The sequence below is a fragment of the Misgurnus anguillicaudatus genome, chromosome 24 (genome assembly GCF_027580225.2).
Source record: "Misgurnus anguillicaudatus chromosome 24, ASM2758022v2, whole genome shotgun sequence".
In the NCBI taxonomy this organism is placed as follows: Eukaryota; Metazoa; Chordata; class Actinopteri; order Cypriniformes; family Cobitidae; genus Misgurnus; species Misgurnus anguillicaudatus.
In genome coordinates, this window is record NC_073360.2 from 9,515,673 (window position 1) to 9,804,030 (window position 288,358).

General features: G+C 37.3%; 5 protein-coding genes across 7 annotated transcripts; 2 read left to right on the top strand and 3 right to left on the bottom strand.

Annotated features, from left to right (window-relative positions):
• Positions 1-2,302: 2,302 nt before the first annotated feature.
• Positions 2,303-90,703, bottom strand: maml2 (mastermind like transcriptional coactivator 2). Its single transcript, XM_055195919.2, has 6 exons — positions 90,058-90,703; positions 89,431-89,926; positions 22,969-24,231; positions 6,724-6,873; positions 4,335-4,443; positions 2,303-3,857 (listed from the first exon to the last, which is right to left on the bottom strand). The coding sequence occupies exons 2-6, from the start codon at positions 89,830-89,832 to the stop codon at positions 3,103-3,105; spliced, it is 2,679 nt and encodes an 892-aa protein (XP_055051894.2). The 5' UTR covers positions 89,833-89,926; positions 90,058-90,703; the 3' UTR covers positions 2,303-3,102.
• A 3,677-nt stretch (positions 90,704-94,380) lies between these two features.
• Positions 94,381-145,210, top strand: mtus2b (microtubule associated tumor suppressor candidate 2b). 3 transcript variants are annotated; one of them, XM_055195921.2, is made up of 15 exons: positions 94,381-94,745; positions 107,289-109,263; positions 109,385-109,592; positions 111,941-112,144; positions 121,107-121,253; positions 124,214-124,309; positions 124,835-125,034; positions 134,561-134,627; positions 136,040-136,254; positions 139,343-139,448; positions 139,612-139,685; positions 139,772-139,870; positions 141,824-141,943; positions 142,701-142,798; positions 144,397-145,210. In XM_055195921.2, the coding sequence occupies exons 2-15, from the start codon at positions 107,464-107,466 to the stop codon at positions 144,602-144,604; spliced, it is 3,642 nt and encodes a 1,213-aa protein (XP_055051896.2). In that variant the 5' UTR covers positions 94,381-94,745; positions 107,289-107,463; the 3' UTR covers positions 144,605-145,210. The 3 variants fall into 3 exon arrangements, with proteins under 3 accessions (XP_055051896.2, XP_073718719.1, XP_073718718.1); XM_073862618.1 differs by lacking the exons at positions 94,381-94,745; positions 107,289-109,263; positions 121,107-121,253 and having other exon boundaries at positions 109,434-109,592; XM_073862617.1 differs by lacking the exons at positions 94,381-94,745; positions 107,289-109,263; positions 109,385-109,592; positions 111,941-112,144 and adding an exon at positions 116,335-117,045.
• A 5,356-nt stretch (positions 145,211-150,566) lies between these two features.
• On the bottom strand, positions 150,567-160,806 carry stoml3a (stomatin (EPB72)-like 3a). Its single transcript, XM_055195922.2, has 7 exons — positions 160,206-160,806; positions 159,844-159,947; positions 159,628-159,700; positions 157,998-158,080; positions 156,411-156,614; positions 156,111-156,245; positions 150,567-151,570 (listed from the first exon to the last, which is right to left on the bottom strand). The coding sequence occupies exons 1-7, from the start codon at positions 160,264-160,266 to the stop codon at positions 151,382-151,384; spliced, it is 849 nt and encodes a 282-aa protein (XP_055051897.1). The 5' UTR covers positions 160,267-160,806; the 3' UTR covers positions 150,567-151,381.
• A 2,493-nt stretch (positions 160,807-163,299) lies between these two features.
• On the bottom strand, positions 163,300-174,616 carry slc25a15a (solute carrier family 25 member 15a). The gene is made up of 8 exons (XM_055195924.2): positions 174,043-174,616; positions 173,826-173,928; positions 171,674-171,757; positions 170,697-170,955; positions 169,958-170,098; positions 165,167-165,342; positions 164,933-165,091; positions 163,300-164,615 (listed from the first exon to the last, which is right to left on the bottom strand). The coding sequence occupies exons 3-8, from the start codon at positions 171,726-171,728 to the stop codon at positions 164,494-164,496; spliced, it is 912 nt and encodes a 303-aa protein (XP_055051899.2). The 5' UTR covers positions 171,729-171,757; positions 173,826-173,928; positions 174,043-174,616; the 3' UTR covers positions 163,300-164,493.
• Positions 174,617-175,698: 1,082 nt separating this feature from the next.
• Positions 175,699-223,150, top strand: foxo1a (forkhead box O1 a). The gene is made up of 4 exons (XM_055195923.2): positions 175,699-176,583; positions 216,854-217,045; positions 217,167-218,368; positions 218,625-223,150. The coding sequence occupies exons 1-4, from the start codon at positions 176,020-176,022 to the stop codon at positions 218,626-218,628; spliced, it is 1,962 nt and encodes a 653-aa protein (XP_055051898.2). The 5' UTR covers positions 175,699-176,019; the 3' UTR covers positions 218,629-223,150.
• Positions 223,151-288,358: the final 65,208 nt, after the last annotated feature.

A 288,358-nucleotide genomic window follows, 5' to 3' on the forward strand; every position in this document is an offset into this window, starting at 1 on the left:
GTGCATTCCCTATCCAATCATTTTTTTCCTTGTTCTAAAAAAATAATCCGTAAACATGGCGTCGTCTCAAGAAATATCTGCGCACACACGAAACCACTGAAACCGACTGAAAGCAGTGTAGTATATATGCCAGACCAGTATGGGGCACTGTAATTCTGCCACAGATATACACTATACACGGAGAAGAAGACTTTGAGCATGCGCATAACCAACATATGGTGTTGTCCATTATCGCTTGTTGCTCACCACAATTGCATAGAAGCAATAGATTTTGCTGTAATAAAGCTAGTAGGCTTTAGTAGCTTCTGTAGCACGAACACAATCACGTAGTCCGCCATTATTGTTGTTGTATTGTGCTGTTACGTGTGACGCTTCCGACACGTGATGTGATGACATTTTCGCTTCACAAAATATACGGATTGGCTGTACACACGAAACCGCAAGGGTGTCGATTTCAGATTTATCCACTTTAGGACCCGGTTTCAAAAAATAGCAGTTTCAGTCTCCCAAAACGCCGGATCCGTGTGGATGAAACGCCAATACGATAAAAAATGTATACGTATACAGTGATACACGTCTCCGTGTGGACAGCCCATCAGTCTTTAGAATTAAACTGGCAACCCTCAGATTACAAGCCCAACTCTTTAACCACAACTTAACCCTTTTGTGTTGTTGGGGTTTTCATCCACTGCAAGGTTTTTTTTACTTTTAGTTTGGCTACAACTTTCTCTCTGTTTTAGCAAATTGAATGATATTTGGTGTCAAATCTTATATTTACATATATTTTAAGAAAATGCTTTTCAAAAACTCAATGATATACCGTGGGCAAATTTACTACCCTTTCGTGATGAAAACATCCACTAAATTCAAAGGCTATAAAAATGTATCAGATGAATATTTTTTCCCATTTTTTTCATAAATGTGTTAATCAACCTCAGTACTGATCAAAACTACCAAATCTTCACAAAAATTCCATGATTTTACTCTTTAATTGCCAAGTTTATAAGTGATGTCACTGATTTGGGGGAAAACACACACAAAATGACCAATATTCAATATAAAATGTGATTGTAACCGGGATTTTTCACAGTCTTGGGCATGTCAAAGATTGGTAAAAACATTGGCTTTGAAGCATTTTTAGTTTTTGTGTAGCATCAGTTTTAATTTTTTTTCCTCCCTCATTTATTGTTAGTGGCCGTTTTTGCCCCATTGACTTCCATTATAACTACAGTTTTTGTTTGCAGAGCTATGACGACTTTTTATCATGCATTTTTGAATGTTGGTGTTTTTTTCTTTTACTAAGAGGTCAAATTTGTCATTTTTACTGTTGATCACCATGTGGCACTATTAACCTTTTAGTAGGCCTATGCAAAAACAGAGCTTAATTTCTGGCTTGTAATAAGTATAACTCCATAATAAAAGCATATTATTGTGTATTATTGTGTGTGTGTGTGTGTGTGCGCGTGCGTGCATGTATGTGTGTGTGTGTGTGTGTGTGTGTGTTATTGAGTTCATTGTTCGGTTTATTTGAGTTGTTTTGTTGTTCATAATAGATGATGTTCAGAAATCTGATGCAAATCTGATTTTTTCACGCACACACACATACACACAAATATGCTTTTATTATGGAGTTATACTCCATAAACACAACGAACAAGCCAGAAATTAAGCTTTGTTTTTGGACAGGGCTACTAAAGGGTTAATAGTGCCGCATGGTGATCAACAGTAAACATTACAAATTGACCTCTTAGCAAAAGGAAAAAACACCAACATTCAAAAATGCATGATAAAAAAGCATCATAGCTCTGCAAACAAAAATGTGGTTATAATGGAAGTCAATGGGGCACAAACAGCCACTAACAATAAATGAGGGAGAAAAAAAATAAAACTGATGCTACACAAAACTAAAAATGCATCTAAGCCAATGTTTTTACAAATCTTTAACATGCCCAAGACTGTGATAAAGGAAAAAAAATCCAGGTTACAATCACTTTTTATATTGAAAATCTGTCAGTGACACCACTTATAAACTTGGCAATTAAAGAGTAAAATCATGGATTTTTTTGTAAAGATTTGGTAGTTTTGATCGGTAAAGCAATGTAAAACAATTTGGAAAAAATATTAATCCGATACATTTTTATAGCTGTTGAATTTAGTGGATGTTTTCACTAACAACACAAAAGGATGTAAATTTGAACAATGCACAAGGGTTAACCACTAGGCCACGTATATTTCCCGCCAGTCACCATCTTTTACAAAATTAAGGAAATTGGCCATGTATATTAGAAATGAATTGTCTAAATGTGTAGATTTTTCATTTATGTCATTTATTATCAAAGGCTAAATTGACATGGTAGGATATACACATTCATAACAGAATTAAAGCGCAATATAGAAAAGAAATAGAAATAAAACATATACTGAGATACAGATGTATAAATACAATTTTGCCAACAAGACCTCCTAAAACGCCCTGTGCCTTTCTAAAGGTTGATCATTTCCTGTAATATTCATAGCATATATTTCCTGTATTCCCTAAGAATACAGATTAACAACTTTTAAGTGTGGGATAAAATAATACCAACGTTATTATAAATAGATCTTTTTGAAAATCTGTTGATATGTAATCTGAGTAAACACTAATGTGAACCTTTAAACCTGTTTAAACCTAAACAAATTAATCAATTTCGAATCGCGCATATGAACCACACATTAAGTGTTGGCATCACCCCCACAACAATCTTAACAATTAACATATTACTCAAAAAAGTGCTACCCAACCAAAATTTCTGACTGCCCCTTCAGTCCAGCAAGCCTTGTACTGGATCTGGTTAGTCCTTATTGGCTCAAACATAACATATTAATTTACAATAATCTTTCTGTTAATGGATTAGTAACACAACAGATTTAGTGTAACAAAGGGTGTAATTTCTACCATTAGGCCACCATAAACATGAAACTTTACAACATATTAGATGATAATATAAAGAAACATTCCAACAATATGGTACATGTTATTCATTTGTTTTTCACACCAAGATAAACAGAAATCAAATAGCAGAAAACGTTTATCATGACAGGTTTTAGATTCTTTTAGATGCTTTACGAATGACCACCAAGAATTTCCTCCAAGTTAATGTCTTTCATCCAGTCATCATTGCCTGAACCTGATTTAAGCAGAGAGTCTATAAAATCAGAATCAGCATTGATCCCTGGTACCGTGTTATCGTCCTCCTGTAGGAAGTCAAAGGTCAGACGCCCCGCTCGGTTATTCTGATACGTTCCCGGGCTTTGGGTCATCCCTGCAAATGCGGTCGGGCATCCCTGTTGTTCCGGGGTGGATTGGCTCAGACACGTAACTCCGGGTAATGGAGGTATCCTGGGCTGACTGGATATGGGAGCAGAACCTCTGACCACGGGGTTTATAGGTAGGAGGCTGGAGTGAGGTGCCACCTGATTGGGCCTTGGGGAAAAGCGACTGTCACTTTGGGGCGTCACTGTGTTGGAAAGCCCCTGTTTGGCGGTAGCTGCCCAGGTGGTTATGTCACCCAGTCCTTGCCCCAATATGGCATCTTGACTGATACTGGTCCTGGCATGCTGAGTGTTCGATTGAAAAGTGGCACTTGGATTGTTTGTCCCATGAAACTGTGATTTGTTCTGCTGAAGCCCCATTTGGACCAGGCTGTTGGATTGCTGTCGTAGCTGGCTTGTGCAAGCCTGAGCACCCGTAGATCCAGAATTTGATTCTTGTCCAATGGGAAACCTTCGCTCATCTGAATTGGGCGCCATCTTGGTAGACCGTCCATTGGGCAGGTGGCATGACAAGGGCTGGAGGTTATTTTGGTCTGACCCATTGCCTGTTATTGGAGTGTGAAAATGTTTTGATGAATTTATATACTGTTTAAACATTCTCTGTCAAAATTCCAACAAACTTGCATTGCTAATATTTTCAAGGATGTTTATCTTAAATATTTGGATGAAACTTAAGTTTTAATAGGGTGGTTTCCCATACAGGGTTTTAGATGAATCCAGGACTAGGCCTTAGTTACATTAGGACATTTAAATAGTTTTTACAAACATACCTTACAAAAACAATACTGGTGTGAATCTTGAGACATAAAAATGGCACTGATATATGTTAAGATACATCAGTAAAAGGTGTTTTAAAATAAAGGCAGCACATTTTAGTCTGGGACTAGGATAAGCCCAGTCCGGGAAACCGCCTCAAAAAGTTTAAAGTTTATCAGGAGTTTTACTTGTGTTTACTTGTAACAATTATTGATTTTCTTTCATTTCATTCCTACATTATATTAAATTGAGAATACAATCCACACCTGAGTATAAGCCTGGCTGCTGCGGTATGACTCCATTGCATGGTTGCTTGTAGTCCGGTGGAGGTCTTGTTAGGTGACGACTAAACTGATCCTGGGTGCTCAGTTTGTCCTAAGAAATTTACAGCAAAAAGAATAAATGAATAAATGTACCCCTGATGTCCCCCCGACTGCAAATGCATAAAGGGGACCCTGTCGTTGTCACAAATTAAAGCAATAATCCCCAAGAAGCAGTGGGGTACCAGTGCATTTTATAACAGCATAGGGGCGTTGTTAGACACAACACAAAGCGCCGTGCCTTAAACCCCCTTAGCTGTTAAAAAATGCACTGTAACACTACTGCTTTGCGGGGCTTATTGCTTTTATAAAAGGTTACTTCATATGCATAGCAGGATTTCATTAAATAAAACACAAATATAAAATTGTATTAGTACAAATATTACTCTTTCGCCAAACAAAGTAGTTCCTCAGAATCAAGTGTGACTGCAACAGAGCGCAGTTCCCAAGCAACAGTTTTAGTTTAATGCCTTCAAGAAAAATTTTCTTCTTTAAATAAACAATATTAAACGAAAGATCAGACCATCCGCCTTCAAATAACAAAAAAATCAAGATAATTTCATTTTTGTGAAGAACTTTTGTAAGAGATCAGATTCAGAGCCTGATCAAAACTTACACAGTGTTTTTTAGTGTTGAGTGAATGCGTCAGTAGATAAAAGCGGAAATACGGATTTGAGGTTAAAGAACAAAAGGAGAGAAGCATTTTCTCTTTATTGACAAGATGACTCAACAATATTTATTGTCATTTATCTGGATATCGCCATTAATTGTGCAATTGTAGAAAAAGTTAAAATATGATTAAAGACTGTGGTGTTTATTTTTTATAAATCAGTACGCAGCAACAGTGGCGCATTGATACTTATGTAATGCGGTCTGAACCATGGGGTTACCGGGGTATTTTATCACGGCTTAGAACGCGTTTCAACCAATCAGAATGAAGAACCAGAATGGGCCGTTTTATAATAAATGTTAAGTGTTAATATTTTTAAAGTTAAATTCTAATATCATCATCAACCTATTTTTGTAATAACGTTTGCTTAAACAAGTGACTGTATTAAATCAACTTTAAAACAAAACATTGAGCAAGGGTCAGATTTTAACCAAATATTGCAATATATTGCAATATATTCTCTGTTTTTCTCAATGTCAGGGGTAGGTCGTCACAGTCAAATTTATTCATGAATTAATTTCTGTTGTGGAATTGCTCAATAAAAATGATTAAATAGCATTTATTTGAAAAACATACATGTTGTCAAAGATCTTTTTTCTTATACAATACTGTAGGTAATTTAATATTTCAGAAAGTAGCATCACAGTACGTCCACCCTACAGTATAGCCAGAGTGTTTAATAAACTGTAAGTATTTTCATGAGCAATTCTGATACACATTTGTTTAAAGGAATAGTCTACTCATTTTCAATATTAAAATATGTTATTACCTTAACTAAGAATTGTTGATACATCCCTCTATCATCTGTGTGCGTGCACGTAAGCGCTGGAGCGCGCTGCGACGCTTCGATAGCATTTAGCTTAGCCCCATTCATTCAATGGTACCATTTAGAGATAAAGTTAGAAGTGACCAAACACATCAACATTTTTCCTATTTAAGACGAGTAGTTATACGAGCAAGTTTGGTGGTACAAAATAAAACGTAGCGCTTCTCTAAGCGGACCCAAAAGAGGAACTACACTCCATGGCGCAATAGCACTTCTGGGAGCACCTCGACTCGCCTGAAAAGTCCGCTCCCCCTCTCCCTCTCATAATGGGAGAGGGAGGGTGTTACTGCACCGAGTCGAAGTACTCCCAAAAGTGCTTTTACGCCATAAAATATAGTTCCTCTTTTAAATCCACTTAGAAAAGCGCTACGTTTTATTTTGTACCACCAAACTTGCTCGTATAACTACTCGTCTTAAATAGGAAAAACGTTGATGTGTTTGGTCACTTCTAACTTTATCTCTAAATGGTACCATTGAATGAATGGGGCTAAGCTAAATGCTATCGAAGCGTCGCAGCGCGCTCCAGCGCTTACGTGCACGCACACAGATGATAGAGGGATGTATCAACAATTCTTAGTTAAGGTTATAACATATTTTAATATTGAAAATGAGTAGACTATTCCTTTAATACATAATACGTTCCTACATAAACCAACTGATTTTCAAAAAAAAAAATCCTTTTTATACTAAATTACATGTCTCCTTACGCATAACGGTAAGTCTATAATAATCATTAATAAGTTGAGCTGTCGGGTCGGATTTCTTGGGAAACATCAAATGTTTTTAGCACACGTAGAGTAATCTGCAATTTTAAAGACATTGCAAATGGTTGTGCTCACTGTATCAGTAATGCTGTGCTGTTGGCCCAGTTGTCTCTGAATGTTCTGGTCCTGGCCTGGGTTCTTCTGCTGTGAAGTGAGTGTAGCTGCCTGCGCTGTAATATCTACCGGGCGAGCAGCTGCTGGTAGACGAGGGCCAAGTGAAATACCCTACAAAAGAAAAGCACTTTATTATTATTATAACTCACATGTCTTCAAACTGGCTACTGCATCAAACAAAAAGACATCTGATGTGATTGGATGATTAATCCACTAGAGGGCAATGTCTGCATCTAATGTTACACAGTTCATGATCACATGTTACTTCTTGTGTGTGTGGTGATAGGGATTTTCCATAGCCTTTCCCACACTGTTCTATCACTCAGAGAAAGCATGTCCATGACTACATCCATATCGGGGACATAATGGTACCAAGGGACTACAAATAAGTGAAATATTCTCATAACATCCTGTCATTTTTAGTATAAGCTGCCATAAATAAAAACTTTTTCTAGAAAGCTGTCTTGCAAACTCTTGTATAAACACAAGTTTACACAGTTTTGTGTCTTAAATCAATTTTAACGGCAGTTTGAGAGTTTTTCTAGTTACCCTGATCATAAATGGATGTCAGTGGGATTTGTTGTGGTTGCTTTATGCATGTAATAGCAAAAAAGGGTTTACTGTATGACTGATTGGTCTCCTAAAGGACTGATCCTAAGGGGCGCAACCTAGTTGCTGCCTGCAAAAGACAGATTTATTTAGCCACAGGGTAGAGGTAAGCAATAACAGCTAATCTCATAGGCCTACTTGTCATGTTCTTGTACTTTGCTAAAATGCACTTTTACTTAGGGAAGTGTGCGATAGTTGCTCTTTTATAACTCAGAAGACACGGCAGAGTTTTCAACTATTTTTCATTAAGGGGGGCTAAAGCTATTTCGTGCATTGTGACTTATTAACACTTCTCGACTATGAAAGATTCATATGTAACAATCTCAGGTCTTCCCCTCACCAGCACTTCCCGCCCCCTCAGATCACCATTAATGTTGAATGGGATTTGAATAATAAAAATCACATTTGCCTAGTATATTGTCTTCCTAGAATGAATAATAAGCTAAAATAGCAATATTTTAGTTAAGGGTGGTCTTTGAGGTAAGGTCGAATTTTGATTGGTCGCTTGACTAAGCGTGTTCCCCAGACCCTAATAACATTATGTAAATATTCTTGAACTACGGAAAGCAAACACGAAGGCTACAACCATTCCAAGTTGTATAATATTCCATTAACTATTTTCAACATGGACATTCAAAAATGGATTAAAAAGAAATAAACTACACTACCTCTGGGTCTTCACCCTCTTTTCTTCAAATAAGCAGTGTTGTGCTAATATGTACAGTAGGTATTCGTTTTTTGTTGTTGTATATAGTAAGATTGTTCAGAGTGTTGTTCACTATAGCTGAAGTTTTAGTGGTTGTATTACAGAGTTGTTTGTTTATAACGCGTTAAAACTTAAGGAACGTACCAAAGCTATATGTATTTTCTAGCTGGGAGTAATATATGCATTCATGGGATCTCCCCATCTTGGTATTTCAGACGCCCCCTCATCAGCGCTCGGCTGGCGCCGATACTTGCTTTATATTTTTATGGGCAATTTCAAGGCAGGAAGTACAGTAGGAGTCCTTATATGGGCATTTTATCCCGGAATTGTGCACACACACCAACCACACTTACACTTCTTGGGTGATTCTCACGAAACCATTGAAATACCACAGCACTAATGATTTTAGCTTTAAAATGTGTAATAGAGTAACATTAAAAAGCATCAGAATCAACACAATACTGTGTTCTACCTTGCACAATGTGTGATTTCAACATAAGAATTTATAATTGTAAATCTTATCTCATTTTCTGCTGAAATTCTCATTACCGCAATGTGTCCGGCTGTGTTTGAACATGCGTTATGTTGTAATTTAATCAAATTAACACAAAAATATTAAGAAAAAAATAAATGGATGTTTTGCTAGACTACTTTAGATGACAGAAAAAATATGAACTGAGTATTCATGTATAATAATAATGAAGAAAAATGAGGAAAATGATGTGTCCATGCCTGATGTTCTCATCCTCCGCAACACTTTTTGAGAACAGTTTAAGCTCACATACAGAATTTTAATAAAGTTTGATTTTGAGTGACCAAGCACATGGACCAGTTACTTCAAGATGGCTACCAGGTTAGATCATTTTTTTTTACAGTTAATTTGAAATATTGTCTTGTCAGAATGTTTACACATTTTGATTATCATTACCGCAACAGATGCTTATTAAATGTTAATTTAATTAATAGAAGCATAATACTTTGATTTTAAATGCATGTGCAGAATCTCCAAATTATGTTCTTTCAGGTTTGTCATGTCATTTTGAAAATATGTCAGTGTTGATGTTTTCTGACTGTTGCGGTAATGAGATTTTTTAGGACTAATTTTTTAAATTATGTTACAAAAAGTGTTAAATGATAAGTAAAAGTTTTTAAATTAATGTTCCCATTTACTCCAGACTTTGTTTTTCAATGTCTGGTAGGAAAAAAAGTAAATTTAAGCAATTTTTACATTTTCATGCTTGACATTTTTAAAACCAAGTTTTCGAGAGAATCACCCTCTTACACTGAAAAGAACTGGAAAAAATGAAACGAAGGTATTGTGTGACATCTCCTAATGCCTTCTCTTTAATTTACTTCAGCAAATAAAAAATAACATGCCTTGGCAAACAATATATTTAAATAATATGTTCCTCTGGCATTGCAAATAAACTGTTGCGTATTAAAACAATAATTTCAGGGCTCAAAATTAACTTTTTTATTTGGTAGCACTGGTGCTCCCAACTTTAAAGAGTTAGGAGCACCAGCAAAAATTTAGGCGCATCCATCCAAAAATTAAAAAGCACCACAACTACAATGTAAATGTTAATAGATTTATTTTATTAAAAATAAAACACCACCACCGGGCTTTACACGTCCTATGGCCAGCATTTAAAAGTTGGTCTTCTATTTTATTTTATTTTTTGCTGCATAAATTCCTAAATTAATACCAAAATGCTGTTGAAATAGTATAGCAGCAATAATAATTTAACAATTACAGGTAACATGATTAAGATTACATAGAAAATCTAGCACACACGTAAAACACTGATTAATTGTGACATGACAAAAGTGACCCTAATATAGAAGGCTAATATATATTGGTATTGATAACTGCATTACCAGGATGCTTTTACTACCAAAAAGGCAATGTTTAAAAAAAAAAAAACATACCATCAGCATTGTCGTATTCCACAGCAACATGGACCACAAGGATGTTTGTCGAATGTCCATTCACCAGCGCATGCGCACATACACCATCAAACACACTTTGACAGACAGGTCGGTGTCTCCATCAATAATAAACACATTTGTCATGACACGTCTTGTGTTTTTGGCACTTTCGCCATGTTTAAGCAAGGTACGTCTGGCGCTTAAAATGTTTTGATTCCGCCATTAACGCCGTTTTACAGGATTTACAGTAAACACAGTAAGTTACATTTTCATAGCGGAGACACTCGAAATCTTTAAGCCACTCTCTCTGAAAGGTTTAACGTCAACTCGTATATTCCGGTGGTGGAGTTACATTTGAATCCTGATCGTTCTCAAAAAATACAGTAATAACCTTGGCTGTAATCGGCTCGCTCTCGTCATGCTCGCGACGCGTTCGTCTTTTCACATTTCCGCGCTTCACAGCAACAAGGAATGACTGGCGCTCATATTAGCCAATCTGCGGTCTTCATTAAACGCAATGGTGAAATTTGATTGGTTAATATGTATCGTTGGAGAGAACACTGAACCTGGGACAGCGCCAGCACGCAGGATCACAATCAACTCGCGTCACAACAAAATGGGCAGTCGCACATATGCTCCCAAATATATTTTAAGGTCGCACAGATTAAATTTCGGTCGCATATGCGACCAAAATGGTCGCAATTTCGAGCCCTGAATTTGCCTTGTATCATCAAATCGATCGAAATTAAGTCACAACTTCGAAGTCACAATCCGAAGTCGGATTGCCAAGTGGAAAAAAAAGTTGAGTGCTGCGAGTCAACTTCCTCTAACTTAGCTAGCTACAGCCAGTCAAAAGATAGCATGGCAGAGCTGCTCTTTACATCGGAAACAAAAAAACAGCAAGCGCCTCCCGCCCTCAGCTGAACACCTCGGGTTCAAGGTCAGATATTATATTTCATAAATGTCTAGCCTAAAAATGGTATTTTTTGTGCTTTAAAAAAAAAACTATGTAAAAACCGAGAATCGAATTCAATCGAAAATGTAATAGAATCACGGATTTGGAGAATCGTGACACTCCTAGTCGTGGATGTGCCGCTACAAACTGAAGGAAAACACTGGTATGGGGTTCCTGATTCTCAACCTGTGGATGTTTTTTTACCACCAATAGGGAGTTTGGGAACTTACAACAAAGCACAGAGGACAACATGTTTGCTCGAGACAGCGTATGCACGAAGGTAAAGCTAATCTTGCGTTAGCAATGACACTGGAAGTGATGATTCTCTCAGACCAATCAGTGATCTACAGTGTTTTCAAGTCATGTAGTTATTATCAATTGGAACCCCTCACGAGGTATTAAAAAAAAGTTTCAGGGACTACGTACTGTACCCAGTGGAAAAGCCCCCAAAAGTAAGCTCACCCGACCCAACCCGTGGGGTACTACAGTATGCAATGGAAAAGCGCCACTATATGGAGAAAATCCTGGAATGTTTTCCTCAAAAAATTTAATTACTTTTTGACCGAACAATGAAAGACATAAACATCTTGGATGGCATGGGGGTGTGTAAATGAAAGTGGAGTAATCCTTTAAAGGGGACATTTCACAAGAATTTTTTAAATGTCAAATAAATCTTTAGTATCTCCAGAGTACATATGTGAAGTTTTAGCTCAAAATGCCATATAGTTCATTTATTATAGCATGTTAAAATTGCCGCTTTGTAGGTGTGAGCAAAAATTTGCCGTTTTGGGTGTGTCCTTTAAAATGCAAATGAGTTGATCTCTGCACTAAATGACAGTGCCATGGTTGGATAGTGTAAATTAAGGGGCGGTATTATCCCCTTCTGACATCACAGGGGGAGCAAAATTTCAATGACCTATTTTTTCACATGCTTACAGAGAATGGTTTACCAAAACTAAGTTCCTGGGTTGATCTTTTTCATGTTTTCTAAGATGATACAAGCACTGGTAGGGCCCTATAATTTCCGCTATCACGGAATCGCGGACGGAATGGCGGAATTGGCTAATTAACACGGAATCTAGTATTAACGCGGAATTTTGCGGAATTTTACATATTTTAAATAAAATTATGTTTTTGTGTGGGAGACGAACGTATTTCTGGAGGAAATGCAGACCGGGGGAAGTAAATCTGGGCGACACGCCCCCTCCCGTCGTTTCAGACCCCCTCCAAAACACTGAAACCATGGCGAAGCGGCTCTCTACGACTCTGCTTTTGTCAGCGAAAAAATTAAGAAATGACTTTTATGTGACCGGAGAACTGTTATTTTGGAAGTTTTGTCAATACTCTGTTCACGGTGAGCGCAAAGATACATGCACTCTCTCATCCACGTCAGTCTCACTGTACCTCTTTCACGTGCACGAGCTCACGCATCTGTCCGAAGTGCGAACATAAATCCTCATGTATTTGTTCAGTTTTATGCATTTCAAGCGAGCTGAGGCAAACTAACTATCCCTCGCATTTAAAATATAATCATCTGCATCACGGCGCCGCTCTCTGTCTCTCTTTCGCTCGCACATGCAAAGAGCTGCGTTCTCATGCTGTCCTACGTCAGATCACTATCCTGTGTATGTTTGTAAAGTTATATGCATTTCAAGCGATTGTGTATAAAATATGGATCGCGTTCCGCTGGATTTGATGTGTTTAAGGCACTTCTGAAGGCACCACTGCTTTAACACCTTGTTGTAGCCTCCTGCAACAACACTAAAAAACAAAGCATTGAATTGAGGTGTGTGTGTGTGCGCGCGTGCACGTGTGCGTGTGTATGTGCGTGTGTAAATGCATCTTTTAGTGTCATTAAGTAATCCTGTTATCCAGTTTTTCCCCAAATCCTTTACATTTTAATCATTAACATTAAAGGGACACTCTTTTTATGACTAAAATAAAAGTAAAGGGTAAAAAATATAATTGCCAAAAATTAAAACGGATAAAACGGAATTTGCAAAAATTAAAACGGAGAAAACGGAATTTGGTAAAAAATAAGATTTTATAGGGCCCTACACTGGGGACCAAATTATAGCACTTAAACATGGAAAAAGTCAGATTTTCATGATATGTCCTTTTTAAGCACACATTTGCAATGCATTGATGCGTTTTCTAGAATATATGCTCTAGAGATGATAATAACAAGCTCATTGATTTAATGAAAATATTGGAATTGGACATAAAAAATTATACACGATTGTAAAATAGCTTAAGTAAACAGAAATACTCATAAACAAACCAGAATGTGAGAAACCTAAGGAAGAATCAAACTGCCAAGCAGGAGAAGCTGTAAGCTTCAGTCCCCAGTAATCGTTCTTTGAGAACACGTCAGCTCGAGAAGCCAAACACACGCTGTGTACACAGTGTCAATCACAGTGTTGACACCAAACATTTCCCAGAGCAAGAAAAGACTTTACTGAAGAAGCCACCGCGTTACGCAAGGCTATTAATTTGAGAACAGATGTCTTCGCTTGGGATGAAATGAAAACAGTGATGGAGAATCCTTAGCCATGGGAAGAATTCCATGGATTGGTAGACCACAGAGAAGGAATAGTATAAAAGTATGCACTATAGTGATGGACACTATTGAGAAAAACTCTCTAAAGAGACACTGACAGTTTCTAAATAGAGCTTGTAGTTCGTCTAATAATTCAGCTGTAGGGGGTCTGATAATTAATGAGTGAGCTTTGAGTTATTATGTCCAGAGCTCAGTTTACCTCCTTTCACAATGTCAAGATGAGTCTAAGCAAAAATAGATTGGAATAACAAAACCTGGATTGTAAACGGTTGCCTTTATGAGTTTCCTATGCATTGCTAGTGCTAGGGTGCAATGGGTGCCTGCAGGAGCGTTGCTCGGCTGTTGCTATACGGTTGCATACTGGCCCAAGTCAAAAGCCTCTGGCAATGTCTGTTTATAAAGTCCCTAGCCATAAGAAAGTCAAAATGATGCCTGCCTTTGCAAATACTGATTCTGTAAAACCTCACCACATTCCATACATGCTACCATTTTACAGATAGTGTCACATTGTTGTAATGACTACGTGCAGAAAAAAGGAATCATTTATTTGCATTTTGTTCTTCTCATTACTCCATCAGGACATACCGTGAGAAAATCAGACCATTCTTATAAGTTCTGACCACAAAGCCAGCTTGTGTTCACATTCACTGGAAATCGGCAGCCTCAGTCAAACCCTTTGTTATGTGGGAGAGCGAGAGTCTCGTTAGTACGGCTGTCTCTGTAATCCACTCTTTGTGATCCCGATGTGTCATAAAGCTGTTTTCCATCGTTTTTTCCTTCTCGTTCTTCACCAGTGCATCGTTAAATGAATACCACATGTGTCCAACGAGTCCATAAAGGAGAGATGTGATTTAGGCTCCCATTCCACCAGCATTACAAGCAGTTGACAGAACTCCAGGCCCTGGGCCCCACTGCTCTCTCACAGCATTTCCTGTGGACTGGAGGCAGGACGCCCTCCCTAGGGAGCAGCTCGGCATCTGGACTTGGCCTCGGATCACTTTCCCAGGAATCATAGGCTCAACTCATAGCGCAGCTACAACGACCTGGCACCCCAACCCCCAGCCGAATACCCCAAACCTCACCCACTCGCATGGGGAGTTCAAGTGTAGCTATGAGCAGCGTTTTCAGGTGTGAGGAAACCCAAGTGTCAAACTGTGATCAAAACTATAAATCAAACAGTTGGTACACTGCAAAAAATGACTTTCTTAATTAGTATTTTTGTTTTGTTTTCAGTAAAAATTAGGGCCGGGACTCGATTAAAAAATTAATCTAATTAATTAGAGGCTTTGTAATTAATTAATTGAAATTAATCACATTTTAATCACATATTTATATTTGAGCTGAGAACATTGAGAAGTTATTTTTTCACATGGATTTTTAGTATACCATGAATAATGACTGAATACATAAGCTTAAGCAACAAAATATTGTTTATTTTTGTTCAACCAAGTCGTACTCGGAGTCGGGCTAATGTCCACGCTAGCTGCTATATGTTTTGCATTGAGATGATACTTGAGGCTCGATGTGCTGTGTGATATGTGAATTCCTTGTTGCATAGCTTACACACAACCATGCTCTTATCGACGCTTCCATCCGTTCTTTTTTTATACAAAAATTTCCCATCCACGGGGCCAACCAAAGCGATCTCATCAGCTTCTTCGTTCATTTTCACTGTGGTGTGTTGCTGTCTGAAGTCATGAACGCTAGTTGGTGCTCCAGTATAATCGGTCCGCCGAAATCGCCGAATCCAATGAGAAATGTTACGGGGTGCAAAAATAAGTGTGATTAAAATGCGTTAAAAATGTTTAACGCGTTATTTTTTGTGTAATTAATTAATCTTAATTAACACGTTAAAGTCCCGGCCCTAGTAAAAATATAAAAAAATTCTTCAATCAAGACACAAACGACCAAAAATATCAAATTCAAGTGATTTTGTGCATAAAACAAGCAAAAAAAATCTGCCAATGGGGTAAGCAAATTTTTCTTGAAATTAATGTTTAAGAAAAATGTTCAAGATTTTTTGCTTACTCCATTGGTAGATTTTTTGGCTTGTTTTACACACAAAATCACTTAAATTTGATATTTTTGGTCTAAAAAGTAGACTTATTTTCTTGGGTCGTTTTGCTCATCAAGAAAAAAACATCTTGATTTAAGAATTTTTAGATGTTTTTACTGAAAACAAGACAAAATACTAAGAATTTTAATTTCTTGAAAATCATTTTTTGCAGTGTATCAAGGGCAATCGTACTTGGGGTTACAGATTTCAATGCAGAACAAACAAAATCTGAGGAAAAACACGAGCAATATCTATTCATTATATCAACAATCATGTTCACTTTTCTAGCATCTTTACTTTTCTTGAAAAAAAAACAAGGATGTCAATAATTCATTCTTTGGATAAAACGGACAAAAAATGTATTATTGAAGAAGGGATTCAGGGACCCGTAGTAGGGATAGTATCACCTAATCACCTAACAATACCCTAGCTACCACATAAAAAAATAGTAAAGGACACTCATCATAACACTTTAGCACTCAACCACATCATTAAAGTGCAAGTTTCTGCAAATTTCAGCTCATGTATTGCATTAGTATTACAACTTTCAGATGCACAGTTAAACAGACTCATACTAGTGCCAGAAATACTATAATTATTTCTCCAGAAATTCGCTAGTCTGCGAAAAACCACTTAAATCAGTGTATTATGTTTTTGAGGTGCTTAGGTCTCTCAGTGATATATCATGCTGTCTGAAATTTTATTTTCAATTTAATGTAGTGAATGTTACACTTGTTTCTCTACAGGCAAAAAAGATCTTCACTCAACTTATGTCAACCCCTGATATCAAAGGCACTACCAGGTGGGGACTAGGCTTGTGCCGATAGACAATAGTATCATGCATCAATCAGCTCGTTTACATGCACACCAATAATGCGATTATTTCCAATAGTGCGAGTAAGGTCTTAATCGCAGTAAGATGTTTACATGACTGGAGCTAACCTCTTCACTCCGGTTTACATGCAGTTTTTATTTTCGGATTTTTCACACATAGCCCAATGACAAATGATAAACTCACATATATGGTCCACTGTTTTAAAGGCGGAGTCCATGATGTTTGAAAGCCAATGTTGATATTTGAAATCACCTAAACAAACACGCCCCTACCCCAATAGAATCTGGACCTTCTGTTGATAGACCCGCCCCACACATACGCAACCCGGCATTTGATTTGATTTGATTGGCTATAAGTGTGTTTTGGTAGTCGGCCCGTCTAATTTTCCAAAGCGTTTTTCAAACATTGTGGACTCCGCCTTTAATTTACTTACGTTAAATGACAAACACGTTGTTATAAATGTATTTCATTATCCGGTGCCGTGATGAAGATATAAATATGACAGTGCCTGTAAAGGGCGTTCACATTAAAACGATATAAAAATATAGTTTTAAAAATCGTTTTATATTAAAGATAATAGCAGAGTTCACACAACAACTATAACGATAGCGATTTTGGCACATGATGAACGATAAACCATTGACAGCCAATCAAATCTATTTGAACTTGAAGTGCACGCGCACTTAAAATGCAGTAGAAAGCTCATTCATTTCTGAGGTCTATAACATAAAATTACCTCAGGTATCCAGCGCTGATGCAGTTGCTGTGAATTTTTTCTACCACACTGACTACGCCAAAAGGTAAGATATACACAAACTACTACATTCATTGTATAGTTACGTGAAACGCAGCGCGTTGAGGACATCTGCTGGTTTCCCGCTGTGTAAATGCAACAAGAACAGCATATGTACATATTCAGTGACATGTAAACAATTGCAAAAAAGTTTTTATTACAAGAAATATCCAACATTACGTAATGCTGCGCTCGTTGAGCGAATTAGCATGAAGTTATCATTATGATGTGGTCACTAATATATTTATCGTTATAATTATCGTTATAATGTCCCTTAAAGCTTTTATACACTGCTATCGTGTTATTTGAGCTGTTTCTGAATGAAGACAGACTGTTGACAGCGAGTCGTGTTGGCAGAGTTCATGTAAAACTTCCTAATGTCAAGTTTAAAACGAATTTGTGGTTAAGGTGCGTGACTAAAACACACGCGCACTTCAGTTAGTGCGGTATAAATGCGATTAAAGCGTTTACATGGACACATACTGCGTTAATAAACGGCATACGCCACCTCTTTTAATGCGATTATACTTACTGCGATTATGAGCTTAATCGCATTATTTTATCGAATTATTGCGTTTACATGAGGTAAAGTATTATCGCAGTATTGCCAAAATCCCATTATAATCGCATTATTGGTGTGCATGTAAACGAGCTTAATGATCGCCAGACATATCGCCAATAGCAGGCTTTCATGACGATAGTTGCCGATAGTTATTATTATTATCATCAAAGTTTACATTAACATGCGCATTGCGTGCTTTTCCTCGCATGAGAGGGTTTTTGGGCTTCACTTTGCGCAAGAGAGGTTGTAACCCGGGCGGATTCCTTATCGTACGCACCTGGATTTAATCCGCTCATCTTGGACTCTTGCTTGGATCTGAATGTGCACAGCATGGACTCCTTCCAGCACCTGAACTTGTAATGCGCATGATTCAGACTCTTCCTCTCACATGAGCTTGTAATACACACGGCTCTGACATTTCCTTGTACTAGAGAGGTCTGCACGAACCGTCCGCGTGCAGCCCAAAATTTGAGGCCGTGCGTACAACAGCGCATGCGCGTGAAAATATTTAGAAAGGACACTTCACTACAAACAATTATACAAAGGAAATAGACAGCATTTGCACACACACTATCGTTCTTCTTCTTTCATTTTTACTTTTTCCAAGAACAGAAAGCTGTGTAGCATGTTCGTTACCATAATGTTTGATTCTTGTTCTTTGTTGTCTTGTTGTTTGTTCTATGTGTTTGCAATGGTGGCTCGGCTACTTTTCTTCACCTATCCTAATGTTTTTATGTACTGTAAATGTCACCAAATCAGTGTTGCCCCGACGGCCTGGTAGAGTAATAATTTGAATAAGAAATCATTTGTATTGCGTATAGTGTCAAAAGCGGCCGCAGCCATTAGCGCAGGGAGTATACTTGGAAAGCTGCGTGGACGTGGAAAAAAGGTATACCCCGGCCTTTAGACGTTCACATAGCTGCTGCACCCATCAGAAGTTTTTTATAAAAGCAGAGGACCTTTAATGACTGTCGCCCAACTGATGTCTTGCCTTTAAAACCACGCTTTGGCACGATTTTGCGCTCACACATTCTGCGTTTGTGCGTTCTACACCCGAGACCAAGTAAACCACTCCCCGAGCCAACCTTTACAACAGGCCAGGATGCAACTAACCAAACCACCCCCAGGCATGGTACGGGAGCGCTCACACTAGTCAAACAAACCAGGCTTTGGGGGTCAAACGTGCTTAGGTGCGGTTTAATTTAAAGGGCACCTATTTCATTGCCAAAAATAAGGTTATTTTGTGTATTTGTTATAATACAATGTGTTTGTGTGATTTATGGTTAAAAAACACATTATTTTCCACATACTGTACATTTTTGTAGCTCCAGATTTCACTCTCTTCCTGAAACGCACTGATTTATGTACAAAACTCATCAATTCGCTCACAATGCAATGCTAACTGGAGTTAACTTACAGACTGTGAGTCCAAGCGGGAGGAATTATGATAATGTCGGACCCAGGAAGTAAACTTTTGCCCCTACAATCTCTGTGTTTGTTGTAGTCCAAGAGATTTACGTTGGAGACTATAGCTCGTGTCATCATTTACTTTGGGGTTTGCATATCATTAACATGAACTAATACACACTTACACACCACAGGAAATGTAAAACCGTGAATCGGATAATTGGTGCTCTTTAAATAGTGTGAGTGCACATTAGGCGCACAACTACTAAGCAGGCAGTGAGAATAAGGAAACAAGAGGTAGACTCAACATCTCAGCCTGTTTACTTGCAACTTGTGCATCTCACCCAGAAAAATTCACACCGAACCAAAGATCTCGAGGGTTCTGGTGGGATTGTGGCACCATTTCTGAACTTTTCTTTCCACGGTATTACTAATTCAGTACAGTGTGGGAAGACTTTCCATTCCCTGTTGGAACAGACATTCTGGCTAGCTGCATACTTAACCCCATCAACACTGCATTATCTCTACAATTACAACCATTTCTCACAAATGTCAAAACAGATTCATGTAAGTTGTTAGTTTAATGTATCTGAATCATCTGCATTATTGATGCATGGAAAAACACGCTAGAATTATGAAGGTCATTTTTCTGTGAACAAGAAAAAAAAGTTTAATGCTTAATTGACACCATTTATTCTGTTGTTAAACCACAGTCAAGTAAGTTTTGAGTGATATAAAATAGAAATGTAAGGCTTTATTATTGGGAATGTTGCTTTCCCGATGCAATGCATGCTGTCGCACATCTGTCGAGCATCTCTGCCAAGAGACCCGCCCACCTTTTGACCCCGATTGACCCTAGTTTGAACCTGACTGTAGTAATCACTGATTAGTAGTACTTATAAAGTGGGAACCCTATAATTGCACTTGCATTTATGTATTTGGCAGACGCTTTTATCCAAAGCAACTTACAGTGCACTACAAGCTATACATTTTTTTTTCAGTACATGTGTTCCCTGGGTTTGAACCCACCACCTTTTGCGCTGCTAACGCAATGCTCTACAACTGAGCTATACAGGAGTACTGTATATAATACACATGCTGCAGTAAGCAGGCAAACAATGCTGCTGCAATTCTGCTGGAAAAGATTGGGGTGGAGGCGGATGATTGTTCAAGCTCTGATAACACGCTGCCCCAGTTTATAGCACGCCAACAGGACTATTTAAATGCGTCGTCATTAATATGGTTTACCTTAAAACCAATCAGTTTGATGAATCATTTATAAAATGTTGCTTAGAAACCATTCTAAATTTAATCTTATGATTATGTACGTTCGTAGATTTTATAAATGAAGCCCCTGATGTGCAAGCAGATTGGCTGGCGGTTCGCAGGACTAAGACACTATCAGCCTGCGGCTCCAGAGTTTCATGACTAAACTGGGTCATTTAATATTTATATACACAGAAGTTTCCTGAAGTAAAAATTTTTGTCCATTTCCCTGCAATTTGTTAAAATTTAAAATGAACAAAAGCAAAGAAATCAAATTTCAAATAAATAGAGAGAGGAACTGTGCTTGTGTGTTGAGTATGCATCAGCAGCATTCTGAACAACACCTTTGTCTTAAAATCAAACCTGTGCTTTCACTCTCACCCACCTGTCTGAACTGTTTTGAACTGGGTGCCGGCGACTCATCTTGCGTGGCTTCTGTTATCATAAATTCTCACAATGAGAGCCAAAATATACTGTTTATGAAACTGAAAAAGGGGGAGGTGTCCTAAAGCTCCCTGATCATAACGAATCAGTGTTTCAACCTCTGGCACTGGTTAAGCAGATTAATGTCACTTTCCACAACTTATCCCTTGCAGCTAATAACCTCCAATTAGTGAATCCCATGGTGCGCATCTATGCCTAATTTCAAGCGACTGTGACAGCTGGAGAAATAAGATGTTTGACATGTTAATCCACCGTACGCCGGCAAGTTGGGCTTCTGTTGTAGCACTTTATGGGGATATATATAATTTGAGGGCATTATATAATCACCGGCACACAAAAATAATCACAAAATATTCAGGGCTGCAGCGATGGTTAAGCACTTGGCAAACAGTCTGGCAAACGTAACAGGCTGACAGGTGGATAAAAAGCATTGTGTATGATTTTGATACTACAACTCTACTTTTTCAAGAACAACCAGCTCTGCACAATATAAATGTGATGGTGTTAAAACATTTTGAGCAATTTGAAGTTGTCTTTGTTTGGGATACTTCGACAATTTTCTGATATCACACAAGTATGGTCACACAAATAGCCTATTTCACACAGTAATTTCGGTAAATTACCATAAATTTACCAGAATGAATTTACCAATATATACAAAAATGTGTTGTTCACACACACAGTGATGTTCTGTCTTTTTACCAGTAAGATATCACTCACAAATCAGTATCAAAATACCAATAAACCTGATGAGAAAGCGGAAGTTACCTGTGGCGCGTGGCGAGCACAGTGTTGTATTTGTAAACAATGGCGGGTTATGACTTTATATCCACAGTCCAAATTTTGTTGTTTTCACATCTGTGCAAACGCTGACAGTCGAGAAGTTGCTCATGACCAAACAACATTGCATTAGGCGACGTCAAACGGAACCTGCGTCTTAAGGACATTCCACTTTTTTTTAAATATGCAAATTTTTCAGCTCCCTTAGAGTTAAATATGATTTTTAACGTTTTGGAATTCATTCAGCTGATCTCCGGGTCTGGCGCTAGCACTTTTAGCATAGCTTAGCGCAATCCATTGAATCTGATTAGACCTAGCATCGCGCTAAAAAATTAACAAAGAGTTTCGATATTTTTACTATTTAAAACTTGACTCTTCTGTAGTGACATTGTGTACTAAGATCGACAGAAAATTAAAAGTTGCAATTTTCTAAGCAGATATGGCTAGGAAGTATACTCTCAAACTTGCGTAATAATCAATGACTTTGCTGCTGTAACATGGCTTCAGCAGGCGTAGTGATATTACGCACTGCCCAAAAATAGTCCCCTTGGTTACTTTCAATAGCAGGGGACTATTTTCGGGCAGTGCGTAATATCACTGGATGGATTAATATCACAATGGATTGTGCTATGCTAAAAGTGCTAGCGTCAGACCCGGAGATCATCTGAATGGATTCCAAAACAGTGAGTATCAAATGTTTAACTCTAGGGGAGCTGGAAATGAGCATATTTTCAAAAAAAATTGGAATGTCCCTTAAAACAACAGTACTGTTTGCACATTATGCTTCACAGAAGGCGTGCTAAGGACGTCGGCAATTCGGCAAATAGATGGTAAGCTGTTTTAAACAACTTTGGTCAAGAAATGTGGAATTTTACTTCAGGTGAGCTTGACTTTTAAGCAGCAGGTGCGTGGAAACAGTGCGGGGGTAAATGTGTCATCTGTATCAAAACGTTATGATTGACCCGAAGCTGTCGGCGCGGTCTGACGTCGTCCATTCTAAATGCCGGTAAATCAGCACTGATTTACCAGAAAGGTTCTGTTCACACATGACCTGTTAACTGCAATTTACCAGCAAATTACCAGTAAAGACTGTATCTGTGAAAGGGACTATTGTGTGATCTTGCATTAAAAGACAGATGGATTGCACAACAGATTAATAGAAAGATGTTTTCTTAATGGTCAGATACTTTTTTTTGCTTGTAACAAAACCAGTGAGCAGAAGCATGCTATGCTAAAATCTGAAGGCATAAAAGGTTGGCTTCTAGATGTTATTTAATTATAAAAAGCAAAAACCGGCATCCTACCTGTCTTTGCTGTGCCGTTCTCAAACCCATTCCAGTACCATGCTGGTTAAGAGGAGGCCTTTGGCTATTGGGCTTAGCTTGCAGGCAGGGAGATGACTGGATGGGCAGTTGGCAGTTCTGAAAGTGTATACCCTGCCCTGTTGTTGATGGCTGAGGCTGCTGTTTGTTTGGTGGAACTGTCATAAGAGGCATTGGTTGACCTGTAGATGAAGGTGGAACTTTAGTGTTGAAATGGACCAGGGTTTTAGTGCTTAGAGCCTTTGTGTCGAGGTGATGGGAGGTGTTGTATCCATTGGGCTTGAGAAAGCAGCTGGGCATGTTTTTGGCCTGTCCGGCACTCTGAGCAATGATTCTTCGCTGGGAAAGAGAAGCGGTACTGGGAATGGTCTCCTGATTGAAAGAGGTAGGGGTCTGGTGAACACCCAAGGAGGAAGAAGACCAGTTCCTAACCCCTCCGACTTGAGTCTGTTGATGGCTGTAAAGCATAGTGTTGGGCTGCTGTTGGTTGGCAGCCATTTGCTTTAGCTGCTCAGCATGTGACATTTCCGGCCACACTGGAAGTCCTCTAGAAGGAGGACCTCCCGTAGACTGTCCATGATTCAGCTGACCCGAAGATATGGATGAGGTGGATAAAGTTGTGTTAGCCATAGAAAAGGAAGGCCCGGCAGATGCTGGTCTGAGCTGCGAACAGCCACCAGATGCCTGGGTAAAATCTGGCAAGTACTCCGTCTTAATTGGCTTATCTAGATGAATGCAAGGAGGAGCTGCACCAGCTGAACTGGGTCGACCCAGATCCAGACCAAAGTCAGTGTCTTGCTTTAGCATCTTTTCCAGTTCCAGATCATTAAGTGACGGCACTGACTTAGTGAGTTCATCAAACAAGTCCTGGAGCTCAGGATCAATCTGTCCGCTTCCTTCGTCTTTGAAGTCAAACGTAAGCGTAACTGGATCCGTCAATGACTGGCTGCATGTCTGAACTTCAGTTGGCTCCTTCTTCATATCCCTCAGAGTTGTGTTAAAGAGATCGTTGCCAATTCCGTGAGGCATCATGAAAGTGTCCTTCTTTCTAAGCATGTTACCCTGGGAAGAATCCCTAACCAAGCTTTGGGCCTGTCCCGAAGCCAGAGCACAGGAAACGGGTCGAAAGGAGTTGGGTTCCATGCGGGGGCGCTTGAAGTCAGATCCTGATGCGCCACAGGAGAGGCCATTCTGCTTGGGATTGTAAGCAGGAGACTGTGCTGCAATCTTTCTCCTTAGACCCTGCTGAAAATACACAAAATGAAACACTAATTAGTCAGGTGACACAAGTGATTAACTATAAAGTGAAATTTGCTGTACAGATTTCTTCAAAAATATTCTTCGAAAGCTATCAGTCTTCCTTTCTACAGCCAAAATGAAATCGCTTTCTGCTCAGCTGTGAGACTTTTATTAAAAACTCTTTGATGTTACTTACCAATGAAAACTATGACTGAGGATGAATTATCATTACAAACAAAACATCATAAATATCCCTGAATGAAATGTGCGCATCTCTTCAAATCAGACCACTATACCAGCACCAGCTCTGTGTTCTCTAACACAATTGGATGGAAACAAAATATTTCAAATACTATTGTCTCAAACCTTGGTATTAGCTGCGCAGATAAATTTAGCTATAAGATAGATAGAGTTGTTAGACAAAAGCAGCTTTATCTGTTTCCCTCATTTGCATAAATTACATTTCCCACTGTTGCCTTGCTGTAAAGATAGCAGCATTTTCCTTGTGCGAAACTGTTTCCTTTGTTCTTCATGTCTTAATTTATGTAAATGAGGCTGTACAATGACTTTGAGTCTTATTCAAGTGGCTTTATAGAGGTTGAACATATTCAAAGACTATATAGAATACCTTTTACGATTTTTAAGGTCACTGGAGAAATACAATATTACAGCGTATCGCCAGGTAACCTAAATATGCTAACATCCAAATTCAATGCATTTATCAAAAGTAAATTGTATTTGTAAGTAAATGTAACGGTCCAGTTAAAATCGTTAAAAACACAGCACATTTTCAGTGTTTATATTAAAGCGTAATATCTTTAACTCCACAAAAAGAATAATCTGAAAATATCGAAACCACTAAAACCAGCATTAATACTGAGCAGTCGTGATATTGCCTGCGCATAGATATGCATAGTTATTCAAACGCCATCTGACATTATTGCTCTCTGAGAGAGATGTGCGTTATACTCGACATCATTATGAAAGCAGGGATGGGTAACTGTGGTGCAGTTTTCACTGTAGCGGCAAATTGGAGGCATTCACATTTATTGGAAATATTACTGGGATGGGATGCTTTATGCCTTTGGGACTGAAAACGATCATAGTACCCCCACCCATATGCAGCTCATACACATTCTCAATGTCTCTTAATGGCCAGTGTGATATTTAGATATGCTATGAATGGCAGGCTGACATCAGTGCCTAATTACCTTTCTATTGTCTGACTCAACGTGGCAATGAAAAAGAAATGACATGTAGGGATGGGCAATATAAACGATATGCAATATAAACGATAGAAAATTGGCATACGATAGAGATTTTAAATCTATTGCACTATCGCGATAATGCGTGTTGATGACACAATCTACCCGCGAACTTTAGAGCCACGAGCTGCAGCCGAATAAACATGGATGAAAGCGTCAGCGAAACATCGGAACTCGTGAAAAAGACCAATGCAACATCTATTATTTGGATTTAAGCCATAAGTTACATAAGTTAATTCCTGCTCCACGCGCGAAATTGGCATTATGGTCGTAATTGTGAAACATGCAGTATATTATATACTGTGTATCAGGAAAAAGTTCCAGCTAAGAGAGGTAACAAGACTAATCTGGCTTTTGTAAGGGTCTATATAACCTGTTCTGAAACGAGTCTATTGAAAATATGATATCGCAATGCATATCGCTATCGCAAGAGGCTGCAATGTATAACGCAATATGGATTTTAGGCCATATTGCCCATCCCTAATGACATGCATACAGCAAATGTAAGTAAGTTCAAACAAGTTCATTAAGAAAAGACATGAACCTTTTAGCTATCAGGATATTGAACAATGAACTATAAAAGAACAGATCTGGTCTTTAGTGCTCCCATGTAGTTGCATGCTATGGTATTCTGGGTGGTTCCTTCCAAAAAAGCCCACCCCAAGTGTACGTACAGCGTAACTAAACCCCTGGTCAGGGCCTGACTCCACCCACTGGCAATATTTGAAAAATTCAAGAAAAGTGGGCAGATCCCAACCGAGATAGAGGGGACGAGATCGTAACAAGGGCGTGGTGAGCTTGAACCTGCTTACGTCACAAGGTCTTTTTTTGGACCCAACATCCAATAGGAAAATTCAGCTGCAGTAGCCACCGTTCAACCTGAAGAGGGCAGCACTTTTTTTTACACCATATATTATAGTATTGAAACACTTATCCAAATGTCAAAAAAAGTTACTAAAATCAATGAACGGCACTAGTAAAGCCCCATTCTTACAGATCATTAACTAAAAAAAGTTGGTTTAGGGTTTAGTTACTCTTTAAACGATGTGATCTGGTAACCGAAAAAAGAATTGAGTACGGCAGAGAAGAAAGAAATAATAGTGTGGCTACACATAGGAAAGAAAAATTAAAAGTGAGATCTCTTTAACATCTCAAACATTTCCCATTCTCAACATCAAATGGAGACTTTTGCTTGAGTCTCCTGCTTTTCACACTAGTTTCCTGAGACTTAAACTCTACAACTCTGATATTTGTTTTCTCTAAAGTTTCATAAGAAATCTTAATAATAATCACACACTGTGCTCAGACTTTTCTCCAAAGCTAAAGACTCTAACACTCTAAAATAACATTTAAAACATAAGCAGAGTTTGGTTCCAAAATGCAATAAATGCCATTTAAAAAAATGTGTTATTACCAAAATCAGTATTGTATCAGATCAGTATTAAAAAGTAATTTTTAAATTTTACAGAGAAACCAATATCCGCCGTGTTATTCTGTCATCTTTTCTCCCTTTTTTTTTTCAAACCGTGATAAATGGCAGTCCTCCTTTTCTGCAGAATGCAATGAATCTACTCAACAAATCACAGCGCACCATTCCTCACATTGTAACCGTAAGGGCAGTGCTTTGAATACTCGCAGAATCCTAGTTTTCCTCATCTACTTTGTACTTCGTGATCAACAAACAAACAAAAACAAAATAATACTTTTGATGGCATTGATTAATATGTGGTAATTTTTGTGGCGGGGAAGAAACGCAAGCCATCAGAATCGAATAATTTATGCAAGAAGAACTCAGGAGACAGAAAAAAGCCGGCTGTGGCTTGTTCTCATGCTGCGTTAAAAACCAGCCGCGGTCGAGGCAGCAAGCATGAGTGATTAACATGTTAAAGGTAACTTTCTTCCTGATCCCATTTTTTAAACCCTAGTTAGTGTGTAATGTTGCTATAATAGCATAAATAATACCTGTAAAATTATAAAGCTCAAAGTTCAGTGCCAGGCGATATATTTTCTTTAATAGAATTCCTCTTTAAAAGCCTACAACGAACGGCCGGTTTGGACTACAGCCCTCAACTTCCTGCTTTAATGACGTCAGTAAAACAGTTCTTTAACTAAACTCCCCCCACAGGAATACGTCAGTCGCCAGCTTTGGCTCAAACGGCTCTGCTAAGCTAAGCTGCTATCGAATCACAGCACACTAAACAAACTACACAATCAGAACTCGTTACGTATTTCTGAAGGAGGGACTTCATAAAACAAGGAAGACATCAGACCGTTTTGAGGACAGTGAAAAGAGCGCTATACAGATAAGTAAAATGTGTGAAAAATACAGCGTTTTTTTACATGTGAAACATGAACACGTGTTATATTGCCCACTATAAACACAATCAAAGCTTCAAAAACACAGAAAGAACAGGAGCTTTAAGTCAATGCAAAGACGCGATTAGGCATCCTGTGGTGCGCGGCACGTTCCGCGCGAATCGAGCGTTGCCGCGGGAAACCGCGAGTTAGAACTTCGTCTGAACTTCGGCAGATTTCCGTGGCGCGTTAACCAATCAGGACTTTGCTTTAGTGGTGACATGATTACAGGAAGCGAGCGTAGTCTCAGCAGAGTCCCGGAAGCCCCTGCCATGACACGAATTTCCGCATGAATGTCTCGAATGACTAGAATTTCACGCGCGAATGAAGCGAGTAAACTCAAATGTTCAAGCGTCCAACTTTTGCCGCCTCTACCGCGGCTGGTGTAAACGCAAAGTCACGCGACAACATTAAGCTTCTGTCATGAAACAAAAGGAACAAAACATTTTACAGTTTGCTGTCAAAAAAGTTCAGTGATGACGTCACAAGGATGACAGCAGCATTGACAGTGTTTCTGATATGACAAAGTAAGTGTTTTGATTTATGCCATTAATGTTTTTTTTAATCGGTGTATACCACTAGTCAACTAAATGAATATAACATGACAAAGATTAATGCCATGCCATTTATATATTGATTCAATAGAAACTTAATATTCAGTTTTTATAATAAATCTGTAAAAATCAAATTATGGATTAGAATTTTTACTTCTATTATAAACTAAAGATGCTATGTGAAAGTTTGTAACAGAAAACTGTGGTTTTCATCTTGTAACTTTCTTGGTATAGAAAACACATTTTTACCCAAATTAGTAAAAATGGATTTATTGCTTTTTGGAACCAAACTCTTCATATGCATCCAGTTTCAAAAACTTGTGAACAGAGACAAGTCTTTAGTCACCCATTTTATTCAAGCCTGATAATGACTTTTTTAATTCAGTTACATAAAGGGTACATCTGTGTAATTTGATTTGGAAAAGTAAGACGGATTATCCTTTGGTTAAGTACTACACAGTCAAACTAGTTCTTAAATTAATTATGCTGAGATTATGCAGCTGGCACGCGTAGGTAAAGCTAATATTGAAATGATAAGCGAATAATCCACCCTTAGTACCTAAGCCTAGAAAAATTGCTGTCAGAAGCATAACCTTGTGGACCGCAGATCAACATTGAGACACAGCAGCTCCTCTGGAAATACGAGTTCAAATCCCAGCTAAAGGTACTTTCCTGCACTGTTCCCTTTCCTGTCTCTCATCCTATGCCCTGTCCTTTAAACGTTAAAAAAATTCAGTCAGAAAAAACAAACAAAACAAATAAGCACCCACCGAAGCAAGGCAAAAAAAGAGATCACCCATGTTTCTCATTTTGGACTCATGGATATTTCTCATACAGTATGTCTCAGATTTGTCTACTCTTATTTCTCCAGGGTTCCCACACTTTAGTTAACTTCAAATTTAAGGACCTTTCAAGGACTTTCCAGGTCCAATACCCTCAAATTCAAGGACTAAATGTGGGGACACATTTCAAGTGAGAGCAAGGTTACATCATGTTACCTTTTAAGATACATTGTTACAGTTTCCTTTCAAGGGAACTCACGCTGCGTCACTGCGGTGACACTTTGTGGACGCCTCCAGGGGTAAGTGTGTCTGAATGTGTATATCAAATTCAACCAATGGTGAGGCTTAATGACAAAGACAGGGTGACACGGGAGCCAGGAAGTATATACAGGGTGGCAGGAAGTATGACAAGAGAGACGCAGCGTCTCGTTCCCTTCTCAGGGAACAACAGTTACATACTTAACCCGAGACGTTTTCATGTGTCAAACACAACTATGCAAAAAAAAAAAACCATTTTGGTATGAATCAACATTCGCATACAGAAGATATAAGCATTTAAAAATAACAGTTTAGCACGTGTGCTTAAAAAGTCTAAAATTTGTATGATATTATCCTACACTACACAGGGAATAATATGGATTTTTTTCCAAGAAAACTTCTTGCATAAAATAGATTCAAGCACTTTTAATGACCTGTATCTATGTATGTATATTTTAGGAGAAACATCTGAGACACTGTTAATGCTGCAATTAGAGATAAATTAGAATCTCAGCTAAGTCTCACAAGCTTAGAAAGAGTCTTGAAAAAAATTGCAGCAAGACAAGGAAAAGATGATCTACGTTTTTCCACATTTTAAGGAGAAACATCTGAAACTTTGTTAATTATTAAAATGAGGTCTATATGAGAATCACAACTAAGTCCCTTGAGCTTAGGAAAAGCAAACAATGCTCAAAGCTCAAATAATAAAAGGCATTTTATAAAATGCACTTTATGACCGTTCAGGATATTGTGCAAGGTTAGTGCATCTTTCTGTGCTCGGCAACCTTTTATGAAGTCTTTACTACCTTCCTCAACATGATTTATTAGGGGGGATAAAACTATGTCAGAACAGTTCTGAATCATTGAGAGATTCATAGATCTCAAATACTTGCACTCTAAAAGCAAGAATAAAACAAACAACTATTCATGTCGACATTTAAGTCACTATAACCTTATACAGGCCCCTCGCCAATTTAAATGACGCTGATTTATAAAATATTCACAAGGTGACACAACTAAGCTCCACCAATGAAATTTTAGAGCTACTAAGGTAAAGAAGACCCGATATTTGCTGCCGACATGTCAGCCGCATTTGAAACGGTCTGATAATACCGGTGCGTTCATTTTGGTGGAGGGGTTGCAGAGAAACAGTGTCCTCTATTCATTGAAATCCTCCTGACAGGGCCACAAGTGATCTGAAAATAGATTTTCTGATTAAGCTTTAATGAGCTCAGAAGCTCTGGATCTCTTTGAAAGTGACTCCTGGAAAGAGAAGAAGAAATTGCTCTTGGCACAAACCACACTATGGCTAATACATATAGCACGTGTAGCAGTGCTCTTGTCGAAAAAAGTACCACGTCAGATTAAAATTGTAAAGTAACATCGCTCCATTGGGGCACTCTACTGTAGGTAGTGGGCTGTGAGAACAACGGCATGTACGGTACTAACTAATAAAGCATAAACCCCTCGAAGCAGTGGGTTACCAATGCATTTTATAACAGCTAAGGGGCGTTGTTAGGCACGACGCGAGGCGGAGTGCCTAAAACCCCCTTAGCTGTTATAAAATGCACTGTAACCCCACTGCTTCGAGGGGTTTATTGTGTTTATAAAACGGTTACTTCATATGCATAACGTTAGCGAGATTTTATAAAATAAAACACAAATAAGTTGTAATTATATAAGTACAAATATTACTCTTCCGCCAAACAAAGTAGTTCCTCAGAATCAAGTGTGACTGAAACAGAGCGCAGTTCTCAACCAACACAGATGCAGCAAAGACACAATGAAAATATGATTTAAGACTGTGGTGTTTATTTTATAAATCAACATTCATCTAATTTATACATTAACATTTATATTGTGCAACTGTTGAAGTGATTATCAAATATGCTTGGAAATATGCAAATATGCTTTTTTTTTAAGTTGCCACCCAGTTTTAGTCTCAGACAACGTTTTCTCTTTATCGACGAGATGACTCAACAATATTTATTGACATTTATCTGGATATCGCCATTAATGGTCATAAAAATATGATTAAAGGGGACAGAGAATGAAAAACCATTTTTACCTTGTCTTTGTTGAATAATGGTAGTCTACCCGCATTCACAAACATACAAAAAGTGCTAGACATGCTTAACATCTCAGTCTCATAGAAATTCCTCTTTTAGAAATGTCAGCCAGAAAACAGCCCAATCTGAAAAACTGATGCTTATGACATCACAGGCATCTAACTGCCCCTCCACTTTAAAATAATTGGCTACATTTTTTGAGTGGCAGCAAAGTCAGCCAATCAGTAATGAGATTGCAAGTTAAGCCAGTAGGGGGAGCCAAATAGGTGCAAAACCACTTGTTTAAAATCCCCCACCCTAATCTGAGATAGGTTTTTAGGAAGCTTCTAAGGCATTACAGACCCAAACAAATTTTTTTTTACTACATGTCACATCACAGAACATGGATAAATACTCTGTTCAATCATTCTATGTCACCTTTAAAGACTGTGGTGTTTATTTTCATAAATCAGTACGCAGCAACAGTGGCTCAGTAATACTTATGTGGTCTGAACCGTGGGGTTACCGGTGTATTTTATCACGGCTAAGAACGCGTTTCAACCAATCAGAATGAAGAACCAGAACTGCCCGTTTTATAAAAAATCTAAGTTTACTATGAATAAAAATAATAACCTACTGGTGTAAATTTTAAAATGGTCTCCGTACCTTACAACAATTCACAATGGTAAGCTTAATAAAAATGAATTATTTGATCTGTCGGGTAAGATTTTACAGGTACTCTCGGTTTGACTTCATTTAAGTAACCTGCAATTTTAAGTTACAAACAAATATGGAGATATTTAGGCAATATAGAGCTACAGTTTGCAGCTTAATAGACACAAGATTTTTGTCATTTAAAGGTGTGAGATTTTTAATGCTATCAAAGCTTACAGTAGCCTATCTATAAAAATATAAAATCCTGCCATGCAACACGTGTAATCCTGCAGATAAAGTGTTCGTAATCCAGCGTGAGCATTAATAATGTTTTATGACAGCTCTTTAAAGGCTTTGCCATGTTTTCACTGTCCTCACTTCACAGAAGTGCAAAGCAGCATTGGTTTAGTTTTACGACCCAGATTTATACTGGGCATCAAGCGGCGACCCAACACAGCAATAAAATCGTTAATAGTACAAAATGTCAAAGAGTAAAATTGATTAACATTAATATGAACTGCAAATGCCAAACAATATTGGATAACTAACATTTATGGTTTTCAAATGTCTTTTTGAATTTTAATGGTTTCATGGTCTCAGTAGCCAGCGAGAACACACATTGTGGTTGGCACAAACCATGTATTATCATCATTTTTAATATTAAATACCTTGCTATTTTAACTCTTTCTCGGCCATTGGCTAGTTATCTCATCAATTAAAGGTGCAGTGTGTAATTTTTAGAAGGATCTCTAGACAGAAATGCAAAATAATATACAAAACTATATTATCAGGGGTGTATAAAGACCGTTTTGTAATGAACCATTGTGTATTTATTACCTTAGAATGAGACGTTTTTATCTATATACACAAAGGGTCCCCTTATGTGGAAGTCGCCATTTTGTGCCGCCATGTTTATACAGAAGCCCTAAATGGACAAACTTTTTTACTAAGTTGTCTCCGACGATAACATGTTTTTCTGTGGCAGCTACCGTAGCTTCTCTATGTGTTTCAAAAGCGAGGGGTGAGCAGTGGACTGAGATGTTTGTTGCAATTCGCAACCTCACCACTAGATGCTACTAAAATTAACACACTGCACCTTTAAGAGAAAACATTTGCCTGATAAAAAAAGTTTTTATGGTAATCTGTAATACCGCGATTATCCACTAGATGAATAATCTAATCGCTCTTACCCAATTTATAAAAAAACTGAAGCAAAATTTTTTTTGTTAATTTTACACTCCATGTATGTTTTGATAATCATTCTGAATCTAATCTCTAACAAAATTTCTTCACAAAAATGCAACTATTTCAGCCTTTTGCTCAACATTTTGTATTTTTGAAGAAAAATACCCATATTTAAGAGGTTATAAACACAAAAAAAATTAAATAAAGATTTTTTTTCCCGTTTTGTTTGTTTGAAAGCAGATGGTCTGTTTTTCATTTGATATATTTGTATGTTTTTATATTTATTACAGTGGCGGCGTTTCACGAAAACCTAGGGTATGGCAAAAATTATATTTGTACAAGAAGGCCATTCAAATAACGAATCTATGAAACCACATTATATCCATATGTGTACATACTCCACCAACCTGTACAAAATCATACTATGATTGCACGGATGTACTGACAACAATACGGAATGAATACAATTGAACTAAAACAAGATAATATCAAAACATGCTGTAACATCCCTTTAGAAATCTTGTCATGACAGCCGCCAATAAACACTAAACACAATGAAGACTTTTAATGATGTGATAGAGCACACGTAGTTTACTCAGCCAGCTAACCAACTAAGACTAAAACACTAAATAAAACTCTTAGTAAAACAGGGCTAAATGCAAAAACAAGTCTTACCTTTTGTCGTCGTGCAGTTTTTATTCCACAAGTCGCCATATTCAAAAACGCGCGCAAATAATTAATACACTTCGACTGCGCTACAATTTCCCAGTGGAACATATTTATTTATCCACAGAGAACAAATCATTTTACTTCTGGAATAATGTATGCAATATTATTGCGCGAGTGTGGGGGAGAACCGTGAGTCTGTTTGAATGTTAAAACAAAAAAAGGAGTTTACTTGCGAAAATAAAGATAACAACAGCGGTCATCATGAAACCTCCTGCAAGGACTTCAAGCTGTGCTGCAAGCAAGAAGACAGGCTGATGACATCAAAGTACCGCGAGGGTGAGGCGAGAAATCATCGGAAGAGTTTGCTTTCAAACCGCTCTCGCGGCACGTTGATGTCATCCGCATTTCGGTTTCTGTATTATAGCATGAAGTCGAGCACACGTGTAAATTATCCATATTAGTGATGTACCAATATTCAGATATGTTCTACTGAAAATATTAAAAATTATCTTTAATGAGCATCATTATAGCCTGTTGATCTCTGGTGTTTTGTCTGAATGCTAGGGTATGGCAACTGCCATACCCTGCCATACGCAAACGCCGCCCCTGATTTATTAGAAGAAATTTTTCCTGGAAGGAATTTTGTGAAAATCACAAAAATGCTGGTGGTCAATTAAAAAAAAAAAGTCTGGCGGGGAATGAGTTAAATACTGCAAGCAGCATGCGCCCATAAATTTTTTTATATTAATCCTGCTGTCTGTTAACCTATCAGAACATACCCAGCAGCTCATTTTCGCATCACAACCTGCCAGTTAAAAACACATCTTTTTTATCTGTCTTGTGGCTATCATTGCTTTTGACCTGATGGAGAAGACTTGTGATGTGAGGTCACATGAGTGCACATGTGTGGTCTCAGGCACATGTGCTGTTAGCAAGCGTGCTGATTCTGAGTGAAACTGATCAGAGCAAGCGGATATGACAGCCATTGTCCTGGAAGCAGCTGTAAGACCTGTGGCACATCCTAAAGGCCTGGCCTCAAGTGTATTTGTATTTGTGTCTGTCTTTCTGCCTGCCTGTATATCCATCAAAGGTATCATGTGAAATTATGAATGAAGCATTACGATTATAATTTCTACTATAATGAATTCTTGAGGAGAGATGTGCTCTGAATAATGCTCTAATCGTTTTGCGGAAAACCCCAAGTCATATATAAAAATCACAATGGTACAAGAGACCACTGGACACTTCTGAGACAGGACAGTATGCAACCGTATAGTGAAACCCTAGCACCCCCCTAGCAACCATTCAAGCACCCTACTGTAGCAATGCCAACTCCAACACAATGCCAGTAAGTTTGTCAGTCACCATCCACAGTTTCTAATAGAAATCTATGTTAAAGAACATACAATATCTTAAAAATGTTCCATTTGAAGGTATGTATTCATTTAAATGTTTGAAAGATGACAATATAATCATACAAACATATCCATTTCTCTTCTTAGGAACTAATATTATATTTAAAAAATATATATTTTTTTTAATTCATGACTTTGCCCAAATATTAAAGAAAATTCTCCAGTTAGAGCCCAGAATAGGAATTCATTCAATATTGTTTAAAAAGCATCTCAGGATGAGACTTTAAAGGTCACATAACACACGCTGTTTCTCCTAATCCATGTTGAGGCGTATTGCATGCTTCATATCTCCAAAGAGTCTTTAGTTTTATCAGATTTATAAAAGACAGACGAGCTTTACCGCTACTTTTCGGAAAAAGCCAAGCTCCTGTAAGCGTACCGTGGGCGGAGCGAGTAACGAGCACACAACACACGCGAAACATTATCCCACTATCTCTGGATAATTTTAGATTCACCACATCTTCGTGTCATTTACATTATATGCACATACGCACCGATTGACAACAAAAAACAAACATTTGATGCAGTTTCACTTACCACCTGCGACTCATGACCAGTTGTTTTATCGCTAGCCCCACTCCAGTGTTAACTCTTTCCCCACCACTGACGAGTTATCCCTGCCAATGACAAGTTTTTACAGCAATCCATATTTCTGCTATTATCCACTAGGTGGCGATCTTACACAACTTATAACACTAAAGTATCCATGGATTCAAAAACAGTAAATACTCTGTGTATGTTTTGATTATTGCTCTGAATCTGATCTCTAACAAAAGTCCTTTACAAAAATGCAGATATCTCAGTTTTTCTGACCCCGGATTCCCACCGACTGCGAAACGGCTGCGGATCAGGTCAATCGGTTTCCATTCAAGTCAATGCGTGTATTTCCACTGACTGTGTTCCGAATCCGTCACAGCTCTGGCCATCCGCAGCCCTCCGGAACAAATACGCAGAGCTTCTTTTTTTGCCGGATAGCTCCGCAGGGTGAAGCCATGACTATATCACGTGATCATACCTGAATTTGCGAGATCTAGTGTCATGATCTGGGCTGGTCCAGGAAAACGGCATAATTTAACGTCATAATGGACGGAGACAGAACTAGATATCGCACGATCATCACGTGAATTTGCAAGATCCCATGTGTCCTCGTCACTTCAGCACGCAGCCGCTCTGCAACAAATACGAACTGGTGGGTATTGGCGGACGGCAGAGTGTGGAGCCGTAACGCAGCTGGTGGAAATCCAGCGTGAAAGGCATTAAACTTTTGTGAAAATCCAAAAATTCTGGCACCGACTGGCAACTTTTTTTAAAAGACACTTGCACAACTCTGCTACCCCGGAAACAAATCTGCATCCACGGTTCTCATAATGCTGGGTTTTTGGGAAGCTGAACAAGCAAAAATTTCCCTCACAAATAAAAACACATTCTTTGGTGATGCTGAATTTGTTTCAGCTTTTGGTGTGTGTGCTATTCTGGGAGAAGTGTCCATATAAAAAAACTATCCAAAACTTGTATGAACCCTGATGAAGTGCATTCGGCACAGAAATACTCTGACATATGTCCAAATGGTTCTTTGAAACTTTGCCCATGTTTAGCATGAGAATCCAATTCTTTAACTGTGTTAATAAGTCAGAATACATGAAATACCATTTGACCCCCCCCCCACTTAAGAAGCTGCTTGATAAAATAACAAGAGTATGATTTAGCAATTTCTAGGCAGAGTGGCTACTTTAAAGATGCGAAAGTACAATAGTTGCATATTAAGATTTTTTTAGATGATTTTCGTCACCCATAGTTCTTCTGCAAGGAAAACCAATTTCATAATGACCTTAAAGGAATAGTCTACTCATTTTCAATATTAAAATATGTTATTACCTTAACTAAGAATTGTTGATACATCTCTCTATCATCTGTGTGCGTGCACGTAAGCGCTGGAGCGCGCTGCGATGCTTCGATAGCATTTAGCTTAGCCCCATTCATTCAATGGTACCATTAAGAGATAAAGTTAGAAGTGACCAAACACATCAACGTTTTTCCTATTTAAGACGAGTAGTTATACGAGCAAGTTTGGTGGTACAAAATAAAACGTAGCGCTTTTCTAAGCGGATTTAAAGGAGGGACTATGTTTTGTGGCGTAATAGCACTTATGGGAGTACTTCGACTCGGCGCAGTAACACCCTCCCTCTCCCATTATGAGAGGGAGAAGGGGAGCGGACTTTTCAGGCGAGTCGAAGTACTCCCAAAAGTGCTATTACGCCATAAAATATAGTTCCTCTTTTAAATCTGCTTAGAAAAGCGCTACGTTTTATTTTGTACCACCAAACTTGCTCGTATAACTACTCGTCTTAAATAGGAAAAACGTTGATGTGTTTGGTCACTTCTAACTTTATCTCTAAATGGTACCATTGAATGAATGGGGCTAAGCTAAATGCTATTGAAGCGTCGCAGCGCACTCCAGCGCTTACGTGCACGCACACAGATGATAGAGGGATGTATCAACAATTCTTAGTTAAGGTAATAACATATTTTAATATTGAAAATGAGTAGACTATTCCTTTAAGCAAGACTCTTTCAAATAGATTTGTATATAAATCTCACATATTAATTATGCATATTAATATTGTTTTTTTTTTGTAAGTATTATACTGCACCGGTTAAGATGACTCGCAGTACCAGGATGAATGTGCATTATTCGTTTGGAACAGTCGATATCTGGGAATAATTGATCTTGGAATGTTGGGACTGGCCAATCAGAATCAAGTATATCAGAGCGCTGTATAATACTGTAAGTGTTTCTAAACTTTAAAACTGTAGCGTACATCAGACAACATTGGACCTTTAACTTTCTGTTTAAGAGAAGGTTGCGGTCTGTTCGACAAAGCAGACTCAGTGGTATTGTGTGTGTATCCTGTGCTCTTTAATCTATTCTACAGACCCTTAAGACAAAATGTAATTCACTCCTGTGAGGATTCAAAGCACTCTTAAATCCAGCCTGGCACAAAATAAAAAAATAAACACCACTATTGTGTTCCTAGGGAGACATAATATTTATATGGTTGTACTTAATGCAGACTGCCAAGAGTTGGAATTTCAGAGAAGCAGGAAATCAGAGCCCTGAATCGTCTGTTTCATAACAGTGTATGACAACTAATGACATTCATCTAGAGAGGGAAATGAGTTGAATGAATGCACTTGTAGTAAAGATAAACGTAAGGGTTTAAACATACTGGACTGATAGGTTTGGTCCCTGCCCATGCTGTTTTAATGAAATCACTACTAATCTCCATCTGGTAGTGTGCCTACACAACGCAACATTTTAAAAGGAAAGTTCATCCAAAAATGAACTCATGTTTTTCCAACCCATATAATTTACTGGGTCTTCTGTCGAACTCAATAACAGATTTTCAGGATGTTGCTCTTCTTTATAGTGCAAGTGACAAAAAGCATAATAAAAGTTGTACAAAATATTCAAAGTGTTCTGAAGTCAGGCAATAACTTTATGTGAAGATACTGAGGCCAGGTTTTTATTCCCTGAAAATGAAATGTGTGTGATTTGAATATGCAATTTTTAATGAATTTGGTGGGTTGCAATTAGTTAAAAGACCATTGAAACGCAATTAGATTTTGCATCACTAACATCAAACCTGATTCAATCTGAATATATGGTGTGAGATTTTAAAGTTACGATGGAGGGAAGTGAATTTTCAAGATTAAAAGCTATTAAATCGCTTAAGAAGTACAATTATGGTCCTTTCGGGGTCCTTAGAGTTATTTAGACATCTCACTTTATGCCAGGTGAAGACCATTATTTGGGTGAGTAATTTTTTGATTGAACTATAAAGTGTAGAAATGCACTCATCTTTGTCAAACATATTTCCATGCCATCACGCATGCACAGAATCATAAAACTAAAGCCAAATATCATAAATTGCATGAATTGGTTGTCTCATTGATTTCCCTCTCACCCACCTAAAAAGTCTGAATCAGCTAAATGCAGATACAAAGGATTAGCTGGTCCACAAATAGACAGAAAAGTGTTTTTTTATAAGCCAGAAAAATTGGAAACATCTTTCTTACAGATTAATGTGTTTCAGCCATTCCAAAAGAGCAGAAGATTCATAAGCAACATCTAGTGGAGTCCTTTTACTGTGCTTTTGTGGTTTATAGGGGAGACCGGGGCTGGTTGTCTCACGGGTTGGTTGTCACACTGCTTATCACAGACACACTACATGGCGCTGTGGTACAATTTTGATATCAATCTGTTAGCCTTTAATAGCTTACTCATTTGCACTTGTAATTTTGCTGAGCAGACACAAAACATTGAGGTTAGGAGACAATTTTTTATTTTTATGGGTCAGAGTAAATTTTCATGTTGGTGTTGTTTTTGTGTTGAGATCTTGTAGGATATTAGTCATTCAAAAACAAAACACTCATTAAAAAGCTAAAAGTAGTAGCTTTATTTTGAGTCATCTTTTAGCGATCAAGTTAAAGCCGTGTGGCAGCAAGCTTATCATGTTTGTCAAGAAGTCGGATGGGGATGGTTGTCACATAGCTTGCGGGGTTGGTTGTCACATGTGAGTATTGGACATGTAGACCTTTTAAGACTGTTTGTCTGTTTGTTTGTTTTTGTTTGCTGTTAAAATAAAATAAATAAAGCATTATATAAAGAGGTTTTAACACTAAAAATTATTTCATTTTATTTCTCAACACAGTAGACAATGGGCTTTATGCCCAGCTGCACTTCAGCCAGCTTCTTGTTGCCTGTCTGCCATTGTTGGACAAACTGATTAATCCAGGTGTGCCTGACCTCAGTAGTCACAACAACAATAATCAGACACACCTGGATTAATCAGTTTGTACAATAATGGCAGAAAGGAAACAAGGAGCTGGCTAAAGTTCATAGTGCAGCTGGGCATAAAGCCTATTTAAGTAACTGATCACCCACTTTAATCCCATTGTTTAAACATAAGGGGCATTAATAACAACTATCATACGGGTGGATTCATATTAAAACTTATTTGGAGTTTCTAGCTTAAAAAACTAAAAAGTTACACATTATCTTTTCAGATCCCAATTTATCACTGAAATCCTATTGAACCACTATAGGGACAACCAACCCCATACCCTGTGACAACCAACCCTGTGATGGGGTTGGTTGTCACATTGTGTCAGAGTGTCTTTGATGGTTAATTACTTCCTGTTACAATACATTCTAAAAATAAAAAGTATACACATTTAAAGCCAAGACTCCAAAGTTTCATTTCATGTAGGAATTACTGCTGAAAGATTTTTTGAAGATGAGCAATTCATGCATGAGTAAAAATTGTGACAACCAACCCCGGTCTCCCCTACCTTAAAGCCCTCCTAACCTAGAAAAACACACTTTTAAATGTGTTTTTAGAGAAAATGAGTTGCCAATCAGTGGCGGTTGTGCTAAAAAATATAATACAAACTTGAAATTAAACTTAAACTTTTACTGTAGTAATGCAGGACTGTAAATAGCTGTTTATCAAGTGATGAATTTCATTAGCTAAATGCTAATAATGTTACTGTTGAAGTCAACTAAATCATGAAATAAATTTACTATGAATGTGTAAATCTGAGTATAATGTGGGTTTATTATCAGTAATGAACAAATCATGGTCATTCACACACACACAAACACACCAGAAAATGCGTTAGACTATTTCATTTGAAAATCCTGACATGGTCAATTATTCGTCATTTCATGTTCTAATGATAATAATTGTTTTCGTTCACCTGTTCATTTCTAATCATGAACTTGCAAGACGAGCATTTAAGTTCAAATGTGTTTATTTATTTGTAAAGAGAACAGATAAACAGAGACCGTGCATCACTTTACATGTTTAACATCACCTGAAGCAGATTAATAAATTATTTTTTTCTTGCGGTGACAAACAGCTGAGGCGATAAAATACACGATAAAACACGCAAACTTTATGCTGAATTTACCTCAGATAGACAACGCATTTTTACTTTTATTCTGGAGATCGTGTGCCCTTACGCTTCGTTTAACGCGATCTGACCGGATCTGACACACACTCGCATTCAAACACACACAGGCACGCATGCAAACACACACAGTAAAGTTTCCTAATCGCATACGTTGCAACGAAGTTGACCAAGCCACGGAAAATACCGGATTATTTGAGCATCATGTCCATGCAAAGGCATCTTAAAGGCGGAGTCCATGATGTTTGGAAAACGCTTTGGAAAAGGAGACGGGCCGACGACCAAAACACACTTATAGCCAATCAGCAGTAAGGAGCGTGTCTACTAACCGACATCCTTGCCGGGTTGAATATGTGTGGGGCGGGTCTATCAACCGAAGATCCAGATTCTATTGGGGGTAGGGGCGTGTTTGTTTAGGTGATTTCAAATATCAACATTGGCTTTTAAACATCGTGGACTCCACCTTTAAATGCAGCACAAAATTTCGCCCAGTAAGTTATATCACGCAGACTTATAAACAGCAAACAGGAAAGTAATAAAAAGCATTTGACTTACGTAGCATCCAGCTAACGTTAGCCAACTCTGTTTGCCATAAGTCCTGGAAAAGCATGTAAACTCGACCACGATCACTTCCTGCTGCTCAATCTGGTCCAAGCTCCTTAATTCTTTTATTTATTCTTCAACTGAACGCTTTGTAAAAGGTGATTTTGTAAGCATAAAATCAAATTTTCTTTAATGCCAAGGTATTTCACTTGCTTTCACTGATCAGTACTGTAGCTAGCAGTTACATGGCAAACTGCAATGCGGTTATGAGACTCTGAAAACGATCCAATCACATGAGGTCAAAGACATAAAAAACTATTCTGATTCGCTTACAACATAAGTGGGAGGGTTTAGGGCACACAGTTCTGCGCCCCAGGGCGGATCCGAAACCAGCCAATTAGAGCTCACCCTCAGGTCACATGTTTTTACCCTGTTTACTGACCTACACAGACACTCATTAGGGGTGCGCCTAGACACACAAATATTACACACCCACAACAAACTCAGTTTTGATTTTTAATTTTTTTAAATGAATGATAACATGACTAACAGTGAAATAGTATAACTATGATTTTATTTTGTATTAATTTGCACTATATATTTAACTTTTTGGTAACATGTTAAAGTAGCTTTCTTCTCTTGCCAACTTTGGGGGGCGGTGCCCCAGTTAGTCTATTAGTTACAGTATATATAGATTTTTTAAAAATGTAGTTATTTAATTCTATATTACTTTTATTAATATTTTTTAATCTTATTGTTGGCGCTGTGCTGTCTCTGAATGCTGATATGCGTCTCTAATGGTCTCCATCTTAAGTTTTTTATTGTCACGAGAAAGTTGTGAACAGTAAAGTTCCACAGTGTTTGAAAGCCAATGTTGATATTTGAAATCCCCTAAACAAACACGCCCCTACCCCAATAGAATCTGGACCTTCTCTTGATAGACCCGCCCCACACATACGCAACCCGGCAAGGATGTCGGTTAGTAGACACGCTCCTTACTACTGATTGGCTATAAGTGTGTTTTGGTAGTCGGCCCGTCTCCTTTTCCAAAGCGTTTTTCAAACATCGTGGACTCCGCCTTTTTAAGATGTTGAATTTAACCTATAGGGGCGGTTTACCCAAAAGGGATTCGACTAGTCCTAGACTAAAATAAAGGTAAGAGCTGTCCAAACTGAAAACAACTTGCATTGACATATCTTAAAATACATCAGTGCCCTTTGTTTTGCCTCAAAATGCACACAAGTAATGTTTTTAGTAAGGCATGTTTGTTAAAACTAGCTATATTTCCGAATTAAACTAAGGCCTATCCTGTTTTAAGATAATCCCTGTCTGGGAAACCACCCCTTATTGTCCCCAGAGTACATATGTGAAGTTTTGGCTCAAAATACCATATAGATAATTTGTTAAAATTCCCACTTTGCAGGTGTGGGCATAAATGTGCCGTTTTTGGGTGTGTCCTTTAAAATGCAAATGAGTTGATCTCTGCACTAAATGTCAGCGCTGTGGTTGGATAGTGCAGATTAAGGGGTGGTATTATCCCCTTCTGACATCACAAGGGGAGCTAGATTTCAATGACCTATTTTTCCACATGCTTGCAGAGAATGGTTTACCAAAACTTAGTTACTGGGTTGATCTTTTTCACATTTTCTAGGTTGATAAAAGCACTGGGGACCCAATTATAGGACTTAAACATAAAAAAGTCAAATTTTAATGACATGTCTTCTTTAACTCACACCAGAGTTAATATTTGAACATGGACTCTAATTAGACCTATAACATCTGCAAGCCATATCCATAGTGGGATCTATCATTTTGGCGTTGTTAGAAGGATGGTTGTTGGCAGGATCTATCACCATCAAATGGTCCATCAAAGCTTTACAGGATCGTAATGTGGAGACGCCCTAAACATGACTAGCTGGTTAAAAGTAAATGCAAACTAATTAATAAAATGAAATGAAAAAAGATCCAGCATCAGTTGCATGGGAAATGTGTCTGAGAGAAGTCTGATAGATGAACGGAAAACAGAGACAGTATTTATTTAGTCTGTATTGTTATTGAGCAACCATGTCTGGATGCTCTTGCTTGTTCATACTGGTGTCAACATGCCAACACTCAAATTACTGAACTCACTGTTCTTGCCATCATTTTAAGTTTTCTTTTGAACAAAACACGGAAAACCAAATTTTCCAATGAGCTGTGTTGAAACATCATTAATCTTTATGATCTACTTGTTTACCAAATATCACAGATTAGATCATTATTATTGTATGTGTTTGTCTAGAAACTAAAGAGCTTGGACACTCAATGACACCCGCTTTTATGACTTTCTCCTAAAAAAAAAGTCCCAGGAATTTTATAAACTCACAATCTTCTCAAGAGATCTCAACAGGGTAACAAACGGTGCCTAGATTTGCAAAGTCTGCAACTCAAGTCAGATATTTCTGTATGAATTTACAGCTAAGTACATTTCAGTACATTTACAGCTAAGGTGATTTTGATTGTGTCCAACATCCAGGCTGCACACTTTCAGGGCAGCTTACATCAACAGACTTACTCCTCCTCAAAAAATAACAACAACAAAAAAACAATACAATTTACTTGTTGGGAATACATGTGCTAAATAAGAGAGAAGCATGAAAAGAGTCATCATCCACACGTTGCCTCCCTCCCTGGATCATCTGACAGATCCCTGGAGATGAGAAATGATAAAAAGAAAGAAACATCAGCAGCACATGAGAATATGCAGCTCCATCATAGAGGCCCTTGGGAAAAATAATAAGGGGAGTTGGGGGGAAGAATGCATCCATTATGTTTACTGTGGGGCATACGTTATTAAACTGTAACTCACAGCTTCTCATTTACTCTCTGTTTAGAGCTATCCTGGATTAAACAATACAATGGCCCACTTTAGCGGACCCTGGGCAATAACAACTCTGATCTTCACAGCTCAGTTTACTGCATTTAAACTCACCCGAATCGACAGAACTTGTTGGTCCGCAGATTTGATGGTGTTCTGGTTGAAAAGGGTTTGGACGTGTTTGGAAGTTTTAAAGCTATTTTTTAATGATTTGAGAGAAGGCTTATTATTATGTATTATGCATTAGTATTGTTATAGTATGGGGGTTGGGGTTTCCATTTTAATTACATTGTACAACATCATGTTGACAGCACCTATAACACAAACCCTTTTAAAAATTAACAATGTTAGGATCCCTTGAGGTTTAAAGGATATTAAATCCATATATTACATAAGGGATAGTGTATAGGCAGCCAGTTTATTAAACAAAAAAAATTCTGACAGTGTGATCTAGACCCAATGCAAAGCGAAAGCTATTGTATCACACTTAAGGTGCTTATTTCACCATAACAACCGGCTGTCTGTATCCCACTTTTTAAATGGCTATTTACCTCATAAGTAAGGTTAGGAACATTAAATATTGATTTGAAATATTTTATTAGCTAATTTTAACAAATACAGACCTTCCCAGAGAAAAAAAATGTCATGAACACACGGTCTGTTTTAATCATTTGTTAATATAATGTCATATATGTTATTAAAAGACATATTTTCATTTAGTTTTTGTGTAATATTAAAACATACCTGTCAAATTGATTTGCAACATCCGGGTTACCGTGTGTTAGTATTAGTTTTGAGCGGCTGTTATTTAGGAATAACAAACAAACCTGCAAATGTCGCTGGCCAATCAGAATCAAGCATTCCAACGAGCCGTGTAATAAATTATAATAATTACCATTAATCATTTGAAGGAAAACACCACCGTTTTTCAATATTTTACCATGTTCTTACCGCAACTTAGATGAATTAATAGAAACCTATATTTTTTCAATGCGTGCACTTAATCTTTGTACAGAGCGTGGTGAACATAGATATGTATAAAGGCTAGATGTGTTACGGCAGAGTCTCTAACGTCATCACCTGGCGGCCATCTTACCTCAGACAGCTCGCTCACTCGTAGCATTGTGTTTAATGGTGCAGGTACTTTTAAATGACCATAACTTTCTACCAAAACGGTTTGGTTTCTTACAAACGATATTAACATGGCTATAATTCTGGATGCTTTAACATGATTCATTAAATTTTCATTAAGTATGCAGTGTCATGTTGGAGCCGATGGTGTAGTGGACGGTGCTCCGACACATGGTGCAGACGCACTTCTGGCGACCCGAGTTCGAATCCCGGCTCGAGGTCCTTTGCCAATCCCATACCCCTCTCTCCACCCTATACTTTCCTGTCGTCTCCTTAATCACTATCTATCTAATAAAGGCAAAATTACGTTTATAACAAACCAAACCGTTTGAAAATCTGTAGAAAATTGAGCAAGTTATGGTCATTTAAATGTACATGCTCCATTAAACACAATGCTACGAGTGAGCGAGCGCCCTGTGGTAAGCTGGCCGCCAAATGCGGACGTTCCACTCAATTGGACAGAAGCGCGGGCAAGACATCTAGCCTTTATACATATCTATGGTCGTGAATGTGTTAGCATTTAGCCTAGCCCCAATCATTCCTATGGTTTATTTTGTGCCACCATACTTACTTGTGTAACTACTCATGTCTTTAAATGGGGAAAACATGGAAGTGTTTGGTGGCTTCTAAATTCATCCCCGTTTGGATCCTAAGGAATGAATGGGGCTAGGCTAAATGCTAACACATGAATGAGGCGCTGTACAAAGATTAAAAGTGCACGCTTTGAAAAAGATAGGTATGTATTAATTTGTCTAAGTTGAGGTAAGAACATAGTAAAATATTGAAAAACGGTGGTGCTTTCCTTTAAGATGTGTAATTTATAAATTTGTGTCATTCTCAAAATTTCTCTATTGTCTCCTTTGTTCTACACTAAAGGTTATGTCATGTTAGACTTCAAAGAATTATAAATAATAAATAAATAAATATTTATACATCTATAAAGTACATACCTACTGTAAAAGCATACATTTTACATCCTGTCAATATGTTGATTATATAATATTCATATGTTGCATTGTTTTTAACATACATTTAATGTTACACATGAATACTAATTAAAGGTCACATTCTTTCTGATCCCATTTTTTAAACCCTAGTTAGTGTGTAATGTTGCTATAATAGCATAAGTAATACCTGTAAAATGATAAATGGTAAATGGACTGCATTTATTTAGCACTTTCATAGACCAATGGCCATCCAAAGCGCTTTACATTTTGCCTCACATTCACTCACAAATCATACACCGATAAAGCACAAAGTTCACTGCAAGGCGATATATTTTCTTTAACCAAATTCCCCTTTCAAAGCCTACAACGAACAGCCGGTTTTGACTACAGCCCTATACTTCCTGCTTTAATGACATCACTAGACCAGTTTTTTGACTAAGCTCCGCCCATAGGAATGTGTCAGTCACCAGCTAAGTTAACGGCAAGCTAAGCTGCTATCGAATCACAACACACTAAACAAACTACACAGTCAGAACTCGATACGTTTTCTTATGGAGGGACTTCATAGAACAAGGAAGACATCAGAACGTTTTGAGGACAGTGAAAACAGCACTATACAGATAAGTCAATTGTGTGGAAAAATACCACGTTTTTTTACACGTGAAACATGAACACATGTTATATTGCGCACTGTAGCTTCAAAACCACGAAAAGAACAGGACCTTTAAATAACATCAGCAGGTCAGGGCCACATCATCAAGCACAAGTAAAGCTTCAACATCTAACAAATCACCTGAATCAAAGCAGTTTGACAAGAACTAGTGGAAGGGCAGAAGGACATAAATCAAGGGTCACCTCAGATGCTCTCTGAGAGCCAGCGAGACAAGACACAGACCCCACGGCAAGACAATGTCAAGGCAGCAGCATCCAAAATAAAGCACACCATCAACCTCGCCCATGACAGGCCGTCACATTCAATGACCTGCTTTTTAGCAATCCCCGGAAACGACATCTTTGTCACTCTCAATCTTTATGTCACCTTCAACTCTAAGGACAGTCAGGGTAACATCCCTCCAGAAAAACACATAAGCAAGCTTGAAAATGCAGAAAAATAGGAGATGATGGTGTCGAGGGCTGGGGTTTCCAACAAAAGCTCTGTGTTATCTTCTTTACAATAGCTACAACAAAAGAGCAGTGTCCTCCAGGTCTGGTGGGCATTTCCTGCCCTTGCGTGCTATTTGGGTGTTTAATTTCATTGTCTACCACACACAACGGTCACCATATCCTAAAACCAAACTGGCCCCTCTGTCGGACACTGCTTCTGTTAAAAACAGAATTAGGAATGAAACAGCCAGAGAAAGACACCCTACCATTGCTGTGAGCTCTTCTCGACGGATGATCATTGAGCGATCTGTCAGGCAGACACAAGATCCCTCCGCTTGGGCTGAAAAGGTTTCATTTAGTGGCAGCTTCATTTGCCTGAATGCACCTCAGAGAGCTTAAGAACAGAGTTTGTTCTCTTCCACAGTATGTTCTCATTAAACAGCGCAGAGATGCTTCTGATAAAAGTGTGAAAACCACACCAAACATGGGCCTACCTTCTTATAAGTGTGTGAATTTTTCTTCTCAAAGTAGGTCTGCATGCCTGTGCAAAATTTTTTAGGAGTTGTCCGGACATAGATAGTGGTTACTGAGGTATTCTGTGGTTTTTGTGTTCCTGTAGCTCAACCAACCTTACAGGAAACGTAACTATTTTATGAGGTAGCGTTTTAAACATGGATTTCTCGGCGACGTCATCACTGCTTGCGCATGCATCCGAGAGGCAGAAAGAAGAGACGTGCCTTGTGTTGTAGGCAGTGTCTGTAAGTCAAAAAGCCAAGGAGTTGTTGCGTGGATAATAGTACCAACAGAGCCAGTGCTGGCTGCTGATGTTAACTATTATGTTACTAGCCTAACATTATAATTCATACATGTATCACAGCAACACTGCAAAATTAAAGACAGAAAAACAGATCCAACTAAAATCAAGTTTTATACAAACAAAAGCTTCAATACTTCAGGTTGTTGCAGTAGCGGACCAGCTCACCAATCGGGCTTTCTGCCTCCTGGATGCGCACGCACCCTGTAATGTTTGTAAACATGAAACCCGTCTATATGACCTTGTACAATGTGAATTGTACAAAAACATATGATTCGCTGCTGAGTAAGTAGCTTAAACCAGCCTAACAGCTTGGCTGGTTTTACCTGGTCTTCCAATTTTGTTTTAACTGGTAAGGCTGGTTGGTTTTTGGCCACTTTTCAGCTGGTCAAGCTATTATCTGGGTAGCTTGAGACAGACCAATTGACCCACTAGGTAAAACTAGCTTGGTCAGGATGGACCACCAGCTAAGACCAGCTAAGAAAAAATAGCTAAAACGAGCATAGGCTGGTCTTAGCTGGTTTAAGATGGTCCTTTTAGTGTGGCCAGCGGCAAACTCTTCAAAACCCAGTATGCACTGCAAAAAATTACTTTCTTACTTAGTATTATTGTCTTGTTTTCAGAACAAATATCTAAAAATTCTTAAATCAAGATGTATTTTCTTGATGAGCAAATGACCTATGAAAATAACTCTTTTTAGACAAAACATATCAAATTTAAGTGAATTTGTGCTTAAAACAAGCAAAAAAATCTGCCAATGAAATAAGATTTTTTTCTTGGATTTTCATAATACAAGAAAAATTCAGCAAAAATTGTCTTATTCCATTGGCAGATTTTTATGTTTGTTTTAAGCACAAATTCGCTTAAATTTTATATGTTTTGTTTAAAAACTAGATCTAGTATTTTTGTCTTGTTTTCAGTAGAAATATCCTGAGGATGACCTGAGATAATAAGAAAGAAAGTCATTTTTTGCAGTGTGCTAAACCAGCCAACCAGCTTAGGTTGTTTGTTGCAGGGTTTTGTGCTAAAATAGGCTTTAAAGTGTAAGCAAATTCAAAGTTGAACAAATTCTTACAAAGTAGATATCTCGTAAAATGGTTATATATTGCCATTGGCTCAAATGGTGCTAGAAATGCCATGGTCAGATTCAATTACATGAAATGGGTGGAAGTTTTGAAGTATCTTTTCATTTGTAGAAAATGTTTAGTTGTTAAGGTTGGAAATTTGGAACAAACCTTACCATAATAATAATCTATATAGTCTATACTGATGATGAGACGGTCTGAGGATGTAGGAGGGAGAAATGAGATTCACATTTGAAGCTGCTCACTGATAGGAAGACTGACAGATTAGTCCTCTAAATCTTAGTTTGTGCCATGCCAGCAGAGGTCAGTCTGTTAAACTGCAAAAACAGCTGTGTTCAGTCTTTCAATAGTGAGAACCTGATGATAAACCAAATCGACTGCAAACCAGGCTGCATTACAGAACCATAAAGTACTGACATAGAGGTGTAGTTATATATCCAAAACCTTTGCCCCATAAACCCTTTGTGAAATACAGTGGCGTCAAAATCAACTTGGCCACTTAAGACACACTTAAAAGTGTAAGAATAATCTATTATAATTTATTGCATTATATAACACAATATCAAAGCAACTGGCATCTGCAAACAAAAAAGATGCTACTGTATATTTAAGAATTATTTCAGAAATATTCTCACTATTACATATTACATGTTTATCATTTAATATAAAAAAAATGTTTAAAATTTTGCTTGTGTCCTCGCCTGATAAAAATAGCTATTGAGCCAAAAGCTGCCAAGTGGGCAGTCCTGCTTCCTCTTGTACCCATAAATGGTCATTTCCAGTTATGCACCTTCTCAGAAAAAAAATATGAACCCCCCCAATCCCTGCCACAGGAAACATCCCATAAGCAGGGAACAAGTTGCCTTCCTGTTTTCAAAGATGACTCCTATGGCATGCCGAGCTGTTTCCTGCACTCTCTCTCTCCCTCTGTTTCAACATCTGGCTTTTCCTTAACAGCGCAGCTGCATCATATGGCTCAGATAAGCCATGCCATTGACCACTTAATGATTTCATGCATATAGTTTGACCCAGCAGGATCTGCGTGGGGAAAACCCTGTTTGAGTTTTTTGTTGTTGTGCTGATCTACGGCCAGTTTTCCACTTGTGAAGACAGCATTGAACCACTCGAAAAAGACGCAGCAGAGCTGTCCAACTAGCCAGAAATGTAACCTTGACATACACCACAGAACATGCAAAACAAAAGATTTTAGGACAGAACATGCACTGAATATAAAGATACAACAATCAGAACAAACCTATTATTCCGATTGGCCAGATATCCAGTGTGATTGGCCAAATAAATCAAGCGTGTTCCGGAAATGTGATGCTCCTTACCATATTTGGAAGATCAGCTCCCAACAGCAGATAATATCGTCCTTACTATCTTATCAATACGAGTCTGAATCTGATACAAAAATGCAGATGACCAAGCTGATCAATCATCTTTCCCAGCTCAGCAGAATGTCACAGATTGATAAGATGAGGATACTAAAACCATGTCTGTATTTGTGATCATAGAAAAGACAAACAACAAGCGCTACTCTATACTGCTCAAAACTCATGTTTGAATCATGGTTTAAATAGTCTGTAGTAAATTTAAATGCAATTTAAATGTCCTATAACGAAGGCTTAGTCCTGGAAAAATCTAAACCCTGTTTGGGAAACTGACCCTAAGTGTGTATATAAGGTGATGTGGATTATATATACACAAAAAATTCTGTTGAAAAGTAATACAACTGATTCACTGAAGAAATTCATAAGTCACCCTAACAGTGATCAGTTTTATCTGACACTGGGCACTTGATTTCTTGTTTTTACTTTAGACTCTTAACCCCGTAATACAGCATTGAAGAATACAAAAATATGCATGGATTCAGGGCCCTTTCATACATCCGCCGCAATGCAGCGCAATACGTGACACAAGTGTTTTTTGCTAGTTTCAGCCGGACTAGCAAATGCACTTGCGCCTATTTGTCTGCCCATGGGATGGGCATGCTGGTTTTAAAACGAGGTAAGTTCAGACACACTGTTGGCCCGTTGCTATTTTGAGGCTTATCACACACATGGATGCGCATCGCACAAACTTATTTAAATGTAAAAATTAAAGAATTAAAATGTAAAAGATTATTATTGAGTCTCTTGGAGATAAATAAGGACAGTTTACAGGACTTTAAAAGGTGTAAATCTGAAATCAGCTGGCAGAAGAGCTGCTTCACCTTTAGCCTGGTAAGCAGATTTTATTTATGTTTTTGCTTTTAAAAAGTGCAGATTTTTCAATGCTACCCCACGGATTTATTGCATATGATGACTTTGTACCTTTGGTGAGATGAGAACCATTCTTAAGTAATATTTTCAAAACCCTGAGGGCGCTGTCCCAGTGCTGAAACGCCTCTCCACACTTTGTAAATTTTTTGCATATTTGTAAATTATTCTTATAAAAAACTATCATGATACTTTATCAGCAATTAAAAAGAGAACCAAAGCTTTAATTACAAAAATAACCATTTCAATAAATAAAACACAATCTTGAACTGGTATTTTTCCTCTGCTTACAGTTTTTCCGATAACAAACTCCACCATGTAAATAGGGAATTCTCCTTGGCGCAGGTGCATCTGGCTTTTAAAGGGGATGGGAAATGAGACTCTCATTGGTTTATTGCACATCATCGGGGACGAATCAAACAAAGTTAAAATCAAATTGTAAAAGTCAAACCACTTAAATTCAACTGGTTGCATGGAATAAATGTACTATGAATCTGTGAATTTGAGTTAAATGTGGGTTTATAATTATAATTACTAATCAAGGGGTAGAGCAATGGAGAGCAGCACAATTTGGCATTGTGTGGCAACATCGGTGGTCTTGTCGGCCTGGATTGAGAGAAGTGCGCTGCTCTGTGCTACTTGGATTATGTGTTCCGCCACAACAGACAACATACAGTCCAACAGCTCGTTCTGCATGATTCTCGAAGTTCCCTTAAACACAGCAAGTTTCCAAAAAAACTGGAGCCTTGAGGTCGTCACACAATGGGGCGAGAAGCCCTGCGCCGTGTCATGTTGCACCATGTATTTAAAAATCCCTTTCAGAGAGAAGTTTTAAGTCCCAAAGCCATATTGTTGTCCACAACATTTTGGTGCCAGGACTTTGAAACAGTAAACAGCGAAAAACAATAAAAGGCATGACTTACATCGCATCCAACTAGAAACTCCATTTGCCAAAAGAAGTGCTGGAAAAGCACCCAGTGTAAGCTTGACCACGATCACTTGACTCTTGCTGAATTTGCAAGTTGGGTTGATCTGGTCCAAGCTCCTTATTTATTCTTCAACCGAATACCAATAAAATCCTATTTTCTTTAATCTTAAAATATTTTAATTGTCAGTTAAACGTCAATCTGCTGAGTGTTTATGAAAATGGTCCAATCACAACATCAAAACATAAAAAATAATATTGATTTGCTAACAACAAAAGTGGGAGGGTTTGGGGCACAGCCAAAGACAATCTGAAACAGGCCAATTAGAGCTCAGCCTCAAGTCACGTGCTTTAAAAAAGTTTACTGACCTACATACCTAATTGCTTGGCCGGCGCCCCAGACACACAGAAGAATGAAATACAGTTTTAACTTTTTAATAAATGACTAACAGTGAAATAGTACAATAAATATTTTTATTTTGTATTTATTTGCACTACATATTTAACTTTTTGTTAACATGTTAAAGTAGCTTTCGTCTCTAGCTAACTTTAAGGGGGCGGCGCCCCAGCGCCCCTTATTGAACGGCAACCACTGGTGTCAGGGTGTCTTTACTTCTCCTTATGTTTTAAGTTTCTGTGTTGCATCTCTGCTCTAACACTTTATCAATATGCCGTTAATCTCTCACGAGAGATGGGTTAATTCTGGGTTCAGACACTGTTGTTTATGTCTCTAGATCGAACATGATCACTTGTTCACCAAAATAAATGTTTTTTCAATCTTCAGTACAATGATGGAAAACTTTGTGTACAGCCTGAGAATTGAGAAATAGAGCAGGCTATTTCTGGATCATACACTCCCCTTTAAAGTAACTTTGTGTGGTTCTCAGCCTAGAGATCCTGTCCTGATCTTAACTTACATTCATAAAGTTAAAATGGTTACTCTGTAGTTTACAGTGGATGCTAAATCCTTACCATACAGTTTGGCGTCACTGCTGAAAATTTTAAACAACATTCAGCTCAACCCAGGGCTGGAATCCTCAATTCCTCAATTCTGACTGAGGCGTTGGCAAACGAGAATCAATTCCAAAGGTTGGAATCAATTCCATCTAAGGGAATTGACACCATTTTAATCAGGGGGCCAGGGTTTCATATTTTATTGAAGCTTCCCCGGGCGTCGCCATTGATTAGTAGATCCCCACCTGCTGTTAGCGTTTCATTGACTCCCATTCATTTTGGCGTCACTTTGACAGCGAATAACTTTACATCTGAGGTGTTTAAAGACTCAATTTTTCCAATAATTATTTCTAAGGAAACACGAAAATTTACGAAAAGCTCCATTACCTTGTGTCTTACTTTATGGCCCAGTAGAAGCAGTTTTTGTAAAAATAGGCTAACGATTGCATCATAACCTGCGACTCTCGGTCGCACAGTAGAGAAATTACCATATGGACAGGAGGAGAAGCAATCTTTTACTGTCTATGAGGCAATCAGGTGGACGTGGAGGCAATAGAAATTACAATCCTCAAAGTTCAATGCAAAAGGAGATATTTTCCTTAACAGAAATCACTTCTCATAAACTACAAACAAATGGTGGGATGGACTACAGTAAGCTTTTTCCTGGGTTAGTTACATCACAAACCCCAAAATTTACACAAACACTGCCCCTGGAACACGCAATAAAGTGGGTGAGTCCATGTTGGGCTGCTTTTTATCTTGTAAGGATGTTAATAAAAATTTTGTTTCTCTCTGCTAGCCAGTTATCTGAATGCTAATTCATATTTATCTGACATACACCTACAAACTTATTTTTAATCCCAAGCGATCTTTCAATGTTAGCGTTTGTGTGCTCAGTGTAAATTATCCTTTGATTAGAGCTTTTGTGTAGTGTTTACTCACATGCCCCTATAGTTACAGGCACGCTAAACATGGTTCTGTGTTTTGTTTGGCCACTGTAGTAAAGCCGTGGTTTGTTTTCGCAGTGGGCTCATAAATCTGGTGACAGTTATTTGGCTACACTCGTTTTATAAATACAAAACTAACAATGCTATACAGTCAGTGGTGATCACTGTAGATCCACAGTCTGTAATCAAATAATACCTACAAATAACAGTGTATCTAAAAAGTATGAGACAACTTCAAACATAAAACATAAAATTCTAAAACATCCTGCACACGTTCTGCTCTATCCTCTTTACTAATATTCATTCTTATTCGGGCTCAAACTGACAAGGCAATATTGACGCCACTGTTTACAAAACATTAAAGCACATGCAACTACTAGTAATGACAAGGGGTGTGCCACGTGACGTTTCAAGACAACATGCCGTAGGAGGTTAGCGACTGGCATCATACTGGGCCAGCTGTGCATTTTGCATATTTATGAGGGATGGACTTATTAAGTGTCTCATTTTGCAGCGATTTTTGTGTAAGCATATCAGTGAACACTCCTGACCACTCGGTGAGTTTCATGTCTTTGAAAATGAAAGTTTGGTGCATTTTGGGAAGGATTGTTCCAGTGCACCTATGGACCCATTGTGGAGGTGGGAGGTGGGGCAGCGGGCGCCCGAGGGTTCTCGGGCCAGCATCATATGTCCACATTTCAGTCGGAACCGTTCTATTTCATCGTGAACAATCTGAAAACAGGGCTTTGGGTGTAGAGTACCGAACTTGTCCTTTAAAAAAGGATAAGCATATGCATGTTGTAAAGCTTTTTTGCGCTTCTTTGTGTGAAAGTCTAACTGATTGAAACCATCACTTTGTCACTAAACGGTATGATCATTTTGTTAAGATGTTTAACAATACTGTAAATCTAATAAAGCACAACAGATTTCGAATCAAACTAAGCAGCCCCAACAAAGAAGCACATTACTGGAGCATTTCACAATGAGCCGAGCGAGGGAACGGAGTAGGAACTGAACTCTGTTCAACTCCCACACACTTCTGACATTCCGAATAAGGCCTGAAGACCAATATTGGCAACCGCATGCGCAAACCGAGGCTGAGGAGCAGCCAAGAACATGGGAAAATAAAGGCATGCATGCAAAACAACTTCTAATCCCACCATCTATCAACAAACAGCCTTATACTGAACTCCACTCAGAGTGATAGCGTGATTTTTAGCGATTCAGCGGTTCTGGCCTGCCATTGTTGTGGCTAGCAAAATATTGGATTTCTTTAGCTGTCACGGAGCCAAAACCTCTCTTTGACAAGGAGTGTGAGAACTTAGCAGCACACGGATTGGGTGACACAAAATATAGGCCCCAAAATGTGTTTAGAATAGAATAGAATAGAGCTTGTATAAAAAATCCTAAACACAGGTGACATTGGCTTATTCTCACATAGGAAGCTTAGCAAACCCAATGAAAGGTACTAGCGTATACTGAGGGATTGTCGCTGGTTTCTGCAGCTGTGGCTTTGCTGTGCCAGGGCAGCTCCTGATAGTGGCATGGAAAGTTCAAGGTTGCAGCAATACTCCATATCGGAGCGTGTTTGTACATGTGAGGCTGGTTGCGTGTGAAGCAGCTCTTTAAGGTTTTACACTGTACAGCTGCTGCAAGCAGAGAGAGACAATGAAAGAAAGAGCGAGTGAGAGAGAAAGCAAAATAGAGACAGTGAAAGGAAATAGGGAGAAGTCATACTGTATGTAATTGCTCTTTAACATTACAAACTAACCATAACAACCAGTGCAGATCAACCTAAAGTTAAAATAACACATCGGCTGCTTAAACTCTGTTAACTAATTCTGATTGTTTTTTATTCAGGCTCCTGGCACACATCGGATGTTATTGCAGCATGTAAACTGGGAAAACATTTATGCAATCTGAATGTTTTGGTATGCAATTTGGGTTACTTCCCCTTGCTCAAATGTTCAAATTTCAGTACTAATTTCATTTTAATAGACAGGTAGTTACTTGGTTTTCGTGTTGAAATGCCACACACGAGCTGTGCAGCTGTTTAGTGAATTGCCTCACTGAATACATGGAAAATCTTACAGTGCGTGTGAATCATAGAGAGATTTATAAATCTGTAAACCTTAAATCAAGCGTGGCAATGCAAGTGTGCATATTTAGAAGTGAGAGCCCCTCTCATATGACTCATTTATCTGCCTAAGGGCAGTTTGCATGTTAATTGTAACCTTTGGTACTTCCAATTTCTTCTCAAAAGCTTTAGAAGAGATTTTGACATCAATGTCTCAAATTGTGTTGAGGTTTTCCAAGGTCTGCTGATATTTCAATATAAACTCAGACATTTCTCATCAATTTCTTGAAATACAAAACACCCTGAGGTTTTGCCAATACATATATCTTTACTGTAGGTCAAGATGTACTGTGTCTCATTTTCTGTGTCTCATTTTGTTCCTGTTATGTTTTTAAGGAATTTAAACAGAAAAATTTGGCACAAATTCCATGAAAAAATGAAACACTATTACGTCTCCTGGGCCGTGACAGATAAACCTCAAAGGAATAAAAATTCCTCTGAAAAAATGCACATGGATCCTATTAGAATCACACATTGTAAATATTGATTAATGGCATGGAAAAACTATGACAACTGTTATCTACAATAAAATCAAGAATACAATTTTATAGAGCTGGGCAAAAAATTGATTTTGCGATTCATCGTTTTTTATAAACGTGGTCGACTTAAAATCGATTCTCAAAGAGCAGAATCTATTTTTTTCTAGATTTGGCAAGCAAGACGACGACGATAATGTTGTGTCTTTTGATTTCTATTTATTAATTACCCACTTGTAAACAGCTGTTCACTGTTCTTTTTTATTAATATAGTATTTGTATTAAATCTACAGTATATTCATTGAGTTGAATCGAGAATCGGGTATAAAAACCACCTCGAGAACCGGAATCGAAAACTGAATTGAGAATCGAAATCGAATCAATCTGGAACATCTGAATCAAAACCCAGCCCTACACTTTTAGTAATAATGTATATATTATTTTATGTTATAAAACGGTTAGTACCAATTCTTAATTCTGATTGGTCAATAGGTGTGCTTTATTCAAGATAAAACACTGCTATGACCGCTTCACCCAACAGTTCTATTTAATATCACTGCGCCCTTAGCAACACCCTTAGCAACACATAAACATATAATGAGACATAAGCCATTTCTCAATACCAAGTACGCCAAGTTCGGACTTGTGTCCTTCCTAGTTCGGACTTGCAAGTTCAGACTCGGAAGAACAAACTTCTGACGCGAAATGCATTCTGGGAAACTTCGCTGTCATAAGTCCACATCCGGGGATTTTATGTGAACTTGGGCTTGATGCGAACTTTGAATTGGAACAGTACTTGGGCCGCGACTGATGACGTTTCACAAGTCCACAAGAACGCAAGTACAGACAAGAACGCATATTGAGAAACGGCTAAAGTCTGAGAACAGTTTGTTGTTTTTATTTGAGCTTTCATGTTGTTGTTTGCAGTCAGGGACTATTTTTTCTAGCGGAAGGAATGCTTTTATTGATTTAACTTCATGAAAGTTGGACTAATATTTTTTTTTTACTTTAATATTGTTTGGTAACTCGAGGCAGGTACTTATTCACGATACAGCACAGCCTCTCGTACCTTATTGCTTACTTATATAGTATCTTGTATGAAGTCTTTTTCATTTCGTATGTAAACCATTGTTTATGTGCATAAGGGTCAATGATAATTGCTTCATTATTTAAAGTAAATATTTGTTGATTATAAATCTGACCATAAATGATTATTATTTCAAACTAAAAATTGTCATTTAATAGGAAAGTAAATGTCCATTAAAGTAAAAATATTTTTTTAAATATGATACAATTTTTGTATTATGTTATTAACCGAATGTACCTTTATGGATTACCAGACATGGAATACTTTATGTGGCCGAGACAGAAATCAACAGGAAATGAATAAATAATGAAAATCAATATCTAAGCAGTTATGTTGTGTGTTCAAGACAAAAAAAAATGAATGCCCACGGCAACAATTTTCACATGAAGAAATACGCAGTGAATTACATTGCTAGCTAAACATACAATATTCACCAATCCCACTAACCAATTCTGCTTCAATTGATCAAAATGAAATATTAATAAAGGCTTAATGACTTTTGTCCGATCTGAGTGTTTAAATGCTTACGACCTCTTGATAAATGCTAAATTATTTAAACCCAGATCTTAATGATCTTTCAGTTACTAGATGTAGAGACTAGAGTACATATTTTTTGTGATAATTGTATAATTTGTGAATAAATCTATCCACCACAAAATGTATATTGCCTTAAGTGGAATACAGTGAGTGTGTTAACATGCACAGTCCTTCTCCGATTATGTTTAAAAAGCTGATAACGTGTAAGGTCATGTAGAGTTCATGATGATGTGTTGCAGACTGCAACCCAAGCAAAGATAATCACTGCTTCCGAAATCATCCACTTACATACTTTAGGACAAAATTAGTAGCTATGCGAGGCGAGTAGTATGTCGAAATTCATAGTAGGGCTCATAATTGACGATTATTCACCTTGATATTATTGCCAATTAATAGATTTTGCATTGAAGTTTTGAAGTGTTTTATAACTTTCTGTGAATCAGCTGCATGGTAAATTCTAAACATCCAAAACTAAGTAATATAATGTAAATAATCATTGGAAGTCCTTTTGAGGGAACTTCACGCTGCGTCAGAGAGCTGACGACGCTATGTGGAATGCCTCCAGCGTGACGGCGTCTGAGTATTTGACCATTGGTTGGGCGTGATGTCATAGGCAGAAGCCAAAGAGCATAAATAGGACAAAAAGAAGTGCCCACTTTATCTGGCATATGCCAAAGCTGGTGTACGGGTATGCCGGATGTATGGCAAGGGAGACACAGCGTTTCGTTCCCTTCTCAAAAAATAAAAATACTGGCGGTTTCTTTATGTAGGTACCAAGAAATGTATTTAATTGTACCTGTTAAAGGAACACACCCACATTTTGGGAATTTAGCTTATTCACCGTATCCCCTAGAGTTAGATAAGTCTATAAATACCTTTCTCATCTCTCCGCGAGTGCTGTAACTCTGTCTGACGCAGCCCCCGCTAGCTTAGCTTAGCACAAAGACTGGAAGTGAATGGCTCCAGCTAGCATACTACTTCAAATAAGTGACAAAGTAATGGGAACATTTTCCTATTTGTGTGTTGTGATTTGTGTGGTCGCAGCGTGTACAAATGGCAAGGTCATATGAGACACAACGATCTTTAAACCGTATACATACTGGGAACTATATTCTCAAAAGGCGAAGCACTGCTACTTGTGCGGAGTGATTTGCTCGCAGCACCCAAGAAGCCCCCTAGTGAGGAGCAGAGAGTTCGGTCAGAGTTGTGCAAATCACTCCGCCCATGTAGCATTGCTTCTTTTTCTGAGAATATATTCCCAGTATGTATACTGTTAAAAGATGACTCATATGACCTTGCTATTTGTACTAGGGCTGCAGCTATCGATTCTTTTTGTAATCGATTAATCTAGCACTGAATCGATCGATTAATCGAGTAATCGGATAAAAATTTTGTGTGTGTTTTTAAACAACTAAAACAAATAATGCATAACGAAAATGACGTGGCTGTAAAATGTTCGAGCATTTGGCTTTTATTGCTAAAAAACAGAGGTATTTGGATCCAAAAAATAAGCCTATTTATTTCAATTTTTACCCATTTAGTGTTTGGCCTCTAAATTTTTGCCTCAAGGAATTTTTTGAATCAAGTAAATCGAGTAACTCGATGAATCGTTTCAGCCCTAATTTGTACGCTTTATTTTTTCACTTATTGGGAGCAGTATGCTAGCTGGAGCTATTCACTTCCAGTCTTTGTGCTAAGCTAAGCTAGCGAGGGCTGCGTCAGACAGAGTTACTGCACGCACAAAGATGAGAAAGGTATGTATGGACTTATCTGGGGGATACAGTGAATAAGCTAAATTCCCAAAACATGGGCGTGTTCCTTTAAACAACACATGGTCATGGATGTTTTTATTTTATTGTGATTATGTCATGGGTCAAAGGACATACGAGTCACATGACAATAAAAACATGGCAGTATGTCTGAAATGTATTCATTCTGCACCCACACATGCTATATAGAACGATAAAGCATTAGGTACGTCATCTAATTCAGTACATACAGAATCTGATACAGAAATATGGCAGAATGATGGGAACAAGAGAAGGTGAGCGAGGAAAGATAATACAGACAAAAAAAAGAGTAGAGGGACCATCAGATGCTATACGGAAATATTTGATCAAGCTCCTGTATGTTGGTATATGGCACAAGCTTCTCTTTGTTGCCGGATGTGGGAAAAACATCCAATAGATGCTAAAATAAGAACAGGAAGGAAGCAGGGGGTGGGGTGGCAGCGACAAGCAGGAGTGAGAGAGGAATGTTCCCTTTTCACTCGTTTCTTGTTCGGACACACACACACACACACACACACACACACACGCAGGAGTCTCCACAATAGCTATAAGCCAAATACAACATCACAGTCATTTACATTAGAGCTGTAACAGATTTAGTTTATTGACCCCTCTATCTCGAAACATTCAGTAACATGGATCAGCTTTATAAACAGCAATAATTGATTATTTAATTATTATTATTATGCTGTTTGAATAGCTACAACTACACGTACGCCTACATGTCATTAGAAACAAATGATGGTTATAATTAGTAGACCAGAGATTAACATCACAGGCTGGCACAAGCTATTTCAATGTACATTGAAATAAACTCAAGGGCAAATATTCATATAAAATAACTCAATTTCAGCAAACTGGATTAATAAGAAGCTGATGCAGCTCTGTAGCACTTTTGAAATATCAGTTATAAATATGTGCATGTACATCACAGACGTTAACAGTATAGTTGGCTGGATTTCATGGGAGCGATTCGATTTTGACTTGTCACAGCATGTCGCTCGTATCTGGTTGGGGAAGGGTCCTACTGTACTGACCTGTTTAAGAGACTCAAACAGGCTTCATGATTAATTGAGCTGTTATTCAGCTTCATAGAGATTGTGTTGTGCGGACACTACGAGTTTCCTCGACTCCTGGGACAAACTTTCTTAGTTGTTTAAGAAGACTGACAGATGCTAGACAGAACAAGTTCTTCTTTTTGATGAGTCAACACGTCAAACTGACACACTGCCAAATGGGAAGGACAGTAAATACGGTGTGCTCAGATATGCAGACAAGAGAGCATGATATTTATTTACAAGATACTGAGATATGTGGTAGTAGTACCACGGTACAGTAATAATACCACATACTATTACAATCATTCATATACATACATACCAACATACATACATACATACAAATTCATATATAATTAATGGATTTGGAAGTGGCTTAAAGTCACCAAACAGCAATGTAAAGACTGACAGAATATGCAAAGACGCATAAAAGCTGTGATATAAAATCATGGTTACTCCACTGAAAATTGGTTTTAAATAATAATACTGTATGAATTTTAATAATGATGTTGGTAAATATATGAAGAGTTTGGTTCCAAAACGCAATAAATCCATTTTGACTAATTTGGGTAAAAAATATCTATACCAAAAAAAAACCCCACTATTTTCTGTTACAAACGTTCACATAGCATATTTAGGTTATAATAACATTAAAAATTCAAATCCATAATTTGATTTTCAAAGATTTATTATAAAAACTTTTATATATTTTTTCCGCAAAATGCAATACATCCATGACAAGTTTTTTTAAATGCTATAAATCTATTGAATCAATATATATATATTGAATCATTCATCTTTGCCATTTTATATTTATTTAGTTGACTAGTGGTATATACACTGATTAAAATCAAATAAACATTAATGGCATTAACCAAAACACTTACTTTGTCATATAAAGAACACTGTCATTGCTGCGTTTTTACTTGGGACTTCGCTGAACTTTTTTGACAGTGATCAGCTGTAAAATGTTTTGGTTCTGCTCGATTTTCGTTGACTTCGAGTAAAATAATGGAACGTTTTTCTTAAGATCCCCTAGGATCAATGTGTTAGCACGACAGAAGCTTTCGTGTGAGAACAGCTGTCGTTTATCCGTCGCCCGGCTTACGTTTCTTCCCCGCCACAGAAAAGCACCACAGGTTTATCGATGCCATTAAAGTGTTATTTTGTTTTGTTTGTTTGTTGGTCACGTACAAAGTACAAAGTAGATGAGGAAAAACTAGGAATCCGTGTGCATTCACGATCCGATTGGTTAAGTAAGGGATAATGTAGAGGCAGCCGGTAGTTATCGGGAAATAAGCCCCGACAGTGTGATCACCCGACGCGAAGCTGGACATAATATGAATTTGAAACATTTTATTGCCATATTTGTTTTAAATTAACATGTTTATCCTTCCGCGAAACTTTGCACAGATGCATAAAAGGATCGTAATACCTTATTAAGATCATTTGCTTCATACTTGTCTGTCTCCATTTTTTTCTCTTTTAGCCAGTCTTTGAGAAGTTTTAATGCCCATTCTGTATTTTTTTGTGTGTTGGCTTCGTAGCTGTCATGCTCTATTTTGTCAAGTTCAGTCTCAGTAAGCTCTCTGTGTCTTGTCGTTGTTCGTTCTTCTATCCACTGTTTAAATGTTTTGTTTTTTCCGTACATGTTAAAATTAATGTCAAAATTTTCCATTCTTAATTGTGGTTGTCCAGTGTTTGTCACAAGATGGCGCCAAACAGTAATCTTTATTGGTCTTTATTGGCGCGGAACGATTTTAATCGTACAAGTAGTACCGGCTATGCGTTATTACTTTGGAGCGGTTATTATTTGATAAGAACGAACCTGCAAATGTCTCAACTGACCAATCAGAATCAAGCATTCCAGAGAGCCGTGTAATAAGCAGATTTATTGCATTCTGCAGAAAAGGAAGGGTGGCGTTTATTGCGTTTTGGGAAAAAAGGGAGAAAGGTCACAGAATAACACGGCGGATATCGGATTTTGCGTAAAATTAAGAATTTACTTTTTAATACTGACCAGATACAATACTGATTTTGATGGCGTTTATCCCGTTTTGAAACCAAACCCTTCATATGTAAGCAATAAGGTACGAAAGGCTGTGTGCTGTATCGTGAATAAGTAACGGCTGAAGACAACCGTTTATAAAACGGTTACCACACAATATTAAAGTAAAAAAAAAAGTGCAACTTTCATGAAGTTAAATCAATAAAAAGCATTCCTTCTGCTAGAAAAAATGTGTTCCAATGTGCAATATGCATATAAGCTCAAATAACTTTATGGCCAGAGGGATTTAGGTTCATTGTAAAGAGGTGGAGAAGATGAATCAATACTAAAAAAGAGAGAATTCAGGTCAGGTGCTTTTCTCAGTTTACCTCAGGACAGGGCAGATGGAGAAGGGGAGGGGGGCAGGACTGCTATAACAGTGTGACTGTGTTTGTGAGAGGGAGACTGAGGGCACCAGGCGCCAGAGATCGGACCTGGCATAAGCTGAGACTGTCACCTCAGAACACAAACACACCGCTCTGAACCAACACACACTCTCCAATTCCCTTCTTTACATCTACTGTTTTACTCTTTCTTTTACATAGCGACTCTCTTCTTTTCTTGTCTTAAGTCTTTTCATTAATGTACGGCAATCTTGCTTTCTCTTGGTGAATCTTTTCACATTATACAAAATCATACAAAGTCAAAAGACAATAAATTCACTGTGTTTGCTCTTTGCTATACGCTGTAAAAGAAATGCAGCATTTTTTTTCAAACAAACATATATTTTTCTTCTACTTTGATTTAAAAAATTAAGTTGAACAATTTGAACTTGTTTTTATAAATTACGTCAACTATTCATAGGAGGTCAAAAGTTACTATTTTTTACAGTGTAAATTTTCTTAATATGATACTCTACATTAACTGTTATTACATTATTTAATTTCTTTTAATGAATTTTAAGTAATAATATTGGGGGAGCTGTTCAACTCTTATAAACATAATGCAATAAAAATAAAATTGACGCTGTTTAAAGAAGCAGAATTGTGGTCGCATAGAATTTAACGGAAAACACGTAAATCCTTGTTTGTGTATTTGGCAGACACTTTTATCCAAAGCAGCTTGCAGTGCATTTAATATATGCATGTTTAGCATGTGTGTTTTTTGGGAATTGAACCCCTGACCTAGTTGAACCCTCTGACTACAGGGACCTATTTCAAAAAATGAAGATATTCTTGGCTGTGTGACAATAAGTGGTTAAATGATGTGCTCTGATGAATGTGGTTTTAACATCCTGTCAAACAGAGGAAATGAGATGAGCAACTCCATTGACTTTATGCAGTGATCCAGTTCTTTTACTGTATTTTTTTTCAGGTAAAAGGGAACTTTATATACAATATTACACAAATATTAGTGCTTTTTGGCCCTATTATAAAACAACATCTCTAAGGATTGGTCATAATAGTATGCAGCTGTTACTGTGGCACAGTGATCACGTTTACATGCACCCTCATAATGGGATTATAATGGGTTTTTGGCAATATTACGATTATAGAGCCAGATTTACTAACAGCGCAAATCATCATTTTGTTGTTAAATAACAATGTATAACATGATAATAAGATGTGGAAAAGATTTTGTGCCACTGGTAAAATCAGGGTCATATAGTAAACTGTCAAAATAACCCAAATCAGCTTTTCTGATGGCGAAAGAAATAAAAGACTTGTCTTCAATAAGCAATTAAATTTGAGGAACAAATACTGCAGAACATGTTCAGGGTTCCCACATCTTAGTTAACTTCAAATTCAAGGACACTTCAAGGACTTTCCAGGTCCAATACCCTCAAATTCAAGGACTAAATGTGGGGACATATTGCAAGTGAGAGCAAGGTTACATCGTGTTACCTTTTAAGATACATTGTTACAGTTTCCTTTTGAGGGAACACGCGCTGCGTCACCAGTGTTTCCCATACATTGATTTATTTGTGGTGGCCCACCACAGAATCAACACTGGCCCCCACAAATAGAATTTTCATGATTCCCATTTACATTTTTATTTCACCATTTAAAACAGCTTAATTTGGCTTAAAATATAATTTGATATATAATACAGATCAAATACAGATACAGATCAAAGAGTAGAAGTGAAACATATTTCAGGTACCAACAACACTAGATCAAACGCAAACACGACATGATGACATCACATATATGCTAATTATCGGGTGACGTCATCACCACCACAGTCTCCTCAAAATCCTGTGGGAAACACTGGTCACTGCGGTGACATTTTGGGGACGCTTCCAGGGGTAAGTGTTTCTGAATGTGTATATCAAATTCAACCAATGCTGAGACTTAACAACAAAAACAGGGTGACGCAGGACCCAGGAAGTATATCGCTATCTGAAATATTGTCAAAGACGGCGTTACAGGGACGCAGGAAGTATGGCAAGGGAGACACAGCATCTTGTTCCCTTCTTTTAGTATGAATCAACATTCACATACAGAAGAAATAGGCATTTAAAGCGAACAGTTTAGCACGTGTGCTTAAAAGTCTAGAATTTATCCTACACTACACTGGGAATAAACTGGATTTTTTCCAGAAAACCTCTTGCATAAAATAGATTCAAGCACTTACAATGGCCTGTATCTATGTATGTATATTTTCAAAAACTTCCCAGGGCCTTGAATTTTTTTCCCAAGATTCACAAACTTTCAAGGATTTCAAGGACCTGTGAGAAGCCTGTATGTAACATGTCATAGGTCATTATTTAGGCAGAGTTTTGTTTGAATCCCTTATCTTCAGTCAATAGTAATAGTAATACTGCAATAAATGGCAAACCATTTGAACTTTTAATCCTATTTACTTCCCATACTATTCATTATTTAAAACTTAGGGGCGGTTTCCCAGACAGGGATTAGACTAGTCTTAGACTAAAATAAAAGTAAGAGCTGTCCAAACGGAAAACAACTTGCACTAATATATCTTAAAATACATCAGTACTCTTTGTTTTGCCTCAAAATGCACACAAGTACTGCTTTTAGTAAGGCATGTTTGTTCAAACTAGTTATATTTCCTAATTAAACTAAGACCTAGTGCTCACTTAAGCTAAACCCTTTCCGGGAAACCACCCCAAATGTATTAATTTAAGCTGCATGCAAGTTTTATTATCAAATAGCACAATAATTTATTTGTAATGTCTTCATTTATTTTCTACTTCAGTTGTGTATTTTTTCTTTATTTCTTGTTTCTCTCAATGTTTCAGGAGATCTCAGGCGAGACAAGTTTCACAGCAGTTGAAAGCATGAACTGTTGAGATTCTTTAGTCAGCATGTTAATCTCAGGGGACTGGGAGAAAACTGTCAACGCTACATTTCATATTTTATACTTCTGTGAATATGAGACACAAAGTGTAGATGCTGTAGAGAAAAATGTGCACTTCTTGCAAGCAACGAATTGTTAAAAATTAGAGGAGCTACGAACTTTTGCAAGGTTATACTGTCACATTTTCAAAAATAAATTATAAATGCTAACTAGACAGGCAACCAAAAAACAAATAAACAAAATCCCTAAAAGTCCACTTTCCGTAACAACAAACACTGAATCTTTAAAAGTGTATTCTGAGCATACAGTGTACAAAACTCTGAAGATACCGCTTTATTTTTCTAGAATATCCACCCTACTGAGGAATCCAGCTGGGACCAGCATACGCTGGTGAGCTGGTTTTGGCTGGTCCCCAGCTTGGTTTTAGCTGGTTTTGCTGGTGTAGGAAGCTGGTTTTGCTGGTGTAGCAAGCTGGTCTAGCTGTGTTTTGGTCACATTTTAAGCTGGTCTAGCTGGACTTAGCTGGTCAGGCTGGAATACCAGCTGGCCCACCAGCATGACCAGCTTTGTCAGGCTGGGAGGACCAGCGTAAACCACCTTAAACCAGCTAAAACCAGCCAAAACCAGCTACCATCTTATGCTGGTTTTAGCTGGATTTTTCAGTAGGGCAGACACAGAGGCTTGTCTGTCATAACCTCTTTCATACAGGAAAACATCATGAGAAGAATGGTGAAACATAAATAGAAAATAAATATAATTCTCTGATGCAGAAAAAATTTACTCAATACAAAAATAAAGGTGCTTCAAGAATTATTTCTGAATGTATTGTTCCATAAAGATCCTTTAACATCCACAGCACCTTTCTGTTGTTATAGATAGATAGCATTATATAGATCAGTGGGTTCAGTAGATCAGTAGAATTGGCTCATCATGAATGCTTTTTTCTTTGTCTGTTGTTTGATTAACATTAGAAACAGAGTACAGTAAGTGCACACATCCAAAATTCTGCTTACGTTCAGCATTTTTAGTTTTAAGTAAATATGTCAGTATACACGCAAGAAAACATGAACTCAGCACTCTGAAGCTTTGAGATGCGGCATTATGGCCACAAGCGTCAGATGGGCGCAAACACATCATTTCAAAACAGCGTGTGAGTCAGTCTGTTTCGCGTCTTGTTGTGTTTAAATATTTAAATTGGCAATACCTGAAAGCATGCAAAATGATTGCTTTTGATTGCTGTTCCTGCTTCCATCCTTTGAAATTTAAAGCTCAACCAGACACGCATGCATAAAAAATGATTCGCCTTATAACGCTCACTTGTGATTGGGTATATGTTACGTCACTAAAATCTAAGAAACAAACAAAAATACATGGGCGTGAATTGTGGCGGCAAATTGAAAAGTAAATGGGAAGAATTATCTTTATTTTAAAGTGTGGGGGGGTGTTGTACATGTCCCCTGCGTATTTTACGCCTATGCACAAAAGTTTCTTAGTCAGGGTTTACACCAGACGCAGTAAGCGCGAGTGATTTACATGTTAAGTCAATGCAAAGATGCGATTAGGCATCCTACAGTGCGGTACACGCAGGAAGCGCGGCACGGATGGCGCGTTGCGCGTGAATTGAGCGTTGCTGCGGGAAACGTGCGAGTTAAAAAATTTGAACTTCGCCGGATTTCCGTGCCGCGTTAACCAATCAGGACCTTGCTATAGTAGTGACATGATTACAGGAAGCAAGCGGAGTCTCAGCGGAGTCATAGAAGCCCCTCCCATGTAGGGCTGGGCATAGATATAAAGGCTAGATGGCTCGTCCGCGCTGCTGGCCAATTGAGTGCAACGTCCGCATTTTGGCGGCCATCTTAGGACAGGGCGCTCGCTCACTCGTAGCATTGAGTTTTAATGATGCAGGTACTTTTAAATGACCATAACTTGCTTAATTCATTACCGATTTTCAAACGGTTTGGTTTGTTATAAACGTCAAAGATGTACCTATGACACTGCATACCTATACTAAAAATAAAAAATAAATTCATGAAACATGTTAAAGCATCCAGAATTATAGCCACGTTATTAACGTTTGTAAAAACCCAAAACCGTTTGAAAATCGGTAGAAAATTGAGCAAGTTATGGTCATTTAAAAGTACCTGCACCATTAAACTCAATGCTACGAGTGAGCGAGCGCCCTGTCCTAGGATGGCCGCCAGGTGATGCCGTTAGGGACTCCGCCTTGAGCCATCTAGCCTTTATACATATCTATGGGGCTGGGTACCGAACGTCGAAACGAAAAACTCTGATAGTGAGTATCGAAAAATTATTTATCTTTCGGTGGCAAATTTTGATTCCAAACGCCAAGTGGCTGTGTCTCTGTGAGACTGTACTTGCGTGTAAGGACCTAAAGCGCCGGCGATTGGCTGTCCACCACCACGTGACGGGGAGGATTTCTGAAAATACTCGCAGTCCAACTCACAGTCACTCAACACAAGTGTAGAAAGGATGCAATATGAGAAATGTACAGAAAGTCTTTGTGACAGTTATCTTCCCAATAGAGTTAGCGCAAGTACGCCCGTGTTGTCTCCGTGAAAGGTATGTCAACCAAAACGGCGCTTCTCCTGAAGTGACAAGGGGTTTCAATTTAAAGCACGTGCGCAGCCTGTGTCTCTGCTTGTTTCACTCGCGCCTGGTTTCGCATGGCAAAACTTCGCCCTCGCGTCTCCAACAACAGTCTCGACGCGCGCAGCTTGTGTCTCTCAATGCTTATGAAATACCGCATCGCAAAGCCTTCTTGCCCTCATCTCCCAAAATGGACGATGCGTTTAAACCTATTTTTTACAGGTTTAAACTTGATGCACACGCGCAGTCCAACACTGCTTACAAGCCTGGCTCGTTATTTTAAACAAACTAAATTTCCATTTAACTGGTTTGCTAATTTCACTTGAATAAAATGACAATGAGCGCATTTTCTACTAATTTTAAACATCCCAAATGTATTTAATATTTTGATAATTATGATGTTGAGTATTGTTTACAAAAACAAACATGCATACAAATCATCCCAGTAAAACTCAGTCACCCATTTAAATATTTTAACCTTTTGTCAAAGTTGCAGCTATAATGAACCCACTTATTTAAATACTGTTAGTCCAAGCTAAATATCATTTTACATTTCATAAAATAAAGCAGTGTTAATCATATTCTTAATTTCTTTATTTTTGCTTCCTTATTTTCATAAAAAAACTGATAAGTGTGTCTGCTGGCGCACCCCTATCCAAAAAACACAACCAGTTTGATTAATAATTTCCCCTGAGTGAGAAGTGTTACCGGTATTTGTTTTAATTAAGGTGAAAAATAAAAGTTGTGTGTTTAATGTATTTTTGTTAATGTTTCAATGGATTTTAAAACATATGGTATCGAAAAAGTATCGTTAGGAACCGGTATCGAAACGAAGGTATCGAAATTGGCACCGGATCGAAAGATTTTAAACAATACCCAGCCCTACTCCCATGACTAGAATTTCACGCGCAGCTTTCACGCGCAAATGAAGCGAGTGAACTCAAATGTTCAAGCATCCAACTACGCGCGAGCAGCACGTTTTTGTCGCCTCTACCGCCGCTGGTGGGAATGCACCATTAGACGGTTTTAGCAGCAACAACATAAACAAACATCTTTCATGGAGTCCTTTTAGAGTAGTTTATTTCTGATAAAAAGCAAAATAAACAATACTGTACGTAGATTACCTTAGTTCATATTTCATAGCTAAAGCCTATAAAAAACTACACTTAGCTAACTCTACAGTGTAAAATGTGTACTATATAATGTATACAACCTTAACTACAGACCAGCTGCCAAACCTCCCTTCACATAGCAGTGATCAATGATCGTCGTCTCCCCTCGTCTTTAGGAAACCAAAACATTTGTTATTTTCGATGAGGTATTTGTTCAAGAGTTCAGTTTGCAACAAGTCAGACCTTTAAACAAACAGAAACCGGAAGTAAATTTCCACTCAGACGGCCAACTGTGACAACGCACGTGCTTTTCGATGAAAGAGTTTATAAAAAAAGTGCGGAAGAAATGGTAATCTGTTGATCACAAACCACAACTTCAGAATCCCAAATTCTCATTCAGCTCGTTTACATGCACACCAATAATGCGATTATTTCCAACAATGCGAGTAAGGTCTTAATCGCAGTAAGATGTTTATAGATGTATTTATTTAAAAATATAGTTTTAAAAATCGTTTTATATTAAAGATAATAGCAGAGTTCACACAACAACTATAACGATAGCGATTTTGGCACATGATGAACGATAAACCATTGACAGCCAATCAAATCTATTTGAACTTGAAGTGCATGCGCACTTAAAATGTAGTAGAAAGCTCATTCGTTGCTGAAGTCTATACATAAAATTACCTCAGGTATCCAGAGCTGATGCAGTTGCTGTGAAATGTTTCTACCACACTGACTACGCCAAAAGGTAAGATATTATTACACACTACTACATTCATTGTTTAGTTACACGAAACGCAGCAAGTTGAGGACATCTGCTGGTTTCCCACTGTGTAAATGCAAGAACAGCATATTTACATATTCAGTGACATGTAAACAATTGCAAAAAAGTTTTTATTACAAAAAAATATCGAATATTAGGTAATGCCGCACTGGTTGAGCAAATAAGCATGAAGTTATCATGATGTGGTCACTAATATATTTATCGTTATAATTATTGATATAATGTCCCTTAAAGCTTTTATACACTGCTGTCGTGTTATTTGAGCTATTTCTGAATGAAGACAGACTGCTGACAGCGAGTCGTGTTGGCAGAGTTCACGTAAAACTTCCTAATGTCAAGATTAAAATGAATTTGTGCTTAAGGTGCGTGACTAAAACACACGCGCACTTCAGTTAAAGTGCGGTATAAATGCGATTAAAGCGTTTACATGGACGCATACTGCGATTATAAACGGCGTACGCCACCTCTTTTAATGCGATTATACTTACTGCGATTATGAGCTTAATCGCATTATTTTTATCGAATTATTGCGTTTACATGAGGTAATGTATAATCGCAGTATTGACAAAATCCCATTATAATCGCATTATTGGTGTGCATGTAAACGAGCTCATTGTTGGCTTTTCCTAAACTACTACTTTTATTTCAATATAATTTTTATTTAAATTGTATTTAGAGCAGCTGATTATTACAGTAGTTTAATCAATACAGTACTGTAAAAATAAACATTTTGTTTAAATATAATATTTTTACAAGATGAAGCCTTAATGTAAACATTTCACAGACTTCATTGCACAAATCATAGCAAAGCTTTTGAAATTTGACATTAATTGTTGGGTGAGGTCCAGGAACCTTGTGTAAGAGCCAAACCTCTTAAGATTTCTACAGAACTACAAACATTTCTTCACAATGATGCCACAGAACTAAACTTTACTACACATTTTACTACAAGAGACAAAGCTGCCAGAGTTCATATAGCTTGGTCAAAAGTTAGATACTACATTTTATGAACTAAAGGGTTTAATTGTCTTAAAAGAACAGGTTATTCACGAGATCTCATTCCTTACACCACTCATGTTCCAGCATTACAGCCATTCCATTAAATGAAAATAAATGTCAACATGTCAAGCATGACTTCTGCTGACACACCAAATCAAGCAACTAAATTGAGAACTTGCGGCTTTTTTCAACACTCAACAGGCTAAAGACAGGTTAAATGTTTGAGCTGAAGAGTCCGTGTCTTGAGATGTCTTACTTCCAATACTTCAAATACCTAACTATCTTTTCTGACTTCATCTCATTATGATTAAAAAATACATGAAATATACTTTTTTCCTATGCTGAATTTGTACTCTGACTTCCCTGGAGGCAGAGAGAGAAAAACTGCAGGAAGGGGGAGAGCATGGAGGAAGGGAGAAAAAGAGAGGGCTTGTGCTCCTTTTCAGGGCTGTGAGCGAGGAGCCTGGGAATGTAGAGAAGTTTGGCCAGGATGATAGAAATATCCTGAGTTGAAATGTAAACAGGCCTGATCTCTGATCTACCCAGAGAGCCCCTGATACGACCCGACATTCCACCCAGGGGTTCGGCAGTGACATCAGGAGCCCACTTTCTCATTTCCTGGCCTGGACGGTGACCTCACGGGAAAGTGGGGCGTTTTTGAAGATCTCCAAATCAAACCAATTCTCTACCCCAAGACATTTCTGTTGTCACCCACAATTTAAGACAGAGGTTTTTAACCTCTAGTTAAGAGGAGGTTAACATACTCTGTTTTTGACAACTTTAAGTGGACAAGTATTTTTAACAGTCATGATATGTGAGCTGGGTACTATTTAGACAACTTATTTTTTAAAGGCTGTTGAGTAGATGTCTGCGCGGGACTGTTTTCTACGTCCCGCAAGGTTCCATTCCGCACCCATCCACTCCTGCTTAATTCACTTTGTGTTTATCCGATATCTGCATATGATAATATATTTCCTACCCTCAGTAGCGCACATCTCCTCAGAGCAGGTGGTCAGTTAGAATGAGTAAAGTGCAGATTCGCTGTTATGTCAAAAGATGTCTGGATTGGACTATTGTCAGACCGCCTGCTCCTGTCCAAAGTACACCAAAGTTCCAACCGCTACCGTCTTTTATTTTGAGATATTATCCCACAACGCAAGAATCCTTGTCGGGTCCATCGGTTTTCGCAGAAGAGCTGTGGGAATGAACAGTGTACCTTTGAGTACACTGTAAAAATGATTGTTGGTTCAAATTAAAAAAGTAATTTACCTGGTCGCCAGTGGCGGCTGTTGACTGCTCTTACGAGGGGCGCGAATTCAAAATATGTGTTCGTTGCATCATGTGTCTGTTCAGTTTTGACGCGTGTGCAGCAGGCACTTATTTTGACGAGACACGTGATGCACATAGGGCCACTTGACGTGCAGAACACATATTTTGAAATGACGAACCACACACATGACAGCCCAGGTGAAAAAGTAGTACACTTCCATAGTGTACTTAAATTGCTTTATTTTTACACACTAATTTTGTACTTAATATACTAAAAATCCATCTTTAGTACTTCTTAAGATGTTCTTAAGATTATCTAAGTGTACTTCACTGTGCTATTTTGAGACACCATGAATATGAACTTAAATGCACTTTTAACATACTATCTCTGCATTAAAAAAATGTATTAAGTTAACACTTGTAATAAACTTGAAGTCATTTCATACAAAAATGGGTTCAAGTTTACTACAAGTGGTACCTAAATACATTTTTTAAATACATTTTAGCACTTGACGTGATGACATATTGCGTGAGGTCGCGCTGGCGCTTTCAGGACCGGAGATAGACGAGAAGTTGTGGTTTAAAAGTGCACATTTTTTATTTTTCTTGTCAAAAATGACAATAGTTTCGCTAGATAAGACCCTTATGCCTCGTTTGAGATCGTTTAGAGTCCTTTGAAACTGCAATTTTAAACTGTATTAAAACTGTTAATTGCTGGTGTCCATTAAAGTCCATTAAAATGAGAAAAATCCTGCAATGTTTTCCTCAAAAAAACACAATTTCCTCTCGACTGAACAAAGAAAGACATCAACATCCTGGATGACATGGTGGTGAGTAAATTATCTGGATTTTTGTTTTTAAGAAAATTGACTAATCCTTTAAGAACATCTTAAGAAGTACTAAAGATGCAATTTTAGTATGTTAAGTACAAAATTAGCGTGCGAAAATAAAGCACTTTAAGTACACTATGGAAGTGTACTACTTTTTCACCTAGGGGGCTACATCCATCGTGTACCCTCGAAAAAGAAGTCGCCGGCCCCACTGCTGGTCGCCTTAAATTTTTAAGTTGGTTTGACCTAAAAATATTGTGTCAACTAATATGCAGCAGCCAGGTAACTTTTCTTTAAGTTGAACCAACCATTTTTTTACAGCGTAGGGTGTCTGTGATTTCAAGCTAGATCAGAATCTCTGTTTTTTTTTTTAGATTAAATGTTGAACTTATTGTCTTGTGTTTTAGATCTGAGAATCACAAACCTGCTAAACTTAATTTACATTATGTATATAACTGATGTAAATCAAGACTATATCTGTATCTGATACTACAGTGACTATTATTTGTAATTTCTTGGATTTGACACTACATCAGTGTTGGTTAGGTGCTGATAGATTTATACTGTCGTCTATAGTCAGACATATCGTGATGGCAATAGCTTTCTTATGATAACCGGCTTGTTTGCCCATGAATGTTTAAAATATTAGTATGCTATTATAATGTATCCGAAAATGGCCGTGCACGTTTTGCTCTCCCATTTATGCTGTTTAAGAGGAAGGACAGTTTGGTTTATTCCAATGGGAGATGTGCAGATCTTTATTTTATTTTATCTTTTTTTTTTAAATAGACTCATATAAAGTTTTTTATCATAAAAAGTTTGATATAATAAACCATATGTTCAAACCCAAACCCTGTTTTTTTTATTTATTTAAGGGTCACCGTATCTAATAATATATCTATGTTTGTATATTTTCAAAAACTTCCCAGGGCCTTAAATTATTTTCCCCAGATTCACAAACTTTCAATGATTTCAAGGACCCGTGGGAACCCTGTAATAATAATTATTGTTTAATAGCGTACACCGTGAACCATGATATTTTCAAAGACGATTATCATACCGTGAAATTCTCATACCGTACTTGCGACACCAGCACACATTGCATGTTTTTCTTTGCGTGAGACAACTTGTTAAAAATGTTGTAAGCGGTAAGGTCTAAATGATAAGTGTTGCAAACATGTATAACATACCAGAATCACAGAAATTCTTATAGAGATAAGATTACTTTTCTCAGAGGACAATCAAGTTAGCTGACAAAAGTAGGTCATTTGCTTTAATTATAATAGAGATGTGAAAAACACTTGTCTATTTGGAAAGAATTAAAACCACAAAGTGTGATCTGAGGTAATCTACCTCCACACATGTTTTCCATTGATGGTAAGTGATAAATCGATCTAATCTTAAATCTAATCTGATGTTGTTACAGCGAAATTATTTAATGACTGCAAAGTGAAAAGTTCACAGATGACAAGAGAGTGCAAACATTTGAGTCATATCAGATATTTATAAAACTCTCTCGTATGATGTGTGACGTTCATGGGGTGTAAATTGTGGGTTTAGGGATTTGAGGCTTGTCGTTTTTGAAGGAAAGAGATTTTTATCACGCACTAAGTGCACACCTAAGGATGCAGTTTCCCACAAGGGTTGAATTTCAGGTGAGTTCAGCACAAGACTTGTCGAAAGAAATAGCAAACCGCCCCCTCCTCGTGGTTTTCTCTCCCTTTCCTCCTCTCACACTTTTCACTGTTCTTTTTAGTCAGGCAGGAAAAACCTGACATACATCAGAGAGCTCTCTGTGCTTGGGAAATCACGGTCAGCGTGAATGTATAGCTGCAAAATTTAATCACAACTACTGCTTAACACAAAAAGAATAACTGGAAAAATCACAGCTTTTCTCATCTCTGCATTCATAACTTCCAATGAATATTACAGTACAGATGTCAGACGATGAAAGCTAAGTTATTTACGATTCACAAGCAGAGGTGGGTAGAGTACCCAAAATCTGTACTCAAGTAAAAGTACAAGTACTTATACAAAAATTTACTCAAGTAAAAGTAAAAATCTAATTATTTACTTGAGTAAGAGTAAAAAAGTATTAGATGAAAAAACTACTCAAGTAGTTAGTTACTCGTTACTTCCGATCTGATTGAAAAGAAGCGTAAAATCCCTGAATTTCAGACTACTTGGAGGGCTTTCACAAACCTCTCCTTAAAAGTCTCATTGTTCTGCTTATATACTACTTATAAACCTAGGTTAAAGTAAAGCAGTCGTTCTCAGTCCTCCATCACCACATACATAACTTGTCATTAAAAAAAAATCTTAAACACACACTTTTTCTGACAGTTAACTGTGTCTTTATTTTCACGTTCACAACAAAATTTGGCTGCATCTGCCTTCAAACAAGCTTACAGTAAGCAAAAAAGAATGTGTGTGTCTGTTTGTTATTATATGAATAGGTTATTTTCATTGCCATTAATGTTCAATTAATGAACATAAGGAGCTTGATAAAATGCTTATTTTAGAATTTCAAATGGAACTTATCTGTTTTTGCAAATCAACTCTACATTTATTATAATATATAAAACATGTTTCTTTAAAAACATACTTTATTCTTTTATTTTTATAAGTATATAGATTCTTTAGGAAGGAATTAAATAAAATACAATCCAGTTTTTATTCGTATGTATTTTCTACATTTAAGTAAGGTGTCCGGGTTATGTGTAGGGGAGAACAGGCGAAAAGTAAAATTTTTCAGAAATTTTTTTTTCGTTTTTTAAATTTTTAAAGATAATGTTTCAGACAGAGATATATTTTGCTGTGGTCAGTAACTATCAATACCAGGTGGAATTTTGAACAAATGTAAAATGACTAGTATAATTTCACTTTGAACATAAGTGGTGAATTGTTTTTTTTAACACAACAAAACAATGTAGATTTTCGTGTTACACTTGTTTTTATTAAATATACATGACTATGACCTCTTTAATATGTAACTGCAAACATATTTTGTAATTTATCTTTGTAAAAAATAATGAAATTATATTTTCATTTTAAATTTCAGTTTTATCAAATGTTTCAAAAGCAACCAACAGTACAAACTTAAATTCAACAGTTTGAACACTATGAAAATTAAATTAAATAAAATTAGAATAATATAAATGGTACAAAAGTAAGTGTTACTTTCGTCCTGACAGGATCTCCTCACATTTAAACCCGATTTACTTTTATTTTGAAAAAGTCTTGAGAAGTCAAACTTCAGGATGTGTTAGAGCACTAAATAACCTGAAGATTGATGAAACGAGAAACACAACGCGTTATAAGAAAACAATGACCGCTTTTGGAATTTACTTATGGTTGAAAACACCTTTCTGGATCTACACCCGGAAAATGGTGAGTAAATAACGCGATATTTGTCAGCTCTGTCAAGGGTTGCAAAGATGCTGTCATAGTTTGGGATGCAAATGTTATCAGTCCTCTGAGAAAATCGCTTTGTTACTTTCGTCCAGCGTTACTTTTGCCCCGGTTTTCCCTTATTATTAATGCAAGACTTAATATTATGCTGTTCAATTTTAGTTTTTTGAGGAAATGATATGGAAATGTGCAGATGTGAACGTGTGTTGTTTGTAAGGTTAGAGTAATTTTATTGCTTGCACAAGAGCGCATATGACAAAAACAGTGCGTGAAATAATATTATAATAAGAGACTGCACAAAGTGACACTTACCGCCGTGTTATTTCAGGTTGGAGCTTGAATTCCTGTACGCTGAGATGTCAGTTCGTTTTGGTGCACAAAGCATGCATCGCATTATGAAACTATTCTTTTTGACCTTTTGTAGTGTAAACATAGACCAAACTTGAGGCCACGCGTGATCTGCCTCCAATAGCTTGCATAGGTCATCCTCCGCTTCATTCATCTCCTTTCATCTACGCGCGCTAAATGGTGATACGTAGCCACCCCTCGCAACGCACGCAGCCTCTCTAACGTCTCGCGAGACTTTCGAACAAGCCATATAAACTTAAAAAATAAAATATATTCATTAATTATTACCATCTGAAAGTAGCGTAGTAACGCCACCGAATGTAGCGAAGTAAAAGTACAGTTTTTTCATTAGAAATGTACTCGAGTAAGAGTAAAAAGTACCCATCCTTAAATTTACTCTAAAAGTACTAGTTACCCAAAAAATGTACTCAAGTAAATGTAACGAAGTAAATGTAATTCGTTACTACCCACCTCTGTTCACAAGACCATTCACACACTCATCTAGTGTAAAGTTTATTCTTCTATAAAACATGAGAAGAGACATACTGATGATGCCTTTTTGTCCATACAATGAAAGTGAATAGCTGTCTTTCACACAAAGTGTTTATCCCAGAAAATTGTCATAGAATTGCTAGAGTGCCGTCTGTCTGAATGCTAACACAGTCCTGGATTTATCCTCAGATCGATTCCGGAATGTGGACCTAACATTGCCTGGATCAGTCGTGGAACGCGCCCTGTGTGAAACAATTTCATAATGTGTGAGTCGTAGTGATGACGCATTTGTCATTAAAATAAGTGTACTAACATTAGGAATGGTTGCCTTGAACTGTGCCAGAGTCCCCCACATGTTTGTTCTCAACTATATATTTTTTTCAATCCGGGCTCGAGCACGGGTTCGTTAATAGGATGCGACTGTTCTGAAAAATGTATTTATTTCCTTTATGGGCCTTGAAAGTTGTGAGATGCATTTCTGTCTAAAGCCCGGGATACACTGCACGATAATTGGCTGTCCCAGACGAAAGATTGCCATCGTGAAACTATCGTCGCGATTTCTGTGATCGTGGCTCTCCATCGGTGGTCCTATGTCGTACAGTGAGAGAGGTTCAAAGACGGCAGTTTTACCGGTCTTGCGTCCAAAGATAGCCTACGATAGTTTTCTGGCAGGGTCAGAAATTCGGCATGATCACCGCACAGTGTGTTTGCTGCTACGACCTGCGCGCCGGTATTTGCTTACCACGAGCGCATGCTGGTGACGTTGCGCAACGTGTGACGCAGCCGCCGAAGCTTCCGTGTCATCATCGTACAATCTACATGCCTCTCGTACCCGAGTTTAAACGATACATGTTGCACAGTGTGATAAGGTAATGATCTTATAAGAGGACAAAAATCGTGCAGTGTATTCCGGGCTTAAGGGGACTCAGAAAGCCTTTGGATTTCAAAAAATGTCTTCATTTGTATTCTAAGAATGAGTGAAGATCTTTTGGGTGTGAAACAGCATGAGGGTGAGTAATTGATGTTAAATTTTTTTTTATTCTGGGGTAAACTAACACTTTAACAGATCAGTAGGCAATGCGCTAGTTTACTTATCGAATCAGAATGCACAAGTGTGGTTTCTCAAGAAAGAAATTGCAGATCATGAGAAAACTCAAAAAGGGGTAGTGTGAATGAACCACAATCAAACAATCCGGGGACAAATCTCGAGATCAAAGGGCTTAGTCAGTAACATCATTCCTAATGTCTCCTTTTGATTTCCAGAAAAGGATGAGATGCCGCACACTAGGCCTGTTATGACTATAGACCGTTTTATCCAAACTTTACTTCCGGTTTCTGTTTGTTTATTGGTCTGACTAGTTGCTGAAACTGAACACTTAAACAAATACCTCATCGAAAATAACAAATGTTTTGGGTTACTATGTAATCTACGTATTGTTTATTTTGCTTGTAATATAAATAAACTACTTTAAAAGAACTTTGTTGTTATTTATTCTTCCCGGAGTTTACCGGAAGTTACGTGATGACCACAAAACCCACGTGTTTATGTTGTTACTGCTGAAAACATCTATATAATGACTATATCGACTTATCGAACGATAGGCGAACATGACGTCGATAGTTTTTTTAGATGCGATATATTACCATAGTGTTTACATGTGTGTTTGTGTGCAAAAGAAACGAATATCATTTGCTTTTAAAAAATCGCGATTGCCTCTGTCATTTTATAATATTTATTTATGTTTTAAATATTTAGAATATTATTTTTTTCTTACATTCCAATTTCATCATCATATCTTAATATTCTTAACAATAAATTTTTTTATCCTTAAATAAAAATTCTTAATTCTTAAAAAAAATGTGTTCTTAGAAAGGATGTTCTTCTTGCATTATTATGCTATTTAATTGTCATATATAACCAGTGAAATACAGTAAAATGGTCTTAAAAAGACAATATTATCGACTATTGCCATTATTTCTGGGGCAATTAAAGGACAAGTTCGGTAGTTTACACTTTAAGCCCTGTTTTCAGATTGTTTATGATGAAATAGAACGGTTTTGAAATTTCAACATATGCGGCTGCCCCGAGAATTTTCGGGTGTTTGTTGTATCACCTCCCACCTCTATAATGGCTTTATAGGTGCACTGGAACAATCCTTTCTAAAATGCATTAAACTTTCGTTTACAAAGACATGAAACTCACCGAGTGGTCAGGGGTGTTCACTGATATGCTCACACAAAAATCGCTGCAAAAGATGCTTTCCAACAGGTTTTTTCGTAGTTTTTGTCCAACTCCATTGACTTGTATTAGATGTGCTGTGAGGTACGGTATTACTCCGCGCTGGGAACTTTGTTTATATTCTTGCAATTGGCAAAGGCGGATTATTGCCACCAACTGGGCTGGAGTGTCTATTATTCAAGCACTCAACAGAAGAGTATACGAGTGTGAGGCGTTTGGAAAAATAGGTCCACAAGTTAACAACGCATGCTAAAACACCTGTTGGAAAGTTTAATGCATTTTAGGAAGGATTGTTCCTGTGCACCTATATAGCCCTTATAAAGGTAGGAGGTGATACAACAAATACCCGAAAATTCTCGGGGCAGCCGCATATGTCAAAATTTCAGTCAAAACCGTTCTATTTCATCATAAACAATCTGAAAACAGGGCCTTAAGTGTAAAATACCGAACTTGTCCTTTAACCGACCTATGAAAAGTAGCTACCGTGACAGGCCTACCGCACACCACCAATACTTGCACAAAGATGTATTAATAAACACAACATTTTGGTCAACTGACCTTCATCAGGCTTTGTCAGTGGACGGAAACGGACTGTGTTAATGAATAAATATTTGTGCTAGTACTTGTAGTGTGCGGCATCTCAGCCTTTTATTAGTATTCAACAGTGTTGTTGTGGACTGACCCTTAAATAATTTAGCAAAATTAATTAAAAGTTTTCAATTTGGCCAGTGTATTCACACAGATATATTTCATAGGGGTGTAACGGTACGTGTTCTCATCCCGAACTGTCATGGTTCAGTGCACGCAGTCTGATGATCAAAACATGCATTCGAGTGCACGCAGCACTGCACAGATTGTCTGCAAAGTGCGGCAAAGAGTTTGCATCTGAGTCAGTCACAAGTGATCCACGAGGGGTAGATAGGATGAGGATGATGTGACGGCTGGGTTTGCAAAGGCGGGTCTCAACAGCACGAGTCATGAGTGCATGCACACCTCCCAAAACAGGCGAGATATGTTTGAACTCGATGCTTGCTGCTACCACAGAAGTGACTGTAAGTAAGTGAGTTTAAAACCAGTATAGTGTTAAGAAACAGTAGTTTGATTAAACAACAAAGTATTTTTAAGAAAACAATAGTAACCACACATATCCCATTCACTCAATACAGGCAACATATTTTAAATCAAAAAAAGTAATGAAAACCTCACATTTGGTGGTGATTTCTAAAAGAGTTGAAGCTGTATTACAGTCAAGATTGGGTAAGGAATGTGGGAATTAACGCTGAGGAGGGCCAATTTCCAACTTCTGTTAATGACACAACCTTACCTTAAATAAGTCAAAAAAATCACTTCACGCAACAGCTTTGTTTTATATCAAGACTCAACAATGGCACGAAAGAAGAGGTGTGTTTTTGGATGTACTCTAATGCTGCGTTTACACCAGCTGCGGTAGAGGGGTGAAGCACGAGTTATTTCAATGTTAAGTCAATGTGAAGACGCGTTGACGTGCGTCTGGAGGTCTCACAGCGCGAATGAGGCATTTGGTGCTTCACGGTAGATGCAATTCCGCCTCATTCGTGTGTCTAGTTTGCGCAAATGGCGCAAATTCAACACCTGGCGCGGTACGCACGAATGGTTTTGTTTTTTGCATTTTGTGTTTGACGCGAATTTGCGACTGACCCCCGAGTTAAAAAAATTGAACTTGAATTGAAAATTGAGCCTACTTGCTGCTGTGGCGGCAGCCCCGCCCGGAGTCACTCATTCAACATGGAGGAACGCTTGATTTTGTCCGTGATCAATCACCCGGAGCTATACGACACAAGTTCTTATTTCTATAGACAAGAATAAAAAGGATCCGCTTGGAAGAGTGTCAGTGAGGACATTGGGCAACCTGGTAAGTTGTAAATACACATTTCACTTTTGAGTCAAGTGACGTTTATCGACCCGCGCCATTTATTTTCCCCCTATAGTAAGGTGACCAAATACAAACCGGTAACTCTCTCGATGAATGAACAATCATCATCAGCCATCTTGCAAACAGACAAGCACATATCACTTGCCCCTCCCAGCGTCAAATGCTTGCGGCATACTAGATGCGGTAGCCACGATTTTTTATAGATATTTCTTTTATAGATCTGATAAAACTAAAGACTTTTCGGAGATATGAAGGATGTAATACTACTCTATAGGTACTCCAGAACATCAGATATGCAGAAACAGCGTGTGTTATGGACGCTTTAATATGTCACATTTTACTTTATATAATGCATACATTGTTTGTCCATCTGACTGAAGGGAAATTTATTAAAGGTGCCAAAGAATGTATTAAAAATAATATGTAAAAATTTTCTTTGATATTTACATAGAAGGTATGTAACTTTATTAAGTGCAAAAATTATCCAAAAACATTTTACATGTCCATTTACAACCCTAGGATTTGCCCTTTGAATGAAATTGTCTACTTTTGCCCTATTCGGAAGGGTCATGATGAATAATAATGTTGAGCTCTGCTTTGATTGCTCTACGGCTCATGCCAGTAGCTCACATTAGTAAACAGACCTTATATGTTTGAGCCTGTTCAGAAAATACAGATTTTGAAGAACAACTAATTGTTTGGAGATTATTAATGGACGTTTCTGAATTGAGAAAGACTTATGATCATAGAATCATCATTTATTTTAGATTAAAACTATCTTATACTAACTAATGTCATTAAGAAAGAACCTTCCTATGTAAGTTGTCTGTTCCTGTGCAGAGTAAGCTGCAGTGTTCACCAGACTTTATGACGATAGCCCTAATGAGAGAGACTATTCAGCTCTTTGACTTTTTGATTGCTTTGGTTTTCTGCCAGAATGTGAATTTACCCCGAGTCTGTCTAATTCATTCTCATTTCAACATGAAAATCAACAGTGGGAGAAACCTATTCAGATTCACCAAGTACTGTACTGTACTGTAAGGCACAGACAGGCCAGATCAATGCAGAACGAATCCAATATCAACCACATTTAGCCTTTACCCAAAGGCACTATTGCTTAGAAACACCAGGAAACACATTGACATTTCCTTCTTCCACCTATTATCTGCTATGCCTGCTGTCATACTTAATTACATTCAATTTTTGCTACATCTTAAATAGTAAGCTTACAACAAGCAGTGTTTTAAGGAACAGTTTGTAAGACATTCATATCAATTAATCATAAAATGGCCCTGATATGTCACTAGATATTAAGAAAACATTTTCATTTCAAATACTTATATCACTGACAACAGTGGTCTGGCCAGGATATTGTCATTTAAAAAGTGGAGTTGCAGCCCTCAACTGATGTTTATATTGTCATTTTGTGTATTGGCCACAAGTTGTGCGATTGCAGTACCAGTTTTAGCCACCAGTTTTAGCCACAAGTTTTGTGATTGTAATACCAGTTTTGGCCACAATCCTATACTGTTCCTTTAAAGAACAGTTTACACCGCAAAAAATGACTTTCTTACTTAGTGTTTTTGTCTTGTTTTCAGTAAAAGTATCTAAAAATTCTTAAATTAAAATGTATCTTCTTGATGAGCAAAATGACCTAGGAAAATAAGTGTAGTTTTTAGACAAAAAATAAAAATTTTTAAAGCAACACTATGTAGTTTTTTTTTACCTTTAAATAATGTCTCTAAAATTATTTCAGTGATAGAACAACTTTTAACTGGACAAATTGTACTGTTGCTGCAACCTGAGCAGCCTCCTAGCTGCTACAAGCACACTCTGAAAGTGGCGGTGGAGGGTAGAGCACACAGCCCCGCCCCTCCCCCTGCCTGCAGAAGAGTGTCTGATTCCAGGCACTGTTGCACTTTTCAACCACATGGGGGAGCTGTAAGTCATTTTACATGGAAACTACATAGTGTTGCTTTAAGTAAATTAGTGCTTAAAACAAGCAAAAAAATATATATATCTTCTTTCTTAAAATAAGTCAACTTTTTTAAATAAAAACTTAATTCAAGAATTTTTTTCTTATTCCATTGGCAGATTTTATTTATTTATTTATTTATTGCTTGTTTTTAAGCACAAATTCACTTAAATTTTATATTTTTTGTCTAAAAACTACACTTTTCCTAGGTCATTTTGCTCATCAAGAAAATACATCTTAATTTAATAATTTTTTTTTAGATATTTTTACTGAAAACAAGACAAAAATACTAAGTAAGAAAGTCATTTTTTGCAGTGTAGTCTGTATATTCTCATCATTTACTTACCATTGTGTCATGATTTTTTTTTACGCAGAACAAATGTCAAACTTGTTTATATTTTACATAATCGAGCTGACTGTGAGACAAGAAACAATGAGGTCTGATGTTATTTATGTGGCTTTTGTAAAGTATTATTTACATTTAAACTTTTAAACTTGTTAAATTGACATTTATTTATACATACAATAAACATTGTATTGCTTCAGATGACTCAGAGGTCATAGAGATTCGTTTTTCAGTGTAATGTCAGTTTAATGAAAGTTTTGATTCCCTGTCAAGTTTAGTATAGGGGGAAAAAACTAAAATATCATCTTTTATGATCTGCAGAAGAAAGAACGTCATCTAAGTGTATAACAAAATGAAACTAATAACAGAATTCCTATTTTTAATGCTTTAAACTAAAAGTTGTCCATGTCAATTGCTAAAACTTAATGAACCAAAAGAAGAGTTCATTATTACTGTAAAAGACTGTTCAGCGGGGGTATAAAGTCTCCAACCCTATTATAAACTGGGTTTATACAAGGTCTATCTTTTGATATGTCCCTGGATAAGCAAACAGAGCAACAACAATACCCAACTTTCTTTTCCATGAGAGGATATTCCACAGTCCTCTTCTGTTCCCAAATCTGTCACAGCTTTGAAAGTAGGAAAAAAACCAATTCACCCATGACACTTAATTACTGGGCAGTCCTCTCACAATCGGGTTTTCAAGGCCTGTTTGACTTTGAGTAAACAAAACCAGGACACGTATTGAAAGGTTCTAAATATTTATACGCAGACTGCACGCTTCAGTCTGGTTTTATAGGAAACCCATCATTCAAGAAGGTGCTTTGGGAGCAATTTGTCAAATCTTTGATAATGGGGCCTGACAACACTTGATATGGAATAAAACACGAGGCCATTCACTGTAGTGTTAGAAAGGACATCATCATCATCCAATTGCTGCATGCATCTTTTTTTATGTTTGCCGGATATATTGGATATAATACATTGCATTCAATGTGAAAGAACAGTTTAACCATAAAACAAATTCTGTCATCATTTACTCATCCTCGCGTCGTTGCAAACCCGCATGACTTACTTTGTTCATCCGAACAAAAAGGAGATACGGTAACTTAATGATTATCTGTTTGAATGGAGTAAGCACAATGAGTCACACTATGACTCACTTTAGCGCTTAATAATGCACCCGATTGTGTCCTCAAGAAAGTTTTTGCAGCTCGCTGATCATTTTCAAGTATCACACAATTGGTTTTGTTAAAATAACAAGAGAGGATATTAAGCAATCAAACAGTGAAACCCCATGACATCAGTTACATTGCTATGTTATATCCAGATGTGCATGTCTGTTTATAGCAGAAAACATCTCTGTTAGGGCTGTCACAATGATCAGGGTTTCCCACAGCACATTTCAGTTCGGGCGGCCCGCCTAAGCTTGGAAACCCTACCGCCTTAACTAGGTCGTCCAAAAAAAAATTGCTGCACAAAAGGCCGTCAAGTCCATCTCGGAGAATAGCGTGTACGCGCTTCACACCGCGAGCGGGGACGCGCACCACACGGCCGAAATGAGAAAGACGTGGTCCGGTCCGTCACTGTCTCGAGGATAACTAGCCAGTTGATAAAACATCTCAGAGAATAGCACGGACGCGCTTCACACCGCGAGCGTGCACACGCACCACACGGCCGAAATGAGATAAAGACATGGTCCATCATGTCTGAAGGATAGCCAGTTATTAAACGCATGTCCGTTAGAACTGTAAGTGGACTTATGTTTTGGGGTTATTTAAGCCTGTTATTGTATTCGTCTATAGTTCTTGCAAATTTAAAGTAAGTTAACTGGTGATTTTGTTGTTTGAGCAACCTGCTAGCTAGTTTTCACGTGCCTGTTGATTATAATCATTGTTGAGCGCTCTTGCTCACGCTATTTATGTGCATTATTTACATGCTACAGTAGTTACACTCCTTTAATATAATGTAACTAGTAGGAAATAATCAGTTTTTACAATTTTTGCGGCATCTATCATCGTTCGCCAGTCGTTCTACAACATCTGCTTTAGTTTGTGTTTATTAACCCTTTAGTTTCACTTCACCACGCAGCTATTCCCATTAGAGGTATCTGTTAAAAACATTCAATTCATTAATAATCTAGTATGTGTTCATTTTCTGTCATAGTTTCTTCAAAATTAAGTTTTATATGAGTGTTTTAAATCAAAATATTTCAATTTTCATCATGACGCATACACCCTTTGATTGCCACGCCCTCGGCTCTGCCCACTCGCCCAACCCTACCACCTTAACTAACAAATTTTCTGCGGGAAACCCTGATGATTAAATAATCGTCTTTTTTTCAGATTTTCAGATCACCACAATGTTTGCACATCTCTCTAAAAAACACAAGGGGGAGCTGCAGCGCCTGGATAAACAAGACAGTATCAGATGGCGCTCTTTAACTGACACGGTATTGCGATACATTGCAAAACCATTTAATACAGTGGACAAACAGCATTTAAAAAAAATGCTCTGATCAGTACTATAAACTGCCAGGTAAAACATACATTTCCAGACACGTGTTCCAGTACTAATATGACCCTAGTATGATTGGCTACTATTTAAGTTTTGAACATTCATTAAATAAGTTTTTTTAAATATGTGTTATGTGTATCAATATTTACTGCTAAGTAAACCTTGCAAAATATTTCATTTAAATAATCACAAATGTATAAGAATTAAATGTCATACAGGTAGCAATAAAACAGACAATTCATCGTCATAATCGTCAAAGTCATAAAACAGGCAATTAATCGTCATTATTCATCAGAAAATTAACCATCAACCAAATTTCAAAATCGCGACAGGCACTGAAAATCTAGAACAATGCAAGCAAGGTGTCTATACAAGATATGAAATGTCATGGCACAATGTAAAACTGCTTAAGATGTGAAGTTATTAAAATTAATTTAGTGTTTAATTAAAAATGTGGTTTTCTAACAAGTAAAGGTATGTAAATGATGAGTAAATGATGACACATTGCGATCTTGATTTCTTAATTTCTACAAAACACTTCTACAAAGCAAAGCCTATTCCGAATCAGTAAACACTTTATAAATGCATCAAGCTCAAGTGGTGTCCCGTGAGGCAAATAAAAAGACAGAGAACAAAGAACCAGCACTGACCTGTTGACCGCAAGATGCAAGCATTTCCTTTTATAACAATAACTTAATCTACAAAGCAATTTTATTTCTAGGCAAACAGATATTCCTCCTAATAATACCACCAGTAAAAAATAATGCACATACGGTTGCATAAAACCGTTTTTGCAGTTCCCCTCAAGTTCAGGTGTCCAACCTAGCAAATCACATTACTGAAACTATAAGTACAGTATGTGCAATTGACAGCCAGTGTCCAAACACTTTGCAATGAAATACATTTTGGGACTACTGTACAAGTGCACTGTTGACAAATCAGTTAAACAGTGTTATTAAGTGATCAATGCTGAGTACAATGCTTTCAGTGTTGCGGTTTGTGCAAAAGGCCTTTAAAGAATCACGTGCAACCTGCAGGGCCCTTTTTAATTAAACATAGCCCCCCTCCTCTCTCTCTCTCTCTCTCTCTCTCTCTCTCTCTCTTCAACAATTACATCATATCATATCAGTGTGTTCATGTCATTCTCTTGGCAATTGTACTGACGTGTGTCATCATGTGTAGCCTATTGCACAGATTATAAGATTTACCACACTTTAGATGGGCGTATTTACTACTTACTGCTATTTGCGAGGAGATTTTGGATTCAGCCTCCGACACATTGTGGACTTTGTGTTCACCATTCACTCTGTTGAAGTCGGAGGGCTGCTGAGATGCCGATCTATTGCCCTTGGTTTTTCTATTCCCGGTGCCCTGCTGGACAATATTTAAGAGCTGAAGTGTGCTCTCGTGTTCCCGGTCCGTGGTCTCCGCCTGGCCGCGCTGATAGCGGCTCTCGCAGGTGGAGTGATGCCGTCGGCACAGCTCGATTCGGGCACGCAGGCGCTCCACTATAGCGGTATGCAGCTGAGGAACCGACGATCCTCTTGATGTGGCTATTGGTGTGATTGGTCCTCCCATCCCGACGCCCAACATGGGTGCAAATCCACTCGGGGTCGCCTGGGTCGGAGCTGCCTCTCCCATGACCTTTAGTTGCCTCTTCTTAAAGTTTAAAAGTTACTGACGGCGATGTAAAAACAAAAGTTGACGTGACGTCTTTTCGATGTTATTAACAATGCTGGAAGACGTTAAGAAAACACATTTTAACGTTTACATAACCAAAACATAACGTTTACAACATTAATCGATTGCTGGCAATCTAAAACTTAAGTTTGCGAAATTACAATCATTTCAAACGCTTTCAGATACCTTTAACAACCACTCGCTGTCAACCAAAGCTGTTTTCAGGATGCAAAATTTAAAATGAGTGCAACAATGTATTACTGCACTATTTGCAGCGGTTTCTGCAGCCGTCCAGGTTGCCCAATCGCAACGTGCGCAACTCCGCGCAAGGTGTTTCAAATCCACAACGTGTTAACACAGAGAGCTTTTTACAGTCGCGTGGGTAAAAACTAGTTAAAGCACGCTAATGCGCTGTATTAGCTCATGCAGTAAACAAGACACGCATGTCGCGTTTATCATAATATTTCCTATCAGCTCCCGAATGATAACACGCAGTTATAATCCATATACTCGGAGATAAAACATCCGCAAACTTCCAGTGAGTTCAAACAGAATATAAGCACTTTCCATCGGTGTCATTTCCGACGCTGTTTAGCCAGATGTCGATCAGCAAAATAAGTAAATGGTAGCGAGTTGAAGTTAGACTTGACTGTCGTGATCCGTGCAGCCAGCGACTCGTCAGTAGTCCGAGCGCGTACGGGGGTAAATCCAGAGAGGCTGGGTTACCGCAACCCGACTACAGACTCTCATTGTATAAGCCGTTCAACCATGCTCGAGAGAAATCCTACAACTGGTAAACTCTAGTGGTAACAAACGCGAACTACATGAAAGCAATATGCTTCTTGTTGTCACAATAAGATTCTTCCGTTGAACAGCATGTTTTTCTTTTTTTTCAGAAAACCGATAGGCTACACACAAAGTACCTTTTCTAAAAGAAATGAAAGGGTAGCACACATTTGTTTGGTTTTATAATGTTGACTTACACATGAGCTATACAGAATAACCGTATTATGTTGAATGTTTTGTTTGGTAGTATTCACAAAAATAGCCTACCCATTATCAGTTTTGTTTCAAAGTGTCCCAAAGTTAAGGCAATCCTTCTGCCAAGGCATATGCTCATTAAACAGACCAAGGGATGCGCCTAGAGAACCTTTGAACAATTAGAAAATTTGCAATTTGACATAATTTGCATGAGAAAAATATTTTATTGTCTTTTACTGCCACTTAGTGCTTTTATGTGATTGCAAAATGCTTGGAGTGAAGCTGTTTTTTACAACCAAATTATTATAGCCTAAGTAGGCTATTCAATTATTAATTACAGTAGGCCTATACCAGATTTTGTCTTTGGTGTGCTTCCAAATTTTAGTGCAGCTTGCTGGTAGATTGTAGGCCTAATGTTTTTAGCTGCAAAACAGCATAGCTTTACTTTTTAAATAGGTCTAACGCTTAAAAAATGCTGTGTAGTTTTAAAATGTGGACAAACTCATTAAATTATCCTAGAAACGTTGTAATGGATCACACGTTCACGGTTTATTGCTTTTGGTCAATGGAAATCAAAGAGGAGTCTCATCTTCATCTTTATCCACTTTTCTCTTATAAATCATTAAAATCTTACGTCTAGGCCTACACGAGTCGTGTATGTGCATGATGCTTTTTAGACAATGAAAAAAAGACAGAAATTAAGCCTTTGACCGCCCCCTGGTGGAGGAGAAAAGGACAAAACTGAGCCGACCCTTTGGCACACATTCGGAGAAGAAACCACTGCAGAGCACAGAAAGCAAATGCACCAATTGGCCTAAAAAGGAGGAATGTGAAGTAAGCATGGGCGAAGATAAAAAAGAAGAAAACCCAAAAGCTTACAGCGCCTGGTATTCCCAGGCGGTCTCCCATCCAAGTACTAACCAGGCCCGACCCTTCCGAGATCGGGCGTGCTCAGGGTGGTATGGCCATAAGCGAAAGCTGCTAGCCTGCTACCAAAATTGGGATCTTTAAACAATGCCTATCAAGCTAAAGCCCTGGCCGGCTCTTCCTATACACAGACCCTTCAAGTACATTAGTTAGTTATACTGTAAAAAAATAAAAAATAATGCAAATAATGCAGCACGAAGTTAAAACAACTTGGTTTTGCAAGTTAATTCAACCTACTTGACCTGTGAATAGTTGACATAACTTATAAAAACAAGTTGAAATTATTTAACTTAATTTTTAAGTGAAAGTAGCATATAAAGTACATTGATTTGACAAAAATGATGCATTTTCTTACAGTGTAAATTGTTTTACTTAAACATTAAATTGTTTACTCTTTTTTTAGTTTAATAATGGTAAATCTTTTTTTTTACAGTTTATTGCTTGGCCATTAGTTTAAAAGAGTAGTGTGCGTATGATTCATACAGATTTAGGCTATGTCAAGTTAATTTTTTGTAAATGTCAATATGTGTGTGAAAAATTGCATATGTGTCTGTATTTTTAAAGCCCATCTTGTGTGAATGCAATGTTTTTCTCTTCTTTTCCTTTTTTATTTAAATTTTGTTAAATACTTTGTTGTGAAGTGTTTCATGATTTTAGTTTTTTTTTCCTTCGTGTTTTTTATTTTATTACTGCCAACTTCTAATTTAAACAGCAGTAGAGAAATGTGCAACTCTATTACCTTTATCATTTTCTTTATCTTATCATTACTAATATTTGTTGTAAGTGTTTTCTTTTTAAAGTTGATTGTAAATTGTGTTTAATAACTGAAACACAAATACTGTGGAAACTATGGTCTGAAAAGCCTTGCGATTATTGTTTTTTTATTTAATAATGTTTTGTGGAAGGAGTGTTGCTGGTCAACGCTCAAAACTAAAAACTTTATATTTTAGTTTTTTAACATAACAACCAATTTAACTGCTTAGGTAAAGTGTGACCTTCAATAACTGTTGGGACAGACAGTGCAAATTGATGTGAAATTGTTTTACTAGAAAAACTGTTTTGTATTTATTTCCCGATTGCCCCAGATCCTGACATACAGTTCCTTTCATTTATTTATTGTCTTTTCATATTTTACACACTTACATTGACAAATGCTTACATACAGTAAAATAAAATAAAATAAAATAAAATAAAATAAAATAAAATAAAATAAAATAAAATAAAATAAAATAAAATAAAATAAAAAGCCACTATTCTTAGTATCAATTTTTCTTTATGGAAATTGAAGCTCTAGAACACTTTAAATTCTGCTGGGTTATTTTTTGTGATCAACTTTTTATTAAATTTTTTACACAGAATGTACACTTCCTTTTGTAAACAAGTAGTCAAGGACATAGAACAGGCATCATATTTTAAAAAAAGAAAGAAAAAAAAACTATAAACATTTGCCAAAGCCTTGAAGCTAGATAAATAAGTATATGAAATAAATACAAATGACATGAGTATATTTAAGGCCCAATTTAAGGAAAAACGGGTGGTTTCAAAAGTGCAACAATAACCTTGTCCCAAACATCCAGAGTTGTACATCGTGCTTTATGAAAGACAGCCAGTGCTGGGTTATTTTTTAACCCAATGCTGGGTAAATATTATAAATATATTTAGCTAACGTTGGGTTAAAAATAACACAGCAGAATTTAGAGTAAAGTTGCGACTCCAATTTGGCCCATTGCTCCCCGTGGTCCCCTTCTTCATGTCCCCACTTTCCCTGACACCCCCATTCTGCCCAGCACCATCTATCTATGGACCCGTGATCCCCAATAACACTAACGGCAGCCTGGAGGATCCATGAGTCATGACCACACTTTAATACACTTAACCTCTTCTGTGGCACAAGACTAGCCTGACATATTCTCAACCCCTGTAAGAGACATTCAACATGCACTCTGGTGCAAGTGAGTTGGAGTACACTGTTGGATTATGGGGAGAAAATAGTATAGGTGTCTGGAAGGTGAAAACCATAAGAACTGGAGTTCCAGGAAAACCACAAAGACCTGAAATTAATCCAAAGATTTTTTTGATGAGGCATGTTTAGGTTTTTAATCTAATCTATCAACTCAACTGAACATGAACGATAATTAGATTGGGTTGAGAAAAAATACACAGTGGGCAGTTGTGTTTTAGTGTTTCTTTTTATTGAAGGGGAATAAGGCAACATATAATAGCCTAATACAATAAACATGATGCTTTCTTCTTCCTTCTTTCGTGTTTTAGTGTTTCTGTCCACAAATGGGTGTCAATTATAAAAAAAGTAATTATTATTATACAACCAATACTCACATTTTCACAAATTTCAGCTAAATTTACAAAAGTTTTACGTCAGAAATTCAGAATGCACGTGTGTGATTCCACGCAGTATCACTAGAGGGCGCCACTCTCCACCTAAATCCTTCCCATCGTCCGTTATGTTTCATTTCAAACTTTGTTTTTTCTTTTTCATTTTTTTTTTTAATTAGCATGAAACAGAAACCTTATTTAAGAAAATACTTTTCATCAGTATTAAACTTAGATATAGATATAATTAAATATAGGCTTTCACCGGTATGTGCTTTGCCGGCCTATGGGTGGCGCTCGACACATATTTAACACACAGGCTTCGTCTCAAATCGCGACCTGTATGCATAGAAAGCATTTTGGACATCGTAATCGCCTTCCGAGTCAACAGCATTTTACGATATCTTATCCATATGCTCATAATGCTGCCTAGCAAGGTAGATAACACGTTTTGAGACGCGGCCATAATTCGATACTTCATTCCACACCATTCATTTCTCTCACCAGCATCCTGTAGTACTGTACACGGCTGCCTTTCTGTTGCCTCTCTCCGGATCCTCCAGGCTGATTGTAAACTCGAGGATGCCGAGCAGAATGATGTTTTCAGACGGGTGCTGATGCTGCTGGACCTGCAGGTACGAGTGTGTCTGTACGGAGGCTATGCGGCTGATGTATGTGATGATGGCGCACTGTCAGAGCATCACATCCACCTGCTGTCGTGTTTATCTGCATTAGGAGGGAATGTGGGGTTGTATCACATACTGTTTATGTTGCCTTCTTATAACAGTCTAATCTCTGTCATTTACTTTCTGCAAGCATGTATTTACAGTTAGCATGAATTGAGGGATCTTTAGTGCATTATTTATGAACGTGTATGTTGATTCTATAGTGTCTATATTATCTTTTTATTTGTGATGGTATGCATGTGTTTGCAAGAATCATAATAGATTCATTTGCGTTATAAAACATGTTTGATAACACAACATTATATAATAATACACTATTAAGCAATATTAATATAAAATAACTTTAATCTTTATTCATGTTAACCAATATTAATTGATATACAATAATTAATTATTAGTTATGGACATCACTGTGATGTTTCTTTGGTTTGTTTACTCGCATTGCCAAACATTTTACATACAGGACTCTAACCAATGCTTCACTGCACCTTGGCCACATGCCACACAAAAGGCTGTTTACTGTACGACATTGATGAATGCCAACGACCAACGTTTTTATCGCTTCTAAGTCAGCTGTTCTGATACTGTCAGCAGATAATCTTAGTACCTTGAAGAGTGGGTTGCACACTGGTTCAATACAAATCTTTAATGTGATATTTGCATAAAAGCTTTTTTCTTAAATAGATAAAAAATAACAGCATGATTTGCAGCAGGATTCAAATCTGTAGTTCGGAGTGATTCTCACAAAACCATTGAAACACCACGGCACCAATGATTTTAGATATAAAATGTGTAATCTACCTTGCACATGTGTGATTTCAACATAAGAATTTATAATATGTCGATTTTGTCTCATTTTCTGCTGAAATTCTCATTACCGCAATGCGTCCGGCTGTGTTCGAACATGCGTTATGCTGTAATTGAAACAAATGAACACAAAAATATTTAGAAAAAATAAATAAATGGATGTTTTGCTAGCTTACTTTAGATGACAGAAAAATAATTTACTGAATATTCATGTATAATATAATGAAGAAAAATGAGGAAAATGATGTGTCCATGCCTGATGTTCTCATCCTCCGCAACACTTTTTGAGAACAGTTTAAGCACACATACAGAATTTTAATAAAGTTTGATTTTGAGTGACTAAGCACATGGACCATTTACTTCAAGATGGCTACCAGTTAAGATCATCTCTTTATATCTTTCCAGTTAAATTGGAAATATTCTCTTGTCAGAATGCTTACACGAAATTTTTATTATCATTACCGAAACAGGTAGTTTTCCGCATTTGGAAAATTGTTTGATTTACAATTTTTTTATGAAAATGTTCTATATTAAAGTCTAATTATATGCACTGAATAAAAAATGAGCAAAGCCTACATGGCAAAACATACTGTGGTACCTCATCCTCCGCAACACCATTCTCATATACCGCAACCATTTACAGTAGTTGCGGTAAAAAGAACTTCTTTTGCGGTAATGAGATTTTTTTAGGACTTATTTTTGAAATTATGTGTATATACAAAATGTGTTAAATGATAAGTAAAAGTTTTTAAATTAATGTTCCCATATACTCCAGACTTTGTTTCCAATGTTTGGTGGGAAAAAAGTAAATTTAAGCAATTTTTACATTTTCATGCTTGACATTTTTAAAACCAAGTTTTCTTGAGAATCACCCACAGACTGTGCTATATCAGTTATGTGCCAAGCATTATACTGATTTTGCATGACACACAATTACTAAAAATAAAGATGCTTAAAATGTTCTTCACAGTGATACCACCGAAGAACCATTTCTTCTTACCTTATTATAATCTTGAGATGTTAAAGGTTCTTTATGGAACCATTCAGCGTCTGTATTTTTAAGATTGTGTTTGATTGGTTGTCATTTTCTCCTCACACAAAGCTGATGAGGGGTTGGCCCTTTAGAGTGAATGGAGGTGTGGTTTCCATTTTCATTTGGATGTTAATATTTGATCAGCGCTCCAGCTTTGAACGTTGTAATCGCTGCTTTCATTTGAAGAAGAGGGGGTGAGACGCTTGACAAAAGAGAGTGATCTGCTGCACACGCATGTAAAGAAAGACAGATGTTTCACTAATCCAGGTCTCTTCTAGGTTAGCTGGTCTGATTAGTGAACAGGTGCAATCTGAATGCATGATGGGAAGGGAGAGGAATTTCATGCATTTTAATGACTATGACAGCTACTTGCCTCTTTAACGTCCTGCGGCTGGCAGCATTACTGTCAATAACAGTCTGAACATGTTACAGTGCAGTGAAAGAGGAATAGCAAAGAGGAAGCATTCACAAAAACACTCATGGTCAGTGGGTGTGAGTTTCATGTTGACGCCTGGAGGGACACGCCGTAAGTGTTTTATTTATACTCTATGTCTGGTACAAAAATTCCAACAGTCTGTCTGTCCTTCCTTACCATTTGTCAATATCTCTGTAGTCAGCACTGTGTGTTAAAATGGTAACGGCATTGAACTTAACAGGGTGAGGTGGAGGAGAAACATGTTACAACGTGTGTTACTAATTTTGATGTCATTTTATGGAAGGGAACGCATTAGCCTAACTGGTTGTACTTTCTCTTGCCTCGATTGTCACGAATGCAGCTACTTTTATAATGAACTTAATATCAATGTTTTTAAAAATGTGTTATGGTTGATCGTGACTTGTAGCAGACAGCAAAAATATAGTGCACTGTGCAATAAAAACAAGAAGGGGGCATTTGTTGATTTTTGAGCATGATTGTAAAAGTTGTAGGGTGTGTTGGGTGTTGCTTTGTTCATACTTTGTGGTTGTTAAGGTGTTTTTTCAAACACTTTGCTGTACTGTTGCTATAATGCTGTATGTGTTTGTCACAAGTGCCATTCTGGACTGTAGTTATGTCTATAGATTTTTATCAGTTTAATCATCCTGCAAGTGAAATTATAGTTTGGCTAGAAAAGTAATGTCACAAATCTCCTCAACACATTTTGAAATATCATTCACGTCTCCAACAACCATGTCAGGATGAGTTGTGTATCAAAGTTAAATACTTTGGGTTGAGGGTTTGTCCAAATAATATTATTGACATAGTATAGTTTATTAGTAACAGTGGCGCTTAGCAATGCAATGATATAAAATAATAGTGTATAAATACTGTAAATCCCATATAAGAAGCAATTCAAAGGTCACAATGGTACGAAAAATATAAGGAAGAAAATCCTAAAGACAGTTACAGTTCAAAGTGTAAAATTACTTTCTTGTTATAAGACTAAAATTAATTTTCTGAGTAAAAAGTCAGTATTTCATCAGTAGGTATCACTGTAAAAATATATATCAAATCAGTATAATTTGCTAAGTGATGGTGAGATAAAAATCTTTTTTTAACAGTTTCAACTTTTTTTTACTTTTAAAGAGATAGTTTACCCAAAAATGAAAATTCTGTCATCATTTTCTCATCCTCGTGTTGTTCTTAACCTGTATGAATTTCTTTATTCTGATGAACACATAAGAAAATATTTTGACAAATGATGGTAAGAACCAAGCATGCTGCACAAGCCCTGAAAAGTGAAGCCTAAATGTCTTGATCGCCCCCCAGTGACTGGTCCCAGTATAGGTCATAAACCCCGCCTCCCCATGTTATTCAATGGGACTTGAGACCAACTAAACAATTTAATTATCTTAAATGCTTTACTTCCTGCTCACTACTGCGCAGGACTGGTCCTGAAATCGCTACTGCGCAGACTCAAGACCCAAGGTATCAGCGCCGTATCGCAGGGCCGGCGTCAAGGGGGGGGGCATTCGCGGGCACAGTTTTTTATTAATTTAATATATATCAAGAATAATTTTAAAAAATTAAACATTGAATGTTTCATGACTTTTAATGTAATAAAATTAGGAAAATATAGTTTTTTTTTTGTTAAAATAGACCAGTTTCTCTGATTGGTTGTATTGCGGCGTCTCATGCGTTTTTAACATATTAATGTGACTTGACACTAGCAACGTGTTTTTTTCGCGGCATTTTATGGATGGTGTAAAATATGGATATTAGAACATTTTGAACGAACCAGGACCGCCTGCTCCATCCGACTTCATGCAAACACCGATTGGCTCAAACTCAGAGATTAGAGGTTGAGGCGGAATTTTCAAATTTACAGGACACTGTTTTAAGGAAGTTTAATGTTCGCACACCACGCCTTCAGCTTTTTTTAAAGGTTAGTTAGAGTTGTTTTAATTTACGTAAGCCTGAATGTAAAGTGTGGCTATAAACCGTTAACAGCATTGCGATGTGATTATGGTAATACTGAGTAGTTTGTGATTCAGTGGGTACCGTCAACTGTGTGCTTAACCATCATTTATCAAAATATCTTCTTCATCATTTATCACAATACTTCCATATTGGTTTCCTACTATGGAAGTCAATGATCAACAATCAGCTGTGAGCTTACCATCATTTCTCAAAATACAGTGGGGCAAAAAAGTATTTAGTCAGCTACCAATTGTTCAAGTTCTCACACTTAAAAAGATGAGAGAGGCCTGTAATTTTTGTCAAAGGTACACGTCAACTATGAGAGACAAAATGAGGAAAAAAAATCCAGAAATCCAGAGGATCACATTGTCTGATTTTTTGAGAATTTGTTTGTAAATTATGGTGAGGGATAAGTATTTGGTCAATAACAAAAGTTTATGTCAATACTTTGTTATATACCCTTTGTTGGCAATGACAGAGATCAAACGTTTTCTGTAAGTCTCCACAAGGTTTTTACATATTGTTGCTGGTAGTTTGGCCCATTCCTCCATGCAGATCTCCTCTAGAGCAGTGATGTTTTAGGGCTGTCGCTGGGCAACTCAGATTTTCAACTCCCTCCAAAGATTTTCTATGGGGTTGAGATCTGGAGACTGGCTAGGCCACTCCAGGACCTTTAAATTATTCTTACAAAACCACTCCTTCTTTGCCCGGGCGGTATGTTTGGGATCACTGCCATACTGAAAGATCCAGCCACGTTTCATCTTCAATGCCCTTGCTGACGAAAGGAGGTTTTGAGTCAAAATCTCACGATACATGGCCCCATTCATTCTTTCCTTATCTCGGATCAGTTGTCCTGGTCCCTTTGCAGAAAAACAGACCCAAAGCATGAGGTTTCCACCCCCATGCTTCACAGTAGGTATGGTGTTCTTTGGATGCAACTCAGCATCTTTCTCCTCCAAACACAAGAAGTTGAGTTTCTACCTAAAAGTTATGTTTTGGTTTCATCTGACCATATGACATTCTCCCACTCTTCTTCTGGATCATCCAAATGCTCTCTAGCAAACTTCAGACGGGTCCGAACATGTACTGGCTTAAGCAGGTGGACACATCTGGCACTGCAGGAATTGATGGCTGCATAGTGTGTTACTGATGGTAGCCTTTGTTACTTTGGTCCCAGCTCTCTGCAGGTCATTCACTAGGTTCCCCCATGTGGTTCTGGGATTTTTGCTCACCATTCTGGTGATAATTTTTACCCTACGGGATGAGATCTTGCATGGAGCCCCAGATCGAGGGACATTATCAGTGTTCTTGTATGTCTTACATTTTCTAATAATTGCTCCCACAGTTGATTTCTTCACACCAAGCTGCTTACCTATTGCAGATTCAGTCGTCCCAGCCTGGTGCAGATCTACAATTTTGTTTCTGGTGTCCTTTGACAGCTCTTTGGTCTTGGCCATAGTTGAGTTTGCATTCTGACTGTTTTAGGTTGTGGACAGGTGTCTTTTATACTGCTAACAAGTTCAAACAGGTGCCATTAATACAGGTAACAAGTGGAGGACAGAGGATCCTCTTAAAGAAAAAGTTACAGGTCTGTGAGAGAAAGAAATCTTGCTTTTTTGTTATTGACCAAATACTTATTTTCCACCATAAATTGCAAATAAATTCTTAAAAAATCAGACAATGTGATTCTCTGGATTTTTTTCCTCATTTTGTCTCTCATAGTTGAAGTGTACCTATGATGAAAATTACAGGCCTCTCTCATCTTTTTAAGTGGGAGAACTTGCACAATTGGTGGTTGACTAAATACTTTTTTGCCCCACTGTATTCACTATCAGCTTGCTGTACATCACCCGTGAGAGCATCTCAGTCCTGCAGATATACAGTACAATACATGTGTTATGAGTCCCTGCTGTGCTTTTTCAGACCTTTACGCCTTCGTACCACCAGCCAATAACGTTCACAGAAAGCACAGTTAAACCTCTAGTAATATTTTGTTGGATCCCAAGGCCTCCATATGTTGTTAATGAGCTTTATGTCTGCTGAGTTTTGTTATTTATTTAATCCACATGTGTTAAGTGATTGATTAAAGGTTTAAATGGGCACTAGTACATTTTTACTACAAAACATCTTCTTGAGTAATCTACTTTAACATCTGCTTGATCTTTATTTTATGATTTGTCTTTATTAAATATTTATTCAGATGCATGCCTGTATTTAGTCTCGGTAAAAGCTTTAAAATAAAATAATTTTAAATATCCTACACCAAATATTTATTAATAAACTCAAAACGTTATACACTGTACATAAGAGTAGTGAATTTGAAGTTGTTCATGTCTTCTTCATACTCCTTGATGGATGTTTAAACATTTTTGCATCTGAAGTGCATCTGAACCCTCTCTAAAAGTAGGTCAAGTGAATGTTTAAGTGTGTGTTGATGTGGTGTGAGCAGCGTTTTTAAGGTTTGAGAAAAGGTTTTAAGGTTTGCCCTCTAGTTTATCACAAGACAGAGTTCATATGATGCTTTAAAAACATTATCTGCTAAGGTTAGACCAAAACCCACACAAGGATTAGATGTTTTGACTACAACACAATCTGTTTTAGCATTCAAAATATTTGGTGTGACCTTATTTCCTCTTGTAACGCATTGAGCTTCTGAATATAAATGATGATGGTGATCTATTGAAAAGTTAGACTTCGCTTGCTGGAGCAATTAAGTGCATTAAATAAAAAACTATGTTAACATAAAATAATAAGGCAGCTTATTACGAACACTTTTTTTTGCAATTTCACAACAAATCAGAACTGAAATCCACCCAGCAGACAAATCTTATTCACTACACGTGAACTACACTTCTGAGAAAAACTTTGTTCAAAGCTTTGTTTTGTTGTATATTTGGCAGTGATGTTATTCCTCTCACATGTCTGTTAAACCATCATGCAGACAGACAGTAAGTCTGTGACAGTTAGTCACTACTGTGGCTGTTTTAGCAGTTCTGTTATAGTATGAATGTCACTAAAACTGCTGAATGTAGTTTATTTCTTTCTAATCTCTCCTGTACTTTATATATATATATATATATATATATATATATATATATATATATATATTAGGGCTGTCAAAATTAACGCGTTAATAACGCGTTAACGCAAATTCATTTTAACGCCACTAATTTTATTAACGGAGATTAACGCAACGCGCAATTTCTGTTTGACCCTTGGTCCAGCCCATAGTTGAATGAACAGAGACGCAGTCGCAGACAAATGTGTGTTTTCATAGAAATAAGAACATTAAGCAAATTGTCTACCAAATCCAATGCTCTAAATGATCGTTGGACATCTGAAATGATCTTTATTTATACGTCTGAGAGGTGTAACGTTACCGTCCTCCTAATGCTTAATCTAATACAAAGATGCGTCTCAATTCATTTTGGTTTCGCTTTTATGCATGACTTATAAAATAGACTGCAGGACTTGCTTGATGTTAAAAGAGTCATTAAGAGAGATAAAGTTCGGTACCTGATTAATGTTAAAGAGTTATTAAGAGAGACAAGACTCAAAAGCAGTGGCGGTCCTGGCTAGATTTACGCCCTGGGCGAACCATCCCTTGGCCGCCCCCAGAAAAAAAAATTACCCCCAAACCCCGCCACCAACATGTATTATTTTGTTATATATAATCTTAAATACAAAAAGGTAGAAGAGAGAAAAACATGTAATACAGTATAAACACCCACTCATGCACACGCGCACACACACACACACACACACACACACACACTGTTGCTGCTGTGGAAGTATCTGACTCCTCATTTTGGCCAGTGGGTGCTCTAGCTCTAAAATATTTCAGAAGTGCCCCTGAATTAACAATTAAGATACAATTATGTAAGTTAGATACACTTATTTAACACATGCATCAGTTACCCATGATTAAAATGACCATAACACACATTTTATTAGTATTTGTTAACATCCTATATAAACTAAGCATACACTACAAATTATTAAAAAAGATATATCACTGTAGCTTACAAAATGCCATGTCAATGTATATTAGAAGTTATTTAAGTTGACACATATAGCGTAAAGCAATAAAAAATTACACAGTCCGGAGGTCTGTGTGAATTTGCACTTTTGTGTTGCACACACAAACTAGTGTGTTGCCTATAGAGTGAATTTAGTTGCATGGCATGATGCCTCAATTCTAATAGTTGCTCAGCAAAACTAAAACCAAATACAGTCGTATTCTGTGGCTAATAGCAACATATTAGCAAGAGTGCGAGGCTAATATAAATAGCCTATTTCCTACTGTCACTCACGTTGTCACAGCAATCGGCATACCTTTATCTTTTGCCCGTTTCTCCTCATCTTCTTTTCCTGAACCGGGCAACTGAGATGGCTACTTTGGTCTTTTAATTTGATCCATGGATGATGAAGATTCGACATCATTAACTTTGCATTACATAACAACAACGTCCGTTTTACCCGTCAATCAACCGGAGTCACGTGACGTGAGTCGCGTAGATGACTCTACCGAATTTTTTTTCACATAACGCAACTAATTACATGTTTGTATGTATATTGGTCTATGTTAATTTTAGGAATGAAAAATACAATTTACTTGGAAGCAGACGCAGCAGTTTGTGTTGTGTGTGGCCTCTGGCCTGGGATCAGTTATTTGGAAGCAGACGCAGCAGTTTGTGTTGTGTGACGTCTGGCCTGGGATCAGTCAATCCCTCGCTCGCCCCCCGTTAAGGCGAGCGAGGGACTTGCAGTCGCAAGTTGATTCCCCGCCCCCCTCACGCGTGCCTCTTCTGACACGCACACAACTGTGTTTCTCAGCACTAACGTGACATGGAAATGAGCGGTTTTGATTTAATTTTTTTTTTTAGGGCGCTCGTGCGCCCTCACATAGATTGCGCCCTGGGCGTTCGCCCACATTGCCCATAGCAAAAACCGGCCCTGCTCAAAAGCGATCCCCTCACGCTGACTGACTGATATCTGAAGCGCGTGCACACAGACGCGCGAGTGCGCGACCCGGATATATAGACATCTACACAAAATTACAGTTTTACAAATATCTGTTTTGATAAGAATTCACGCAGGTAGGCTATATAATCTGTTATGTTTTAAGTAAATGTTTGGTTAACTGTTGGGTAAAACTATCTGATGTGTAACATTATATTAGATCACTTAGATTTTAAGCAGTCTGTCTCAATGTCAATCAAACAAAAGGAAAAAAAGTTGAACATACATTGATGATGTTTTTGCTTTGTGTGTGCTAAATCTATTAGTTTTACCAGTGATTTTAAGGTATTGATGTGGTAATATAATGTATGTGGAAATGTTTGTGGTAATTTGACTCTTTCAACTTCAAACACGTGTAGTTCTGTCATATTTTGTTAACAAATCATGCATTGTTCTATGTTTTAATAGAGAATGTCAAAATATGAACAACTATTTTTTTTAAATTTGCTAATTCCGACTCAACTTGCCAGCACAGGTCACAAATGATGCAGCAGCAAACAAAAATGGAGAAAGAAAAATCTTCTGAAAGGAAAATTCATATACAAAACAATGGCTGGTGATTCTGTTAAAATGTAAACAGGCTGTTGTTAACATACATTTGCATAAAGCATCTATATATGTATATATGATTAGAATATTAAAAACCTGAAAAGTGTTAAATTAGGGTAAATTTAGAATGGATAAAAATGTGCGATTAATTTGCGATTAATCGCAGTTAACTCATGAAATCATGCGATTAATCTAGATTAATTTTTTTAATCTATTGACAGCCCTAATATATATATATATATATATATATATATATATATATATATATATATATATACACTCTGCTATTTTGCAAGTTCTCCCACTTTGAAATCATGGAGGGGTCTGAAATTGTCATCGTGCATGTCCACTGTGGGAGACATAATCTAAAAAAATCCAGAAATCACAATGTATGATTTTTTTAAAACTATTTATTTGTATCATACAGCTGCAAATAAACCGGTTAGTCTGCCTTTAAAATGTCCACCTCCACTCCATTTATTATCCTAAATTAGATGTACCTGTTTGAGGTCATTAGCTGCATAAAGACACCTGTCCACCCCATAAAATCAGTAAGAATCAAACTACTAACATGGCCAAGACCAAAGAGCTGTCCAAAGACACTAGAGACAAAATTGTACACCTCCACAAGGCTTGAAAGGGCTACAGAGAAAGCAGCTTGGTGATAAAAGGTCCACTGTTGGAGCAATCATTTGAAAATGGAAGAAGCTAAACATGATTGTCAATCTTCCTCGGACTGGGGCTCCATGCAAGATCTCATCTTTTGGGTTCTCAATGATCTTAAGAAAGGTGAGAAATCAGCCCAGAACTACACAGGAGGAGCTGGTCAATGACCTGAAAAGAGGTGGGACCACCGTTTCCAAGGTTACTGTTGGTATTATACCAAGAAGTCATGGTTTGAAATCATGCATGGCACAGAAGGTTCCCCTGCTTAAACCAGCACATGTCCAGGCCTGTCTTAAGTTTGCCAATGACCATTTGGATGATCCAGAGGAGTCATGGGAGAAAGTCATGTGGTCAGATGACACCAAAATATAACTTTTTTGTCATAATTCCACTAAAAGTGTTTGGAGGAAGAATGATGAGTACCATCCCAAGAACACCATCACGACTGTGAAGCATGGGGGTGGTACTGTAGCATCATGCTTTAGAGGTGTTTTTCTGCACATGGGACAGGGTGACTGCACTGTATTAAAGAGAGGATGACCGGGGCCATGTATTGCGAGATTGTGGGGAACAACCTCCTTAACTCAGTTAGATTATTGAAGATGGGTCGAGGCTGGGTTTTTCAACATGACAATGACCCGAAGCACACAGTCAGGATAAACAAGGAGTGGCTCTGTAAGAAGCATATTAAGGTTCTGACGTGGCCTAGCCAGTCTCCAGACCTAAACCCAATAGAAAATCTTTGGAGGGAGCTCAAACTCCGTGTTTCTCAACGACAGGCCAGAAACCTGACTGATCTAGAGAAGATCTGTGTGGAGGAGTGTGTCAGGATTTAGCAGAAGAAAGGAACCCAAATGCAGACACAGATACAAAAACGATAATGATTTATTAAATACAAAAACAGAAAACAAAACCCACGAGGGGGTAAACAGAACAGGGAAAACACTACTCGCACGAGACTACACTAAACATTATCATAAACTAGTGTTCTTCACTCCCAATCCTGGAGAGCCGGTGCCCTGCAGAGTTTTGCTCCAACCTTAATCAAACACACCTACCTGTGATTTTCTATTGATCATGAAGACATTGATTAGCTTGCAGGTGTGTTTGATTAAGGTTGGAGCTAAACTCTGCAAGGCACCGGCTCTCCAGGGTTGGGAGTGAAGAACACTGTCATAAACAAAACACTAAACAGGAACATGAGAATACTAAGCAAAACCTCACTGGAAGACTACAGATCACACGGTAACAATGACGAACCCGTAATGGGCAACAAGGACTCTTGAATAGGGACAAAATAAATTACATACACCTGGAAAAATCATGAATAAGGGATCGGGGAAAAAGTGACGAGACCCGGGAAATGCGTGGTCAGAATAAACCAATACTAAATCCATCATAGAACATTGTACTGTCAGAACCCTGCCATGCTGACTAGATCTAAATACAAACAAGGATCTGGCAGGATCCTGACAGAGTGGGCCAAAATCCCTCCTGCAGTGTGTGCAAACCTGGTGAAAAACTACAGGAAACGTTTGACCTCTGTAATTGCCAACAAAGGCTACTGTACCAAATATTAACATTGACTTCCTCAGGTGTTCAAATACTTATTTGCAGCTGTATCATACAAATAAAATTCATACATTGTGATTTCTGGATTGTATTTTCGGATTGTGTCTCTCACAGTGGACATGCACCTACAATGACCTTTTTGTCTTACCTTAATAGTTTTTTTCTTTGAACCTGATGTTGATGCATACAGTCCATATCCATATTATCCTTGTCTTGTTGAATAAAAAAACTGATCAACTATTAACTTTTAAGGCCTTTTGCTACAACTTCTTGTATTTGGCAAATTTTGTCAATGTTTACCTGGTTAATTTCGAACCTTGGTCAGAGCATACATTCTGAAATCTGTCTAATCCTTTAAACATGAAATATTGAATATTTCTAGACTATCTGGTTATACCAAGACATTTCTAAGTCTTTTGTTGATGTTACTTTTTTACTTTGACAGGTTAAAGACAACCACTGATGTCAACTGAAGATCAATACTGTGTCTCTACCACCATTGTGAAAGATGCCATTACTTACTTTAGCTTTAAGCTTAAAAGCTGAAATGGCTCCAGACCTCAAAGGAGGATCAACAAGACTAAACACAAGAGCTTAGGAACACAAAACCCTCTGGAAAGATGAGTGTGAATGATGAAAATGTCAGACCTTTTGGGACCAGCAATGAAGAATGCTGTAGGGAAGTCAGGAACAACAACAGACATGCTGAGAAATCCTTGGATGGAGATGCCAATGCTAATGAAATCCAAATAAGAGATGAAGGGACTTTGGAGGTCAATGGCACAATCTCCTCTTTGGCGTTTCACACTGAGGAAGAGGTGAAGATGATTATCCAGAGCACTGATTCCCCATGTGAAGACCCAGAGCTTGCTGAGTTTGAGATGCTGGAAAGTCAGGAACTAGAGGATGAGAACACTATTCCTAAAAAACCTGCTATAGATAAATGTATTTCCTCCTTGCTAACTTCAGTAGAGCAAGATTCCACTTGCTTTCAGTCTACAAGCAAAGAAAAGGTGACCAGGATGGCTAAGACAGAGGTTAGCTCTGAGAATGATGTTTTTGAGTCTTGCTTCTCCACAATGTCTAGTCTTGGAGAAAGTTTTGCTAGTGCCCTTGACCATGTCAGTCGATCTCACAGCTCTAATTCATGCCATGCATCTTTAGGTCCCTACCGAACTCTCTCTGAGGACCTTACTCTTACCTCACAGTCTTGTTGTCTAACCATATCAGATAAAAGTCGAATCTCTCAACACACAGAGGACAAGCATCATCAAAGAGAAATAAACACAACACACATTGGAAGTGTTGATCTCAATCTTAACTCTACCACTTTGCCAGAGGAACATCTTTTAGAAGCACAAGTAAACCAACCAGCTACACACTTTGAAACATATGAGAGCTCCGGTCAGCTGGCAAATAGCATGAGTGATTGTAGCATTGTAAGGGCCAACAAGGACCACAATGAATCAGGAAGTGCAAGTCAGGACAAGGCAGAAGAACCTGGAATTCTTGTTATGGCACAAGACACAGATCCACAGAAAACAATATATACTACTAAATCTGGTCAACCTGTCATCCAAGATAACAGACAGCCTGCAAGAAAGTTTTCCCAGCATTCCATTAGTGATTTGAAGAATAAACTCAAATCTTACGAGGAGGGATCTCCTGAGTTGAATCTTAATCAATCAAAACCAAACTTAACAGGTACATCTGTCCACTCTAGTTGTTCTGAACCACAACCGTACAAGAAGCAAGCATCTTTTGAAAAAGCACGAAGTTCTAGTACATCCAGTTTGGAAAGGAGAAAACCTTGGGGTAGCCCGTCTCGCCATGATGCACCTCAATCCCCTAAAACCTCCGGTTCACCTAGAAAACAACCACCTTCATCACCAGCCAGAATTATCAGCACAAAAGAGGCAAGTCAGGAACGTAGTGAAACTCCACAGAAGGGCACCAGTGGTCTGAGGCAAGCAAGCAAAAGCTTTCTCAGCAGCAGTAGTAGTATTCCAAAACCTTTCCTTTCTCAACATCCTCAACATGAGTCTGAACCTAAGAAGTCCTCTCCAGCCCAGAAACCCAAAAACGTCAGACCAAAAATCATCACCTCTGTCCGCAAGAGCTCTCAGGCAAAACCAGCTTCCGAGGGCCCCTACGAAGTATCGACACTACCGCCCAGACTTACACCATATGTCACCTCTCCAGCCCCCAAAGACCTCAAGACTGAGGGGTCCAGAGGTTCACCTGTGTTGAGTTCATCTAATATTCTTTATGATAAGTATCAGCAGGACATACAGAGGTCAGGGTATTACTCCCCTCCAGGAGTATCTGGGATCAGGCCACGTAATCACAACGTTCCACACAAAATGGTGGGCAAATCAGAGAGTTTCCATAGAGAGCTGCAAGATGAATACTTACACGAGGTGGGACACTAGTGTCTCAAATTCTTGACTACATAGTTTTCTTTAAGCATTATTGATTCTTTCTATTTTTTATTGAAAACGTGGTAACAAAGACCTCAAGAGATGCTTATCACTGTTTCAGGGTAATATAGGGGTGCCGCTGATTTCCAATGATGTTGCTGGTGTTTTCCGCTTTCCCAGAGCATTAAGGCCTCAGCTTGGCCTTGGTGCTGTCACGAGACAGCCTGCTGCTAAGAACAGGGTGGTTTCACAAGGCCAAAGGTCAGCATCACCCCTGAGTTATGCGGCTACAGCTGGTCCGGCTCCAAACACTCAACAGGAACCCACAGGTCAGCACCAAACTTTGAAAGGATTGCTCCACTTTCATTAGAAAATTTCCTGAAATTGTACTCACCCACATGTCATAAAAACTATGTTCAAGTCTTTATATAGTTGAAAAGAAATTATGTTTTTTGAGGAAAACATTCCAGGATATTTTTCCATTTAGTGGACTTCAATTGAACCCTAGGGTTTGAAAGTCCAAATTGCAGTTTCAGTGCAGCTTCAAAAGCCTCGAAATGATCCCAAACCATGGCATAAGGGTTTTATCTAGTGAAGTGATCTTTATTTTTGTAAAACCACAACTTCTCGTCTTGCATTAACTCTAGGATGCGTGTCCGCATTCGAAAGGTCACACATGACGTATTGTAAACTACCGCTCCAGTGTTTACAAGTGTGGAGAAGGAGGACCGTTCAGAAGTTGTTGTATGTGAAATGACACTAATTAATGTCTTTGGGCTCTATCTTACACCCGGCGCAATGCAGCGCAATGCGCGACGCAAGTGTCTTTCGCTAGTTTCCACCCTAATTTCACGTTTAGCGCCGCGTTGTTTAAATAGCAAATGCATTTGCGCCCCCTTGTGTGCCCATGGGCGTTCTGGTCTGAAAATGAGATGTGTTTAGGCGCATTGTTGGCGCGTATTTTGAGGCAACTAAAATAGACTACGCCATTGACCAACAAAAACCTGGTCTAAAGTCTAAAGTCAATGGCGCAATGTGTTTTATGTTATTTAAAGAGCGCATTAGTAATATGCGCCTATAAACGGGAGGACAACGCGGGTTTGCTTATCACAAAGGACATGAATGCGCAGCAGCACAAAAATGCTTTAAAATATGAAAGATTAAAGGATTGAATGTAAAAGATTATTATTGAGTCTCTTGGACATATTTATAAATGAGGACTGATTATGAGACGTTAGAAGGCGCAAAGAGCTGCTTTACCTGCAGCCTGATAAGTAAATAAATGCTTTGCTTTGAACAAATGCGTCTGTTTTTAAATGTTTTTTTTAATGCTACCTCACGGATTTATTTTATATGATGTACCTGTGGATATGGTGAGATGAGAAACATTTGTAAGTAATGCTTAAAAAAACTCTTTGCTAAAAAAAACGCTGTCCAAAGTGCTGAAACGTGAGGAGAGCCGTTTGTAATTTCTTTATCTCCTGTTTGTTACAAATAAAGTATTTTTAGAGTACAAACCTTATCTTACATACTTGTAAATTATTTTTTGATGAAATTGGATAGCCATACATTTTAAGCAATTAAAAGCCTGCTTTTTACTTCCATGACTAAAAGAAAACGGGTTTTAAAGGTTTTAATAAAAAAATAACAATTTCAATACAAGTGAAAAACAACACAATTATTTAACATTAATCTTAAACTGGGGATCTTCTACCTCCGCTTAGTTTTTCAGTTTACAAAATCCGTCATTTAAATAGGGATTAGACATAGCGCCAGCGCAACTTGCTTTTAAAGGGAATGAGAGCTGTGACTGTCATTGGTTTACTGCACGTTACGCCCAAAATACTCCCATTACAATAGGACCTACCCTTTTTGACCATGCGCTCGGCGCAAAAACAATTTTTCCCATCGTTAAATTAGCAAAAGTGGATTCGGACACGCCCATTTAGACGTTGCGCTGTGCGCTTTAGACAATGTGCTTAGATCGTTAAAATAGGGCCCTTTGTGTCAGTTTATTGTTTAAAATGGTCCATACGTGTGCATTTCACATACGTCTTGCATGACTCTCCGACATGATTACGTAATACGTAAGGTTGCAGATGTGCATCCTGGGTTAGTGCAAGACGAGAAGTTGGTTGGTTGGAAGTGGTTAAAAAGTACTCTCTTTTTTGGTGAAAATGAAGATCGTTTCTCTAGATAAGACCCTTATGCCTTGGCTGGGATCTTTTGGAGCCCTTTAAAGCTGTATTAAAACTGCAATATATATATCAACCCTGATATCTTTGGTATTGACTGAGTAAGGCCATGTCAAAGATTAAAATCAATCTGAAATTAATGATTAAAATCAAACTTTAATGCTCCAGATCTCATAATAAGATTATTTTAACCAAAGAGACTTGCATGACAAGGTATCAGTATGTGTGTTTCTTGGGATCAAAGCCATAACCTCTTGCACTGCTAACGCAATCCTCTACCAGTTGAGCTAAAGTTGTCCTTCACTAGTTATGAATTTATTGCGCTGTGTTGATTTCATGATTTCAACATGTTGAATGCAAGATTTAAGATGTTTTCATTAATTATTACAGACTAAACAAAACTGTAAGGCAGTCACATTAGGCTGTTTATGAAGAGATTTATTTGGTCACAGTAATAATAAGACTTGTCTGCTGTTTAACAGTGGATCAGAAGAGAATGGCATCAAGTGTTCCCCCCAAATTTTTGCTCCCAAAACCGGGTCAGTCTGGACTGCGTCCACCGGGGTTCTCACATCTGCCTCCTGCCCAACTGGCTGCCTTTGGCTTCGTCCGCAGTGCCAGTGTGTCTTCTGTGTCCAGCAACCAATCAAACGATAGCACACACAGTGACCCCTGCCGAACCAGCCGTGAGTCTTATAACTCTTTTTAAACATGCTGTCATTCACATGTTACCAGTGCTGGAAAACACAGTTATGTGACAAAGGTCTGCTGCAAATGCATAGTATAGTTTTATGTGCAGCTCTTTTCTAATTGTAGCAACTGGTAGTTAAATCATATTTTTCATTGTAAGTATTGTGTCATAGTGAGTAGTATGTTTTTCCACTTGCGGATGTATTTAGTATGTCGCTTAAAATGTCATAGTGTTTTGAATTACTCATAAAAACCACTTCTTCATGTTCACTATTTGGATTTGGATAGTTTTCTAAATGTTGTTTGGACATTTAAAGAGGACATATCATGCAAATCTGACTTTTTCCATGTTTAAGTGCTAGAATTGGGTCCCCAGTGCTTCAATCAACCCAGAAAATGCGAAAAAGATCAACCCAGCAACCCAGCCCCGGCAAACCACTCTCTGCAAGCATGTGAAAAAATAGGTAATTGAAAATTTGCTCCCCTTGTGATGTCAGAGGGGGACAACACCGCCCCTTAATCTGGAATATCCAACCACAAAACCATTTAGTGCAGAGATCAGCTCATTTGCATTAAAAGGGACACACCCAAAAAACACACATTTGTCCTCTTTAATGTCTAAATGCATGCATCATAAAAAACTATTGAAATAAGGCTTATGTGTGTAGGTAATATAAGTAATATACATAACTACATAACACATGCTAGGATATTTTCAACCCAGCTTTGGGTCGGAAAGGGACAAACCTAGCCGTTAAAATGTTTATATTTGAACCAACAAGGTGTTTAAACAACCCAGCGTAAGTTCATCCCTTTTTGACTTAATGCTGGGTTAAAAAGAACACAGCATTTTTATAGATTCATTTTATTGTTGTTTTATGTCAGATGTGATGCCAGCAGTACTTTTAACCAGTTTATAAAAGTAGGCAATTTGCCCCATAATTGTTAGTGAAGAATTACACGTCTCTTTTCAGCGATATTTTACATAATGTTCCTGAACAGATGTGAAAAATGTTGGTTATAACCAACTACTGCAGGCAAAATTCATGTCAGTCTTTATTTATTACAAGATTGATCATTTATATGTACGCAGTCAAAATATGCGTCAAAAAGGGACAATCCCAACCCGTTTGGTTGTAATTTAACAAAATTCTGGGTTGTTTTAATCCATTGTTGGGTCAAATATAAAAATTTTCTTGGTTAATTTAACCCAACGGCTAAGGGTGTGGAAACTGGGTTGAAAATAACGCAGCAATTTTTAGAGAGCATCTCTAAATTCATATAGGTACTGTAAAGCCAGCCAATCAGAATAATGCTGACTGTTTTTTCCAGCTCCTGCCATTTTTTTGTGAGCAATATCCATCAGATGGTCAGTAAAGGTACTGTGGTGGATGTAGATTTGCCATCTGATGCTAAGATTAGTTGCTAAATTATTAATCTTGTAAAATGAGCTTTATGCTGTTTAAAGACGCTCTAAGCGAATCTGTGCGATGTCACTTTTGTTTATGTTTGAACTGTTTTCAAACAAATGGAGCGTAGCTAACTCCTCCCCTCCCCCTCCCTTCCGTGCTTTCATGAACACGGCCAACCCCCACCCCCAAATCCTTCTTGTCGTTTATTGGCTGGAACACTTTGTTTTGTTTCGTGGAGCTAGGTTTGGCCACTGTGTTGTTATTGCCGTTTGTGGAGTCTGGGCTGTCTACAGAGATCACGTTTTTTTACAGTTTGATCAGCGGTCAGGTAGCAAACAGATAGTGAGGAGATGTTTGCTGTATGTAACAAAAAAAATGTATGGCCTAAAATGCGTGAATTCGCTTAGAGCACCTTTAAGGAGGACCATGATGTTTGTAGCTTGCATCTATAATTCAACCAGAAAGACTTAGCAGATGAGTACACAGGAGTAAATATTATTTATTTGACAGCTAAACAGTGAAAATAGCAAATAGGTACTAGTAAAAGTTCTTTGGTGTAAGCACCGTCCATGTTACTGTAACGTACTGCTCTGAGACTTAAAGGAATAGTCTACTCATTTTCAATATTAAAATATGTTATTACCTTAACTAAGAATTGTTGATACATCCCTCTATCATCTGTGTGCGTGCACGTAAGCGCTGGAGCGCGCTGCGACGCTTCGATAGCATTTAGCTTAGCCCCATTCATTCAATGGTAGCATTAAGAGATAAAGTTAGAAGTGACCAAACACATCAACGTGTTTCCTATTTAAGACGAGTAGTTATACGAGCAAGTTTGGTGGTACAAAATAAAACGTAGCGCTTTTCTAAGCGGATTTAAAAGAGGAACTATATTTTATGGCGTAATAGCACTTTTGGGAGTACTTCGACTCGGCGCAGTAACACCCTCCCTCTCCCATTATGAGAGTGAGAAGGGGAGCGGACTTTTCAGGCGAGTCGAAGTACTCCCAAAAGTGCTATTACGCCATAAAATATAGTTATGACTATTCCTTTAAGTTTTAAGATCCACCCCACATGGAAAAAACCTATAAACATATATGTTTTAATATAGGTTTTGATATAGGTTTTTATATGACATATATAAAATCGGCCGTTTTCCTATATTATATGTACATATATGCACCTATATGTTCACCTATATATTAGTCAAATTATTAAAATCCATAGCTGCTAGGCAACATAAATAAAATTCCAACCACTGACTGTCTGCACCTGCAGGAGCCAGGATTCAAACCCACGACCTTCCGATTGTGAGATGACCCGCTCTCCCATCTGCACCAAAAAACGACAAACTATTTTGTTATACATGTCTTTCTTTTCTACTATCTTCATACAAGAAAGAATTGACCTTGTAAATGTTTCAGGAAAACGTGTAGACATGTTAGCTTTTCATCTCCTCTAATTGCCATAGTTAAATTGCATAACATGCCAATTACATGTGATACCAATTTCACATGTTCGCACATATATTCTTAGTTATTGCCTTCTTGACAATAGAAAATATGAGTTAAGGCATCATGTTTAATAGTTGCCAAAGTGAGATATGAGCCACAAAATGACCAGATCCTACCATGAGCTATATAGGAGAGATATTTTGTATCTATAGGGCTTATGTGTGAATATAAAGAAGCATTACAGAAGACCTATATGGCCTGTATATGCACATATATGCACCACAATTTTTCCTATATGTGGCATGTATATGCAGCATATATATTATCATATATGGGCATATATGCTGTATATATGTGCATATAAGCTGCATATAGGTTTCATTTGAGCATATTATCATATGTGCACATATGCTGTATATTTGCAGCATATATGTGCATATAAGCTGCACATAGGTTTCATATATGCACATATATCCTAATATAGGTTCTTTCCATGTGGGATATGCAGTTTATTAGTGGGACAATCCAAAAACATACATTCAACAAGACAGGCGTAAGGTCATACACAGTAAATGTATTCAAAACACAGGCAGAAAAGGGAAACACAAGTTCAGGGTAATCCAAAAACTAGGCAGACATGAAAACCAGGGAGAATTTAAATAACCGCTCAAATGTAGCTAACACTACTTCACAAGGAATGAATGAACAAACAGGGTTTAAATAGAAAAGGTAATGAGCAAACAGAAAATGTGTTGTTATGATAAGTCTAGAGCAGGGAATTATGGGTAATGAAGTCCAGAGGGCTATGGTAGAAAGGTCTCAAAAGACCAGCAGAGGGAGCCATGGAGACTAGCGTGAGCGTTATGTATCCAGAAGGTAGCAGGTTCTGTATTTTAATGAATGAATGAATGAATGAAGGTTGTTTTTGTGTTCTGAATACAAAAGCTACGTGTGCTTAACTACATCACAGACTAACTACCCTTTCCCAGTCAGAAAGATAAAAACAAAGCAAACTACCAGGCACATCGAAACACAGATTAGGTGCATAACAATCAAACAATTTAAACAGTTTCATAACAGTACATTTTTATCTTTTGTCATTTTTATTTGCCTCTGCATGTTGCAATGTGAAAGTAGTAGAAATCATTGTAACATTGGAAAAAAATGTAACACAGAAGCTTTAATAATTGCATTCCAGACCTAGTCATTTTATACAGTCAGTGGTTTATATCCAGTGTAAACAAAAGCATGTAATAGGTGACTGACAAATTGAGTTTTTTTCTGCATTTATTGACTGTAGTCACTGTAGTCTTTCTCTTAACGCTGTTATACTGTATACAGTATGTCCTCACAGAGACTGTGTCATACTCACCCTCTCAGATTTGATAGCTTCCTTGAGTGTGTGTGTTTTGATCTTCATTTCTTAGACCATTATGACAGATTCGGCAGATGCCCTGACATGTTGAATTCCATAGTGGGCACACATTTGTCTCTCGGCTTGGACAGCTGAGGGGTCAACAGCGGCGCCTTCCCTTCCCAATTTTACATCCCCTCCTAAAAACCTAAAGACTCTGCTTGTTATTTAAATCTGGAGACTTGTATGTGCATGTGGCGTTTTTGAACGATGTCGTAATGGACATATAGAAAATGAAGGACAGCTGTCGACCTCACCCGAGTTGAAGTCCACATTCAGGCCAGTGTCACCACTTTCTTTATATTTACTACTGTAAGTGGTGAAAGTTACCCGTTGCGCTGATATTATCTTGCCAGGGTTTCATGTCTCTTTATGTGCAGTAAAGTAGCTCTAATTTATAAGATTTGGTTAGATTACTCGGTGAAGCTCAATATCAGATCAGAATATTATTTATGAAAGCGGATGATGTTTTTTGCAAGCACATGTTTGGATTCTGGATGCATCTTCTGTGCTTGAGGACAAGTTGTTGGCATAAATGTTTACATTACTGGGATATTTTGTTCCTCTTTTTACTTTTGTTTTAAAAAGGGACACTGAGAAACAAGATCTGCATCTATGTAAGTGTTTTCCGGCATGCATTTAAAATATCACTTGAATTTCTCGGGGTTATGATATAAACAATTAGATTGAAAAAGTTTAATGTATTTTAAACATTATTGGGTTGGATTTAAACATGTTGAATTAGAGGTCTGTAAATAATTAATTTGTAATGATATATAATTAAATATATAATTATAATTAAATAATTTAATAAATAATGCGAAACTGACCAAATGTGATTTACGGAACTAAATTAACCAACCAACTGTAGGTGTGTTTTTGACTATATGGAAGCTTTTCCATTTATGCATTTGGCAGACACTTATCTAAAATGACTTCAAGCAACTTTTATCCCATTACGACAAAAAAATCTCTGATCAAATATATGTTTTAAATATATGGTAAATACATTTTGATAAAAAAAGCCTAATTAAATATATTTTTGAATTTTAAATATATTTTATATATATGTTAACATATATTTTTAATTTTACAATCCATATGGCAACACTGAAAAAAACAACTTGTAAAATGTACTTAAAAAAAGTTTGTGCAAATTGTTACGAGGATTTTTTTAGGTAAAACTTACCTACTAAAATCAAATAAAATTTACTTAAAATTGCATGATAAAACATATGTTAAATAATTAATTAAATGTTACTTACAGTAATAGTTTTATTTAGAAGTTAGATTTATTTTAATCGTTTAGGTAAAGTCTATTAGGTTTTTTTTGAAAATTGAAGCATTGCTGTCCTAATAATATTAAATAAATCGTATTTTCTGTTTGTTATTTTCTTTAACAACCTAGTTATTTTTATTGTTATAAATGGCATTATAACACAAAATTCATGACTGACAACAAGCCAGTCATTGAATAAACTTGATTCGGAACAGAAACGCATACAAACTGTGTTTCTGACATGCATTATCAGCACTGTGGAGAGAATTACAATACAATGTTCTGAACAGGGTTCATGTAAAGAAACACTGATCACCTGAACGGTGACTTCACAAAATTATTATTTACAACAAAACAACATCAATAATATAAGAGCTTAAACCTTTATGACATTTTGCTAACAAATATTTAAGTAGTTAAAGTTCTTATCAGTTCTTATTCTGTGATAAAGGTTAAAAAAATAAAAATATTCAGGCGCAAAGAATTGTGGGTATTCCTTACAACATGTGCAAATAAATGTAAGTAAATTTTACTTAGATTTTTTAGTTTAATGGATTTAATATTTTTTAAGTAAAATGAACTCAGATTTTTTACTTGGAATGTGCTTAAGTTTTTGATTAAAATTTACTTATTTTTTTCAGGACTATGTGCAGTGACTATAAAACATTCCCACACAGTTCATTTTTTACATGAATTAATTGTGTATTTATCATCATTTTACTTAGGAAAATCTAGTTCTCAATAAATGTTAATATTATTATGTAGAAATTATGAGAGTTAATCTAATAAATATTACTACACCAAAAAGTTCGTTTTTTCAGTGAAGAAATGTATTCTTGTCCAAAATTTATTTTAAATATATATGAAGAGTTGCGTTGCAAAACGAGATAAATCCATTTTTTAACATTTTTGCCATGTTTTGTTATTATGTTATTATTTTGTTTTATGGTGCTACTTAGCTGTATTTTTTAAAGTAAAATAAAATATAAAACTTTTGTTTAAATGTAGCTTAAATAAATTGATTGCAACCACTTACCTTAAAAAAATTGATTAAATTCAATAAATCATTTTTTCAGTGTATATATATATATATATATATATATATATATATATATATATATATATATATATATAGGAGTGCACATCTAGTAAATTGTCTTACGTGAAAAATAAAATCATCTTATAATAAAAATCGAATAAAAATAATTCTCACAATTGCTGTGGTCTTCCTGTTTATGTCAGATGTCATTCACATCAGACATCGAAACCCCTTTAATGCTTTTATGATGCATTATAAATAATTCACATGTCTGGCGCTGTTGTGTATCAGTTCTCCGTTCTGACCGGACAATAACATTTGCCAGCCAGTCATGCTAACATGAAAGAGTAGGAAGAGCAAATTATCACCAACTGTTTTGTGTTCAAAGGTTGTGTTTCTTTTAGCTTAGAAATTATTAGCCTGTTCACATGGAGACGTGTTAAGATGTATAAGTGAAAGTGTTGTACATTATCACTGTTTCGTCCAGATGGATCCAGCATTTCGAAAGCCTGAAATCACTATTTTGAAACCCGGTCCTGGAGTAAATAAATCTGAGCACGACACTCTTGCGATTTCGTGCGTACAGCCAATTCGTATTTATTTGTGATATAATGACGTCATAACCCACGTCTCGCTCCTGGTCAGACCTCGCTACATCACGTAACAGCATAATCAACAACAATGGTGGACTACATGCTTGTGTTTGTGCTGCAGAAGGTAGTGAAGGATTAGCTTTACTAAAGGAAAATCTTCTGTTCATTTCTACTATGGTGAGCAACAGATTATGGACAACAACAAGATTTATTCTCCAACACTGCATCCCAAACCGCCTACTTCCATACTATATAGTAGGCAAAGAGTACGAGAAGTAGTGCTTTTCGCCTACTATATAGTATGGAAGTATGCGGTTTGGGACGCAGCGCAAGTCTTTTTCTCCATTTTTAGTGCATCTCAGACTGTGGCAGAATTACGGCGCCACATACTGGTATGGCATGTATACTACATCGATTTGTGCCTGTTTTAATAATTTTGTGATATTTCTTGAGATGACGCTGTGTTTACAGACTTTTATTTAGAACGAGGAAAAAAGATTGGAAAGGGAAAGCTCTGGCTTTGTGTGGATGTGTCACTGTGCCATTTGCATGTTGTAATTTGCCAAAGTAAAGTTTATTATAGTCTAATAACACACATATTTTATTATTTAAAATTAGGTTTTGGTCAATCTCGGGTAACTCTTTTATTTTTGTAACATGGTTTCATAATAGAAGATGGATGTATTTCAGTAACAGGACCAGTGGTGGCCGGTGACTTCTTTTTTAAGGGCGCGCGATGCGAAGCTCGTAAAAGACATATATTGAGCCCATCATGTGTGTCGCTCGTCCTGTCAAAATATGTGTTTGCCATGTTATGTGCATCATGCGTCATGTCAAAATACATGCCTGCTGCAGACACTTCGATGGGGTTTATGATAAAAGAGACGCTCATGTTTGCCAGATACTTGCTTAATCTCATGTGTAATCAGAGTTTAGTATTAAGTTTAGTGTTAGTGTAAGTGTCTTGCGAGTATAATTTGTAAAACTAGTCCATTTTATAGGTGAAGGTAGATGACGTCACGTTTGCAATGGATACCAGATGGCATAAAAGGGAAGCACCAACAGCGCATGTCAGCTTTGGGAACAAAAATAAACACACAAGGAGTTATGGCAATGAGACATAACATCTCGTTTTCTATTTCAGGGAACAGAGGTTACAGTCGTAACCGAGATGTTCCCTTTCGAGGGAACTTTACGCTGCATCATGAAATGACATTTTGGGGAAAGAAATCTCCAAATCTCTGCACGCCTCATAAGCTAGCAAAATAGCTTCCACAATTCTTTTCCCAAAGGGTCGGCTTGTAGGCAAGTTGACCCTTGTTTAAGGCTCCAAAACAAACCCAAGGTTGATCAGATCTTCTCCACAGAGAAGACCTTCTCAGTTTATGAGTGCCATGAACGAATATGGGATAAACTGCCGTAAACGCGTTCTGTGTTATCTGTCCCTAAGAGAATATATTTAGGACAGCTCGAAAGACAGTGCCGCAGAGTGCAGCTGAATGACAGAAGCTCACATGCGCTGTTTGTGCTTCCCTTTTATGCTTGTGATGTCACTTGTGATGTCATTTCACATTGCCTATAAGATGGGCTAGTTTTACAAATTATTTAGATGCACAAAAGCTGAAGGAGTTTCCCCCCCTAAAGCGTCATTTCATGAGTTCCCATGAATGGGAACATCAATGGAAGAGTTAATTTCTATAATTATTTTTATGGAATGATTTTTTTCTTCAAAGATTTATCCAGAGCTTTTTGTTTTCTCCTCCACAGGTCCAAACAGTGCCAGTGAGGAGACTCTCCTCTGTCGTGCTCCTCTTCCCTCTGCTGAGAGCAGCAGTAGCAGGAGTCCTCACCGCGCCAGCCCCCCACCCCTCACCCGTCGCTCTCTCCTCCCGCCTCCTCGCGGCTCGCCTGTTGGTGAGGGATGCTACCAACACCTCATTTGTTTCCTGATGTCGTGTTGTAATGCTTTAATGTGATTAACACGTTTAATTGTCTTATTATCACACATTTTGTTGCCTGATGTTTTTGTCTGACAGTGAAGGAATGAGTTAACATAAAGCCAAATTGATGAATATAATAGATATTAGAATTTGCATACAAAAAATCTGTTTTTAAGACAATGATTTTTAAGACAAAGGTTTTTTGTACGTGATAATGAATTTGGTATTTTTTTTTGATAAGAGTAGAATGAGCAAACCTTAAAAATATAATCATAATCCAATCTTTAGAGCACATTGTTTTAAATGTGCAACAATTGCTGTTTGTTAACAAAAAGCCTGAAAATATGCTTATGTTCTACAAATGTTGCTAGTCTCTATTCATATGAATTATTAATGTTTTGAGAAAAAATTATGCACATTTTATAACTTTGGCAAAACATGCATTTTGCAAAAGTGGCTAAAAGCTTTGCATGACAGCTGAACAGTTAGGGGCATTAAGCAAATATTAAAAAAATTACAAAAATAGATTATTGTCAAATATACCAATTTTGAACCGAAATACTGTGTTTCCAATACTTGAGATGGTTGATCCATCTTGTGGCTGATTTATACATTGCATCATTGATGATTATTACTTAAAGGGGTCATAGCATGAAAATCAGACTTTTTCCATGTTTAAGTGCTATAATTGGATCCCCAGTGCTTCTATCAACCTAGAAAATGTGAAAAAACCCAGTAACTTAGTTTTGGTAAACCATTCTCTGAAAGCATGTGAAAAATTAGGTCGTTCAGATTTTGCCTGTTTTGTGAGGTAGGTAGCAAGGTGAATTACAATAATATCGCCCCCTTAATCTGCACTATCCAACCACGGCACTGCCATTTAGTGCAGAGAGAAAGAAAGAGAGAAAAAATACTTAAAAGCATAATTGATTCTCAATTAAAACAAATCACCATCATCGCGATCAATGTTTGCATTTCATCCGCTCATTTGCATTTTAAATGACACAACCAAAAACGGCACACTTTGGCTAAGGCCTACAAAGTGGCAATTTTAACAGGATATAATAAATTATCTGTGGAGTATTTTAAGCTTAAACTTCACATACGCACTCTGTGGACACTAGGGGTGTGCATTGGCACTGCCCTCACAATTCAATTCAATTACGATTCACCAGGTAACGATTCAATTCAATTCGATTCTACGATGCATTGCGATGCATCAGAATTCTACTGTACACAACAAGGCAAATTTTTAATAAGTCAAGTAGTAAACTCAAGTGCAACTATTCTCAACAAAAACGAAAGCTGAGCAGCTTTAAGACAATGACAATTATATACCTGACCAGGGCTCGGAAAATTTTTAAATCCCTGGTAGCCCTTCGGACAGACAATCTTTAATTTTTGGTAGCCCAAAATGAATATAAGTAGCCCGAATAAAAAAATACACTGTTTAATGTAGAATATTGATAAATCTTGGATTTACATGTAAGCCAAATATTCCTGCCCATCCCAGCTAACAATTTGGTTCCCAAAACGTTCCCCTATTTTCCAAGGGTTTTTGGTTAGCCAGGAATGTTTTCTTTAAGAAAATAAACATTCCCCTAATGTTATTTTTTGGTTATTTTAACGTTCCCATAACCTTAGATTAATTTAATTGTTATATTACTGAAATATTATATGAATGTATTATAACACAGGTTATTTTTTATAAAAAAAATACCTCAACACATCACACATTGTATTTAGATAACATATTTTATCAAATATATAAACAACCACTGACTTTAAGCACAATATAGAAGACTTAAAGCAGATATTTATTAAAAAGGAATAAACATAATTCCCTTTATGTTCCCCTAATGTTAGACTCTGAGGTAAAACGAAATGACAAACACACATTCTATTCGCTTTAGGTAAACATATCTTACCATGGCTGTTTAGTCACCTATCAGCTTGTAACATCATACTCTCAATAGCCTAGATGTGTCAAATCTATCGGAAATCACTCAAACATATTTTCCTTCTCACAAGTTACTAACTGAAGAAAGAAAAAATAAACGCTATAACAATGTTAGTCTATGAGGTAAAAATGAAATGACGTTATTTTATTAAATGACTTGAGTTCGCGCAAGCACGTGCTCGTGAAGAGAAGCGCGTCCAGAGGGTCGCGCGCATATCAGACGTGCACATTAGAGGATGAGTTACTTTCAATTCATTTCCTGACAGTTTCACTTGGTACGTGAGGATAATGACTGACAAGAGGACACGGAAATACATATAATTACCTAACTAAATCTGAGACAAAGCAAAAAATTTAAAATATTATTTCTTCCCCAAGATAGCCCGACGGGCAGGGTGGACATACATTTTGGTAGCCCGACAGCCAGGAATTCACAATAGAAACAAGACGTCGGGCTAGCGATTTTGCGAGTCCTGCCTGAAATGAGAATTTTACACACAGAGTAATTAAGTCTTGTTTCCCATTAACTTCATAGAACCCGAAATGTGCCCATATGTCCACTTTCCACGGAAAAGGGTGCATTTTTATTTACCCGTCTATCACGGTCATCTCCAGAAAATAAACAGTGACATAATCGATTATGGCATTTGCTGCATCGATGCTGAATCGTGCATGCGCGCATTGCGATGCATTGCCGAATCGATTATTGTTGACACCCCTAGTGGACACCAAAGATTTATTTGACATCTTAAAAAAAATCTCATAATATGACCCCTTTAACACTACAAGCAAAACATAAATAGTGGACCAAGTACGCCACCTAATGGTCACCTTTGACACTAGCAATAACTTTTGTCTAAATTTTTTTTTTGGGCTGTTTAAATATATGTCTTGTATCAATATTGTATATGTATGTTTATTTTCTTTAATATAAAGTATTTTATTAACATTAAAATATCTTGTTTCTCACTCAGCCTCTAGAAAAGAATTTCAGAGAGATGAAATCACACGGCCCATTGTGTCGTCCCCGAAGAGGTTTGCAGTGGTCTCTCCCAAACCTCAGTCCCCTGGTGAGTGTCTCCTGGATTAGTTTAATGTCTTTTTCTGCTTGGCTGCTGTTGCTCTTCCCACTTTCATTTTTAAGACCTCATTAACTGAGATGAGGCTGCTCGTGGTTGTCATAGCAACACTGTGATGATGACTAAAGACTTCCATTAGGAAACCTGCTAGAGATTCCCTCTACTAGTGCTAATAGAGGATAAATTGACTAAAATATTTAAATTAGAGTAATTTTTTAGTAAAAGTCTGAATTTTGGTAGTTATTTCTATAATTATATCTTAAATAAACAAATCTACACAATCAAAATATTATTATATTGTTCTGCATTACATGGCACTGAACAACTGGGAGTTGCTTTGTCATGAAAAATGGCATTTTTCAAATACATTTAATTTTCCTTATGCAAAATTTTTTTTAGGGTGGTTAAATGTAACTCTTGCATGTTTTTGTGATATTTCCCATTCCACAAACCAAATTTCTGCCAAGAAGTGTGTACCAAATCTGTAATGAAGTTCATTTTTCTTTATTTTGTCAGTGCGTCAGAAGTCATGTGTGGCTCGTCTGGGTGGTCGTGTGGAGGGTGTGGATGCTGAGAGGGAGCGACTGATGGTACAGAAGCTGAGAGAGAGGTGTATAGATCAGGCCCAGAAACTGATCACACTGCAGGATGAGCTCAGGAGATCCTCACGCTGTCTGGATGTGTTCGTCATTACTACACAACACTTCTGCCAGAAGGTAATTTGTGTTTAAAAACACTTCATATTGCATCAGATGCTAAGGTACTAGTTTAATGAGTATGAATTTCGCATCCTACACAAGAAAGAACCTTAAAACTGCAGAGGCACACATTGTCCTTAAAGGATTAGTCAATTTTATTAAAAAATATCCAGATAATTTACTCACCACCATGACATCCAAAATGTTGATGTCTTTCTTTGTTCAGTTGAGAAGAAATTATGTTTTCTGAGGAAAACATTCCAGGATTTTTCTCATTTTAATGGACTTTAATGGACCCTAAAACATAACAGTTTAAAATTGCAGTTTCAACGGAGTTTCAAAGGACTCTAAACGATCACAAACGAGGAAAAAGGGTCTTATCTAGCGAAACGATTGTCATTTTTGGCAAGAAAAATATGCACTTTTAAACCAAAGCATCTCGTCTTCCTCCGGCTGTATGACAAGCCAGCGCGACCTCACGTAATATGTCAACCACGTCAAGAGGTCACGGATTATGTATGCGAAACTCCGCCCCAGTGTTTACAAATGTGGAGAAAAAGGACAGTTCCGACGTTGTTGTATGTGGAATGATACAAATTAATGTCTTTGTGTCAGTTTATTGTTTAAAATGGTCTAGAATGTGCATTTCATATATGTAACACGTGACCTTTCAACGTCATTACGCAATTATGTGAGGTCACCCTGGCGCGTCACAAGGCTAGAGGAAGACGAGAAGTTGTGGTCCAAAAGTGCACATTTTCTATTTTTCTTGCCAAAAATGACAATCGTTTCGCTAGATAAGACCCTTATGCCTCATTTGAAATTGTTTAGAGTCCTTTGAAACTGCAATTTTAAACTGCATTAAAACTGTTAAGTGTTGGGGTCCATTAAAGTCCATTAAAATGAGAAAAATCCTGGAATGTTTTCCTCAAAAAACATAATTTCTTCTGGACTGAACAAAGCAAGACATCAACATTTTGATTGACATGGTGATGAGTAAACTATCTGGATTTTTTTAAGAAAATGGACTAATCATTTAAGTACGACCCATAAACACAGCTTAGTTTTTGTTATTTAATTCACTGCAGATGAAAGGAATTAATACAAATAGCTTTTTTGTGAGCGATACTTTTAACCAACTTTGTCAAGGTGAATCTCTATGAAGTCTGTTCTCCTCAATTTTAAGCAGGGGTTATATAGACATGTTTTGTCAAAAATGGTGTTCAATTATTCAAAATCTCACAAATTCATAAATTATTATGCTAATGAGTGAATTAAAATACAATGCACAGAGAAGGATAACATAGGCAGCCTTTTCTAATGCAACATCATTAACAGTTCACAAGTGACTGAATTAGTGCATTACACACCAGAAAATCTATTTCAGTCAGTGTTAAAACACTTGCAAAGGCAGCAAATCTTTTAACACTGACTGAAATAGTTTTCCTCATGTGCAATGCGCTAAGAAGCACTAATGCTTATAATAGATTTCAGTCTGATGTTAACATGTTGCTCAGCTAAAGTACAACATAAATACATAGCACAGATATTTAAAGTCAATTTTTCTTATGTTGAAGCTATTTAATTGATGCTATGCAATGCTGTTTAAATGCTGTCATCTCAAAGCATTCTGGGATTGTACAAACAATTAAAATGATAAGGCAGCTTAACAGTTTTGTAATATAACAGTGCAGAACTAATGAAATATAAGGTCATGCGATGCAATGCTGATAAGAAAATGACTCATCATGTTTTATGTTATAAAAATGAACAGTTGCTTGTCAGCCCACATATCCCACCCACAGTCATTTGGTGAATACTAATCATAGTGAAAGGTCATTTTGAAGCATTGCTTTGATCAAGAACACATGGGGTCAAAGGGCATAAGGTGTTTCTTAATTACTGACTGCTTACTGGGTTTCTTTCACGACCAAGCAACCGGCTGCTCATTGCCACATAGTGCACACAGCATATTGTTCTTCTTCATTCTGTAAAGATTTAAACCCTTGTCTCTGATGTTATACAATGTTGGTTTGTTGGTTAGTTTATGTCTTACAGTTTTTCTGAATTGCTAATACACTAAACCCCAATTTCTGAACCAAATTCATAGTGGCCTAAACCCATTTGTCAAATCATGCACTCTTATTGCAAAACTCTAAAGAAAAACTTCTCACTAAAACACACATTTTAAACTGGAACGCACTTGTTTTATAAATGCTAAACACAGTTGTCATCAAGCAAACACAACAACTCAAAATTCTTCTTTTTTACCAATTGCGTGGATTGGAAACAGTGTGAGAGGAAAAACAAGACACCAGAGACGATGCAATTGGCAACATTTGCAGTTGGGTTGCTGATTTTTTACAAAATACAAGTGCTGCTTACAGTAATATTGAAAACTGACTATTACTTGCAGTACTTACAGTAAAATATTCTCTATATTCACTGAACTAAATTTGTGATTACAGTAATAGAAATTGTTAACAGTATTTGTCAAGTGTGTTGTTGTATACAATAAACATGTATTTTTCTGTAAGCAGATGTCCTGATGTTTTGTTTTTTATTTTTAAGGTATTATCTATGGATGCTCTGTAATGTTTTATATAATAGACTTATGTGTGTATGATTTGAAAGCTTAGTTTGATTTTGAGTACAGGTGAAATGGTTTTGAAGGAATTGTTCGATTTTGCCAAAAGAGTCAAAGGTTCTGCGAATTTAGTTTGATAATTATGAGTTGTGTTTAAGGTTTTGAAAAAATAAGTGATGGTTTCAAAAAAATGTGTTTTAGCAATTCAGAAAAACTGTAATATATGATGTGACTTGTCTTGAGATATCAGCCGGTTTGGAGAGATTTAGATTGTTATCATTTTGATCATGTTAAGGTTTCTGTTAAGAATGCCTCAGTAATTGTTTATATTTAGCTGAAAGTAGTCTTTTCTTGCATCAAAAAAGTTAAAATTACAGTATAGTAAGAAGTTGAGAGCTTCTCTGAGATTCTGCTTAAAGCGGTTTACATTCTCTGATTTAAAATAATTCATTTTATAGCATAATTTATGATAAATAAAATGTATGTGTGACCTTGTTGAATATAACATAATATTTTTATTCATTTACTTTTGTACTGTAAGCTATGGTCAATTATTAAAGAACAAATGAAGCGTTTTACATTAATGTAACATTGGAAGGTCAGGTTTTTTAGACATTCATTTGTATACTCCCCTGCGTACATGAGTCAATATTCTTGGTAGGTTATCTGGATTATTAGGAGCACCATACTAATACTGTGTTTGACCCCCTTTTGCCTTCAGAACTGCCTTAATTCTACATGGCATTGATTCAACAAGGTGCTGAAAGCATTCTTTAGAAATGTTGGCCCATATTGATAGAGTAGCATGTTGCAGTTGATGTAGATTTGTGGGATGCACATCCAGGGCATGAAGTAGAAGAAATTCTGACTCTACCATCTGAATGTCTCAACAGAAATCGAGACTCAGGCAACATTTTTAAAGTCTTCAACTGTTCAATTTTGGTGAGCTTGTGCAAATTGTAGCCTCTTTTTACTATTTGTAGTGGAGATGATTGGTACCCGGTGGGGTCTTCTGCTGTTGTAGCCCATCCGCCTCAAGGTTGTGCATGTTGTGGCTTCACAAATGCTTTGCTGCATACCTCGGTTGTAACGAGTGGTTATTTCAGTCAAAGTTGCTCTTCTATCAGCATGAATCAGTCGGTTCATTCTCCTCTGACCTCTAGCATCAACAAGACATTTTCACCCACAGGACTGCCTCATACTGGATGTTTTCCCTTTTCACACCATTCTTTGTAAACCCTAGAAATGGTTGTGCGTGAAAATCCCAGTAACTGAGCAGATTGTGAAATACTCAGATCGGCCCGTCTGGCACCAACAACCATGCCACGCTCAAAATTATTTAAATCACCTTTCATTCCCATTCTGACATTCAGTTTGGAGTTCAGGAGATTGTCTTAACCAGGACCACACCCCTAAATGCATCGAAGCAACTGCCATGTGATTGGTTGATTAGATAATTGCATTAATGAGAAATTGAACAGGTGTTCCTAATAACCCTTTAGGTGAGTGTATATCACATAATAGTTAACTTCATTTTATTTATTTTAAGGAGTATCTGGTATGAGATGTAATGGTGTTTATAATGGAATGTTGTATCAACAACATCTATGACATTTTGTTAAAATTGGTTTAGTTGGTTTTGGATGATGTTGACGTTTTATAGTCACTTTTATAGGAATAATTATTTAAATCGTATTTTGTCTATGATGCTTTTACTGGCCATTTCATTGGATGCTTTGTGTAAAGATGTGTGTTCATTCCCAGTGGACACTTGTATCAGACAATGTATGCGTGTAGTTTGGCATATTGATCTTCCACAATCTCTCCATCATTTACCCCTCCTCCCAACATCCCTGAGTATGTGCATGTGTGTGTGTGTGTGTGTGTGTGTGTGTGCGTGTGTGTAAGAGCGAGAGAGAGAGAGAGAGTGAGAGAGAGAGAGAGCTTTGGGGGGTCGTATGAAGAATCATCTGTAAAATCGCAGTCTCATGCTGCTTGCTGTTCCCTTATTTAGGCTATGACATTAAACACAGGGTAAGGACATTTATTGGATGATTTTGGCTTTTTCTTGCTCACTTCTGCTCTCTCTCTCTCTCTCTCTCTCGCTGTCTCTTTTCTCTTGTGCTGTGTTCGGGTGGTATTCCCCCGACAGGTTTTTATGAAGCTGTATTAAGCCCTATCGCATGGGCCAGTGTTGCTGTAATCTCTCTCTATGTCTGCACATGCTGTCTACATGTTGTTCGGATACTACGGTAAAATAGCATGGGTGGCTGTGTGTATATTAAGACGCTTTCTTGCTCTGTGACTTGTTTGCTAAAGCTGAATCAGTAGTGCGTTCTGTTTCTGCGGTCTTTAATGTGCTTTATAATAATATGATTGTAAATATGTGCGTTGGAGAGAGAAGCATGTGCTCGCGCAGTGAGGGAACACACCCAACCATTGACCATTAACACTTGATGCACCAGATCAAATGTCTTCATTCATTTTCCTTTGATTTTTATTGCATTATCATATTTCTGCGAGACATAAGAAGAAGTTAGTTAGCACAAAATAACTGTTTATTATTAAGAAGTATTAAATATGAATGCGTTTTATTTTTTAAAGAAATTTAAAGTGGCGCAAAACTCGCCAACACAATGCTAGGATGCTCTAGGTGGTTGCCAGGGTGTTGCTGTGTGGTTGCTATGGTGTCATGGGGATACCATAGCACCATAGCAGTAGTTGTTGAGGCATTGCTATGCAGTGTTTTGGAAGTTTGCTAAGGTGTTTTGGTTGTGCCATTTTTTGCTTTTGTTGTAATCATTGCAAATATAAACGCTTAAAAATGACCATAACACTAATGCTGTACATACACTCAAAAATGATACAATGTTGACCATAACATCTGACCATAAATGATTCTTTACAATGTCTGACACACCCACTTTAGTTCATGCTAACAAGCTGATGATTTAAATCAGGTGATTTAGATATTTTAACTAGGATTAATGTTTAAGTTTCCAGCATCTTTTGTTTTTTTGTAACTGTTTAGTGTAATGGGTGTGATGGGGCGCTCTTAAAGGTGCAGTGTGTACATTTTAGGACAAATCTAGTGGTGAGGTTGCGAATTGCAACCAACGGCTTAGTCCACTGCACACCCCTCGCTTTTGAAACACATAGAAAAGCTACGGTAGCCGCCACCGGACAAGTATGTCATGTCGGAGACAACTTGGTAAAAAAGTTTGTCCGTTAAGGGCTTGTGTAGAAACATGGCGGCCCAAAATGGCGACTTCCATGTAAGGGGACCCTCGGTGTATGTACATAAAACGTCTCATTCTAAGGTAATAAAAACATAACGGTTCATTATGTAAGGTCTTTATACACCCCTGATAATATAGTTTTGTATATTATTTTGCATTTCTGTCAAGAGATCCTTCTAAAAATTACACACCGCACCTTTAAGCCCTACAGATTTATGTTTTGTCTTATAGGTAGGGACTGAGTCCTTGAGACTGCACAGCTTTAACTAATATAAAGCTTCCACAGCAGGAAATTAAAGTAGGTGACGTTACCGTGGTGAGGAATGAGTCGGATTTGTATTCATGGAAAGATTCCTCTGGGAATCGTAAAATTTGTTGTATGCTGGAGAGAAATCTGATTGGGTTAGGGACATGATGATGACACATTAGGGCATTTATGATGTCATGGGGTCTTGCCCTGCTGTTTGTTTATGGGAAAGATGTTAGCAGCATAAGTTTAGGTACTGTAAATAAGGTACAGCTTTTTTGACATTTGTATGTTTTTTTGTGTTCTAAAAGTGGTTTTAATGAACTATATATTATTCAAGGTTCATATGCTTAAAAATAAATAAACTGCCTTCTCTAAAACCTAAATGTTGCCTTCAAAACAATGCTTTGTTTGAGCATGTGTGTTTGTGCACATATTGATCATAATCACTTAAATTTGTTGATGTTAAAGGGACACTCCCCTTTTTTAAAATATGCTCATTTTCCAGCTCCCCTAGTTGAACATTTGATTTTTACCGTTTTGGAATCCATTCAGCCGATCTCTGGGTCTGGTGCTGCCACTTTTAGCATAGCTTAGCACAATCCATTGAATCTATTAAAAATATTAGCATCAAGCTAAAAATAACCAAAGAGTTTCGATATTTTTCCTATTTAAAACTGGACTCTTCTGTAGTTATTCTGGCGTAATAATCAAGGACTTTGCTGCTGTAACATGGCTGCAGGAGGAGCAATGATATTACGCAGCAGACAAAAATAGTCCCCTTAGTATCTTTCAATGGCAGGGGACTATTTTCGGGCAGTGCGTAATATTATTGCACCTCCTGCAGCCATGTTACAGCAGCAAAGTCCTTGATTATTACACCAGAATGAGAGTATAGTACCTAAGCATATCTGCCTAGAAAATCACAACTTTTTATTTTCTGTCAGTCTTAGTACACAATGTAACTGCAATACAGTCAAGTTTTAAATAGGAAAAATATTGAAACTCTTTGGTTATTTTTGAGCGCGATGCTAATGGTCTAATTAGATTCAATGGGTTATGCTAAGCTATGATAAAAGTGCTGGCACCAGACCCGGAGATCAGCTGAATGAATTCCAAAATGGTAAAAATCAAATGTTACACTGTAGGAGAGCTGGAAAATTAGCATATTTTCATAAAAAGTGGAGTGTCCCTTTAAGTAAAATGCATTCGAGAGGACATGTAAATTGATTATTATAAATGTACACATTAAAAAAGTAAAAATTATTAAATTATCATGATACTACCATATTTTTCTTTTTTCACACGTACCAATGGTTTAAAACCTTGGACTGTCATATACAAATTGTATAGGGACAGACAGGGTATCATTCAGTACCATAACTCTACCATTTGATAATTGTACCATGGTACTTTCACGGTATTTAACATAAAGAATATGTCTTTACATGTGATGCAACTGAATAATGCAGTGAGATCTCAGCTGACATTTTAGAAGATGGTGAAACCTTCATCGCTGCTATTTTAAAATGCTGACTCATGCTGTAATGCTCATGAGATTACCCTATGAGCATCTCATACAGTTACAGACAGGTGAAAAATGTGTTTATTGTATCATGAGGCATGTCATGTATACAGTAACGGGACAGGGCTTATCATAGTCCCAGACTTAAATGCATGTTTAAGCTGCCCTAATTTAAAAAACATTTGTGACATATCTTAACATATATCTGTGCCATTGTTTTGTCTCAAGATGCACACCACTATTGCTTTTTTGTAAGGTATGTGTGTAAAAACTACTTTAAAGGTGGGGTGCATGATCTCTGAAAGCCAATGTTGACATTTGAAATCACCTAAACAAACACGCCTCTACCCCAATAGAATCTGGACCTTCTGTTGATGGACCCGCCCCACACATACGCAACCTAGGCAACGATGTTGGGTAGTAGTCACGCCCCTTACTGCTAATTGGCTACAAGTGTGTTTTGGTAGTTGGCCTGACTCCCTTATCGAAAGTGTGTTTAAAGCTCACGTAACACACGCTGTTTCTGCATTTCTGATGTTAATCTGGAGTACCTATAGAGTAGTATGACATCCTTTATATCTCTGAAGAGTCTTTAGTTTAATCAGATTTATAAAAGAAAGATTAGCTTTACCGAATCTTTCCGATAACGTACGAACAAATGAAGTAGGAGGAGTTACTACCGTGGGAGGAACGTACGAGTCATGCAACGCAATACAACATTGTTTTAACTTATGATTCACTACATGTTCGTGTCATTTATATAATATGCACGTGACTATTTCCAACATAAGACAGAAGTCTTACTTACCGCGTGCAACTCGTCATGACCCGGTTGGGAAAATCCAGCGCATCAAACACACACGCAAAACTCCGCTGCTACCCCGGATAATAAACTATATCCATTGTTTCCATAAGGCTGGATGTCTTCTTCTTACATCCAAAAACACACTTCTTCTTTCGTGCCATTGTTGAGTTTTGAAATTAAACAAAGCTGAGTGGCGTGATAAGCTGTTAGCAAGCTCTAGCGTCTCCCGCTGACTGACGGCTGGGCGGGGTTTTCCGGGGGAAGTGCCCATATAAAGAAGTGATACGTATAGAAACCCCTGAAACGTCAGCTGGACCTGTAATCGAAAAAAGCTTTCCGAAACTTGTATGAACCCTGGAGAAGTGCATTCGGCACAGAAATACTCTGTAACATGCCAAACTGCTTTTTTAACACTTTGCCTACGTTTAGCATGAGGAAACAACTCTATAACTGTGTTAATAAGTCAGAATGCTTGAAATACCATTGAACCCCCCCTTTAAAAAATCATGCACCCCGCCTTTAATGTCCTAATATAACTAAGGCTTACATTCGTGGATTAATAAACCTTGTCTGGGAAAAGACCCATAAATGTATATTTATATGTTACTTGTAGTTGGAATAATTTTGCTGTTAAATCATAGTATCATGCTTATAATCTTGGTTATGTTTAAAATAGAATGAATTTGGTTACACTCCTTCTGTATGTAAAAATAAGAAATAATTTTGATTTGTGTTACGCTTTCATTTTGGTTACTGCATATTACCTATTTTTGAAATTTAATCCATTTTAATCCATTCAGTTTGTGCATTAATTGGGCAGTGGAAAATGCAAGGACGGGTGCATCATATCATGAGACACAGATGCCTTGTATAACTGCTGTATACCAGGTCTGCTTATGATATGACAGAGTATAACATTATGTTTTTATGCTAAGAGTAAAATATTATCCTATTCCAAATATAGCATTGGTGTTTTGTAGTGCACAAAAATGTGAAAAATATACACAAAGCTATTGTGTTGTAGTGGTCCAACATGGATATCTTATTGTCAAAAGAAGGTTTCAGTAAGCAATAATCAGAATGTATTATATGAGTTACAGATTACTGTGTGCTATTACAGTTTGCATTGTTTGTGTTTTAGAGCGAGAGTGCTGCCGTGAAGGAGAGGGAGTTATCCCTGCAGTTAGCCAGGATCAGGGATGAAGTGGGTAAGTTGTCGCAGGCATATCATATCTCACAAATGGAAGCGTGAGGTCAACCACTCAGAAAATTACATACATATATGGGTGATTCTCACGAAAACTGGGTTTTAAAAATGTCAAGCATGAAAATGTAAAAATTGCTTAAATTTACTTTTTTTCCCATCAGACATTGAAAAACAAAGTCTGGAGTAAATGGGAACATTAATTTAAAAACTTTTACTTATCATTTAACACTTTTTGTAACGTAATTTAAAAGATTAGTCCTAAAAAATCTCATTACCGCAACAGTCAGAAAACATCAACACTGACATATTTTCAAAATGACATGACAAACCTGAAAGAACATAATTTGGAGATTCTGCACATGCATTTAAAATCAAAGTATTATACTTCTATTAATTAAATTAACATTTAATAAGCATCTGTTGCGGTAATGATAATCAAAAAGTCGTGTAAGCATTCTGACAAGACAATATTTCAAATTAACTGTAAAAAAATGATCTTACCTGGTAGCCATCTTGAAGTAACTGGTCCATGTGCTTGGTCACTCAAAATCAAACTTTATTAAAATTCTGTATGTGTGCTTAAACTGTTCTCAAAAAGTGTTGCGGAGGATGAGAACATCAGGCATGGACACATCATTTTCCTAATTTTTCTTCATTATTATTATACATGAATATTCAGTAAATACTTTTTCTGTCATCTAAAGTAGTCTAGCAAAACATCCATTTATTTTTTTCTTAATATTTTTGTGTTAATTTGATTAAATTACAACATAACGCATGTTCAAATACAGCCGGACACATTGCGGTAATGAGAATTTCAGCAGAAAATGAGATAAAATTTCCAATTATAAATTCTTATGTTGAAATCACACATTGTGCAAGGTAGAACACAGTATTGTGTTAATTCTGATGCTTTTTAATGTTACTATATTACACATTTTAAAGCTAAAATGATTAGTGCCGTGGTGTTTCAATGGTTTCGTGAGAATCACCCATATATAAACCATATTTTGTCTTTCCATTCACCCATAATTTCAATTTTTTGTAAAAGTGCAAGGTAAGAAATGTATCACTATTATTATTTACAGTTTGGGTTGGGCCATAAAGCAGCCACTTAGCAACCATTAGAAACATAATGGCAACCAAAACAACCACCCTATAACTACCTATCTGTACTGTAGTTATGCCCTAGTGCTGCATTTGCATGTTAATACCAGATGTAAGCAACAATGTCTGGGAAAGCCATATGTGTTCAGCTTCTCAGAGGAAATAGACGGTAATTGGCTGATGGGAATTCATGGCAGCAGTTATTAGATGAAACAGAAAACGGTCGTGCATCATCACACAGCCTGATATGCTTCATCTTGTTTTGCTAAAGGTTTTTTAATCCTGTGTCTCTTTCTGTTTCTCCAGAGGTCAGCGTTCAGAGGTGGGAGCGTCTGCAGGGTGAGAAGGTCCAGCTGGAGCAGAGTTTTGAGCGGGAGCTGAAGGGACTTCGAGAGGAGCAACAGAAGGACCTCAAGGCTTTGCAGGAGAGACTGGTAGAGGAGCACCGCTCTGAGATACAGCGACTTCAGCAGCAGCAGAAGAAGCGCCTGGAGCTTCTCCTCACCCAACACCAGGAACAGGTGAGAGCAGAAAGTTGTAGGAAATTTAATGTGATTATTAGCGACACGCCTTAAAGAGGCTTTTGTTTTAGCATTAGACACAACAGAGTGCAGGGTGTGGCGGCTCAGGAGGTACTAGCAAAACTGGGAGATGTTTGTTGACATCTCATTATAGAAAATCAAATGTAGATGGGTAAAGTTGGGAGATTGTAAAGGCCCTTACACTAAAAAAAATGTTTCATTGAATTTAATCAATTTATTCAAGCTACATTTAAACAAAAGTTTTATATTTTATTTGACTTTACTAATCTTTTTTGTTTAAATGTAGCTTAAATAAATTGATTGCAACCACTTACCTTAAAAAAATTGATTAAATTCAATGAATAATTTTTTTCAGTGTGTGTAGTCGTTGCAAGTTCTGCTTTGCTCAGGGGTACAACGTTCAAACCCTGTCAGAGCTTTCTCCAGTGTGTAAGCACCCTAAACGCTTATGTGTCCCAAAATTATACAGTTGATATCTATATACGGCTTTAAATTAATAAGCGAAACACGTTCTATTGAAATTCAGTGGTTGGCAAAATAAAATATTTACAGGACACCATTTTCATAATTTTACTTAAATTACTAAAATTATAAGTTTTATAAAATTATAAAACTTTTTATTTATTTAATTGGTTTATTTAATCAGGGACAATGCACATTAACTCATTCCCCGACAGCCTTTTTTTTATTGCCCGCCAGCATTTTTTTGTGATTTTCACAAAAGTTTCACAAAATGCCTTCCAGGAAAATTTTCTTCTAAAAATATATAAACATACAAATATATCAAATGAACGAACAGACCTTCTGCTTTAAAAAAAACAATAAACAAACAAACAAAATGGGAAAATAACTTTTCATCCTATCTATATTTTTTCTCTGTTTATAAACTAAATATGGGTATTTTTCTTTAAAAAAAATTTTTTTTTAGCAAAAAGCTTAAATAATTAAATTTTTGTGAAGGAATTTTGTTAGAGATCAGATTCAGAATGATTATCAAAACATATACAGAGTTTAAAATTAGTAAATAATTTTTTGCTTCAGTTTTTTTAATATTGGGTAATCCATCTAGTGGATAATCACGGTATTACAGATTAACCTAAAAACCCATCAGGAACACCTTTTATTCATGCAAATGTTTTCTCTTAATTGACGGGATAACTCATCAATGGCGGGGAAAGAGTTAATAATATGTAAAATGCGCCAGATTTATTGGCTAATTTTAATTCGTAGTTTCTTTTGGCAGGTTGATGATATGAACACAAAGAAAAATATGAACAATAAATATTAATACATTACAATAAAACAAAAAATAAAATAAGGCAGAAAAAAATAAACTAAGAGCTATGGAAGCAAAATTACAGACTACCATCCACAAATCACTTTAAATTATCACAATTTTGATGGGTCAATAACCATTTTTTCAACTTTTTTGAGAAGCCACAGTGTCCTGTTAATTGTTTTAATTCTGTAATCCAATCATGCATAAGAAAACGATAATTGACCACATGTTGTTTTGTTTAACTCATTCGCGGGAGACATTTTTTGAAAAGTTGCATTTTTTGTGAGTTTCCCAAAAGTTTCACAAATGCCTTCCAGGAAAATTTTCTTCTAAAAATATATAAACATACAACTATATAAATGAAATAACAGACCATCTGCTTTCAAACAAACAAACAAAACACAAATAAAAGATTCATCCGATCTAGATTTTTTGCTTTGCTTATAAACTGTTCAATATGGGTATTTTTCTTTAAAAAAAATTTTTTTAGCAAAAAGCTGAAATAGTTGTATTTTTGTGAAGGAATTTTGTTGATTATCAAAAAATACACGGTGTTTAAAATTAGTAAATAACGTTTTGGCTTCAGTTTTTTTATAAATTATCTAAAATATCTAGTGGATAATCTCGGTATTGCAGATTAAAGAGTAACTAAACCCTAAACCAACTTTTTTTAGTTAATGATCTGTAAGAATGATGCTTTATTAGTGCTGTTCATTGATTTTGATGTACGGTTTTTGACATTTGGATATAAAGTGTTTCAATACTACAATATATGGTGTAAAAACGTCTGAGTGCTGCCCTCTTCACGTTAAACGGTGGCTACTGCAGTTGAATTTTCCTATTGGATGTTGGGTCCAAAAAATGACTCGTGACGTAAGCAGGTTCAAGCTCACCACGCCCTTGTTACGATCTCACCACACACTTGGTACGAGCTTAGTTCGTCCCCTCTATCTCCGTTGGGATCTGCCCACTTTTCTTGCATTTTTCAAATATTGCCAGTGGGTGGAGTCAGGCTCTGACCAGGGGTTTAGTTACGCTTTAACATAAAAATTCATCAGGAACACTTTTTTAGCAAACGTTTTCTCTTAATTGACGAAATAACTCATCAATGGCGGGGAAAGAGTTAATGGTTTTTCTTATGCGTTTTGACCTTTCATTTACACGATAACAGTGCTTTGGTGCATTTTGATAGCCGTTATCATATCCAAGTACATAAAAGTAAGTTGAATGAAAGAGAATGTGATGTCATGCGAATGCGTATTACATATTGAGACATCATGCGACATCGCCGACTACTGGCATGGCATACATAGTACAGCATATTAAATTGTTTTGCAGATCCACGTGAATGCAGATTATTTAACCAATGTTGTCATATATGTTAAACTTTTCAAAATTTAAGGAAAAATATGTTAATACGTTTTTAGTCTATCATTGACATGTAAGCATACCCTAAAATAATAATTCACTCTGTACAAGTGTATGAGAAGTGTTTTTTCAGTCATTAGTGTTTGACTTGTTTGTTCTTTATCCAAAAGCAGTAACACTGAATTGCCCCTTAAATGGCCGCCAACCTAGGTGTTTTCAGCAATATAAAAACTCTGGTATTCCCAAAATGTGTCTGTAAAGTTTCAATTCAAAATACACCACAGATCTTTCATTACACGATGTTTCTGCACACACACTGGCGCCTTGTTTTCTGCTAGAAACACATTTAAAAGTGCATTTTCTAGGTTAGGGGGGCTTTAACATGTAAAAAATAACCTAACAGATGTTTTTTGGTGTTAGGTGGATGAGATGAGTGAAAGTCATGAGACAGCCCTTACAGAGATGGAAGTGACTCACAGTGCGGCACTGGCCACCCTACAGGAGGAACATAACAGAACCGTCAAGAGTGAGTCCTGCTCCACAAACCTTCATATATCCAACTGCTATTAGCAAAGCCAATAAATACTAACATGCTTTTCAACCACATTTTTAAATATACTATTATTCATTATTACATTCATGATTTTCCACAGTATATTTATACTAACACAAGGTGGTTGTATTGATAGACCTCAGGATGGCACATGAACAACAGAAGAAATCAATGGAAGAGGAATTTGAGAAGCTCAGACTCTCACTGCAGGTTTGTTGTCACTTTTGAGTCCCAAATCCCACCATTTTTTTCTCTTTATGGCTGCTGGTGAATGGGTGTTTGTGTGGTTTGTTCAGGATCAGGTGGACACACTGACATTTCAGAACCGCTCTCTGAGAGACCGGGCCAAACGTTTTGAAGAAGCTCTACGCAGAAGCACAGATGAGCAGATAGTGGTACTATTTCTGCTTTCAGCTTTTTTCTGATTTTTGACATAAATGTGGGCGCCGCCATCTTTGAGCTTCTTTGTGTAAGACCTCCGGTGAGCCACTACAGCTAATGTTAGTTTGTATTGCAGGGGACACGAGTGTGCCGTTTTGACTGGCTCTTTAATGTTTATTATGAATCCAGGAAGACCGGAATAATTTGTACAGTTAGGGGTTGCCATAATAGCTGGATTTTGTAGTAAATCTCTACAAAACATTTGTTTTAACCATAATACACGCACAAGAGCCAAATGTGTATGTGGCGCACATGCACCCATTATTCCATCCAGTAAAACCTTTTATAGAAACTGACAGTGAACAATAAATACAATATTTGTTTAAAAACAACTAATATTATGCTGATAAAAATATGCTGATATAGCTGATTTATTTATTAATACAGTACAGAATATAAACAACATAAACTGCTTATTAGTTAATGTTTATAATAGTTCGTAATGTGTTTTTTGTGTACATTTGTTATGTTTTAAATGAAAAAGCAAATAATTTTCATAAGCTTATGTCTCCATCTAGTGCGATGTAAAAATATTTTCATAAAAGGAAAACAATACTGAATACATGTAATAGTTTAATACTGTATATATTTTTATTATAGTTTGTTTAAATAACTTACAATGTGTTGAATGAATGCTGTTTAAAAAAAATACTCACATCAGATGGAAAGTTGTGACATTTTAAACCAGCCCCTGAAAAGGTTAAAAAGTTTTGGTCAATTCCATGTACAAACACTCGACTGACTTTCCCATTGTAAAGATACTGGTATGTCTCTGTGCTTTTATATTTGGCATTGAAGACCCGTCAACCCCGAGCAACAACACGAAATGATTGAATATATCTTCATAGGATATATCTGGCCACTTCTTCATTTCATCCCAACACATGGCAAGTGTAGTAAATATTTACCATAATTGTTTAAATCATGTTTATGCGTGCTCCCACCACACTGCTTTCTACCGGCTGGCTTTAAAACGGACGTCTCGCACAAAGAAGGAAAATATGTTACATCTCTTACTTCCATGTTTGAAAATAAGGTGGATAGGTGGGTTGGTGGGGGCATTGAATAAGACATGGATTTAGACAAAAGCGGGACATACCAAATGTTACAACATTTTATTATTATTTGTATTGCAAACTAAATAATAATAATAATAATACATTTTATTTGTATTGCACTTTATATTTACCAATCTCAAAGTGCTACAGAATATCAATCTAAAAACAATCTAAAACAGACTAAAGGAACCAGAAGCAAAAATTAAAATATATGAAAAGCTTTTTTAAAAAGAAATGTTTTTATGTTTTTTTAAAAAAACATCTATAGTCTGTGGAGCCCTCAGGTGGTCAGGGAGAGTTTTTGTAGTAAAAACTACAAAAAGACCTTTTTTTGCTGATACAGGTAAATAAATAAGTATTAAAAAACTTGTGATACCAGACTTTTGAACCCTCTGTCTAACATTTACAGTAAAAAGAGCTAAAGTGTCAGATTTACTAAACATGGCAAATTAGCATGAGAGCGCAATTGTAAAAAAGCGTCAATGGGAATGGAAATTACTGTTACGTGTAATTTACTGATAAGGCACACATTAAAAAACACAAGCGCAAAAATCTAATTTCGTGATTAATTTAAATACTTTCCCACCATAAATTTTGCATCGAAAAAATATTATAAAGTGTCAGAGAAAGGGTGGATAGTGGTTATGTTTTAGCCGGGGTTATATCTGGGTTTCAGGAAAAAATGCAACAAAAGTATATACGCCTTTTTAATGTATGCTTGTTCATAATGCCTTTTTTAAAAGATCGGTTTCTATCAAAGTTTTTTGAGTTAAGATTTTTATGTAAGTGGCATTTTTTATGTGTAGTAGTTTGCATCTCTAAATTTTTTGTATTTCTGTGTATGTACAGGATGCACTCGCACCCTATCAGCATATCGAGGAGGACCTCAAAAGTCTAAAGGAAGTCCTGGAGATGAAAAACCAACAGATTCACGAACAAGAACTCAAGATTTCAGAGCTCGAAAAAATGGTAAATAAGTTATACTCGTTGATACAGTCAGTTTGTAGTTACTGACACTTGCAGGGCATCAAGCAAACGCATACGTTTTCAGTTACAATGCGATTTCAGAATTGCAGGGGAATTTGTTTGACATAAGTACTTTATTTTTCAGGCACATCTGCATCTCATTTAAAATGACACTCCACTTTTTTTAATTATGCTAATTTTCCAGCTCCCATAGAGTTAAACACTTGATTTTTTACAGTTTTTTATCACTTTTGGCATAGCTTAGCATAATCCATTGACCATTAGACCGTTGGCATCGCGCTCAAAAAGAGTTTCGATATTTTTCCTATTTTAAACTTGACTCTTCTGTAGTTACATCGTGTACTAAGACCGACGGAAATAGTCCCTTTGGTAACTTTTAATAGCAGGGGACTATTTTCGGGCACTGCGTAATATCATTAATCAAATATTGAAACTCTTTGGTTATTTTTGAGCGCGATGCTAATGGTCTAATCAGATTCAATGGATTGTGCTAAGCTATGCTAAAAGTCGTACCGCCAGACCCAGAGATCAGCTGAATGGATTCCAAAACTGTAAAAATCAAGAGTTTAACTTTAGGGGAGCTGGAAAATGAGCATAGTGTCCCTTTAATCATTATAAGCATGTTTTTTGATTGATTGTTTGTTTACTTTATATTTTTATATGTAGAACTTACAAAGAGAAATGACGGAGTAGACCTCTAAAAGTCATCAAATGATTTTTGTGTGATTGTTTTGCACAGGCCCAAAAGAATGTCCTGTTGGAGGAGCGTATTCAGGTGCTACAGCAGCAGAATGAAGATCTAAAGGACAGGATTGACCGCAACCTTGCTATGTCCAGGTCTATATTTACCAAGTTTTAAAATACTGTATATTTCTAAAGCTACAATATTACAACTGCAGTAGGTTATTATGCAAGACGAATGAAAAACAAAGCATTGCTGTGAGATATAGCAACCAAAGTGGTCTTAAGGGTGCATATGAAGTCAAACATACATTTGTTAGTCTGTTTGTTTTGTGGGTATCAAACCTATGACTTGTGTGTTGCTAGCACTATATCAAGTGAGCTGAACACATCTAGAAAGGTTTTGGTTGCACATACTGGGAGGCCCACTAATAATAAGCGTGCAGTAATCATAGAGAGAGCAGATAAGAGGATTTGACTTCTTTGGCTAGATATGATGTGACTTCAGATTCGTTGATTCTTTTATGAGTGAGCTGATTATATTGTCAGATTTTCAATGGATTCTGCCAACAAACCGGTATTTTTTAACAGCCTGAGGTTGGGATTAGGTGGATTTGAACTGAAGTAAAAGTATTTGATGAAGGTTTAATAATTTCCCAGACCATTTGGTTAATATCCTTATCTCACTTTTGACGGTGGCGTTTAGCGCCCACACACACAGTCAGTTTGATTTCTGGGTGTCACAGGGTGGAAAGGATAGATAAGTGTTTTATTTTTGTATAATTGGTATGAAAAGCCATGGTAATGGCTTCATAAGTGTCAAGTAACAAAAAAAAAATTGGTCCGAGTACAGAGCCCTGTGGAACACCAGCAGTTTGTGGTGTGGAGATAAAGTACTGTAAATAAATTTTGCTTTGCTAGGTTAAATAAGTATGATGTGATCCATGTTAGTTCATAGGATGTGATGCCCAGCTCACTGGGTACAACGGTACATTCACACAGGACAAAAGCATTAACGCTTGATGGAAGGCTTGTCTGAACCATGGCCAAAAGCCAACCACAGTGGCTGCAACACATGTTCCTTTCATAAACGTAATAGGCTGGCTAGCACTAGGTTATTTGCATAAGGTGATCTGATTGGCTGACGCACGAATTGGCGCTTGAAAAGTTGAGAAATGTTCAGCTGCTGCCACAAGCAATGGCAGTGATGTGATGCTGGCGGATCTACAATTCAGTTCAGCAACGCATGACATCACCCATTAAAAGTAAATTAAAAGCGTTAATGCTTACGCCCCGTGTGAATGTACCGAAAGGGAGGAGACTACATTTACATGGTTCACAATTTTAGATTACTAATGCTGATACTAATATTGTGTTGTTGGTAGTGCACTAACTGTACAAATCAAATGATTACAACCCCACTCAAATGTGTTAACTTTACCCAAACTTTTTAAACACAACAGGAAAAATACCTAACAGGGAGATAATAAAAAACGTTTTCAGCTATAGCACCACGGTTTTTGGGGTTCCCCAGGGATCTGTGGGGAAGCTATATAAAAACTTCTAGAATTTAAAGTTTTTTTTTTACTTATAACTTAGTTTTAACTTTTTAACGATTTATATTGTGAAATGTATAATGCATTATATATTGTACTAATACTACTTCATAGTTAATTTTTTTTGGGATGGTTAAGAGGCTGTTTGTATGGGCACCTAGCATTATGCTAAACAGTTGATTCTTCTACTCTTATCAGGCAACTTTCAGAGGAAAACGCAAATCTGCAGGTGTATGTGGAGAAGGAGAGCAATGAGAAGAAGCGACTGAGTCGCACCAATGAAGAGCTTATGTGGCGTCTGCAGACGGGCGAGTTGAGCCCTCGAATGTCTCCCACCCAGTCGCCCCTCCATCGACCGGCCTCTAGTCCACCGTCACCCTCTCGAATACAGACCTTCCCTAGATGAGTTCCACCTCTCTTTCTCTCTTTCACAAATTTTGTGAAAATGTATTATCCTCAACTCACATTTCCCATCATGTGGATTCTCATTGGAACAGAAGATGTTCACATGATCACATTATTTTCTTTATCATCTCACCCCTGACATGCCTCAACTCAACATGGGCTAATCTTACACTAGAGCTGGGTGTGCACTCTACAGTTTTGCCATCTCGGGCAAATATTGGGAACATACATTTCTTGTTAATTACTTTTCACTTTATAAATATACAACAGGATCGCAAGTGTTTGTCTATGATCTCATACATTTCCAAAGATTGATCAGGAGAGCATTATTAACTAGGAATATTTTCCTTCATCTGCCTTTTTCGAAGAAAAAACACCCACCAGCAACCCTCTGTGTGAGCATTATTTGATAACTTACATCCACCTGACAGAGTATTACAAAAAGATATTTAAAGGCAATTGTTAATCAGATGCTATCTTTTTTCTTTTCTTAAAAATAGGGACCTAAAATTTTGTAATGTAGTTTTAATTTACATTTAAAAGGAAATATCATCAAAACATTTATTTTTCTTAAGGTGGAATCCTTTCAAGTTCATTTACACTGTAAGGGGACTTTGCTCCCTTGGATTTGTTTGTTTAATCAGCTTAGATTTGCGAGTCATTTCAACTTGCTTATTGGCTTGACAGGAGATGAGTTGTTATAACTTATATGGTATAGTTGAAATATGTCAACTTCATTTTATGGGTTGTAGCAACTCATCTCTTGTCAAGATAAATAATAGTGGGTTGAAATGGCTTGTAAATCTGAGTTTGTTGAACAAACAAATTTAAGGCAGCAAATATTTTTTACAGTGTACTCATTTTACAATGTTTAACATAATTGCAGGTGCACTGAAAAAAAGTTAAAACAACTTGATTTTGCAAGTCATTTCAACCTACTATTTTAAGTTTGGCTTGTGAAAAGTTGACATAACTTATAAAATCAAGTTGAAATTGTTTAACTTATTTTTTTAAGTTACAGTCAAAAAAATATGTGTTGATTTGACAAAAATGCTGCATATTTTTTACAGTGTGACAGTTACATGGATGTTAAAATTATTCTCATGAAATGCATAGAAAAGCATGCAGTTGAGAAGTCGTGCAGTACATACGGAAAAGTCCGATTTTGCGTGCATGTGATGCGCCGGTCCTTCCCGTTCACTTACACTGCACATCTTTTCGTGTCATTTTATTTATTGGTTTCTCATTTGTTTTGTGTTTTTTAAACCATTGTTGTATATATGTATATGTATATGTATATATGTATATGTGTATATATATGTGTGTGTGTGTGTATATATATGTGTATCGACAAAATCGACAAGACCTATATGTTGAATATACACACACACACACACACACACACATATATATATATATATATGTGTGTATATTCAACATATAGGTTTTGTCGATTTTTAAAAAAACACAATAAAATGAGAAAACAATAAATAAAGCTACACTGTGTGGGTGAACGGGAGGGACTGGCGTGTCATATGCATGCAAAATATGAATTTGGCATATGTATTGCACGACTTTTCACACTGCATGGTATTTATACGCATTTCATGAGAATCCGCCATTTTCACAAACTTGTCTTGTTTATTATTTCTGGAATGCATTAATTTTGTTGAACTGTCTGTAATCTTGTTGCAACAGTTATCTAAAATGGCTCTTTATATCTTCGGGCACTGTACAGTATCACAAGTCTTCCAGTTGCTGTGACCCAGATAATCTGTTCAAATGTGTTTATGTGGATACAACTGAGGGCATTTTTCCAACATTTGTTGACTTGTTCAGGTCTATAATGTCCAAGCCATGATGTCATGACAAGAATCATCTTATCCGCTTTCGTCATTAAGAAATATGCCTCATAAACCACATGAATAATAGCCAAAGTACTGTTTTAGATTTATTCTGTCTTGTACATTAAGTGGATAGTATATTCATGTATCAGCACTTGAAGCAGTATAAAAAGGGTTAAGGGTAATAATCTTCCTCATGAATGTCTTACTGATGCTATTGCTCAACCTAGTTTTTCCAGTGAGAGATGTTCGTGGGTCAACATCGTTTGTCAGCCAAACCCCAATTCCTAACTATAACTACAGAATGATAGATGAAAAACAATGATGTAGAGGCACCTAACCATGGCCGTAAGCCTAAACTTCACATTAATTTTAAACGTATTCCTCTGATCTGATTGGGTGATTGGAGAGTTGTCCCAGAAAAACATCTCTCATTTGGCAAAATCAGGAACGTTTCAATTTTTGGTCAATTTATGTGTACTTCGTGCAGCTATTGGTGTGCTTATGTGACCATACATTGAATATAATCCATCGTAATGAATAGTTTACATAGCATTTAAAGAATAGATCAATGATGACAGAAATGTTAGAATAAATTGACAAATGTAGAGAGGAAACATCTACCATTTACAAGTACATGAACTAGGTTTGCTGATTTTATGCCATTGCATTACTGATTTTTTTGTTCATTTACAGAGATCCATTACCTCTTGTCTCATTCAGAGATCTGTCTCAGGTTAGGAAGGTGCATTATCCCAATATCATCTTGTAAAAACTTAACAGTAGACTAAATATAGAGTAAACCGTGTTCTCACTACAGTAGGCAATGTAGATAATAATGATACATTTGAAAGTTGCATCACTGTAAATGTATAGCACACTATATACAGCAATTAAATTCAAAGCTCAGAATGAAATATAAACTCAACTACCTGTTCTGAGAGAAAAATACTTTTCTGCGTCATTTCCTCTGCTTGGGTTATTCCAATCTCTGCTTTTTAAATATAATGAATCAGGTTCTGAAATGCACTGATTTTTTGTTTTCGTTTCTGTGTGTGTCCCATGGACATTATTACAGACTTTCTGAATGTTTTGTCTTATTCTTGAACAAAATATAAACACAGCTATCTGTTATTATTTAAAGGGACACTCCACTTTTTTTGAAAATATGCTCATTTTCCAGCTCTCCTAGAGTTGAACATTTGATTTTTGCTGTTTTGGAGTCCATTCAGCTGATCTCTGGGTCTGGTGCTAGCACTTTTGGCATAGCTTAGCATAATCCATTGAATCTGATTGGACCATTGGCATCGCGCCAAAAAATAACCAAAGAGTTTCAATATTTTGTCTATTTAAAACTCGACTCTTCTGTAGTTACATCGTGTACTAAGACTGACAGGAAATTAAAGAAAAAAGAAAAAAACTCTTTGGTTATTTTTGAGCGTGATGCTGGTGATCTAATCAGATTCAATGGATTGTGCTGAGCTGTGCTGGAAGTGGTGCCGTCAGACCCGGAGATCGGCTGAATGGATTCCAAAATGGTGGGGATCAGGTGTTTAACTCTATGGGAGCTGGAAAATGCATATTTAAAAATACCGTTTTAAGGGTGAAGTGTGTAATGTATTGGACAAAAAGTGTAAAAACATACTCTTTGGTGCTTTCAGAACATTGCTCTGTTTGTTTGAGCATCCGGACCAGCCGGGCATAGCAACATTGGCTAAACCAATGGCTTGTGTTTGATCTGTTTGACTGACCAATGGCATACTGGGAAGGGGTTACACACTTCTCCTTTAAGGACGGTTCATAAGACCATGGATTGTATGTTAATGACGTTTCCTTTCTGTTACTTCTTTTGTATTTTGTGTTGTATACCTTGTATGAGCTTAACATGTGAACTGTTACAACACGTTACTTGAAAAGCATGTCTTAAGGCTGTGATATTATTTGTTGGTGTATCTTACCTCACTGTTGTGATGCATTGAAAAACTCTGTTATGTTGCACTTTGGTTTTGAGTATTAAAAGACAATGTTAAGCATGCTGTTATTTTGTATGCTGCTTATTGCAAGTGGCCAGAAAGCCTGCAACGCTGTGTAGTTCAAAGCAGTGTTTTTTAAAGGAGACATTTTCAAGATGTCAAATAAATCTTTGGTGTCCCCAGAGTACATATGTGACGTTTTGGCTCAAAATACCATATAGATCATTTATTATAGCATGTTAAAATTGACACTTTGTAGGTGTAAGCAAAAATGTGCCGTTTTGGGGTGTTCCTTTAAAACGGAAATGAGTGCCATGGTTGGATAGTGCAGATTAAGGGGCCGTATTATGCCCTTCTGACATCACAAGGGGAGCCAAATTTCAATGAGCTATTTTATCACATGCTTGCAGAGAATAGTTTACCAAAACTAAGTACTGGGTTGATCTTTTTCACATTTTCTAGATTGATAGAAGCACTGGGGACCCGATTATAGTACTTAAACATGAAAAAAGTCCGATTTTCATGAAATGTCCCCTTTAAGTCCATTTAAAAGTTAAATGACAGTTTTGTGGCATCATAGGTTCTGCCCAATCCTAAAACTGGGCTCAAATTGACAATATTCAATTCAGGCAATATTGACAACATTGGTTAGAGTACACCAGAGCCATAATGGTAAAGGGATATTAAGTTTCTGGACAACGTACAGTAGGTGGTTAGCAAATCGCAACACACTCTGCCAGCTAACCAACCTGAGCATATTGCACATTTATGAGGGAGAAGCTTCATATACAAGGAATTCAACTGCCTGTTTTTAGATTAAAGGATTAGTCCATTTTCTTTAAAAAAAAAAATTCAGATAACTTACTTACCACCATGTCATCCAAAATGTTGATGTCTTTCTTTGTTCAGTCAAGAAGAAATTATGTTTTTTGAGGAAAACATTCCAGAATTTTTCTTATTTTAATGGAATTTAATGGACCCCAACATGTACCAGTTTTAATGCAGTTTAAAATTGCAGTTTCAAAGGACTCTAAACGATCTCAAACGAGGCATAAGGGTCTTATGTAGCGAAACGATTGTCATTTTTGGCAAGAAAATTTAAAAATATGTACTTTTAAACCACAACTTCTCGTCTTGCTCCGGTCCTGAGACACGCCAACGCGACCTCACGTAATTGCGCAATGACGTCGAAAGGTGACAATCGTTTCGCTAGATAAGACCCTTATGCCTCCTTTGGGATCATTTAGAGTCTTTTGAAACTGCAATTTTAAACTGCATTAAAACTGTTAAGTGTTGGGGTCCATTAAAGTCCATTAAAATAAGAAAAATTCTGGAATGTTTTCCTCAAAAAACATAATTTCTTCTCGACTGAACAAAGAAAGACATCAACATTTTGGACGACATGGTGGTGAGTAAATTATCTGGATTTTTCAAGAAAATTGACTTATCTTTTAATGGAAACCACAGTGTAGAAATATGGTAATGTATGTGAAAAAATATTGAATTTTTTAACACGTTACAATGCACCCCATCAACACAATCAGACCTTCAAAAAAAATGGTTTACCACCCCTTTAAAAACACAGTTAATTTGTGAAATAGATTGATTTCTCCTTAAAACAGAATAAAATCTAAAATAATCAAATTTACTGTTTAAAGAAATGCACTTATTTTACAGTTGCAATAAAAATGCTTGTTTTGACAACCCCAGGACATTTGTAAACCGTAATTTTATACTCTTTCCAATCCTGTTAAGTCCCATTTATTAAGAAAGTTTATGTGCACTGTTAAAAATAAGTCATGACAACATACTGTCAGCAGTGTGTGTGGAGGGAGGAGACTGGAGAAAATGTCCAAATTATAAACTTTAATTACAATAACACGAAGCACAGACAGACAGTCAGGCATGGAAACAAACAATCTAATGAAGACTGGAAAAATACTTGGAAAAACAGGCAAGCTTAAATGGAAAGAAAGATGAAGAGGATGATCGTAGACATGAAACGGGCACATTCTAGCTCAAAACGTTTTGCTACGGTTTCTGAGTTGAACAACAGAGTTTGAGATACTGTATGTTTTCTCTTGTTTGGGTGTGTCAAAAATGCCAACCCCATCAGCAGCAACATGTATATAAACCACGCGGTCAAAGTAGAGTCATTTAGAAATTTGTCCGCTGCAGCTCGGTATATGCAACATCTGAAGATATTAGAAGACATTTTTATCGTGAGAGTTATATAGTAAAAATAAAGCATAGCAAATTTTTTAAAGGTGCAGTGTGTAAATTTTAGTGCATCTAGTGGTGGGGTTGCAAATTGCAACCAACGTTTCAGCCACCGTTCACCAAAACGCATAGAGAAGCTAAGGTATCGTCGGAAACAACTTAATAAAAAAGTTTGTCCTTTAAGGGCTTCTGTAGAAACATGGCGGCACAAAATGGCGACTCCCATAAGGGGACCCTCTGTGTATGTAGATAAAAACGTCTCATTCGAAGGTAATAAAAACATAACAGTTCATTTTGTAAGGTCTTTATACACCCCTGATAATATAGTTATGTATTTTATATTGCATTTCTGTCAAGAGATCCTTATAAAAGTTACACACTGCACCTTTAAAAAAAACTGCAAAGAATTACCTTTTTAGCTGCCATAGTTGCAACTCTTTTTATAACTCTTAACTTTTGATAACTTACAGCATTAAGATTTAAAATAGTACGTTGAATTGATATATACAGCATGAATATACTTTGATTATATAAAAAAAATATATGATATAGCAACAAATGAACTTCAACATGGGAATATGTCATGTTATGAAAGTTGCAGCAAACATGCACAGAGCATTTAACATCTCCGCATGATCCTCATCTAAAAATCTCACTGCTAGCAGTCAGATTTCAAACATTTTCAGCAAGAGCCCTCATAGCTTATAGAACTGAGCAAAGTTGTTTCTGGAAACATTCATCTTATTTAGATGTGAAGTGTTGAATGATGTCAATAGGCACAGGGAAGATGATGGTGGAGTTTTTCTCAGCAGCGATGGTGTTAAGCGTCTGGAGGTATCGTAGCTGCAGAGCTGAAGGTGACTCAGCGATCACTAGAGATGCTTCCTTTAAAGCCCGTGAGGCGTTCACCTCGCCCTCGGCTGCAATCACCTAAACACACAATAAAACAATACATCTGAGCATGTTCTGCTTGATATGAATATATCCCCCGGTATAGAGTTAACTTCCAGTTTGTGTGTGTTTTTCAGTCTGGCTAGTGGTTAAACTGACTCCTGGAACAAATAGGCTTAAAATTTTGAGGGTTTTCAGTGATTGGGTGATTCTCACGAAACCATTGAAACACCACGGCACTAATGATTTTAGCTTTAAAATGTGTAATATAGTAACATTAAAAAGCATCAAAATGAACACAATACTGTGTTCTACCTTGCACAATGTGTGATTTCAACATAAGAATTTATAATTGTAAATTTTATCTCATTTTCTGCTGAAATTCTCATTACCGCAATGTGTCCGGCTGTGTTTGAACATGCGTTATGTTGTAATTTAATCAAATTAACACAAAAATATTAAGAAAAAAAATAAATGGATGTTTTGCTAGACTACTTTAGATGACAGAAAAAATATATACTGAATATTCATGTATAATAATAATGAAGAAAAATTAGGAAAATGATGTGTCCATGCCTGATGTTCTCATCCTCCGCAACACTTTTTGAGAACAGTTTAAGCACACATACAGAATTTTAATAAAGTTTGATTTTGAGTGACCAAGCACATGGACCAGTTACTTCAAGATGGCTACCAGGTAAGATCATTTTTTTTTACAGTTAATTTGAAATATTGTCTTGTCAGAATGCTTACACGACATTTTGATTATCATTACCGCAACAGATGCTTAGTAAATGTTAATTTAATTAATAGAAGCATAATACTTTGATTTTAAATGCATGTGAAGAATCTCCAAATTATGTTCTTTCAGGTTTGTCATGTCATTTTGAAAATATGTCAGTGTTGATGTTTTCTGACTGTTGCGGTAATGAGATTTTTTTAGGACTAATTTTTTAAATTATGTTACAAGAAGTGTTAAATGATAAGTACAAGTTTTTAAATTAATGTTCCCATTTACTCCAGACTTTCTTTTTCAATGTCTGGTGGGAAAAAAGTAAATTTAAGCAATTTTTACATTTTCATGCTTGACATTTTTCAAACCAAGTTTTCGTGAGAATCACCCGATTACTGTTGTGTAAAGAGAGGATTGTTCAAGGATCTGTACAAGGTTACATTAATTTTACACATTGCAACATTAGCTCAGTTTAGCTGATACGTTTTAGCTATCATTTGAACTTTTACTCAGGTTCTCAGATAGATTACTCCAAGAAAGTGGCATTCTTGTCAAGTATGCATACTCGAAATGTGACCTCTGCATTTAACCCATACCAGTAAGGGACACGGAGCAGTGGGCAGCTAGCGGAGCAATTAGGGTAAGGTGGCATTCGCAACCCTTCAGCCGTAAGACTCGAACTGCAAATCTCTGGTTACAAGCCCAACCATCTAATCACTAGGCTACAACTGCTATCGATTCTTGTTTGCGGTCTATTTAAAATTAAGTCTAGGCCACAAAACACATTCTTCTTAAACCTAATTTATTGGCTGATAAAAACTTTGATGGTCACTTGATTCGGTGGCTGATTAAAAATATGTATTACCTTGAATTAGCCTAACATGCTGTATAACACATAGACTGTCTAAGCATGAGGCTTTTCTGGGAACTAAATTAACAGTGAATTGTTAAGCATCACAAAACACAGTACATTATTCATGTTTATCTGTCATGTAACACGAATCCAGGCTGCATAGCAAGCATGGCCACAGCTGTACATGGTGTCATGTTCAACAACCTGTCTTTTTAGTAGTTAAACACAAAATGGAGTTATGTATGGAGTTTGTTTTATTTCAAAATTTTAATGCATACAAAATGAGGTTCAAAAGTGTGATTCCATTTTGGAAAATGCATTTAAGAAGCAAGAAAATGTTTCATTTTTACGCATTTGGCAGACGCTTTTATCCAAAGAGAGGCATAGACGGTTTCATCAGACGCACGCTAATTGTCAATGTTATGAAGAAGTTACCTTCCGGTCTCTGTTTGTTTAATGGTCTGGCTAGTGGCTAAAGTCAACTCTGGAACAAATACTTTGTCGAAAATAACGAGGGGAGACGGCGATTATGTATCATTGCTATACATATATGTGATGGGAGGTTTGGCAGCCGATCTCTAGTGAACACATTATAGTACACATTTCACACAGTAACATTTTTTATACGTTTTAAATATGATTTGAACTAAGATAATCTACTTGTTGTTTATTTTGCTTGTTTTTAGAAATAAACTACTCTAAAAGGAAGTTTAAGTTAAGTTTGTTTCACGAAAGCCGCTCCTGAAACCGTCTATACAAGGTATTTTCTATCAGTTTGTGTGTACCCGTGGGTTTAAACCCATGACCTTTTGCGTTGCTAATGCAATGCTTCACCACTGAGCTACACAGGAACAAAGTCACTTGTACAAATAAGTTGACACTATCAATGTTATATGCAATTTGCTTATATAAATAGTGACCTAGTAGAATACTAAAGCAATAAACCCCAAGAAGCAGTGGGTTACCAGTGCATTTTATAACAGCTAAGGGGCGTTGTTAGGCACGACAGGAAGCGGAGCCCCCTTAGCTGTTATAAAATGCACTGTAACCCCACTGCTTCACAGGGCTTATTGCGTTTATAAAACGGTTACATCATATGCATAGCAGGGTTTCACAAAATGAAACACAAATAAGTTGTAATTATATTAGTACAAATATTACTCTTCCGCCAAAAAAAGTAGTTCCTCAGAATCAAGTGTGGCTGCAACAGAGCGCAGTTCTCAAGCAACACAGACGCAGCAAAGACACAATGAAAATATGATTAAAGACTGTGGTGTTTATTTTATAAATCAACATTCATCTAAAATATACATTAACATTTATATCGTGCAACTGTTGAAGTGATGATCAAATATGGAAGCATGCTTAACGCTTTCCCCGTCAGTGTTTTTTTTTTTTTTAAGTTGCTCGACCCAGTTTTAGTTTAATGCCTAACAGAAAAACTATCTTCTTTAAATAAACATAAAATATCAAATGAAAGAACAGACCATCCGCTTTCCAACAACAACAAAAAAAATGTTTCATCCTACCTTCATTTGTTCTCTTATCAGTTATCAACTCTCAAATTTTCAGCTAAAAGAGATAATTCCATTTTTGTGAAGAACATTTGTAAGAGATCAGATTCAGAGCCATCAAAACTAACACGTTACGCTAAATCCACCACAACGCTGTTGTGTTGAGTAAATGCGTCAGTGTTTAAGTTGGGTAAGATTGCCATCTAGTGGACAATAGCGGAAATATCCATTTAAGACAAAAACAACCCAGAGAACGTTTTCTCTTTATTGACGAAATGACTCAACAATATCTATGACATTTATCTGGATTTTGCCATAATTGTGCAAATGTAGAAAAAAAATGATTAAAGACTGTGGTGTTTATTTTCATAAATCAGTACACAGCAACAGTGGCGCAGTGATACTTGTGATGCGGTCTGAACCGTGGGTTTACCGGGGTATTTTATCATGGCTTAGAACGCGTTTCAACCAATCAGAATGAAGAACCAGAACGAGCCGTTTTATAATGTAGGTCATAACATGCTTCAAGCAAATTTGAAACAAAAATAAGTCTGATTTTAAATCTACAGATCTTAATACAAAAGTAAATTTTATGTAAATAAATACTATTTTTACCCAGAGTAACGATTCAGAATCATCGCATTCGTTTTTTTTTCTTTTATGTTTTTTAATTAAATAAATAATAGGACACATGACATAAGAAAAAAACAACAAAACAAAGAACAATACATGAAAAAATTATAATAATAAAATAAATAAATAAATAATACAGTAAGACACTAGGGATTTTCTGTAAGATTAAGGATTTCTACCAAATAACATAGTTTTATGGCACATTTTTTCTTCATTAATTTTAATGAAGAGAAGTAAAGGCACAATACCTTATGAAATATTAAAAATCTCGGAACTGTTCTCTGGAATCTGCTTTTATGTGGAAAATATTTCCCAAGAATAATAAGCGAATTAATTGCCAAGTCATGCATTTCATCTTTCACAAAAATACCAAATAATAAATTTTCTTTGTTTAATGCAGGTAAATCTTAAAATTTAGGAAACAACCAATAATGAAAGTCCTCCCAAAAGGCACAGGTATAAATTCAGTCAAAGAAAATCTGATCTGTTGTTTCAATTTTGATCAGTACAAACAGAAAAATTGTTAGCAAGCCCAAATCGACATTTTAAAAATTCTCTGGAGGGATATATTCCATTGATAATTTTAATGTGAACCTCCTTAGCTTTTGGTGCAGTTGGAAATTTAAAATATTTTTAAAAATGTAACTTCAGTTTTGGAGAAGTACTGAAAGATTAACTGTTTACTCAAATAAAGAGGATATAATTCTTTGACAAAAGCATCCCGAATTATAATGTTTGGTAAAATCAGGTTAGTGAGAAAAACTAATTACCAAAAGCTTAGGAAGAAAACGGGTTACATTGCTTTGAGAAAAGTTGTGAGACAGTTTTTTCTTGTAGTGTTCTCACCTTTGCTCGAGCCTCACGGGACGCCTCTGCCTCTGCAGCCATGGCCCTCTGAAGCTGTAGGGGCAACTTAACATCTTTGATCTCTACCCGCTCCACTTTAATGCCCCACTCAGCAGTGGCCTCTTCCAAGGCATTCTGTCATCAAGATAATACAAGGCTATGAGGATCCAGAACTTTCATACCACTCTCACATTTTAGACAGCTGGGTGAAGTTTTACAATTGAAGCAACATTAGTGTTATAGAGATGAACTGATGTATGTTTATAATATTCTTTATTTTAATGCGTTTTCTTGGTGTACCTGCATGTAGTAAGAGATGCTCTCTCTGTCTGATAACAGCTCTGATAGGTTCTTTGTGCCAAGCACATTTCTCAGGGTGGTTTGTGCCAGCAGTCTTGTTGAGTGGTCTGCATTACTCACGTTGGCCACCGAACAGATAGGGTCAAATACACGGAAATACACCACACCATCCACATTCACCGTCACAGAGTCCTTAGTCAGGAACTGATACATAAACACAATTCGAAACATCAGATTGTGAACTAAACATTCACAGATTCATTTACAGATTCACATTTGGCTTGACAACTATCATTGGTTATAAGTCTTAGGCCACCATCCCAGAATTAGATTTGTTGTTATAGTGATCATATATAATTGTTCCAACGATATGGGTTATATGACAATAAATCTATATTCACTTCACTAATCCAGCCATTTTTACAGATTACAGAAATTATTTTGTTATTAAAAAGAATGGCACTTGTAGCGTTAACTAATATTTTTAAGTCAAATTAACTCAAAATGTTAAGGCAACCAGGGGCTGGTTGCCCCAGCTGTGCGTAAGTTACAACGTAGCCTAGTTTCGATGTAAATTGGAACTAAGTTACGCACTACTAAATGTTTCTGCGTTGCACCATTAAACTAGGTTTAAACGTAACTATACGTTGTAAGTAAATTTTTACGGAAGCCTCCGTCTATGAATGACGGTCGGAATAAGATGTTAGCCAGATTTGATCGCATCGATGAGCTCGTAATTGGTCATGAAGAGCAGCAAGTTCGTCAACGAGTTTTACAAGACAGACATCATCTGTTGGATATTTATGATGATGTCGACATATATGCTCGTTTGCGCTTTAAAAGAAAGTGAATAATGTGGATAACAGACTTGATAGCGTCTGATATTCAGCACGAGATAGACAGAAACGACACTCTCTCCCCAAGCCTTCAAGTATGTGTCGCCTTACGGTTTTTTTGCAACTGGATTGGTTTGTGACAGATGAGTTTAATTTGCTTTCAAAGATTGTTTTGTTTACTTTGTATTCATCAATTAAAATAAGAATTTCTTCATGACTTAAATGTTTCTTTCTGTTTCTTTTCTCCTCCATGTGTGGGATAGATATTTTCAATTGAAAGTGTAATGTTTTGAGTTCGATAACGTTTCCTTTAACATCTTTTTTAACTTTCAGATTAAGCCAGTCAAGAATGAGTTTGAAATTATACGCTGTTCAGACAATTTCCTGTTTACCTATTATAGAAGGCTTGTGATTGGGTTAAGAAAAATAGACATAATTCTATAGGACAACGCATTACTTTACGGAGAGCTTATGACATACTAGCTACATTCTGCTTTAAGAACAAATGGTGCAACCAAATAAAGTACAGAGTTAGTTATAAACTAGCTAGTAGTTACTAAGGCTCTAGTTTGAACTTTACGTTCCAGTTTCAGTAAGAACTTATGAACGGCTGGTGCAACCCTACCCAGGTAACTAATAACGTTTAAGTTAAACCAACAAATATTTAAAAATAATAATAAATTAAAATAAATAAATCAAACAATACATTTTTATACAGTGATTGGTATGCACTATGAAATCAGGTATGTACCTCTTGTGAAGGAATATCAAATGACACAGTTCTCAAATCCACTCTCCTGAATGTGTCTGTACATGGCAACACAAAGAAAATTCCTGTACAAAAGAAATGAAAAAAATAATACACTTGTCCCAAAAAACATATTTTAAACAGCACTTGAAGCTGTATTTGATATACAAATGTCATTGATTTTTAAAAAAGTAAATACATTGCATGATAAGCATGATAAAACCTTTAAAAAAATGTAAAGGTTAGATTTTAAATTAGGAAAGGTGTTTATAGTTAATGAAGTGCAGATGTACTCAGCTATAACATCTGGCTTTATGCATGCAATGTAAAATTGGAAAGGTCTCTAGATATATTTGTTTGATGATGCCAGTTATTTATAAAATATGTTATAAATGTCAAAATCAAATGTTCTCAAATCTGCAGAGCTATAAAAAAAGCTTTATTTCTGTAAACGTACTGTTCAATTTTATAATGGTAAGTAAATATTTTCTTAACTTAATAAAATAACTTCTTAACAAATAACTTGAAACTAGGGCTGTCAAAAGATTAAACGCGATTAATCACATCCAAAATAAAAGTTTGTGTTTACATAAAATATGTGTGTACTGTGTAAATATTATGTATATATTTAAATACACACACATTCATGTATATATTTAAGAAATTTTTGCATTTATATACTGTATATACATTTATATAATTTATATTATATATAAATATAAATATTATGTATATAAATATAACCAATATTTATATAAATATATACATTATTGTGTGTGTTTTAGATATACATAATAATTATACACAGTACACACACATATCTTGTAAACATGTAAACACAAACTTTTATTTTGGATGCGATTAATCGCGGTTAATCTTTTGACAGCCATATTTGAAACTTTTCACTAAGCTGACAAATTTAATTCCTGAATACATAATTATAATTTGAATACATTTATACATTTTTTGCCACCAGGTTTTAATTTATTAATTTATTTTTATTTAATCAGAGTATTGACTTGCAGTTCCATCTGTGTTATTTCATAGGTTTAAAGAATTTGCTATTATAATAATACAGTATCTGGAAAAATTTATTGCACGTTTCTCCTCATCTTTCCTAACATGGGCACCCAATGGTTTAAGCCTCTTTTTCTTATGTGTTGCATTACATCTCCCATTCTCCCTCCATGGGGTGATGCCATTGGCCATCTTAGCTCATTGTTGTTAAAAGCAAATGCTTTTAAAAGAAAGAAGCGGCTTGAAAAACCTGCATTTTAAGTAAATAAATATCTTTCTGTGGGCCGGATTATGTTTTATTTTTGACAGTATATATGGGCCGCATATATACAGGGGAATGGCCGCATAAACAAACTCTATCCATTGTTTCCATAAGGCTGGGCTCTTTGGGAAGCTAAACAAGCTTAAATTTCCCTAAAGAATTTCCCTGGCAAAGTGCATTCGGCACAGAAATACTCAACTATGTTTAGCATGACGAATCCAACACTTTAACAGTGTTAATAAGTCAGAATGCGTGAAATAGCTTTAGACCCCCCACCCTTTAACAGTCAAGGGCATACAGCAGATGTCCAAATGAATGAATTGGGTCCAGTTGTTTAACGTTTATAATAATTACCTGGTCCTTTTGGTTTTCTGTCCACAATAAGACCCAAACGAAAGATCACAGCTCTTTCATATTCCTGTACGATCTATAAGCAAGACATGTTGGAAGTACTTAAAACTTCATCATAAATAAATCAAGCAATTATTTGATGAATTTTTGACTTTAGGCCTTAATGCTCAGTCTTTGATAGTTATTTAGAAGAACAATACATTGATACAAAAAACATACCTTTACACACATAAAGATAGTTATAGGAAACAATCCTATTGTGACAATGACAGAAATGATGACAATAATCCAGCCGAAACATCCCATTGGGGATGGTTTATCATCTGAAAGACACAAAGTCAATTTTCCACACAAAATATAATTCAAACACCTTTAACATTTGTTGACGAGACATTGCAATACTTGTAAACCCCAGCACTGAGAATATGACCTGATCCAATGTTGAATCATTGCAGTATTCAATACCTTTTCACCTTGGCTTCCATGTCAGGTAAAGATATCAATTACCACAACGTATACTGACCTAACCATGTGCTACGTCATGCTTACATATTAAAATACAGAAAAGTATCAAATCCTACCTTCTATGATATGTGCACTACTTGCAGTATCCCGCTCTTGAATCTTGACCACAGTAGTCATCTTTGACAGCAACACAGACGGTGTGTTATGAAAGAGAGTAGGTAACACACACAGTCATATTCTCGTGTGGGTGTGGCTTATCCCTCTTCCCTGAAGACTGTAGGTGTGTGTAAAGCAGGACAGGTGTGTAATGTAAACACTCTGTCTCATTTGATATCAAATGTTGAAAACATAAACATTAAATCGTTGCATTAAATCATTTTTTTATTTATTTAGGTGCTTCAGTTTGTTTATTAAATGGTGTTAAAGATGTAGTGCAATATTCATGAAATCCTGACCAATTATCAGACAGGGGAAATATGAGCTCTGAAATCACATGACATATCATCACACAGTAGTCAACACTTTAAATAATGCTGGGTTATTTTCAAACCAGCATTGGGTCAAAAAGGGACGAGCCCAACAGCTATGTTACAGTTAACCCAAAAATCTTTTATATTTGACCCAACAATTGGTTAAAATAACCCAGCATTTTGAGTTGAAATAACCCAACATTGGCTCATCCCTTTTTGACCCAATGCCAGATTGAAAATAACCCAACATTTTTAAGAGTCTATTAGGGGACAGTACACTCTTAAAATGGCTGGGCTATTTTTGACCCATAATGGGTAAATATTGGACAGAACACGTGCTGGGTTAAAAATTTACCCAAGGCTGGGTCATTTTAACCCAACTGCTGGGTTATTATACCCCATGGTTCCATAACAACAACCAAACATTGGGTCATTTTTGACCCAGCATGGGGTAATTTTTAACCCAGCATGACTTCTGTCCAATATTTGCCCATTGTGGCTCAAAAATGACCCAGCCATTTTTAGAGTGTAGTAGGGGTGACTGTGGTGCCCTTGAGCAAGGAACCTAAAACAGTGACTTGCCTCGTGATTTGTTTTAAAAATGTAAACATTTTTAATTACGAAGTAAATATTAAAATATTTTTTTTTAAATATCGGTAACACTTTACTTGAAGGGGTGTTCATAAGACTGACGTGACATCTTCATGATCATGACACGTGCCATGAACATGAAGGAGATTTTATGCACATTTATGACAAATGTCAAGTGTCTTTAGCTCGATTGTGTAAATTTTAATGCAAAGATGAAATTGTTTGAGATGTCGTTGTTATGACAACTTGACATTATCAAGATAACATAACTGACCACTTTTTACCAATGATACAAATTTAATTTGTCATTAAAGTTTCATTAAGTGTTAATACTCTGTCATAGTTTTATAACAGCGTCATGGATATTTTTCTTGACCTCAACTACAGTGATATAAATATAATTTGTCATTATAATGTCATTAAGTGTTAATACTCTGTCAAATGGATTTAACAGCATCATGAATATTCTTTATAATGTTTTTTTTTAAGTTTCCTCCAGGTGTTAGAGAAATAAAATTAATAATCCAATAATAATAATAATAATAATAATAATAATAATAATTAAAATTGATAAAATTATATTTTATTGCATTTGGAGACAGATTCACCTAAAATTAAATAAAAACAGTACAATAATTAAGTATGCAGCGTCTGATCCATATCACTGCAAAAACACTAAATTACATTAAATTAATGAAATGTTTTGTATGTCAGAAAATTAAAAATCCTTCTTCATGAGAAAGAGCAAGCTCTTTTAGTTGTCAGTTTTTTATGTATTGTGCACATACATAAAGTTAGATATAATATTTTGAAGTGTCTGTTGCATTTTGTTAAGGTTTTTAAAATTATTTTGGTATTAACACTTAATGACATTTTAATGACAGTTTAATGTAATGTTAACCCATAAAGCTAGGTAGTTTCTTAAAGGAATATTCCATTTTCTTAAAAGAAAAATCCAGATAATTTACTCACCACAATGTCATCCAAGATGTTGATGTCTTTCTTTGTTCAGTCGAGAAGAAATTATGTTTTTTGAGGAAAACATTGCAGGATTTTTCTTATTTTAATGGACTTTAATAGACACCATTTAATACTTAACACTTAACAGTTTTTTCAAAGGAGTTTCAAAGGACTATAAACAATCCCAAACGAGGCATAAGGGTCTTATCTAGCAAAAGGATTGTCATTTTTGACTATAAAAATAACAAATACTTTTAAAGCACAACTTCCCCTCTAGATCCGGTCGTGATGCGCCAGCGTGACCCCACGCAATACGTCATGACGTCAAGAGGTCACAGAAGACGAACGCGAAACTCCGCCCCAGTGTTTACAAGTGTGGAGAAAGAGGACCGTTCCTACGTTGTTGTAGGTCAACTGATACTAATTAATGTCTTTGTGTCAGTTTATTGTTTACAATGGTCCGCAAATGTGCGTTTTATATTTGTAACACGTGACCTCCCTACGTCACTACGCATTTACGTTAGGTCGCGCTGGACGGGATCTAGACGAGAAGTTGTGCTTTAAAATGTGTATATTTGTTATTTTTATCTTTTTGCTAGATAAGACACTTATGCCTCGTTTGGGATTGTTTATAGTCCTTTGAAACTCCATTGAAAAAAAATGTTAAGTGTTGAGTTAAGTGTTAAGTGTTGGTCTCCATTGAAGTCCATTAAAATGAGAAAAATCCTGCAATGTTTTCTTCAAAAAACATAATTTCTTCTCGACTCAACAAAGAAAGACATCAACATTTTGGATGACATGGTGGTGAGTAAATTATCTGGATGTTTTTTTTTAAGAAAATGGACTATTACTTTAAGTTTAATAATTATTCTGCTATGTCATGTTTATGACAGATTTATGACAAGATATTTATGATGTATTGGTTTATGTCAAGTTGTCATGACAAAGACGTCTCAAAAACAATGTCAATTTTGCATTAAAAATGACATAATTGGACAAATGACACTTAATGACAATTGTCATAAATGTGCATAAAATCTCCTTCATGTTCATTACATGCGTCATTTAATGATTATGAACACCCCTTCAAATAAAGGGTTACCAAAATATATATACTTAAATATTTAATTAACTTTTAAGATTACATGGCAGCTATAATTGTATAAAAAAAACCTGAAACTTCATTTTTACACATTCATTTTTTCATTTATATGGCAAAACACTCATGAAACATTGTAACAGATGAAGTGCTGTTAAAATGTAATAAACACTACATTTAAATACAGTAAAATACAATATTGGTTATCAAACATTTGTCATATGAATGGTTATTCAGTCGTTAAACTTAGTTGGATGTGAAGCCTCATTAAAAATTCAGCAAGGATTAAAGAATACCTGGAAGATTTTGAGTCCTTAGATGGCTTAATGTCACATGCAGCCATGAGCTCATTGCCATATAAACAAGCTTTTTTAAAACCACATAAACTTAAAAACATTGGCCCTATTCAGTATGAATGCAAAACATTAACTGCCACACCACATAACCTCTTCATTTATTAAATTCATGCAAATTCACATTTTTTCCCTACTGAGAAGACCAGCTAAAACTAGCCTAAGCTAGTGGACTGGTTTGAGCTGGTCTCCCAGCATGGTTTTAGCTGGTTAAACTTTCTGGTTTTAGAGAGAATTTGGCCACTTTTTAGCTGGCCAGGCTGGAAAACCAGTTTGAACATCTAATTAGCTTTGCCATGCTCGGAGGACCAGCTTGAACCAGGTAATTCCACCTTAAACCAGCTAAGACCAGCCAACCCAGCCTGATCTCAGGAGAATTCGTACATATTTTACGAGTTGGCTAATTCGTATGATTTCATTCGAAGTTAATTGTGCAAAAACGTACGATTCTCATGAAAACCCCTAAACCCAGCGTCACAGGGTTCAAGGCAAATCGTACAAAAACTTACGAATGTGGTCGTATGAATTAATACGAATTAGCCAACCAACTCAATTCTCGTGAGATAGCGTTGGCCAACCAGTTTAGAGCCTTTTCTCCCATCCTGACCAGCTTAAACCAGCCTGCTACATCAGCTAAAACCAGGCTGGGTCTTTTCAGTAGGGTTGGCTATTATGTGGAATGATATTGGTCCATGACTGTGTTACTATACATGAATACTGTGATTATGATTTGGTATTTTTAGCAGCGATTAATACTGGGTATCAGTATAAAGATCTGGGAGAATTGTCTAGACAAAATGTCTAAAGGTGAGTGTTTCAAGTCATAGTTAAATCAAGTATATGGCAGAAACAGCAGCTTTTAGACAGATTCACATTTAAAAAAGATCTCAAAATAAAACTGGAAGGTCGTCAATGATGTTAAATGGAATTGTTAATGATTAAACTGTTGCATCATCATCTTGCGACTGACTTCATAAGCCAGAAAAAGAGCACCATTGGCAGGAAAAGTTCGGATCATCGTAGGCATCAGACCGGAATACAGAGGTGCCACTCCTAAAATCAAGAGGATACAACCTGTTGTAATGCCTTTACAAAGAAACCATTCATCCTTATTGTATTCAGGCTTTTCCAAGAACAAGTGTAATTTGTAATTTAAATTCAAAGATGCCTTTACTGTCTTTCATGTGGTTTACAAACAGTAAATGAGTACTTCCTTTTCAAAACACAAGATAATAAATAGTACACTTTAAGTGTATAATTATTCAAATGTTTAAAATCACAAACCAGAAAAACGGAGTAAAGTATAAATTAAAGTCGGAGTCACTAGTTACACAGATTCAACAATGAAAGGAGGACACCTGGAATCTCACCTTCATTTCGTAAAATCCCCATTAGTGTCTTGAGGAAACCCTCTTGTCTCCCTGCTAAAGACAGGACCTGAATGCGAGACTTCACACAGTCTATGGGATAGACCACCAGCCATAAACAGGCACCACCAAAACCACCACTGAACATCAAGGGCAACACTCCTATCAGAAGACAATAACAGTGATTAGATTTAATGTTAATAACAAAGAAGCTGTAAGTTGGGTATCTTACAGTACCTATTTGCTCTTTATCTCTGCCCATGTGATGAGCAAACGTGGAACGGCTGAGTTCATATCCTCCAAAGAAGCAGAAGTATCCGGGAATTTCACGAACTATAGTGGTGGTGAGACCCTGATAGAAACCCAATGGACCATTTGTCCGCAGCACATTTCTCACGACCGACCACACTGTACTGAGAGAGATAAAGCTTTTATTCAACCTAGATAAATCTCTACTTTACCTGATAGCATTCAATGATCAATTGATGTAAGTACAGTCAAGTAGGTCGACCTTTAGGTGATTGTATTCTTGTATCCTAACTAATCTTTTTGGCCTTTTTTATTTGTTTCTATGGATGTGACGAGTACTACAGTGTATCCAATAGGCAATATTAGCAAAGTGTTTTGTTATCCAGGCTGGTCTGAATTGGTCTTTATTTATGGCAGGAGTATTTTTTTTCAGTTCAAGGGTTTGCATATGCTCCTGTCAATATCAGATGTTTAGTTTAATCATTATTACAAAATGTAAAAAATAAAAACATTTATGGTAACAACAATAAGGTTGTATTTGTCAGCATTAGTTAACATGAACTAACAATGAACAATCTTTGCTGTCGTATGTAAAGTTTTGCTCAAAATATGTTAAAATCGCCACTTTGTAGGTGTGAGCAAAAATGTGCAGTTTTTGAGTGTGCCCTTTTAAATGTGTCATGGTGTCAAGGTAAACTCAAACAGGGTTTAATAATAACAAAAAGAGCTAGTGATGTAGTACTCGAGTCTCTGCTTTCTCGGACTCGTCTCAGACTCGTTCCTTCAAAGACTCGGTCTCGGACCACTGTGGGAGGAGAAGGACTCGTAATTTCAGACTGAGTCCTCGAGAACAACAAATTTTTTTATGTGCATATAAAAACACATAACAATAATAAATCAAATGCAATGTTGATGGGGATTATTTGAAAATGCCATCCTATTGTGCAATGCAAAGATACTGCCAACAGAGAGTTTATTTATCTCTAGAAAACTAGGCAGAAGATGATGCATGTGAATTTTTTTAATGATAGTAAAAGCATAGTCCATATTAAGACGTTAAGACTGATCATCTAAACAATTCCCAATCTAGCTCAGTTAGTAGGCCTAACTGTTGATTATTAACTGGGGTGATATTAAATCATGAAAATGAACACTGCCATGTTTTTATGGTTTTGATCTTGACTCGGTCTCGACTCCTAAAGGACTCAGTCTCGACTCAGACTTGCTTTCTCAAAGACTTGGTCTTGACTCGGACTCGACTCTATTTGAAAACCAACGGACTCGGTCTCGACCCTTCAAAGATTCGGTCTTGACTCGGACGCAGCATAGGCGGTCTCGTCCCCATCACTAGAAAGAGCCCGCGAGGGGACAAAATACAAGACAATACTAAACAGAGATGCGACTTCTAGCCTCACTTGATTCTTGACTAACGAATAGAGTTGTCGCAAGCAGCTAACAACCAGAACTAGGGGTGGGCGATAAACCGGTAGACATGATTAACCGGTAGAAATTTGTCATTTTGGACTATCGTCTCTATCGAGGTTACGCGCCCACCTCACGCTCCTGTGCACGTGGTCACGAAAACGGAAAGTTTGTACACGTATTTAAGCACCTCATTTTTAAAACAAGTCATTTTAAGCCATTGAAACACAAACAACAGATCTGTATGCGTGCATTCTTTCTGTGTGTGAGGAGCGCGCAAGTTGCGCGACCGCTGCTGATTAAGCTCGTGAGCATTTTTCCCACTTTATTGGCCTTAAATAGACATATGTGTCAAAATTTCTGTCTTTGCAAGCATCCTCATAAACACGACCATTTAGGTCTTAAAGCTCCCGTTCTTTGTGTGTTTTTGAAGCTTTGATTGTGTTTGTAGTGGGCAATATAACATGTGTTCATGTTTCACGTGTAAAAAACACGGTATTTTTCACACAATTGACTTATCTGTATAGCGTTGTTTTCACTGTCCTCAAAACGGTCTGATGTCTTCCTTGTTATGTGAAGTCCCTCCTTCAAAAATACGTATCGAGTTCTGATGTGTAGTTTGTTTAGTGTGCTGTGATTCGATAGCAGCTTAGCTTAGCAGAGCCGTATGAGCCAAAGCTGGTGACTGACGTATTCCTGTGGGCGGAGTTTAGTCAACAAACTGTTCTACTGACGTCATTAAAGCAGGAAGTAGAGGGCTGTAGTCCAAACCGGCCGTTCGCTGTAGGCTTTGAAAGAGGAATTCTATTAAAAAAAAAAGTATATCGCCTGGCAGTGAACTTTTTGAGCTTTATCGTTTTACAGGTATTATTTATGCTATTATAGCAACATTACACACTAACTAGGGTTTAAAAATGGGATCAGGAAGAATGTGACCTTTAAAGAGAAAGTAAACAGCTAATAGAGAAAGCGCATGTGTAACAGTGCATTAGATCCGGTCTTAAAGGGGAAGTTACCTAATTTTGCTCCTGTCTGTCACTCGTGTTAATCAAACAGCATTGAGAGAAAATCTCTCACTGCTCTTGACTAAATCACTTTTCTACTTTAAATAAAAATATATATAGGCCTATACATACATGCATAATTATTTATTATCATTCTTATATCATTGACTGTTTATCTTCAGAGAGCTTGAGTTTTGTTTGTTTTTATCTTCTTTTTATGCTTGAATACGCTTTTTTGTGAGAATTATGAACATTTCTATGGTATTAAAGATTTAAACCTTATTAAAACATAAAAAAACTCTACCGTGATACATATCGTTATCATGGTATAAAATTAATCCTATCGTGATTGAAGATTTTGGTCATATCGCCCACCCCTAACCAGAACATACACTCTAAAAAAAACAAACGGTGCTATATAGAACCAAAACTGTTGCCCTGGATCGTAATCATAGAAGAACCGTTTTTAGTGCCATATAGCACCGGTGAAGCACCAGTGAAGCACCTGTGTAGAACCATATAGGTGCCATATAGAACCACTATAGCACCAAATATGGTTCTACATAGCACTATATGGTTCTACACAGGTGCTTCACTGGTGCTATATGGCACTAAAAACGGTTCTTCTATGATTACGAGCAAAGAACCACTTTTGGTGCTATATAGCACCGTTTGTTTTTAGAGTGAAAATGATACAAAATGATTCAGCACAGGACAAGACACACTGGGGCCTTAAATAGGGAAAACTAAACAAGATAACAAGGGAAGGTCAGGTGAGTTAACCAATGATGAATAATTAACGAGGAGAAAAGGGGGCGGGGGAAGAGACAAGACACAGCAGCACACTACCCAAACAAAAGACCGTGTGCTGCCACACAACACATGGGGACCATGAATATGAACAACTATGAATAACTGTGAAAGACTGGCAGGATCATGACAAAATGCAAATGAGTTGATCTCTTCCCTAAATGCAGTGCCATGGTTGGATAGTGCAGATTAAGGGGCGTTATTATCTCCTTCTGACATCACAAAGGGAGCCAAATTTCAATGATCTATTTTTTCACATGCTTGCACAGAATGATTTACCAAAACTAAGTTACTGGGTTGATCTTTTTCACATTTTGATACACAAGTTGATACTAGCAATTAGCTCACCCAATTATAGCACTTAAACATTGAAAAAGTCAGATTTTCATGATATGTTCCCTTTAATGAATGCTAATTAAAGGAATATTCCATTTTCTTAAAAGAAAAATCCAGATAATTTACCCACCATCATGTCATCCAAAATGTCTTTCTTTCTTCAGTCGAGAAGAAATTATGTTTTTTGAGGAAAACACCGCAGGATTTCTCTCATTCCAATGGACTCCAATAGAGCCCAACACTCAATACTTAACTCAACAATTAACAGTTTTTTTCAACAGAGTTTCAAATGACTACAAACGGTCCCAAACGAGGCACAAGGGTCCCACCCAGCGAAACGACCGTCACTTTTGACAAGAAAAACAAAAAAGATCCACCCCCAAACCACAACTTCTCGTCTAGATCCAGTCGTGATGCGTCAGCGTGACCCCACGCAATACCTCATGACGTCCAGAGGTCACAGAGGACGAACGCGAAACTCCGCCCCAGTGTTTACAAGTGTGTTGAAAGAGGACCGTTCCTACGTTGTTGTATGTCAACTGATATGTCTTTGTGTCAGTTTATTGTTTACAATGGTCCGCAAATGTGCGTTTTATATATGTAACACGTGACCATCCCTACGTCACTACGCATTTACGTTAGGTTGCGCTGGACCGGACCTGGACGAAAAGTTGTGGTCCAAAAGAGCATACCTTCCACTTTTCTTGTCAAAAATGACAATCTTTTCGCTAGACAAGACCCCTATGCCTCGCCCGGGATCGCCCACAGTCCCTTGAATCTCAGCTGAAAAAAACTGTCAAGTGTTGAGTCAAGTACCAAGTGTTGGGCTCTATTAAAGTCCATTAAAATGAGAAAAATCCTGCAATGTTCTCCTCAAAAAACACAACCTCCTCTCGACTGAACAAAGAAAGACATCAACATTTTGGATGACATGGTGGTGAGCAAATCATCTGGATTTTTTTTTAAAGAAAATTGAATATTCCTTTAAACATGGAAAAAGTCAGATGTTCATGATATGTTCCCTTTAATGAATGCTAATTAACTAAATAGCTCATTGTTATAGTATGTTAATGTAGCTATAATGTCAGCAAATACAACCTTATTGTGTTACTAGTAGAAATGGAGTTTGTTAAGTAGTTTGAGCTGAATTCACACAAAAACTATTTTGATCAATTATTATTTTTATTCAATATCCATTCAAACAGACCTTTTCTGTCCACTAGCTATCTTGCCAGACGCCTCCATTTCATGCATTGCCTGAAGTCGACATTTGACCAGTTCAGTAGGGCATAAAGCCAGAGAGGAGAAGATGGATGCTACAGAACCTGAGCAGGCCTTCTGAACATCACTGAAACACAGAGACACACGACTGTGTTATTCACAAACACTGACAGCGTACAAAGTCACAATACTCTGGAGTTATTTTACCGTTGTCTCGTACTTCCACCAAATGAGCTTGTGATGGTTTGATGCAAGAATGAATGCACATATACTACAAATCATACAAATGGTCAGCTGTGTGATTTCTGGACCACTATCCAGTGGTCAGAAACAATGCTCAGGTAGGTCGTGGCATTTAAATGATGCCCAATTGGCACTAAGGGGCCTAAAGTGTGCCAAGAAAACATCCCCCACACCATTACACCATTGAGAAATTGAACAGGTGTTCCTAATAATCCTTTAGGTGAGTGTATATGTATAAGTACTTTGATGGGGGTCATGTTAAACAGATATTATAAATAACAACAACAATATTTAAGTATTACAACACTGCCATGGTCAGCTCACAATACAATCAAAGTGTACTGTATCATTACAATGAATTAAACAAAAGAAGTTGTCATATAGATATCTACAATGGTAATGCCATGTTTTTATACATATTCAAAATGAAATACAATGTAAATTCCTTTTTTTAAGGATTCGATTATCTGATGGTAATTCACCTGAGTTCAGTGCCTCTGTCAATTCCTGAAACAAAGCGGACCACATTCTGGCAGAAGCCGTAGCTCATGAAGAGCACAGCGTTTTCTGCGATGTTGGCGATGAGGGCAGGTGTGGTGCCCTGATAGAGCCCTCGCAATCCAACCTGTTTGTAGATGGAGACGAAGCAGTGAATAAATCCTCTGTACATACTGGGGAAGGTCTGCATCTTCACCTTAGCTGTGTCAAAGGGCTGCCCACTTAATACACAGGCAGTCCCACCTTATAAAGAAGAGGGAAAACCATACACATCGTTACGGATTCAGTTGCCACTTGGTTTATGGAGGTTGCATACGTACAGTGATCCTAATAAGTATTTAGACAATTAAAGTACTTTCAAATACAGTACGTACAGTATGTTATTACAATGCTTAATATTATGATGCTAGTTCCCTATGACCTTTCTGAGCCATTTTTTAAATACTTGTCATAAAATGGTTCCAATCTATATTTTTGTGAATGGTTTAGTGACAGGGGAGTGGGTATATGTTTTAGGGTGGGGGTGCTGTGTGTGGTCCTAATCAGCTATGAATTAATAATATTTTGTTTAAAAGTTTTTGTGTGTCTGCGTTTATAATTCACTTTAGACAATTTGCTTAATTGTTTAGCATTTGGGGTATACTTTGGGATCGCTGCAGTTGCAATGAGGGCACGGGTGTAGTCTCCGCAAGGTTTTTCTAATTATATACAATTATAAAAATTTTCATTTTCCTGAATATTCTTACGCAAATTCTGCTTGCTCAACAAATCTGTGCAAATCAAAAGGATGGCAAATAAACTGTTCTGTGTGCAGTATAACAGCCTGTAAAAATGACTGGTTAAAATGTGAAATTTTGCAATGGAAATGAGTAACTGTTCTGTCTAAGACAACCCGAGTGAAGACATAGTTTGAAACAGACTGGTGTAATTCAACTGAAGGACATGATTAATGCAATGTTACCACATGCTCCAGCTGACAGATCTATGATGGCTTCAGTAACAGGATGTGGGGCCATGGGTCAATACGTCTTTATTGCATCAATTCCTGTAAGTGTAGAAGTTTTTATTCATACATGTACATGAATAGTTTAAAAAGTGGAATTTAACATGAAACGTGAAGAATTTTGTGCTAGTTTCCTAAAGTTTCTTTTTTATAACACAAAGCACTGCCCAAAACTGTCCAAGTCTCTAATAAAATGATATACACTCACAAAAAAAGAATTATAAGGAACACCTGTTCAATTTCTCATTAGTGCAATTATCTAATCAACCAATCACATGGCAGTTGCTTCAATGCATTTAGGGGTGTGGTCCTGGTCAAGACAATCTCCTGAACTCCAAACTGAATGTCAGAATGGGAAAGAAAGGTGATTTAAGCAATTTTGAGCGTGGCATGGTTGTTGGTGCCAGACAGGCCGGTCTGAGTATTTCACAATCTGCTCAGTTACTGGGATTTTGTGAAAAGAGAAAAACATCCATTATGCGGCAGTCCTGTGGGCGAAAATGCCTTGTTGATGCTAGAGGTCAGAGGAGAATGAGCCGACTGATTCAAGCTGATAGAAGAGCAACTTTGACTGAAATAATGAAGCAAAGCATTTGTGAAGCCACAACACGCACAACCTTGAGGCGGATGGGCTACAACAGCAGAAGACCTCACCGTGTACCACTCATTTGCAGGCTGGTGGTGGTGGTGTAATGGTGTGGGGGATGTTTTCTTGGCACACTTTAGGCCCCTTAGTGCCAATTGGGCATTGTTTAAATGCCACGACCTACCTGAGCATTGTTTCTGACCATGTCTATCTCTTTATGACCACCATGTACTCATTCTCTGATGGCTACTTCCAGCAGGATAATGCACCATGTCACAAAGCTGGAATCATTTCAAATTGGTTTCTTGAACATGACAATGAGTTCACTGTACTAAAATGGCCCCCACAGTCACCAGATCTCAACACAATAGAGCATCTTTGGGATGTGGTGGAACGAGAGATTTGTGCCCTGGATGTGCATCCCACAAATCTCCATCAACTGCAAGATGCTATCCTATCAATATGAGCCAACATTTCTAAAGAACGCTTTCAGGAATCAATGCCACATAGAATTAAGGCAGTTCTGAAGGCGAAATGGGGTCAAACACAGTATTAGTATGGTGTTCCTAATAATCCTTTAGGTGAGTGTACACCATATCATACAACCACAATAACAATCTTGATTATAATTTATGCACCATGGTATTCAAAAAAGTTGAAAGAATAACATGGTACTCAGGGCTGGAAATGGGAACACGCGGGGGACAGAGTTCAGGGAGTGAATTTCGAGGTGATACTTTAAACTGGTTAGATTTTTTGAAATAGTGAACTTGAAAAGGAATTATATTTACACAACTTAACAGCTTTTTAAAAAATACTCCCAATTATGATTTTTTTATTGTAACTATTATTTTATAATGCATCATTAAGCTAGTCACAGTGGCACTGTATGAGTGTTTTCTATTCAGACGTTTTCTCTTATTAAAAAATTATCTTAAAATACTTAAAATAGATTCATCATACTTAAAAATAGGAAACATAAATAATTGTAATGTAGGCAATTTCTGCTATTTCCAGCAATATACTGGAACTATATAGTAGTACTAACATGATGGCACCATATAAAGTATGTTTATATAACATCACAATATGTGACCCTGTCTGTAAAAGGACATTTGCTTTTAATCATTGATTTTGCATGTAGGCTCTTGATGTCTTGGTCTTCAGTCAATAAGACATCAAGGTCACAGAATGTTCTTAACATTATACACAAAAATATTTAGTGTGAATACATAATTGCCTGTTAGCTTAGCATACCTATACATGAAACACAGAGCATTAAGTTACTGCGGTGTAACTAACTTCACCGCAATGTATACGTTTAATGCATAAGTAGAAAGTGAATATATGACCTGCGAGCTATCAATAGTACACTCTTAATCTGTAACCCATGTGATCCCCCACCGAGCACTTAGCTTTCTCTGTAGTACACAAGTTTATTGTACCAAATGAGATCATTTAAACCCATGCACCTGCACACGTTTACGAATGTCTTGTATCAGGTGCTACAAAGTATACACTTACCTGAATATTAGCAGTGCACACGTACACAGATCCTATGAAGTGAAAGGCTCTGAACGAATCCTACTGTACTGTTCAAGACGTATTCAGATACCAAAAGCACTTCCTGAAACAATTCCGCTGTTATTAATATGCACAGACTGAAAGGTGTGTCTTGTTCTAGGCATAGATTCCTGGAAAACATACTTAACCTTTAAAAAAAAGAGAGAAGACTATGTACCCTGTTTGCCGTCATATCCTTCCAGTTGACTCAACATCGAGCTTGTGAAACGAGTATTTCTGCACATAAGAGGGTTAATATTTAAGCAGCTGTCAGTGACACTTTTGACCACTTGATGGCAGAATAGCCTTGAATTTGTGTCGTTATCTAAACGTCGACACTATGAATAATAAGGTTTGGTCTACAATTCTTCAGAACAAGTAAGTGATATTACATTTAAATAAATAACACAATGCGTAGATATTGTTATGTTTTAAAGCTTGCACAAAAACATCAAACATCAGTCAAATCACTAGATTTTGAAATGATTATACTGTAATTACTTACTGTTTATATGGACAGACAGACAGACAGACAGACAGACAGACAGATAGTAGCTGGTTTAAGGTGGCAGTAGCTGGTTTAAGCTGGTCCTCCCAGCCTGACAAAGCTGGTCAAACTGGTGGATCAGCCTGACCATCTTAAAAAGTAACCAATCACAACTAGACCAGCTTAAAAAGTGACCCAAACACAGCTAGACCAGCAAAACCAACTAAAACCAAGCTGGGAGACCAGCTAAAACCAACTGCTAACCAGCGTATGCTGGTCTTAGTTGGATTTTCCAGATAGATAGATAGATAGATAGATAGATAGATAGATAGATAGATAGATAGATAGATAGATAGATAGATAGATAGATAGATAGATAGATAGATAGATAGATAGATAGATAGTTTAAGGTGGAAGTAGCTGGTTTAAGCTGGTCCTTCCAGTCTGACAAAGCTGGTCAAACTGGTGGGTCAAGCCTGACCATCTTAAAAAGTAACCAATCACAGCTAGACCAGCTTAAAAAGTGACCAATCACAGCTAGACCAGCTTAAAAAGTGACCAAAACACAGCTAGACCAGCTTGCTACACCTGCAAAACCAGCTTATGCTGGTCTTAGCTGGATTTTCCAGATAGATAGATAGATAGATACCCACCCTACTGAAAACTCCAGCAAAGACCAGCACAACCTTGTAGCTGGCTTTAGCTGGTCCTCCCAGGCTGGCAAAGCTACTCAAGCTGGTGGGTCAGCTGCTATTCCAGCCTAAATCCAGCTAGACCAGCTTAAAAAGTGACCAAAAGCACAGCTAGACCAGCCTGATACACTTGCAAAACCAGCTAAAACCAAGCTGTAGCCTGTGAGACCAGCTAAAACCAGCTCACCAGCTTATGCTGGTCTTAGCTGGACCCTCCAGATAGATAGATAGATAGATAGATAGATAGATAGATAGATAGATAGATAGATAGATAGATAGATAGATAGATAGAAAGATAGATAGATAGATAGATAGATAGATAGATAGATAGATAGATAGATAGATAGATAGATAGATAGATAGAACTTTTGATCTCTTTCCTACATTTTACTTTTATAAATTAAAACAACATACACATATATTTTGTTTAGTTAACTATAGAAAATTAGTAAACATCATTCTGCTATTTTTATCAGATGTTCCTACGCGTGTTTTCACAACATTTGTAACTCGGCGAAAGTTTGTTTACTACTTTCACAGGGGACGAAAACACTGCTCGTTTCGCTTTCAATCCCGCGCCTGTGGTTGGCTGTCGGCGCCTGTCAATCACGCGTGGGGGCGGTGTCAGGTGACATATGATAGTGAGTTCCAGTAAGCGCACTAACAGTTTTACTACACAGACATTCAACAAGCGACAAGGACTATCACATACCACTGGACTAGACTGGATTACAAAACGCCTTCGTAACTTAACAACAGAACCAATCTGATGCCATTTATTCTACTTTGTCATACGTTATAGCCGTAAAGTTAGTTGGGACGGACGATTACAAACGCACATCGTTTCCGATGTAACAAAGTCAAGTTTTAAAGTAACACCGCTTCATTACCATCAGATTTTTTTGGCATTTTGTGTCACGCATTATTTTGCCAATCATATGTGACATTTTAAGACGCGTACAGTATTGCTGGTACCATGGCTGAAGCAGCCCAAAACCAGATGGTCGAGATTGACCCGGACTTCGAGCCACTCTCCCGGCCGCGCTCCTGCACTTGGCCGCTGCCGCGACCGGAGTTCCCGAATCCCGGCGCCGCCGACTCCAACACATCCTCCCCGGCTCCGTCCGTCAAGCAGGAGCCCTCCGGCAACGCGGACTTCATCAATAACCTTAGTCTGCTAGAGGAGAATGAGGACTATCCGGATCAGAAACCTCTAATCCTGTGCTCTGATTTCCAGTGCCAGGACAACTGCATCCACCAACAGCAGCAGCACCAGCAGCAAATCCCAAATCAGCAGCAACAGGTGCCCGTGCTCTCCTCCCCGGTGGCCGCCGCTGCCGCAGCCGCCGCCGCTCAGCGCAAAAGCAGCTCGTCCCGACGCAACGCCTGGGGAAATATGTCATACGCGGACCTGATCACCAAAGCCATCGAGAGCTCCCCCGAAAAACGCCTCACGTTGTCTCAGATCTATGATTGGATGGTGAAGAGCGTCCCTTATTTTAAAGACAAGGGGGACAGTAACAGCTCTGCTGGCTGGAAGGTATTTGTTTTGATTATTTGGTTTGTGTACAGACGTGCCTGTGGTCCGTGCATGTGCGTTGCGTACTTGCGCTCGCGTCTTCTCCTAGCTGCGCGAGCTCACGGATTTTCTGTATTTTGGTTGATTTCTGCTTTCCCATATGTTCCAATTACTTGTGCATCCTTATTGTTTTAGGATTGTCATGGGATTGTCAATAGTCTTCATTCATTGTTGTGTAGGACAGCTGATTGGCTCTTATTATGCGCAGCACATGGTGAGGTGATGCAGTCAGTGGGTCAAGTGCTGTGGCATGTCATATGATATGTGTTATAAGACGCCTGCTGACAGGGAGAACTTTTAGGTTCTTTTCAACTTTTTCAGGTTAAAGGCAAATGCAAAGTCAAGAGACGAACCCTCTGTGACCAAGACAAGACTCTCTTGATGCAAAGATCAAATTTGGAAACGTAGAGCTGTTGGTACAAGAACAAGACTGCTTATTTTAATGCAATTGAATGAAGAAAAGTTTAGACTATAAAAATAAAAAATATATTTTATTTTTAGTACACTGAAAGTAGACTCCAATGTAATCCAAGACCCAGACCACGTCCACGTTTGAATGATCCTGAGAGGTCTCAAAACCAAGCTCGTAAGATCATCACCGATTGTAAAATGTATGTGATAAGGTGTATCCCAACAAAACAAATCAAGTGACGCAGAAACTGTTATGTCACTTTACTATACCGGTATTCCTGAATCAGCCTGGCAACCAGAGAAACAAGAAAACAATCCCTTTCAGATCCATGGAAACCTCTCCGTTTTGTGGGCGCAAAGTTGCGTTGTTAGGTGTAGCGCCTCATCGCACCGCACACTATTAATATCCATGGGATTAACTGTCAATGCCCCTCTGATGTTTGCCAAGTATGTAAGCATGGCAGTCTACGCATGCAAGTAGAGATCTGCTCCACCCTTTGGTTTATTGTCTGGCTCTTTGTGCCAGCATTCCACAATTGTCATGCTATTGTGAATCCGTTGGGGAGGTGCATGCATTGATAGCTGAATAAAATAAATTCCTATGCTTGAATAAGCGTATTTTACTACAGGAAGTTCAGAGAGTACAGTTAGTGCAGAGTTTTGAAAGCACGCCTAACCCGTTGTCAGATCGTATAAATTTGTTGAATCTTCTTGAATCCATGTGGCGAATGGATGCTTTATTTTGGCTCATGTGATGATATTATTCTGAACAGCAGAGTTGTGTAAACACAAGTGTAAACATAGCTTTGACCTTAGCGTATGACGTCTATAAATGTACTAGAACATCATAGGCGTGAGGCGGTTCAAGTTCTCCGCGCCTATCAGCTACGTCATTTCACCTGTGGCCTTTTTGTTATTAGGCAAATAGCTGATGCCTATTAACGTGCTGCAGTCATGCGTAAACGCGTTTAAGATTGCATTTTTTTTGCATGTGTTGTAAATGACTCATCGTCTAGTTTAGTTTCACTGCTTTGTGTTGACTAGGTTTTGGAAGGGCGTGAGGTGGCATAGTGGCATGGTGACTCGGTGAGCCACTGGCCACACAGGGCCCACACTGAAAAAATGCTGCTTTCGTATTGACCCTGTTAGGCATGCAAACTGTTTGTGGATGTGAGTGACATATCAAGCAATAACAGAAGTATGAATTATGGTTTATTTATTGATTCAGAAACGTATTAGTGTGCATTTATTGTAATGCATGCAGGGTTTTCAATGGAATATTCATACTTTTAAAAATGGATTCTTACATTTACTACAAAAAGTTGGTGAGATGTAACCATCAATTTTACACGTTCACTTATTCCTTCCTATGAATTGTAACCTAAAATCTTAATGAAATGTATAGATTACATGTCGTACTGCACCTTTATAGCCGGATTTCTGCATAGTCAGCCTGTTTTTGCAAGAACTGGCATCTCTGCCAACTTACTGTAATTCGCTCCAGAAATTGGGTTTTCTCACAAAGAGTAAAAGAAATGGAGAGAAATCTATCATCGTTGCTTCTTGCACGCTCTGATTGTGATAAGAGAATTGAATCTCTGACATACCCCATCACTCCACCGCTCAACCCGCAGTGCTGAATCATCGGGCTAAATTGTCAGTGTGTGAATTGCTTCAGTCTGGGCTTTGGTCCAGAGGATAAAGTAACTCTTCTTGACAGAGTAACTTTTGGCGGTTAATGTCACACCTCCAAAGGCTATATTTTTGAAACCAGGTTACCGTACTTGGGGCGTACTCGATGCTTATGTCCATTACTCTTTCTCAGATCTTGTGCGTTGATGGGATGTAGTGCATGTGCATCATTACATTAATATATTGTATGTAAATCTATGGTACTTTTCTGATACAACCATGATAACTTTTCTAATATCTATGCTGGTATCCATAGAGATAGTAGTCGTATTTAGGCAAGCTTTGTGATTCAGCGTGATTCAACCAGCAAGTTTATAGTGGAAGACAGTGTGAGCTCTGTATTACATGTAACCCAGTAGGTCAGCCAGCTCTGGGCAGCTTGACACGGTAACTCATCTTTTTCTGCGGGGAACAGCTATTGCACTTCATTTTTTTATCAGGAGACGTGTCTTACACATTCTTTTCAGCTGATGTGAGTTTGATGTGCGGAGGATTTTCTTTTTCCGAGTGGATCATCAAGACTATTAGTCCTCCTAGTTGTCAATCAGGAGTGTTGCACAATTGCATTTTTTAAAAAAGTGGAGAAGGCGGTTCTTTTCTAAAATTCGAGAAAATCCTCCGCTACACCTTTAATGTTGGTCTTTTACCACTTTTGTTACAAATGTAAATGTTGCAAGCCAGGTTCAAAGTCGCATCATCACCCACATGAGGATCACAGTTTAATTTGTCATAACGTGCATTAATCACAAGGCTACGAGTAGGGCTGTCACAATGATTAAATAATCATCTCATTGCGATTGTTTGACCTCATCACGATGATTTCAGATCACCGCAATGATTGCACATATTTTTTAAAAACTCAAGGGGGAGCTGCACCGCCTGTATAAACGAGACCGTATCAGATTTAGGGATGGGACGGTATGAAAATTTCCTATCATGATTATAGTGACCAAAGTTATCACGGTTATCAATATTATCATGGTTTCATTAAAATGAGATGGAAATTATCAAAAAGAACTGATATACACACTGAAAACATTTGAACAAGTTTTATTTTTGAAAATCACAATTTAATATTTCATGTCCCTGAAATAATTTCTGTGGTAAAATAAATAAATAAATGTGTCTAATACGTTTACCGTGAATGAATACAATACATTATCCCTTAAATGCCTTCTTGTGCAAAAAACTACGTTGCATGTGCGCGCCTGCGTCAAACTGATTCTGGCTGGACAAGATTTACGGCGAGTTTTCAAAATCACGGTAATCAAACACGGTTATAATGATAATAAAATTTTAAACAATAATACTAACCGTCAGGACATTTTATCGTGGTTAATCGGGAAACCGGTAATCGTCCCATCCCTAATCAGATTACTTTTAAATATGTGTTATGTGTGGGTGATTCTTACGAAAACTTGGTTTTAAAAATGTCAAGCATGAAAATGTAAAAATTGCTTAAATTTACTTTTTTTCCCACCAGCCATTGAAAAACAAAGTCTGGAGTAAATGGGAACATTAATTTAAAAACTTTTACTTATCATTTAACACTTTTTGTAACATAATTAAAAAAATTAGTCCTAAACAATCTCATTACCGCAACAGTCAGAAAACATCAACACTGACATATTTTCAAAATGACATGACAAACCTGAAAGAACATAATTTGGAGATTCTGCACATGCATTTAAAATCAAAGTATTATGCTTCTATTAATTAAATTAACATTTAATAAGCATCTCTTGCGGTAATGATAATCAAAATGTGTGCATTCTGAAAAGACAATATTTCAAATTAACTGTAAAAAAAAAAGATCTTACCTGGTAGCCATCTTGAAGTAACTGGTCCATGTGCTTGGTCACTCAAAATCAAACTTTATTAAAATTCTGTATGTGTGCTTAAACTGTTCTCAAAAAGTGTTGTGGAGGATGAGAACATCAGGCATGGACACATCATTTTCCTAATTTTTCTTAATTATTATTATACATGAATATTCAGTAAATATTTTTTCTGTCATCTAAAGTAGTCTAGCAAAACATCCATTAATTTTTTTTCTTAATATTTTTGTGTTAATTTGATTAAATTACAACATAACGCATGTTCAAACACAGCCGGACACATTGCGGTAATGAGAATTTCAGCAGAAAATGAAATAAAATTACCAATTATAAATTCTTATGTTGAAATCACACATTGTGCAAGGTAGAACACAGTATTGTGTTAATTCTGATGCTTTTTAATGTTACTATATTACACATTTTAAAGCTAAAATCATTAGTGCCGTGGTGTTTCAATGGTTTCGTGAGAATCACCCGTGTATTAATATTTACTGCCAGGTAAACCTTGCAAAAGATTTAATTTAAATAATCACAACAATGTGTGAAAATTATTTCATAAAGAAAAAAATTTATGAGATTTAAATGTCAAAGCAATAAAACAGAAAATTAATCATCATAATCGGCACAATTTCTTAGACAATTAACCGCCAGCCAAATTTCATAACTGTGACAGCCCTAGCTACGAGCCCAATCTGATTCAAGGTCTCAGCTGAGCTCACGGTTCTCTTCAGGATCTGAACAAAACCAAAGCTGGATAGTCACTTTTATTGTGGTGATACTTACTTACTCTTTTGGCACTTGTGTTGTGAATGTATACGTTACAAGCCACATTGAAACTCTCATCGCCGACATGAGCAACTTCATTTGATCATAGCATGCATTAACCACCACTAGGATACAATGTTTTGGCGAATTCAGGATGTGACAAAACAGAAGCTGGATAGCCACTTTTATCATGGCGTGAAGTCTTTTGTAACACTCTTTTGGTGGAGTGCTAAACTTTTTTTTGCGGGGTCTTAAAGGTCACACATGATATGAGATCTGAGTGTTTCTAAACAAACATGCCTAGACAGTTCGTTTTGATCTGCCTCTGCTATATCTATGAAACACACGTCACTCTGGCCATGTAAATATTTGATGTAAGTTGCTGTCTCCAATCACTACAGTTGTCTTTGATGTCCTCAATCGATTTTCCTGTCCTGTGGTCCGTCACACTTTGATCCTGTGATAACCCCTCCTTCAATCAACTGACACACTTTGAAATCTTTCAAAACAAAGATCTACGAGTACGTCCAGGTCTAATTATTGTAGTTATATTGTATGATGTCAGTATGTTGACTGTCACTAGTTTGAAGTTGCAGTCCATAACTTTCTTTTGGTTAAAAATGTAAATCAGTAATTAAACACGTACAATTTGCAATTGTAAGCTTATAATAATTATTTATAAGTTGAGCTGTCAGCTAAGAAATTTGCAGGCAATGTCAGTTTGATCTCACTGATACAACCCATATAAAGTACGTAAAGTAACCTGCAATCTTATGTTTCAAACAGAGATGGCGATAGGGAGGCAAAAGTTTCAAATTGCAGCTTCAATTTAAAGTCGCTATGAAACGGAGGTAACGATAATTTAAATTTAAAAGCCCTATTGAAGCCAATTTTTTTTTGCACATATAAGATTAAGGTCTGAACTTACTATAATCATTATTTTTAGAGGATTTAAAAAATATTTTCTATAGAATTATTTAAATTTTTTAGATTTAGAAAAAATTATCATTTCCGCAACATGGTTCTACATTAAATATATGCATTTACAAACTCATGTTTCGGTAATGAGAACTAAAAAGTTGTCTAGGCAATACATTTCAACTTTTATCTGAAGAGAAAAAATAAGAACTGCTTACCTGGTAGCCATCTTGAGTGTCACAGTCAATTATGTCCCTTCAAACAATTTTTTTTTGAAAATGTTAGTTCATTGAGGGCTTAAACAATGATTGAAAATTGTTGAGGAGGATGAGAATTTTTTTCTTGGACATTTATATTCTTTATTATTGTCTCAACATTTACCAATGATCACCAAATACCACATGTTTCTTTACTGTAAATGTTTATAGTATAACATAGAAGCTTTTTTTTAGATTTTTTAATTATAAATATTTTCATGTCAAAGAACCCAAATCCAGTCATGGACACGTTGCGGTAATGAAAATTTCCCTCTTTAATGTGGAAAAAAACAAAATTGGTTCATATGATGTCATTTGAAATCATGTGCTTCTTATTTTAATACTCTTACTTTGCATTTACTTTTTTTATCAAAATGTTTCATGACACCTCATAAGTCCAATTTTGCGAGAATCACCCAGTTGGGCCATGTTGCTATTGGCTTTTTTCCAGACCCAGCCCTCCTGCCATACAGTATGACCGGAAGAAGGTGTGTTCGACTTCATGCAGCGCCGCAAGAACTGATGGGTGGATGACGTCAAAGAACAGCGATAGCGATTTGAGAACAATACAAATTTTTTAAATTTGATTCGCTCTCGCTGTACTTTGACGTCATCCGCCTGTCAGTACGTGCGGCGCCACATGAAGTCAAACAAGCCTATTGTTTTTGAGGAGGGGAGGAGATTTGCATTTTTGATTTAAGATTTTTAGGGCACAATGAATTTTAAAAATGACGCATAAAATCTTTTTTTTTTTTAAATACCACAGTATTCCAAAACAAATTACAGTTTATCATTTCAATTTCATTGCGGATTTAAGTATAAGATTTCTGATTTAATATATTTCAATTAAAAAAGTAGAATTTACCTGAAAGCACAAGTTGATGAACTTTTTTATTAAACGGTAATTTAATGCCCTGCAACGTTGTGGTCAATGTCATGACGTTGTTTACTATTGTGAACAAGAATATTTAATTCCTTGCCGAGTTGAGAACATCAGAGAACTCTGGCATAATCGACATGATTCCAAGAATAAGATATTTTGGGGGAAGGAGATCTGCATCGAAACGCTGCGTATTGCCCATGAGTCTCCCGCTGGGACTGTTATCAGTCCTTGTACTTCAGTATGAAGGATGCTTGCAGATGTCCAAAAGCTCTCACCTCCCCTCTTTCCTCACCCATATCCTGGACAAGCATCCTGGCAACAGCCTTTCTCCAGCACTACGTGCATACTCATTTAATCCAATGTGATTCCGCTAAAATCATGCCATCGTTATTTTTAAGCTGTGAAAGGAGAGCCGACGGATACAGCAGCACTTCTCAGTCATTCCCTCAGGCCGTGGCTGTGTTCTTTTGCTGAAGTTCAGATAAGGCGACGCTCATTAGAGGTTGCATAATGAAACGTTTACTGGAATCCGAGGGCTTCGGGCCAAAGTCTGGTGCCACTTGTTAGTCAGCAAAACTCCTGCTGTGGAGCGTCAGTGAGACGGGGGCAACATTCCCTCTCTCACGCACTAATGTGACCCGAATTACAGAACTCAAGATCTAAGGCCGTGATGTACAGAGGCTTTGCATTTTGGGAAATGTCTTGGTAACTTCCCTTTAGAGCTTTAAACCTCTTTGAACATTTCTCTTTCGACCGTTAGGTTAAAGTTTCATTTAATGTACTTCAAGCCTGTTATTATGAATGTTTGATGTGCCGAGTAGTAGTAGCTGTCTTTGAAAACTGATCATGTGTGTAGAAGCTGTTCGGTTGCACTTTTCTTGAAGGAGTGCATTGTTTGAAAGCCTTTTCTTTGATTAGCTAAGACTATAAATTGTATTGTGGCATTTCTTGGATGAGTTTCTGTCTCATATCCCAACATAATTTGCGAAGAACATTAAAAGTACTGTAAGTAGAGCCATTTCCCAAAGATGTATAAATCATTGTTTGACAAAACAACATTGGTTCCAACAATGGCATGAGCTTGGGGGCCGGACTATCTGTTTGACAAACCAATGGTAGATAGGGGGCGTGTTTATTGTTTTGCCAGTTTTTTTGGTAATGCTAGTAATGCAGAAATCACTTCAGCTTCATGATTATACAAACCAAAATAATCACATTTGGTTCCAGGTTTTACAGACATTCTCTATATATATATATTTTGGTTCCAAAACGTGATAAACGCCATTTTTGAAAAAAAATTAGTTACTGCCAAAATCAGCATTATATCAGGTCAGTAGTTAAAAGTAAATTCTTAATTTTACGCAAAATCCAATATCCGCCGTGTTATTCTGTCATCTTTTCTCCCTTTTTTCCCAAAATGCGATAAACGCCACTCCCCCTTTTTTACAGAACGCAATAAATCCCACAGCGCACCATTCACGCAATGTAAACAAACATGGCGGCGTGCTGAGTACATGGAGTCCTAGTTTTCCTCATCTACTTTGTACTTTGTGATCAACAAACAAAACAAAATAATACTTTAATTGCATTGATAAACCTGTGATGGTTTTCTGTGATGGGAAAGAAACGTAAGCCATCAACATCTAATAATTTCCCTGAGAGGCACTCGGGAGACGGGTGCTTGTTCTCCCGACAGCATCAAGCTTCTCATGCTAACACATTGACCCCAGAGGATCTTATGAAAAACTTTTTCATAATTTTACTCAAAGTCAACGAAAATCGAGCAGGACCAAAAACATTTTACAGCTGATCGCTGTGAAACACGTTAAGCGAAGACGTCAAGTAACCGCAATGACAGGGTTCTTAATATGACAAAGTAAGTGTTTTGATTAATAAAATTAATGTTTATATTTTTAATAATTGTGTACAACTAGTCAACTAAATGAATATAACATGGCAAAGATGAATGCACATTTATATAGGCTATTGATTCAATAGATTTATAGCATTTTGAATAAAAACTTGTCATGGATTTATTGCATTTTGGGGAAAAAATAATCAGTTTTTATAATAAATCTTTGAAAATCAATTTATGGATTTGAATTTTTTATGATTTTATAACCTAAAGATGCTGTGTGAAAGTTTGTAACAGAAAATAGTGGTTTTCATCTTGTCACTTTCTTGGTATAGAAAACACGTTTTTACCAAAATTTGTCAAAATGGATTTATTGCGTTTTGGAACCAAACTCTTCATATATATATATATATATATATATATATATATATATATAAAACCAATTTGTATTTTGTTTATCAACAGTACGTACTGATCCAACTGTGCTGAACTTTGCTGAACTCTGATGTAAGAGTGCACCTCGTCCAAGTAAGAGAGGATTGGCAAGTGGACAAGTTACAAAGCCATGTGCAGAATTTCAGCTGCCGAAGGGTGGGGCTTGGAAGTAGGGGCGTATTTTAGGGCCTGACGGATCCGGCTGGGGTCAGTATGTCTCTCCCCATACCCTCCTGTGCCAATCTGCCTAAACGGGCAGGATGGCGTAATCAGCCATACTGTGGTCAAAGCATAAAACATCAACTGGCCGCAGTCTATTACATCCTCAAGATGCTGTTTAGCCGAGATTGCATGAGCGAACAGGCCACAAAGCTGCGTGTTGGCAGAGTTGGTGTTTGGGTTTCAACATGTTGTCCCTCCAAAAAGAAAGAGAAAGTTTGGGTGCTGTGACCGGGTATTATATGACTGTGGAAAGGTTTTACTCAAAAACTGCAGGTACATCCACATGGCTGTTAGTGAGTCAAAACGAGAATGAAGTTGAGTTCAGTGCACCGAGATGCAGAGGAAATGCCACATATAACTTCTGTTACTTATAATTTACATCTGGTATTGGTATATATGTTCTGTTTTATGTGGAACATGATAGATTCGACACTAAAAATGATAAATAACATACAGTAAATATAAGTGGTATATTCATTTTGGAACTCAGATGTCTCGTCATATACATGCAGGTCTTCCAGACAGATTTTAGGTAATAAATTACAAACGGACTCAAATATTGAAAATCTTTCCACTGGCAACATTTTCTGCAATTCAACACTTTTGGGTGCCTTACCTACACAAAATTCTCCAGAGGTCTTCGAGAACTAGCACAACAAAATCCAGCACAAGGTATGTGCACCAACTAGTTTGTTTTCCTCCTCTATGCGAGACTAAAAGCCCATCTGATGGTAAGGGCAGACATGCTGGACCATTTAAAACCAAATAGTCATGAAAGTAAGTGAGTCACAGTGAGTCATAGAGTTGTTTGGTATGACTGTAGCTGAGAGCGATACCAGTGCAAGATGGCTGATGAGGTTGAGCATTTGGTATAAAATTACAATATACTGTAACCTGACACTGCCATAAAAAATGTAAAACCAAATTTTGCATTTGATACTATATAGATGTTCACGACACAAAGTTCCACTTACTGTACATAGATCATTTATTGAAAATATTCTAATAAATGATACATTCAGGAATCTGCGTTATGACGAGAGCACAATAACGTGAAAAGACCCGCAATAATTCTGCTGTCATAGAGCTCTGTAGAAAACTTCAGATTTCCATAAAATGTAAATACACTTCATTCACATTCCCTTCCTACTGTGCGTTCATCTGTTAAATATTTCACTTCATTTGAATATGGTTTTAGCCTTCAGTTACACTCTCAGTCCAACAATGGTTTTATGTTCAAAGCCATTCCGCAGATTTGTTTTGGATAAAGTGTGTCGCGTGGGCCAGCTAACTATGTTAATTAAATGTTTATCAACTAAGTGCAAGAGTGGTGGGCAAAGATTAATCGCGATTAATCACATACAAAAAGAGGTTTTGCATAATATATGAGGGTGTGCTGTGGGTAATTATTATGTGTATATAAATACACACGCACATTCATGTTAAGAAACATTTACATGTGTATTAAATGAATACTTTTGTAATATATTCTATATTATATATAATTTAAATGAATACTTTTGTAATATATTCTATATTATATATAAATTAACAAAATTGATATATAAATAAAACATTTCTGAAATGTATACAATGTATGTTTCTGTTTAAATATAGATAATAATTACACACAAATAACACAAAAAATATAAAGCAAAAACTCACTTTTATTTTGAATGCGATTAATCGCGATTAATTATTTCCCACCATTACTTTTTACTACTGCTAAGAGGTTAGCAAAGCAAAACAGAATACATATAGAAGTCGTAAAGCTGCAGTAGCTTAAACTAATTTAGTTGTAAAGGCCCGTTCACACCAAAATTATAATTTAAAAAATAACTTGAAAAATCACTTAGTTTGCAGCACTTTGACCTTGGCGCCCAGTAACATCATCACTTCTAACTATTCCCCTCTCGCTCAAACGTCCGTCAATATTACAGCGCCCGAGGTTGAAGTGCTGAAAACTAAGTGCTCTTCCGCCATACAATAGTTCTCTTTTATATCCACTTAAGAAATCGCCACGTTTTATTTTGTGCCACCATACTTACTCGTGTAACTATTCATGTAACTTTAAATAGGGAAAACATGGAAGTGTTTGGTGGCTTCTAAATTCATCCCTGTTTGGATCCTAAGGGATGAATGGGGCTAGGCTAAATGCTAACACATTCAAGACGCACTGTACAAAGATTACGTGCACGCATTGAAAAAAAAATAGGTATGTATTAGTTTGTCTAAGTTGAGGTAAGAACATAGTAAAATATTGAAAAACAGTGGTGTTTTCCTTTAAGGAATAGCGTCATCTTACGATATCTATACTTTCCGAGCAATTTTTATTCAGTGGATGGAACATTGACAGCCAGTCAAAATCCATTTAAATTTAAAGTGCCCATTTAAAAATGTGAAACTGCAGTGCGTGAGCTTAGAATAAACATAACATAACCAGTCTGTTGGTGTGGATGCTTATATAGTTTTGTGTATAGTTGTCATTCATTTTGTGAACCCTTATGGGTGAGAAAAAGTATTGTAAAGTGAAAAACCAAATGCTGTTTTTGTTTTTAAGATGATTTTGGCCTTTTGGTAAGTATTTGGGTGTGCTTTTATGTAAGTAGGTCAGAAATGCAATTTGTTTATACCTCATGATGAAAAGAAAAGCTCCTTCGAAAGAAGACTGAGCCATCACGTCACGTCCTGTTATAAAGAAGAATTTAATGCCGCAGTTGAGTGAAAGATGAGGCAGAGATGCTGATAACTGATGATGGGGCCACCCAGAATGATCACAGCGGCCAACACTCATCTTGTTTTGGATGTTTTAGTCTCTTTTTCCTGCGCGTGTGAGTGAAAGAGACAGAAATATGCGTCTCTACGCTAGCATTCGAGTGTGATTGTACATTATAGCCGTCACTTTTACGAGTCCGCTGGCTGCCGACGATCCAAAACCGCAGGCATTACCCTCTCCAGTGTTGTGCAACTCCTGCCCTAAAGCGATTAAACATGGTGCCTGTCAGACTGGCCCACTATTATGACACACAGACACACAGTGCCCAACGCAAACACACGCACCCGTACACAGGCGGCATACCATTCACACACAATATTGAAATACACGAGACAGCCAACTTCCGTGTGGGGAGAACCATGAACAAAAACGGGATGAGTATTTAATTCAGGTCTGCTAAAGAAGATAAAAGGCCTTAAATTTTTATCTGGCGTGCACTCTGGGATTTCCTTTGACATCATACATATCGGTCTCCTTAGCTTAAAGAGGGTTTATGTAACTGGTTAGCCCATATGAAATTGATTTGTGAATGTAACCCCGGCTCTCGAACCCTGTCTGTGCGTGTGTGGCGGCTTTTTTGTGATTGTGAATTCCTGAGCCAGTTGGGCAGATTAAACGTGTGCCCACATGTGCACGCCGTTTTGTTTCAATGAATCATTCATGCCATGTCGGTCTGCCGACTCACGGAGGTCGAGGCTTTCGATTGAAAACAAGCGTAGGGATTTTTGAGCCTCTCCGATCTGTTTTGTTTTTTTTATGTTCGCTTGCTTCATGTTGTTGATGTTTTCATGACCAAGATTTCCATGCGTCACTCTCTTCCTTGCGCCGGCGCTGGGGTTTCCGTGATTCATCCAAAACTTGGAGTGAAAACTGGAATGACCTCTTAGTGGAATTTGTGCCTGTAGATGTGGCTTTTAATAGAGACACTAATCGTAATATACCGAACATGATTTGCTGTAAATATTAAATGTGATTGAGAAAAGAAAAAAATGGGTTAAAAACACATAACATGAAACCTGGGTAAAAACATATGACAAAAACATAAGATGCACAATATTTAAGTGTTGTTTAAACAAATATAATACTAAATATATAGTTACTCTTAATATTAGGAGTATAATTTATTTTTAAAGACTATGGCTGGATGATATACAGTAGCTAATATAAATGTATATCTATACATTTTTCATCCCAAAAACTTTGTACCTCCAGAAAGAGAGAATCTTGACCCTAAATAATTTAATTATGATATAGGAGCAACAACGTTTGATTTCAGTCATTGATTGCACATTGATTTTAATCTTTGGCATGACCGTACTCGATATTAAAGATATCAAGGTTTTATTATCACACAAAGTTTTTATGATTTAAAGGTGCAATGTGTAATTTTTAAAAGGAACTCTTGACAGAAATGGAAAATAATATACAAAACTATATTATCAGGGGTGTATAAAAACCTTTCATAATGAACCGTTATGTTTTATTACCTTAGAATGAGACATTTTTATCTATATACACCGAGGGTCCCCTTACATGGAAGTCGCCGTTTTGTGCCGCCATGTTTCTACAGAAGCTCTTAACGGACAAACTTTTTATTAAGTTGTTTCCAATGATGACATGTTTGTCCTGTGTCGACTACCGTAGCTTCTCTATGCGTTTCAAAAGCAAGGGGTGAGCTGTGAACTGAGCTGTTGGTTGCAATTTGCAACCTCACCATTAGATGCCGCTAAAATGTACACACTGCACCTTTAATGTAGAAAATAGTAGGTCACATTCTACTTCCTGTGTGGACATTAGTGCCCACAAGTTGAAGTTCTCCACAGCTGTTGATGGTGCGTGGCAGCTTGTTGGTGACGATGTCATCCCTAAAGGAAAGAGCAGTGACACTGTCGCCAAACGAGTGGCCACTTCCTGTTCTCTTATTTAACCTCAAACACCTATTCATCCACCCCCTCTCCCAGTTTCCTTTAATCCTTTTCAATGTCTTTCCCCTTCCACATTCCCAATCTCCCACAAAGAACCGTCGGAATGTTACAACAGTTGCGGTGGAATTTGCATGATGGGTCTTTTGGCTGATGTCTCGTGGAAGCCGAAAGGAATTTAATTCAACATGCAATTATATCTTGGCTCGTGATGTGCACACGTCTTAACTTGATATGAACCAGAACATCATGGGCCTGGCTTATGTTTCTACAAATCATCATATGTAGACACTAAATCCCTTTAGTCCTACATCCTTAATTGCTCAATGATCAAGCAAATCACAGACAGGATAAACTGTAAACTTTGGTATGATGAAAGGATGTATGGCTTACATTTTACCCCAAAAATAATGTTGATTTAATAATGGCATCAAAACTTTCCTTTGAATGCGAGCGTGCAACACATACTGCTGTGCTGATGCTCTTAGTTTCTTTATTAAGTGTTAAATTCATAATACACTCACCTAAAGGATTATTAGGAACACCATGCTCATACTGTGTTTGTTCGCCTTCAGAACTGCCTTAATTCTACGTGGCATTGATTCAACAAGGTGCTGAAAGCATTCTTTAGAAATGTTGACCCATAATGATAGGATAGCATCTTGCAGTTGATGGAGATTTGTGGGATGCACATCCAGGGCACAAAGCTCCCGTTCCACCACATCCCAAAGATGCTCTATTGGGTTGAGATCTGGTGACTGTGGGGGCCATTTTAGTACAGTGAACTCATTGTCATGTTCAAGAAACCAATTTGAAATGATTCGAGCTTTGTGACATGGTGCATTATCCTGCTGCAAGTAGCCATCAGAGGATGAGTACATGGTGGTCATAAAGGGATGGACATGGTCAGAAACAATGCTCAGTTAGGCCGTGACATTTAAACAATGCCCAATTGGCACACCAAAGAAAATTTAAAATCGTGAATCCGACCATAGGTGCCCTTTAAAGTGAACTATTTATTTTTTCTTTATTTATTATAGTTGTTTTTATGATACATTGATATTTTAATGCTTGCAGGGATTTTACTTTTAAGTTTATTAGTAATTCTGATTATTCTCAAATTCAGTGAGGGCTTTCTAACCTTTACAGACCCAAAAACTCCCAGATCACCAGTATGAAAAGCTTATAGCCGTCATTGAAAATATAAATGTTTATGGAAAAAAGTTAAAATTGTAGTGGATCTAAAATTTCCTTTTTAATTTATTATGTAATTTTAGTTTTTCTTTCTTTGTTTTGATTGTGGTTTAAAATGTGATCCATGGCCAGGCACGCGCAAATTCGCACTCATATCACAGATTGGGTAAAAAAATAACACTTCCTAAATTTTAACAACAACAAAATTACATAAAAATACAATAAATAAAATTTTTTATGTCTTTCCTCATGTAGCTTTCTGCTTAAAATTGTGCTTCTCTACGATTCACTGTATGCTTACATTAAACAGTGCCTTTCTTGACCTAAATTCCCCTTTGGTAAATAGTTCACATTCTTACACCATAAATTACTTCAGTACATACGTCTGGCTGTCAGTTTGGGTGTGGCACAAATGCTGACTCATAATCGCAGTATGACAAATGCACACAAAGGGCATCTGCTATGATTTAACAAAGCAAACAATACCTATTTAATCCAAGACAAGTGTGAAGCGCTTTACGCATTTCTTGGAAACTACAGCGGTGTGTGTGACAGACTTAAGCAATCATCTGTAGTTAGTCACGTATTTGCGCAATAATAAATTTATTTACACACTGTCTGCTATCGTCAACTGTCTTTTGTTCTGCCAGTTATCTTTTATATGACTTCCTTTAAACATCTAAAGAGACCTGCACTGGTGACTTTTTATCGATTTTAAAGAAAGACAAATCCACAGCATAAAATAGTAGCTTTATAGTCTCAAATAGCTCATATTTGAGTTGAATATTTAATAGCGCTTACATTTCGAAAGGAGCTCAAATGCAAACCCTGCAGGCAAACCACCTAGCGTGACAGCGTGAAGTAAAGTTCAAGAACGTTAACTTGTGTTATAATGAACCTTTGTCAAAGATAATAACTCATTCTCTCTCGTTTAGTCAAAATAGTACCGAATACTAGTGAGGACAAGCACCGCTGCCAAATATCAGACTGATGTCTAGTCAGAAGGTTAGTAGAGCACCCAATTCATACTATAAGCTTTCAGTACAAGCACCCATGTTACGAACTTGCGTGACAGTTAGCCTCTATACGGCGCTCAAATGAGGTCTCCTGCGGGCTGGCTGCAATAACACCCTAGAGGCAGACATCTGTTAGGCTACACTTCACCACTGTACCGTAGCCTAGCTTATATAGCTAGCGCTCAGACCCACCTCTGAAACCCTGCCTCACCTCAATGACATAAAGTAGTGTGTCGAACCCACACAGGTCCTTTATCTAAAGCCATAGCAAAGAAGCCATTTTTAGCCGAGCACTTTACGTTACAAACGTGGCTCTGTCTGTACACAGGGGCATTCAAGTTGACTGCATATGCGATACTCACTTAACTCCATTAAACAGCCATCTGGAAAAATGTCACTTTGCTAGTTTTAATGTATGTTAACTTGAGCTGTTGCGGTCAAAAGTTCAAAGGTCTGTGGGAGCCCAAAAGTGTCTGACGGTTCAAACCTTACAGAAAGCTATACAAATTCACCATTTGTGTTTCTGATAAAGGCTACATACAGTATGCTGTGAATGCAATTGTAATATGACAGTACTGTGCATTAGATTTGTTGATTTCGCAATGACAGAGGGACCATATTTATTTTTTAGTCTTTTTATTAGATAACAACCAGAAACTGTGTATGCAGCATTAAAAACTAAATAAAATGATAAGCTAAAGTGTCAAGTATTTAGTGTGACCTTCTTTTAAATTTAAGCAATAGTAGGAACCTGCAGGCTCTCTTTAAAACTAAATGAAAGCCTAATTACTAATTCTAATCTAATGACTTCAGGACTTTCGTCTCCTTAAAAGAGTTCAAAATGTGTTTAGTACCAAGAGAGTTTAACATTTTGTGTACATAAATCCTGTTTTCAGTCTGTTTCTTTATAAAAAAAAGTAAAAAATAAATATGAATGGTCATTAAAACTTTGCTTAACTTTGCTTTGAAGTTTCACAAAATGACTTTCAGGAAAATTTTCTTGTATAAATATATAAACATACAAATATATCAAATGAAAGAACAGACCATCTGTTTTCAAACAAACAAACAAAATGGGGAAAAAGCGTTTCATCCTATCTTCATTTGTTCTCTTTTTATAACCTCTCAAATAGGGCTGAGTATTGGCACGGGCCTCACGATACAATACGTATCACGATACATGGGCATGATATGATACAATACGTTGCGTGTTGCGATACATTGCAATATTTTTTCTTTTCTTTTTATCAAAAATGTAAAAAGAAAGAGAGATGATTTTTTTTCTTCTTAAAGCCAACGTGCATCCACACGTCGGCTTTGAAAGCTGCAGGCATTTTTTCATTTTCTGCCATTTCTGACTCCCGCCAACTTCTGAGACATTGGCCAAATGGTCGTATATGACAGACAAATGGACAGAGACAACTACAGCGGAGGAGGAGGTCGTTTGACGCGCACAGACGTATTTAAAAAAAAATGATAGTATAGATTGAAACATCGATAAACATCGTGGAAAAATGTATCACAATAGTTAGCTGTATCGATATTTTTGCACAGCCCTACTCTCAAATATGGGTAGGTTTTTTCAAAAATACACAATTTTGAGCAAAAAGCTAAAATAATTGCATAATTGTAACGTATTTTGTTAGAGAGCAGATTCAGAACGATTATCAAAACATACACATAGTTTAAAATGTTGTTAAATTAGTTTTTGCTTTAGTTTTATATAAATTGGGTAATAGCGCCATTTAGTGAATAATAGCGGAATTACAGATTACCGTAAAAACTCGCCAATGGTGGGGAAATGTTTTCTCTTAATTGTCGAGATAACTTGTCAATGGCGGGGAAAGAGTTAAACAACAATGCCAGTGGTGGTAGCCTAAAGCCCGGAATACACTGCAGGATTTTGGCACTCCTATAAGATCATTACCTTATCACACTGTGCGACATGGATCGTCTAAACTTGGGTACGACAAGCATGTAGACCGTACGATAATGACACGGAAGCTTCGGCGACTGCGTCACACGCTAGCACAACATCACCAGCATGCGCTAGTGGTAAACTAATACCGGTACGCAGCTCGTAGCAACAAACACACTGTGCGGTGTTCATGCTGAACTATCATAGGCTATCTTTGGATGCAAGACCGGGGAAAACTGGGGTCTTTGAACCCCTCTCACTGTACAACATAGAACCATCGATGAAGAGCCATGATCACAGAAATCACAATGATTGTTTCACGATGGCAATCTTTCATCTGGGACAGCCAATAATTGTGCCGTGTATCCCAAGCTTAAGACTTTTGCGCAATACTTTATGTAGTATTGAGTAAGGGGGGCGATAAACCAGTAGGTATGATAAACTGGACTATCATCTCTTTTGAGGTTACGCAACCATGTCACGTTGCTCTGTGCGTGGTCACGAAGACATATATGTATTTAAGCACCACAGTTTTAAATCAAGTGATTCGAAGCCATCGAAACACAAACAATAGTACTAAATGTGCGTACTGATTCTGTGTGAGAGGATCGTGCAAAGCGCGCATCCACTGCTTATTGAACTCGTGAGCATTTTTGTCGCTTTATTGGCCTTAAATACACACATGCAACAAAATGCCTGTCTTTGCAAGTATCCTCATAAACACGACCATTTAGGTCTGAAGAGAAAGTAAACAGCTCAAAAGGAATGTGTAACAGTATACTGGATCCGGACTTTGGTCTTAAAGGGGAAAGTAACCTAATTTTGCTCCAGTTTCTCTCACTGATCTTGACTAAATTATCTTTTTTTTACCTTTAATAAGATGCATATCGTTATGATATAAGCCTAATCCTATCGTGATATAAGATTTTTGTCATATCGCCCATCCCTAGTATTGAGATATAACTATAAATTCTAATGACTAGGTCTTTTCCAGGTATTACAGACAAAAAAACCTTGTAATGTGTCCCTGTAATATACTTCGCTTTGAATATAAGCATCACATAAATGTCAAATTAGTCATAATAAGTAGCAGAGCACCAAGCATGTATTTGCCTTTGACATAGTTCAACCTCTAAATTTTTAGCCCTGCGTCTTGCCATTTAAAATAAACAACCGAACTTATCTCGCATCAGAAAATACAAGGCCAAGTTGGCACAGGGCCTTCACTGCAGATCAAACCACCACGTAAAGGTCACATCGATGCGTTTCCTGCCCATGGGGGAGTATCTGCAAGCTGCAAAATGTGTGAGAAAATAAGTGTGAAAGGTGCTATATCTGTTTTCTTCCGAAGCGGCCTGATTCTGGCAGAAGTCTCAGTTTGATTCATCACCTGCACTTGCTGACGTCGACCCGATTCGCGGGGTAGCCTAGCTTGCTTGACACCAAACCACACTTTTCCACCACAGAACTAAAATATATATATAATTTCTCCACTTCATGAAGAGCTGGTGTTGTTTGTGCACTCTTGAGAAAGGTCACTTGGATTAGCCAAATAAATCTAGCTTTTCCATAGAGGGGTGTTTAAGTCCAAAACAGGGCTTGTATTTATATCGTTAGGGTGTTTTCGGTCAGTACAGCTGGGCAAATGTTCAAAGGAAATGACTTTTTGATAAAGGACCTTAAAATATACCCTGCTCTAGATTCATTGTTAGGAATACTGTTTTTATCTCAATGTATGCCGTCAGAAATCGTTGTGTTTTGGAGATTTCCTTTCTTCTCATTTTTTTTGCCGCTATTCGACGGCTGTGTTTTGATTAGGAAGCGTACCCGTCCTTCTCAGTTGTCGGCTGCTACTTGCCCTTGTGAGGTGCGCTGTGTTTTTGCGCAGAGCAGTGACATTAGCTGGATCCATATCAGCGCTAGCCAGCACTTCCTACATTAATACAATGGAAAGGAAGTCAACTAATAGTGCTGCTCTCGATGGCTTTGCTTTGCTATTTGAAACCCCGTTAACCTTCCTGCAATGATTTTGTATCTCACAATGAGGCCACTGAGGGCACAACATCATTCATATTTACACATTTACGCTTCTTTTGTACTCTTAATTCCTGTGTTGATTTATTTCCAATTAAAAAAGAAAGTTGGTCCAGGACATTTTGAGGGGGCATTTTTTTAAACAGTCTAAAGGCCTAAGTTTACATTACATAAAGCATAATTTGCTATTTAAAGTCAAAGGCTGTTGATGTTCAAGCTTCTTATTAAACAAAAAGTCTATACACCCCTCAGTACAAGATTAGCCATCAATGGTTTAGCTAATTGTTCTGAAATGGTTTTAGAGAAATAAGATTGGCGTATTGACCTCATTGTGATGATTTCAGATCACCGCAATGATTGCACATCTCTCTAAAAAACACAAGGGGGAGCTGCAGCCCCTGTACAACAAAACAGTATCAGATTACTTTTAAATATATGTTATGTGTATTAATATTTTCTGCCAGGTAAAGTTTGCAAAAAGATTTAATTTAAATAATCACAACAATGTGTGAAAATTATTTTATAAACAAAGAAAAAAATGTATGAGAATTAAATGTCAAAGCAATAAAATAGTCAATTAATCGTCATAATCGTCACAATTTATCAGACAATTAACTTTCAGCCAAATTTCATAATCATGACAGCCCTATATACCACTAACCTCCTCGTTGCCCCGGACTCGTGTTTCATTTCAGTTCTTTTCTCTGATTTTGACCCTACAAGAGGCTAAAACTGCAAACTTTATAACCTAGAGCCAAAATTATTTAATGGAAAATCTTATTAGTTACTAGTTTACATAACATGGAAGGACTGCCTCAGGATGACATTGTGGTTTTGGTACATAAAAAAACATGTTTTTGCTACTAAACACTCAAAAAGTACCCTTTGGCAGGCGATAAAGTGCTCGGCTTATGCTCGGATGGGTTAGCTGACAGATATTGTTTTGGTTGTGTGTACACAAAATCTTTTTGCAGATGTTAGGGAAGTAGATTGCCAGGAGCTCCTTAGTCATGGCAGACCCCCCCTCCCCTATTTTTTGAATGCTCTCTGCCTACTGCACTGCCTGGGATAAAACACAATATCAAATTAAAAACTACATGCAAATTTACTGTAAATGAAACTGCATTCGGTTTCAATTATGACAATTAAACCTGACATCAACTGTACCAAAAATGTATTTTCTCAAGCTTGAATCACGCTATGCATATGCGTAAACTTAGCACTACACAAAACACTGTACAGAGCCCCTCCTTTTAAGAATCAGCCAATCATTAACAGTTAATGATTGGCTGGTTTTAGTTGAAGGCCGGACTTGTGTCGCAAAAGGCCTATATTGAGGAATTCCCTTTCCCCATTCATAGTAGCAGCATATTGTTGATATCTACGTTTTTTGTTAGAATACGAGACTAAAATACCAACCTCACTAGCCATGTTTCCATCACCATGATTTTATGCTCATTTTGAAGTATCGCATTAACGAAAAATGATGGATATGCCCAATTTCGAGTAAAAATCCCTTAATTCGTTTTTAATTCACTTGAGGTGGTTTTTGATTTATGCGAAAAGATTAAATGTGAATAATGGGAGATGGAAACACATTTGCCGATTAATTTTAATGTAGCGAACATTAAACCTACGTGACTGATCGTCTAGCTGTTTCCACTGGAGTTCTCTTATGGGGCTCAACGTTGTCGTAATGCCCTTGCTGCTAGTGCCTGCATCAAAAATTACTATGTTATCAATACCACCGTAATTTGCTCAAACAACTTGATGGAAACACAACTAATTAGCATTTCTTTGTTTTTCTTTTTTTGCGAATTTCGAAAAGATTCGTTTCACGTTTGGATTGAAACCCAGCTAGTCTTTATTTAACAACCGCCTTATTGTGACGTACAGTTACGGGTAAGGGATAAGCGCCCTCTAGGGGCCAGCAGTTTATTACAACCTGTGGTTAAGTTTCAAGGTTGTTTGTCTTATGCGTCAGATTAGACACATACATTTCTGCATCTGTAAAATTTGAAATGGTTTCATAAACATTTATGGTTTTTAGGATATTGTGGAGCATCTAACCTCACTACCCTAAACCCAACCACTTCTCAACTATATAAAATGGCCAATAAACCAAACTATTAAAGTATTACAAACAACTTGTGTTACAAACCTTGCAAGTTGAAGCCGTAAGATCACTTTATATTAGGAACTCTTTACATTATTTTGATATAAAGCCGGTAAATTGGATTCTCCTGCATATAACTAAAGTTTAACTAAATGCAGTTTTGTTTTCTTTTTATTCAATTTTGGTGTGTTACTTTTAAAAAGGTTTGATTATTGTAATGTTTTGTAGTTATTGGTTTGTAGTCCATGTCAGATTCATTAAATTAAAGAAACTGTTGTTAATAGAATTATTCAAAATCTTTTTATTTTTGGGGTTTCGATTTTCGGCCAAGTGCGTCCAGAATTTTTATGTTTTATGTAGCGTGTGAAAGGTGCGCGATCTTATTTCATAAATTGCCCTTCAAAGTAATCAGGACTGAAGTAGTCAAAAGTGGACAAAAGAGACGGATTTAAATATTACAGGATTAAACGTTTTGTTTCTCTCTCTTCCACATATACTCTCTGCAGTATTTAAGCAGCCTCTCAGTGATAAATCTAAGAGCTACACTGAAGTCGGCATTTTGATAAATGCAAGTTATCTTTGTGTGCTAAAAAGGCACACAAGTTCATTCCCTTTTTTGCCAAATAAATGAAAAGCATGTTGAAATCCTCAATGTTTTCCCTCTTGCTGTATCAAAATCTCACCTGGCTTTCCTCAGGGATGGTCCCGATAATGTGCTTAAAGTCAAATTCAGTTTGTGCATGATTACATGATATAACTTTTTTAATACTGTAAACCTAAATTATGAAAATGAATACATTAATAAGATAATAAATTTCTGGAGTGTAAAAAATTAAAAGAAAAAATAACAACAAGAACTGTACTGAACCGAGAACCGTGAACATAAAACCGTGATACGAACCGAACCGAGGGTTTTGTGAATCGTGCCACCCCTAAATGGTACACACCCCAAAGTAAACAATGGCGCGAGTTATCGTCTCCAACGTAAATCTCTTTTCTTGGACTACAACAAACACACGGATTGTAGGCAACAGTTTACTTCCTGGGATTTATGATGTAGACAAGACCGACATTATCATAATTCCTCCCGCTTTGATTCACAGCCTGTAAGTTAACTCCTGTCAGCATTGCATTGTAAGCGAATCTTTCAAACATGGTAAGGAGCGTCACATTTCCTGCTGACGTCAGATCGATGTTGTACAAAATCCTTGCGTTTCAGGAAGAGAGGAAAATCTGGAGCTACAAAAATGTACGGTATGTGGAAAATAATGTGTTTTTTTAACCATAAACCACGTGAACACATTGTATTATACCAAATACACTAAATAACATTGTTTAAAGCAATGATATAGGTACCCTTTAATTAAACATCTGTGGGTCGTATTTGTGGGAATAGACCAATGACTTGAATAATCATATGGATTGGAGAATAGGTTCAAATGTTTTTTTATAGGAGTGGGCTTGTATGTCTTGACTTGAAAGTTGTCGTTTAATTTCCAGTCAAAACACATTTTACACTAAAGCTACCAACCACTTGTAATAATGCTGGACTCTAACTATACCCATTAATAGTTCAGACTATTTTGAGTATAAAGCTAATGAGATTTATTCCAGGAAAAATGAAGCAATGCACTGAGTCTCCTTCACATGAGAGAAAATTGGATTGAGGAGCCGCACACTGGGCGCTCTGTCTAGCGGGTTTCTCCTTGCCCAAAATTCAATTAGGAGGAGCTGACATCACTGCGTCACATAGGTTTCCTTTGTGTCACCACCTTTGCAGCACGAGAGCATGTGATCAGCTGGCCCATCGTCCGATGCGTGTGTCATAGCGGTGCGTTTCATAAGCAAAAATGAGAGGGTGAATGGAAAATCATTAGCCTCTTAACACAAGATTGTCATGTCTAGAATATAACTGTCGTGTTGAAGTTCTCTCTTTATCTCAATCTCTCAACAAATTTCTCCCGTGAGCTTCACCTCACAAACCAGATCATTTACAACAGACGCCAAACAGGCCATTGCAGATAAAGATTCCCCATGCCGGTGTCTTAAAGTGTATTTTATTGGACTGCGGTTGTTTTATTTCCTTAAGGAATTCTTTTTATTTGGCTGACACTTTTAAAAAGTCAAAATGGATTTAGTCTTGGAGTGTTTATAAAAGATGTTTAAAATGTATATAGTTATACATTAGTAATATTTTAATGTATATAGTTTTATTTCTTAAAAAAGTTTTTTGGGCATGAAAGTCGACTTGTCATTAAATCTCAAACGAATAAATTGCATACATTGCAAATGTGACCCTGGCTGTGTGTTTTGTACACAAAACTACGGAGCCCCTAAGGGGACATAAAGCAAAAATTAAATAAAGTTTAGTTTCGTGTGCGCACATGAAACTATCAAGTTAAGTTTAAACTAAACTTAAAAAAAATCTGCACATGAAAGTTTCGCGTGAGCACATTAAACTAAACTTTCCATTTTTTTACTCCAATGTCACCTCAGGGGCTCGGTTCAAAACAGCCTAAATTCTGTGAAAAATAATCTTGAAATCTTTAATATTAATGAAATAAGATGACGGCAAAGATTGAAATCATATTGAAATGAATGGCTAAAATAAAAAAAAATCAGTTTTCACAGGCAGGGTCAGCTTACCCTTATTCTAAAAATAATCGGATCCTGTTCTTCAGATGCATGCATGATTTAAACTTAGTTTGCCGGGTAAGTTTTGCAATAATGTAGGCCTTGGAATTTTACCAAAACACTAAGTATAAAACTTCTAACACAGACTTTTAGTAATTTTATAAATAAAAAATCTAAACCATTTAGGAGTCAGTAAAGCGTCAACCAACCACACAAGAAAACCATATTAATTTGCTACATTTCAGTCATGTTACACCCAACTTTCCAAACATGTTACTTTGTTTTTACACCACTGCTATCAGAGTACTGAAATTCACCTTTAGGGATTTCCTCTTGACCTGTCACGTTTCCTTAGCCTGCTTTCCTTTTAAACACATTGTGGTTGCCAGGTACGTAAGGATTGTAATGACGATTGTCATTTCCACCTCGCCGGATGGTTTTTAATGAAAAGAGACCTGTAAATACGGCAGGACGGCAGGCGCTTCATCTTTCCCCATCCGCGGGCCATTTAAGAGCTCCGTTATATTGCCTTTAAAAGTAGGCCAATGTGTATTACTGTGATTGTGCCCTGTTGGCTATATGATAACTTATCAGAGTGCAAACAAATGGATACAACCCAAGCTTGTAGTGACACAACTGTCTCTTTTACACAATAACACTGGGATAGTTATTAGCACTAGACCATAATAATTCCCTATGAGCTGTTCGTAATTTACTATGTTATTATAAAGCACGGTCAAAGTATCCAAGTCTTATGGCAGTGGTCCATAAACATTATTGTGTGCGCATTCCCCCCCGGGGGAAATTCATGACATTAAATAAATCTTATTAATTGATTATTTGTTACCTGAGATATAATTACACACAATTTATGATAAGTTAACATATTTTATCACCAGGAGAACCACTGCCTTAAAGGCACCTAAGCTGATTAATTCAGGAGTAGTTTTATTTATAAGCACACCAAATCAGATCAGTCCGACCTGAAATAGATCCAAAGCTAAACTGGTTCTCTTACAACAGCATAAGCCATGATTACAGGCCATGATCTTTATTTGGAAAGAGGCGGCCCACACCGAAGTCTCGTGTTAGCTATTGATTGGCTGTATTGAGTTCAGCTGGGGTCCAATATTTCATTTCCCTGGAGTGGAATCCGAAGAAGAGAGACAGATTATAGGCCTGGCGGGATCTCATCTGGACCTGGTTCTGATTTGAGAAACATTCTGATCTTGTGAGTCAGGCGGCCCCACAGACACCAGCTTGAACCAGAGTCAGTCAGAATATCAATTTAAAAGTTTTTTCTCTCATTATCAAAGGCTTTTGTTTACATTTATGCATTTGGAAGATGATTTTACTCTACCAAGTGCTTTTACACATTTTAGGATCTTTAAAGGGAATGCATGGAGTTGTTTAATGTTTATTATTGTAGTGACACATTAACCACATTTTCCTTTAAAACCCATACTGTTTTCTTCTTTATATTTTTTTAACTAAAGTTTCTTCTCAAGCTGATTAAGCACACTCGAATCAATTTGTGAATGAATGTGAGATGAAGACTGTTTAAAACTGTGTGTGTGTTCATCGGAGAGAATGAGTGCACAGTATGGGTAATGCGTATTGCTGCTTGGAAGTCTGTCTGTTTTAGTGATTGCACTTTAATGTGGCAATAAATCAATGTCTTCTGCGTTCAATGATATACTTGTGTGGGTGTCTTATCTGTTCCTGTCTCTTTATAATCTACCCATGCGACTGTATACTCGCTCTGTTCAAAGGCGAACCCTTGTGCAGCGTTTGAACATATGATTTAAACTTCTGGCACCCACTTTGCAGGTTTAGACATCCCAGGGAGAGCTGAATAAAAAGCGAACAGCTGAACGATAACTTTAAGACGGATAGAACTTGGCACGGTTATTGGTTTTGGATTTTCATTGTTGTTGCCAGCTGTGGGAATTCCCTTGTTTATAAAATGCAGTTGCATAAGATGCACAAGTTTATTGCTTAATGACCCGCTAACAGGGCAACTACCACAAAAAAAGTTTGAAAAACTGAAGACTGTGGATTTGATACTTAAAGGATTACCAGCAGTATACATTAATATTGCACTCTAAGAAAGGATGTGTTAATTTTAACACATTGCTTTGTGTTATCCTATTTGACACATTATGTGTTATTTTAACACATTATGTGTCATTTTATTTTGATTAGATGTGTTAAAACAACACAAAGTGTGTTGTTCCAAAAATAACACAGATATGTGTTAAGTTATGGACAACACATTAGATGTTATTTTAACACATTCGTTTTTATAATCTCTTCTAATTCTCTCTAAGGATTATTTCTCGGTTTCCATTTCAAGTACCTTTTGCTAATTTTGACTTTCCCACCCCAGCATGTACTGAGACAGCTCTTCCTTTGGTGGTTAATGATCATGGCTGTTGTTGATTCTGTATCTTAAGTCTTTTTGACATCTGCATTTGATGCCATTTCTCACATCATTCTCATTACACTATTATCTGCTCTTGGTACCATTTTGTCTCGAGTTTATCTCTTACATGTTGGACCATCAGTACTACTGTATATTCATCAGGCTAACTCCATTACTGCTTCTGTCGTGTATGGTGTTCCTCAAGGATCTGTTCTTGGGCCTTTACTGTTCTTCGTTTACATGATTCTCCCTAGGCTTTAACTTTCTATGAAGATGACACACAGGTATACTTTAGTTTCAAATGCACCGCTCCTTTCCCTACACATATCATATCAGCCTTCATTGATAAAACATACATGGATGACCAAGATTAACTTTTTATTGGCCCTCCTAAATGTACATCTTGTCTCTGTCATCATTTAGTGGTAGGGCCTTTTGTATTGCTGCCCCCAATCTCTTGAATTCTCTTCCCCAGCATATTCAACACTTTGTATATATAAGTGTTGTTATGTTTATGGATTCTTGATTGTAAGGCGTCCTTGAGTTTGTTGAAAGGCGCTATATAAAATAAAATTATACCCACACCCGACTATGATGATTTACCTGCTAGTAAATGTAAAACTGTGTATATCAAATAAATAGGATGTCTGTATTTATGATCTAGAACAACACCTGTATCTGTTGTGATTCTGAAGTAGACTTTTCAATATACACCATAATGCAATTTGAGCTTGGGAAAATATAAGAAATAAGTGTTAAAAGTTCAAAAATGTAGCTTGTTGTGGTTAAATCATACCTGTTTACTAAGACTGATATAACCTTTTTTTTGCCATTGTTAGTACATCATTTGTCAAAGATACATACAGTATGGGTCACAAGTCCTAACAGATAACAGGACAACATAACATAGATATGGTATGTGAAGTATGAAAATATTTTGCTGACTGTGCAGTTCTCTATCTTGCCTTCGGTCCTGAAGTCAGGGGCACAACTAGGTTTTCTAGGCCCCCTGGTATTTTGTACTCCAGGCCCCATGGCAATATGTTTCAATATTTTAAAAAACATACAATATTGTGCACAAATCTTAAGCCACGACCAGCGTTTTTATTTTAGCAAGTTTCAATGACCATGCATATTTATTTTATGGCCTCTCTAACGCTTGTTTTAATTAAATGTAGTGTATAAAATGTTAAAATAAATAAATGTTCCTAGCTTTGCCTTTATTAAGATACAAACAAAAAATACAGTAAATATATACACTATTTTTATATCCATAAAAATGTTAATATTGAAATATCTTATTCATTTAAAAGAATGAAAAAATACATCCTTGGAAATATTACAAAATGGATAAATATCAGGATGAGTAATTAAAAGAAATTTCAATTTTAAATTATTATAAGTTAGTTGTAGAACCATTAAACAAAACATGAAACATAAATCAATTTAAAAAACAAATGGGTAACTAGCTCTCTTGTAATTTTTTACGTTTTTTTTTTACTCGGGTATCCCAATATCCCATGTCGTGCCATCCACCTGATACGTATAACATTCAGAACGGTGAATGGTCGCATGCATTTCTAAATAAAGTCTAAAAGGGACACACATGCACAATTGACACAGTCTGGGGTTATTCATTATAGAGCTCTTGTTCATGATAATAGATTATTATGCAAAAATGCCATTTACATACTAAAATAATACAGGAAAGTATGGGGTTCTGCTGCCCCCCTCTCTGCGGGCCCTTAGGATTATCTTAACCTATTTCAGTGCCCCTGCCTGAAGTACGTCATATTGGTTTGACAGACGTACTGAAGCGCATGGGACCTTCACATTGGAGGTTAATTGGCGATATCATTAATTTATGCCCTCGAGATTTTCACAGTAATAAAACAAAACTTTGACTGAAGAGATACAGATAGACAATATATGATATGAAGTAGTCTCAAGGTAATAACAGTCCATTCTTACTTAAAGAGGAAAAATGTCCCACGAACCTATTGGTGTAGATAGTCTGGGTAGACACATATTTAACAATAATGAATAGCTTTGAGGTATAGAAGTGCAGTTTGTTCAATAAACCCTTATTTAAAAAACATGCAGAATGAACTTCTGTGTAAGAACCAAGGGCCGTTCACATTATAACGATAACTATAAAAAAATAAAAATTGATTTTTGGGCACAACCACTTATAGGGTTTACAAAGAATGGGGTAAAAATGGAAAAACATCCAGTATGCGGCAGTCCTGTGGGTGAAAATGGCTTGTTGATGCTAGAGGTCAAAGGAGAATGGGCCGACTGATTCAAGCTGATAGAAGAGCAACTTTGACTGAAATAACCACTCGTTACAACCGAGGTATGCAGCAAAGCATTTGTGAAGCCACAACACGCACAACCTTGAGGTGGATGGGCTACAAGAGCCCACCGGGTACCACTCATCTCCACTACAAATAGGAAAAAGAGGCTACAATTTGCATGAGCTCACCAAAATTGGACAGTTAAAGACTGAAAAAATGTTGCCTGGTCTGATGAGTCTCGTGCCTTGTTACCACTGTGCAGGCTGGTGTTGGTGGTGTAATGGTGTGGGGGGTGTTTTCTTGGCACACTTTAGGCCCCTTAGTGCCAATTGGGCATCGTTTAAATGCCACGGCCTACCTGAGCATTGTTTCTGACCATGTCCATCCCTTTATGACCACCATGTACCCTTCCTCTGATGGCTACTTCCAGCAGGATAATGCACCATGTCACAAAGCTCAAATCATTTCAAATTGGTTTCTTGAACATGACAATGAGCTCACTGTACTAAAATCAATGCCATGTAGAATTAAGGCAGTTCTGAAGGCGAAAGGGGGTCAAGCGCAGTATTGGTGTGGTGTTCCTGGGGATCCTTTAGGTGAGTGTAGCTTGCTTGATGTTGATATTTGTGTAACCATGTATGATTTTTGTTTTTCTGGAATTAAAATGCATTTATTTAGTAAATGTTTGTTAATGTTTAAGTTTATGCTAGCAGATGGACTAAAACTATAAACTCTCCTTTTGATTACTTATATTTTATTAAAGTGTGGTTTCTATCCTGACTTAGGTCTGAAATGACTAAAAAAGTGATGGACGTTTAATAATTTACTCTGTTCATCAGAAATGGTCACGCTATAATGTTTACTTATGAAGTGAACACGTCTTATTTTACGAATGTAGTCATCAAATAATGTCATGTCTGGTTTAAAAGCCACACGCAACTGAATATTTGAAAGTTTTATGACATCAAATTCGGCCCCACCCATAGGGTTACAGTATTTGTATAGACGTCGGGTTAGCGGTCAGCAGGAGACATGACACATCTTAAATGCCACAATCTTGTATTATATTCTAACTGTGTTATTTGTTAAAAACAATAAGCAGCCATTATTTCCCGTCACAATGACAATGTAAAGCATATTGATATGGTACAATTAGGATAGTAATGAATAGTGTTCAATATCCCATATATTATATTTATTCACAATGATAATCATAATAAGCACATTAGCATGCTAGGCTGTTTATTCTTGCCAATGATCATTAAAGGATCTTTCCTCGGTGCATTAATGTCAAACTTTGTTGTTGTATTATAATGACTTCATAAGTAGCTCATTCGATTTCATAGCCCCTACTTTCTATTGTATGAATTCAAATCAAGAAGATAGAAGAGAATAGTAACTAAAAGGGTCTCTTCAGGATTAACACGTTGAAACAGTTGGGTTTGTTTCCACCTGACGACCTCACTTTTGAGACTTTGGCTATACTTAGTAAATGTGAGACCTGCTGAGCTAGTGATGAGTTAATGACAGGTCTGGGCGCTCTCTCTCCGTCTCCTCCTAACCACACTCACACATTCTTAACGTCTGTCAGCCCTGTCTTCACCAGACATGACCCAACACGAGCCCAAGACACAAAACCCGTGCATAATCAGACCCTCGCATTACATGACACTTTGTTCTTTAATGGAGTCCTGAACGTTTCGAGGTGCATTTTCGGCACCTTCGTGGCCTCTCGATTCTCTCGTGCAGAGGTGTCACGACATCTGGCTGCGCTAAACCGCTTTGAAGTTCCAACAAGAGCGAGGTTGTCTCATCAGCATAATTGCGTGCAGTTCAGGTTATTTTTCTGTCTTCCCTGACGTCTGAATATGTTGGCTGGAGACCGTCTGAATGTCTTTTATCCACTAACGGTGCTCTCTCATGTGGCAACGTCTGAGTCACACTGGCCTCAGTTCTTCTTCATCATCTCTTCCTGTGGAGTTTTTCGTTTTAAAGTGAAGACGATGTGACCTTTTTTATTTCTTCTGTTAAAACTTGCTCCTGCATCTGCAGGCCTACGTAAACAGACATTACAGCTTTGTTTGTTTTGTAAGTTAATGGCTTCATTGCATTTGATTGAAAACCTTCTTCTGTGTAATTGTTTATATACTTGCAGTACAAAAACTATATACTATGTTGGAGCCGATGGTGTAGTGCGCAGCGTTCCGACATGTGGTGCTTTCGCACTATCGGCGAACCGAGTTCAATTCCCGACTCGTGGTCATTTGCCGATCCCGTACCCCTCTCTCTCCTCTCTGTACTTTCCTGTCCTCTCCTACTCACTGTCAAATAAAGGCAAAAATAGGCATAAAAACCCCCTATATACTGTATACTTTAAAAATCGGCGTAGCTCTGTAACCTCAGATCAAGAAGGTCTCTGGTTTGAGCCCCGGCTAGGTCAGGTGGCCTTTTTGTGACTGCGTGGGTTTACTGAGTGTTCCGGTTTCATCTCACAGGCTAAAAACTTGCAGGTCAGGTGAATCGGAGATGCCAAATTGTGCCTCCCCCAACTTGTATGGACTAACTAGTTCTTGCCATGAATATAGCCATAGATGCCAGAATGGTGTTAGGAAAAATAAACAAACTTACTTGGAAAATAGGCTTACTTAGAGTCAAGTAGGTGATTTTGCCAAGAAATATTTTTGGTATTCTGGTTAAAATCTCTTCACATCCTTAAGCCAATCACTAAGTATAGTGGTCTAAATATTTTTATAATAAAACTGTATTCTGTGGAATGTACAGAACCATAAAAATGTTCATCCAATGGTTGCATTCGGTCCGATTAGATTGATTGGATGTTCTGCCTGTCTGTCAAACAATGTGCTTGCATACTCCATGCACACTGCGCCGACAATATTTCATTATCAGCAGTGTTGATAACTACTTTTCAGCTGTTTTCGCTTGTTTTTTTAGTGGGTTAAATCTGTCAGCTGTCAATTTTAAGATGATTTTATTTATGAAGGCAAAGTTTGTGTTTTTCTGCAAAGAACAGTGGGCTGTAGTTTTGACTGGCCCTTGGTCTGGTTTTGGCAACCCTGCATGTTCCATTATGCCATGCAGACTAAGTAAAAATGAAAGGCAAACAGCTTACCTTACGTTCCTCCTGAACTGATGACAAAAGAAAAAGATGTTAAAAATGAGGTCTTATGCTGTGTTTACACCAGCCGCGGTAGAGGCATCAAGCGTGAGTAATTTCAATGTTAAGTCAATGTGAAGATGCGTTGACGTGCGTCTGGAGTTCTTGTGGCGCGAATTTCCGACAGACGCGTGAATGGCGCAAATTGAGCACGAATGGTGTTTTTGTGTTTATTTTACGTTTGATGAGAATTCGCAGCTGATGCCCGAGTTGAAAAAATTTAACTTTGGCGGATTTCCGCGCCGCATTAACCAATCAGAAGCCTGCTTGCTACTGCAGCCCTGCCCGGATTCACTCATTCAACCTAAAGGAACACTTGATACGCACCCGGAGCTACATGACACAAGTTCTTATTTCTATAGAGACAGGAATTAAAAGGACCTCGCTTGGAAGAGTGTCAGTGAGGACATTGTGCAACCTGGTAAGTTGTAATACACATTTCACTTTTGAGTCACGTGACGTTTATTGACCCGCGCCGTTTATTTTTCCCCTATAGTAAGGTGACCAAATACAAACCGGTAACTCTCTCGATGAATGCACGATCAACATCAGCCATCTTGCAAACAGACAACCGCATAGCACTTGCCCCTCCCACAAGAAGCGTATTTCGCCTCTGACGCGCGTCAAATGCTTGCTTTTTCCGCGCGTCTAGAGCGAATGCATTCAAAATGTTCAAGTGGCAAACTAGACGCGGTAGATGCGATTTTGACGCCTCAAACGCGGCTGGTGTAAACGCAGCATAAGACACAGTTATGAAGAAAAAAACCTGGACTAAGACATAGCTAAAGGCGGAGTTCATGTGTTTTGGAAGAAGCGTGGCTTTGGAGAGCGCTCTGAAGGGAAGGTGGGATCTTATTCAAAGCTAGCTTGCTATGGCTAGCCTTTCCAAACTTGCCTATCCTACTTTTAAATTACAAATGAAGTTTAAACTAAAGGCTAGTTGCAGTGAGCCCTTTGACAAGTACACCATAAGTTCCTGTTTCTCTGAAAGAGAGAGAGAGAGAGAGAGAGAGAGAGAGAGAGAGAGAGAGAGGGAAAGGGTGAAAGCTGTAGAACAGTGTGGTCTTTCAGGCTTCTTGGAGGGACGGACTAAAGTAAGGAGAGAGAGAGAGAAATAGAAATGGGACTCTATGTCCTTGGCTTTGCATTCACCCAAACACATGACCTCCAGCTGCCTGCCTGAGTTTACAGTGACAAATTCAAACATACGCACATGTACATTTACTGCGTCACATCAAAGCTCTCACATTTTAACCTGTACAGAAACGTGCCCACAGAACATACCTGGAAGGTTAAATAGGCTAAATTAACCGAACAAGCCAACTAGCGTGAAGTTCGGATACTCGTCATTCCATTGAATTACAAAAATACAGAAGCAGCATATAGCGGACTCATACGGCTGTAAACGGTAATGATGTCTCTTGCCTCATAAATGTCAAAATTAATTCATATTGACTTACAAGGCGCACATGACTATAAGACACAGCACCAGCCAAGATATGAAAAACCGCGGCTTATAGACCGAAACCTGTAGAAAGCTATCCATTAGCATTCATCTGCCTTTTGAATCATTACATTTGTGGTGATATTAGCTGATTTTGAGCATAACCAACACAATCAGTTGTTGGCAGTTTGTACTTCCTAAGTGGCTAATCTATATCTGATTTGTACGTTTTAGTACGATCTATGTTTGCCGTATTGATGTTATGTTTAGGGTGGGGCTTTATTATTGTTTTTTCTAATAAACATATTCATATTCAATCCAATCTTGTGAAAACTTATGAATCTGTGAGATCAAGCTTGTAAAACTTAAAGAAACACACTGACCATCAAAATGATGGGATCTAACTTATTATAAGACTATAAGCGGCATGGATGCTGTTTTACCTAATTAAATAGTTTTTTCTTAAAGGAAAACACCACCACTTTTCAATATTTTACCATGTTCTTATCTCAACTTAGACAAATTAATACACACCTAACTTTTTTTCAATAAATTCACTTAATCTTTGTATAGCGCGTCGTGAATGTGTTAGCATTTATCCTACCCCCATTCATTCCTTGGGATCCAAACGGGGATGAATTTAGAAGCCACCAAACACTTCCATGTTTTCCCTATTTAAAGACGGTAACATGAGTAGTTACACGAGTAAGAAATGGTGGCACAAAATAAAACACAAATTTTTAAGCGAATAAAAATTTAGAACTATATTGTATGGGCGAAAGAGACCTCGGCACGCAGCAGAGTCCTGCACGGGTCCATTTTTGGACATTCCAATTAAAGTGCTTTATTTTTTATCTTGTGTACCTCTCTCAACATCACAACAGCATCATGAATAAGCTAATGAAACAGGCTAAAGTGCACTTTGTTTTGCGCCATTCAACCTGGTACCTGGTAACTATACACAAATAGACCTATTAATGAAAAAAAGAACTACAAAAAATACAACCTACCTACACAACCCCTGCTGTGCTCCTAAGTCTCGTATCTAAATGCTTTCTTAGAGAAGACGTTCCCAGCTTCCGACTATCAACGGCAAAACTTTATGCAACTCCTGCAACGCTCGCTCCAATTAGGCTACGAGAAGAATCAACAAAGGTTGCGCACTGTCACAGTGGTGGTGACGTGAGGGGTCAAAATATCCACCCGCATTCCCGCCCGTGAATTTTAGGAATGTCACAATCCATCCGTTTTAGACACTTTTATGCGGGTATCCGCGGGTACCCGACCCGTTGCAGGACTCTGTAACATCATCCCTCCTGACGACTCCCCCTCTTGCTCAAATTCTGTCAATATTACTGCACCAAAGGTCGAGGTGCTACAAACTAAGTGTTCTTCCGCCATACAAAATAGTTAATCGCCACGTTTTAATATAATTTAATATGGATGTGATGCTCTGTCTCTTAAATGTTCTTTTTTGTAAGTCGCTTCTGATAAAAGTGCTTCCGTAATTATTAGACTGTACGGTCTGGGACACCCATATTATTTTAGGTTTATGTCTGGGTTTTATTATTTAAGGGGGCAGTGGAGCGGGCACGACTCTCTGGGTTTGTGTCTGTGGTTTTTAAGGCTGTGTTTGTTCTCTCTGGAGTGAGAATCACTGTGGTTGGCTCCAGTGCTAAACAGAAGTCTGCCAGCACAGAGGAGGAGTTCAGCAGGGCATCTCTCTCTCTCTCTCTCTCTCTCTCTCTCTCTCCACGTATGGCACGACATTCCAGTCCGCTCTGCACACACACACATACATGCTCAAATACACAACCACTGCTTCCTGAAAGACAGGAAGTGAGGCCGGCTTCCTGTGACGGTCCTCTTTCATGTGGTCACTTCCTGTGTTTGACTCATACTGACGGCTTTCTTCATTGTTCCTGTCTCAGGGGTTTGAAATTATTTATATAAAAGGTGCATCTAAGGGCACTATTTCACGTTTACTGTACATTCCACAACTTGTCTATCTCAGCATTCTTCAAAGTAAACAAACCAAATTTTGGGGCCAAAATTTAATGCTTGGGATAAGTAGATCGCGACCGTTTTGACTCCATTTCCACAACAGTATTTGAAGTTCCTTTACTCTCAATTTCTACCCGATAAAATACCTTGATCTACACAGATGTTGTAGATATAACCACACACTTGAATAACCAAACACTCAAAAAATAACTTAAAGGCGGAGTCCACGATGTTCGAAAAACACTTTGGAAAAGGAGACGGGCCGACTACCAAAACACACTTATAGCCAATCAGCAGTAAGGAGCGTGTCTACTAACCGACATCCTTGCCGGGTTGCGTATGTGTGGGGCGGGTCTATCAACAGAAGGTCCAGATTCTATTGGGGTAGGGGCGTGTTTGTTTAGGTGATTTCAAATATCAACATTGGCTTTCAAACATCATGGAATCCTCCTTTAACATTCAAACTTAATTTTAAAGTTGTTTTAGGTTTAAAGCTTGCATTGTCTTATTTTAAATCATTTTAAGGCCTCATTTAAATAATTTTTTATCTTGACGCCCCCTTAGGAGCTTGTTAAGACCACACCTGGCTGAGAAACAATAGGAACCAATATGAGAACCAATAAAAATATTGATGCTTGCCAGAAACTACGATTACTATGATTTAAGTGATGGACAATTGTGCACTGTTCTAAATTTAGAGCACCGCTGCATCATACAAAAAAAAATCAGGATTACAGAAAAAACAAAAATGCATTATATTATATGTGACTTTTTTGCATAATTCATTGTTTTTATGTAATTCCTGTATTTTAGTTATCACCATGGTCATGAGCTTTTTACAGTACTAGCAAAACAGAAAATATAGACGTTATAATATGATTCATGCAAATAATTTGTACTTTGAACATAACGTCGTGTCATTGTGTGTACTACTGCGGTATCTATGGAATGGCACTATTGTTGCAAACCCAAGATTGCAGGATCTCCACACAACAGGGTTGGAAACCTCAGACAGGAATTTGGATTGGGACACCGTAGCATCCCACTTTCTGTGTACCAGAAGAGATAGAGATAGATACTAGTGGGCTAGCTGTCATTACGTTTGAACTTTGGACACGGTGATTAGCTGGAATGTCGAAGTTCCTGTGTTCCCCTGCCACTAATACATCATCCATTGTCAAAACAGGCTAAAAATGTGTCAATCGGGAAGGAAGCTACAGATCACACAGGATGAGCGTGCTTTGATATCGTTTGGGTTTGCTCAGGGATTTTTTGTGTAAGTTTCTGGGACATTGTTTACAGTGTGGAATAGCTCATTGACCGGTGCTACGGTATTTAGGGGGCACATCGGATACATGTAGTGCAGCATTCCAAAGCGATAAATAGCCACCCTCCTAGCTCTGGTTTTTCATTGTAATGGCAGAGGAGGAATCTGCATTTCATTAGTTTACCACTAAGTCACGAACGCTTTCATAGCACCCAACTGGAGTCCACATCTAAAGGACAGGCAACCTCCAGATTTTCCCACTTGGAATTCTGCGTTCTGCCCTGGTATTCCCCAGAGCTCCTGTTTTCCAGTTAGGAAATCTTCTGATGTTGTGACAAAATTTGTTATGGTATACATGTTGGCGCAAAAGCCATGATTATTTAACCATAGAGCCATTTCATGCAACATGCAAACTTGTGTTTTAAAGCAGTGTCACTGAGTTCATGTTTGGAAGCGATTTTTGAATTTGGTACATATGGACGGTGTTATGGTTAGTGGAGCGACATTACTTAAATGGGTACTGATATGGTTTAGATTCATGTTGCGTGTAGTTCGTAAGAGTCTTCGTGTGTTGGTTGCGATTGATTTAACTTTAGGGTTTTGCTTCTCTCTGAACGGTCGACACACATTGGCCAAATTTGCGATAATTGCCTGTTCATGGACCATCTGGTACATATTGATGTTGCAGGCTGAAATCAGCAGTTTCAGTCTTATTGGCTCACAAATTTGAGCACGGTTTTTATCGGTATGTTAAAAAATGAATGTTCCTAAGTTTCATGGCAGTTCAAATATCGTAGTAGATTGGCCAAATTTTGCACGGATAATGGTACAAGATTAAATATAATTTAAGATTTTAGTAATACTTGTACTTGTACTGCTTTGCTCTTAAAATGCCCTTAAGTCATGGTTTAGTATTCATGGTTGTATTTATTAGATGAGTACAGTGTTAAACCATTGGTTTACTTTGAATTGGGGGCGTGTTAGCTAAAATTATGCTGAAAGCTAAGTGGTACAAGAAAAAAAATCATAAAGAGATATAACCAAAAAAATGCTATTTAATATGCCCTAATCACGGTGCAATTACTACATTGAATCTCAGCCTGTAAACATCATGTTAAAGAAACAATTTTGTCATTTGGTGGTTTTACAGTACATGTCATGTAGGTCCGATAACCTTCGTGTCTAAAGTAGGCAGTTCTTGACCAGAGTACAGTGCAATGTGAACCAGACCTTGGTCATCATCCACTGTTGTGAAACGTTGATCTCTTCCTGGTCATTTTCTTTCTTTTTGTCAGACACGTGTCTGTACGAGCACACAGTTCATATCTAAACTTTTTTTATATATCAGATTTACAAAAAGTAAAAGAAAAGCTTTTTAGTTCACAAACAACCGCAAAGACCATCTTAAGCTGCCATCACATCCTGCAACTATCCATTAACAACTCTAAATTAGACACAGGAGGCATTAGGCCAGCATTTCAAAAATCCCCCATTTTCCTTATCTCTAGGGAAAGTGGTCCTAATGATTGAGATCACCATGACAACGTGCAGTAGGTAATGGGCTCATGTCTGGCTGAATGTTTACCTGGGTTTGCCAGACATTATGGGATGTAGACTCTTTAAACAGATGTAGAAAGCTAAATCTGCACCAGTGGCCACAACTATTCATTGACAAGAGCAGAGAAATGGCTTTAAATGGCCTTAAAGGTGCCAACTAATGCATTGAAATAATTGTTTAATTGTTCTTTGATATCTACATAGAATGTATGTGGCTTTATTAAGTACAAAAAATATCCAGAGATGGTTTTACATGTCCATTTACAACCCCTTAGGATTTGCCTTAAAAATGAAATGGTCTATTATTACCTTATTTGAAAGAGTCATGAATAATAATGTTGAGCTCTGCTCTGATTGGCTGTTTCAAAGAGCAGCTCATTTAGGAGCTCTGTGTGTGTGTGTAAACAGACCTTATGTTTGAGCCTTCAGATGAATATATGGAATTTGACGAATAATCAATTGTTTGGAGATTGTTAATGAACTTCAGCCTTAACGCTAACATATAGCATTAACTAGCATATAATGCTAACTCAGCAGTCACAACTTTGTTTTTAGCATTGTAATAATGTTGTATTTAATTTAATGTTGGGGCGTACATCTCGAATGTAACATTGCAGTTATCCAGCGGTCAGTTTTGCTGTGGTAAATGAAGAAATTATTATCGTTTTTGGGTAATTTCGGATCGCTCGAGTGTTGTGGTTGGTTGCCAGGTTGTGGCTGTGCAGTTGCTATGTTGTGCTTAACGGTATCTAGCAAAATTGCTGTGTTTGCTATTGGATGACACATTGATAACATTTTGTAATTCCAACTCCGGTTATTAATTAAAGGCTTACAACTTTAAAAATTGATATTAATTTTCATTGCAAAATTATGTCCAAAATAAATCTTTGGAGGGATTCTCCTATTGTATTTCCTTATACCTCAGGGACCAATTAGCAAATATTTGGTCCAGTATGTTCATAATAATGGCCGGCGTTCAAGGAAAACTCTCCCCGGCTCTTATTTGAATGACAGAAAATGATGCATCTAGGTGAAAGAAAGGCTGAGTGAAAAAGAAAAGAGTTTAATAGAAAGCAGCTGCTGTGAGGATTTGCACTCTGCTGATTTACCGTCAGAGAGGAATTTATTGGAAAAGGGCAAAATTCAAACATAACACTTTTTTTCTCTCTCCTGTAGAACTCAATCAGACACAACCTGTCCCTGCACAGTAGATTCATCCGGGTGCAGAATGAAGGTACGGGTAAAAGCTCATGGTGGATGCTTAACCCTGAAGGTGGCAAGAGCGGCAAGTCTCCTCGACGCAGAGCTGCCTCCATGGACAACAACAGCAAGTTTGCCAAGAGCAGAGGACGTGCGGCTAAGAAAAAGGTAAACGTTGTGCAACACCCTGTGATCTCTTTGAAAAACATCATGTGCTCTATGAGCGTATACACAGTTACTGGTACATGTATCTCAGAAGTACGTAATACATCTTTATGTGTATTTATAGCTGACTCTTCAGGGTGGGCCCGAGGGTGGTGCAGACAGTCCTGGCTCCCAGTATGGCAAGTGGCCTGGCAGCCCCAACTCTCAAAGCAATGATGACTTTGACGCCTGGACGACTATCCGTCCCCGCACCAGCTCCAATGCCAGCACACTGAGCGGGCGTCTTTCACCCTTTATTGATGATGAAATTGGTGACTCCGACCTTCACATGGTATACCCGGGCCCTGGGTCTGGGGCCAAAATGACCTCCACCCTTCCCAGCCTGTCCGAGATGGCTGGCTCCCTTGGTCACAGGGGTTCTGAGAATGTGATGGAGAACCTCCTGGATAACCTTAACTTGCTCTCACCCAAGAACCCATCGGTAGGGTCAGCCGGAGGGCCTGGATCTGGATCCAACCAATCGTCACCCTCCTCGCTAATGCAGGCAAGTCCTGTTTACTCTCCCTATGGCTCGCCTGCTCTGGCTGGGGTCAACCAACAGAATCAACAAGACTATCGTAAGTGTCTGTATGGCCAGACAGGAATAGGCAGCATTTCCTCCATGCAAATGCAGCCTCTGCCAGAAAGCAAGCCCAGTTTTGGTCCCAGGCCAGGATCCATGGGCCAGTTTAACTGCACAGCAGGACTGCTGAAAGAGCTTTTGACATCTGAAGGGGAGCCTGGAGAGCTCATGCCCTCAGTGGACACTGTTGTCTCCCAGACAAGTGGACGTATGCTTCCTCCATATAGCAGTGCTCAGAATGATCTTGTGGGGGGCAGCCACGCCCTCTCTCACCCACACAGTATGCATGGACAAGCTCCGCCCATGTCTGTGGCGATGAACGGGCGAACACTGCATCATTTGACCACCATTGGCCACAGTGGTGTTGCTGGGCGATTGGGAAGCATTAAATCAGCTATGCAGATGCAGTATGGTAGCCATCTTGCTGGTGGGGGAGGCCTTCCACCTTACTGCAGCCTAAACACCAACGGATACGGACGCAGTCCAGGGCTGATGCCCCACCACCACCAGCAGCAACATCTGGAGAAGCTGCCAAGTGATCTGGACGGCATGCCTGTGGAGCGTTTTGAATGCGATGTGGAATCCATTTTACACGACACCCTCATGGACGGAGAATCACTGGACTTCAACTTTGACCCCATGGCCACCCAGCAGGGGTTCCAGCCGCACAGTGTAAAGACCACCACGCACAGCTGGGTGTCTGGGTAGGAAAAATTTTTACACATATAAAGGGTAAATTTGAAGCTTACAACCTAAAAGTCTAAGACTTAATTTGCACGCAACGTTTCAGGCAATCTGTGAAAATGCTAATCTGTGAAAATGGTGATGTCATTGTGTATTACGTGTTTAGTCAGGCATGCATGAATACTTGACAACTATAACAACAATGCATTGTAAAAAATAAATTCTATGAAAAACTATAGCAGAATTAATTGCATATAACATTGTTTTTCCTTTCAGGTAAAAACTCTTGATCGGCAACCCTGAGCCGCTCTCCACACCCATCAAACTCCTCTTCAAGGACACAGACACCATTATTCCTTCTCTTTCTTCAGCAGATGAGGTCATGATACGACTTCACACTGCCAAGCACATTGGCTCAACTCTGAGCTGATTTACAAGGACGCTTTTCTCAGACATTTGGACTCAAGTTCTTACCAAGTGCCAAACCAGGTGCCTGTGCTCCATAGCCAAATTGACAAGCTTTATTTTGCTGCCTTTTTTCTCGCTAAAGAGAATCAGTGGTCCTATCAGGGCAACGAAAACCTGGTGCCCTTACAGCTGCTGCAAAACACACACGTATATATCAATGTTCACACAAATTTTCAGAGATCATTTTTACAACCACATACTCCATCAAAGGCAAACTGTGATACGTTAAAACCACCAAATCCCAACACCAGGCATCCATCAGCACGATACACCTCCGAACAGTGATACGCATTGTAATAGCACCCTTTCACTGTTGTGTTGTAACTTCAAATTCTGAGGGGTGTAATGCATTCATGCCGAGCTTTATGAAGACTGGAACAGATGTGCAAGTGCAGGGGAATGACTGTAGATTTATTTAGAAGAGGTCCTGGAGAAAGAGGACCCCAGAAATGTTTGCTGATTATTTGAACTACGCCGCACACAGCGCATCACACTTTCATTTTTGTCCTGTCAGCGTATTTGACGTAGAGCAGTCGTATTACATTTTGTTACTATGAGCTAGTGTACAGAGAGTTTAAACAACCATATCAACAATCGGGGCAACAGATTTACTGTTGTTTTGTAAATTTGAAAGAAACTGGATCCGACATCTTAATTTTTTGCGAACCTACATGGAAGGGTGTTCCTCATCTGAACTGTATACAGTACATCTTTCTACATCTCTTGTAAATACATGAATTATTTCAAAAACATTTGTTTATTTGTTTGTTGTTTACTCTTAACGCCATTCCAGCATTTATGGCTATATTTATGGCGAGAACCGGTTAATCCATACAGCAGTTCATGCACACAAGTTGATCCATACACACATTGGGGGAGAGGCAATTTGGCATCTCCAATTAACCTAACCTGCATGTTTTTGGCCTGTAAGAGAAAACTGGGTAGCACTTTGTTTTGCAGTGCGCGTGCTTACCTTGCGCATATGTGGTGAATGTGTTGTGCTTGCAGACGGATGTGTGGTACTTGCTTTTGAGTATCTACATAGTAATTCAATGGTATCATTACTGTACTTACATACTTGGTACATACTTGGTATGTATTATGTAGCTTTGGGTGAGTTTTGGGAGATACCAGATGCGTACTTGTAGTGTAGGTATTCTGTAACTAAAGAAACACTACACAATATAATACTATACAATATAGTATTTGGCTCTTGCAGCCAGGTGTGGGTTAATGGCAGGTACTTATACTGTACATCTTTGATAACTAATAACAAACACTAATGTACTTATAAATTGTTATACACGGTAAGTGTGTGGTACAATGTGGTCAAGTGCGAGTTAACGAAAGGTGTTTACAGTGTACGTATATGATAACTAATATCTAATATCTGTCCTTTATTGTACCCTTTAAACACAAGCATTGAATATCGTACGCATTAACCACTGGGTACATTCACTAGTACATCCACAGTAACTGGATGGAAAAACAGTACTTTAAAATAAAGTGCTGCGTTTTACACAGTTATTACATAGGACCTACCACCTAAGATATAGCATAGTATACCTATGCCACTGTGAGTTATATTAACTAGTAAGACCATAAAATAAGATGTATTGTTGTTATCATTAACTCAATGTTTGTTATTAGTTATCATATACGTACACTATAAGTACCTGTCATTAACTTACAATGTAAGTACTACACACTTACCATGTACACTTTAAGTACAGTAGTGTTTCTCGTTACAGTACTGTATACATACACCACATGTGCTGGTCATTAATTTACACCCGCATGTATGTACTACACACTTACCATGTAATTTGTAAGTACAGTAGTGTTTGTTATTAGTTATCAAAGATGTACACTATAAGTACCTGCCATTAACCCACACTTGCCTGTAAGTACTAAATACTTATTTTGTACATTAATTTGTAAGTACAGTAGTGTTTCTTGTTAGTTACAGTATACCTACACTATAAGTATGTATCTGGTGTTGCCCGGTACTTATCTAGAGTTACATGGTAAGTACAGTAATGATACCATTTAATTACCATGTACTGTAGATACTCAAAAGTAAGTACCACACATTTGTCTCTAGGTGCAACGTGTTGGCCATGTGTGTGCATGGTAAGTGCATGTACTGTAAAATAAAGTGCTACCCACACGGACACAGGGAGAACATGCAAACTCCAAACAGAAAGGCCACCTGACCTAGCCAAGGCTCAAACCGACCTTCTTGCTGTGAGGAGACTCACTCAGCTACTGTGCATTTAGCAAGTAGAAATATGGAGGTTTTTCCTTTTTGTATTAATATTATTCTTATTGCTGTATATTATTGCCTTCAGTTTGAGATTTTCGAGATTAAGCTGTGTATAGTGCATTTCAACAATGTTTGGGCTCCTCAAAGGACAAATCCACATTTCCTTAAACCATTGTGTTTCTATCTTTGGCCTATCTTTGTTGTGGTCCCTTAACTAGTCAAAGGTAAGAAACAGCCTCGAAATTGTGGAAAAGATTTGCTCGTAAGTCTTTATCACCATCAAAGTCTACATGCCATCAAAAACCGTTTTTCTGTGTCTACTGTGGTATACTGTAGAACTACAGCATTAGGAGATTCTCCTATGCCTTCGCTACAGCATTGAATCTGTTGCTGTATTGCTAAAGTCCTCTACCTTTTAAGAAAGCGTAGAGAGTTATTGACTTGTTATTTATTAGGCTGAAGGAGAAGCGATGTGATTGATTCATGTCACAATGTATCATTTACATTTTATCATATTTCTGTTTTATTTATCTTCTCTCAAAGTGGAGGCACTGTGACGTACATGTACTATAAGTTTGTAGTGATTTTTCAAGTTTGTGCTGGCTCCGAAAAAGTACAAAAATAATCCACCAGCATAACCCTTTTTCTTTCTTGACCTTTGCTTTTTTATTTCTATGTGGCTCTCACTCAGATTTGAACAGATTTGGTTGTTTTGCACATACAGTATATGCACTAGACATTAAAAAGTTTTAAACTTTTAAATAGTGAACCAGGGTATTGAAAGCTCAAATAATTCAAGACTTGAAACTCTTAAAATTACTTCCTAAGTTGTGCTGTAAAACGTTGAAAACGATGCAGATGTGAAGTGCTGACTATTGGCCAATTTGTTCAAGCTTAAATAGTAAACGCTATTACAGGTTTATTTTTGGGACACTAATGCCATGAAATGACCAGGCCAAAGTTTCTTCCTTATAATTTTTCTCCTAACCAACTGCGACAGGACATTTTGTCAGCTGCTTTGTTTTAGTTCGCTTCACCCGCAGCAAAATCTTATTGGTTTCAAAAGTCTATATACAGCAACACAACTGTATATTCAAAATGACTTCCTGCTTCACACCTGCATTTTAGAAAAATGCCAGATATATGTTAAATTCACCAACAGCATTGGACTGATCGCTTGACCCACACTGCCTCTCACAACATGGAAAAACACCACATATCCTTTACTAAACCAACTTTTATGTCCACCATCATGAACATCCACAACGGAGAAAATCTGACGTGCATTTGGTTTATGAATTTACCAGATCCCATCTATGCACATCCCTGTACTTTATCATTAATATTACTGCCATCTCCAGTTTATTTTTACTAAGATGTTTGATATTACATGTTTTATTGAGCCGTGGAGTCATGTTAATGTCACAGTTGTTAGTTCATGAAGTATATTTAGAGAGTAGAGGAATATTTACATGCAAGCATTTTGTACACACACTGTTATTCTTGTATTTAGCGGCAGTTTTTAAAAAAACACGTAAATCGCAAAAGGAAAAAATTAATTAAAGCAAATTTAGAAGAAATTTTTGTTTTCTTCAGATTGTGAAGTTTGGACCAATTTTTATTAAAAAAAAACTATAAATTAAAATATTGCACTTTGTCTATAGATATGTAATGAGTTCTCCTAGAGAGAAACGTGAAGATAATCTATTTTGAAACAAACTGTTACATTTCTTAACTTATGTACAGAAATAATCTGATTTACAATTAAAAAGATGATATAACTAAAGGTGCAATTTGTTTAAGTAGTTGATAAAGTAATAATCTATAAAAGAAATGATATTGAAGACATTGTTAACATATGCCAATACTGACATATATATATAAATGTGTATTATATCTACATTCTTTGAGTTTGTCAACAGTAAGCTGTTTGTGAAATGTGAGGCCAGAGCTCTGGCTTTGCTGTTGATGACTATGTTGTGCTTGTATTTCCATACAAGAAACATGCTATTGCTGTAAAAAGCCATGTGTATATAAATTATGTTATATAAAGAAGAATCAAATGTGACTGTCTCTCTTTCTTTCAAACTTTGGAGCTTGGTCTCGTAAAACTAAGAAATAAATGTCATTGTATTAGTTAACAATGCTCTGTTTATTTGTCTACACACTTTGCAGTTTTTCTAGATGCTTCGTGGTACATCATCTCCAATACAGATTAAAGTGTTTTAGGAATTAAAATAAACTTGCGTGCAATTGCACATATTTCACTGGCAGATGCAACCTTACTCTTCAACTATAGACTGAAAAAATGATTAATTAAATTTACTCAATTTTTACTCAATCAATTTATGTAAGCTACATTTAAACAAAATTTTTTATTTTTTTTAAATGTAGCTTAAATAAATTGATTGGAACCACTTACCTTAAAAAACAAGTTAATTGAATGAATCATTTTTTTCAGTGTATACTGACCTAACATACAACATTTTAATTTGCAACGAAAGATATAGAGGGATTCATCACAATGAAGTTAATGAGTTATGTATAACTAATGCAATATTAACACAATAGGAAGAGAGCACCAAAAACTTGATTTTTGTAAAGCATTCATAGGATGGAAGTCTTTATTTCACATTATTATAAACCAATAAATATAATGAACAAGACATATGAAAAATTTAAAAGAAATAAACAGTATTGTGCAAAAGTCATCAGCTTTGTTGTTCTTACAAAGTTTTAATGATCATACTTTTTTGAGAAGCAAACAGAAAATAGACAAAAGTGTAGACAAAAGTAAAAACCAAACAATTTTGAAAACAAAATGACAAAAGTCAGTATTTAGAATGATCTCTCTTGGCAATAAAAACGCTCCCTGAAAAGACTGAAGTCAAGCAACGGCAGTGACGCGGCCACGATGGTGAACGTGATTTCACCAAGTGAGATGTGATCCTGGATCAACACCATTGTTAGTCCTGGATCAACATTTTCTTTAACCAATCAGATTGTAGGATTAAGATTAGTGTGCATGTTAGGTTTAGGATTGGGTTAGGGGCTTTTAAGAAATATTCCTCAAACTATTATTTCACACTCATTTGAGGGTTTAAAAATGGTTAGGGTTTGAGTTTAGGATAGGTTGCGGTATCTTTGATTAAAACGTTGATCCAGGATCACATCTTACTTGGTGAAATCACGGCGACCGATTTTTGATAGTTATCTGCTTTTTCTGTGGATGTAAACCTGATGTAAACACACTCATTGTTTAAATAAAAATTACAGTGTACTCTACTGTATGTATATTTATATCCTTATACACTTATATCCACATTTATTAAAAGCACTATTATTTCTAGGTGTACATTTTTTACACTGAATGTGGAAATTACTGAATGGCTGCTGAAATCCTATTGAACTTTTCTAACATGTTAAACTGGATCATATTCGTTCTCCCCCCTAAAATACCTTTCTCCCCTTAGTCAGAATGAACTCAGTCACCTTAGTTCAGGCTTCAGATTTTTTTTCTGGCTCCTCCTCTGTGCTGAGATGTGATCAGCTCGAGGGTTTCTAAAGCCAGATGGTCCTGTGGAAAGCAATCGTGTGAAAAGCTGTAGGGATCTTTGTCCTGGCTTTGATTGTAAAGGACGCCAGGAAAAAAGTGCAGAACTGGCACTTTTCTCTCTATGCACTTCTCTCCAGGTCTGGGTGTTGGATTTCTATTATGGTTCTGGCTTCCAGCTGGGGCTTCATCTCGAGAACGGTTTTGACGTTGTGCCCTGATCTCCCCATTGTTGGAAAACACCCAGCCAAGAGAGTTTACTGGATCTATTATACAGTATATCCAATTTACTGTCCGTTCAACGCTATTCGTGCATATTTTACGAGGTGGCTAATTCGTATAATTGGTGCGACCACATTCGTAAATGTTTGTACCCCCGTGAAGTTTTTTACCAAAACAAAACCCACCCCTAACCCCATAATCGTATGTTTTTGCACGATTAACTTCATATGAATTCATTCATTATATACCACGAGAGAACTAGAGTTGTCTGAGTTACAAAATAAACAACAGATTTTTTTAAATCACATGTACGCACTTTTGCTTGTCCGATTGCGGCAGGTTTTTGGCAATATAAGCCATTCTTACTGCTTTAAAATGATTTAAAGCGACACCATGTAGTTTTTCAACCTTCATAATAAATTTTCAAGACCCTTGTGATAGTACATCGACTTTAAATTGGTTGAATGACATGTCTACCATAGCCTGACGGGGTCTGTATCGCTTTTACTCGTACTTTAAAACTTAAGGTTTCTGGTAGTAACCACAGCACAAAAAAAAACTACAAAATTCGACTGCTGTGTTAGTGTCTTGGACCCAGGGGCGTAGGAATAAGTTTAACATTGGGGGGGACACATATCGGAAACCTGACAGATCTGTTAATAGCTTGAACAGAAATATGTCTTAAATGAACTATAGTGCAAAACATTCACCAACATACTTTATTCAGGCATGAAAATGGGTTAGGGGTGAAAATGGTGAGAAGGATTGGGGTATTAGTTGAAAGGGGTGTGTTCAAAAAAATAGCAGTGTCTACCTTTGACTGTACAAACTCAAAACTATTTTGTACAAACATTTAGCAATCCTGTGAATCACTAAACTAATATTTGAAGAGTTTGGTTCCAAAACGCAATAAACGCCATTTTTGAAAAAAATGAGTTACTGCCAAAATAAAGCAATAAACCCCAAGAAGCAGTGGGTTACCAGTGCATTTTATAACAGCTAAGGGGCGTTGTTAGGCACGACGCGAAGCTGTTATAAAATGCACTGGTAACCCAACGCTTCGAGGGGTTTATTGCGTTTATAAAACGGTTACTTCATATGCATAACGTTAGCGGGGTTTTATAAAATAAAACACAAATAAGTTGTAATTATATTAGTATAAATATTACTCTTCCGCCAAACAAAGTAGTTCCTCAGAATCAAGTGTGACTGAAACAGAGCGCAGTTCACAACCAACACAGACACAGCAAAGACACAATGAAAATATCTGATTTAAGACTGTGGTGTTTATTTTTATAAATCAACATTCATCTAATTTATACATTAACATTTATATCGTGCAACTGTTGAAGTGATGATCAAATATGCTTGGAAGCATGCTTAACTTTTTCCCCGTCAGCGTTTTTTTAAGTTCCCACCCAGTTTTAGTTGAATGTCTTACAGAAAAATTATCTTCTTTAAATAAACACAATAAAAATAAAATATCAAATGAAAGAACAGTCCATCCGCTTTCCAACAACATCAAAAAACGTTTCATGCTACCTTCATTTGTTGTCTTATCAGTTATCACCTCTCAAATTTTCAGCTAAATGCGGAGATAATTCCATTTTTGTGAAGAACTTTGTAAGAGATCAGATTCAGAGCATGATCAAAACACACGTCACGCTAAATCCACCACAACGCTGTTGTGTCGAGTGAATGCCTCAGTGTTTAAGTTGGATAAGATTGCCATCTTGTGGATAATAGCGGAAATATCAATAAGACAAAAAAAAACTTCAGAGAACGTTTTCTCTTTATTGACGAAATGTTTTATTTATTGACATTTATCTGGATATCGCCATAATTGTGCAAAGGTAGAAAAATTAAAAAATGATTAAAGACTATGGTGTTTATTTTCATAAATCAGTACACAGCAACAGTGGCGCAATGATACTTGTGATGCGGTCTGAACCGTGGGTTTACCGGGGTATTTTATCACGGCTTAGAACGCGTTTCAACCAATCAGAATGAAGAACCAGATCGAGCCGTTTTATAATCAGCATTATATCAGGTCAGTAGTTAAAAGTAAATTCTTAATTTTACGCAAAATCCAATATCCGCCGTGTTATTCTGTCATCTTTTCTCCCTTTTTTCCCAAAATGCGACAAACGCCACTCCCCCTTTTTTACAGAACGCAATAACTCCATTTGTGATATTACAGCCCACCGTTCACGCAATGTAAACAAACAATGGCGGACGCGCTGAGTACGGAGTCCTGGTTTTCCTCATCTACTTTGTACTACGTGATCAACAAACAAAACAAAATAATACTTTAATGGCATCGCTAAACCTGTGATGGTTTTCTGTGATGGGAAAGAAACGTAAGCCATCAGCATCTAATAATTTCCCTGAGAGGCACTCGGCTGCTTGTTCTCCAGACAGCATCAAGCTTCTCATGCTAACACATTGACCCCAGAGGATCTTATGAAAAACTTTCCATTATTTTACTCAAAGTCAACGAAAATCGAGCAGGACCAAAAACATTTTACAGCTGATCGCTGTGAAAGACGTTAAGCGAAGAAGTCAAGTAACCGCAATGACAGTGTTCTTAATATGACAAAGTAAGTGTTTTGATTAATAACATTAATGTTTATATTTTTAATTAGTGTGTACAACTAGTCAACTAAATGAATATAACATGGCAAAGATGAATGCACATTTATATAGGCTATTGATTCAATAGATTTATAGCATTTTGAATAAAAACTTGTCATGGATTTATTGCATTTTGTGGAAAAAATAATCCGTTTTTATAATAAATCTTTGAAAATCAACTTTTTCAAAAAGTTTTCATAACCTAAAGATGCTGTGTGAAAGTTTGTAACAGAAAATAGTTGTTTTCATCTTGTCACTTTCTTGGTATAGAAAACACGTTTTTACCAAAATTTGTCAAAATGGATTTATTGCGTTTTGGAACCAAACTCTTCATTTAGTTGTATGACCACAGCTTTTTAAAACTGCTTGACATCTGTGTGGCATGGAGTCAACCAACTTGTGGCACCTCTCAGCTGTTATTCCACTCCATGATTCTTTAACAACATTCCACAATTCATTCACATTTCTTGGTTTTGCTTCAGGAACAGCATTTTTGATATCACCCCACAAGTTCTCAATTGGATTAAGGTCTGGAGATTGGGCTGGCCACTCTATAACATTAATTTTGTTGGTTTGGAACCAAGACTTTGCCCGTTTACTAGTGTGTTTTGGGTCATTGTCTTGTTGAAACAACCATTTCAAGGGCATGTCCTCTTCAGCATAGGGCAACATGACCTCTTCAAGTATTTTAACATATGCAAACTGATCCATGATCCCTGGTATGCGATAAATAGGCCCAACACCATAGTAGGAGAAACATGCCCATATCATGATGCTTGCACCTCCATGCTTCACTGTCTTCACTGTGTACTGTGGCTTGAATTCAGAGTTTGGGGGTCGTCTCACAAACTGCCTGTGGCCCTTGGACCCAAAAAGAACAATTTTACTCTCATCAGTCCACAAAATGTTCCTCCATTTCTCTTTAGGCCAGTTGATGTGTTCTTTGGCAAATTGTAACCTCTTCTGCACATGCCTTTTTTTTAACAGAGGGACTTTGCGGGGGATTCTTGAAAATAGATTAGCTTCACACTCTAACTGTCACAGTACTTACAGGTAACTCCACACTGTCTTTGATCATCCTGGAAGTGATCATTGGCTGAGCCTTTGCCATTCTGGTTATTCTTCTATCCATTTTGATGGTTGTCTTCCGTTTTCTTCCACGTCTCTCTGGTTTTTCTCTCCATTTTAAGGCATTGGAGATCATTTTAGCTGAACAGCCTATCATGTTTTGCACCTCTTTATATGTTTTCCCCTCTCACATCAACTTTTTAATCAAAGTACGCTGTTCTTATGAACAATGTCTTGAACGACCCATTTTCTTCAGCTTTCAAATGCATGTTCAACAAGTGTTGGCTTCATCCTTAAATAGGGGCCACCTGATTCACACCTGTTTGTTCACAAAATTGATGACCTCCGTCATTGAATGCCACACTGCTATTTTTTTGAACACACCCCTCTCAACTAATTTGACTACTTGCCCAATTGCACAGCCTTAAGAGCGTGCATATCATGAATGCTGGGTCTCATTTGTTTTCTGAGAATCTACTGAACCTACTGGTAACTTGTTTGCCACGTAGCAATAAAAAATATACTAAAAACCTTGATTATTCTGGTTAGTCACATTGTACTGCTATTATTTTGAACAATACTGTATATATATTGATTTAAGCCATTTGTCAGAATGATAGCTAATCTCCTAATTTATAACTTTTATGCCTACAACATATGGTAGGTTTATTAATAGTTTGTTAATTTACAGCTTTACTTTTAACACAGTCCTTTAAACAAAACACTTGTGACTCTTGCACTAAGGGTTAAAAAGGTTATCCCCTTCGTATTAATCTACGTGTGACAAACTAAAAAAAACATCTTACATAGATTCTGTAAGCTGTAGTTTCGAGTCAACATCATATACTTTAACAAATAAGATTATTAAAACACACGTAAGTTACAGACTGTGAATCACGTACGAAAATGTCCAAGCAAAGTTGGAAATGCTTTTGAGGCATATTAGATTGAGGCGAAACGGCTAAATAACCCACTTTAAAAAAAGAAAATATGAAATCGTATTATATCATCCCTTTTAATGTACACTTGAGGGGGTCTGTGATTGAATGACAGGTGATCATGTGTTGTCGTGATCAGCATTGCTGCTGGTTCGACTTCGTACAGCGGTGCTGAAACCGACAGGCAGATGACATCAAAGTATTTAGATAGAACTTTAACAAAACTGTATCAGTCAAAAAATGGGACGCGAGTGATTATGTACGGGACAAATCAATTACCCCCAAAATATTGCCCTAGACATACAATGCAAAGACACGTACCTGGCTCGCCTGGCTGTTTGGTTTTTTTATCCCACGAACTAAAAGGCTTTCCCATTTCGCTAAGCCAAGTGAATCTCCATTTGTCTTTTACACTGACCTCCAATATGAGCCTTCCTGCATTAAAAGTATGTCCATGCTTAAAGTTTTACCTCAGCTTTACACAGTCAGAAAACCCGGAGTGGATCCTGAGCGAAGTGATTTCAGAACGCTTACAGTAACGTTAAAGAAAAGAACTTGCTTTGGCTCCACTCCAGGCTTTGAATACAAGTCGTCTTTATGAAAAGTGAATTTAAGAATTTTGCAATTGACGTTAATCTGTCGTGCGATGGAGAACTTTAATCCATGATCTAACAGAAAATATAATTATCCTCCTGTACAAAGTTATTACAAACTCACATTCCTTTCTTCTTCCCCGTGATAAAGACATCACTTAAACTGATGCAGTTGTCTTTTCATCTTAACCTCTGACGACCTGTCACCAGCTTCAGACCCCACTAGCCCTTGAGGGAGCGGAGCGGGCCGGTGACAAGACACTGTGTTGCGCTTTCAAAATAAAAGCATGCAAGTCAAATATTTTTCTCCCCCGCAATATAATTTTTTTGAGGCGGACAAATGTGACTGTCTCCGGTTCCTACGCCCTTGCTTGGACCTATGACACGGGCGACCCGGGTTTGAATCCCCTTTAAGGGAATTTTTTATATAAACTCACGATCTTGATTCATACATAAATGCGATCTTCTTTATAAATGACGGCGATTATCTTGCATATAGTTCCCTGTATTCAGATGCTGCATTTACGTGTTCACGTATTTACCTTTCTTTTACTGTCTATGGTATTTACATTACAATCCAGGATGCTATAGCAATCAAACTTGCTCAAACTCAAACAGTGTAAAACCAAACCCTATTCATTCACCAATCAGATCCGAGCGTTTCTCTCTTCCTCATTTGCTGCGTTCCGCTGTCACTCGCGTGACGTATGACAAAGCGGCAGACCTAAAAACATCGGTTTACTTGGATTTGGAGCGACAATTTTCACACAAAAAGAGGAAAAACGAGCGCCATTGCGGAAAATCCTGGTGGCGAGGGAGAGAGGGACGATGCAACAATATTTGTTTTAGAAAAAGGCAAGGAAATACTTCTGGTCGTTTCTGAATTGGAAGGCTGCAGCCTCCGGAGGTCAAATATGCAGGCTGCATACGTCATCAAGCCTGGTTTATTAAGGTAAACTGAGCATTACATTCGCAAGTCATAAGCATACTGCAACAATTTACGATTAACTAAGTATAATAGTCAACTTTATAATTGTAAATATTCTGAAATAAGACAGTCTTGATGACGTATGCAGCTTAGAAATACGACATCCGGAGGCTGCAACCTTCAGATTGAGAAATGGCTTCTGCCACGACGAGTTTCTCATCAGAAAGTTGTAACATGACTGCGTTTCTCCCTGTTGTCTCAAAATGTTGATCGTTTAGCGTTTTAAAGGTTTAGTTTTTAGGTTAGCTTTAAGGTTGGCCAGTTCTTTTCCTTTGTGACAGTGCTGCGGCGCTTGTGGCCTCTAGGGGCGCTAGGCGTGAAAAATACATGTCTAGCGCCCCCTAGTGGCCAAAAAGTTCAGCGGTGTGCCTTTAAACATTGAGGTACTCCTTTATATGCCAATGGCATTAATTGGGGGTAGTTTAAAGGTGGAGATCTAGCACTGTAAAAAAATTCTGTAGAAATTGCAGCTGGGTTGCCGATAACTTACCGTAGATTTAAATGTATGTTTTTTACTGGCAACATTTTGTTCAAAGTTAAATGAACATTAAACATTTACAAGTCTTTGTCTTTACAGAGTAAAACTAAAAAAACAGCATCAAGCAAAACATTCTGGGAAACAAAATCTGAAGCAAAAAACAGAAAAAGGTTGATGATGATTTCTGGTTCCCAGAATGCTTTGCATGAGGCTGTTTTTGTATAGTTTTATTCTGTAAAGATTTGTCCATTACCACTGTCGTAAATAATTTAGCCTACTGCAGCAAAGCTGGCTCTGATTGGATTGTAGGTCTGCCGTAAAGCAAGTTTTTGTAGTTTTCACTCAAACTACAGGACCGCGACCCGACGGTTGGAAACTTCTTTAGTGAGGTTTTGGCCGATAGAGGGCGGCAAAGCGAATGTGAAAGTGCCGTTCGTTTTGAGTGCATGAACGACAAAAAAAGGATACACTTTTTTGGAAACGGTATTTTAAGGTAAAAAAACCTCTTTGGTGCTGCTTTAAATAAAGATTAGTTTTGTGTGCGCAGCTGAAACTATTGCGTGCACACGTGAAACTATTGCGCGCGCACGTGAAAGCGAAAGTTTCACATGCGCATGCGAAACTAAACTTTAAAAAAAATTCTGCACATGAAGGTTTGCCGTGAGTTTGTAAAAGTTTCACATGAGCACACGCAAAACTAAACTTTATTTAATTTTTGCTCCTTGTCCCTTTAGGGGCTCCGTAATAAAAACATTCGTGCTCAATACACAAAAAAGCTGATTTTCGTGCCATGGACACAAAAAATTTTTTGTGACTATAACACGACTTTGCGTGAGATCATTTTGAATTTGGGATGTTTCTATGCAGCATTTTATAAATAAGGCCCCAGATCTTTACAGTGTATTGGTTGAGCGAGTTCAGAAGCGCCATTTTGAGGGATTTGTTCACAAATTGGATTCATTTAATTTACAAAGCTAATATTATTAGTTAAGGAATCACCAAAAAACTGCATTTTAGGTGTTTCTTACCTGGAGCTATGATGAAACGTAGTGTTATAAAGACCTCTTTTACTGTGTGGCACATTTATGGTGCTTTTGAATCATTTTTAAGCTATAAAACTCTGTTCCCCATATGTTGTCATTGCATGAAAGGTTCTGCAAAATATCTTTATTTGTGCTCCAGTCAATAAAAACTTAATTTTTAGGTGAACTACTCTTCTAAGATCCCAGAAATGATGGTTAAACTGCTTAGAAGTGGCTCTGAGCAGGTCACCTAAGGACTTGCTTGGGGGTTTGTTGGGGAACAGGTGGTAAAGCTCAATGCAATATGAGAACTGGCATACTGTACTTTTTCTCACAACTCTCCAGAGTTTAGCTTTGCTTTTCTTTCCGTTCTCGTCCTTTGCTCATCGGTGTGGTCCAGCGTTCACTTTAAACGGTGTGTGTTGACAGGGGAGGAGGAGGAGGAAGTGAGGGGAGTGGGAGACGCCTCCCCATTGAAGGCCTCTCATGAGCATACTTCTGTGGAATGCAGTGCGTGTGACTACACTCTCTCTCTCTCTCTCTCTGTATGTGTGTGTTTAAGATTGGTGTGGACGCCAGCCAATGGCATATATGGGCCGTACATTACTTAGGGCACCAAGCAAAACAAGCAGGCAAGAAGGTTACACGAGGACACACAGATGTGCGGCTGGTGCAGTCTGGAGTCTTTTAAAGAGAATTTCAGGATCTCTTCATCAACCTCCTGGGCTTTTTTGAGCGGATAAAAAGAGTGGTTTGTCTTTTTGGCACCTTCTAATCTATTTTATCAAAACAAAAAAATTCAAAATAATCTTCACCTCTTTGGAGGGTCTATAGCAGGGGTCTCCAACCTTTTTATGAGCAAGGGCTACCACAATGGATAAAACAATCTGGAGGGCTACTTTTTGATATAGTCTACTAAAACTTTTTTGTTTAACTTGTTTATTTTATTTTCTTTGACTTGTTTATATGTTTTAGTATTGTTTAAAATTTTAACATACGTAAACCAAGCCAAACTAATATGAAAAAATATGTAATGAATAAATATTACAGTTGAGACTATTAATAGAATGTGCTTTGGCGGGCACCTCACAGACACGTTGGTGACCCCTGGTCTATAGTTTTACAGGGAATGAAATTCTGTCATAATTTATTCACCTTTTGTTGTTCCTGTCCTGTGTTACTTTAGCCCTTTTCACACTAAGATTACGGAAAATACACAGAAAGTGCATTTTTCCGGAGTCATTTAATTTTTGGTTCATTCACACTGCCAATGATTTTCTGGAATCTGTGCATGCAGTCCCACACATACTGTAAAGATTCTGTAAATGACTTATTTTTTCCACAGCATCTGAAGTTTGCTAATTTTCCTTGATTTTTCTCTCAAGAAACCACCTGCATGCATTTTAGTTTATGGCAAGATTATAAGGAACGTGTGATGCGCTGTTCTGTCATGCTGGTAAACAGGGGCGTCGCCATCATTTCAAAAGTGGGGGGGGGGGACGAAATGTGTAGTGTTATACCTGTTTTTCTTTTTCAGTTAACCCTTGTGCACTGCAAAAAATGATTTTCAAGAAAAAAAATTCTTAGTATTTTTGTCTTGTTTTCAGTAAAAATATCTAAAAATTCTTAAATTAAATGCTTTTTCTTGATGAGCAAAACGACCCAAGAAAATAAGTCTTGTTTCTAGACCAAAAATATCAAATTTAAGTGATTTTGTGCATGAAACAAGCAAATAATCTGCCAATGGGGTAAGCAAAAAAATCTTAAATTCAAGAAAAATACAAGAAAAATGTGCTTACCTTATTGGCAGATTATTTGCTTGTTTCATGCACAAAATCACTTAAATTTGAAATTGCATACATAAGTGACAGGTATTATAAGATTTTCTTCTTCTTCCTGTTTCTTTTCTTTTCGTTCATGTATGATATGAATGAATGAGATGAAAAAGATTTAAAAGTTTTTATTCTTCCTGTTACTTTTACTTTTTTAATACTCCAGTACAATTTTAATGTGGTACTTTTTTTTACTTTTACTCAAGTATGATACTGGCCAGATACTTTTATTTTTAATTCAGTAAAATGTACACTCTGTACTTTAACTTTCACTTGAGTAACATTTTTGAGTACTTTTACACCTTTGGTTTTAATAATGGTTTTAACATTATCTTTATTCTTATTTAAAGGGTTTTGATAAGATAGCCTACTTGTTAAAACAAAAGACGTTATAAAAGAGTTAAGGAAAATACACAGAAAATAAGTGAACGTTTGTCCAAGCAGCTATTTTTTTTAACTTATAATGTCCATAAAAATTTGCTATTCATTCAATAAGGGCAACCGGCAGAGTTACTCATCATTGTGCAACATACCATATGCACCTCCTCCTCAGCCTCACGTCCGGCTTCCGTCATGTTTGTTTTCACTCCGCACGTGAACAGTGAATTGGACGCGCACAAACTACCTCATCAACTAGATTTATCGTTGTTATCGTGAGGTGACAGATTTTCATTGCGAGGATAAATTTTGGCGGTATATCGGAAACGATAAGTTTGTATAGACTATCTTGTCTCTTTGAACATTGCTCCATTTAAACCTCAACACGCCATGAACACAACTCTTCACTAAAAAAGTGCGCCCCTTACGCCATTGTTTCTGCGTCTTGTTCACACAGAATGCTTTCCGTGAATGTTACGGCAATGTTACTAGGTCTTCTTTACAGGAGCGATCTCAGAACATTTACGTGACGTGTTTGCGTTCACACAGAAGCCTCTCTGTCAATTTTCTGGGACCGTGTGAATGAGTGTTTATATCTTCAGTGAAACACAACAGGGACATTTTATTACTTAACATACATAACATATATTCTGCAAAATATCTTGAATGACATAATGAAGTTGATAAATAAATAATTTTTTATTTTGGGGTAAAAATGGTAAACACAATTGCTTTGAAAAGTAAAACCACACTTATGCTATGTTTACATTTCTGTGGTTTTACTTAAAAACACATTACTTTTGCTGTACGGCTACAACTGGCATACACACTACTCTGGAGTTTTCGACTGGGCTGCAGACCCTCTTTTAGTTTGAATAACTCCATAGATGTTATGCAGTATAGACGGACCTTAATCTTCAACAAGAAGCAGGATTTGACACAAAAGGTGCAAAACAACAACTGGAAAGCAGTTTTGCCGTAATTCAAAAATTGTGAAAAGCACCATCAAAAAATATTTAAATGAAATTTATCCCAATAACACCATGGAAATGCATGAACACTTGGAGTCCCAAAACAATTCCTGTTGACATCTTTAAACACAAAATATTATTCCGATGTAGAAAATGCCACCGGATTTCCAAAAGATAGGGTTTGTCACATAGCCTGCAGCAGTGTGGTGTATATGATTGTAGTCTTGGAACTCAGTCTGGTGGCTGGAGACAGAGCCTTCTTGCTCCGACCTTCCATATGGAGCGAGTTACAGTCTCTGAAAAAGCCCCAAAAATACACCAGTTCTGCCAAGACCAAATGAAACTAGCACATCCATCAACCCACTTGGAGAGAGAAGAGAATAAAAAAGAAGCAGATCTAGTGAATGGTTGTGTGAAGAGAGATGAGGCGTGTCTGACGGCCGTCCTCATTTGACTCCCTGGTGTGAAAATCCACCGCCTGGGTAAAGTGGCACATTGGAAAATCAGAGATTAGACTGATTTGTCAATAATAAGAAACAGGGATCCCAGTAGTTACTCTATGTTGTCATTTCTGGTGCTAAAAAAGCACCAAAAGTTTCATTAAAGCATTAAAGTTTCATTTCAATATTTGACATTGCCTTACTCAGCCAATATTAAAGATAGCAAGGTTATAGTTTTACAGAATATTTTTATTACATTATATAGGATGATTTTATGTAGAAAACCATAAATCTTTAAAACCTTTTGCAATGCAAGGCTCAGTTTAGCTAACTAAAATTTTTCAACCGGCTGGGACATCAGCACTAAAACAGCACTATGATTTATCATACAGCTCTAGGGTTAGGTTTCCTACGTTAACCTGTCGTTTGTTGAAATGTTTCCACTGTGCTTTAAAACCGTTCCAACGTATTCTTTTCTGTATCACATTTACATTAAACTACCAACTGAGAAAAAATGGTCTGTCTTTGTTTTTCACACAAAGCTCTTTTGTCATTGTTTTGGATCTTGATAACATAACTCAGCACCCTCTTTTGTTTTGAAAAACTCAAACATTCTTTCAAATTTCCGATTGTGTTGCATAAAAATGGTTTGGAAAGACCTGAGCATCAGTAAATGATGACAGAAGGGTCATTTCCAGGTGAACTATTTCTTTAAAGGTAACGAGAAACCAGATTTGCGGGAAACTCTTTCAACTTGCCTTCCACTTTATCATGCACTTTGTGAGAGCTGTTTGGCTGTTTGCGGTTTGACAAAGAGCTGTGCAGAATGAACAAAAAGCAAGCCATTATTTTAGTACTGCACAACTGACTTACTGTGTGGTCCATGCTCCCTGTCATTTCATCAGTCGTAAGTCACGTCGTAAAGTAACAAATATCCAAACGAAAATTATTTTAGAAACAACTCCAACTGTCAAGCGATGAAAGCGCTGCGCTCTGATCTTCACACTCAAACAGAACTATTAGTCATTCACAGACTTTTATTAGGCATAGTAAACATGGTAAAGTCACCATGAATTATTACACTTTTAACCACAGGTTTCAAGGAAAAAATATGAATATGTATTATGGCTAACATGAACGAACAATGAACAATACTTCTACAGCATTTATTTATCTTAGTTCATGTTCATTTCAGCATTTACTAATACATTTTTTAAAAATCAAATATGGCCTCCATATTGGCACTCTTTAGAGAAGAGTCAAAGAGAACAACAACATGCAATTGGCCACCTTAAATACCTTTTCTCATGATTGGATGCAAGTTTAAGGCTTAATGAGCTCACCAAACCAATTGCGTGTGCCAATCTGTGCTAAGTAGTTACAAGTTTTCAAATCAACAAAATGATGCCCAAATTTATGCACCTGTCTAATTTCGTTTTGATGCATATTGCATATTTCTGTTAATCCATAACCTCATTTCACTACTGAAATATTACTGTCTCCTTCGGTTATTTGATAGATCAAAATGAAATTGCTGATCCAAACATCCAAATATTTATAAATGAAAATCATGGAAATTTTCAGGGGTGCACAAACTTTTGAATACAATACGACTGTATGTTTATTGTTTAAGTGGTTTGCCCATGATAACAAACCAGTCAACAACTTCTAGTGTTATTTAGCATCATTCAGTAAGTGTTTAAATACAGTACATTGAAAGTGTGGAACTGTTAAATATATGTTTTACTAGTAAAGTATCTTTAGTAAATGTACTAAATCTAGACAATAATGTCAATAATGAGTAATAATCAAACAGGAAAAAAAAAGTTTTTTCAACAACTTAACCTTTTTTATCAGTAAACTATAGTTTTGATGCCTTTCAATCTGGTTTCCGTTCACACCATAGCAAAAAAACGGCTCTGGTTAAAGTCTTTAATGACATCCATTTAAATACAGACATTGGCAAAACTTCAGTCTTGGTGTTACTTGATCTCAGCACTGCGTTTAATACGGTCGAACCATGACATATTATTAGACCGATTGGAAAACTGGGTTGGCCTTTCTGGCTTAGTTCTAAACTGGTTTGAATCCTATTTAAAGAATAGACACTACTTTGTGTCTATAGACAATTATGTATCCGAGCATATAAATATGACATGTGGAGTTCCCCAAGGCTCGGTTTTGGGACCCATTTTGTTCACGATTTACGTTTCATTGGCTCAGAAAATAGATAACAACAGAATCAGCCACCACAGTTATGACACACAGCTCTATATAACTTTAACGCCTGGAGATAAAAGTCCAATACAAAAACTGATTGAGTGCATTGGACAAATCAATGATTGGATGTTCTTAAACTAAATAAAGAAAAAACTGAGGTAGTTGTTTTTGGGAAGAGAGAGGAACGACTGAAAGTTAGTGCTCAACTTTAAATGGCAATGTTAAAAACAACAAACAAAGCCAGAAATGTTGGGGTGGTTATGGATTCAGATCTGAATTTCAATAGCCACATTAACACAGTAACAAAATCAGCATATTACCACGGATTAGAGGACTTATGTCTCAGCAGGATTTGGAAAAACGTATCCATGCTTTTATTTTCAGTAGACTCGACTATTGTAAGAGTGTTCTTATACAGTAAGTCTACCTAAAAAATCAATTAAACAGCTACAGTTGATTCAGAACGCTGCTGCCCGTGTCCTCAATAAGACCAAGAAAATGAATCATATCACTCCAATTCTGAAGTCTTTACACTGGCTTCCTGTGACTCAGAGAGTTGACTTCAAAGTACTTCTTTTCATTTATAAATCCCAAAATTGCTTAGGTCCAAAATACATGTTCAAATTTTAAATTTTGTTGTGTTTTAAAATGTTTTGTGTAAAGCACTTTGAGTTCCCTTGTGCGGAAAATGTGCTTTATAAATAAATTGACTTGCCTATCATCTGGATTTTGGTAAGTTTAATAAGAAATGTTTGAGTTAACTGTGTAATCTTCAATAAGTTTTTCAAAGACTTGCAGACTTGGCAAATCAGTTGAGATATTTTTCTCTGGAGAAATATCTGAGACACAGACAACTTTCCATTTGCTTTCTATTTAATCTAACTGATGTCTTGGATACATCATAACTGATATATTAAATAGATATCATCTTGTTATGTTATGTTTATTATGATTAACCACTCTATGGAAAATTGAAGTAATTTAAAGGAAAATTATGCCTTCTTCAGTTGCAATTAAAATATATATATATATAATTCACATGTAAGGAATACATATACATTGGCAGTCTTTTGGCATTCAGTTGTTTCCACATGGGTATAACTACAGGAGAGAATCGATTCTCAGCACCAATTATGAGGTTAATACATAATTATTAGTGGTGTTTGCTACAGCAAGCATCACTATTGCTATTGCTCATACTTGAGGTTAGAGGTTTGAGAAATGATGTTGAAACTCTTCCCCTGCTGTTTATGCTGCTGTCATGCTTTTACTTTTCTATGTAATCAGACTTACAATTTTCACCAATAAAACACTATAAATTGGTCGATATAATCCAAAATACATAAACTGAAAAGGGACTCAAGCTAGAAACCAGAATGTCACAAAGACCTTTTGAGTTTTTTGGCCAAAACCTTTTTGGCTCATCAACCATATCCTCATCCAATACAGCCAGGAACCTCAGAGTGATTATTGACGACCAGCTGAGTTTCACGGACCACATTGCTAACTCTGCACAACATCAGGAAAATCAGACCTTTCCTGTCGGAGCAAGTCCTCATTCGGGCCCAAGAGTTAAGCAGACTAGTCTATTGTTATGCTCTGTTGGGTGGTCTTCCAGCTTCCAACATCAGACCTCTACAGATGATCCAGAATTGGTAGCCAGAGTTAAAAGAGCACGTGTCACACTCCTCCTTATTAGTTTACATTGGTTTCCCATTGCTGCCCACATCAAATTTAAACTCTACTGTTAGCCTACAGGACAATTAGTAGCTCTACACTATACCTACACTTATTAAATTGGTCATAGATGCCCCCCAGATGTTTGTGTTCTGCAAACGAATGGTGCCTTGGGGTGCCATTCTATCTTGGGGAGCACAAAATCTATCTTACACACCTTTTTCTGGACCACTCTCCGCTGGTGGAATGATCTGCCTATCGCCATATCATCAATTTAGCATAGTTTGATACATGTCTTATACTGTATAAGGCAAAACCTTTCTGCTTTATATTCAACTACTAAAAGATAAATGCAAAAAGTAATGTAAAAGAACAATTATGTTACAGTATACTTCTAATATACACTCAACTAAAGGATTATTAGGAACACCTGTTCAATTTCTCATTAATGCAATTATCTAATCAACCAATCACATGGCAGTTGCTTCAATGCATTTAGGGGTGTGGTCCTGATCAAGACAATCTCCTGAACTCCAAACTGAATGTCAGAATGGGGAAGAAAGGTGACTTAAGCAATTTTGAGCGTGGCATGGTTGTTGGTGCCAGACTGGCAGGTCTGAGTATTTCACAATCTGCTCAGTTACTGGGATTTTCACGCACAACCATTTCTAGGGTTTACAAAGAATGGTGTGAAAAGGAAAAAACATTCAGTATGGGGCAGTCCTGTGGGTGAAAATGTCTTGTTGATGCTAGAGGTCAGAAGAGAATGGGCCGACTGAATTAAGCTGATAGAAGAACAACTTTGACTGAAATAACCATTCGTTACAACAGAGGTATGCAGCAAAGCATTTGTGAAGCCACAACACGCACAACCTTGAGACGGATGGGCTACAGCAGCCGAAGACCCCACCGGGTACCACTGATCTCCACTACAAATAGGAAAAATAGGCTACAATTTGCACGAGCTCACCAAAATTGGACAGTTGAAGACTGGAAAAATGTTGCCTGGTCTGATGAATCTCGATTTCTGTTGAGACATTCAGATGGTAGAGTCAGAATTTGGCATAAACAGAATGAGAACATGGATCCATCATGCCCCTTAGTGCCAATTGGGCATCATTTAAATGCCTACCTGAGCATTGTTTCTGACCATGTCCATCCTTTTATGACCACCATGTACTCATCCTCTGATGGCTACTTCCAGCAGGATAATGACCATGTCACAAAGCTCGCATAATTTCAAATTGGTTTCTTGAACATGACAATGAGTTCACTGTACTAAAATGGTCCCCACAGTCACCAGATCTCAACGCAATAGAGCATCTATTGGGCCAACATTTCTAAAGAATGCTTTCAGCACCTTGTTGAATCAATGCCACGTAGAATTAAGGCAGTTCTGAAGGCGAAAGGGGGTCAAACACAGTATTTGTATGGTGTTCCTAATAATCCTTTAGGTGAGCGTATGTAGGGTATAATAAATGTGTCATTGGTTTATTTTATATGCTCCTCTAGCTCAACTGGTAGAGCATTGTTATAAAAATGTAAAAGTCATAGGTTTGATTTCCAGGGAACATGCATACTGATAAAGGAATCCACTTAATATCTTTCAAAAAATGTAAATGTAATGTAATGCTGTGGGAACTGATCCAGTCTACAGTCTATGTGTTGGTCATGGTGTCGCACTAATAATCACTTCTCTAATGGGAAGTAAACAGAAGCCTTCCTGAGTCTCATGGCTGGTCATAACATGGTATTTTTGCAGTGCCACAACACCAACATAATGAATTTCCTCTTTTAAGAGTGTGTGGTTAGGAGACTACTGTCAAATTTCCAGTCATGCTACAAGAACAAAATTACTGACAGCAAAGATGGTTTTTAACGCACTACTTTAAAACAAGGTAAAGAGATGATGAAAATAGAGAAGCTGTGCGTGAGGAATCACACTATTGCTTTACATGCGGCAACGTTTCACCACTTTAAAATGACGCAGCATTTCGGCATTATTGAAGAAAGAGCATTTCCACAGAAGTTCACGGAGTTTACACTGAGGAAGTGAAAGATCTTCAGCCACATGCTTGTAACCAGAAAAAAACATCACTTCACCAAACACTCTAAAGCTGGCTAATATGTATTTACTTTGAGAATATGCCATCTCATGGGAACAATATGGTTTCAGAAAATATTAGTTTAAAAAATATTCAAACTTGTAATGTTGGTGTTGTGATTGGAGCTTGTTGACTTGTTGACAATGACCAATCGCCGTCTCCCCTCGTCTTTAGGAAACCAAAACATTTTAATTTTTTTCTGACAAGGTATTGGTTTCAGAGGTCAGTTTAACCTCTAGCCCGACTGATAAACAAGCAGAGACTGGAAGTTAACTTCGAGCCAGACGCATAACCGTCACAATGTGTGTGCGTCCAATGAAACCGTATAAGAGAAAAGATGGCAGAGCTCCTGGATAGACGGAAAGATGGAAGGGAGATTGGACCTTGCTATGTTTTAATTAAGTAACAAAATTCATTTACGCACCATTTTAAACACAAATTTTTTGTATACATGCACGAAACAAATAAATATTCACAAATACATTCATTCTTCAGGTGTTAAAACAGTAAATGACCCTTCGCTAAGCCACGCCCGAAAACTAGGCGCAAGGAGGTCTGTCAAGCTTTCAAAGAGGAAAACATGCCGAAGCGTTGTTTGTATGAATTGTGTAAATCCACTGTAAAAAAAATCTGTAGAAATTAGCTGCCAGTAACTTACCGTAGATTTTACATTTATGTTATTTACTGGCAACATTTTGTTCAAAGTTAAATGAACATGACACATTTTTAGACTTTATCTTCTACAGTAAGTTACTGGCAACCAGCTGCAAAATTACAGCAAATTTTTTAGAGTGCAGTATCTTAAAAGTTTGGACGGTGTGGTGGAATTTTGTCCCTTCCCGAAACTGAAGAAATGCAGGACGTGGATCAAGCATTCATTCGTGGATCAGGATTAACAAAAACACCTACGTCTGCTTAATGTTAGCTGGCAAACATACTATAAAAGACTTGCCAGGCACGAAAGCTTGTCAGGCGTAGTAAAGGTAACTAAGGAAGTAATTAGCAAAGGGTCAATTGTTAAATTTTAATATATCGGCAAGCTGCAAACAGTTAGGAGGTAAAGGGGAAATGTTTTCTTCATGAGTGACATTGACCAATCAGCTTCTCCTGATTTATAAATAAGCCAGGAGAAACCCATGGATGGTGCCGTGCCAGTCTTGTGACTCTATTTTTGAGCAAAACACATTGGCATACTCACGCCACCCATATCGCTGAGTCTCTTGAGGTGGCGTGACTCATCTACATCTGTCTGCCACAGTTTTTGCTGTCACTTTAAAGGGATGGTTCACCCAAAAATAAAATTCTGTCATCCACCCACTCTCATGTTTGTAAACAAACTGTTTGTAAACAAAGTGTTTACAAACATTCCTCAAAATATCTTTTTTCGGGTTCATCAAAACAAAGACATTTCTACAGGTTTGTGACAACATGAGAGTGAGTAAATAATGACAGTATTTTCATATCCCTTTAATGCACTTTTGGATTTTATTGATATTCTAATAAAATTTGGTTTGGGATATCAAGTCAAACTGTCTGTGAAAGCCTTTTCAATGGATGATAAATAATAATCATATCAGTTATCAGCCACCTTGCTGTTTAGATCTTGTCATCAACCACTGAAAACCATTTGGTTGACCACTAGTATGTTGTAAAGCTACTGAAGATTAAGTTGAAAATGTAATGAAAGTTCTGCTAAAACTTTCCCCAGAGCTATCAGGGTATACACAGGGGCATACGTCCTGTATGTGATGTCACTCCATGTTTTATGATGGTCTGGTCAAATGACAACAAAAGGGCTTAACGGTGCTGGGTACAACAAAATGATGTACATACCTGTGTGATGATTTTATATCATCCATGAACAATTTCAGCATTTTCCTGATTTTTTTTTCTACAATATGGTCTCAGTGTCAGTCAGGTAAACATGCACATATTTTCAAATCATTGTAAATGTTATTTTGAATACATGTTGTTAGTAATCTGGACGCAGTTGTAACGCCCAAAAAGAAAAAAAAGAAAGCATGGTAGTTTTAAAATTTAGTTTAGAATGAGGAAGATACATTGAGTTATTTAAATGTGTTATTATTAGAATCCTGCAATAAGTAATACTGTAATTCCAAACTATATATATGAATCTTGTCCAGGAATTGAGTACATTGAGGAATTCAAATGTATTTCCTAAAAGAATGATGTAATAATATAATCTAATTCTATTTTATACCTCTACACCTACGCCTTAACCATTCCCCTTGCCCCTTGAAACAGAGGAAAGGGAAAAGGGGAAGAGTTAAAAATATCCGCCTAAGAAATGGGACAGCACTACTGCACCGTCATACGACATCCTACGTTAAAGGAATAGTCTACTCATTTTCAATATTAAAATATGTTATTACCTTAACTAAGAATTTTTGATACATCCCTCTATCATCTGTGTGCGTGCACGTAAGCGCTGGAGCGCGCTGCGACGCTTCAATAGCATTTAGCTTAGCCCCATTCATTCAATGGTACCATTTAGAGATAAAGTTAGAAGTGACCAAACACATCAACGTTTTTCCTATTTAAGACGAGAAGTTATACGAGCAAGTTTGGTGGTACAAAATAAAACGTAGCGCTTTTCTAAGCGGATTTAAAAGAGGAACTATATTTTATGGCGTAATAGCACTTTTGGGAGTACTTCGACTCGGCGCAGGAACACCCTCCCTCTCCCATTATGAGAGGGAGAAGGGGACCGGACTTTTCAGGCGAGTCGAAGTACTCCCAAAAGTGCTATTACGCCATAAAATATAGTTCCTCTTTTAAATCCGCTTAGAAAAGCGCTACGTTTTATTTTGTACCACCAAACTTGCTCGTATAAGTACTTGTCTTAAATAGGAAAAAAACGTTGGTGTGTTTGGTCACTTCTGACTTTGTCTCTGGATGGTGGCATTGAATGAATGGGGCTAAGCTAAATGCTATCAAAGTGTCGCAGCGCGCTCCAGCGCTTACGTGCACGCACACAGATGATAGAGGGATGTATCAACAATTCTTAGTTAAGGTAATAACATATTTTAATATTGAAAATGAGTAGACTATTCCTTTAAAGTAGATGCAATGTTTATCACAAACTTTAAAGATACTGTGTTCTATAGTTATATACGTTTAGTTACAGTCTAAAAAGTGGCCCTGGTACCCTAAAAGCAGCACATCACACCCCTCTGTTGGCGATTCAGAGTGCTCTCCCTCTTCGTCTATCCCTAGCCAGGGGAAAGTGCAGGGATAAGTGTAAGAAATGGAATTGGGCCTAAGTGAAGTAGTGAAATCTGTAAGATTGTAATATGACCATAATAACGAAAGCAGTATTCATTTAATGAAGAAGAAAGCCCTGTTAAGCTAATGTCAGCAGGCTCCTAGTAAGCAACCAAGCAGCCAGTGCAGTGTTGTTAGAAATGGGCTTATGTAATAGTACATCTTTGATCTCGTAAGCACCCTTGCAGCTGCAGTTTGAAGCATTCAATTCTTGAGGTCATAAATGCATAAATAAGCTTCTCTGCATCTGAAGCAGAGAGCACGTGGCACATATTTCTAAGATGGAAGAATGCTGTGCTAAACATTGGAAATGGGACTATCGAATAATAGATTGCTAATCGTATTCTTACTGGAGTTAAGAAGAAGGAAATTGTTTGCCATTCACTTTCTGATATCGCTGATACAAAACCGGTAGGTTTTGCAAGGTTCTAAGGAAATGTTAAGCTGGATATCATTAGCATAACAATGAAAATTGATGTAGCGTTTCCTTATGTCGTCTCTTAGAGGAAGCATGCATAACGAGAAAAAGATAGGGCCTAGAACTGATTCCTGTGGTACGCCATATTTAACCTGAGGGTAACATGATTTTCCTCATTCACATAAAATAAATAATGATAGCAAATGATATCTAGTAGAATTGTATGATCTATTGTGTCAAGAGCTGCACTAAGGTCCAGTAATATAAGGAGTGAGACTGCACCACAATCTGATGCTAAAAGGAGGTCACTTGTAACTTTAAGCATCAATGTTTCTGTGCTATGGTGGGCCTAAATCCTCATTTACATTTTTCAAACATAACATTTTTTTTCTGAAAATATGCTCATTTGGCTTGACACTACTTTTCCCAATATTTTGGAAAGAAAATGGAGATTTGAAATTGAATGAGCTCTCCCTGGCCAACATTTCAAATCAACATAAGATATCATCTATCAAATGTCAGAAAGTCAAATAAACACAAAATAATTGTACATTAAACAACCAAAGCAGATGATGTGAACATTAATTTCCCATCTGGAGAGTCTGCCATCTTTACCCGCTGATGTTTATGACCATATTCAAACACACCTGTAAATCTGTATCAATGGCAAAGCCCATGGTTACACAAATCCACCAGCCAATGAGAGAAGTGGAAAGTCATGCACATATTAATGGGTGTAATAACGTCTGTTCTGCTCGCTGACCTCCAGTGTTTGTTTTTGTATTAATCGGGAACACATGGCGTTACCTGAACCCTCTTTTCACACTTCACCGTGCCACGTGGGTGGCAAAAAATGAAAAACAACACCTTGTAGTACTGCAAAAACAACTGTGTGTGTGTGTGTGTGTGTGTGTGTGTGTGTGTGTGTGTGTGTGTTTCCTTCCCCTGCGTTGTTGCTTTACTCCTGTGCTTCATTCAGTAGCGGAGAGCCACGTTCTCAAAATGCAATAACAACAAAGACCAATAACAAGCATGTTTGGTAATAACAAATTTATTTGCCGGACTGTAAAGGATATAACTTTCAGCACAGCGATTTTGCTCTCACGAAAGCCTTTGTTTACAGCCAAATGCTTTATTTGCAATTCCACTTTAATGCTAAATATTTGTATTCTGCCAATAAACAATGTTGAAAAATCGCCATTAAGTTGAACAACTGCTTTTAATTATGATTCGGACTGTGCTCAAGTGTTCAAGCACAGCCAGACCAACACAGCAAAATAAAACAGAATGAAAGGGTCTCAAGAGATATTTTTTTCATTCTCACTATTTTATAACTTAACACATCTTAAAAATAAACATGCATGTGAGAGTTCTTTACAAAGATGCCATCCATAGAAGAACCATTTTGGTTCCCTTTCAGTCAAAGGTTCTTAGAAGAATAATTGCTTCCTTACCTTTTCATAGTCTGAAAAACCTCAAAGAAGCTTTTGTGCAACTGAAAGGTTCTTTAGATGTTGAAGGTTCTTTATGGAACAGGATAAACTGAAAAAGAATCATTTAGGAACCTTAATTTTTAGGAGTGTACTGCACTCATGGGGCCCTATCAAAACGCAAGTGCTTTATGCTGGTTTCAAGACGACGCAGTTATCATTTTTTCACGTCCAGCGTCACATTATTTAAATAGCAAATGCATCTGCGCCCATTTCTGCACACATGGGCGTGCTGGCTTGAAAACAAAGTTTAGGCACATTGTTGGTGTGCTGCTATTATGAGGCAAGTAAAATAGACTACGCCATTGACCAATTAAAACCTAATCTAAAGTCCATGGCGCAATATTGTTTTTGTTATTTAATAAGCACGTTAGTAATATCCGCCTATAAACAGGACGACAACACGTGTTTGCTTATCCCACACATAGATGTGCAGCAGCACAAAAACATTTTAAAATATGAACAATTAAAGGATTTAAATGTAAAAGATTATTATTGAGTTTCTTGGACATAAATAAGGACAGATTACAGGACTTTAGAAGGCGTGAAGGGCTGCTTCACCTCTAGCCTGTTAAGCTGATTTTTTGCTTTTAAAAAGTGCAAATATTGCATTTAATTTAAAATGTTTTTAAATGCTTCCACATGGATTTATTTTATATGATTACTTTGTACCTCTGGATATGGTAAGATGATAATATTTTTCAAAAGCGAGCGCAACTGGCTTTTAAAGGGAATGGAAGATGAGACTTTCATTGGCTTATTGCACGTCATGCCCAAAACACACACATTACTCATTAGGCGAATAGGAACAACCCTTTTAGACTGTGTGCTAGGCGCACAAACCATTTTCCCGTCGTTAAACTAGCAAAAGTGGATTCAGACACGCCTTAAGTGCACTTGCGCAAAGTGCAAGTAAACTACACACCATAAGATAATATAACAAAATATCATATCTGTGCTTTTAATCTTGCATGAAAAAGTTTTTTAAATATGATTTTGATATATTTTATTTGTGGAAAAATACACTCTTTACTTAAAGGGTTTTTATATTCTAAGGGACAAGCAATTATCTCTAAATTCAAGTATATCATAATAACAACTGCATGCTTGTGGTTTTAAATGCAGACTTAAAGAGAGTTGCAACAAGAATCTGATTAATACCTGGGCGAGAGTGAGAGAGAGCGCAAAGGGCCGAACAAGAGAGAGAGAGAGAGAGAGAGAGAGAGAGAAACTGGACCAGCACTAACCCACACCTGATTCATCCTCAACAATACAATCACTCAAACAAATATTTTAGAGAAGCAAAGGTCACAGTGTGAATACTTTCTTTTTGTATGAATAGAAATGGAAAAATCTTTTAGCACCTGGCCAGATTTTGTGCTATTGTGATAAAGTCAACACAATGGCCCTGTTGCAAAAACTTCAGAGCATTTAGGCTTTTCAAATTGATGTTTGAATGTAAGATGGCTCCTATTTTTGCCAAAATTTACAGTAAAGCAGAGAATTAATTGTAGTGTACATCTTGAAACTAAATCCATAGCAACCCTGCTAAAAAACAGCATACCAGCAAGACCAGCATATGTTGTGTTTTGGTGCTGGTTTGCTGGTGACCACCAGCATAGACCAGCATAATTTTCATGCTGGTTTGGTGCTGGTGGTCATCAGCATACCAGCACCAGCATCCCATGCTGCTCATACCAGCAAGTCAAGCATATGTTGTATTTTGGTGCTGGTATGCTGGTGACCACCAGCTAAACCAGCACCAAACCAGCATGGACCAGCATGGGAATGATGCTGGTCTATGCTGTTTTTTTCCAGCAGGGAAACAAATAGAATTTAGGAGAAATGTCAGCTATTGTCACGGTATGCACACACAGGAGACGAGGAGTATGAATAATATAATATATATGAAGAGTTTGTTGCAAAACGAGATAACTCCGTTTTTAACACTTTTGTCAAAACATGTTTATTATTATGTTATCATGTTATTATTTTGTTTTATGGTGCTACTTAGCTGTATTTTTTAAGTTATGAAGGTTTAAATCAAAACAAACCAACTGCAGTTGAATTGATATTAATTGTAATGCACAACCAAAAAACGAGATTTCTGAGTTATCTCGTTTTGCAATGATATCTTTAATTACAATGACATGACAAACATAATGACGGGCCGAGTTAACTTACTGTAAGTAAAATTTAAACATTCACAAGACGAGATCGGACAGAGACAAAGGGAGAACACAGGGTTTAAATACACAAGGATGGCTAACAAGGGACAGCTGGAAACAATAAGTAAGCAAATGAACAATTGGTGATGATGATTAGGATGAAACGAATGCTGCGTTCCAGGCAGGTTTTGAGCCTGTAAATTACGACTTCAAACCACGACTCACGACGTTTCAGGTAAGTCACGCCAAAATACCAGGGGTGCGTTTCCCGAAAGAATTGTTAGCCAACTACTGTCGTAAGTTTCGCCGTTACTGACAAAGTTCAATGATTTGGTGTTTCCCGAAACCATAGTTCAAACGAACATTCGCACGTTGCATCGCAAACTTGTGTGGTTTGAATGACAGCTCTGTACCTGTCGTTAGAAGCATCGTTCCTTGTTATTATCATATGTAGACTTACGTTGATCATGCTTTTGAACAAAATAAGCAAAAAAAAACAACAACATGTGGTACAATGTATATCCATCATTCTAAATATATTATAATTTTATTTTACATCTTTAGGTTTGTAAACAGAACTACAAGCTTTAAGACCCTGGGGAATCCCTGGGAGTAGAGAATTTGCGCATGAATTAAATATCTTTAAAATAAACAACAGATAACTAAATCACGATAACAAAATCAGTCTTTCGATGCAATATATGTCATTTACAGCAATAATCTGAAATTAAATGGAGTTGAACAGATTAGTTAGTACTTCACCTCCCACGTGACATCATAAACTATGTTGTTAAACCAACATGGTTCAAACAACGAATGTGCGTCAAAGTTACTATGCTTTCGGGAAACAGTCGTGACAAGGTAGTTCGTTTCTCCAACTATGCATCATACTATGTTGGTTCAGCAGCGAGTTGGGTCGTTGTTCGGGAAACGCACCCCTGAGCGCAAGGAATTTACGTCACCTTAATTCTTTCCCCGCCAGCGTTTTTTAAAAAAGTTGCCAGCCAGGGCCAGCATTTTTTCATGATTTTAACAAAAGTTTAACGTCTTACAGAAAATGTTCTTCTTTAAATATATAAACAAACAATATTTCAGATGAAAGAACAAACCCTCTGCTTTAAAAAAAAAAGTTTCATCCTACCTTCAGTAGTTCTCTTTTATCACCTCTCAAATATGGGTAGGTTTCTTAAAAAACACCCAATTTTGAGCAAAAAGCTGAGATGATTCCATTTTTGTGAAGGACTTTTGATTGATTGCTCAGATTCAGAGCGATCTTTAAAACATACACGGAGTTCTTTCTCTTTCACGTGAGATGATACTTCCGGGTTGTATAAGTTGTGGAAGTGCGCCACCTGGTGGATAATAGCGGTATTGCGGAAAGACGGAAAATCTCATCATTGGCGGGGAAGCGTTTTCTCTTAATTGAAGAGATATCTCGTCGATGGCGGTAAAAGAGTTAACATGTCTATGTGGCGATATACTTTCACGACAGACATATTGTTTTAGACACATAACATTATAATATATAATTGTTTTGTATTGTTTACTATTATTATTATATTATTATTAATTTGACTGCAACGTTATATTGTTCTAAAGTGTATTCCCACCGTGTACCACTTGCAGAAACACTGCATCCGTGGAGGCCGCCATTGTTGTTTTGTATGGTTTCGCGTGCTTTGTGATGTCAGAGCTCAGAACTGGGAGTACGAGTTCATGGCTGGGAAGTCACGGGTTTGACTGCCGTTCCAGTGCACTTTCGCGGGTAGAAGGTTGGAAAACCACGGGTTACAGGTTGCCTGGAACGCTGCATAAAAACCAGACTATGACAGTTATAAAAAATTCAAGTGAAATTTATTTGTATGATCAAATTAATATGATAGGCAGGTATCAAATTAAACCAGACATGCCTTTCAAGCTTACATGAAAAATAATAATAAGATGGTGGTAACATACATAGAGAATTTGCAGTAATACCATAAAAATGTATTTTGGCGTTACCTTCTGAAAAAAGTTAATTAAAAAGTGGGTTGTTGGATCATAAAATTGACAAAACCCTAAGCTAAGCTCATGCCAACAGTCAGCAAACTAACAGGGTGACAGTGGCAAGGTACAAAAACTCCACTGATGTATAAATGTGAAAAAACATTTGACGGCATTTACAGTAACAAGTTACTGATGACTCATCTTACACTCATATGCATTATTAGAATAAATGCAGATCCTTTTCCATAATATAACAGAACTCTAGCAATGACATTTAGTAAATTATGCTGACTTCAAACTTTATGTCCTTTGGTCTTTTTCTTGATTATCTCCAACTTCCTGTTTCAGTACATCACTGCAGTAATAAAAAATGAAATCTGATCACTTTCAGCATAAAGGAACTGATTAGTTATATTTTCAAATGCATCATACATCAAACCATGCCTGACCCAACTTTCCTCAGTTATCAACATGACTAATTCAAAGGTGTTTGTCACCGGTCGACTCTTCTTGATCTCATGCATACTTGCTTGCTCCAGGCTTCAGTCTCTTTATGCAGGGCCGAGGGGGACGCACAGCGGGAAGCGTTGGGCTGTAATTCAAGGGACAGATGATGGCCTGGTGCTGTTGAATTAGTGATCCAGACTGCTGGAGACGCTCTAATTTATCCTGCCATGTGCAACGGCATGCGTGGTTCTCCACCCGAGCCCGATCGCATGATTAGCGGGTTTGGCTGCGTTTTGAAAAGGGGAGGATGACTCTTATTAGAAAACATATGGAGGGGAGGCCGGGATGAGTCAGGAAACAGGATGAGATCTAAAAAGTGTTAAGTCGAACTAACTTTTTTTTACATATACTATAATCCTCCAAGTCTTAAGAGATTTTGAACGCACTTAAAGAGCATTCTGTAACAAAATATGGCATATGCGAATAAATATTAGAGCTTTTTTGCTGGTTCTTGTAACAAACTACTCGTTTTTATTCAATGTAAAAGTCAGGTTACACATATTACCTATAAAAAACATGCAGTTATTTTTGAAAAACAGAAAATGTTGAAATATTTTTGTCTTCATTGTGAACATATCTATATATCTGTTTGAGAATGTATAACTTAAAGAGTAACTAAACCCTAAACCAACTTTTTTTAGTTAATGATCTGTAAGAATGATGCTTTATTAGTGCTGTTCATTTATTTTAGTAAGTTTTTTGACATTTGGATATAAAGTGTTTCAATACTACAATATATGGTATTATCTCAGTTGGGATCTGCCCACTTTTCTTGCATTTTTCAAATATTGCCAGTGGGTGGAGTCAGGTTCTGACCAGGGGTTTAGTTACGCTTTAAAGGTATTTTTGTCAAATATGTAGCATGAGTTTGCCTTTCCTGGATTATTATCTATTGCAATATATTAAATGTAGGCTACTGCACACTGTCAGAAAAAAATGGTCACAAATGGTTTCTAGATAACACTGAGGCAGTACCTTTAAAAAAAATATTGCATAAAGAGTTTTTGCTCTTTGCTCCCCATACAGGTTGAAAGCGGAATTGTCCATTACCACTGTCGTAAATAATTTAGCCTACTGCAGCAAAGCTGGCTCTGATTGGATTGTAGGTCTGCCATAAAGCAAATTTTTGTAGTTTTCACTCGAACTACAGGACCGCGACGTAACGGTTGTAAACTTCTTTAGTGTGGTTTTGGCCGATAGAGGGCTGCAAAGCGAATGTGAAAGTGCCGTTCACCCTGTTTCGAGTAGATAAACGAATGAAACTTTTTTGGAAACGTTATTTTAAGATTAAAAAAAATCTTTGGTGCTGCTTTAAACATTTGATTTTTATCGTTTTGAAATCCATTCAGTCCATCTCCGGGGCTGGCGCTACCACTTTTAGCATAGCTTAGCATAATCCATTGAATCTGATTAGGCCATTAGCATAGCGCTAAAAATAACCAAAGAGTTTCAATATTTTAACCTAGAAAATCGCAACTTTTAATTTTCTTTTTGTCTTAGTACACGATGTAACAACAGAAGAGTCAAGATTTAAATAGGAAAAATATCCAAACTCTTTGGTTATTTTTGAGCGCGACGCCAATGGTCTAATCAGATTCAATGGATTGTGCCCATCCACGCCAAAAGTGGTACCGCCAGACCCGAAGATCAGCCGAATGGATTCCAAAACGGTAAAACTCAGATGTTTAACTCTAGGGTAATTTTTGAAAATGAGCATATCGTTGCTGTCCGATGAAAACCACGTATGTCCATTTTGCAGATTTTGAGATTTTTCGACGGATTGAATGTCCAGGTTCATTTCCGTATACAGTATGCTTCACATATCTAAATGGCCAATGAAAAGTTGTGAAATCATGTCATCTGATTTTCACGTATATCCATTTGGTGTCAAAGCTGTCAATCACGCTGCGTATCTCCCGCCCGGTGGAAGCATCTCGCCGGTCTCGTGAAGTTTCATCGAAGCTCAGCACTGGATAAACCTCAGCACAGCTGAATAAACTTAGCCTGGGAGACAATGACTTTCCTTCATCGAGGTAAACGTTCCCCCTGACGCGAGACGTACGTCTAGTAGTGACAAAATTACGGTAGGACTGTGCAAACAAAGTATCTGTCTAGCATATAGGTGTTATTTACACTGGGGACGTCCCCACCACTTTTTGAAAGCATTTGGTTAAAAGCGATGCTTGTGGTCCAGGGTCACATATGTTGCGTTTTATGCTTATGTAATGAAATTCATGGTAATCATTGACTAAACGCGCTGCTGTTTTCTACAGTATGGTGCTTTGGCATTGTTGGTTGAGCTGGTGTTGCAGGGACTGTTACATGTGTGCAGTCGACATTGTTGAGGGTTTTATGCTGAGTATTTTCTTGTTGTTGACTAGCCTACGCTATGCCCATTTTTGATGCGCCGTTATTCAATATTTTTCCTGTCCTGCAGTAATGTTTTATCTGATCTTTTGTCCCCACCACTTTTCAACACAAACTGACGCCCCTGCTGTCTAGCATTACCATGTCAGTGTATTGATTCATTGTCCCTTCATAGCTTGCAAGAGACATTTAATAAATGTATAATTAATATTAAATAAACTAAGCGTATTTAACTAAGAGGTAGGCTATTTAATAAACTGAGCGTATTCATCTGTCAATATAAAACAGGACTTTGGCCATTCTAATTAATGATCGAAAGAACGCGTATCAATCACAGTTACTTTAAAATATGCACGTATGTCCATTTAAACTCAATTTTGGTCAAATGTGGATTATATCATTACACTGGCAAGAATATAGTTGCATGTAAAGATGCAGTACCAAGTATGACAACGCTACATTTAACTGCTTTTGATATACTTTGTTTTTTTCACTTCCTGAAAAGTAACCTTTTTTGGACATACGTGAGTTTCATCGGGCAGCGACAATATTTTCAAAATAAAGTGGAGAGTTCCTTTAAATATATAAACTTTAACACAAAACTTACTTTGACTGTAGAGTCAAGTGAAACCAAATATAAACTCAGATAATGTTTGCGTGATTTCAAGTTGGCACTGTTTTCCTGCAGAAAAGAGACAAATTACATTTGGTCTAACAGTTTGCGATAAATGATATCTGACTGTTTCAACAAAGGTTTTTATCTAAACAATAACAGATGAAATGATGACCTTCTGAAATGTAAACCTTTATTCCACAACCACACCGCTGTTTATAAGTCGGTTTATGAGTGTTTGTGTTAAGTATGGTTATGAAGACATGATGTTTCCTATGCCAGTTTTAACTTTCTTCCCTAAACAATGTCTAACAACTAAATCTTTTGGCTGTCAGAATAAAAACCCTGAAAGGGAATTCGACTACGGTAGAAACTGAGCAAACAATCTTTCTTATGCATGATATGAAATTATCCAAACCAAGATAATTAAACTTTTTGAAAGATTGTTGATTATTATTTCTGAATGATACCCAAAACCAATACACTGATCTAAAATATATTTATCTAGAATTTTCACAGAGGATCCATGGAGCCAATTCAGGAATATCCTAATGCTTCCTGATTACAAGAAGAAAAGTTATACAGCTGGTTGTTTGAAGTATAAATCCACACTATATATTATATATATGACTCAGAGTGAATTTATCCTTAAATGAGGGTCTAATCAGGTTTCAGTTTGTCCAGAGGGGATTGGTTAAGCCAGACTCGGTTGAGGCTGGGAATACAGTCTTATCACCATGGAGACATATTCCCAAGGCATCCTGAGATAAAGCTCAGCTGACATGATCTCCACTGAGATCAACAGCTTAGTCAAGACCATGAGATCATCAAATCTAACCAATGCCTTTGTAAATCAGAATATCTGAGACATTCCAAACTAAAAGCACGCTTCCTTAAAACTGAAATTTGGTACAACCAGAGTATTCAGTATGCAAACAGATCAGGTAATACAGTAGTGCGTTGTATTGTTTGGGGAATGCTATGCCGTGAGTAATAATAGGTGTGCAAACCTATGGGCTTTCCAAGCCTGGTTTCCGTGGTGAGAAGAGTCCACAGTGAACCCCACACCTGGGAAGGTGTGAAGCGGGAAAGACCTGCTGATGCTCTAATGAGCAAACCAGGGAGACGTCAGGGTGAAGTCTGGACCGCCAGAAGAGACTCATTAGATAGAGTACTGGTAAAGCAGGTAGACATGTTTTATCACGTTATCTGAATATGTACATCTAAAGGAGGTTGTTGGAGGTCATCTGGAAATATTTAGCATTTTAAATCGATTTTATGATTACAATTATTTTTATGATTGAACAAATAAAAGTTTGAGAACATCTGGTTTAAGTATAACCACTAAATATGTGAAATAGACAGACAGATACTTTTAATGGATGGATAGATGGATGGATGGATGGACGGACGGACAGATAAATAGATTTCTGTGCTTTTAAAACTTGATTTGGCTAATGCATTAATGGAGAGATGTATGTAGTGTACTGTACAGGATGACTGCATAATTTTGATTTTACTGAGCATTTCTGTAACAAACTGCCCCGGTGAATTTCTAGTGGGAGCAGTGGCATTTCCAAAGCACTTAAAAACTCAACAAACTGCCATTAATGTAAAAAAATAACTTTTATCTTGAAGGTAATGACAGTTCTCTACCAAAACAGGCCAAATCGTAAAGGTAATCATTTTGCATTATTATACCTCTTATGTTATTATTTCATAAGTGCAAATGTAACTTGATTTAAAGCTTCTTTGTTTGTTTCAAAGTTAAAATATATACAAAGAAACATTTCACTGTAATATACAATAAACTATATAATATAAAATAATTTATACCATGGTCTGTTTAAATACTCGATTCTGATTGGCTGGAAGGTGTGCATTAAAACTGTTTAATGCACAGGTAGTTCCAGTCAGTTTAATTACAGTTAGAAATAATCTGCTACTATAAACATTGGTAACCATAGTAACACAGTTACACTTGCAGAGAGAGCGAGCGAGACATAAGTGCGTCTCTAAATAAAGTAGTGCTGAAATAAAACCTGCGCACTTTAAAGAAAGCGGATGGCGTGCGAGCCTTAACTTAAGAAAATGACCATCATTTTTATGCGTCGGGTGGTTCTTCGCCTCTACGTCGTGCATTAAAACCCTTTAATGCATGGCTAGCCGTGGATTATCCCTTACATATCAATAAAATATAATATAGAAGTCTATGAAAGTGAGGTCTTTAAAAATGAAGGTGCTTCATGATGCCATTGATTTAAAGGAACACGCCCAGATTTTGGGAATTTAGTTTATTCACCGTATCCCCCAGAGTTAGATAAGTCCATACATACCTTATTCATCTCCGTGCGTGCTGTAACACTGTCTGACGGAGCCCCCGCTAGCTTAGCTTAGCACAAAGTCTAGAAGTGAATGGCTCCAGCTAGCAAACTGCTCCTAATAAGTGACAAAATAACGCAAACATTTTTCTATTTATGTGTTGTGATTTGTATAGTCACACCGTGTACAAATAACAAAGTGATATGAGACACAGCCATCTTTTAACAGTATACATACTGGGAACTATATTCTCAGAAGACGAAACACTGATACTTGGGTGGAGTGATTTGCTCGCAGCACCTGAGAAGCCCCCTGGTGAGGAGCAGAGAGTTCGGTCAGAGAATATAGACCTATTATATAGATATTATAGGAGAAGGCGTAATAGGGAATGTTGAGGTAAGAATCTCATTACCAACAATATTACTATTTAATGCTAGTTATTGCCTAATATTATGTGATATTGTACAGGGTACCCACACCTTAGTTAACTTCAAATTCAAGGACCTTTTTAAGGACTCTCCAGGTCTAATACCCTCAAATTCAAGGACTAAATGTGGGGACACATTTTAAGTGAGAGCAAGGTTACATCGTGTTCCCTTTTAAAATACATTGTTACAGTTCCCTTTTCGAGTGCGTCACTGTGGTGAAACTTTGGGGACGCCTCCAGGGGTCGGCATATGTATATCAAATTCAACCAATGGTGAGGCTTAACGACAAAGACAGGGTGACGCAGGAGCCAGGAAGTATATCGCTATCTGAAATATTGCCAAAGATGGCGTTACAGGGACGCAGGAAGTATGGCAAGGGAGACGCAGCGTCTCGTTCCCTTCTCAGGGAACAACAGTTACATACTTAACCCGAGACGTTTTCATGTGTCAAACACAACTATACAAAAAAGCATTTTGGTATGAATCAAGATTCGCACACAGAAGATATAAGCATTTAAAGCAAACAGTTTAGCACGTGTGCTTAAAAAGTCTAGAATTTTTATGATATTATCCTACACTACACAGGGAATAATATGGATTATTTTCCAGAAAACTTGCACAAAATAGATTCAAGCACTTTCAATGACCCGTATCTATGTATGTATATTTTTAAAAACTTCCCAGGGCCTTGAATTTTTTTTATTGTTTCCACAGATTCACAAACTTTCAAGGATTTCAAGGACCCGTGAGAACCCTGATTGTAAATTGTCTGAAGTAAGACGTTAATAGATCAGTTAATAGATGCGTTCGACATTATGCGGCGCTGCAAGAAGCAAAGGTGGATGATGTAAGGGTACCCCGGGAGTGTTTTGAGAAATTATACGGTCTTATTTCGCATCGCTCTAATCGCGGTACTTTGATGTCATCTGTCTGTCAGTTCTTGCGGCACCACATGAAGTTTAACTTCATTAATGACTTAATAATCACTTCATTATCTCTTTAAATTCAACACTGATTCAGAAAAGTGTCTATATCTTCACCAGTCTCTTATTCTCACTTCACAAGCAAGAGAAATGCAAATGTAGTTTAGTTGAGGACAGATTTATCTGATCATTCAGTGTCAGTGTAAGAGATAGAGAGACAGAGAGAGATAGTGGGGGGATGTGAAGGACTCATGACTTCATTCCCAAGAGTCTAATCAAAGATTTGAACACCTAATTGCTGTCAAGTCAGCACATGCCACTTGTTTCGATCTTCCTCTACTGTTCAAAAGCTTTTCCAAACCCATGCATCATCGCTCAACTAAAAGAAATGACAACACAACCTGTAGCTAGTGCCCTGGTCAGTCATTCCTGTAGCTCAACATAAGCGCTAAAGGTTTGATCTCACATACCTATAAAATGTTTGGGATGAAGGCGTCTGCCGCATAAGTCAAACTCCTATGCAAAAGTGTAAATTATTAAAATTAACAAACCGTAAAGAATGTAATATTTCATCAGAGACTTCTTGAATTCACAAGGCTCAGAATTAAAATTGTATGGATGACACCTGAAAATGGTCTCCATTAGGTCGATGCCAGGGAGATCCATTAGAGCAGAGAGTACAGTAAATGACTCAGGGAATCTCATTAGATGTGTATACTTGGCACATTGTTGAAGTGGTGGACAGTAGCTCAATAAAGTAGAGACATATTTTACAGTAGCTTGAAAGTACCCTTGATGCTTTTCCAAAAGTGTAGCTTTTCCAGTAATGATTTACTTTTTGAAATGAGTGATATTACAGCCAAAAAAACATTGCTTTTCCAAAAAGATCCTCTGTTGCTCATACTGTAGGTAGCTCATATACTCCATTTTTGATTGCATGGTTCAATAAAACATCCTTAAAGCCTTTCTAATTCACAAAAGATACTAGTGAAAAAAGTGCTTTCATGCAAATGCCAACCTTATTATGAAAAGTAAAGTTTTTAACCCTACTGATATCTCAGAAAAACAGATGGTTCAATATATTGGTAATAATGGCATTTTCATTCATAAAGTTTTGACTTAAAATGTCACATCCATAATGCTGGAATTGCTCCTGACTGAATGGCATTGCAGTGAAGAACATTGTTAAGCATCTTTGTCTTTAAGAGTATTTTCTCACTTATTTGAGATGTCTACTCCAGAAAATGCCGTGTCGTTTCATCTCATGGTTGGTCAAAATTTGCTGCTGTCAGGTAATCACAGACTTCAATACGGGAGATGGTGAAGATGTGGGTTTATTGCACACAATGAATCAAACATGTAACCAAAGACTTTAAATACGTCTTTACGGGGTCTTTGCAGTATGTGTGAATGCATGCAACGATTCTGGAAAATGATTGGAAGTGTTAATGAAACAAAAACCAAATGATTCTGAGGACATTTTCTGTAATCTCTGTGTGAAGAGGGCTAAAGATAAGGGCTAGACTATTCAAGGCTTTATTTTAAGCAATATCTTTAAATGTATGTGATAATTTGCACCTCCATGACAGAAAATGAATTCACTAAATGAATTATCTGTATGCTAGCATCCGTTGTTGGACTATACCGTGTATACAGGTGATGGTCATATAATTAGAATATCATCAAAAAGCTGATTTTTTTCACTAATTCCATTCAAAAAGTGAAACTTGTGCATTATATTCATTCATTACACACAGACTGATATATTCCAAATGTTTATTTCTTTTAATTTTGATGATTATACAACTAAGGAAAATCCAAAATTCAGTCTCTCAGAAAATTAGAATATTACTTAAGACCAATCCAAAAAAATTATTTATAGAAATCTTGGCCAACTGATAAGTATGAACATGAAAAGTATGAGCATATACAGCACTCAAAACTTAGTTGGGGCTCTTTTTGTCTGCATGGAGTCGATCAGTCTGTGGCACTGCTCAGGTGTTATGAGAGTCCAGGTTGCTCTGATAGTGGCCTTCAGCTCTTCTGCATTGTTGGGTCTGGTATATCACATCTTCCTCTTCACGAGTGGCTTGACACAAGGAATGCGACAGCTGAAACCCAGGTCTTGCATACGTCTGTGCGTAGTGGTTATTGAAACAGGGACTCCAGCTGCAGTCCACTCTTTGTGAATCTCCCCCACATTGTTAAATGGGATTTGTTTCGCAATCCTCTCCAGGGTGTGGTTATCCCTGTTGCTTGTACACTTTTTTTCTACCACATCTTTTCCTTCCCTTCGCCTCTCTATTAATGTGCTTGGACACAGAGCTCTGTGAACAGGAATTAGTGAACTAAATCAACCTGTATATAACTCTTGTGTGTATGTAAACAAGAGTCATAATATAAAAATCCGCTGTTCATTGCACCTTTATGAGCCACAATACAGCAAAGAGATGAGGCAGATGGAGGAACAGAAGCCCGAGGAGTAGGCCGGAGCCTGGGCTTCGGCTGAGTAGAGGAGCCCGTGGAAGACACTGCAACCATCAGCCTCTGCTGCGTAGAGAAGCCCGAACTGGCTAGAGCTTGGATGGACTAGTAGTGCCTGTACTCTCACTGTGTGCTTGCTTATAACATTTCTGCATCAGATCAGGATATGAACGTTTATTCGGTGAATGTTTCCGGGCACTTTGCGCGTATTTATTTCAAAGACGTGTTTCGGCTTACGAGCACAGAGCTGAGGCAGCGCGTCTGTGGAGATATTGTGCAGGGAACGCGTTTGTGTGCAGGATGCAGGGATAAATGAACGTCTGACTATAAAGTGAGTGTTTCTATTTTCTGTGTTATACTAAGGTGCCATTTATGTACACAATAGCATATCTGAGCTGTATTTTATATGTCTATATTGTGAAAGCAATGAGGCTGATATTACACAGATGTAATTACAGTAAACAAGAGACAAAAAGAAAATTGGTAAAACTAAATAAACATTTAAAATGCATACCCTTTTTAAGTACTTGAAAAGACATTTGTACTGCAGATCTGACACCTCACGTTACTGTCTGAATAAGACTTTGCTACACACCAGACCACAATGTAACATCACGTTTAAAAGTAAATCATGATTGGTGTCTGTCAGACACAGTGGTGGCTATTTTCTTTGTTTTACATTTATGTACATAATAGCATATCTGAGCCGTGTTCCGATTAATGGGAGTGGCTTGCAGAGCTGTGAATTGTGGTGCATAGTGGGAGTTGTAGTTTTCCATAAAAATGTGCTCTAAAGTCACGTTCTGTCTTTTCTCTGTCAAATAGGCACAAAATTCAAAATTTATGTTATATTTCGATTACAAATATGACACACTTTCAATAAAGATTAATGTTTCTATCGATGAAATGGCCCTTTAATGCAGAAGCTATAACATGAACTAACAATAACTAATACTTTTACAGCATTTATTCATCTTAGTTTATGTTAATATCATATTTGGCTTTACTAAGTTCAAAAATGGTCCAGAGACGGTTTTAAATGTCTATTTACAACCATAGGATTCGTCCCCAAAATGAAAGTCTAGTATTACAATATTTGAAAGGGTCATGAATATTAATGATGAGCTCTGTAGCTCTGTTTGTGTGCAAACAGATCTTGTATTAGATGAAGATACAGATTTTGAGGAATAATCAATTGTTTGGAGACTGTTAATGGACGATTCTGAGTGGTAATTTTGTGTGTTTTTTTCAGTATGGACCTGCAGAACTTAACTATAACATCAAAGGTAGAACATCAGCCAAAATGCTAGCATATAGCGCTAACACAACAGTCGCAACTGTGTTTTTATTATTGTAAGAACGTTGCAATTAATTTAATGTTGGGGCCTACATCTCGACTGTAACATCACAGTTGTGTTACGTTGACATTGGCCTCTTTTCCAGCAGTCTTTTGCATGCACAAGGTTTTCATATGAAAGGGAAAACAGGCTCACGATATGTCATTACCCCATACAAAACTCTTAAGGGGATCGCACACCGGCCGCGCAGCTCAGCGCCGCGCAGCGCCGTTCTAAAAAAATCAAACACATTGCTTTATATGAGTGTACGCACACCGGCGCCGCCAGGTGGCGCCTTTCCGTGCCGCCCAACTGTAACTCAGGAAGTTGTTCAAATCCCTGTCGCGCCACACACATAGTTTAACATTAAATAACATCATATTTGTCCCAAATCATTAAGGATTAACATTTGCTGCTAACGTATATTTTACATTTTGAATTAGACGCTATCTGACGATGCTCGCGCTATTTAATGTGCACTTCCGGTTTACAATACCTCCAAGTTCTCCTAGACGCGACGCGGCGCTGGTGTGCGATCCCCTTTATTATTCTTCTATGTCTATGTAAATACACTTTTCCATTCTGCGGTACCTTTAATGTGTTTCGCTTTAATGTGTTTCCACACAGTGTTGATTTTTTCTTTAACACACAGGTAACCCACAGGTTCATATTTCATATTTAAGTATTTAGTAGAAGCTTTTATTCAAAGGGGCTTACAAAAATCGATTCATTCTCCGAGGCTAATATAATAATCTGAGAAGTGCCATAAGAAAGTTTCAACAATTGTTGCTAGAGAAAGAAAAGATAAAGAGCGCTTACAGTGTAAACATTTGTTCCAGTGAAGTGTTCACAAAAGATAAGTTTTCTAACGGTTTCTTGAATATTACGATGGACATGGCTGATCAGATAAAAGTGTGTCCCACCAGTGATAAACAATGAAGGTAAATAAACGGGACAGATTGTGTGGCCTTTTGTGTTTATACCAAGTGTTCTGAATCAGACATAAACGTGTATGAGGTATGAGGTTTACCTTATTGTTTTCAAAAATGTGATTCACTAGTTTGCACAAATTTCAGCTATCATTTAATGGATTTAAGCTAATGACAGAATTAAAGCGTCGACGAAGACCCCCATCACCACTTACAATTCCATCTATGTGAAACTATTACAGATTAATAGACACTCATGCAACGACAAAATGATGCATTCTGCATGAATACATTCCCAGGAGACCACAAGTTACTCATTTCAAACTTGGTTAAACATCTCCAAAATCCACCTCACTATAATGAGCTACAGTAAACTGGTAACAATGCAGCAGATATGACGGTAATCCACATAATACACTGGTGGGAGGTTTGATTCAGTCTCTTAGCTCTGATAATGACTCTACTTGAGATCTGTGCTAAAGTTGTAAACTACTATAACAACAACACACTTCAGTGATACCAGCGGGAGTTGGTTTCGCTTCAGAACGACAAGTCTGAGCAGGACACCCTGTTCCTCTTGGGATGTACTGGGAGTGATACGATCTCGACACGAGCTGCATCTGTGACCAGGTTAAGCAAATAGCTTAAGGGTTTATTGGGTGGTTTTATAAAAAAACTGCACTTGATAGAAGTCCCTTTAAAAGTTCTTTAAAGAATAATACAGCCAAAAATTGCAAAAGCAAACACTTATTTCCATGTCATTTAACATTAAGTTGGAGAGATTTTTATTTATGTTTGATGACAGTTTTTAAATTTATTTTTTTGCTTTTTACAGACCAAACGATCAATCTGCATTCATTTTCTATACTTTCTTCAAACATTTAGTTTTTAAGGTGTGATGAATTGTGAAATTGTGTAACCTTTGATTACAAAACAGTGGAAAAATTCCACCCCTCATTTTTCACTAAATATTTAGTTTCACGTTTGGAAATGCGTCACATTACACAATTAAACTCAACCAATTTCATGTTATATGCAGATTCAGTTCTAGTAAACCGGACTAATCTGTTGCTTAATACTGTACATGTCACCACCAATCTGAGATTCATCAGTTGTGAAATGGTAGTGGAGATTCCCAAACATTTAATCCTACATCATAAGGTCATTTGACGAAGTCTATAATCTAAATTATGAGTCAGCATCTCAATTACATAAAATATAAGGTATTTGTAGGTTGTAGAGGCTGAGAGAAAGTTACTAGTTTATTAAATGAATAGCTATAGTGAGTATGTGTTCTTAAATGCAGAGTTTTTTAAATGGGTCCCGGGACCCCTAGGGGCTTCCTTTAAATAATTGTTTACATTTCTACAGCATACTGTATATTACAGTATTTTGTTCACAACAGTGCTCATTATCTCTTTCACTGAAATTTGTAAGGTAGTATTCCCTGTAAAGTTATGAAATAAGAGTGCTGCACTGTAAAAACATTTTAAATTAAAATGTCTGAAAAAATGTCTTTATAAAACCACACTCACTATTTATCTAACATTTTAAATGTGTTTATTTTACATTAAAATATATGTGACACAATCTGTGGAAACCCAGCTATAGTCATTGTTTTGTGATTTTTATTGTTATATATTAGCATATGTCGTTTTTTACGTTCTGTATAAAATAAAGAATAAAGAAAATATAAGCTTGGTATCTTTAATATTGACTGAGTGAGGTCATGTCAATTACTGAAATTAAACTTTAATGCTCCAAATCTCATTATTAGATTATGAGACTTTAGACTGGACATCACAGACTGGGTCACAATATTTAAAGACATATTTTAGGAAGGATGATATCTCATAAAAAGTTAATCATATTTGGGGGTCCTTGGCATCATAAGGTTTAAAGGAACCATTTTTTCTATAAAAATCTTTTATAGGTAATACCTATGAATTACACCCAATGAATTTATCAATTAAACCCAAGTAATTTTAAGGAAATATTATTGTTTCAATGACAGATAATGTAAATACATAAAATACTGTATTACAAAAAAAATAAAAAAATAAAATCTCACAATACATGGCCCAGGTCATCCTCTCCATAATACAGTGCAGTCACCCTGTCCCATGTGCAGAAAAACACCCCCAAAGCATGATGCTACCACCCCCATGCTTCATTCTTCTTCCTCCAAACACGTTTAGTGGAATTATGACCAAAAAGTTCTATTTTGGATTATTCTAACCACATGACTTTCTCCCATGACTCCTCTGGATCATTCAAATGGTCATTGGCAAACTTAAGACGGGCCTGGACATGTGCTGGTTTAAGCAGGGGAAACTTCAGTGCCATGCAAGATTTTAAACCATGACGTCTTAGTGTATTACCAACAGTAACCTTGGAAACGGTGGTCCCAGCTCTTTTCAGGTCATTGACCAGCTCCTCCCGTGTAGTTCTGGGCTGATTTCTCACCTTTTTTTAGGATCATTGAGACCCCACGAGGTGAGATCTTGCATGAAGCCCCAGTCCCAGGAAGATTGACAGTCATGTTTAGCTTCTTCCATTTTTTAATGATTGCTCCAACAGTGGACCTTTTTTCACCAAGCTGCTTGGCAATTTCCCCGTAGCCCTTTCCAGCCTTGTGGAGGTGTACAATTTTGTCTCTAGTGGTTTTGGACAGCTCTTTGGTCTTGGCCATGTTAGTAGTTGGATTCTTACTGATTGTATGGGGTGGACAGGTGTCTTTATGCAGCTAATGACCTTAAACATGTGCATCTAATTTGGGATAATAAATGGAGTGGAGGTGGACATTTTAAAGGAAGACTAACAGGTCTTTGAGGGTCAGAATTCTAGCTGATAAACAGGTGTTCAAATACTTATTTGCAGCTGTATCATACAAATAAATAGTTTAAAAAAATCATATATTGTGATTTCTGGATTTTTTTTTAGATTATGTCTCTCACAGTGAACATGCACCTACGATAATAACTTCAGACCATGATTCCATGATTTCTAATTGGGAGAACTTGCAAAATAGCAGGGTGTTCAAATACTTATTTTCCTTACTGTAAATGATTTCTTTAAACACTGTTTATAGGATCTTGTACAGTACCATTTTTATAAAAAGTGTCAATATCCCTTTAAAACACTTATTCTCTCAAGTTTTAATTGGTTGCTTGTTCTTAATGAGAGTTTGGTCTTGGTTTGCTTCTGGAGGTCTGCGCTCCTTTCACTCCACAGTAATTTGATTTTCACAGAAAAAGCATCTGTTCAAACGGCAAGTAATTCTCTGAGTCGTGAGAGCAATTATGCAATCAGTGGCGTTCGGTTCTCATATCGTGACAGCAGATGAGATCTGAGCAGTCACATGCTGGACCATCTGATCAACAGTTTCTATAACGACCAGCAAGCAGGTCTAAATGTGAATCTGGAACCATTTCTATTGGTCGCTTTCAAAATGACTCATAGCTCTTCAGTATGAACACACGATTTTTACTGCTGCCATCCCATTGGAAAGATGATTACAAAATAAGATCTCACTAATGCCTCAATTGTTTCTCTTAGAAGAGAAATGAAATTGAAAGCAAACGAGTCTCTTGCTTTATAAGTGTTTATACCTAAAAGTTTCCAGTAATACATAATTCAGAGTTTTAAACATGAATATTCATTATGAATATTTCTCATTTCTATCTCAAGGCCAAACTATCTGAGCATTAGTTTAATAGCTCTGTATTCTTGCTGTATAGTTGAGTGATTTGAGTGTACTTAAATTTTTTATTATAAGAATTTGAAAATAATCAACTCACACATTCAAGTTGATTTAAATATTTTTGTTGCGTACACTGCTGTCTGACAAAACTTTTGCGATTTTAAAGTCCTTTATTAGTTGATTATTTAAATAGTTTGGTTCCAAAATGCAATAAATTCATTTTGACTAATTTGGGTACAAATGTCTTTTCTATACCAAGAAAGTGACAAGATGAAAACCACTATTTTCTGTTATTTTCATTGACTTTGAGTAAAATAATGTAAAGTTTTTCATAAGATCCTCTGGGGTCAATGTGTTAGCATGACAGAAGCTTCGTGCTGTTGTGTGAGAACAAGCAACAGCCAGCATTTTTCCTTCGCCCGAGTGCCTCTCACGTAAATTATTCGATTTTGATGGCTTTCGTCTCTTCTCTGCAACAAAAAATCCGCACATGTTTATCAATGCCATCAAAATTACTATTTTGTTTCTGTTTGTTTGTTGATCACGAAGTACAAAGTAGATGAGGAAAACTAGGATTCTGTGTGTATTCAACACGACACCATTATTGTTTATAATGCGTGGAATGGTGCGCTGTGATTGGTTAAATGGATTTATTGCATTCTGCAGAGAAGGAGGACTGGCGTTTGTTGCGGGTTGGAAAAAAAGAGAGAAAAGATGACAGAATAACATGGCGGATATTGGATTTTGGGTAAAATGTATAATTAGCTTTTTAATACTGACCTGATACAATATTGATTTTGGTGGTAAAAAAAAATTTTTGAAAGCTGTTTATCATGTTTTGGAACCAAACTCTTTATTTTATTACTTAACTCTTTCCCCGCCATTGATGAGTTATCTCGTCAATTAAGAAAAAACGCTTCCCTGCCAATGACAAGAATTTCCGGCTTTCCGCAACACTGCCATCATCCACCAACTTTTACAACACGGAAGTAGCGCCTCACGTGAAAGAGAAAGAACTCCGTGTATGTTTCAAAGATCACTCTGCATCTGATCTCTATCAAAAGTCCTTCACAAAAATTTAATTATCTCAGCTTTTTGCTCAAAAATTGATGTGTTTGAATAAACCTTCCCATATTTGAGAGGTGATAAAAGAGAACTGATGAAGGCAGGATGAAACGGTTTTTTTTTGTTTGAAAGCAGAGGGTCTGTTCTTTCATTTAATACATAGTAAGTTTATATATTTAAAGAAGAACATTTTCTGTAAGGCATTAAACTTTGTGAAAATCATGAAAAATGCTGATGTTGGCTGGCAACATTTTTTAAAAACGCTGGCGGCGAAAGAGTTAAAACTCAAACTTGAATTTTACTCCACAATTGGGTGGGGTGCGCTGCCTATATTTTTGGTCTGCACAAATTAAACATATGTTAAGCTGGTTTCTTAACAGACCTGACTCTCGCTGGACTGGGATTGAATATTCAAGATGCTTTCCTAGATTGTTATGCTCATTGCCATTTATTCATAATATACAAAAAATTGAATCTCTGACTAATTTCACTGTGTCAAATACTCTTTTGGTGTGGAAGGATATTAAGAAATATTTAGGTATCCCAAATAATATATCTCTTAAGTCTCCTATTGCACTCAATCCTGATCTCCCCCCAACCATACAAAATATTGGTCTTTTGTCCTGGAGGCTGAGAGGAATGTCTGAGTTTGGCCATTTATTTGATAATGGTCAAATGAGGTCATTTCAGTCATTAAGGCAGGAATTCAACCTGCCCAGCAATGATTTTTATACATTTCTTCAATTACGGCATTTTTATCTAAAGAAGGTAATATACGATTTGATCTTACTGAAGTGGAAAAACAGCTTCTCTCTTCATTTACTCTTAAGAGTAAGATCTCTGAGTTATGTTTTGCTGTCCAATATTGGTCCTTCAACGTTTGACGTTCTGAGGGTGATATGGGAAAAGGACTTGGGTTCAGAATTTAGTAATGAGGAGTGGTTATCTGTTTGTACATGTGTTTTCCCCAAAGGTGTCTCAATATCGGCCCACGAACAACATTTTAAACTTATCCACAGAACTTATCTAACTCCAGTTCGACTTCATAAAATATTCCCCAACTCTTCCCAATTATGTTTCAAGTGTAAGACAGACATTGGCACAGTGATGCATGTGTTCTGGGATTGTGTTAAAATCAAAAGATACTGGAAAGAGATTCATAAGATTATTCAGAAGAGTATTGGAAAGACTTTTGTGTGTTCTCCAATTGTTTATCTTAAGCTGGTCTGTGCCTTAACTGTGACGAAGAAAGTGTACTGAACTTTTGTATATATTTGGCGAAAAAATGTATATTATTATTATTATGGTCAACTCCTCAGATCCCCTCAGTCAATATGTGGATAAGTCAAGCTGCCACTCTTTTACCTCTCGAAAAACTAACCTATGATCTGCATCAAAGATCAGATGCTTTTTGGTGAACTTGGTCGTCTTTGTGGAACTTTCTGGAAGCTGTTCAGTGACTGATATTTCCTTTTATTTTTATTTTTTTGTCTATAAAATGGCCCTGTTAGTTACTTTGATATGCCCTGTTTTATTATTTTTCTTTTTATTATTAGTTCTTCTTATTATATTATTTTGGGATTCTATATTCAATTGTAAGGTGATGTGGCTGTGTGTATGACAATGAGATACCGGTACCACTGTGTTGTGTTATTGTTACAAAAAACAATTCTGAAAGCGCCACTTAACTTACTATAGAAAATCATGCTTAAATAAAATAAAATAAGTTTCTAATAAAAAAAAAGAATTTAACTCCACACCTGTGCACCCGTTAGTATACATGGATCTATGAATATGCAAATTAGTCTACTCAATCGCACCGCTTGGCCCATAGATATGAATATGTATATTAGCCCCCCACACTCTTTTGCAACACCTTGGACCAGGGGTGGGCATCGAGGGCCACAGTCCTGCAGAGTTTAACTTTAACCTTAATCGAACACACCTGAATATCATTTCCAAACAGTCCTGAGGACTTCAATTAGATTTTTCAGTTGTGTTAGATTAGGGTTGGAGCTAAACTCTGCAGGGCTGTGGCCCTCAGGACCAGGAGTTGCCCACCCCTGCCTTGGACCATAGATATATAAATAGATGCTACATTCAGCAGTTTCAGACACATGACTGCTAAGTGTGGTTTCACACAACAAGCTACACATTTGCAGCACAAACTGCATTCAAACTGCATGTGTGAGCATCACAAAAGCAGAGCTGAAGCAGCAATGCAGCATCCATACATAATATCTTTTACTCTACTGATTCACTTGTTCAACTGTGATTGGTTATATGTTTGTAAACTGCGGGAGAATTTGGAAAACTCAGAAAATACTCAGCAATGGTGTTAAATGATGAATTTGCACATGGTTTGTCTCAAAGCATATTAAAACACCGCATAGACATATAAACAACAAAAACAACAACAACATATGGGGACTTTAAGTGTGTTTGATGAATCATGAATTGAAAACTCTTGTACACCTGTTTTGTGCGCAAATACATGCTCATGCGCAGTTAACAAAACCCATTTAGATATTTTCCTGAATTAGCTTTGTCCAGTTTCCTGCTTGTTCACCATCATTATTTTTTCTCTGCCAGAGTATTTTTTAAAGCCTGCTTGGATAATACTGGGCAGCTAAGGACTCTTGCCCAAAAGTAAGTGGAGACCACTTTACACTGAATGGCAGGAAATGACCTTAAGAGAGCTTATCCTGAGTATCAGCAACTTAAAAAACAATACGGGACATTTCTTAGCCCGTAAACGGCCCTGTTTTTCCACACGGACACGTAAGAGTGTTTATCTTTCGACCCGTTTCGGAGTGGCCGCCGAGTTGGTTTGTTATTGTAAAGGGGATCAGCTGAACTCTCTCAGGCCGAGGATTGAAAAAAGAATCCAAAATACACCCACGGATTGATCGCCGTAAAAACACACCCCACCGCGAGTACCGGTGGAGGCCTGCAACCTCGCTGTGTTGAGACAGCTGCTCTGATGACTTGGGCTCTCAACAGGTTGCGTGATTCATCTTGTGAGTCAGGACTCGAGACTTCATCTCCATCCGTGTGTGATTCACCGACGGCCATTCATTTACATGGCTGTCCAAAGGCCAAGCAGGCAAAGGAACAAAACGGGGGAGTCGTGGAGAGCGTGGGATAGTCTTTTCACAGCGGTGGTGGACAGTAACCTGCTGTAAATGGACTTGCTTATTGTCTTTATTCTGTTCTTTGTAGAGATGCCTGTGAATGAAGCTTTTGTTCAATGGTTTGATACCAATTCAACAGCGTCTCTTCTCAAGAACATGCACTGCGCAGTGGTAGAAATGTGGGCGCTGTGATTCCAAAGCATTATCTATGTAATTTGACGGCACGTTAAAAGACTTTAAAAAGTTTTTGAAAATGAAATGTACTCAATTTGTTTTTGCAACTTTTTAGAATAAAAAAATAACCATAATACTGTAAATAAGTGCATCAACCTTTCATGACAGACTTACCATGAGCTCAGACGGTTTAGGCAATGATAAATTATTGTAATTTCGACGTTAGTGAAATTGTTCATTTTTTATAAAGCATGTTAACTGATCAACTTATAAAAATATAGACATACAGTAACAAATTATTTCTTAAAAACACACACTAGTTTTATTGTTGTGGCTAATTTGATTAGTTTATGTCATATGTATAATAAATGTAATATATTCTTAAAGGAACAGTATGTAAGAAATTTATATCAATAAATCATAAAATGGCCCTGACATGTCACTACACATTAAGAAATCATTTTTATTTCAAATACTTATATCACTGACAACAGTGGTCTGGCCAGGATATTGTCATTTAAAAAGTGGAGTTGCAGCCCTCAACTGATGTTTATGTTGTCATTTTATGTATTGGCCACCAGTTGTGTTATTGCAGTACCAGTTTTAGCCACAAGTTTTGTAATTGCAATACCAGTTTTGGCCACAATCCTACATACTGTTCCTTTAAATCTGGTCTTTTTTGTCCTATTTAATGCTGTGATTTTTGGAGCTGGCTGGCTTTAACTTTTTACTGAAAAATGTTTTAGATGCCTACAGGGAAAACAAATAAAATATATTTCTGTAAATGTACTTATCCCGCAATAGTTAGTTTGTCTAGAACAAAGCATTCACATAACTCAACTGGGTAGTATACTTATGTCGCAATAGTTAGCCTGTCTGGAACCGAGCTGATTAAACCACAATACTGTATGACATTTGCATTACCTGTGTATACGGCCCCTACGCTAATAGGATTCTGTTTCTTTCTCCTTGCCTCATCCTTGACCCCAAGGACAATGAGACAAACAGACCCAGTTCCTGCTGCTGTTAAGGTCATCACACCACTGATCTACTGACCATCCTTCAACGTGATGCCCAGCCGATGCCTGACCAGTGACCACCGGCAGAACCAGTTTAATTCGCTTACCCGTTCACATACCCCAATAGTATTTTTATATATATAAATATATATGTATCTCTCTCAGGGGTTTTTCTCCTCCTAGGAGTTTTCCTCTTGGACTTGCCAGGAGGGTTTTTCTTCTAGGGTTTTTTTCATCCCCTGGAGAGTCCGCCATCTTTGGCTTAACTTACTATTTTACAGTATACGTTATATTACTACTAAGCTCGCTTGTCTATGCTTTTCCTACATCTATTAACTCTTTCACCGCCAGCGTCTTTTAAAAAAAGTTGCCAGCCAGCGCCAGCGTTTTTCATGATTTTCACAAAAGTTTAATGCCTTCCAGAAAATGTTCTTCTTCAAATATATAAACATACAATATACCAAATGAAAGAACAGACCCTCTGCTTTCAAACAAAAAAAAACATTTCATCCTACCTTCAGTAGTTCTTTTGTAATCAGCTTTTGAATATGGGTAGGTTTCTGCAAAAACACCACATTTTGAGCAAAAAGCAAAGATAATTCCATTTTTGTGACAGACTTTTCATAGAGATCCCATTCAGTGCGATCTTTAAAACAGACACGGACATGCAGCAGCTTGCCATAGGGCAATACTTCCGGTTTTAAAAAATTGCGGAAGGGATAATAGTGGATAATAGCGGTATTGCGGAAAGACGGAAATACTCGTCATTGGCGGGGAAACGTTTTCTCTTGATTGACGAGATATCTCGTCAATGGCGGGGAAAGACTTAATGTAATGCTGATTTGAAACAATTAACAATTGTGAAAAGTGCTATATAAATAAAATTGAATTGAATTAACACAAAATGGCAGTTTGCACACAATACACATATGCAAGTGAAGGCCATGAGTTATTTGGGACAGGGCCACTGCACCCCATTGAACACACAATGTTTACATGCACAACATTCAGTCAGACTGAATTTAATCCGATTGCAGGTTACGACAATACCGTTCACATGTACACCAAACATTGCAATATGATGAAAATGTTTGTTTACATGTACATTCAATATAATCCAAACCAAATGGACATACAACATTAGCCCAAAAGACTATTCAGAGCCAAAATATCAAAAACTAATCAACAAAATCATTTGATTTTTAACCAGCAGAAAAAAAATCAACACACGGAAGCAGTTTAAAAATAGCCTAAATCTTGAACTCTGCCAAAAAACAGAGGACTTGGCAACCCAGCGCACAGCATCGTTAGCCGAGTTCACGCTTTATCTCTGGATAAATGTACAAAGTCAAAGTTGAGTTACAGAAAGTTGTTCTTAAGAAGTTTTAGGATATAGGCAAAGAAAACACAATTTTCGAAAGGCACAACGCTATTTTTGCTTTATGTAATGTTATGAAAGTACACCTGAACGCTTCTGCATATACAGCACGTGACCCCATGACCTTAATAATGCGTGTTGCCATTGCCTTGCTATTGCATGTTTTTGTGACGTGAATCCAGGGCCGGCGCCACGAGGGGGCGTGAGGGGGCGTCGCCCCCTCACCGGCACTTTCCCGCCCCCTTATATCACCATTAATGTTGAATGGGATTTTAATGATACAATTTTATTTAAAAATCACATTTGCCTTGTGTATTGTCTTCCTAAAGTGAATTTAATAGTCTAATTATTTAACAAAACAAAAAAAATCAAGTGTGCATGTATTCTGTTGTCTACCGTGACATTAATAAATACACGCCCACTCCATGGCTTGTTACACTTCAAGCGGCGCCACTAGAACTGTGAGGCGATGACGTCAAAGCGCCGCGGGAGCGAGATGAAATTACACTTTGCATGATTTCTCGAATCGTTCTCGCGGTACTTTGACGTCATCCGGCTGTCGGTTCTTGCAGCGCCGCATGGAGTTGAACAAGCCTTTTGTGTTGACGGGTTGACCCACGTCGACAATGACCCCGCGTTCTCAGTCTCAGCGGGAAATCAAGATGTCGAAGTGCGAAAGTATATCAAAAGTTACAGAAAGGAGTGGGAGAGTGACCCGGTCCTGCCCTGTAGCAATGGATATATGGAAAATAGCACTGCAAATTCTGCAAACCGGACTCCGGATTATCACACATCAATTAATGCCGTGGCGTGGATTATTACCGGAGCATTTCAGATGCACAGAACCAAATGTTCGGCTGTCATGTCAATTCTGGCATTAACTTCAGCAGACTGTACATAGTTTTGAAAAGTTGAGATGTTTATGTTCTTCAGCATCCTTGCAAGTTAAAGTACAACCAACCTATAATTGTTCTGCATTTAACGTTAAAGGTAAGCATCTCTCTCACACACACCTGTTTATCAGAAGTAAAATACATGTATTAATATTAATAGATAAAAAACAGACATTGAATTTATAATTACGTGAAAATTATTTGCACTCCGGAAAGCAAACACAAAGTATTATATTGCATTAACTAATTTCACCATGGACATTCGAAATGGATTAAAAAGAAACTACCTCTGGGTCTGAACTTCAAATGAGCAGTGTTGTGCTGTTAAATAACGTTAGGTATGCTTTTTTGTTGTTTTATATAGTAAAAGTGTTCAGATCATGTACGTTGCTCACTATAGCTGTAGTTTTTGTGGTTGTATCCCAGAGATGTTTGTTTATAACACGTTAAAGCTTAAGGGACGTACCAAAGCTATATGTATTTTCTAGCTTGGGGAATTAAATGCATTTTGTGTGATCGCCCCCTCTGGTATTTAAGACGCCCCCTCATCAGCGCTCGGCTGGCGCCGGCACTGCGTGAATCGTGTAATACGTAAATAAGAGGTAAATATAAGACAAGAACCTAAGCACAATTCTTCTGCGCAATTTGCACAAGGTATTTTAGCTTCGGATTACAGATCAGATTACACCACAATACGAAATTTGCATCCGATCAACCTTAATCATATTGATTAAGGTGTTTACATGAAGGCTTTTTAATCTATCAATATGATTACATAAAGATTATTTGGTTGCATGTAGACGTACCTAATGAAAGGTCCACAGGGTGATCTAGCAGCAGTTAGTTTATGTCACAACTTGAAAATATAAAGTACTGTCTAAAGGTGCTATTGCTTTGACAGGTGGTATTGGGGGAGGTGGGCATTTTGGGCAATTTATACCCCTGAGCAGAAAATTATGTTGTCAAGAAGAATTTTACCATTTAAAATGCCCTTCTGGAATATTTCAGTCAATTTAGATCAAATTATAGGGTCGGGTGGAATGTTAAATATTCTAGTACACTATATTATTATGATCGAGACATAAAGTTAAAGGTGCAATGTGTAATTTTTAAAAGGATCTCTTGACAGAAATGCAAAATAATATACAAAACTATATGATCAGGGGTGTATAAAGACCTTTTTATAATGAACCATTATGTTTATATTACTTTAGAATGAGACGTTTTTATCTACATACACAGAGGGTTCCCTTACATGGAAGTCGCCATTTTGTGCCGCCATGTTTCTACAGAAGCCCTTAACGGACAAACTTTTTTTACTAAGCTGTCTCCGTTGATAACATGTTTTTTACGGTGGCGGCTACCAGTTTCAAAAGCGAGGGGTGAGCAGTGGATTAAGCCGTTCGTTGCAATTCGCAACCTCACCCCTAGATGACGCTAAAATTTACACACTGCACCTTTAACCAACATTGTTATAGCAGAAAATGTACAGTACTGCACTTTTTATCTGCTTATTTTCTGTAATCAACATTCAGGAGTAAACTAGCATTAGGTTATATTGGTAAACTTACAATTCTCATTCAAGGACATTTTGTGTTCTGTTCTGGTGCTGTTTACACAAGTTTTAAAAACTTAGGGACAACTTTTAAAGAGGACATATCATGTGAATTTGACTTTTTTATGTTTAAGTGCTATAATTATTAATTATATAAATATTATAAAAAATATGAAAAATATCAACCCAGTAACTTAGTTTTGGTAAAGCCTAACCTAAGCTCAAACCTACAAAGTGGCAATTTTAACATCTGTGGAGTATTTTGAGCTAAAACTTTACCTACGTACTCTGGGAACACCAAGGATTTATTTTACATCTTAAAAAAGTCTTATGAAATGTCCCTTTAAAGTTTCAAATTTTGTGTATTTTAAGAAAAAAAGTGCAACAGAAAGTTTAAAACAGAACCAATTAAATAAGTGCTACCACAGTAGGTCTATCTACACCAGGACAAAACATACAGACAGTGGGTTCACACTTTACTTTCAATTATGAATAATGAGCAGCTTATGTTGACCCTGTAAGACATGACTGCAAGTTTAGTTTCTTTACTTTCCTGTTAAACAATTTAAAAATGTTCCAACAATAAACTTCACAGTCTGCGATTAGTTCATTCATTTCCAGTCTACCTTTGCTGCATGACCTGAAGTACCCGACCACATGATCTTTATTTTTATTTAATAGGTTTTTATCATATGACAACTAGTCACGACACGTGACAACCAATGAGATCCAATGTTAACAATGTGCCGCCATATTTAAACTATCACTTTCAAGTCTCTCTGATCTATGTTGCCATAATCGCTATTGATCTCTAAAAAAGCTTGAAGTATGAATAGTTTTCTTTCACAATAGTATCGTTTTGCTTCATAAAACATCTATTGGAGTCCTTTGAATTGCTTTAATGATGGATTTGTAAGCTTTTTTGAAGATTTGCAATACGTTGAGCACCATAAAGGAAGATAACAATGACATTTTAATATAAAATTATTCATTAGTTGATGAAAGTAAATCATATACTGTATGTAGATCTGATATGGTTTGATGATGATGAATTCTCCAAAGACTCTTTCCAAAATCACAGGGAGTGAATAAAAATGCATTTAGTTGTGTATCAAGTAATTTTGCGGGTCAGAATAGTTTAAACAAACTATAGCCTTATTTTGCTATTATGACTGGCTGGCTATATCTTCCACCTATAATGAGGCTAAAGAAACGCACATTAACATTCATTAAACTTTTTAACAGTACACAATGTCATGAAAAAAACCCACATACAGGACATGCCTGTTGCATGCAGGGAATCATTTAGCTCATATCAGGGTCTAATTATAATAGTTTTGGCGATCAATATGAACAATTTAAACAGCTGAATGCTCCAGTAAAAAGTCTTGGCCTACAAACATCCTTACTCGCTGTGAAAAGCAGTTTCAGGACTTTGACTGGTTCAGTCTGGTTTCTCTTGCCATCAACCGTTCAAGCACCTCCCTGTGCTAGTCTGAACGTGTGTATATGCGTATATGTGTGTGACAAAATCCCAACGTGCACGCCACAAAAGCAACGCCACTCCTCAAAGTGAGTCACAGCAGTTTCTCGGGGCTCAGGATGTTTGGAGAACCTCTTGATTATGATGGACCTGTGAATATTTCGCTCTATTACGGCTTTGCTATTGAAAGGCAGACAAACTGCAGAATGACAACGCATTCAGTGAGAAGAATCAAAAGATTTGACGAGCTGACATTTTAAATAACCGCTCGGATCCACCACACCCAACCTAAACAATGACAAAGTTCACAAGGAGGAAGTCTCGACTGATTCCTTTATGATCGGTGTTTTCTCAGACTTTTATCTTAAGGAATCAAATATTCTTTGATCTTTTGAGATCAATAAATACAACTCATTGCATTATAAAACATACTTTCAGGACTCATAATATCATTCTCTGTACAAAAAGTGCATGAAAACAAAGATATCACACAGCTGCAAACTTTACATCACATTTAAGGATCAGTGATGCATGTTGGTTGCCAGATACGTGTAACAATGTATTGCAGGCTCAAAATGTACTGTTATTGAATGATGGAAGATTTAAAGCTTCATTAAAACTCATCTAATCCTGTTCTTACAGTACATGACTCACTGCAACACAATATTATGGCAGTTCATAACTATTTTACTAGAGGGCTAATTCGTATACATTTTTAACAATCTCATTCATGTCCCCCGTGCGTTTAGGGGTGTGGCTTCATTAATGCCTTTTCTAATATTCATACGTTTTTGCAACCTCAATTAGCAACCTCATAAAATATGAATATTCCCATGAGATAAGACTGAGTATTGTCCAATAGCTATGCTACATTTAGTCATTTTGGAGACATTAATGATAACCAATGACATGATCCCTTTAATCATTTCAGGATGTAACGCTTTCCCTTAAAGGGTCCTTACTGCTTGTGTGTGTGTGCACAAGATCTGTCCGGATCAGATCAGCCCCTCTTCACGTGGGCCTGAGGGTAAAGGGTATTAGGGGAGAGGTGAGCGACAACTGTTGCCCTGGGTTACTGAGTAACCAGGGAGATTGCTTCCCTCTTAAAGGCCTCTCCAATTTTGCCCATCCTTCTCTACTAACCTCAGGCTTTCTCTCTCGCTTTCTTTAATAGTGTTAGTCAGACCACCGAAAAACAACCGATTACTAAGCTGCCCGCCCATAACACAAATACTGCAAAAAAATGCTATTTAACGTCTAACAACCTTGTTGGGATCTTTTAGAGGATAAATTTATATTGCACTTACTATCATAAGCATTTGATCAAAAGCTTTTTACATTTTTTGTTTGTTGTAAGTTGTTGTTTTTATGCATTGTTGGTTGCTGTGAGTGTTATTTTACATGCACAATTGTACAGCACATTGATCAACATTTCTGTTTAAATTGTGCTCTATAAATAAAATAAAACCAACAAAACAAATCTACCAGCAGTCCAGACCTGTGTGATCACATACTGTAATTCAGGCATCAATGTGCAGAAAGATCTTTAAAATTCAAGATTTAAAAAATCTGTTAACCTTCAGAAATCCTCGTCGTCTTAAAACAAAACAAGAAATTAAGAAGATTCAGAACTAGGTTAACGATATCTAGTTACAAAATAAAAAAGAGGCGTGAAGCGCGAGTGATTTCAATGTTAAGTCAATGTGAAGACGCGTTGACGCGCGTCTGGAGGTCTCGAGGCGTTTGGCGTGGCGCCGAAGACGCGATTATGCCTCATTCGCGCGAATACAGCGAATTGAGCGCATGGTGCGGTACGCGCGAATGGTGCTTTTTGTGTATTTTGCGTTTGACGCAAATTTGCGGCTAATGCCCGAGTTGAAAAATTTGAACTTTGGTGGAATTTCGCGCTGCGTTAACCAATCACGAGCCTGCTTGCTGCTGTGGCGGCAGCACCGCCCGGAGTCACTCATTCAACATGAAGGAATGCTTGATATTGTCCATGAGCAGTCACCCGGAGCTATATGACACAAGTTCTTATTTCTATAGAGACAGGAATAAAAAGGACCTTGCTTGGAAGAGAGTCAATGAGGACATTGGGCAACCTGGTAAGTTGTAAATACACATTTCACTTTTGAGTCACGTGACGTTTATCGACCCGCACCATTTATTTTCCCCCTATAGTAAGGTGACCATATACAAAATAGTAACTCTCTCGATGAATGCACAATCAACATTAGTCGTCTTGCAAACAGACAACCACATATCACTTGTCCCTCCCACAAGAAGCGGATTTTGCCTTTTGCATTTGACGCACGTCTACTGTTCAAGCGGCAAAGTAGACGTGGTAGACAAGATTTTGACGCCTCAAACGCGGTTGGTGTAAACGCAGCATTAAGGGGATTGCACACCGGCCGCGCAGCTCAGCGCCACGTCGCGCATAGGAGAACTCGGAGTTATTGTAAACCGTAAGTGCACATTAAATAGCGCGAGCTTCGTCAGATAGCGTCTACTTCAAAGTGTAAAATATACGTTAGCAGCCAATGTTAATCATTAATGATGTGGGACAAATATGATGTTATTTAATGTTAAACTATGTGAGTGGCGCTGTGTGGCGCGACAGGGATTTGAGCAACTTCCTGAGTCACCTGGCGGCGCCGGTGTGCGTATACTCATAGAAAACAATGTGTTCGATTTTTTTAGAACGGTATGGTGCGGCGCTGAGCTGCGCGGCCGGTGTGCGATCCCCTTCACCCTGGATTTACACCGCACGAGCCTGCGGCGGGTTACGGCTCCGAGGTGGCTTTGTTTCGTCTTCTACGCGGTGCCAACTCACACAAGAAGCGGATCAGAAGAGCAGCAGTAGAACGTCACGTGATTTTCCTGTCAGACGTTTTTCTTGATTTTCTGAGTTATAACATGGATAAGTTGGCTAAATGTTAATGTTTAGTTAGGATTCATTCTGTATATTGTTTATTTTTTTGCATTTTCCTATTTTGTTGTTCTGTAGTAAAAAAGTGAATAAACATAAAAATTCAGTTAGGTTGGACAAATATTAAAGTATTTAGCTATGCAAATTCGTCTAAAACACATCCTCAATTATGTTTATTTCACATACAGTGCCTGTGAGCAAGATGATGTGAAATACGGGAGTCTGCACGAGATGTTTATTTTGAAATTGACAGGATTTTTGACTTTTATTTTATATTTACGGTGCGGCTTCAACGCGGCGCACGTCAAAAATAGACTAGGCACCTATCTTTAGCGAAGCGGCGCGTAGAGCAGCTTCTGGGACGCTCTTGAAACGTGCCGCGGCGCATCTAATGTAAACACAAGCATTGACTACAATGACTGCGATCGGTTCCGGTTGCCTCTTCGGAGCCGTAACGCGCCGCAGACTCGTGCGGTGTAAATCTGGGGTCAGGGTGATCTGAAGGGTTGGCCACACTGTAAAAATGGCTTTTTATATGAACATGAGTTTTTGCTTCAACTTAACAAATTAAAGGGGACATATCATGAAAATCTGTTTTTTTTCCACACTCTTAGAAAGGATTTGTTAATTTTTACACATCATTGTGCGGTAAGCTATTAACATATTATGTGTAATTTTAACACATTATGTGTCATTTTGTGTTGATTTTGTGTTAAAATATAACACATGTTGTGTTAAAAGTAACACAAAATTTGTTGTTTCAATAATAACAAAGAGATGAGTGGATTCTGGTACAACACATTTAGTGTGTTGTCCCAGAATCAACACTAATGTGTTGTTTTTAACACAAACGTTCTAAGAGTGCATGTTTAAGTGCTATAATTGGTTCACAATTAATGTGAAAATGTGAAAAAGATCAGCCCAGTAACTTAGTTTTGGTTAGCCATTTTATGCAAGCATGTTAAAAAACAGGTCATTAAAATTTGGCTCCTCTTGTGATGTCAGAAGGGGATAATACAGCCTAAACACAGCAATGCCATCAACTCATTTACATTTTAAAGAACACACCCAAAAACTGCACATTTTTTGCTAACACCTACAAAGTGGCAATTTTAACATGTTATAATAAAATATCTATATGATATTTTGAGCCAAAACTTCACATATGTACTCTGGGGAGAAGGCTTATTTGACATCTTAAAAAAAACTTGTGAAATGTCCCCTTTATATAATTTCATTAAGTTATACCAACTATATACTATAGTCAAAAACTTAGTAGGTTCAATTAACTTGCATAACCAATTTGATTGCATGCAGCACTGCAGCATTTTTATTGCTAAGTTTACAGATGGCTGCTTAGTGGTCAAAATCAAATAATCTTACAGAAAATGTTATATTCTGGTCCCTAAATTGTTTTATCATCTGACCTTTGATCATTTAGAAAAGTAATAAACAAGCAGATTTCATATCTACAGTACAAATGTTGTGGTACCAGTGACATAAACTACATCTACATCTCTGGTTTCTTCCTGTATTTCATGATACTGCCGGTCCCAAACAGATGACAAAATATCACCCAACTCAGCTGTTCTGTTCATTTGACCATGAGACCCACATGAGACATCACAAACCCTGTCTCCTGTCGCGTATCATGACCCTGAAATACAGATGTAAACCAGCATGCTGGTGATGGGGAAGCTGACCTCTTTTACAAGACTTGAGTTTTTATTTAGACAGAAGGACCATCTGTCAGTAAGTGCAAAACGATCATTTAAAACTTAACGGATTCAAAAGGTATAATCATTAAAAAGAAAAATTCAGATTTTTTTGTGCAATGGGCAGAGAAATGGCATGGGAAATGGATTCCTTGATGGGAACAAACTATAAAAAAGGCTGTAGCAATAGTCACAATGATTGTCATCATGTTTGCGAACATTGCTACACAAATATAAACTCGTATCATGACGTAAAGCTAACAAAAACACACAATTCAAATGTTTATTTCCATAACAAAATCAGAGATGACCAGATATGGAGTCATGGAAATGGATTTGTACAAATGATTAATATATTGCTGTTGGTGATTCTGTGAGCCTGCATGGAGACTGAACACTGTGAGTTCATAAACGTTTCGCTTAAATGCGCAATATGAATAAATATTGCTCATAGACGGCTGTTTCAATAACTGAAAGGAGTGGAGGCTTGGACCCGAAAACAGTATTCCTTACATCATCACTTAATAAGTGATAAGAACGGAGCTAAAATAAAAGTAATCACAGCCTATATGATCGAATGTGAAGAGCTACCATTTCACAAAGTTTACTTCTCAGATATGTTATGCAATCTGGGAAAGCCACACGATAAAGTTTTTTGGTTTTAAATTACTAATTTTAGGTTTTGAGAGTCAGCCTCACTTATTTAAATCACTTATTTAACTTATTTCTGTTTGTATAATAGCCTTATTGTAAGTCACATACTCTATTAACAGTTTAAAATAGAAAAAAAACGTACAATACAATTAGTGTAATGATATTATATAATCCAAACCGCATTCACTTTTATAGTATTTTACTGATACATTTAGAGAAGTTTTACGTTGTTTATCATGTTCAATCCTTGTATGTTTAGATGGCACGACTATTTTACTTTGTAGCTTATATTTAGAATAGCAAGCACAACACAGGTTGCCCCATTTTAGTGGGACAATTGCATGAGGTACCTTCATCGGGACACCTTCTCTTCAGTAACGTCTTTAATGTGTTTGTGTGGTTTATGGTTAAAAAAACATTATTTTTCACAGAAAAAAAAGACTGCTTTTCTCAAACGCATTAGTTTTGTACAAAACTCATCGATTTGAAAAGCTCTGTGTCCCTGATTGGCCATCTAATCTGTATTTTGTGATTGGCCAAAATACCTTTGACGTCAGCCAGAATTGTGACGCTCTTTACCATGTTTGAAAGATTCGCTTACAATGCAATGCTGACAGGAGTTAACTTACAGGCTGTGAATCAAAGCGGGACGAATTATGATAATGTCGGTCTTTACTACATCACCAATCCCAGGAAGTAAACTGTTGCCTACAATCCGTGTGTTGTTGTCCAAGAAAAGAGATTTACGTTGGCAACGATAACTCGCATCATTGTTTACTTTAAAGTTTGTTCCTTTTGAATATCTTTATTACACGGCTCTCTGGAATGCTTGATTCTGATTGGTCAGTTGAGACATTTGCAGGTTCGTTCTTTCAAATAATAACCGCTTCAAAGTAATAACGCATAGCCGGTACTACTTGTATGTTTTAAATCCCTCCGCGCCAACAAAGATTACTGTTTGGCGCCATCTTGTGACAAACACTGGACAACCACAATTAAGAATGGAAAATTTTGACATTCATTTTAACATGTACGGAAAAAACAAAACATTAAAACAGTGGATAGAAGAACGAACAACGACAAGACACAGAGAGCTTACTGAGACTGAACTTGACAAAATAGAGCATGACAGCTACGAAGCCAACACTTAAAAAATACAGAATGGGCATTAAAACTTCTCAAAGACTGTCTAAAAGAGAAAAAAATGGAGACAGACAAGTATGAAGCAGAGGATCTTAATAAGGTATTACGATCATTTTATGCATCTGTGCAAAGTTTCGCAGAAGGATAAAAATGTTAATTTAAAACAAATATGCCAATAAAATGTTTCAAATTCATATTCATGTCCAGTTTTTTTCCTTATGTGGCAAGTAGCCGTGTAATAAGCTTCGTGTAATAAGCTTCCACTTCGCGTCGGGTCCTGATCACACTGTCGGGGCTTATTTCCCGATAACTACCGGCTGCCTCTACATTATCCTTTACTTAACATGTGCTAATACAAACTTACACTAATAAGTACAATTTGAAAACGTGAATCGGACAATAGTTGGCCTGGATTAATTTAAACCCTGTCCGGGAAACCGCCCCTATATGATTAATTTCCTGGAGTAACGTCACTTGTACTATACTAAAATAAACACGGTTGCAACACTTTTACACACCATAATATATTAAAACTATGTTTATTTTCCTATAGGAAAAGAAGGCAGACATACACATTCAACAATGTTAAAAAATGAATGTGGCACTTAATGCAATAATTTGGCGCCTGTTTTTGCCTCATAGAAGCTATGTGTGGCTCCTTAGTTGATTTTTCTGTCTGGAGCCCTGCACCCAGCCCTACTATAGAAATGAAAAAAGTTATTTGAAAGAGAAAATGTTATGAATTTTATTTAAACAGAAACAAAATGCTAAAGTCATATAAGAGAGTAATCAGTAGTCAGCTATTGAAAGTCACTGTTAACGTTCTGGCTTCACATTAGCAGCCATAAACTCATGAATGAGTAACCGACCCCACACTACTATCAGGCCGTTGATGTAGTACACGTTGTAATCACATGTCCGTACAACTGAGATAAAGCCGGAGCTCTCCGTGCTGAATATTTACCACTATGTCACCGCCCTCTTGCTACTCAACGACAACAAAAACAAGAAGAGCAACCCTGCTGTAAAACACCCAAAACAAAGAGGCGCATCACAGCCAGAAACAGCAGGTCTGAAGTGGAACTGTTTGGAAATTATGTAAGCGGTTTGTGACGGTTCCAGGAATCTGGACAAAGTGTTCGCATTAGCAAAGCAAACAGATTTCTTTAGTGTGGGGCAAAAGATTTGCACAATAGGGCAATGGTGGGATGTTCGGTACGGTAAAAGCATTCTGGGACTTTGCTGGGGGAGTAAAGATGCATAAGTGTAGTTCATAGACAGTCAAAGAAAGCTTAAATGATTTTATATTACAAATAAAAGGAAATAATTGTGTGTCCTTTTTATTTATGACAAAATAATTGGCATCCTGAGGAAACTCAGGTGTGCCCTTTTATAGCCTACAATTATCTTGGTGAAACAGAATTAGACAATAACAATGTAGTAAAAGTATAAATTGTATACGTCTCCAAGTAATTCCATTGCTGTTACTGCTTTCAAGGAGAACAAATTGTGATATTAAATAAGGAATCTAATTTGTGCACTTTTTTCTCCAATGAGTTTGCCTATTTATAAGAAGGAACTGTGCAAAACAAATGTTTCTGTCTTATGCAATAGCATCTATTTTAGCCCTTAAATTAAAGAGAAATCGAAAGCTGCAGTATAATATTGACGTGGCATTGAGTGTTCCAGATTTGTTCAAGGGTGTTATAAAAGTTCCACTCCCATTGAAAGTGTCAAAAATACAGGCAGTGTGTTTTTAACAGCTCTTTAGAGTCGCTCCAACCATGAGCGTCTGGCCCTCTGACAGAACAATGAATAACCACATGCGGAAAAGAGAGGCGAGCGTTTCACTGAGACACTAACTAGAATCCCTTATTCATGTTCCCCTTTAGGGACACAGTGTCTCTCTGTTTTATATCACATTAGATAATCTTATCTACTCACTCTCTTTCACGGTCATTTTCGCACGGATATAAATGGGTAATATTTCTCTCTTTAAAGCCTCAGATGAAATGCATTAACTGTGTTTTAAGGCAGGATTCCCTATTGCTATTCAACCTTTGGCTTTGTGGGATCTTCAGATACCCAGAACATATTAGCAAATGCACAGCATCCTCATGACAACTAATCACTATGCCATGGGATGGTAGTAGCCAGTTATGCGCAGGGGTAAACAACACTGATATACTGATATATAAATACTTTCCTACTATATAGTAGGCGAAAAAAAGACATGGGCGGATTGGCCATCTGGCAATTCTGACAAATGGCAGAGGGGCCGGACCTTTTTTTTTATGTGGACCGGTGAGATTTTTTTATATATACCCGATCCGATGTTACGCGGATGCAGGGGCGAACTGGTCAGGTGGAGCACCAGGAGTTTTCCCAGTGGGCTGCTTGGCAATGTGGGCCGGTTCGCTGTTGTGTACAGCAGTGGTTCTCAAACTTTTTCAGCGTGCGGCCCCCTTTGTGTAAGGTGCATTCCTTCGCGGCCCCCCCAAAGAAAATTTATCACAAAAAAACTGTTCTAAAACTTCACATTTTAATTAAACAAAACATTAAATTATACAAAGTAGTGCTGCCTTATTTTTTTTAGGTTTAATTTCACAGACTTCATGATAAATTAAAATGTATTTTATAAAAATGTCATAAAACTGGGGCCCCCCTGGCACCATCTCGCGGCCCCCCTGAGGGCCCCGGACCCCAGTTTGAGAACCACTGGTGTACAGTACGTAAGCTATAGAGAAATTATAATAATGTTTGCAATACTGTGTTTTTTCTTTGGACCCACTTGTAACTCGCTGCTTACATAGCTGCGTCCTTCAAAACACACAGTCGCTTAGTGCAGCGGTGTAATGGTGCATTCCCACCGGTCGCGGTAGAGGCGGCAAAAACGCGTTATTCACTATGGACGCATGAATATTTGAGTTCACTCGCTTCATTCGCGCGTGAAATTCTAGTCATTAGAGAAATTCACGCGGAAATTCGTGTAATGGGAGGGGCTTTTGCGACTCCGCCACTCCACTCGCTTCCTGTAATCACATCACAACTTCAGCAAGGTCCTGATTGGTTAACGTGGCACGGAAATCTGCCGCAGTTCAGATTTTTCAACTTTTTTCCCCGCGGCAACGCTCAATTCACGTGAAATGCGGCATTCACGCCGTGCTTACCGCGTGTACCTAAACGACTTCCAGCCAATCGAATTACACAGCCAAGCAAGAAATTTAACCAATCAAATGAAAAAAGTTGGGTGTTTCTTAAGACAAAATGCGAATTCTTTCAAATGAAAGAAGGCAGGATCTTCTGTTTACTAAGTTTGAGCGTGTGCTTTACACATGAATATTCTTTTAAAGCTGCAATACAGAAAATGCATCCTTATATTAAAAAATACAGATAATATGCAAATCCAGGGATGGACCTACTTAACTTTAGGTGAATTTTGCCGACTGATTTATATAACTCAGGATTCCCACACCTTAGTTAACTTCAAATTCAAGGACCTTTCAAGGACTTTCCAGGTCCAATACCCTTAAATTCAAGGACTAAATGTGGGGCCCCATTTCAAGTGAGAGCAAGGTTACATCGTGTTACCTTTTAAGATACATTGTTACAGTTCCCTTTTGAGGGAAGTATATCGCTATCTGAAATAATGCCAAAGACGGCGTTACAGGGACGAAGGAAGTATGGCAAGAGAGACGCAGCGCCTCCTTCCCTTCTCAGGGAACAACAGTTACATACGTAACTCGAGACGTTTTCATGTGTTAAACACAACTATGCAAAAAAGCATTCTGGTATGAATCAACATTCGCATACAGAAGATATAAGCATGTAAAGCAAACAATAGCACGTGTGCTTAAAAAGTCTAGATTTTTTATGATATTATATCACCACACCACACATATGGATTTTTTTCCAGAAAACTTTTTGCATTAAATAGATTCAAGCACTTTCAATGACCTGTATCTATGTATGGATATTTTCAAAAACTTTCCAGGGCCTTGAATTTTTTCCACCAGATTCACAAACTTTCAAGGATTTCAAAGACCCGTGGGAAT

Coding starts and splice junctions, on each gene's coding strand:
- maml2 (XM_055195919.2), bottom strand. CDS start 89,832: ATGGGAGAGGCAGCTCCGACCCAGGCGACCCCGAGTGGATTTGCACCC. Junction 6,874..22,968: donor GAACGGCACAGCAAAGACAG/GTAGGATGCCGG, acceptor TTTCTTTTGTAG/GGTATTTCACTTGGCCCTCG. Junction 3,858..4,334: donor GCAGCCAGGCTTATACTCAG/GTGTGGATTGTA, acceptor CTCCAATAACAG/GCAATGGGTCAGACCAAAAT.
- mtus2b (XM_055195921.2), top strand. CDS start 107,464: ATGAGTGTGAATGATGAAAATGTCAGACCTTTTGGGACCAGCAATGAA. Junction 134,628..136,039: donor CAGGATCAGGGATGAAGTGG/GTAAGTTGTCGC, acceptor CTGTTTCTCCAG/AGGTCAGCGTTCAGAGGTGG. Junction 142,799..144,396: donor CGCAACCTTGCTATGTCCAG/GTCTATATTTAC, acceptor TACTCTTATCAG/GCAACTTTCAGAGGAAAACG.
- stoml3a (XM_055195922.2), bottom strand. CDS start 160,266: ATGACTACTGTGGTCAAGATTCAAGAGCGGGATACTGCAAGTAGTGCA. Junction 159,701..159,843: donor CTATCTTTATGTGTGTAAAG/GTATGTTTTTTG, acceptor TCTTGCTTATAG/ATCGTACAGGAATATGAAAG. Junction 158,081..159,627: donor CAGAAAACCAAAAGGACCAG/GTAATTATTATA, acceptor TCTTTTGTACAG/GAATTTTCTTTGTGTTGCCA.
- slc25a15a (XM_055195924.2), bottom strand. CDS start 171,728: ATGGCCCCACATCCTGTTACTGAAGCCATCATAGATCTGTCAGCTGGA. Junction 165,343..169,957: donor ATAGCTAGTGGACAGAAAAG/GTCTGTTTGAAT, acceptor TATCTCTCTCAG/TACAGTGTGGTCGGTCGTGA. Junction 165,092..165,166: donor CAGAGATAAAGAGCAAATAG/GTACTGTAAGAT, acceptor GTCTTCTGATAG/GAGTGTTGCCCTTGATGTTC.
- foxo1a (XM_055195923.2), top strand. CDS start 176,020: ATGGCTGAAGCAGCCCAAAACCAGATGGTCGAGATTGACCCGGACTTC. Junction 176,584..216,853: donor ACAGCTCTGCTGGCTGGAAG/GTATTTGTTTTG, acceptor TCTCTCCTGTAG/AACTCAATCAGACACAACCT. Junction 217,046..217,166: donor GACGTGCGGCTAAGAAAAAG/GTAAACGTTGTG, acceptor GTGTATTTATAG/CTGACTCTTCAGGGTGGGCC.